Here is a 288,358-nt window from a genome sequence, read left to right as displayed (position 1 = left end):
TATTCCGCATTCGAAAAAACGTCGAAGCACTTTCTTCCGGTTCAGGTGAGTGGTGGAGCCCTATGGCAGGAAACTGGGACTAAGGAACTGTAGAAATAAAATGGAAATAGTCTTTTGTTTAACACAAGATGTCTTCAAGACCTACCAAAAATGACAATATCCCATGTTTAGGCTTTTTTTGTGTTTACATATATCATACTTGTTTAAATAAATATTATACATGTACACCAGCCATAAAGAAAACATTTTTGCAAGTTCAGCTTCAAAGCATCATGTCATCAACCCTTAGTTACCTATGCTAGTTATCGTAGGATACACAGGAAGTCTGCTAACCTGTTTCCGGGTTTGGTCACGTGACGTTCTGGATAAAGCAGATTAAAACCGTGCTCAGTGTTAAAAACAACATAAACAAAACAGCATAGTCTGTTGAATCTGCTAGTGAATCTGAAATGTATGTATACATAAATACAAAAAGCTGAACATCAAGCTCTTCATCAGGACTCTTAAAGCCGTTTCAAGTCATTGTTATATGCGAGTTTGGACATATGGTCAATTCCTTGTTCCCAGGCAGATTTCATGGGAGTCTAATCAAAACTGCACATATAAGCTGTTGAAAAAAAAAAAAATGGCAGATGCTAGCCACTCCCATTGAGTGCCTGTTTAAATGGCAAACCAGGGCGACACAAGAAATAAGCATTACGAGACAAGTTTATTTTTACACGACTTTTACAATTGAACCAGTGCTCTGTGTTAAATATATAACATATACTTTCTTAGGGCATTGAATCGATCGCAACTGGACTGTTGTGCTTGTCTTAGAAGACGTTTCGCCTCTCATCCGAGCAGACTTCATCAGTTTATGTAACAAGGCTTAATTGGGATGCACTAGCCAGTGTTTGTGTGGAAGACTCAACTATTTATGCTCCAACTTAGAGGCATGCCCCACACCACATATAGAATGTTTATTTTGGAATGCAAAAACAAGGGAGAGCCGTTAAGCTGTCTGGCCGAAAGGCCATTGTCAGTCCACCAGAGTCGTTGGGTGGAAACTCCCTCATTGATACTCCATTCAGTTGTAAACTTGTTGTGGAGTTACCTAACGGTCAAGGAGAGCGTGCTGTTTGTTGGAGGCAGAATTATTAAGTTTCTTTGGAATGGACGAAAGGACAGAATTGTAAGTAGGAGATAGGTGATGTCGTAAGCTCCTCCTCCTCTGTTAATTGATGGTTTTTCCACCTTTGTGTATATGGCCTCTCTCACCCCTCTCTCAAACCATCTGTCTTCCCTGTCCAAAACACAAATGTTTGTCCTCAAAAGGGTGCTGTTTCTCTTGGAGGTGCAGGAAGACAGCTGAGTCTTGACCTGAGGGGTTTTCACATCTGTGTTGTGCCATGCGTCTGCTCAGTGGTTGCTTGGTTTCCCCAATGTATATACAGTATCTGCATTCCTCGCTGCACTTGACCGTATACACTAGATTGCTTTTCTGCGTGTGTGGTATCCGGCCGGTCTTTGGGGTGTGGCAGCCTTTGTCTCAGCGTGTTACCAGGTTTGAAGTGTACCGAAATGTTGTGTTGCTTGAAAATCCTTGTGAGTTTCTCAGACAGACCTGCTGCATACATGCTTTGTTGCATGAACTGAAGAAGCATGCTCGGATAAGAGGTGAAACGTCTTCTAAGACAAACAGAACAGTCCAATTACGATCGAGTCAATGCCCTGAGGATGAATGAGAATATTCACAGGCATATAAAACATATATTTTTAAATCATGTTTTTTTTTCCCCCAGTGCTCAATCTGCTCGTGAACATGTTTTATTGATGGTTGTATAATGATCCATGTAAGACTATAAAAAAATAGATGCCTCCCTTTGCTTATCAGGATAATACAAGCGTTCGTTACTGTAATTATCTCAGTTCCTCAAGGCTGTTGTTCGCAGACAGAGATTTGAACTCTTAACAATGTGGCTAACCAAAACAGCAGCACTAAAGCATGTTAAGTCTTTCAGATGAATTAAAGTGTATACTATTACAGCATGTTGTAAACAAGTGCAATATTAACGCTGTACAGTATTACCACATGTTGTAAACAAATGCAATATTAACACTGTTAAGTGAAAACAGCAATTAGCATTCAAGGAGAGACTAATGCGGTCAGTCCACAATATTGTGTACGTTTTGGGGAGCAAAGTGACTGAATTACTTCCACCCTGTCTGCCTCTGTTCTTGCTATTTCACTACATTTCTACATAATATTCCTTATTTACATTTGGTTTTAGTTTAGTTTTAACTTTACTGCATCTGACTGAAGTTGTATGTACTCCCCTAATCAACGCATACTATGGAAGTATATCTGTGCCATCTGAGGTTACATTTGAATATCTAACTGATTTTTACTTTTTTTGCCAACAAATTGGTTAAAAAATAAATAAATAGAAAAAGGAAATGTCCTAAATTGAAATTCAAACTCAGATGCCATCGATATAGCTTGTGGTATTGTTTGTGCCAGGGCATGTATTATTTCCATACCTACCGCAATCTGTAGATGAGCATATTTGCTGTGATTCATTTTTTTTTCCATTTTGGACAAAGGTTGATTGTCATGTCATTATCAGGTGGCGTCAGACTGTCCGTGTTTATGATGTATGTTTACTTGGCGATTGCAACTGCTGGACTGATTTTACTGACTTTCCTCCTCATCATCTTGTTGACACGCAGGTAAGATTTTATAACAGCGGTGGGCAAAGCATGGCCTGTATTTACATTTTCAAGAGTCATGTACTATTTGTTGCAATAATTTGGCAATTCCCCCCCCCCCTAAAAGTGGTTAAAATGTATTAATAATATTATTATTAGTAGAAATAAAATGTATCTAAAAAATATGTTGTTAAACAATTGAAAATAAAAATTACTTAACTAAACATTTTTACATAGTACATTTAACATTTTATTAAATAATTGGTTAATTATAATTATTTAGTTATTATTTTTAAAGTGAATTATTGTTGTTTTATTAAAATAGAGAATTTCACAGATATGTAACAATTTTATGAATTTTATTAGATAATTGGTTCATGTATAATAAACTACTTTTAAAAATATATACATAATTAAAGTGGGAATTGTGCATTTTTTTATTATCAAAAGAAACAATTTTACATATATATTTATACATTTATTTATTTATTTTTAACCTCATCTCGAAATGACAATGACCTGGTTTTAAAAATCAAATATGGCCCTTGAGTACAAGAGCTTGCCCACTACTGGTCTATACCCTGTGACTTAAGTTAAAATGTAATACATAGAATAGAGAAACTCCCATGACAGGAAGCATTTCTAGTCAATGTATCGTATCATGTGCTCATCTGAGTTTAATGAACACCACAGGAAGAAGAGCAGACGAGAAGAGAGTAGAGATAAGCTGCACCCGTCTCACACACAGGTAAGGTCTAAATTATTTTGTTTGCAAGTTTGCATTCTGGCCCTTTATTGGCTAACAAACTGTATTTGCTAACTTACAGTAAGTGGGTGCTCAAAATGGCAAATAATTAAGAATTTATTAAGGTCATTTGCATATACTTCTAAGAATAATGGTAAAGACACTTGGAAAAATGTGTTTTTTTTTTGTTTTTTTTTTAAATCTAGCAATTTGTTTTGTGCAAATGTCTCCCAATGCTGAAACAGCCCTGCTTGAAGTCCTATTTTCAAAAAGTGAATGAGTTGAAAAAATTAAGCCATAATAGTAAAGACAATCAAGAGACAAATGCACTAATTTTGTGGCAGTCCAATGCAAATGTAATCTGAACAACAAGACTTCATAAACAATGCTAACAACTTAAATTTTGTCGCAGCTTTGTCGATAGAACCCACTGAAAGAGCAAATGGTGGTGGCCCACTGAAATACACTTATTGCATAACGGTAAAGACAAAAGTGCATAACGGTAAAGACAAACAGCTTCATAGCAGCCATGTGAGTTGCACAATTTACATGCGTTGCCCTACAAACTCAGTGCTTAGACGATCCTAACTCCTCATTAAACCCATTACAGTCTTTATACATCCGTAATAACGGTAAGAAAATGCTATTATTCTGACACTTTTACAAATTCATACATACCTCAGAAATAACACCATCGATTGTGCTCTGTGCTACTATGTGAATGCAAAATGGCTGTTAGTTTTCTTGGAAAAGGCATATTAAACAATAAGAGAAAAATCCTACAAATTCAAAAAATGTAATCTGCACATTTTTCAAAATTGAAATGCAAAGAAAATAATGCATAGATAATGTAAAAGTATTGGGCATTATGCTCTCTGCACATAATGCTCACAATATCACTTTTTGTGACTACATTCAGTTAATTTGTCCCTTTAAATTTTACTGTGAAACTCACATAAATTGAGAATCACACATTGTGTATATTTAAACCAAAATATTTCACCAAACCATATAAAATCCTCCAATGAAGGTCCGCTAGCTCAATGTTAACTTATAATGTGAAACGCCATAGACGGGCAAACAACTATAAAAAAACAACAGCTACTTTAACACACACGGCGCAGCAACACATAAAGAGCATACAACAATATATTGCAGCACAGCATTGTACTGTGCTAAAGCCGGGCATCTCTAAATTCGGATTTTCCCGTTTACAGTAATCTCTCGTTTATCGCAGGGCTTTATGTTTGAGAAAAACCCACCAATGGACGAAATCTGCAAAGTAGTGACCGATTATTTATTGTATTATTTATTCATTCCTTTATTTTCCATACCGCTTATCATCACTAGGGTCGCCGGCATGCTGGGGCTTTCATGTACAGTATGAAATAAAATTTCAATAAGTGATACTTTACAGTGGTGCGGGTATTCTATTTGTCCACTTGAGGTCTCCATCCACATGCACACGCCAACAAAAAGGCGAATGTGCCCTGCTTGAGTGACATGAACAACAACCAATGCGGACATGGTGTAAATGAGCGATTTCCTGGCTAAACCATTAGGCAATGTGCTTCACAGCGGCGTTTGCAGCACAAAACATCATGTGAAGTAGGACCGGCAGATCCTGCAGCTTCCCAGAGTTCTTTGCGATGCTCTTTTTAAGTATAGCACTGTAGTTGTAGGAAATCAAGTTAAACATTGCTCTTTCCTTGCATTTGTTCCTGGCCATATGTTGGGCTCGGTTGGTATTTGTGAATTTATTTCATGAAATTCTGACTGTGGTTTGTCATGTTCACTGCATCACTAAAGAACTTGGCGAATTACCAAATGTACGAGTTGAAATTTGCTCAGTAAGGTTTCTGTATCTGCAAAGTAAAAGCCTCTTCTTCTATTCTACATCGTTGTGTAATTCCTGTGTCTCCCTAGAGATGGCGGCGGTGGTGGGCGAGGGAGATTTGCGGACAGGTCTACTGAGACGTGACCCACATGGACTGACAGAGCCATCTTTAAAGTGCATTCCCACTTTCCTAATGATCAACAATATTGTCACGAGAATGCACCACGTGTTCATTGACCGTCTTTTTAAGGGTGTGTACCATTGTCCAGGTCACATGCTTTGACTGGATAAAACAAAATAAAAAGACTTGAGACTACTGCTACATGAGAGAACATTCAAGTTTATTACCTCTGTTGTCAAAAAACATATTTACATTGAGTGAAAACTGCAACATAATGAAAGTGCTATTGATGTATTCTGACCACACAAAACAAACATGACATCTATAGATTTTCTTAAATAAAACACACACACACACACAATAAAGTGACACATGGGGTGGGAACTGTGGCACAATTAAGTGCTTGTACATTTCTATCAAGTCCTACAGGCTTTGTGTCTACACAAACTAAATAACATTCAAATAAATTGCCAGCAAAGGACTGAAAATCTTGTCATGATGTCATCATTTCTGGATTTTGCACTAAAGATATGAATGTGCCAGCAGGTACGTTATAGGCCAGACAGCGCTAATTTTCGTGTACACTAAAACAAACCACAAGACGTTTACAAGAGGTCTCAGTGGGTCAGAAGGCACTTCTTACATGAGCACAGAAAATGGAAAGGGGGGGGGGGGGGGTCTAAAATCAATAACATTCCTGTAAACGGGGTCGGACAATTTCATTTTACATTTTCTATTTTGATTTTACTAGGCTGCCTCATCAAGATAAATTTGTATTGTTGTGTTGCATTTCTATCATTATTGGTAGTTTTTTTTTTTCCCATATCCATTGGAAAAAAAAATGTCAACAAAACTAAGATGAAAAAAAAGACTGTAAATCTACATCTTGTTAATTAATGTCATATCCACTGGGGAACACAATTTTTGTTGAGGTAGGTCTGACAGCTGTTTTAACACATTTTTGGGTGTGGAATCCAATCAGTTTTTCTCTACCATGTCAAGTTTTTGAACAAAGTGAGAATAAAGGAAATACAAACCAATGTAGATAAAACACTAAGATGAGATAGTTACAACCTTTGAAGACTAAAAAAAAAAAAACCCAGCATAAAACGAAATAGAACTTACAACGGTATGCCCATGGTTACAAGGTTAAGAGAAAAGCCTGCACAGATCCTCTTAATTCCTACTATGCTAGCTTTCTGTTTGCAGATATTGAGAGTACTGACCTATTGGGAGCTGCACACACCTCTACCCGCACTGTCTCAATTGTGACTGCACGAACAAGTTGTCACGTAGCTGTAGATGAGTCCAATTGTAATCAGCTGGCAAGTCAGCTAATCAGTGGGATTTTGCTTGACGTACTAGAAAAAAAAAACTGACTGCAATTTTGGAATCAGCATGCCAATTTTAGTTTTAATTAGGATACAAGTCTAACTCAACAAAAGTTTTTTTTTGTTCAAATTGTTCCCGAGTGCCAGAGCAAAAAGCTACACTGGAACATTTTATATTATCATTAGTAAGATTTTAAAATTGAAATTATATAAGGGAGGAAAAAAACCTTTCCAGTTGTGTTTTGAATATTTCTAATTAGCGTTTCTCATAAGTGGGGCTAAAATACTTGGGGGAAAAAAACTTTGAGTAGGGCTAGGCAAACTTCATGCTGATTGGAAAAGAAAAACAAAAGTTACAATCGATTCTAAAATATTTTAAGACGTCAAATTTTTATTTTAATAATAAAAAAATTCTTAATTTTGATTAATTCTTAAGTATTTTATTCATATTTGTATTTATTATACATTAATGACACATTTTATGAGTAAATGGTGACAAAAATGCATACATTTTAAGTAACACATTTTAGGTGAAAAAGGCTAAATTAATGCAACAAATATTTCTCTTGAAAATGTAAATCATCAGTGGACCGGGAATATGATGCAACCCAAACTACAATCACAATAATAAATACCTCGCTAATAGTGTCACAATGGAGCATTAGTATAACTTAAATATAGTGTAATGAGTCTGATGTGTCAGCTTTAATAAGGTGTTCCGCTGGACGTTTCACCGTGATGTCGTGTCACGTTGTCACAGATTGGTCCTCATTATAGTAAATCCTAACATGTCATGGAGGCAGAGCGACAAAAAGGGATAAGTGGCTTGAATGATGATTTGAGCCTCTCCTTTGCCAACATGAAAAAGGACATTCATATAAACTCTGGTCTGGTGCCTTTAGTTTAAGACGCTACTTCTGCTGTCACACAACATACAAAACAAACCGGGAAGAGACGCCATATAAATACACACAGTTGTACGTGGTGTCTACAGTGGAGCTCGGCTCCAAGTGTCCTCAGTCAAGTCCACTGTCGTCATTGAAGCGGCCTCAGGCTGCAAGAAGCCGCTCGGCCACTAGAGGGCGACGACGCCTCTTCCTGACACCCCTTCCCTTCTTCCTCTTTCTCTTCCGCTTCCCGTCGGGGCTCGTGGGACAGGAAGTTGGGGAAGGTCTGCGCTCGAGGAATAAATGTCATCGGCATGCTACTCGCTGGGAGACAAAAAAAAAAGAACAAGACAAGAGGGTCTGCTATGAGACGGCACCCCTGTTGGCCTAAGCCTAAGTAGGAGTTTGCTTTCACAGCAAATTGGATGGAAAAACATTTTTCTTGACTCCAGACTTTTCAATAAATTGGGAACACTTGTCGAGGATTCATACAAGTGGACCGAATGGACAGTTATTGCCGAGGTGGGCAAGGTATGGGCCGCGGGCCACATACGGCCCACTCCATTCTTTAGTGGGTTATTGTTTCACTAATTCAATTAATAATAATAAAAAAAAAAGAGCACGAATTGTTAAAATAAACTTTTGGCACACACATTTTACATAAAACAAAATGTAGTAAAATAAACAACATACATCTTTTTAATTTGGTTAAATAATTTACTAATTGTAATAATTTTAAATAAAGGTAATGGAAAATGAGCATGCTGCATTTGATTATTGAAATAAATTTCATCTAAAATACAAACATGTCAGTAAAATAAACTTAACTTTTAATGTTAAGTAATTATTAACTACAATTAAATTCATTGAAAATTTTAAACGAATGTATAATTGTTATATTATTAAAATATATTTTTAGTTTGTTATTTAATATTACATTACATGTAAAATTATTAAATAATGTACTTAATTATTAAAATATAATTTTCTATTTTTTTTAAATAATTACAAAATATAAAATAAATGAGAATTGATCATTTTATTAAATATTTTACATCATATACTAAAATATTAGTCAAATGTTTTTTACCTCTTCTATTTCATTAAGTAGTTTTAGTTTTCTTAGTTGGTAAATTGATAATTAAATTATTCTTCAATATAATATATATATTATAAATCATATATAATTATGAATAAAAATAAGACTATTATTATTATTATCCAAAAATTATTAGAAACAAACATACTGAGTAAATTCACACTTTTTTTTTAACCTCATCTATGAATAACCTGGCCCGTTTTCAAAATCAAACGTTGCCCTTTTGCACAAACAATTGCCCACCCCGCTGTTCAGTGCCCTTTATAAAATATTCAATAGAGCATACTCATCATCGAAAGAACAAACAGGAAGTAGTGATCTATAATATCTATTTCTCCATTAAATTATGTTGCTGTCGAATAAAAAAGCATGTACAAGATTTCCATATATTGACGTTTATATCCAGGATGTTGGAGCCCTGGAAGGGGGGTTTGTGTTTTCATGTTAATAACTTTAATAAAATAAAGTAAGAAGAATAAAATGCATTTACTGTTACAATTAAGATTAATAATGATTGAAATTGTACATTTGTTGCAGTTAAGTTCTACTGTTGAAGCCTATATCATAGTATGCTAGTTTTTGTTTAGACTGCCACCTACTGGCCAGGTATGGCTACTGAACTTAGAGGTGTGCAGTCCTTGTAAGGGTCAAGGGTTAAAAGTAATATGGCTGCCTCAAGCCAGATATGTGTGTGGGTGTGGACTCAGGTCAAACAATCGACAGAGCATGGATGCAGGCCTCTCGGCAAGAGAAGCTTTTTCAAACTATTATTTTGACATTTGTTGCATTATTTTGGACTTTGAAAGATCAGTATTGTTTGTATATCATCAACTCATCAACCCCTCTGCCGTTCATAACCCGGTTCCTGACATCACCTGAACAAACAACTGGTGAGTGAATCCATTGAAGCGCTGCTGAGAGCCTTCTACCTTCTTTTGAAATTGAAACTTCGAAAATTTGGAGAAATGGCACAGACAAAGGGTGTCTCAAAAGTCACTATACTTCCTCCCCCCCCCCCCCCGAGTTTGTTTCAGGTATTGTTTGCACAAACCTAAGGCCATCAGCATTTTGAAAGCTTAGGCTTTGCAGTTTTGAACAATCTGAAGTCAGTACGGTTAAAGCTTTATCACTCTCTTGAGATTTGTTGAGCACTCCACATTGACTTTTACTGGCTTTGCACAAACGCCTGCTCTACGACTTCAGTGTGTTCGTTTCCATGTTGGCGGTAGCACGGCTTCTGCTGTATGGTTGGTCAAGACTAGATCCTGTTTCCAGAAACTTGCCATCGGTAGCGTAAATTGTTGTAAGGATGAGTAATGTAGAGGAAATCAAATTATACTTAAATATTAAGTTCCACAAGTAATCAAATGCTTAATATTTTGGCACATCAAAAAACATCTACAAACAACTGACAAAGTACATCACAAATGGATCAAACATTTGTAGTTACTTTTTGCTTCTATTTTCTGGCAGCTTTATGCATCCCCTTTCAAAAAGAAATAAGGGAAATAAACCCCCCGATATTTCGCTTTTGCTGTGATCCATGTCGCCGGTGGCAGATAAGTCTTATCACGCTGGCCCTTTGAGACCTGCTTCCTCGCTGTGAAATCTCCTGCTATCAGTCCCGCGTGATCAAACTAAGTGCTCCATTACAATGCTGAGCACAAGCAGAGAGAAAGCTGGAAAAAAAAAGTTCCATAACACAAACTGAATAAGTATATTTAAAAAAAACAAGGAGAGTGAACAAAAGACATGAGGATTTGGTTCAACTCAAGTTAAACTAATGAGAATTTTTACTCTTATCACATCTATTCTCAAGTAGTTTTCATTCTAAATGGAAAGCATATGTGATGGAGTGTTTGACTTGACAAACACTGCCCTGCGCAGGTTCATTCAGGCTGAGAAATAAACAAGTGTGTGTGTTACCTTAATTAGTCCTCTGGACCTATTTAAAAGCAATCAGAGGATGACTCAGCAAATTGCCTGTGCTGATTGTATATTCGTCTTGTGGGCAGCGGTGCACCACCGCACAGCTGTTCTTGTCCAAAAGGATAGGGGAACGCTGCTGTCAAGTGGCAACCGTGAACATTTCCGACTACAACACCAATGTGTTCGGAATAGTACAACGATATAATCTCGAACAGTGATTCCTTAACACAGTGCCATATTAGTGTCACGGGAATCTTAGTGCCATTGCCATGGGAGTCTAATTTCACTTAATTGCCTGAGCAATAACTTCAAATAATGCATCTTTGTTTCATCTACAGTATCTACAGACCAGCCATAATTTGTAAAAACATAATTTGGTTTTACAGCTCATAAAACCCACAAAATCAGGAATTCAAAAAATTGGAATACTGTGAAGAAAGTTCAGTATGTTAAGTGATACATTTCACCTTAAAACATGATAAATTTCACGTTTTAACATGATTAGTTTCACATTATAATGTGATGAGTTTCACATTTTAAAGTGACACATTTCGCGTTTGCATTCGGCAATTACTAGCTACTTAACTAAGCTTCTCTTCTATAATACTTAAAAATAAGGCGTAGTGTTTAAAAAGATTTCAGATGTAAAAAGCAAACGTACTTTCAAACGTACCTGGAATGGAAGGAATTGCTTTGTTTTGTTTAGCCGAGTGCCAAAATCCAACTTATCACATTTTAACGTAATAACTTATCACGTTAAAATATGAAAGTGATCACATTATAAAGTGATACTGCAGTTTTTTTTTGGGTGGTGTGGCAGCAATATGCTTCTGTAGTTTGCCGTGAGATTTTTGGCTCAATAAAGGTTTGGTTACACGGATCTAGAAAATTTCGTATGATTCCTGCTGCACGCTGAGCTGAATGAGTGCCGAATAGGCTCTATGGACCCAGCACTTCCAAGTGTAAAAATGAGCCATGACAGCAGGAAAAAGAAATAACAAGAGCATGGTAGTGACAAACTTGATGCTCTCACCTTGGTAACTGTAGAGATCTCCCACGCTGTTCTGCCGCGTGATGTGCTGCCAGTAAGCGCTGCGGGGAAGCGAGATGGACTTGCTGAGCGTCTCTGAAGAGCGCACCTGAAAGGAGACGGACAAGGAAGGCGTCACATGCTTCTAGTCGCTCGCTCACTCGCAGCAGGGGGACTCGTGTTCCAGCAGACAAGGAACATGTGGCATATTGAGAAGTCCTGTAGTGTGGTGGTATGACGTAATGGAGGATGCCAGGTCCAAGTGAACGGCCATATGGTCAAGGCTCATCAAACATGAGGTAGGCTCACGTAAAGAAAGAATACTGACGATGGGGTGGAGGAGGGAAGCCGGAAGAAAAGTAAGGAGGGAGAGGATGACAGGTCTTGGGTAACAAATCAGCAATGTATCCATTCATTCGTTTCGGCGCAGTTCCCAGTTGAACTGCTAAAATGCTGAATGTTCTCTCACTTTCCGATTTCGACTATCGATACTGTGTGTGACTAGTCTCTCTTCCCCTTCCCAGGAAGAGTATGCGGCCATGTTTCCAAAGGTGCATCGGTCGAGGCGGACAGCCGCCCCGCACCGAGGTTTCTCCCTTAGTGCGTTTTTCTTGCCTCCATCGCCTAGTACTTGCTCATGAGGCGTTCATTTGGTCACTTAATGATTGAGGAGTGTGGTTCTAGACCAGCACCATTTGTAAAGTGCCCAGCCCTTCTGTTGTGATTTGGTGCTATATCAATAACATTGAATTTAATATCATGGAAATTGGAATAGTGACTTTTTAATTGCTTGTATACAAATAATTGGGTCCCTGGAGTGGTGTGGTGAGGCGAATTTGTTTTTAGCGACATGTCCATGTGCTGCATACACACAATGTAACGTGTGAACCGCTGCCTTGACGAGTGAAAATGATTTTATTATTCTTTTTCTTCTCCGGACTCTGCTCTCTCTGCCGAAGGGGTCGTCATGGCAATGAAACCCGGACGTGCCGTTGGCCCAGAATTATATGGTTGCGGGATATCCAGTTGTTTACTTGCACGAGCCAGGGTCAGCCCTTTAAAACAGGCCCGTTTCATCATCATCTTTTTTTTTTTTTTTTTTACACTTCTCTGACAAGGGTGAATGTTAAAAAGGTGTGTGTGTGTGTGTCTGTGTGTGTGTGATGTGAATTGCCTTTACATTAAAGTAAAGACCATTTTTATTGGTTTTATATCTTAATATTAAGATTGATACTGTAGATCGCTACAGTATATAGCTAACTAGCTAGATAGATCGCTACATGGATGGATAGAATATTACAAAGTCGTGTGCGAAGGCAGACGCAAAAATCATTTTAGCTTCGGTTGTGTACTTATTAGGAGCTTCTTTGAGCATCACTATGGTATGAAGGTACCTGGCAGCTTTTCTCCATTTCCTCCATCATCCTCTCATGCTGCTGTGCAATGGCCAGAGTGGCCGAGTGGACGCGCTGGTAGATCATCTCTCCCTCTCGTGTCTGGAACGTGAACAAGCCCTCGCCTGTGTCGCACATCCTGCGCCCGGAACAAACGCACACACAGACACAAAGGGGAATTAAACACCCTTTGACGGCGCTCGCTGTTCTGAGCACACGCTTGACTACACGCTTCCAGGGAGACGTGCTGATGTAAGGGCACGCGCACACGCATGCATGAGTACAATGAGTCAAGCCGTCGCCCGAGGGCCTGTGCAGCACATGATGATATCCTGGGAACTTAAAACATGCACTTTAGTTGGGAAGTTTTTCCGACACTTCCTGAAGTACTTATTTTCTATTCCACAATCATAAACACATACACAAAGATATTTTTTTTCAAAAACTCACGTACCTTCCGGACTCAAATGTGAACCAGGTGGAGTCTCGGCCGTATCTGCGGAGTGAGCTGAGAGGCCACATGACGAGTTTCAGGCGCGCGTTGTGGATGTCCCACAGGTAGATGTTCTCATGGGTGATCTGCATGGTGCACTCCCCGTAGATGTCCAGGTTCGGGGTGGGCATTAGGTACACGTTGAAACGCTCTACAAATAAATATCAAGATTAGATTAAATAGTGAAACACAAAGGTTCAAAGTATTGTGAAACTCTGCGTAGTTCCTCTTTCTTCAGAAGCTGTGTGGTGTAATTGTCATGCATATTGAATAAAACGTCTGGATGTTTTTTGTTTTGTTTTAGACGAGTTGAACATAGTAAGTTTAGATAGATTTCACTAGGCTTGTTTTGTTACAATCGATGCTTCGTTGAAAAAGGAAGGTCGTCACTTTGGAGGAAAGTCTGTGTGTCTGCCTCATAGTCTCGTCAGCTCATTGTTGTATTTATTGCATCACGCATGGCGTTAACACTTTTCTAAGACCTTTCAAGAGTTTGGAAAGATGGCTAACTTTTTTTTTTTTGTATGGTCATGGGTTTGGCATGAGCGCAGATTGTGGTGAGGACAGCTGGTGCTGTGTTTGTACCATTTTAATCAATGACAGCATAATAAATTAGCATATTAAATTACTGATTGAAGATAATTTTGGGTTGGTGTCGTGTTGATGTGAGTGTACTATACTGATTTGATTGAAGCAGCGTTTGGGAGCTCGAGCAACATGGTGTTTTTGGGTACATATAAGGTCTCCACCCGACAGCAACGATATAAGGCTACATATTGTATTTGAGTAATTTATGTAAAATTTTGATATATAAAAAATGCATTCAACAAAACAAAATCCCATTAAAATATGCCATTTCCCTCAAAGACACTACTCAGCAGTTGAAGAATTCCAATTTTTCAGGACCTTGGATTCCCATATTTGAACAAGTCAGAACATATTTACTCTCACCAAACACACTCAGATATTTTCTGCTTCGAAGATTTACTATCAGACGTAAATAATTCAAGTCACAAGAGCTGCATGAGATGCCTCTGCAGAATCCGCAACGGTAAACAGAGATCATTCACCGTTTGCGCAATGCACATTTTCATTCGCTCCTGAAAATAAAACGCCTGTGTCTTTGCAAATAAACAAATATCAATCCTACATTAAAGCTAATACCTCTTTGGGGCGAGGCTTTGTTTAGATCTTAAGCGTTAGCATGAGAGACAAACGGATTAAGACAAAAGGATGAGTGATGGATTATTTGTCAGCGTCAGATGTGGAGCAGCCTTTAATCTTAAAAATTCTTTCTTTCTCCACGTTCCCATTTAAAGCACAAACTAAAATACACACCTATTTAAGACCGCCCTTATCGGAGTTAACCCCCCACCCGCCGATTTTCATACGAATATTTACTGTAACTATGACTTTATTATTGTGACTACGAGACTGTTCCGACTTATGTACAAATTTGGGTTACGCTGGTCTCGAAGGAGCGGGAACTTTGTCTTCCACAGAGAGGACTCCCAGTATGCGTCTCAAATAAGAAGTGCGCCCAATTATATGACTGGTACCACGTTTGAAAATCCAACTTTATCCGATTACAATTAATATCGTGTTGCATGAATTCCCTTCCAGTCTTTCCAGAGTCGTGCACGCCCCCCTCCCTCGTCCACCCCATTTAACTGTCAGAGGCAGTGGGTGCTTCTCAATAATCTAAATGGGTTCTCACTAATTACACTCAATGACTCCAAAATAAGCCATGTGTCTGGAGTGGATAGAAAATAGCGATGTCATAGCACTGTGTATTTTTAGGCTACTCTGATCTAATGATGGTCTCCTGCAGCTTGAAACATGACCGCAAGCCCTCGCCTTTTGACTTACCCGCTCACTCATGGCGCTACAAACTTAGCAGCCTGCTGCGACTTTACGGAATGTGTATTCACAGCGATAGCACTATCGTAGGTGGCATTGAACTATGACTTAAATTATAAGAAAATAAAATGATAACATGTCGATGCTGGTATTTACATGCACTTTTAATGATTTGCTTGTTGCCGTTCCCTCTTTTCAAACGACATAAGCGAATGAGCTCCATTCCATTTCCTGTGAGCGGAATATGTTGGGGAGCAGCACATTTATTTCACACAGCTTTAGGAGCGTAATCTCATCCATCTCAGTGACAAGCTTCATTATGAGGGAGGCCAGTGATGCACAGCACTTCGCATTAGGGCCTGGAACAGAGCCCTGACCGCAGCCTGCGACCTGTGCACCCACACAGATACATGCTCATGTTTCCCACAATACATCTCAAGTTGGACCAACATCTACGAATGTAAAAACACGGCAGGTATTGACAAAAAAGGCTCCTCGTTAGCCAGTCCTAATTGAACAGCGGCAGCTTTAGATCTACGCAGACATGAGTGCGGGCTGAGGGAAGAAGACTGACCCGGAACTGCTGTCCGCGTGAGCGGGGACTAATTGGGCACTCACCGTTCTGTTCCCGCTGCACCCCCGCTGCTAACAAATCTGGCTCGCCCAGGCTGATGTCGTTGAGACGGCTGCCCAGGCACTCCACACTCAGCAGTTTGCACCATTCCTCCGCATCCAGCTCTGCATGGGGCCACACAACAGCACAGCGTTATAATAAGCCAAGGTTGCCGTCTAATGCTTTAAGGCTAGGAATCATCAGGAGTTCGCTGGAACGCAATCCGCTTTATGATCTCTTTTGGGGATATTTACCAGAGCAGATAATCAGAACTGGTAATGTCTTTATCTTTAAACATGGTAAAGGAACATGTGGTTCATTACCCAAGGTTATGTTATTATGTTTTCCGGTGTTTATTACAGTAATAAAGTAAACATTGCCACAGCAACAGGCCAATTTGTTCAAATAAATGTCATCATCATAACTGCGTTTGATCATTTAAATTATGTAAGGATCTGTGTGTGCATGCGCACACGTGCTGATGTGTGTCCTTGAGCATGTACACGGGGAAATATGTGTGATTCTCTTTTGAGTTGGTTTGTCCTATTTTGAATTTAAAAAGCTCTGCACTTTTGGTTTATTTGCACCTTTATTGCATAGTATTATAACTGTTTTAATCATTATAGAGTTTACATGTTCTCCGTGTGCATGCATGGGGTTTCACTGAGGTCACCAGTTTCTTCCCACATTAAAAAAAACCATGCATTTTAGGTTAATTGAAGATTAAATCCTTCCTTAGGTGTGAATGTGAGTAGTCTATTTGTGCCCTTCAATTGGCTGGCATCCCAGGTGTACCACGCTTCTCGCCTGAAGTCATCTATAGGAAACGGATGGATGATTGATTGAAAGCATTGAAACAGTTGCATTAGCTCGGTCTATTTGTTCTCTCGGCTTGTGTAGTCTCGATTTCATTTGCAGAGGTAGAAGTGACTTAAGACGCAACTCAGGGCTCTCCTTTCATGATAATTATGGTCATTTGCAAAATATGCATAAAATATATAAAATAAGTCTGTCCTCAAATATAATGAATGCACGCCCATCTGAAAAAGTGCCCTCTTATAACGCTAGCTGACGAGCAGCCTTAAATCCTCATGGCAGCCATCAGCGAATTCACCAAATGCCCGACTGTAACAATGAAAAGTCAACTGAAAACTGAAACACTTGCTTTCCTGCTTAGAATGTGACTTTGCTTACTTCGCTTTCTGTTTACTTCTCTAACTACTGTCACGTGTCTTTTCACTAGAGCATTCTGATACAAATAATGTTCCTACTAATCCATTTGTATAATTATGTACTGTATTACAAAAGAACACATTCACTCCCGGTTACGCAGTGTCCCTGAACGCACCTCGCACACTCGCAGCTGCCGCGTGCCTGCCTAGTGCCTAGTTTCATTCTGAAGAGTGAACTAGGAAATGCAGCAGGTCTACGTTTTTTCGATCAGGCTAGCCAAACAGGTCCCTCTGCTGGTCACTTGTAAAATTACAATTGATTCACTGTATATTCCAGAACACCAAAACATCACAGCAGAGCCTGAGCTGTGACTATTGCGCACACGTATGTCACGATGATGATGCTCAAACAAAATATCGTCAGACCAGGACAGGAGAGGGTGAGTGTGGGATGTCAAACTCCACACATCTGTCCACCCGTTCCAGCATTCATTTTCACTCACTTGTTGCGGTTCTGATACCACCTACCTGGAAGATTTTTGGGTCAACTACTTAGCCCCATTCCATTTATATAGAATAGTAATTCTAAAACAACGAGGAAAAACGGGACTTTGAAAAGCTGTGTAAAAATGGATCCAGCTTTACTGGAATTTATTTTGAGCACCTTGGAGAAGACTTTCAATTGTCTTTTGTGAGCTTCTGGTGGGATCCAGTGATGTATGAAATGAGGCAAAAGCAGGAGTTGTTTATCTTTGCCGAGCTCCTTAACACCAAATCCCTGTGGGATTCTGGGATGCGTAACCATGGTCAGTGAGGTGTACAGAGTCACATATGGAAGTGCAGCAGCAACGCAGCCGCCGTCATGTCCCTGCGTCTCTTCATCAAAGCACACTATGTGTTTGTGTGTATCGGCGGCAGTATCTTCAATTTCATTCATGGCGCACTCTCTTGCATTAAGCCTTTCCAGCGGGACGTATCTGCACAGCTTAGCGGGGTGAGTGGATGGTCTGTTGGTGCCTGAAGCGCTTCATTCACAGACATCAGAGAGCACAACTACATTTACACAGAGGGGGCTGCTACCTAATGCCTCCCCCGATTCACACTCTCTCTTTCGGAGTTACTATGGCCTGTAAGTGCCTCCTGCACTTTTAAGGCCCGAGTGGAAAAGGAGCTAAACAAACAGAGGCAGCGCTCAGCTTTATGCATGAGGAAAATACAGTGGGTGGTGAGCAAAACATGCAAAGAGAGAGAGAGAGAGAGAATATGTGGTAACTGAATGAAGAAAAAGGTTTGCTCTCTCTGTGGCAGCACATTTTGTTCAAACAATGAACATCAGATTTTAGTGTAAAAAACAACTACTGATTGTTTTGTATACCATTTTAATTTGTTCCGTGCCTTGAACTCGTATGTCAATATTATACATTTTCCCATGCCATTTCCAAATAACATTAATCAGTTCCAGCCCCCCAAAAAACATCACCAGTTTTTTTTTTGTTTACCTGTTTTCCACAAAAACGCTACAGCCTTGTATTGTGTATGTATGTATGTGTGTGTGTGTGTGTGTGTGTTTGGACACGTCCAGAGGAGAAATAGTGAGTATATTGGTTGAAGGATGATGAGGACGGAGCTGCCAGGCAAAAGAGCTAGAGGAAGACCAAAGAGAAGGTTGACACAATTCTTAAAGTCCCTGTAAAGTGAAAATACATACAACAAAATTTTACATGCCACAGAGAAAAGTGTTAACTTTGCCAAATCTGAATGATTAAAAAATGTCCATTTAAAATGAGGCTTCAAGATCATGAAAAATCAGGCTGTTGTCTTCGCTCTCAATGCTATGGGACTGTCAGCTGGATGCATACAACCACAACCCACTGAAAAATGCATACTACATCTAGCATCTTTCTCATGACTACACATCCATACATATTTGAGCTGTGAAAATATATGTGCTTAAAGCCTCCAGTGCCAGAAATATAGTCCTGGGTCATTGCGAGGCTTTCCACGCAGCGACGAGAGGCACTAGCCACCTGCTACTCGCGAGGCTTCTGGGGCTCCTCTCGGCATCACCTCCACTCTAAGGAATTTAAATAGCAACACTGACCTGTTCTGTAAATTGTGGCATTGAGGGAATATGAATTTTTATGTTTGCGTAGCTAGCTAACTGCTCGCAGTAGTGGTCAAAATGGGTTTAGTAATAATAAAATAGTAACTCGCAATTCCACCGGATAATCGCTGATTCTTATTCTGGGCGCCGTTTTAGCCACCCCGCAAAAAAGTATGTAAAACAAATGGTGTAAAACAGTGTAACATTACTAGGCTCTATTTTCGTAGACTGCGCAAAGTGCGGCGACTGCAAATAGTGGCGTATCTTGATTTTCATACAACCGCAAAGCTCACTGGTATGTTTGCCAATTTGGTTTACCGGTCTGCGTCAAGATGGGCATACCGGCACAGCGACTGTGTGCCCTTGGAGATGCGCTTGGTGGAGCAAGATTTTGGTCTCAGAAACTCCTGTGAACCTGCTCACACCAGCGCGTCCCACTTTTAGATGCGCTGATGTACGCCGGTCCACGAAATTACCAAATCTAGCCTGCCTCCTCTTAGATTTACGCCAGTCATGAAAATCGAGCCCTATATCACCACAATTCAGTACTACATACTGTAGTTCTCAATCTTTTCACTTTTTCAGCAATTACCTTCAAACATGTATAATGTATTTAGAAACAAATCTCTGAATTCACTTTACAGGGTCTTTAACAATACAGAACATGTATTTACACATGGGCTGGTGGTCATATTACAGTTCTTTCATCTGTAGGTCATATACACTATATACACTTTTTTATAACTCAGAACAAACATACACAAATCACAATTGTCCAAAACATGATAATCGACCACAGAAATTCTTGCGACAAAAAGCGCCCTCACCTGATTCGCAGGCAAATGTCTTGGATGTGTCGTCACAGAAGATGATGGCCACAGCGTGCTTCTTGGTCTCTCTTGGCATCCTGCTAATGTTCTTGATATTATGGAGCTCAGTGATCTGAGGACGACAGAATTGGCAGCGGCACATTAACTCAGTTGAACGCAGTCAACGGCGGCAATGGGGCTTAATTGACCCTCTCGTGCCGCTCTGCTGAAAGTGCAATTGTAGTTTAGGGGCTTTTGCACATAAACAATGTCCCTTGAGAATCCAAGGTCTACACTGACATACACTTTTAAAGGCCCCATATGATGACCTGCATCCTCACTATACCATTTCAAATGATAAAGAAGAGTGAACTCAAATGCATCAAAATCCCTTAAGCCAGAGCTTGATACAGAATGGAAAAAAACACATGAAAAAGATTCCATTTAATTGAATATCACCTGTATTTACAGGCCATTCTGTTCTACATGACTCAGCCTTGACGATAAGGCCTATTACATTACTCTAGTCCATCGTGTGCTAACTGCAGGCTCTTTGCCAAGAAGGCTGGGGATGAATTAGCTGGGCTGCAATGTAAAGCTTAAAGATTAAAAGCTCGCGCCGTAGACAATATATGCAGACTACACATTCCTTTTTCTGATATTAAAAAATGATGAAAAGATGTGCTACGCTTGTAATTGAAGTCAGATTACGAGGGAATAAAAATGTGAAAAGATGTGAGTCAGGTGTTATTATCGCTCTCCAAGATTGTATCAAAATGTTTTATTTACGTGTAGATACAATATGTACGTGTCCTCACTCAGGTAGGCGGACACAAAGTAAGCATCCACAGAGGGAATTTCTGAGCCGTGAATTCCAGCATCTATCCACTCGTGTGTGTGTGTGTGTGTGTGTGTGTGTTTGCAGCAGTATATGAAAGGAAAATATTTGGTTGCATTCCCAGCCTCAGGCAAAAAAAAAAAAAAAAAAAAAAAAAGGAATCATTTGAGATGACTTCCATTGCACATCCCAGCTGACTCCTTTTTTATTTTATTTATTTTTTTGTATTGAAAGGTGTTGACTTTAATCTCACATTAGCACCAAAATGCTTTGCCTGAAACACTTACATTCCATCCCAAAATTGTTTTTCATTTTTATTCCATCAGGAAGACTAGAGATGCACAAAAACAAAGACCCATAACATCCTTTCAGAGGGCTATAAATATTCAGAATTTCTGTTATTGTGTGTACCGACTCAGGCAAAGAGAAGGAGAGAGAGTATGGAGATGGGGAGAAAAAGCGGTAAAGAAAGCCAATCCTCTTTGTGTCGAGTGTGTAAATCAGCCACCAGTGCAGCCTATTTCCTCCCAAATCACAGCAGCGTCAAATGAAGCCCTCAGACGGGATCTTTCTCGATCTTTGTGGCGATGTATTACCAAGTGCACTGGTGCATGTGTGCGCCCATCGGTCACTTCGGCACCGGTTGTATGAGAAACCCCGTGGGGCGGCGGTGGGGTGGACAGGGAGAGGCTTCAATCAGAAAGCGTGGAGGCAAAGGCCGATCGACACGTCATCTGTTGCCTAACATGCTTACTGAGGGCAATCAAAATGTCTTACTGATTGCAGTCAAATTTAAGACCATTTAAGACCTGTTTAAGGCTACTTCAGTCACATTTAGAGCCTCTCAGTCACTGAATACGTATAACCATTAGAAGTGGACAGTAAGGGCTCAAGAATACGTCACAATAGCTTTTATAATTTTTAAGAACTGCTGTGAAAATACCCAAGGCTTTCAGGTGCTTTATCTCCTCTCTTGGTCTGATCAGGATCTTAAAAGAAAGACGTTTACTGTGTCTGGCTTTTTTGAAAAGTGGATTTAAAAATGATGTGTCATCCTAAAGGAACATAAAAGCCATCACTGAGAAAAACAAAGAAAAATACTTTTAAAGGAGCTGCAGACATCTTGGATTATTTTATAATTATATGAGCCATCACCTTGCCATGGTGTAAGGGTTTGTGTTTCCCAATGATCCTAGGATTAAGTTTTTATTTATTGATTATTATTTTTATTTTTTTTGTCCTGTTCGGCTGTTTGGTCAAGCAGAATGGAGGATCTGTATCCCTTTTATGCCGGAACAGTTTTACTGTGTCACAGTGGAGTTTTTAATCTGTCGCTGTGGTTTCTTAATATTCTAATTGATGTTTGAGAATCAGAGTCGATCAGTCGAACGGAACAACGTTTCTAGAGGGGAGAGAGAAATGAAGACAAAGCACTAATTGTAAACAGGATGAGAAAAGTAAATCATTACATATCTACAACAATGAAACATTAGATATGCGTGTTGTATGGGGCTATAGTGTTACCCCATAGGTGCCCATCGGTGTGAATGTGTGTGTGAATGTTTTTTTTTGTTTCTATGTGCCCTGCAATTGGCTGGCGACCAGTTCAGGGTGGACCCCGCCTCTCTCCCGAAGAAAGCTGAGATAGGCTCCATCACGCCCGCGGTCCTAGTGAGGATAAGCGGTACGGAAAATTGATAGATGGATGGGCTCAGTTGTGTGGGTTCACCTTGTGAAAACTCCTGAAGTAGGCGGCCTTCTCGTCAGGATACTTCTCCAAGCGCCGTGGCCCTTTACTGGATGCCTTTTTGAATACAAGCCAACATCTTCGGAAGATCTGCCAACAGAGAAAAGTCGTAGTTAACCAATTGAAATACAGCCAAAAGGCTATATGCCTTATTCATATAGATACAAAGCTTTTGTCTATGCACTGTGGAAAGGACGTTTGGCCCAAGTGTCATAATACAACCAACGGAACCCTTTGAAGTCATGTGGAATTGTAGGCAATGTGCATGTAAAACGTTTGTTTACAGCCAATTTTAACCAATTGCTTTCATTTTTACATGAATCTCTTGTCCTGAAACTGAATGAGTTTTTAATCTGTTTTTTTTTTCTTTTAAGAATGTATTTTCATCAATGTCATATAAAATTCACACGACCACAACATAAATAGTTTTATTTACTAAAGTATTTTGGTTTTGGGGTATTATTTCAAAATCATTTGGTTGTTTATTCATTTTAGTTGCTTATTTAATTAATGAATCGTCATTATTGGATCATATGTGTTTTGATGCATCAAGATCTTTACTTAACCAGAGAGATAGGCAAGGTATCCTTTATTTCATAGCACAGTGGTCTAACTATTGGCATCTCACAGCATGGCAAAGCACCTTGCGCATACGGACGTGCGCGCGCGCACGCACACACACACACACACGTGCACACTGTCACACTAGAGCAGCAGATTACTGCACATCATATTGATCACAGTCTGCTTTATCTACTAGCTGAAGATGAGACAAATACTGAATGCAGGGTTTCTTTGGCTTCAAGGTCAAATATACAGATAAGCACAAGCACAAATATGATTCAATTCATCTTCCATTTGAATCTTGCATCAAATATCAATTTGCCGGTAATAGCCAAATTTGTCAGTGCCCTAAATCTGTTTAAATCTCTTTTCTTTCCTTTGTGTAAAACCAAATCTGTACAAACAAAATCAGGTGCAAGAGTGTGAACAGTGAGAATCAAGAACAAATTACAGCTTTTTGACGTACATGTATCTTAAAACGTTTTTCGAATTAATTTGAAATGATTTTTTATTGTCAAGGGATGGACAATGGAATACATTTTCTACTTTTCTTGCGACTATTTTCAAGTATTTTAAGCATAATTTTATTGATAATTTTAGATGGCAGAAAAATGAAAGCATTTTTCCATATCTTTATTTCAAGATTAGGTTTGTAACCAATGCAAATTGTGAAAGGCAAAACAAAATGGACATCTCAGTACTCAATTTCGTGCTCAACTCAATTGCTTCAAGATAAAGTACGATCAACAGGATGCACCAAATCAACAAAATTCCTAATGATTATTTACTCAACTTTTTCAATCACATAAATTATGTCCGCGTGATCTAACGGTGTAAAGGAAAGAGACTTAACAGAGGTCAATTATTTGATTAACATTTTGTCAATTGTGTAGACTTGATTAATTATTTGCATCTTGAAGCAACTGAGGAAAATTGGCATCCACAACTTGGCTTTAAGCAGCAGAGCGGTTCATTTAATTTCAGTCTCAACTAGTTCACGGTAGTAAGAACGACACGACATCAGCTATTATGGGAGGCTGAGCTACTGTACATCCTATGGCACAATTCCACTGGGTCGTAATTGCTGTGTTCCATACGATCTTGAAATAAAAATATAAAAATAAAAATGAGGTGGATTCTCCTATCCCATTAAAAAACAAAATTTTAAAGATACCAATTGATTGATGAATTGTTCGCCTGGTTTGGATTAGAGAAATGAAGTCCAATGCCCATCCTACGAAGAGACTAAGTTCTACAGCATTCCCTAAATGGTCACTGTGCAAAAAGCTGATAGAGATCCAACAATGCAGTACATAGAGCGATGGAAAATTTAGTCCATGGCAGTTTTCTATGGTTAAGAACATGATCCTTCTATTTCCTGGTGGAGACAGCTGCTATCACTCTGCCAGATGTATGATTGCCTGGGGTCATGCGGTTGTGTTGGGAACCACGGACGCACAATTAATTTGTTTACTCTGCTGCAGTACTTCATAAAAGGCCTGCTGAGTTCAACTTGGCACTTTAATATTAATTGGCTGGAGTGGATCCCTGGGTCCTTATTGGTCTGCCTTGATGGGCCTCCATTCGAGTTAAGTGTTGCCCAGGCCCATTATCAACAGCAAACAACAGAAAAACACTGCATGCAACAATATGTAATGCACTGTGGATCAGTCCCTGCATTGCCTACAAAATGCTTGAAAGACACGAGGAAACAAAAACGCTTTAAAATCTTAATTCCTGCTGAACTTAAACAACGTTCGCGCTTTTACACGAACCCAAGAAGACGATCCATACTGACAATGAACAATAACACATCTGTGCTTTTTAAGCAGTAAATGCAATCTTATATTGCCTCGTGGGAGCTCGAGTCAGAGGACACTGCCTGCCGCACAAAGTAATTCACCCTAGGAGTGCTGAGATTTAGTAATTATACCTGCACAAAAGGAAGCTCAATAAGATAGCTTGTGCATAATAGGAAGTGGGGGGTATGAATGGGGAGGGTTTAATTTCGTCTGTTCTACAGTTGTCAATGCTTTGTCAAGCCAGACCTATTCTCAGGCTGCTGGTGAGTCTTATTCAGACACTCTTACACTGATTGTAATTACAGAGATGTGAATGAGGCTCTGCTGTTTTGATGTGACTCATTTAATGCCAGAACATTGTAGAGCACACGGTGTGTTCATTCACAGGCGCATACACAGAAACGCACAAAACAATAAAAACAAAGTAATGATAAAGAGAACAGCGATGCTCAAAATAAAACGTGCTTGGTCTATAATTTGAGCTTTGCACTGCATCTCCACCGCCACCCCTCTTGTATAACCATGTGCTTGATCAGCCAAAGGAGACATGGTTTAGCTCCCTACGCAGGAAAAACTTGAGAAACAGCAACTTTCTACAAAGTAGTGCCGCTATGAAGAAAGTTGAACATTGTCCATATCATCTTGTAACGATATCTGAGCCTACATCAAGGTTTTATGTAGTTTGTATGAATACAATCGACCAGAAGCCAACTCAACCAGCATTGAAAGCTAAAGAAAGAAAAAGAAAAAACAAAAGAAAAAGCCCACATCATTGCAAAGAGCCACACAACAAATAGATACATACATAAGAAACAGTAACTTACACTATTTGGCCACCGAAACAATCTCGCTCCTTCTAATGTTATGGGAGGCTCGAATAATCAATTACTCCAAAAGTACACAGCCATGAAACGTTGAAGAGTAAGGTATGGGTAAAAAGAACCCAATTACAGAACAGATGGCTTGAATTTATTTATCTTGTTACTTGTTGTTTCACCTTTTTTAATGCCTCTTCCTATTCTCTTTTGTCTCCCCCAGCTGTCTCAACGAGCAAGTGTACATTTTTGATCATTCTTTGTCTGTTTCTAGTCACAAGATAACATAATGTTGTGTTGTTAAAACTCCACTGAGTTTTACCTTCAGAAATGTTGGCTTATGCAGTAACCTTTTACCTCCTCGAAATTTTTTCTTGCCATTTAGTTTGCCAGACACCTATTATGTCTTTCTCACCTCCACATCTAAACCTTGACACTAAGAACATACTAAATGGCACGAAAGCTGCAATACATTGGCAAACTAAACTGGTTAAAATCTGATTCACGGGTTGGTGGAGGCTTGTCATTCAAATTCTCACACAAGCCCCCCCCCCCCCCCCAGTCAACAGAAAATGATTGGTGAAACGTAGCCAATATATTTAAGTCTCTGGCAGGCTACATTAGCAACGTGACCCAATAGATGAGATGATAATTTCAATGAACAGCAAAAATCATGGGGGCATAATCAGCGGGTCAAAACAATCAAAAATAATGAGCAGATTTACATTCTGAGCAATGGGATGTACCAACACAACAGTGGAATACAAATTGGGTCATTAAAATTGAACACTTAATAACACAAACTAAGAATGATTTATGAAAGACATCTTTTTTTCAACCCTCGAGTATAATGAGTTTCCATGATGTATGTATGTGTGCAGCTCACAAATAGGAAGCCAGACTGAAAACACAACAGAATATCTGTTATGGGAAGAAATGGGGGGGGGGGGGAAGAAACAAAATACATTAACTATACATTAGCACATGAGCAGGAAAAACATAGTACTGTATTTGCATATATAGCTGCATTAATTTAAAAATAACTGTACTTTTTAATTCTGGTTCATATAAGGGAGAAATATTATGACTGCTTATGAGTGCTCGTGATTTTTACTAAAAATATGGATGTGTAATAGAAATACATTTTGATTTCAACAAATAAAGTTGACATTATAAAGGATTGGAAACATTAGGATGAAAAGCTTGCATTGTATATACAATCAGGGAGTCATTTTGCAGCTCTAAGGTGCATCTGTGGATGATTTTTCACTATTGGAAAAACAACATCATCAGCACGCTGAGCTTGCCAGTGTGTAAAATGGGACATCAGTGAAAGTAGCCAGCTGCAGAGAACATTTCAAGGGCAATCTTTTCACTTTTAGGGGAGGTCTGTCTGAAGCAAGTAAAACACTTCAGGAGGCACTTGGCAAAGTAGGGCGGGTTCATGAAAACCAGGTCGACCCGACGAACAAAATGAGCGTCTCACAAAAAGGGCATGATTGGAACTGGGAGTGCATACCAGTTCCCAAACATCCATCTCAGGATGAAAATTGCCAGAGATGAGAGCAAGTACATTTTGATGATTGGTTATTATCATGAAAATGTAGGTAGAAATTTTCTGAGCCGCTTCTCCTCACTAGGGTCGCGGGCTGCTGGAGCCTATCCCAGCTATCTTCGGGCGGGAGGCGGTGTACACCCTGAACTGGTCGCCACCCAGTCACAGAGAAACAAACAACCATTCGCACTCACATTCACACCTACGGGCAATTTAAAGTCTTCAATCAACCTACCACGCATGTTTTTGGAATGTGGGAGGAAACCGGAGTGCCCGGAGAAAACCCTCGCAGGCACGGGGAGAACATGCAAACTCTACGCAGGCAGGACTGGGATTTGAACCCCGGTCACCAGAACTGTGAGGCAGATGCGCTAAGCAGTCGGACAACGTGTAGATAACAACACACAACCTTACAACAGAGGTTAGACTGCACTTAGGACTTTATTGATGGTTACCGCATAGTTTCACCTGAGTGAAACAAGGATTGAGCCAGGATACAACTCAGACTTATAAGTCAATTACGTCTTAAAATCGAAAGAGGCAGAAGGCTGTTTAAAGTAGAAACATATTTAATCGCATAATCAATGAGGCTAATATCCTAGGGATAGACATTTTATTAAAATGCCTTGGGAAATGAACAATCAATTACTCCTGTTTTGATGCCAGTGTTGTATTGAGCAGAATAATTGCTTCCATAGTGGTTGTCTGCATGGATATACCGGTAGCTCAACTTCCCAGCTCAATAGTTGTGACTAGATCAACAGGGCCTCTGCTGGTTGCAGCCAAGTCGTGTGCTCCATTTTGCCTCAATTGCTTCACGACATGATTAACTGAGGTGTCACAATTATTGATTAATTGACAACTAATCGATCATGAAATTCATCAACAACTATTTTGATAATTGATTAATTGTTTAGAGCCATTGTTTAACTTAGTTGTCCAGATCCTCTGATTTCTGTAGTCCTTCGTGAAAGCAGACTGATTTTCTTTAGTGTTTAACAAAGTAAGATCTGCTTTTACTTTGGCGGCACGGTGTCCGACTGGTTAGCACATCTGCCTCACAGTTCTGAGGACCCTGGTTCAAATCCGGCCTCACCTATGTGGAGTTTGCATGTTCTCTTCGTGCCTGCGTGGGTTTTCCCCGGGCACTCCGGTTTCCTCCCACATCCCAAAAACATGCATGGTAGGTTAATTGAAAATTCTAAATTGTCCATAGGTGTGAGTGTGAATGGTTGTTTGTTTCTATGTGCCCTGCGATTGGCTGGCGACCGGTTCAGGGTGTACCGCCCCTCTCGGCCAGGGTCAGCTGGGATAGGCTCTAGCATGCCCGCGACCCTAGTGAGGATAAGCGGTACGGAAAATGGATGGCTGGGTGGTTTTCTTTTGGAAAACAATGATCAACATTTTTCCCTATCTTCTGACATGGCCCAAACCAGGAACTGAATCATAATTAATTCATGGAAAAACAATATTCCATTTCTCTATTACGACAATCATCTTTATTTGCAGTCGTAGTACAAATAACTTGCGATTGACATGTACTTAAACCTTGAAGCAGCCTCAGAAGTGTATATCAAACTCGTAGGCTTTCGCGCTAAGTAGCTCTCCGTTTCAAAAAGGTTGTTGAGTACATCATTCCCTTTCGTGTGTTATTGCTTAATTGTCATTTATTTGGTTTTGTTAAAACATGAAACAATATCAAATACACAACATCCATCCATTTCCTGTACCGCTTTTCCTCACTAGGTGTGTATTTGAGTGCGAATGGTTGTTTGTTTATATATATGCCCTGCGATTGGCTGGCGACCAGTTCAGGGTGTACAGAAAATGGATGGATGGATGGATGTTGTCTATTTGATATTGTTTGTATTAACAAAACCAAATAAACGACAAGTAAGCAATATCACATGAAATGGAATGATCTACCCAACATCCTTTTTGAAACTGAGAGCTACTTAATGCCAAGGGCTACTAGTTTGATATACACTTGTGAGGCTGCTTATAAGCAGTTAATAAACAGTAACAGGAAAAAATGATTCTGCAATAAACTCATGCAATAGGAATTTGTATTCGATGGTTTGATTAGTCGATGGAATAATAGGTTTACAAATATTTGATAGTGACAGCCCTAAAATTATTCTCAATGAGTTTGCTTTCCTGAAACAAAAGATAGTGTTTGCATTTGGAACAATGTTGCTTTCAGTACAGTATTGCTGATTTTAATTGCAGCAATAAATCATAGAAAGCTCATTTTGGGCCCCTTATACATTGTTGTATTATCAGAATCTACCACATGGAAGAGGGTGTAGCTTGTCTAATTTCAAAGCCATTTGGAGGCTTTAATCATTTTTTAAAGTGGTCTCAAAAACACAAAGTCTCATTCAGTTCACAGACTTGTGCAATTATTGAGAAACGGTCTTCCCTCTCAATAATTGATGCTCCGTATTCAACCCAAACAGACAAATCACTCATCACTTGGATGAACTGAGGAGCTGTCTAAAGCGATGAGAATGATTTCCAGTGACAGCCATCTTCAAGTGAATGACTAATCACACAGGAGAATAAAAATAGCAGTCTATTGGACTCTCCAATGTACGAGTGAATATTGAAACGCAAACGCATTACCTTGGAGGCACAAAAACGCCGCCTCCTCTTTGGATCTTTCAAAGGAAATCTGACAAATGTGGGAAGGTTTTTTTTTACCCTCCTGGTGATTCCTGTGTCCTGCAAAGTATAATTTAAAGATGATTGCTGCTGCACTCACTGAAAATACCTTGCACAAGAGCACTTAAACCAAAGAATATAACTCTTGGGCTTGATGGGAACCCACTCATTAGCATGTTGACTTCGGCGATATTGTTTCTTGTCATTTGTTGTAATGTTTCAGTAATTTCAATGATTTTCTTCCAATGGTAGTGTAGTGCGTCACCTAGCTGACATTTGATAAATGACAGTTCTTCACTGTCGTTGTGATTGAGTTACGACAAGTACAGACCAGTGGCAACCTCAGTGATATTTGTGGCAGGAGATTTCTGCCACTTTGCCCATTTTGATATATATATATATTTCTTAAATTTTTTATCCCACTGGATAGTGGTTAATGTAGAAGTTACACTGCTGGTGGTGACCCCCAACCTAAAGCTTGAACCCCCGACTGGTGGTAACATTTCAAAAAGTATGAACCTGCTTTTAAATGTTCTGTTCAAATGCAGCATTATACCATTTTCTCTTCTTCTGCCAGTCTTTCTGTTAGCATGGGCTTGGGCAGTTCAATTATGGTATTGTGTTTCTGTTTGGGCTATGGGTACAGTATAATAGGTGAAATGAGAAATGTATTTGAGTTGGTCGATTGTGTGGAACTGAATGGTTGATTTGTAAAATTGAGTGCACTACTTGGATGCAACCAGCAGAGGCACCGTTAAATCAATTTCGACTAGGAAGTTGCAATCTAAAGAAGTACAACATGACATCAGCTATGGGAAGTTGACATTCCTGAAAACCTCCGCTATGGCACGACTCCATATTCATTAAAATGAATATTTCGAAAACAGGAATTGATTAATTGAACGTCCCCTCCATCTACTTCCACATAGTCCATCATGGAAATTATGTCAAATACCAGTATATCCAGTTTCTATCATATGTAGTCACAAAAAACGTCTGCCTTAATTTTGGCTCACCTATGACTTCACACATAACACTCAACCTGCCAGCACATACACCCCCCCCCCCCCACCCCCAGTGTACTGAAATATATTTTACGCTGCATGTCAAATGTTTGGACATCCCATCATTTTGTAATTCGCCCCCGACTACAGCTGTTGGCTAGATGGTGAGCCATCCGTGCCCCACTTCATCATAGATTAGTTTATCTGGGCCATTCCAAATCCTCGTATGCGTAATGCAGTGCTACCACAGCAGCAAGTAATCACTGCCCCCTATTCCTTCCTCAAGACACACATGAACACATACTCCCACTGCTCACTTTCTTTCTAGGCTTGAATCCTCGGTGTCTGTTCTATCATTGCCATTGCCACTTTCTCTCTCTCTCGAGTTTATATGCATGATTACGCATTCTCATCAAACATGCATGGGTCAAACCACTGCCAAAATATCATTTCAAAAGCCTTATTTCATTTTTTAAGGCCTTGGTATGACTATGGGGCACAATTCAAAGGCAAACTGAGGATCCCGACACAATATGGCAATGAAATAGTGAGAGAAAAGGCTCCAGTATTACAAGGACTGCAAGGGCAGACGGTTTTTAAAAAAAATAACCATGAGACAGGTCATCAATTCAGAAAAAAATCTACCTAAAAAGGGGGCATGAAAGAAATATGAGGACCAAGGGGAAATAAAGATTGCTGAAAAGATAATTGGGACTCTTGAATCTCTAAATCCTTGTCTTGAGTTAATGTGACCCAGGGAGCCACAATGACCATATTCTTGGAAAATGTTCAAATGAACCAGAATTATTCATTAAAAGAAAACGGTGCAGAAGTGCAGAGTGCAGCTTTTTAGTGTCGGAATTCCAATTGACCGTATCTCCATATGTGAATTCCTAATAAACGATGCTTTTCAATAGAATTAATTACCGTGGCATTTCTGACAATGTTGGATTAAGCACTTTATCGACTATTTCTTTCAGTACAGTTTAAAAATTAAATAATGTCATCAAATGACAACTCACTGCCACATTGCTTTTGTTGTCATGCCACCCGTGTTTTGGAATCCAACAATCCAATCACGTTCCTGAATTCATTTTCATAATCTCTGCACGTGAACCCCACTCAGCAGCAAACTAATTCAAAGGTTAGCGCACAGTCAACATCTGGAAATACTCATTTTATATTGTCACAATAAATCATGACAAAATGATGTCAGATGAAATTTGTGTAGTTGCACTACGTCTTTATTATTGGTAGTAAACCCGAGCGTGCACACACAGACCCAAAGTGGTGCTCCAGCACTTGTCCTTTTGCCCTGGATGGAAAAAAGTGCCTTTTTTGTGAAAGCTCATTTTTGTCTTCATTTTTGTCAACATTTAAAAAATAAAATAAAATTAAATTAAATTAACCTCTGTATCATCCATTCCACCCAAAATGTTTAAATATCTGACAGGCATTTATAAGAGTCCTTGGTAGAATTGTACATATGATATATGATGTTGATGCTTTGGAATTTTTTTTTGTACCCTTCTTTTGAGGAGTACCTTTGAATAAATAATGAGACCCCTCTGATGCTGTGGAAGCTCTCTGCGGACCATGGCTTGTGTCGCAAATGTCAGCAAATACCTACTAGAACAGCTGAGATTTATTTGTTGTTAATCAGATGCATTTTAGATGACGGCGATTGTGTCATTAACTCTCATTTAACATGAGTTTGAATGTGATTGCACAGCCACATTCCGATTTATAAGAGGACGTGCACTTCGGTAACCATGTTATCTCAGTTGTTTATTTTTACTTCTCAAAAATATTATATTATATTTCCACTAACAGTGGAATAGTTTTAAAATGACTTATCTTGGTCTCGTTTTTGTATATCACAAGAACCTGCCATTTGAACAGGGGTGTGCAGACTTTATTTCCACTGTAGCTTCCCTTCACCTCTTGTTAATAATTGTATTATTGGCTGTTAACAGAAATGAATACATATATCCGTAGGCTACTGTTTTTTTCTTAATTGTATGAATAATTTTGTCGATGGGTGCCCCTTTTTGGCTTTAGCATCTACCCCAAAAAGGTCTGTGCATGTGGCTGAACTAGTAAGAATATAGTCTGTAAAGCCGGATACACACTGTAGATTTTTAGAATTGTTTTAAATTTAACAATTCGCAATGTACATTTTAATCGCCTGCGAAAGAAAGTCAAAGCTAACAATTGTCTTAGGCAGACCACCGTGAGACACAACTTGACTACACACATTGTTTGAGTCGTTACTACTTGAGTTATGGTAAGCTGTCGATGTCTCTTTCAAACTGTTGCTTCCTGACTATCAAAACTAATCAAGAAGATTTGCAGTGTCTATGGATTAAGAGTGGTTTAAGATCGTGCATGTAATAAATACTAACAACGAAGTGCTTTTTTAAACTGTGTGCTTTTATCAGTGCCAAAAAAAGAAAAAGAAATAGACAGAGGTGAATATAGGCACACAACACCCTTCGAAGCATGATTCTAGCCAGCTCTTCACATACTTTGCACAGGCACAAAATGGTACAGTGCTTTCAAATCCAGTTGTATTTCACTGTCATAACTATCTGGGAAGACCAAGATATTCAGTTATTCATTCATCTGACGGTTGTCCAACCAGTCAAGAGCTGACAATCGTTACCTTGCTTCCCCATGTACACTGCACGGCTAACGACGCACCGACAAAGCGTAAAATCGGCCCCGAGTCAAAAATGAGTCCGCCGGCTCAGAATCGGGACAGAAACAGGCCGATTTCCACAGTGTATGCCCAGTTTTGGATTACATACTATATTAGTTTTACAGTGAAACTCCTAAGGCTTATCACAATTCTTTCAATGATGTTGGACAAACTACAAATTGGTTCAATTTAGAGGATTTCCACACAGAAAAAAAAAACTTAATCTATTCCAGGATTAAACTGTCCGCATCATTAAACTGTAGAGGAAATTTGTAGTAACATAGTCACATTACAATTTGTAATAGGAGAGTAAACATAAGTGAACCACTCAAACTGTGAAAACAATAAAAAAAATAAAATAAAAGTCATTAATAACTAATGTCAAAAGTGTAAAGCAAAGTGGAGTCACAGATATATCTTTTGACAATCCTATTGTCGTATAATTGTAAAAAGACGTTAACCACTGTTAATAGCAAAACAAGTGTCGATGCATATTGTGACACTGGAGTTTTACTGCTTTGAATTTGAGTCCACCTAATTCACAGTATTTCTGACGCATAACCTTCTTTTACGTTTTTCTTTTCTTAACACCCATCATCGGGGCATGTCCTTCTTTTGGAGTGTCGGAAAAAGCCAAAGAAAAAATCAAAACTGTGCAAAAATGTTTCAATGAATTCTGAATCCACCTTTTGAGTGTTCAAATTGAGAGGTTCCACTCTACTATGACTACACCTTAAATCAGTAGTACTAAACTAGATTCCATTTTAGTGCTACATTTTGTCATTGTGGTGTGAAGATATGTTTTTATTATTATTAATGGTACTAAAATACATGTGTACCAAAGACCAAAGTTGAATTCTCTGTGCTCCATGATGATGGCAATTTTAGATGTGCTTTTGAACAACATTATATATTGTCTAATAAAACTGCAGATTACTGAAGATTGACACAAGCGGGAAGAAAGGGATACACCGTGGGTGTCACATGCCTATAATTTACCCTACTTCACAAGTTAGTACAACCTATTATATTCATTATTGATTACAACAAAGGTAACGTATATTTTTTGCTTACACTTCCAAGAGGCTACAGTGTGCTTGCATGCATATATCAAACATTATTACAGAGGAGAAATTTCCTTTTAAGTCATCGCCATGACAACTGCCTGCTCTTTAGCCATCCCTCATCCAAACCTCTTTATGTATTACTGATTTACCAGGCAATCCTCTGCACACACAAAAAACACCCAAACATACAGCAATTCCCATTTAATCCATGCACAAGTCCGACAATAACATGCAGACAAAGAAGGATTTGATGTGCTGGCACGAAGAGAGAGATTTAGTACAGTGGTATTTTCTTCAAATGGACTGGGATGAGTTGTCCAACGATGTGAAACATTTAGCCAGGCTGAATGTTCAACTGAACTCAATGCATAAAAGATGAGAATGTACTCAAAATGCGCAAAAGCACAAACTCCTTTTAGGGTTTGGAAGCAGTGAGGGGAAACGGATTATTAATCAGGATGTTTGTACTTGTATTGCGTGAGGCTCCTAAAACATTTATTTGCACCAACAAGTGAGCAAATACAGTGGACGCTCAAACTTCTGCTATCATTAAACATTAAAATATGGTGCAAATAATGTTTTAAGTGTTGTTTTTTTAGCATAGACGTCATGTACTGTAAGTGCAAAAGGAAATTAACTGCTAATAACGGGGAAACATAAAAACAAGAAAAGCGTATGGGGTCCCGAAAGATGGAATTCTTTGTCCACTGTTCTTTAATGATTCCCCAAAGCCAACATTCAAAAATCAAGAACACTTAAAGTGAATCTTAACTTTCCTATCACTCTCAGCTAAATGTGTTTTTAGTCCTACTGTCTCGGCTGTATTACTGCGTTCACAAAACCCAAAGAAAATGCCATTTTCGTCCTCTTTGACTTTTTGGTGGTATTTGTCTAAAATATTAGGTCAAATTTCAAAATCTGAGCATGCACTGGAGACCCGAAAGCCCTCTTGCTTCCCTCCAAGTGGCTGACTAGCCATAGGATGAAGAGGACAACAGGATGAAAGCATCGCTCGCTTGCTGCCATGAAATGACGCAACCCCACCAATTGTGAAACTTAATTATCATTAGCTGACCACTTCATTATCATAAAAATAAAGTCTGTGAAATCACTGTGTGCCGCTCCAGAAAATATTTGAATATATAGCAGGACTATATAAAACCTGGAGTGTTTTCCAGGATGCTTTGTGTAGTTGTTTTTGTTATTTGAATTTAATCAGAGGCCCTAAAAAGCAGTAATCCTCATGCATTGATGCACAGCCCCCCCCCCCCCCCCCCCCCCCCCCCTTGCAGATTAATTCTGAAGAGGTTCTTGCTCACTAATGTTTGGACTGCTCCTCTGATACACATAGCTGGGAAAGCAGCAGGCTCTGCGACAGTCATCCGCTCACAAGCAAGATTAGTCCTCACTGGAACTAACTTGAATCAGTGTGCAAATCAAAGATGACGCCGGCAAGTAAACACGTGTGCGTGTGCGTGTGTGTGTGTGTGCAGAAACTGTGGCAGAGCGCTCTCGTGTCACAGAATGATGTCCAATGGAATTTGTCATATTGTTTTTGTCTCTCTTCCTCAAAAAGAACACACTGCCTTTTGCGGGAGGGGCTGAGATTCAGTGTTACTGTGTGTCCTAGGATGAGGAATGAAATTATCACTTCAGCCAACAGATATTTCTATGAAATGAGAGGGAACCACTGTGAAGATAAGAGGGGAGATGCGTGCAAGTGGGCAATGAACTTGAAACACCCCTTTGTTAAATGTGCTACATCCTAATCTGATGACGAGGCGACCACTACAACTGCCAAGGGGTGAAAGGTTCGCTGTAATAAATAGGCTGCATTTTGCTATGGTTATTATTAATGGGTTCTGGATTTTTGATGCACTGACGTAGTCACTGCAAGGGGAGAAGTTGGTTTGTAGTTCCCATCATTGGTGATGAGCAATGCAAAGCAAATCAATTTGTCCATTTCTTATTAAAGTCCAAATGAGCTCCTTTTTACAAAGCAGTACAGATTGGAGCATTTTGCAAAGCAATCTGTTTCACTTTTCATTTTTAAAAGCCGTGAAGGCTACTCTCTGAGATAGGCATCATAAATGATTAATTTAATGTTAAAAAAATTGCTTGTTTATGTTGTATTTATTGTCGATTAATCCTATCTTGAAGACGTTGTGGCCAAAATAGAGTTCAGTACTGAGCTGCAACCAGAAGAATTGCTGTGGATTCAGTCTCTCAAAAACCGTGTTAACAGTTAAGGAACTTACCAATCAATTTATTCAAATATCAATTTTAACGAATGAAACAAAATAAAATGCAATTAACCTCTTTGCAAGACTATGTTGTATGTGGTGCCACTAGTCCAAACACGATATTCTGATTTAATATTGACGTTCATGGAATAAAATTTAAAACAAGATTGCTTCATCAATTTTCATCCATCTTAGGTGACCACGATGTTGGGCAATATCACTCTCTGCTCTTAACCGAAAATAACAGCGCAACTGATTAAAAATGGTTAAAAACATCATGTCATCAACCCGTAGTCATGCTAGTTATCGCAGCACACACGGGGAGTCCGCTGACCTGTTTAAAGTTTGATCATGTGACATTTGCAAGTGTGAGAACAGTTGTGATGTGTGACAGAAATGGGTGATATTGCCTGGCATGGAACCTGAGATGGATGAAAATTGATGAATTCATCTACTGTACTTCTTATTCCATAAAGGCAATATTAATCAGAATAGCATATGTAGACGAGTGATGGCACATGTATTCATGCCAAAAAAAAAACAACAACAAAAAAACTTGGCTTTAGTACTCCTGAGGAATTCAGTGTTATTGTCTGCTCCATGCTCCTTGCAAGTGTTTTCATTTTGTATCTATGTGTTTAACTGTTTATCCCATTCAATAAACAGCTGAAAGTGCATTGGCAACATTTTTGTCACTTCACCTGAGCGGTCGCATATTGGTAGCTTGGTTGAAAATTAAGTTCTGGCTCACAATACAAAGCAAAAAAGATTACGAAAAACTGTAAATTGGAGCACTCACAAGTAAAAGATACCACTGTATTTTTGTAAAAGATACCACTGTTTGCCATAGAGCAGGGGTGCTCAATGCGTCGATCGTGGTCGGTAGTATTGGTATATCGCATGACATCGCGTGACATAAAAATTACAAAGACATCAGCCTATCATCCATCCCGTTGCTTGATCGATATACATATATAATCGATGATATCTGAATTTTTCTGACACTTAGGTCACGCACATGCGCAAACAACGCTGCTAAAAGGTAACTGCAGATGCGCAAACAACGGCGCCAAGTGTGTCAAAACTGAGTTACCTCCAATTTTGATCTCGGGGTTTTCTTTTAAACTTAAGAAAGGTTATAAAAATGAGTGGGGGAGCTGGACCCAGTAAGAAGACAAAAACTTACCACTTTCATACGGAATGGGACGAGGAGTATTCTTTCACGATGACATTTTCGAAATGCGTATGCCTCATCTGCCAGTCTGCCATCGCATTACCAAAGAACGGAAACGTGGAGCGGAATTTTAGGACTGCGCATGGAAAATACGACACTGACTACGCATCCCTGGCTGATTCACTTCAGTGCAAGTCATCGGAGTAAACTCAGTTAATGACAAAAAAAATTGACATGGTTAATTCTGTTGTGTTGTGCAAGATTGGCTCATGCGGTGATGCAAGGTACATCAACATACATTGGTGCCGAGCTGTGTCGGCGGCCCAGAATTTTAGCTCGCTGGTAGCGCTCTGCGCTCTCAAACATGGTCTCAAATGCCAACTCAATACCTGATAACAAGTAACGAGAGAATGGAGAATACGTGGCCAATTAACCTATTGTGAGTCAATTGTCCAACCATATTTGAGGTCTTTTGAGGTCCACAGTAATGTGATTGTAATTACTTCCTCCTAAATGCCATATTTTGCTGAAACCTCAAATTAAATCTAAAAGTTGATCACATATTAAGTCTTATATTTTTTTCAATTGACTTTGTTCAAATTATTGCAAACTGTTAACTTGTAAATAAGCATAATATGACCTTTTCAAATTGCCCACAAACTTTTTCCAATGACCTTCCGTTTCCAATTGTTTATGACTCTCATGAGCAATTTTTTTTCTCCTTCATGACCTTTCAATGATCCGCTCACAGAGCCACTGCCAACACTATTGTGTGCTCCATTTCCCCTGGCAAGACCTTGCTCAAAATTCCCTCCCCGAACAATCCTCCATGCAAAAATATGAAAAAGCCATTGGCTTGGCTGTTGCAACACTTGAGGTCATTTCTGCTCATTAGAATGATGCGATATGAACAGAACGAGCAGGCAGTTTTGTATGCAACACCCGGTTAGTCAGCTGCAAAGTTTCGAGACAATGTGCCGAGCTGGGCGGCTACCAAATTCCGAGCAGAGAGATAAACTGTCGCCTCCTTACTATTAAAAGAACTCCCATGAGAATGAAAGAAGGATGAAGGGAGGCTGGTGCAAACTAATCTCCCAACAAAAAGAAACAAACAAAGCTTGCACATGGACAGGTGACATTCACTAGTTGCCTCCTTCCCACGCAGACACTAACGCAAGGTCAAGGTTTTTCCAACACATTAATAATACACAGCCGAACAATTAGTACCACATAAAAATAAACAGTGTGGGTAAATTTACAGCAAGAATATTTACCTCCATGTAAAACAGCTTAGGTTTTATATTTACAGTATTTCTATGCAGGACCATGACAATGTTTACCATGTTTAGTGGATTAAAGCCAGGGAGACGGAGGCATACTGAGGCTATATTTGGCTATGCATGAATATGCTTGGCAAGCAGGTTGATGAAAGGTAACAGCGGGAGAGGATCTCAATATACAGTCCAAAGGTGATTTAAAAATAAAAGGAAGGGGTATTTTTGTTCTTTTGATACACTGCATACAAATGTAATACAGTAGTCTGTTTGTAATTTATTAGAATTCTGATTCTGACCGTGACTAATCTGAATTTGAAAACAGTTTGAGCTGTCTTGCAAATGCCTCCCTGAAATGTCTTTTTAGAGCAGAACCTCTAATATCAAATCCCTCTAAGGTTATACAAGGGACAGTCGAAAAGAAATGTTACATCTAATCTAATTTGACCTATGTTTTGTCTTGAATAATTGTTGGTTTATTTATTTAAAAAAAATAACAACAAAAAAAAGTTTTCTTTAGGCCTGTCCTCTTCCTGTCAGCCATTTTGGAAATTAGGTCATTGTTGGATGCCTGTCAGAAGCAGAGAGCTGTGATTGAATTTCTTACTTTGGAAGGGGAACTAGCCCTCAACATTTTCAAAAGATTGCAAAATGTGTATGGGGAAGCTGCATAGGCTAAAGCATAGTCAAAAAGTGGGTGTCCAGGATCCAAGGTGAAAAACAAGAGCCTGTTTTGAGTTCCATTTGTGACACGCAAACGAGCGGCAGACCATCTTCTACGGTTAATCTTGAGACTAGTGCTAGGGTCGAGGCGCTGATCAGAGAAGATCGTAGAGTCACCGTTGATTACATCAGCATCATGTGTCATCATTTAAGACATAAGCCTTAAAATGTCCTATACCACAGGTGTCAAACTCAAGGCCCGGGGGCCAGATCCGGCCCGCCACATGATTTTATGTGGCCCGCGAAGGCAAATCATGTGTGTTCCATGATTCTTGTTAAAATCTGTACCAAGATTTCAAATTGTCATATTTTGTAAATAACATTGAGATATTACAAGCATTTTTGCGTTACCAAATATGAACAATAGTGGAAAAACCCATTACCCTTGATTTCTGATTCCAAAACTAGTTTATAAATTTCGGGTGGAATAATATGATGAGGTGATTCGGCTGTTACAGACGAACAGGGGGAAAAAAACAAAAAAAATGATGAGGTGATTAAAGATTTGTATGGTTTCGCAGTCATAACGGCCCTCTGAGGGAAACCATAACTACAATGTGACCCGTGCCAAAAATGAGTTTGACACCCCTGTCCTATACCATTAATACAAATTTTCTGAGGGTGATGGTTGACCTTCGAAATCTGAGTAAACTGGATGTTGGCTAGCATCCTAGAAAATATTGTGTTCCATTGTATTTACAGTTCTGAGGACCGGGGTTCAAATCCGGGCACCGCCTGTGTGGAGTTTGCATGTTCTCCCCTTGCCTGCGTGGGTTTTCTCCGGGCACTCCGGTTTCCTCCCACATCCCAAAGACATGCATGTAGATTAATTGAAGACTCTAAATTGCCCTTAGGTGTGAATGTGACTGTGAATGGTTGTTTGTTTCTATGTGCCCTGCCATTGGCTGGCGACCAGTTCAGGATGTACCCTGCCTCCCGCCCGAAGATAGCTGGAATAGGCTCAGCACGCCCGCGACCCTAGTGAGGATAAGCGGTTAGGAAAATGGATGTATTTACATTTCTTTAACACCTACAGTATAAGTCATGTCATACATAACCACAGGATAGAAAGTGACCCTAAAACCAGACAACAGTGCAAATACACATCAGACGAACATACAAGAACGCAACGCGTTGACAGACACACAAACGCAAACATGAGCTCAATTGCAGAGTAAAGCACGGGGGGCTGGTGTGTTGCTTAATGAGTGGAGGATGGCCAGCAAAGGAGGATGAAGAGGAAGTGTTAATGGAGCCATGATAGATTCCTCCCTGCCTGATCCTTTATAGGTGTCTCCAGTGTAGGTGCTCAATGTAGCAATACAGTATGAAAGACAAATGTAAAATCACAGCTTTGCATGGGAGTTGAAATTTGTGCATCGGAACTAAAACTCAGTTGTAATCGCTCAGCTTACATTATTCATCATTCAAACTGTGAGTGAGCCCAGAAGAACTATTAAGAGGTTCAGGAAGGAAGTGTAATCAAAAAGAAATGCGCTTTTTTTTTTTTCTTTTTTTTTTTTTTACTGATGACATGCTCATCTAATGTATTAAAAGATTAAATGTTCCTTGGCTGTTTTACAGGAAACCATTTGAAGCACTTTCTCTGTTCATACTTAATCAGCATACGGAGTCCCTCGGGATTCCATTCTTGGTCCACTGTTGTTTAATTTCCTACACTGAATTTTTCTTTCATATTAACATTGTAGGACTTGCAGAGATGATTATAACTATCAGCCTACGGGTGGTGGTAGAAACACCTGCCAAGCGAAACAATGAAACACAACAGGCAGCTCTCATACAGTGTGAAAACAATACTGGCCACAAGCTGTCCTGCTTGGGCATAAAAGTTCTTTCTCAGTCAAGTTTGTAGCCACAATTTAAAGCAAATCTAAGGTCCACATTCTCCTTTTAGATTCTGTTTTGGGCCAGAGGTCCCGAGTGAAAATCTGGCTCAATGCTGAAAAGGGAAACAATATTTTCAACAGCAAGTAACTTTGCTCCTGTATAATGTCATTTGCTTTAGTACTGGATGTCTTTTCACTGGATACACTGCAATCTGTGGCCAAAAAACACTCGGCTGGGGGGGATACGAAAGAAAAAGATTACGAAAGCTTATACATTTTTGATTGTTCATTACTATTGAATATTTCTGACATATTGAAGTTTTAAAAGGTATGGATTTTATTTTCATGCTAGGATTAAATTGCCGTGAGGAGTCCCTATGGAATTTACCCAATAGTATTAACACACACACAGCAGTTTGCACAGCAGCTCATTGAAAAACATTGCAACACAAAACTGTTATGTTTGGTAAGGTGTTGGTGTGATGTGCTTGTGAAGGGATTCAAACCTGTGAGATACAAAAAGCATGAAAGAGGAAACGGCAAGAGCATGCCGTGTCACAGTCTGAAAGCTTTCCAATTATTTGTCGAAACAGTCATATTAAGGCAACCAAACGGCGTTTATCCAAATCAGCCAAGATTTTCGAAACGTAGACCTCACTATAATTGCAAAAGCCTTTTGATCAACACTGGGATTCAATGGGATTCAAATTCTTAAGTGTGGACCGTACAGATATATTCAAGAACGCAACTCTATAATAGAGGCACATCAATCACTAAGAATAACGACTTTTGGACTGTTTCCTATATCCTCTTTGAAATATGATCCATTTGTACCTATAAGGGTGGATAGTTTGTCAAGTGTTTGTTTAATAGAGGAAGATGGTGACCAAACACAAAATGACCACATGCTTGAAGACTCCTTGGGGGTGTTTTGGCTCAGGTGGTAGGGACGTTGACACCCCGCCCAAAGGCTATGGGTTTAATCCTTGTCAAAATTGTATCCTTGAGGAAGAGACTGAACCCCTAAATTGCTGCTGATGCCATGTCATCAGCATGTTAATGGGAAGACCGTTTCAAAGCCCTTGTAAACCCCATTTACCATTACCATCAAAACAGAGCTGCTATTAAACTATACACCCACCTGTTAAGACAAAAATCCAATGCTATGTAAAACCAGGCAATTTTCTTTAGTTCACAGTCTACTTTGCATTTAGAAGATGGAGCGCAGATAAATTGAGGATCGATTGAGGATCAAGAGAAACTTCTCAAATGGACATACAGATTTTAGTGTACCACCTTAGTCGGTCCAAACAGTTGCAAGTCTGCTGACTCTTGTATTTTCTTTGCTCCACAGAACAGTGCAGTTCCTGGAGTGAAAAATTCCCTGACGCGAACAAAACGGGATGGCCTGTCCTGTCTTTGTTAACGGGAAGTGCGCCGTAGTAGCAAGAGCCTATCTTAAACGGCTGTGCCATCTCGGACAATAGGCACATTATTCTCCATTTCTTTGCCCTTTGTTTTCGGTGGGTGCTACTGTGCCAACAAAGGGGAGCATACACACACCATGACAATATGCGCTGTCCATGTCGAGGCCACAGTTCGTTGAGCACAAATACCCACTTGTTAGTCCAAAACAGCTGAGTGCAACAAAAGAGCGAGAAAAGAGCTGATAGATGCTAATATAGAGAGCAATGTGGACCGGGATGGTAAGGGAGCAACAGCGGGGGGTCAGGAAAGAAAGAATAATAACTCAAGAAACATGGATGTTTTTTTCTGTCTACCACACTGTATTCATACTGTAGTCTCTTGTAGATAAGCGCTGATGTTAGTCATAATGAAATATTTAATGTGGTCTTGTTTGCACTTCCATGCTAGTTTAAGTTTTTTTCGTCACTTTTTTTTACAGAAATTCGGTTAAAAGTATGGTATTGTGCCAGTATAGCATAATAAACTATGTGGTTGAGTGTTGCTTTTAATCAAAACTTGTGACAAGATCAAATGTTTTTTTTGTTTTTTGTTTTTGTTTTGCAAGCATGCATAGCCACACTGAACTACACAAACAAATTATCCATATGTTTAGGATAAATGGAGTTTAGCATTTTATTCATTTATTCAAATAACGATTTATGAAATATGACGATTTAATTCCAATTACTGTACAGACAATCCATGTTAACTTCTTTTAAAAATACATGTTCAATAGATACGATTACAATATTCATGCTTGTACTTATAATAGAATATGAATCTAAATACCTGTTTGATTTTTTTTTCAACACAAAAATGTCAACTCTTAAAAGGTCACAAGTCAATTCATTCGAGTAGCAGAGATTGTCTTGTATACAAAACGATTGTTCTGAAAACCATAAGCGAATCATAATTTCACTACAGCTGTGTACAACACTGATTTTTGTTTTACAGATCATTGTTTACATCCGCAATTCCGACTGCTGTGATTGTATTTCGGCATCTCCGACAGCTGTACAGGGTGGACTAACTTTTACATTATGCGAGTGTACACATCGTTAGTTAGGCATACTGTACATGGTCGCTGCACCTGTTTTGAACCTTTTATTCACCATGTGCTATGATGTAATGTATTATGTAACTATGGTATGTACCTGTATCACACAGGACAGTTCGTTGTGTGTGTGTGTGTTTGCATTTGCTTGTATTTTGCTTTGTTTTACGCTGCTGTTGCATTGCAAATAAGAATCTGTTCTCAGGTGCCTTACCTGGATTAAAAAAGGTTAAATAAATTGAATTAAAAAAATAAATACAGTGACTCAGTTCCACATTGTTGGACACATGGGAATGTCCTCAAGCGACAAAAGACATTGTGTCTCCATCGCTTTCCAGTCGCTATTATAAATGTGATAATTTGTCATTAATATGCGTTTCTTGGTTCTATCTGAGCATACAAAAAAGTAAATAACACAACAACCGAATCTAAATGATGTTGTGCCACCATCAGTGACTGTAATCAAGCATTTACAATAACTGGTTATGATCCTTTTGCCTTCATATCTATGAAGGAATTTTGGCCTACACATGCAGAATTGTTTTAGTTCATACTGGAGGGTTTTTGACCCTGAATTGCATTTAAGGTCAAACCAGAGAATCTCAATTAGATTTGAAGTCCAGAATGTGACTTGGCCACTACAAAGCCTTATTTTTTATTTGATTTTATATATATTTTTTGCCATTCCAATGTGGACTTGCTGATATGTTTCAGGTGGTTGTCCTGCTGCATAACCCAAGAATGCTCAAGCTTGAGGGCGCAAACTGATGGCCGAACATTTGCCTGCAGGGGTTTCTGGTAGACTAGGTTGTTAATTGTTCTATTAATCACAGCAAGTCATCCAAGTCCTGAAGTGTGGAGGGACTTAGCCACTGGTGGCTCCCTGAAATAACTTGCAAGACATTAAAAAGGGGAGATATCATGACAAAAAAATATTTATGTAAATTGTTAAAAATGAAAAAAAAAAACATTTTAAGTACGAATGCTATATTGTGCCAACAAGTCATTTGTGTGAATAGCCTTCACTTAAAAATTCTGAAATGGTTGAAACATGGTCATGTAAATCACTCACTCATGTCTCTGTACGCAAGAAGAATTGTCTGCAGCGCCGTTTCGTAGCTCCACTCGGTAGCATAATAAATACACACTGTATGTCTCTCAACTGCATCATGTGATGAACAACTAAAACCAGCTAAACAATATATCAGTGTATTCATCTCAAGTTTGGTCTGTCTATTGTTCTGAGGGACGTGACCAACTTACACATCAGTCACATCACTGAGCCACATTGAGTGTGTATAGTACCATGCGCTTAATAGCAAGCACTGCTTCTGATGCTTTTGTGAATCATCTACAGAACACATAGTTGAAACACCATTGTTGGTAAATGTTACTCTGTTACAAATGTTACAAATTTAAAAAATGGAAATAGAGGTCATTTGAAAAGTAGTAACGAAAAGAAAAATATTCATATATTCAAGGTGAATCATTTCAAGATGCATCAACAATCTTTCAAATCGAATTGAGTCGTAGCTCTCTGAATTTAAATTGAATCAAACCTTGAAGTGGCGAGAGATTTTTCGCCCGCATGTGTGATGTTGACTACTGCAGTCTGCAATGTGCTGTTTGACTTGGCCGAGGGCTGGCAAACAACGCTACACCAGCCTATCATTGTGTTAAAGCAAAAAGCAATTTTGCATTACTCCCAACACTTTTCACATTTATATTGATTATTTGTTTATATTGAGTTACTCAGTGACTCCCACACCTATTGATTACATAATTCTTCCTAATTAAAAAAAAGTGGCACCCTGGCAGTCCAAGGGTGCATCTTTAGTTTCCTGAAAATGTTGGCCGGATACCGAATTGTGATTTTAATTCAGTGTCAAACTGTCAGCTTTTGTTGAGATTTAAAGCAGAATGGACGAAATTGTGGCAAAATATTCAACAGATGACCTTTTCTATGTAGCACAATGAAGCTAAACAAAGCAAACAAGTACCTGGACTGAAAGTCAAACGACTCAAAGGTCATCAGCGCTTCTGCAGCACTGATAGCATCACTTGTTTTGTACTAAAGCTCTGCTGTGTCACTGCCACATTAAATGTTTTTCCTCCACGTGGGGTCCCATTTACTAGTTGTTGTTTTTTTTAATCTTGTGGCCAAGATATGTTACAAAGGAAAAGTGCATGGTGCAAAGCCAGGCGATTAAGATTAATTGAGAATCTATACACTGTCCTCTAGCAGTAGGTTGTTTTCTTGTTTGCTGGATGCATGTGTGTGCCAATTCTTCACTGTTGAGCCATGCCAAATTGCCTCTCTTTATGTGTATGTGCGTGGCTGTGCAGTGTATCAGGGGGAATCGCCCATTGGGGTTATGGAAGGTGCAGTGTGGGGTGATGAATAGGATCCTTTTGTGCTGTCTGTAAAGCAGTGAAGGACAGAGAGGTGAGGAGGGAGATAAAGGTGAAGAAAAGAGGATGACGGATAAAATAGCAGAGAGGAGAGGCTGTGAAAAGTGGGGTGTACGGCGGGTGACACACTTGGGGGGGGGGGGGGGGGGGGGGGGAGGTGAGAGAACAGGAGGCGAGATGAGGAAGAAGCAGCATATGTGAGACTGATGGTGCATTCGAGAACACTGCACCATTGTCCCCGCCGCCCACAAAGAGACAAAGAAGTTCGCTAATGTAGGCAATCGACTCCAGTCAAGTTGGTGAAAATAAATGGCTGGAAAAGGGAGATCATTTGATCACTCTGCAGAATACTGCGCTGACCTCGTGACCTCGACCTTCACACATGATGACGTTTGGAAATGAGCCAATCAATGACGGACGCTGATGAGCTCAGCCAAAACTGTTGGCGTGGCAACTTCACTGCCACTGTGGTGCGCTGTAATTTGTATTGTTCTCAGCAAGAAACTCACTTTTACTTGAGCAAAGTCATGCAACTTTAGTGTTTACCTACTGAAGCTGCACATATAGAATTGTTCTTCAGCAATTACTGCCTTAAAATAACTTTTTTCCACTCTTTCCCTGTAGGTTCAAATTTACAGTGGTGTAGAAATGCACCACATAAGACGTCAATATTTTGGTTTCCTTGTTCATCTACTGTAGCTATATGAGAGGGCCAAACTATTAGAAACATATCACAGCTCGTGATGTAGTGCCATTATAAACCAGATTGTTAAAATTTTCATGAGGAAGGCATAATGCAAAAAACAACTTTAATAACAAAGAATCATCTTGCGGTGAATGTGAGTCTTCACTTAATGTGATGTAACCAGTGTTTCTCCTTCTCTTAACACTCCATGTTGAGGCTCTTTTTCCTTTGGACACAGTGGAAAAAAAGAACAAAATGAACACACACCAACGTTTATAGCAACTTTAGAGGTGTTCAAATTTAGAGGTTCCACTGTACTATGATTAAACAGTTTAATTTTGTTCAACTGAAACTACATTCTGTTGCAGTGCTACCATTAAGTAGCAACAGAACCAATTCTTCTTCTTCTCTTCTCACATTCGTCTTCTCTTAACACACCTTGTTGAGGCTGCTGCTTCTTTTGGCGCATTTAGAAAAGCCAAACATGCACAGGATCTTGTGTGACTTAATGGTGTTTTCTTGTCTTTTTACGGTGTGTTTGTACAACCTCAGAAATGTTTGAATTCAGAGGCACCATGACTACATTTTAGATGTGTGTTACTAAAACTATATTCTATTGCAGAGCTACATTTTGCAGTAGTGGTACCTGTGTTTATTCTTCCCGTAACAAACATTTGTGGGGATGCTGCTTCTTTTGGAAAATGTCACAAAGAGCAACACACACAAAAAAAAAAAACAATGATGAAAAACGGACACATGCAGAGTTAATCCTTTGACGTCAACTGAGATTGCATGAGGTACGCCGAGGTCTTCTGCAACTCTCGAGCCGTACTTTCCAAAAATGTTGGTCCAATTTTGAAATTCTAATGAGTCAGGGGCATTCGACTTTAGAGGTTCCACAGTACTGTTGAATTAACATCTCTGATAGCATCAATCAACTATGTTTTTAGATAGGGTATTAAATCTCAGACAGTGAGATACTCAAGTGGTTTGAACATCTGCTTCACAGCGCTCAGGTTTGGGGTGTGAATCTCTGCTCCGGCAGTCACAGTGTGCCATTTCTTCTGTTACCAGTGGATTAGACAGCATTGCATCGTTAGGGCAAGACCAAGCTATCTTCAAAGCCTGACCTGCTCGACTGTGAAGTGTGAAGGAATAGGCTACCTTGAGCTGGCAGAATTCCCGCTCGTGGCCGGAAAACACACTCGCCCCGTGACACCGATCATCCTGTGCTGAAGTTGCATGGTCTCCCCGTGCTTGCCTGGATATTCTCTGGGTACTCTGGCCTTCTTCCACATTCCAAAAACATAATTTAGGTTAATTGACGACTATAAATTGTCCATAGATGTAAATGTGAATGGTTGTTTTTGTAGATGTGCCCTGTGATTGGCTGGCGAACAGTCAGTCCAGGGTGTAATGTAGTGGAGTAGAAATACTTCATTACTGTACCTGACTTATCATTACTTCGTTATTTACATTTCTGCCTAGTATCACTTTTAAGTCACTACATTTCTTAAAATATATACTTTTACTCCAATACATTTCCCCTTTGTTACTCATTATTCCATTCTTTTTCTGCAGTTAGTTTATTTTTAAAGGTTCTGCATGCATTAAAGTAAATAAAGTCCACAATCATTTGTTTTTGGATATATTAGCACTGTACAATTCTGTCTAGTCAGTATTTTCTTTGCTAATATTGCATGATGGATGCTTTTATATGTGGACTGTTGCTATTTTTAGATAGACCAGTCCTGCGGGTGTTGAGTCTACTTGGAAAATGTAATAAGCTACGTTTTTCTACATTTAATGAAGTTTCACTACACTGAAGCTACCCAACAGTTATGCAGCAAGCTACGCTAAAATGGCAAAAGTACCTGAAGTACATCAAATTTTTCTTTTTCTTTTTTTTAAACTTCAAACTTCATTTTGTACTATTCACACCCATGGGCATATTTCCAAAAATTGCTTTTGTACATTTGTAGGAGTGATTCCTAGAGGATGAAGTCCCTCTTATGCCTATCTAAAGTTACAGAAATATTGGCATTGAAAAACTGCTGTTCCACCCTGTTAGGTTTAATTAATTTATATTAATCCAGTGAAGTAATAATGTCAGTGTTCTTTTAGTTATGAGCTCATTCTGGCATATGGATAACATTATGGCTTGGCTAATATTTGGAAGCTAACTTCGCTCATCAGACAACACGCAGATCTTTAACTACACCACTGAAGTAAATACATTAATAATAAAACAAAAACAAAAAAAAACTTAATCAAAACTATTACCACTAGCTTTTTTAAAGACTTTTACTTTATGAATGTGGGAAAATTCATTAATGATTCATTCATTTCATTTCAGATATTTTAAGACTTTCACTCAAGTAATATCTTACGTTGACTTGAACTTCTAACAAAATGATTTTCTGTTAAGATACTTGTACTTTTACTCAAGTATTGCATTCTGGTACTTAATGCAAGACTGGTTGTACCCTGCCAACCTCTCAGCTGGGATAGGCTTCAGCTCACCCACAACCCTTATAAGAACAAGCGGTATAGAAAATGGATGGATGGTATTGGATATCATTAAATTATGCAGGTATACCTAAATGTTGTGGCCAGAACTGTACTTGTTACACTATTTAGCAGGAAAGAAATGAAATTGACATTGAAACAGATATATAATTTCAGTCTGTCCAAAGTTTTTCTCATTCGTCACATTGAGAATCTGTGAAAAAAAGACAATGTAATTGGCCTTCAAAAATGCACAACATGAAAATCTTTTTTTTTTTTTTTTAAACTCCTCTGAGGCTGTAAATCTCATTTGCATTACAAATTATGGGAGGAAAGCCTTAACTAGCTACTAGTGCCGCAGAGCGTTAATCACTGCTTGTGCACTTTGGTACCAGATCAAGCAAGCTGCAGTGCATAATGCAACAAAACAGGTGTCCAGATGCAAAAGGTGAATAAATAAATCAATATATAAAAGGAAAAGGTTACCCAATCACAAGTCACAATCATCATCATATTATCAAGAGGATTCTGACGTTGGTGGAAAAGTTGCAGAAAGTTGAGAGTTAATTAAAATACCGTTAAGTGTAGCAATCTCAGCAGCAGCAGCAGTGGGACTGATTTAAGAATTAAGTGCATTTTTATGCACATGGCACAGCAATGCTAATTAAATATTTATCATCATTAATTAAGCCATCATGGCAACAGTGATGGAGAAGTCGGCATGCCCGAAACATTTTCCTTTAACTTGGCAAACGCTGAGAACTTTGGTCTTCAAATAGCTGACATAAAATCAATGTTTAAAATAATTTATAAGGCAATATGCTAATGATCGATTACAATGCCAATGTATTTTTATTCTTCTTAATGTCAGCTCGTCGTTTCTTTCTAATAAAACAAATGTTTAAAACATTTTGAATGGCACAGCATTACATTAGAGAGCAATGTGGGGGGATTAGAAGGTCAACTGCCTTGAAATGTGATATTTAAGAGACCTTTAGAAAGAAAACACCCAGGACCTTTCTGGGACACAAACTTAATTCCTTATTTGCTCCAAACCTGTCTGGGAATATTTGCAATTATTTGCAAAAAAAGAACAACTTTTGGCAGACGCTTTTGTCGTCAGTTGTGGTTATTTGTCTAAGATTTAGCAGTGGAGTGATGGAAGAAGAAACATCTCCATTATTGTCGAAATGCCACTTGCTAGTGACCTTGTGAATGCATTTCTTAAAGAGCAAAAGCAAAATGAGAGCAGGAGGAGGATCATGAGGAATTGCTTTGTGGCATTGGTGCTAAATTTCAACCGTTCAACCGAATCTATTTCCTAAACGGCAACAAGATGGACTGAGCGAATAGGCAACCCAGCAATTTACCTGGACGCAGTACGAGGGTGCTGATCGAACTTCCAGATCAAAACACCTTCGTCAACGGTGGGGGTGCTGATACAACTTTGTTTCTCCTATTTTAATGCATTTATCCAATGGGTGCTGAGAGAACTTATTCCCGATCGAAATACAACCCGCCAAAGTGGCTTGTGGAAGTGCCCCTGTTACCTGCCACAGCTGAAATTCACCCGCTGGGTTGGCGGGTGTTAATGTCAAGCTCTGCCTGAGTAAACATGTATTGTATACGTCGCATGACGGCTACGTATCTGTTTGCGGGAAGCCTTTTCAGCTTGACACAGCTATATAAATGCACAAACAGACTGCAATGTCCTACCTCTGTGATTTCTGTCTGAAAGGCACAGGTGAAAAAAAAATGCTTTACTGTGATGATTCTGATACACTGATTGTCCAGAAACCCCGCGTGACAAAAGTGTAAAGTTGCGCCCTGTTGTTTCAAGCAATTATTAACTACTTCTTGTGTAATTATATGCTGTTTGGACGCTGTGTCACAGTGTGAAAGCAACATTTTGCAAGATCTCTGAGTAAAATAGACTTGCATAACACCTCATAAGCATTCATAATGTGCCAGGGGTCCTCTGAGGCCATTTTAACAGAGCTTCATCTCAGTGATGATACACCAGACGGCCAAGAGAGTAGGAAGCAGGGTGGGATGCAAAGCGGGAAAAGACAGCGCCACGCTTCCACGCCGCCAGCGTCCTCGCTTGCTCTCTAGAAATGCATTCAGCTCATCGCCCATGCAAAAAAATCAATCCCCTAAAACTTTATACCCACCGATTTGCATGTTAACAGCCAACGGCGTCTGCTCCTAAGCAGCTCTGCGCTCACTCCATGCAGAGAAGGTTAAAAACAACGACTATCACTGTGGCATCAAACAGGGCATAAGAAGTAGGGATAAAGCTGTGTTGCAATCTAAAGCCTCCATCATCATCATCACCTTAACAGAGGGAAGATGGTCCTCTCTGTTATCGTAATGCGCAAAAGCAGATGGCTCCATGGCAGACAATATGGCCATTATAATTGAGGAACTCTGTGGCCTGTCATTCTTTTTTTTTTTTTTTTTTAAGTAATCAAACCATTTATCTCCATCATATCTATTCAATGTGATACTTTCTTAATACACAGAGTTTCATGGTAACAATGATTATGTACACCCCAGGCTGATAATTAGAACCTCGGACCTCACTAATGAGACCTGTAGCCCGTGGTGCAAAATGGAACATGATCAGACTTTAAATGTTACGCTTATTAGCAAACATAGAAGGTCGTCTGTGCGGTGAAATAAAATCGCTGGTCACAATACAGTAGCTGCCTTTTACAATAACAATAACCCTCAGTTTTTAGTCAGCTTGTGAGACTGGTATTAATTTCACAATTTGCTTATTGTTGTACTCTGCAGAGGTGTAGAATTGCACTACATGACTGATAGATATTTCTAAAACAATACACCATTAACACTCACATTCACACCTATAAGCAATTTAGACTTTCTGTTTTGGGAATAAGGGAGTGAGGGGGAAAAAAAATCATAGGGAGAGCATGCAAATACCACACAAAAAGGCCGTAGCCAAGTTTTGAACCCGAACCTCAGAACAGTGAGACCTGTGATCACCATGCTGCCGCTAAATAGCATATATAAAATATTTAAAACACCAATTACATCTGATTCAAACTTCTGGGCATTGTTTCTGCGCTTGATCAAGCACTCAACTGATTTTAAACGGTATGCGATCGAAGAAGACTGAAGTATTTCCAATGTTTATTTCCACGTTATGTGCCTAACAAACCAAAATGAGAAACTGCTCTCACTGCAAAGTACCATCGCAATACTACACAATCACATAGTTTTAAATAATGAACTTTTTGAAAAAATATTGTTATAAAGACAAAATTGTACCTAATGTTGTGGCTTTTTAATGTACGGCTGGCGTGAGGAACAGCAGAGCAATTAATCAGGCTTCGTTTCTAAAAACATACAAACTCTGGGTAACTGTGGGGTCCAATTGATCTCAAAATGCTCTCTTTTTCTTTTTTTCTGCATCATACTTTTATCATGCAGCACATTCAGCGTGGCCCTAAAAGTGAAACGGCCCCTTGCGGGGGAAAATGTACCCCACCACTGATGTGTAGTGTAGAAGGCATTCTAAAATGTCCTCGTGCCTGGCATATGACAAATCACACGTGCAGCACAACACTTGGATGTAGTAAACTTGCTGAATGAAAACACCAGCAATTTGGAATGTAACAATAATATTAGTAGCAGACAGACGTGGCATCCTACTGTCCATCATCCCAACTAGAGCAACATGAGAGACATTGGTCTCATCTCCTCTAGGAAGTCCTCCAGTGGAGCAATTAAAGCCTAATTTCCCATCCAGATGCCCCTGATGCTAAAGCACATCCTCCTCCTCCTCCTCCTCCTCCTCCTCCTCTTGCTCCTAAAATAGTCAGCAAGTGCAGCAGTACTCACCCCCAGTTTCTTACTCCGTATCCTCACGTATCCCTGTTTCACTATGTCGTTAAAGTTGGAAGCCATTGGTCAAGGGGGAATGGGGGGTGGGTGGAGGGGGTGGAGGGCGCCGAGAGCACACGAGTACAGCCGAGATGAAAATAAATAAACTCTTGTCTTGTGTTTTGGTCGTCTCACTCGAGGTTCTGTCCGCGAGACATGCGGCAGGAGGAGGAGGAGGAGGAGGAGGAGGAGGAGAAGCGAGCGGCGGGCAACCTGCTCCCGTGTCAGCGCTCAGGCTGCCGGGCTTCCGCGGCGCGGTCCATCCGGGGACAGGAGGAGGGAGGCGGGGCATACCATTTGTCAGCTGATTCGTTGGAGCAGGGGCGCCCGCGAAGCCTCTTGGACCGCACCATCTGCGGTAGAGAAGGGGTCAGGCCTGGGTCATAAATCAAGGTGCTGAGGGGACCACTAGTTTCATTATTCAATTATTTGACGCCAGTATTAATGTTTCAACTGTACCATATTACATTATACTGTATATCGTGTTGTTCTATAACACTTATCCTCAATTACGGCGGTTGTTTGAAATATAAACAATCTGCTCATCCACCCATTTTCTATACCTAAACCAGCTGACTTTGGGTGAGCAGTGGGGAACATCCTGGACTGATCGCCAGCCAGTCAGAGCAAATATAACCATCAAAATTCACATTTCCATGCGATGCATACTGTATGCATTGCGCACTTTGCATAATACAATGACGTACAATAAACGAGCTGCATGAAACATATTCTACATGCATAGTGCTTGTGTGTGTGTGTGGGGGGGGTGAAGTATGATTGGGGATCTTATCCAGTGGTGTTGAAATGCACCGCATCAAATTGATATTTCAGTGAGCTCATTACGTCAAAGTTGCACAGTATAAAACAAAAATAACTACCTGGATTAATAACCTGCCAATATGAAATCAAACACTTTGCTCATCATGCTAAGTTTCTGCCCGAAACCGTGTTCGGACGTACATGTAGCTTCTTATTCAATAGCACGTGTTTAAAATTGGTACTGTCTGTCTGGGTGACTTTGATGAATGATTCCTCATGGAGGGGGAGGAGAATCAAGAGCACGCATTATGACAGATATGATGGCGCTACAGTTTTAGACAACTTCTAATGCAACTTTGAAAGTCTTCAGTCAAATCCTTAGCGCCTGCGTTTAAAGGGAATATGCAAATGTACAACAGAGTTTAGAGTCACGGCTAATTAGTAACATGCTTTGTACCTTGTCTCTCTGTTATTGCTTGTATGAGTATGAATATCATTTCCATATTTTTTGCCAGACAGGCCGCTAATAGGGAAATGCAATTTTAGATTGCCTCTATATGCGTGTGTGTGCGTGAGCTCTGTTTTTTTTTTCATTATTAGGTCGCCTTGAACTGATGTTGTTTGATTTGCCCAATAATAAAAGCCGATAGTCCAGTGCCCTATTAAATGATCACATACATTGTGCAAGAACCAAGACTGTGAAAAGCTCGGTCTGCGGCTTGTACAGGCACAACACTGCAGACAACCAATCAAAAATCACTTAAAATAAATGCACAGAAGACAAATTTGATGTCAGCCAAAGCAATAGGTGGAGTGAGAGGCTCAGTTTGTTGAATTATGGTCAGGGAATTTTCTTGGCATTGGACAGCAGATGGCTGAGCTACCGTGTATTGATATGACAGGCTGCCATTACTTATATAGATTAAAAGGAGAAGAAGATAAATGGCTTATAGAATGGAGTACGATAAGCAGCTGTGAGCTTGGATCAAACATCGTCTATTTACACTCTCAAATATTGCGGTAAGAAAGAGGCAAAGATAAAGGTTGCCACAGTTTTCCTTTTCCAAAAGAGTGCGCGCACACTTTCATTTATTCATGAGAAGGGGCCTACTTTTCATTGAGAAAGTTTTTTTTCCTCACATGGATGCCCTTTTGAGGAGCACTATTCTGTCTAGTTTCCCAAGGTGAAAATCGACATCTTTTTCTTCGTATCATTTTCACGAGGGTGCAGCAATCTGCCACCCATCCAACTGCTTGTCTCTGATAGTCTGCAAATCTCTCTGGAAGTGTCCTCAAACTTCAGATTTGTCAAGGCTGTTTTGGCACCATAATCCTCTTTGTGTGATTGAGCCATCTTCCACTTCCACCACCTCATCATCCTCCCTCCAAGAAAACTATGTTGACATTGTCAGTTTGTTGCTTTTCCGCCCCTTGTGGTCGTTACCGTTGCCAAAATGTGACCGACTGGCGATGTTGAAGGTGAAACACAACTCTGCTATAATCAAAGAATGGTTTGACCAAAATATTAAAGAATATTTAGAATAGCCCATACCTAAATCCAATTGAAAAACTGTGAGATTTACAACACTCTTGCAATGACAAGATTGGCATGCTCAAAGTGTCCTACCCATAAAGACTCAATACTGTATGTGGCTAATGCAATCAGGTATTTTAGAATATTTATTTTTAGTAATTTCCCCTCTGTTTCTTTTTCAACTGAAGACCAAAATCTAAAATTTTTGGTACCCTCGAAGGACCCAAAGTTACTAAAATATATGATGTAATAATATCACATTATTATTATTATTATTATTATTGTTATGTCACTCGAGTTATGCGGAAGCAATACCCTGCCTGTTCATCTGGCCAGGTAGTGGAGTTGCACGCGTACATACGCACAGGCCACCATATGGCTCTGACATACATGAATGGCTGCCAACAAGGTCAGATGTGTGAGACTCACTCACAAGAAGAGAGACCTTCATCAAGGTCATGAACAAAACAGGCAAATGTGCGTTAGCTTGGTATTGCTCAAACAACTCTGGGCCAGAACTGGTACTTTAGCAAGCCTGGACCTTTTGATGAAATGCTTATATGATTGTATTATTTATCATTTATAAATGTTTTCACAAATGCCCAGCTCCCTTATACAGCTACAGTCGAGGCAATGTGGCCTCAGGAGGAATTCACATTTGCATTACTTTTTGCTGATTTTCAGTCTGAAGTAGTACTACAAAACCTTGCAAAATAATGGGACCCTTGAATTTTTTTCCTCCATGAAGTGCAACTAACTGGTGTTGTTTATGCCCACCATGAACTGAAACTAATGAAATATATAAAAAGTGAGAATAATCTTGAGATAGCTGTGATAGTCAAGTGAAGTATTATAATTAGCTCTACAGCATTAGTCGGCAAATATTCAAGCACAAGCAGCTAAATAATGAACACAAAAAGATAAGCAGGGGTGAGTGAGTGGGAGGAGGCATGTCGATGCCAGGTCGCCATTTTTTTTTTTACCTCGGCAGAGGCGCGTGAAAGCGATCCTACACACGGGCAGAGTGATGATTATGTTCTGTACTTGTGCTTTTTACAGCAGCAACCATCAGCCTGATATGTTAATAGGCACATTGGGAATTGGCGTTGATTAGATGTCAAAGCCTGGAGTTGTTTAAAAAATAAATAAATAAAGAGCCAGATATGCCCATTTCTCAGAAAAGTGAGTCCTTGGTTATGACTGCTCGAAGGACGTCAGCTGATCACACCATGTGGAACAGCTAAGGTCGACTGAAGTCTCAGAGGATCCACTCGTGGCATGTTTGTGATTTACTTCATACAGAAAATTAAAAAAAAAAAAAAAAAAGGTTGGAGGGCCTCTGTGTCCTTCACCACGATGGGGAATGGTGAGAGGACCCTTATACGTCATGTCGAGGAGGGCGTGAAAGCCTAAAGGCACTGCAGTGAAACCTCCGAAGTCTAATGCCCCAAAGGTGGAGCATTTCGAAGTTCATGGAAGACTTTCTGCAAAAAAAATATGCCTCTAAAGTTAGTTCAAACTATCATCATGTGTGGCGTCACATGAGACATCAGCAACCTTTTGTTACACACATACTCAGAAATATATAAGCATAGGTGTCCAGTCATGAAGTACAAATATTCGGTCTCTTTACTTTACTGGAGTGTTTATTTTTCAGCCTACTTTTTTATTTCTACTCAATTTTTTTTTTAAGGTACCAAGCATGTTATAAACATTTATTTACGTTTCAAGCTAATTTTTTACCTGAAATTATGAGGAAAAAATATGCCAGGGGAGGAAGTTATTATTATTTTTTTCTTACTCCACTGGCATCTTTTAGGACAGCAGTCCTGGAACCTTTCTGACACGTATGTTAGACAGTTAGTGTATTTTGATGACTGTTACGCATTGACAGGATATCGCCAATCTTGGTGTTTAAGCTGTATTTGTTTTATACCTATCCAATTTGAAAGCGGCCCGATCTGCCGATTCACGTTTTTATTTATTTATGGTGCTATGACACATAATCAAATGGTGCCACTTCAGAGCAAATTGTATCACTTGAACCCTGTAGTTTAAATCCAACCAAAATAACTTTTTTTTTTTTTTTTGTAAATTATGACCAACACTTAATTACAGTCAATATAGATTACATACACAAATACATTTACCAAACAGATATTATGGTAAATATACAATTTCTCGAATAGAACGTCAAGACATAGCCACCACAGTTCATGTTCTTACGCTGCATGAGGCGATGGTATCGCTTCGCAAACATCTTCATTAGACATGTCGACAGTTAGGGATGTTAAATTGTAACGGATAATTCACTTTAACTTATTTTGTGTCCTAAATTGGGGTCTGTTCACAGTTCTGAACTCTAGGCTGCTTCCCTTGAGACTTGTTCTGCTGGTTTTGCATTTCTCACAGAAAGAGCAGAGCTCCTCGCATTGGTTCTCCACCTTTTGCCCGAAGTCAGCTGGAATAGGCTCCAGTGCCTTGCATTTTTCATCTGACTTTGGATGGGATGCAGGGTGCATGCTGGGCTGGTTGCCCGCCAATCGCAGGGCACAGAACGACAGACAACAATTTACACTCATATTCAAACCTAGTTAAAATGCATGTTTTTGGAATGTAGGAGGAGGCGGAGAACTCCCTGCAGGACTGCTGGAGCCGACATTCAAACCCCGAACCTCAGAACAGTGAGCTACTTATATTGTTTTAGGTGTATCAGAAGTATAATAATATATCTGCAATGTGAGGTCATTAATGTGTACATTTATAATAATTATAATGCATGATGAATAAAAACGAACCCTATACAAGAGGTGGGTATCACAAAAGGTGTCCAGTTTGATGTTGACCCAAAATAGGAATGTTCAGCCTTGGAGGACGCCTGCTGCCTAATGAGAGTCCTACTGTGCTGGGCCTTTATTCACCATAAAGAAAAAAATGAGGAGGGGCCAAGCATGACTAACATGTGCGCCCTGTAGAGGGCAATATTGTTTGCAGTGATAGATGGTGTCGTTTGACAAGGCTGTTTAACATCTTAATATAGCTCCAGTATGGTAATGTGACCGCTGCAGTGTATTGCACTCGATATGTTGTCATGAGGTGGAATGAGCTGCAATTGACATGATGTCACTTGAAAACAAAGTGGCCTTTTAGCCGGCATGCTTTTTTTTTAAAAAAAATGTGTAATTTATTTAAATGTATTTTTTTTTTTTTTGCACATTTGCTTTACGACACCCATCATTATTATGACACTAGTTGCATCATTGTGTCTAGTGCAGAAGGGGAAAAAATGATACTGGTTTCTAAAGTGCCAGTTTATTGGCTCTCTTGCCAAGACTGGTGCCTCAGAATTTAATATTGATGGCAGCAAGTCAATTTATTGTTATTTATTTATTTTATGCATTAGTCCAGTCTGGGAGAGAGTTTGCTCTCCCATCCTTTTTCCATAATATTTCATAGCTACAAATGGGAAAGAGGATCCATCGAAAGCAGCTTCCAAGGCAACCAAAACTTTTAGGGGGCCGTAAGAGGGCCTCTAAGTGGTCATGAAATCTACTTTTAATTGGTTTCGAACAGCCCTTGAGGTGCCTTGCTGCCGTTTTGGACATCATCCTGAGATTTACCCAAACACACCCTTTTGATGCTGTTGGCTTCTTATTTAATCTGACAGGTTTAATATAAAACAGGTGATACTTTTCTCTCGTCTTCTTGGGGATTGGCAGAAGCGCACCACTCGCGTGCTCACCGTCCAGGTTTGGGACAAAGCAACTCTTTTACCTCCTGGGCTGGCCTCACAACGGTTCATGTGTGAGTGGGGAAAAAAATAGTGGAACTGAAACCACTTCTGTAAATACATAAAAGGTCAGTGATGACGTCAGACTCTACGACCAAGGCTCTGCCATGATTTTTTATGTTATTTATTTATATGTTTTTTTTTTTTTATTGCCGGCACCTGATTTGCTGCCACTCTTTATATTTTGAACTCTGCGATCCAAGCACAAATATAATTTTACATTTGTATCGCAGAAAGGCATTCAACTGCAAATCTCTTGAAAAATGAGCCCCAAAAGGTTTTTCTTTTGCGTACCTCTCGCTTCTGACATCTTTTTTACATTGTGTCTTCTTCTGCTTAGGTTGAAAAAAAAGTATCTTTACTTTATTTACTGTACTTGGTTACTTCTCAATGGTTCCCATCACTCTCTATACGTGCCCTTTGATTGACTGGCGACCAGTCTAGGGTGTAGACTGCCATTTGCCTGAAGTCAGCTGGGATAGGCTCCAGCTCTCCGTGACCCTGAACAGGATCAATGGTATTAAAAATGGATGGAGCTATGGTTGCACGCATTACGACACCACACACAAGAACCACACATGCAATCCTCAAAGGGTGTGTAATTTTACTTTATTCTAGTTTGATTATACAGTGTTTAACTTACCTTTACACGTCTATGACAGTGCCTGTACAGTTAATAAAAGCTTTAATGTTGGCAAAAGAGGGAAGAAATGAATTAACTCCACGTTATTTCCAATGGGAGACATTGTTTGGAAATTAGAAAAACTTGGAAGTCAGCCAGCATCACGGAACGGATTGCGGTGATGTTGGATCTTCCACTGCACTGTTCAAATAGAATGCTTGGATTGATGCATACAATACGTTCTTTTTTTTTTCTTTTTTTTTTTATATATATAGAACTTTTTGGATAAGTATCCCTAACACAACAGCTTAATATCACAATTGGTATCATGAGGAATGTTTATTTGTATACAACTGTATTTCAAAAAGAAACCCTGTATTTAACTCAACCTGAGCAATAAAGACATTTAAAAAAAAAAAATTCTTAGTTAGTATCGCACTTAGTAGCAGCGATGTTTCCTTACTCAGCATCCACTTGTCATTTCTGAGTCAGTCCAAACTGTCCCACATCCTTAAGCTTGTATTATGACCGACTGCAAAGGAGTGGGTGAACTGGGTGGCGTGCTTGTTTATCAACAATATGCAACTTCAAACTGTTCCCTTTTTGTTATGCAGAGCAACTTGAACACTGCTCCAATTCTCTCTCGACATTTATTTTCTTTTCCTCTACAAACAAGAGCTTGTTCTACACAGAGTTCATCTGATTGCTCCCCAGATCGGCCAGACCTCTTTGAAACTCGGCCCGTTTCCTCTGTTATCTTCGGCTTTGTGTGTTAAAGCTGATGCCAGATTCCCGGGCTACAGTATTGTTGTTATTTTATCGTCAACACAATCACAGCTGACCCACATCTGGAAGGATATACAGGAAGGTCCCGGCTCATTTGCACAGCTGACTTAGAGAAACAAACCCTGTCAAAGTGAGGCTGCTTTGTAATATCGATCCAAACCATTTCGAGTGAGCTTACAGTAGAATGTTTACAGTACACCCCTGCATATATACACTATGAATTAGTTATAAAGTGTCATTTAATAGGGGAACGGGGATACAGCCAGAAAGTGCTGCACAGTATCAAACCATCTCACTCGCTGCCAAATGTGAATACTGTACTGTATTGTCTTAGTGTGCAAAAGGTTGATGATTCAGTTGTGACTGTGGCCATGAAGGCATTGAACTTGGAACTGCTGCACAACGTGACCTTTAAACAGTGACATTAAAGCAGCCACAATAATGGATTTAGAATCACCTGCAAATAATAATATTCCCATATCTTATACACTTACTGGCCACAAAGTTGGTTATACTAGGCATACTGTTACTATTACTATGTATCATACTCAAGTCATTATACTTTACGTAGCCTACTTAGTAATATGAGACGGCAAAAAACTATACAGTGGAACCTCTAAAGTCGAATGTTACGATCCTCAATGAATTAAATTTGATGAATCCAAGCAGCAAAAAGCATATTGTTGTTACTGTTTAGACTATTGTACTGAAAATAGACCGTAAACAATTCTATCCTTATTTTTCTGAATCTGAGTATTTCATTGCGTTTATTTTTTTGTTTCTATATCTGTCAACATCATCACTGTTACTTTTAATTTCTTTGACTTTTCGTTGTCTTTGACTATGGCAAATATTTGGTCAAAATCAATCCCGATCTTGATAAATAAACACATCACAACCTGAAAGCAGAACTGATCTTGCTTGGTTCAGAACGACAATACAGTTACACACCTTTCTCACATTGTCAATCCAAAGTGAACAATATTATCCCCATTTGATACACTTTTTGCATTGGATCCTACACAAATCAATGTTATTTTCAAGTCAATTATATTTTGCTTTTCAGATGGAAGAGCGACGAGGTTGTTTATTCAAGTGTGCATAAATTGATGTGCATCATCCACTATAATTTCACAGATTTCAATGGGCCCAAGTTGTTGTAAAATAGCTTAAAATAAATGATCCATCGCAAAAACAGGATAAGACTGCACTGGTCACACTGCCCTAAACTGCAGATATTGCCTACTTTATGATCTATGTAGTACATTGTCCTTTGACAGACATATTTCAAGTACTTCATCTTAAATTTGTGACACAGTCAAGTTGTATTTTAAATGCACGCTGACAATTTCTATCATTTTGGGTGCAGTTATCCCATCACCGGGAATGGATGGCTAACATAAATCAAATGTCTAAGATTTGTCCGAGGTTTGTTTTAAAAGCATGGAAGCCTAAAAGAAGTTAATAATTATATGAGTCACCTTGCCACTCAGGAAAAATGCTCTTTTTCTTCGTTCCCCACCCCCCCCTTTCACCAAAGTACCCACTTCATCTTTGGGTAAACATATTCACAGTGTGGCTATATGTGCATGTCATATTTCTGCATCATGAGGCGCAAAAAAAAAAGTCCAAGTTTATGTTTTGTTCATACGCCAAAGTAAAGGTTTGACAAGAATGAAAACAGTCATTACCACTGGCAACCATAACTTCTCACAGAGGTGTTCCCTGAAGGCATCGCTACTATCTTATTCCCATCCAACCACCATGGCACAGACATAGCACATAAACAAACATGTGAGTATGTGAAAAGAGAGCCATTCAACCCAATTAAAGGCAAATATACAACACTTGCACAAGTGTACAGTGTGCACAAATGCCAAAGCACATACAAAGTCTTTTACCTCAGGTCTCTCACGCAGTCTGCTACCATGCGTCCTGCACAACTTGCCAGACAGCAGCAGTGAGGAGGTTATTAATGGCCGTCCTTATTTTAGGCGACACTCTCAAAACAGTGGTGGCACCGTGCGGATCCACCGCTAGCTGCGGGCTTGTCTTTCATCCCATCTGTCTTTCCCCAGTTCTAATGGGCCCGTGGTTGTGTCACTTGGAATCTAATGAATCCCCGTCCTTGCCCAGGCGCACCGTGATTATTTGAGGCGTGCCGCGTGAGTCAGCGATTCTCGAGTTGCAGCTTGAGTGTTGCATGTGTTTTATGGATTCAATGAGGTGGGAAATGAATAGAAAGGCTGCCGGGGTCACACCGAGAAAGTTGAGAAAGGCAGTGAAGACTTTGGGTTCAAAGAAAGCAGTGCCCCACCAGATGCAGCAGTCGGCGTTGTTGTTCCTCCATTCCAAAGCATACTTGTGATCAGAATAATAGCAGAGTGATTTAAAAAAAAGGACGTAAAGCCTTTTAATGTGTTATTTCCATGCACACAAATGTTTTAGGAGCACTGTGCATTCTATTCCAAATCAAAACATGAAGAAAAATCATGTAAAGAAATAGAGTGGACCCCTACATACTCGCGGTTCGGCACCTGCGGATTCACCTGTTTGCGCATTTTAATTAATTCATTTATTTTAAAAAATACATTTCCCAATTTTTTTGTTTTTGTTTTGTTTTAAAATATCTGACTGTGGAGTGGTTACATTTAGAAATTGTGTATAGTCAAACAAAACACAACAAAATAAATACCAAGTCGGAAACCTTTGGTGTACTGATAGATTCCGATCTGACTTTCAACAGTCATATCAAATCAATTACTAAAACTGCCTTCTACCATCTGATGAACATATCCAGAGTGAAGGCTTGCATGTCCCAAGCAGACCAGAAGAAGCTCATCCACGCTTTTATCTCATGTAGACTTGACTATTGTAATGGTCTTCTGACTGCACTCTCCAAAAAGAGCATTAAACAACTGCAGCTCATTCAGAGTGCTGCAGCTCAGGTTCAGACCAGAACAAAGACGTCAGAACATATTACTCCAATTCTTAAAATCTTTACACTGGCTCCCAGTCAGCTTTATAATAGATTTTAAAGTTCTGCTACTGGTCTATAAGTCACTAAATTGTTTAGGTCATGAATACATGAAAGAAATGCTAATAGGATATAAACCCAGTAGGGCTCTGAGATCGACAGACTCAGGTCAAATAGTGGAGCACAGAGTCCAAACCAAACATTGTGAAGCAGCATTTAGCTATTATGCTGCACACAAATTGAATAAGTTGCCAACAGAAGTGATGTCAGCCCCAAGTGTGCATGTTTTTAAGTCCAGGTTAAAAACTCTTCTTCTTTTTTTTTCTCTGGCTTTTTAGAACATTTCCACTTTTAAATGATATTTCTTGCGCTGTACGCTGTTTCAATTGTACTTTTATTTATTTATTTTTTCTCTTTGTTTTAAATGTTTGTAAGATGTTTTTTCTTCTTTGTTTTTCAATGCTTTTTTATCATGTAAAGGATATTGAGTTACCGTGTGCATGAAATGTGCTATATTTATAAATTTGCTTTGCTTTGCTCAAGCATAAGTTAGAAAAAATTTGGAAAATATGGAAATTCACCTGAATTACCTGATCATTTGGGGTAATATAATGATAAAAAACAAATATGAACATTTTGTTCATGAGCAGACATGAATGCAAAAAAAAAAAAAAAAAGTAGATTTATTTTGAACAATGCTTGAATCATTGTTTTCCACTGAACAATGAAAAACATCGATGAGTAAAAAAAAAATTATAATAATTTTTGATGTCACTGGTGATTTTTATGGTATTGGAATTTGAGTTCTGGCAATAAGAGTTTGGGAAAAATATACTTAAAGTTGCACAAAATTACAGAGTTGGAACCGCCTTCATGTGTGAGTTCATCTTGTGAAAGTTCAGTTCAGCAAGCACAAAAGATTCTGGGTGTGCTTTGGGCATTTTCTTTGCCCCCCCCCCCCAAAGCAATGAATTAGAATATACACCAGTTGAGTTACATTTATTCAAAGCAGTATCAAAGTTCAATATTTTAATTATACTACAGGTATTTTTTTTTTTTTACACTTGTGTGAAAATTACAAAAAAAACTATTTACTTCAAGCATTGCCGATAGATACAAAGGTTTTATTACAGCAACAGTTTGACTCTGGGACAGATTATCATCTCCAATATTTCTTATGGGAAGATTATTTTCCAAATCTGAGCAAACCAGAGTGCCCCATCATTATTTACCCGCATAAAATGTCATTGTATATTGGACAATAAAAAGCTAATGTTTTATTTAGCCCCCCCGTTCTTTTCTCTCTCTGCCTTTTAGTCTCCTTCTCAAGTTCTCTAACCCTAACCTGTACCATCTATTGCCACACTCGTGGGAATATTGACACTGCTCTGATATCTTGTGAATGTATACACAGGCGGCTGATCAATCCACTCCACAGCCTTTTCTTTCCCCAATCAAATATTTGTTCCAAGCACTTCATTTGAGCAAATGAAATGTACGCTTGCCTCAGACATACACAGCATCTTTTTTAATTTTTTTATTTGCGCTTGTGTTGGCAAGGGTGAGTGTAACAATTTGTGGAAAATTCTCATACGCATAAAAAGTAGATGCACGTGTTCAGCAATGTTTAAGCGTGTATGATTTAGCAGTTGTTCCCCAGGGGTAATACAGACTGACAGCTGGAGTCACAAGCAATGGCAGGCCTCTGGACATCATAACGCTGTCAGACATGAATATGGTGCTGCCTATATGTATCGGTCATTTCACTCCATTGCTGCTGAGGAGCGAATGAGGATTGACAATAGCACTGACATACCCTGAGAGGGAAGCTGGGATTTCTAAACTTCAGTTCCCCGAAGTTTGATGAATAAAATGCTGGGAGAAAAGGTGCTGAAGGAAGGGGTCAACCTGGGGGTTTTACATGAGAATCAGTCAGTCGTCATAAAAAACCCACCAAGCTGACCACTCCAGTGACTCCCAGAGGATCTTCCATTTTACTGTATCCACTGGGTTGGAGCTAATGTGGAAGGACATATTGGCAATGAGCTCTGAGAGCACATTTTCACCTTTGAAAGCATGATGACTCATATCACGATCTCAAGGACCAGGGATAACAGTTTGTGAACATAGGCTTCTATTTTTGATCATTTGTCAATGACTAAGAGAGCAATTCCTTGGGTGATCGATTAATGGGCAAAACTTGAGACACAGAGAGCGAAACATGAAACTCGTCTTTTATTTTCAAGTGTGTAGCAGTTTTGATTACTTTATTGTCAATTATAGCAATAAGCCCGGACCTTAGGTAGGACAGGCGATTTCATTTCTTAGTTTTTCTTGAAAGTTGTAGATGCACGTGTTGCATGAATTAAAAATGGTCATATTGCAGCTACTTAGCACTTGAAATAGGCACATGGACCTACAGAGTAAACCAGCCTCATAAATTTGCCAAAACTGTAAATTAATTTGATTGTTTAAAATGTATGAACGTATGCATTGTGTTCATATTTAGAAAATGTATACATCACTATCAAAAATAATTATGAAACAAAATAATGTATTCAGACATAAAGCTAAAAAAAAATAAATAAATATAAATTGAGAGTTGAGAGATTTTATTGCAAAAAGTTTTTTTCCCAATAACCTGAGGTAGGAAAATATACTCCATATGAAAAACAACAAGTAAAATTAAATGAGATGAAAATACATACATTATGTCTATGAGTACTGCACAATATACAATAACTGCTACATAATCAGTGATACAGATATAGTGTAACATCAAAACAGCTTTTGGGGTGGGCGGGGATTAAATATTCAAACAAAATAATGTCAAATGTATAGGTTTTGAGTAAACACACAAAGGTTAATGTACTTCCTGCCAGCAGGAAAAGCGCTGGAAATTTTCAAATATATAACAACAATATAGCAGCATTCTTTATATACCATAGTGATACATCAATCGCGTGGTCATAAAAAAATAGATGAATTCAGATTTGTTCCCCGTACATTTAAAAAACTAAGTCAAAAATATGACACAACCCTTTAGGAGAGCACCAGTAAAAATGTGCCGGACAAGTCAAAGTATATAAATGCCGCTATAATGATATATTTTTTATTTCATTAACTATTTTATATTTGATTTGTTTTTATGTAATACTGTTAAAAAGGCACAAAAAAGAAAGCAAATGTTATATACAAAACAAAATAAGCAAACCATTCATACGTTCATATATTTACAGTTTCTAATAATTTTCCACAAATGCTGACCAAATTCTGCGGCGGGTGTGTGCACACCGCTTCTCCTCATGGATGTGTCAAGTGTTTGTTTACGCTGTCATGGAGACAACTTCGAAGCCCCGCCAGTGTAGCAAAGGCAAGAAACATTTCAGCTGTTGACTTTGACAACAGGCTTCGATCAGCGCCTATTCACAAGCCAGAGTGTGCTCTCTGTTCGGGCACGCCGCTCTTATCGATGCGTGCAAGCGGGAGTCACTCAAATCACGGCGAACACCCGAAACGCCTTCCCGCCAGGAGGATTCTGCAGACTGGATGAAAATGAGACAAAGAGAAGAGTCAGTGGGGCTGAGGCTGAGGGATGTTGGTGACGGGAGTTAAGGGAGACAGATGAATAACGGGGCGATGCAGACGTCAGGGATCTCAACAAGCAGAAGATAAATGTGGTGGCGAAAGGAGGTGGAAGAAAAACTAGAAATACATGGTCGGAGATGACCACACATTCTCGAAGCGGCTGCTTTCGTTCCCTTTAAAAGTGGCGCAATAGTCTCACATAGATAGGCGGAAAGAGGACGCAGCGATCGGTGTGTGAATGGAGCATCGAACGTTATTTGGTACCCTCATTAAATACAGAATGATGTATAAATACAGTATGTCCGCAGACCTTATGTACAGTATCTAGCCCCTCCAACGATCGTTCCTTTCCACCACTACCCCCTTTTGCATATCTCGCAAATTATTTTTGCGAACTGCTTTTTTCTTCCATGTCCCCATTGGGACTCTGACCAATAGTACACCATTGATTAAGTTTTATTTTGTGTTGAGACACTTTGTTCTGTCATCTGTCACTTTTCGAGCTTCTTGTTGCCGGAGTATTGGTTTCATCTGCCTTCTTTATCATCCAACGCCACAACAAGCCTGCCCTTGTGTTTGACCCGCTGTGTTTCATTTGTTGTGAATGTTTCTTTAACATTTCTTCTTAGTGTCTTTGTACGTCACTTTCCCAAGATGAATGTCTTCTCTTATCTTCGAAGTGTAGTGAAGCGGCATGATTCATGTGGTAATATATCTGACTTTTTACATACTTTTTTTGCCACAACAATAGCACATGATACTAGTAAAAGCAGCAGCAGACGTCTGAATTTTGGCATTTTCCCTCCTTTGAAAAACATTAAGTGCTTCTCGGAACATTCACTTCATTATTTAATTTTTTTCCCCTCTACCCTAATTGCCAAGAAATGAATTATTCTAAGCAAGAGGCATGCTTATCACCCTCCCATAGGAACAGCAAGAGATGTTATGAGCTGCCTGTATCTTGAAAAGATTAAATTCACGAAGGAGAGAAGAGAGGAACGAAAGCGCTCACTTTACCTGAAAGCTATTAGTTTCTGCTCCCTATGCAAATGACTCCTTTCACTCCCCAAGCAAACCTTTTTAATTAATTTCAAGGTACTATACTGTCAACTTTGATTGCACTTCCATCTTTATAGGTTAAGATCATCTTATGGCCTATAACACCACCTGACGTGAATTAATGATGGACAAATTTTGCCCACATTAAATAAACCACTTTGTACCTTTCTGAGACGACGCCATTTTGGCTAGAGGCAGTGTAGAGTTTCCGCTTGTCTGCCGGCATCACGTCGATGTAACCGCCCGCGTTGTCCCCGATGACCCCTGCGTGAACCGCCGCGCGGCAAATACTGGATTTCTACAAGAACAATCAACAGGCAGGATTTTGTTCCGTTATACTCTCGTGTGCACACGCCCATGAACAAAATACTTACATCAGAGTATATTCTGGTGCCGATTACTCTTGATATGTTTGGGTTCTCTTCTAAACAGTTCGTTGGGCAGTACAACCTGTCAAGGAACATATAAAATCTGTGTGATGCTTATTATTCACAAGAAAGTGCTGGGATGCCGGGTCATACCTTGGGCAATGCTTTGCAGGCCTTTGGTATGGACACAGTTGTGCGACTGTGGTCTCACAGGTGATCGCTTTGACTGCAACACAGCCCAGCAAATAGTAAAAAAATAAGCAAAACTGATGGATTACAGGACTTACAAATCAAGGATTTGATACGTGACATGCAAGTTAGTAGCCTACCTGTGACCCTGGAGACTGTGAATGAATTAGCACTCTGGTATTTCCTGTGCAGAGAGAAACATCGCATTACATCTTGCACTTTACTCCAATATACCTCCATCAAGCAAAAAGGAGCAACGATGAGTTTTTTTTAAAAGATATGTATAACTACCGTTGTTTGTCTGTTGTTGGGGGCAGTGTCATGCCGAAACTGCACAACCAATTTCACAAAACGTTTTGGTAATGACATTTAGACTCCTACATGTGATCAGATGATACTGTATTTTTCTTTAGACATGGTGAAGCAGTCTGTGGCTCTTTATCCAAGGTTATTCCTTAACACCCTGTTTCAAGTAAGTGTAAACCATTACATGTTTGCAATCCCGATGACCTCGTAAACTGGCTCTAGTCCCAGTTTAGCACCAGCCACATGACTTTACCAAACCTTGTGACGAGTTGGTGCATGGGCCATGGAAAAATCTATCAAATAATGATGATGATCTTGATTGAAACAAAAGTGGAAAAATATTTATATTTTCACTGTTTCGGGAACTATTCCGTTATGTTACTGCCGACGTAAAGAAATATATCCACGTCCATCATTCATGCACGAACCAGAAATTAGCCAATGTAGCTAAAAGTAGCTTTCAACATCAGTCGAAGCTCAAGTCACTTGGTTTTGGGGGTTGCATTTTCCACTTCAAATTAGTGTTGCGGGAAACTGTGAAAACTACGCCAGACTGACCCCATCAGCTGTAAGGATATTCACTAACAAATAAGAGCAAGGGTCTCCCATACAGTATTTACTTGTCATGTGGCTGTTCGCTATGGTCAGGAGACAATTTTTCTTTTTTTGGAAAAGAGACAGCAGCAAGAAAACAGACCGCTGCAGAAAATTGGAGACTATGAGTATAGTATCACAGCAACAGGGTAAACTAACAGGGTAACGTATTTTACTGTGTGAGTCACTATGGCATACTGTATGTCCGTCATCTTGGGACAGACATAGTACCAGGCGAAACAGTGAAAACCACGCTGCGTTGAATGCATCTGTCAAAATGAGACATGCTAAACAACAACAACAGTGGAGGAGAATGAGAGTCTCCTGTATTTCTCAACATTTAACTGTTTTAAGTATAAGGGTACAAGTCAAGGACGAGTCTAGATCTAGTACTTTGGGTGGGCTGACGTATCACCTTGTTTTTAGACAACTTTCACTTGTTTCAAGCTATTTTTTTAACTTGAAATAAGTTGACAAAAAGTCTGAGAGGCGAGTAATTTTTTTTATTTATTTTTTTTTACATGATGCGTCTAATTTTAATTAGTTTTGACGAGAAATAAAATATTCTTGGTAAGATTTTGAGCATTTTCTGCCCCATACGCTTAAAAACACCAGTTATGAACCCTGTCTTTGCATAAGATTCTTCACGGAGACATTTCATTTCGTATCAGATAGACTGAGCAAAAACTCTTTGCTATTCAATTAGCTAGCGACAGCTCCAAGTGCCTAATTAACTTATTAGCCAATAGCTACGCAGTACGCATCATTACAAGCCCCTGCCGAGTCAGTGCCGTATAGAGCAATTCAAGAGGAGGCAGTGAAGCATCGCCGTGAGGTCAACTGTCATTTCATAGATTGTGTCATTAGCATTAACACAGCTGGAAATTTTTGTAGCGGTTTTGACGATAGATATGAAGACTATACTGTACGCCAGCCCGCTATAGCAGCCCTACGTGGCGGCCATGTTGGGAAAGTCGATGTTCCCTTCAAAGACAGTGCATGGGCATTGAAATTAAGTCATAACTCAACCAGTTTTCACAAGGTACTTTTTTGTCAATGCCAAAGTGTGTACTATCATCACATATTAATATAATAAATCAATTTGAAACCTAATTCATAGGGTGGGCTAAGGCAAGTTTTGGGTGAACTTGAGCCCACCCAAAATAGGGCTGGCGTCTCCACTGGTACAAGTTTTATTCAAGTGGTAGCTGAGGGCAACAAGCAAACACGAGCGGAGACGGTGGAACAAGGGTAAATTAACGTGTGGGTTTGTTTTTGTCATGTCTAGCCGTGTAATATCAACGGTTCCAATGGTTTATGTCACCTATATGGTATATACTAATCCTGCTTAGAACCCTGACAAGAAATAGTAACCTGGTATGACCTGATGTTGCCAATGGAAAAGCATGACGAGTGAGTAGATACACAGTTCGGCTTTAGTCGGAAGTGTGCACTCAAAGTGCTATTCAATTTCTTTTTCAACACTGAGCCGAAGTCTCACCCTAGTGACTGGACTCCATTCTTGTTAGACTTAATGAAAAAGTCTTTTCTTCCCTGTCTCATTACATCCATCCATCCTCCATCATTATCTATGACACCAGCGTGTAGACCGGCCCGGCATATGCTGGATTGCTGCAAAAATGAAATGACACACAAACAAGATGTGAATGTTAGCTAGCTGCTTTAAAGACACATTACAAGGAAGCATTAACTCCTGTTGTGTGTACTCACCATTTCATAGTAAACTGTCCCAACTACTTTCCCTGTAGCATCTAAGCATCCTGCGGGGCATTCATATCTGTGGGTTAACACAGAATTGGGGATGTAAAAAAAGAAATAAAAAGTACTTTTTAACTTCGTTGTGCTTTTATCCCAACCTGTGCCAAGGAAATTGTTTTTCATTGCAAGTTTTTGTCTTTGTTAGTAAGATTTGGTGCAGATTCAATTAAATGGAAATGTTTTTTTTCCCCCTCAAGGACCAGTGATAAATGAACTTGAACGAAAACATTCAGCGACATGCAAGATATGGATTATACTGTCATTTTGTCTCAGTCAAAATTAAGATTTGGCCTAGGTGGAGCGCTAGAATTGTGCTTGGTGCCATTATAGTTTTATCCTTACCTATTACAAGTCGTTCCTTTACACTGATCTCGAAGCTTGGTGTCACAGGTCACAAGCTGAGCTGCAAGACAGGAACAAAAATAGTCTTTTGAATGCGCATAAAAGAACAAACAGGCAACATCCAGCTGCCTGGATGCAGATGACTCACTTCTAAAAGCTTTTTTGGGGGGAATGCTTAGTCAGTAAGAGGATTTTTACTGTGGCATTTTGGCACAACGACAGAGTGCTTCCATTCAGCCATCCATCCCTTCATTTTTTTACAGCATGTGTCCTCATTAAAGTCACAGGTGAGCAGGAGTCTACCTAAGGTGACTTTGGGCGACAATCAAGGTACAATGTAAAAAACAACCTATAGAACTTACCCAATAAAGGTAGGGTAACAATTTGCAGCCACTTTAATTGGGTCAATTTAAAACACATCTTTTTGGGTGAATGCCTTAATTCAATAGCAATAAAAAAACTTACAAAACTTGGATATAGCTTACCACACAATTCTGGTTACATTTCAACCACAGTCCCTAAGTTGAGTTGGGGGCTAGTAAACTCTGTGTTCCTCAATATCCATGTTCTCTCTTAATATATTTATTTCACTATTTTGGTAGTATCCAGTTGTTCAATGAAGCTATTGTGCCAAATGACTTATGGAAAGACTCCAATCATTGGCCAATCGGTTGTATGCCTACACTGAAATCCTCCACAATTTCGTGAGCATTCTTTTTCATACAATCCCCAGATATGGTTTTATAAAATGAAATGCACAGATAGCCTGCTAACCTTACCTGACACACTCATGATACAAGCAAGAACAAATCTAAGTAATGATCGTTTAGCTAAGCTTATTTTACCATATAGTGCATTTTTCTTTGTGGATTTGTTTGCTTTTGTGCTGATTCGCTAGCTAACAACTGATCAGAGTGATCAGTTTTCACCGATTTTGTGCTGATGAGCCGACGACACGTCAGCTAATTAGTGCGGCACGAATGCGTCACGTGTCTTACCCCTTTGGACTCGCCAAACGCAAACACACACTCGGGAAGAGTCAAGCTAAAACAGTTACTCTCCTCCCTGCTCGCAATGTCAAGGCAAGTCAGGAAGATAAAGGCTCCAGAGCATCAAGGTTATTTAGGATTAATTACAAGGATAACATTTCCGGTCAAGACCCAATTTGTGCTTGTTAGTTATTGTTGCTCTCTCAGCACTCATCAAGCAGCCATTTATAAATTCTTTGGTTTTAACACAATTTTGTAACGATACTCCACCACCACTATGTGCACTTCCTAAGCCCTTTTTAAAAAAATAAATAAAAAATGAAACAAATGGCAGCTTACACATCTGCTGTGTGCTGACCACTTCGTTCTTTGGCAGGTCCTCTGTTGGGGGTTTGGTGGCGGGAGCAGGATGACTGGGAGTCTCAGGCTTCGAAACCCGGGGCCGGATCCTCTGTGTAGTACGGGGGGCCTCGGGCTCGATAAAGTTGTTTTCTTCTGTTTCCTCTGGAGGAAGGTGGGTCTTGTGGCCTTGGAAAAAAACAAACCAAAAAAAACAAACACCACAAAGCATCACATCAATAGAGCCAACATTTTGGCTGTTTTCTCCTTACTGACTACTGATTTTGCGACACACTTACGCACACCTTTATAGCAGAGGTTGTCCTTGCAGCCACCTCCATAAGTGGGAGGACATGCGGAACAGGGGGCCCCATGTTTGTAAGGTGCGTGGCCCCACCAGTTCCCCCTGTTTAAGTCACACAACAACCATAAAAAGAATTTTAAATTCTGTTTGACACAGACAGGACACAAGTCTTGCACATGCGGCTAATGACATCAGAATCTCGACCTAAAGTAGATAAGACATTCTGCCTATACAAAGTCAATAAAACTCAGTTTGAATGATGACGGTATTAGAGGCATAAACAGTTAATTGAGCTTTTTTTTTAATTTTTTTATTTATTTTATTTTTTTTAAATTTTTTTATTTTTTAAGTTTAACACTGATTATAATCCCCCAAGGGGAAATTCAACTGACACTGTATATATTTTTGTGTTGCATACCACCCCACACAGAACCAAATCACGCACATGCCTGGAGCGGTGTGAAAGGGACTCACAAACAGTGTTGCACCTCTTGAGCTGGGGGGGAGGTGAGCTAGGTGCCTTGCTCAAGGGCACTCCACAGCAGCCAAGAAGCAGATTAACATCTCTCCAACAACTAGTTGCCATGGTTACATTTTGTCCACAGGAGGACTCTGAATCAGAGGGACATGTTTTTGTATTGTTTTTAACTGCAGGGGAGCACTGTGGGGTACTAGCTAACACAGTCGCCTCACAGTTCTGAGATTGTGGTTTCAAATCTCGCGTGTGAAGCTTTCATGTTCTCCGCATGCTTACATGGGTTTATTGTCCACTCTAAATTGCCCATAGTTGTGAATAGTTGTCTATTATTACCCTGCAATTGACTGGCAAAGGGTCCAGTGTTTACCCAACCTCTCACCCAAGGTCAGCTGGGATAGGATCCAGCTCATCAGAGACCCTCATGAGGACAGGGGCTTTAAAAAAAAATGGATGGATGGATGAATGGCCATAAGACTGGTCATTCTAAGGAAGGCAGCTTTTTTGGACACAACATAATGGTTTACTGTTAAAGCCTCTGTGTGTGTATATGTGTCACAATTAATTGTTACCGCCCCCCCAAAAAAAAAAATTTCCAATCGCATTATAAAGTATTCATTTTGTTCTGGTTGCCAAGGTAAAAACAACAATGTATGGACTTACTTTGGTGAATAGTTGCACACCAGGTACACAGCCTTGGCCCAAATCTGTCCCCATACATTCATGTTGTAGCACAGGTTAACTGCACAGCCAACCCGACTGCTGGTGGCCCACACCAGCTGCAAAACACAGAGCATTAAAAAAATGTCTTTAATAACAATAACAACTTCAATATCCCGAAAATATGGTTTGGGTCCAGATGTAGGCGCCCGCACCTGGGTGTAATGCGTGCAAACGGGGCCGGAGCATCGGAATGGGCAGTAGGGGTTACACTCCTGGGGATAAGGAAAAGAGTAGTCTTTCACTTCATCATACCAGGCCTGAACATGGGAGGTGGGGGGGCGATACCTGCAGAGAATGAGAGGAGGTATTTCTTATTCTACCACAACATGACTTTTCATATTCACTGGTGGCTCTGGTTGATGGCTTTCTTTTTTTCTTTTGTCCTTTCTTTCTTTCTTTCAACCATCTGTATATTTAATGCACAGAAATTCAAGGTACTTACATAATATTAATCATATTAACTTTATAGTGCCTTTTTTGTTATTAATATAATTAGTGTGTGTCTGATTAATTTGCTATTAGCCTAGTGGGCATGGCAAGTGAGAAACAACAATGTGGGACAACTTCTTTTGACTGACTCCAAGCCAACCCTGAGATCATCCAGAAGCTCCAAAATTGCATTGCTAAATAGACGACAGTTCACCATAAATTTAGTTTCTGGCATTTCGAAAAATGCTTACACAAGTGGAAAAGATTGGTTCTCCCCTCTCGCCTCTCATTGTACCTGCGCCTCCGCATCACGGTTATGCACAGCGGTGCCGTGAGCATCTGCCTGTCGGATGTGGTATTTAAATAAGCAAAATCAGCTATCGTAATTCGTCTCGGGTTTGATAAATCACATTCCCCATAGTACATGAACCTATTTGCATATATTCCTCCGACAATGCACAAAATCAACTGCGCAGCAATTCGCCCTCTTTGGCAGACGCAATCCTGGGTGTGCGGTTTGTACATCAGCTTTCACATTTGTTTGAATGAGCTATCAAGTTTGCACTTTTTTTGTGTGTGCATGTGCAAACCTTTAGAAGGGCAAAGTACAGTTGTTTTCCATTTATGTACCTACTTGAATAGTTGTTTTTTTTAAATAATAAAAAGAATACTGATCATATCTCTTTATCAGTGCTATTCACTGTTCGAGGATGCATGGATGATGCATTAATTGATCATTAAGAGTTATTATTAGTAGAACAACGTGACATCAGCAATGGAAAACAAAGTTTCATCCACTTAAACTTCCACTATGACAAAACCCATTTGTTTACTATTGTTTTTATATCAATGTGTGCTCAAAACTTTGAGAGAGACCGTATCATCCCTTTAAGAATTATATAAATAATAATGCTTAAGATCATCAAACAAATGTCAATATCAGACAAATATAACCCAAGTGAACTTAAAATGCTGCTTTTAAATCGTGATTTTATTTATTAAGTAAAACTATATATATATTTAGTTACCTGTGGAAAAAGTAATTACCCCGTTTGTTAAATCATGAATTAATTGTGGCTACTCACAAATTTTGGTTAATTTTCACTGATCACACCTAAGCCTGATTACCTTCAGACCTGTTCAATCAAGAAATCACATAAACAGAATCTGTCCTGACAAAATCAAGTCGGACAAAAGATCTGAAAAAGCTGCAACAAAATGACCCGATCCAAAGAAATTCCAGAACTGTCAAGAAATAAAGTAATTGACATCTATCAGTCTGAAAAGGGCTACAAAAGCCATTTCCAAAGCGTTAGGATCCCAGTGAACCATAGAGAGAGCCATTATTATCACTAGGAGAAAACATGGAATGATGGTGAACCTTCCCAGGAGTGGCTGGCCTCTAAAGATTACCCCTAAAGAACAGCAATGACTCATCCAGGTGGCCACAAAAGAACTCAGGACAAGTTCTAAAGAACTGTATTCCCTCCCTTGCCTCAGTTAAGGTCAGTGTTCATGACACAACAATAAGAAACGATACTGGGCAAAAATGGGATCCATGGCAGAGTTTCCAAGGCGAAAACCACTGCTGACCAAAAAGAACAAAAAGGCTTGTCTTACTTTTGCACGAAAAAAAAATAAAAAAAAAAACATCTGAATGATTCCCATGACTTTTGGGAGAATATTATCAGGACTGACGAGATGAAAGGTGAGCTTTTTTTTTTTTTTTTGGGTGTAAATGTAGCGTAGCATTTCAGAAAAAGAACATCATACCAACAGTCAAACATGGTGGTGGTAGTGTGATGGTCTTGGGCTGCTTTGCTCCTTCAGGACCTGGACAAGTTGCTGTGATTGATGGAACCATGAATTCCGCCCTTTAACAGAAAATCCTGAAGGAGAATGTTCAGCCATCGGTTTGTGACCTCAAGCTGAAGTTCTGCAGCAGGATAACGATCTAAAACAAACCAGCAAGTCAACTTCTAAATGGCTTAGAAAAACAAAATGAAGGTTTTGGTGTGGCCTAGTCAAAGTCCAGACTTGAATCCGATTGAAATGCAGTGGCATGACCTTAAAAAGGCCGTTCATGCTCGAAAACCCTTCATTTTGCTGAATTCAAACAATTCTGCAAGCAAGAGTGGGCCAAGGTTTTTTTTAGTTTTTTTCCCCTCTTAATAAATGTAATCACCATTAAAAAAAAAAACAGCATTTTAAGCTCATTAGGGTTATATTTGTCTGATATTTACATTTGTTTGATGATCTTACAGTGGGGAAACTATGCAAAAATGTAAGAATTTGAGAAGGGAGCCTATACTATTATATCTATCCATCTATCGATTGATCTCTCTGAAATTAGATAAACTAGACAATTACATGATTGGTTGTCAATTACGACTACTTGCAACAGGTAAAATTACATTTTAAAGTGATACAGTTGGTTTGCAAGAGGATCAACCAGATTATTATGAGTAGTAGCAGTAGTCCACACTGAAGCTATTGTTTGAGTGACCAATATGTGAGTTATGTCTGTTATGGGTGTGAGCTAATGCTATATATAGGTGTGCTTGTACAATATGTACACAGTGTTGATGGATGATGTAGTAGGTTAATGGCTGCATTCACTTATGTGCAGGTCTTCTGGGATGATTGTTGTGGAAGAAAATGACAGCTAGTCCATGTGTAGTGTGTGTGTGTGTGTTTGTGTTTGTGTGTGTGTGTGCATGATCGTGTGTGCCCTGCCTGTTCTGACAACACAAAACGGTTAATTCGCTGTCATGGGAGATGAGTGGTTCGCTGCCAGCGAGCACACAGGCAACACTCCGGCAGAAACCAAATGTCTTCACCATGACAGTTTTTTGAGGAAAGAGAGTACACATTGCCAGAATCATCCTTTCTATCCAATTCAAACTTGGCTCTCTCCCCCTTTTTTTTTTTTTTTTTTAATATTACAAAGCATCAATTACAGTCATTTGATTCTGACGCAGTTTGATTGATGCTTACTTCTTTTCATCAATGATTCAGTTTTGAACTGCACCTACAGTATATTAAAGTGAGTCGTCAGTGTTGATTGTATATTGATGACATTTTACATTTACCTCCCCCAGTGTGCGCCCAGATTCTGTCCAATTTGTGGCAGCAAGCCCGAAGGACCGTGCTCCCACAGACAGGTCTCGGCCCACTCTTCTGCCGTGCGCTCCAACTCTGTGTCCCATTCCTGAACAAGGGAGGAGGTAGAAAAAACAATAGCAAAAGGGGGAACAATTATGGAAAACTGCACATTCCGATAAAAAGATTGACTACAGTGAACCTCCGCTAAATCATTGCTTATCGTTTGTCCCCTCGCTATCTCATTTTTTTTTTAGTGATTGATTTTTTTTAATGGGTTTTTATTAGGGCCCTTTTCAACTCTTTTTTTATTTATTTTTTTTTTATTTTTTTTTTTACAGAGTATATAAATACACCCGCTACCCTAATGTGGACAAGGGGAACAGCAAATGGATGGATGGATAGGATTATATTGCAGGGATTTGCTCAAATGCCCATAAAAGGGTTTGCCATCCACGATGAAATTAATAATGCTTCACAACGTTATGTTGCACTTAACTCTTTTCTCGTAATATATTCCGTAAAAAATACATTTAAGTAAGACCATATGTTTGTGGTAAAGATTGGACTCTGAAAATTGATAATTCGACTCGGCGGTGACTCGTATTCCAATTTTTGAGGTTTTTCTGAGAATGCTAAAAGTGTCCTCGCTCCACACTGACCTATATTCAAGCATACAAAATGTTACACTAACACCAGATGTACAATATTTTCTCTGAAGGACACCATATGCTGGCTTTTAATGGCACACCTTCACTCTCACCCTCCATCAACCGGTTTCTGGAAGAGTTAATTAGTTTTTTTACATCGGTGTGTGGGGGTTAAATTGGGACCAGGGCAGAGGTGTCGCAAGTTCCCATATTTCACACATCGGGCCGTGGACGTTAAAGCTGGCTTCTTCCTGGAATCTCATCCAAGAATTACTGCAAACTCTCAAACATACACTACTTTTAACACGTCCTTCTCTTCCATCGTGTGTCACCCACTTTGGGTCACACTGCTGTTCTCTGCATTACCCAAGAAACACACACCTATACTGTACCTCCGCACAGGATATCTGGCAGCCCTGCAAAATATCACTGAAGGGAAATAGTCGATGAGGTGATCAGAGATGAGAATTGGAGAATTAAGGTTTGTGTGCCATAGCTGTTGTTCTTCTTCACCAATGTGCAAATGTTAAATTATAGCCATACGGTGCATACTTGAAACTAGTCTCCCGCACAACCAAATGATTACCAATAGTTTCACATATTCCTATCGTTTTTCAAAGCAGAACATTAATTACAAGTGTGTAAGATTAAAGAGACCTTTGCTGAGTGGTGATAACATTTTCTCCTATGATTTAGTTAAATAAAAACAAACATTAATATGAGCCCCCTAGGTTTTAAAGCAGCAGTGTTGAAACCCTGATGTATGACATTTAATGAAGATCATTTGTTTACCAGAAACCTTATCTATGTTCCTAAATAACCTCTGCTGCAAATCAGTGCCACTGTGCAATGTCCTGTTTTCACTTTGTGCTATTGAGGCAACATTGGAAATGCCAGCTCACAGTTCAGTTATAGAATCCAGCTCAACTGGTAAGCAGACAGTCACAGAATCATTGGTGTTGTTTCCATCTCTCCATCACCGCTTAAGTCTTTCACGTCACGCACACACTTGTTTATTTCGCTTAACACTTCATTTGCAGCAACTTTTAGGCCCTCTTCGCTCATATGGCCACATTCCAAAGGGTACGGGTTTTCTTCCTTCGTACATTTTAGTTTCCTGTTCCATAATCAATTGAAAGAGTGCGGAAAGTAGTGGAAATTGCAAAATATGAAGTGGCATTTACTTGAATTGTCATGCTCTAGATAGTGAAAGAAAGCCATAGCTAAGTCTTTTGTTGAGCGAGTTATAGGTTTAATGTTCTCATACCATCAAGTTCAGTTCTTTGGTGTTGATGTTTGCAGCAATATTATGGAAATAGCATTGGACTCCCACATGGGTACCCTTAGTCCACCATATTGATTTGGAGTGTACCGTTTAGAAACTTTGTATTTTTATGAGTTGCTTCCTTTACTTGTTTTTTGATCCGGAGGCAGCCATATTTGGACAAGAATTCTGAGCCAATATGGAGTTCCACCAAGCTAAGCCGCTCTATTAGGCTTGATTTACACTGGATGTTTCAGGCTCAAATGCAATCAATTCAATTCCTATTATGTGCTTATATGAACTCTCTCCTTGCACGTATATATAAATGTTAATTCAGGACCAATTTACCAGCCTTTAATTACTTTCGATAATCTACAATCAAGTGACATTTTGAAGGACAGAGGTGTTTTGGCATCTGAAAATGCAAACATTTGAAAACCTGTCTCAAAGTGAACGGTATATATATATTTTGTTGTTGTTGTTGTTGTAATTTTAATTGTAATTTATGCCATTTATCATTTCAGTGTAAATGCTGGAAACTGTAGTTGGTGAAAATGAACGTCACGACGTTTGTGCATTTTGTACACACGGGCTCTGCCTTCAGTGGAGTGACAATTTTCAAACCAACATACAGAAGAAATGTATTTTAGCTCATTGTCAAAGAATCACAGGGGTTTCCCCCTATCTACGATTTTGGAACACTGTGGAGTGTGAACTCTTGGTTATCCAGGGGAATATTTCCCCCCCACCCCCCACACCCCCACTGTGTTGTATAATGACAGAATTGGAACGAAGCCACGGGGATAAGAGAAAGGGAGATGGCTCAGTAGAGAGGAAACAGGAAAGGGGAGAGGAGGAAATGTGGGGATTTGAATTGATGATATCTTTGAGTCTCTGAGGTGATCGCCACAGAGGGTGAGCCGGGTACTGTTTTAATACCTAAACGGACAATAACACAGCTATGTATGTGTGCATATGTGGGTGAGGGATGTTTTTATTTGCATCTGCATGCATGAGTGCGTCGGTGGAGCAGAGGCACATGAAGTCCTTCCAGTAGTGGCGCTGTGAGCTTTTCTGAGAGGTGACAGCACTCCAACAACACAGACTGAAAAATGAAGTCAGGAAAGAAGCTTGCACCACTTTCAAAACTTTAACATTTGGAAATTATTTTTTCACTTTGTCCTCACCTCACTTGATTAGTCAACCCTTCTCATCTGCCTTTCAATTCTTTGAAACCATCTCTCCTCTCAGTTTTCAAATGGGTGTATATCATCTTTAGACCTGTTACTGTTGACCTACTCTTTGCCAATGCTCTCACTGACCTCACATACTCTTGTTGCTCGCCTCCCCATAATTCACCCCTGGGTGCCCCTGAATGTTATGAAGAAAAAATGAGAAAAGAAAGAAAAAACAGCCAACTGTAACGGGAGACAGTAGAAAGGAGCCATGCACTGCTGACTGCTGGCTCAGCATTTCTCCACAAGTGTGCTTCAACTAGAAGCCTGCCAAGCTCCAATTCATTCACGTACACACACACACGCACGCACACACACACACACACACACACGCACACACACACGCACACACACACAGTCCTCCAATCCAAACTCTCAATTATACAATTGCATAGTCCAGCAATTGCCCCCAGCAGGAACTGTTTATTTGACTTCACCGTGCAATAATACTGCCTTTTGTTCTGTACCTCTTTAAGTGAGACAGAAAAAAAAAAAATCATTACTTTCTGAACGCTGTATTGATTTTTAACGGGCCGTGTTCATGTTGGTGACCATTCACAATGGCAGTCAGGCGGCAGCTACACGTGTAGCGTGTTTGCAAGCGTTCCAGTTGGCCTGAGCGTGGGGCACTTAACTTTGGAAGAGGTGTGTTTGTGTGTGTGCGTGTGTGTGTGTGTGTGCGTGTACTCATGCACAGCCTGCAAGATCACTTTTCACCATGCAATTAGAATCAAGAGCGCGACACCCCGGCTTGTTTTACCAGCTGTCTCACCCCCATCGAACACGCGCACACACAAGCACCAAGCAGCTATAGTCAAACATACTGTATCTCGTAACATGAGTAAAGTTATGCATTTATTGGCAGCATGGTGTTTTGTTTTGTTTTTTTCCTGAAAAAACAACCAGTCACATGTGTAGGGACTAATGTGTGTAAACGTGCCAGCTGCTCTGGTGGCGCTCACTGAGCTGTACGGCCCACAAGTACACTTCCGAAGTTCAGACTGGGGTCACTTATGTCGCTTTTCCCCTGCTAAGTACAAGCTTGGCTAAATTTGGAGGGTTTTTTTGGTTTCCCATTTCAGAGTAGTAAAGAGGAAAACTGCATAACGCTACGCTGGATTGAATGTATCAGTCCTAATCTTTGACACACTAACGAACAACAACAATGGAGGAGAATTAGGTTTTCTTGTTTTATATTTGAGTTTTGATTTCTAACCATGTACAGTGTGCAGGGACTGAGCCCAACAACAACAAAAACTGCACGTAATTGACACCTCCCAAAAAGACTTATAATCGCCCTTCGAAGCCAAGGGATGTTGCTAAATGAAGCTCCTCAACTCACTTCCACATAGCAGATGGGTGAATTATTCAGTGAATAACAGAGGATAGATTTCCACCCAAAATCCATGAATAGTTCATTTGCAAATGCCGAACCGTAAATATAAGATTAATTAATTTGTGACTAAGTTTGTAACTTCATTTACTGATATATGAAATCAATTTTCTTAATTTGAACTGAAATAAAATGCCATTGATCCGTTCCAGCCACCCAAAAACACATGTTTTTAAAATAGCACTGGATTTTAAAATATAATATAAAAATGTGGCAAACATAACAAAGGAGAATGTAATGACACGCACGCACAAAGACACACACACACGCACTGTAGTATTCATGTGTCGTGTGCCTTTGAGAGGCATGACCGAGTGAGTGACATCAGGAGCTCGGACTGCAGCTCGGATTGGCTGTTTATGACGCGGTTGGTTCAGTCTGAGGTCCCCTCCATGCTCCTTGCGAGTGTTTTCATTTTGTATTCGCTCTAAAGCTTTTAGTCTCGTTCAATAAAGGGCTGAAAGTACATCGGTGCCTCTAATTCAAATTTTAGCTCACAACTCGAAGCAAAACATCGAGCATCGGCAAAACTTGTAAGTTGGGACACTATTAAGTCGGTGTACCCCTATATTCACAAATGTTGTGGCAATGACAATGGGTTCTCATCACCCATGTGGAAAGGTTGAGACCCTTGACACCCCGACTGATTTCATAACTTTTAGTACCCTTTTTGTCAATTGAAAAATGTCTATAACAGCTTGAGAAGGTGCCAAGTAGTAGAAAAGGAGTATCATAGTACACACCATAGTCAACCGACTGCATCCACTCACCATGTACTCCATGTTGGATGCTTGGGGGTACACTTGACCTCGGAGCTTGTTGTGCAGGTCCAGTATAAGCTGGGCGTCACTGTCGGTGATGGCCCTCCTCCCCCTCTGCTTGGCCTCCCACCAGTCGCCATCCTCATCCAGGTACTTGTCCAGCATCTGCTGCCACCCCGTGGAGTTGAGATGCATCGCCATGGAAACAGCCCACTGGGTGACCGATAGCAGCAGCAGCAGCAGTAGTAGCAGCGGGGATACGCCCCTTGGTCGGTTTGGTGATGGGAGTTTCATTTTTATTTATTTTTTTATATCAGTGCTGATGTGCACCCCCCAAAAAATGCCACGTAGAATGGATGTGTGGTGTTAGGATGGAGATACAATCCTTTGCACTGGATTGTGTGAGCTGGCAAGAAAAAGTAACACTTTGTATGAGACCATCAAGTCAGCTCTTAAAGGTTCAGGCAGCTTTAAGTCTTACAGTGCAGTAACCTATTCATGTCCCTAAAATGCATGTTTCTCAAATTTAATCAAAGCACCTCGTAGCTTTAATATTTAAGTTGATCCCTACAGTAAGTCCCAAAGCCAAATAACGGCAACTTTACAGGTAACATTGGTTAATGCAATGCACTAGCTTGTCACTCCAAGTGTTGACCTGTATGACAAATTGTAGCGAAATACTTTACAATTAACATTAACACAATCACTGTTTTGTTTTTTTTGTTTTTTTTTTGCATTAAAATTGCAAAGAACTTGTATCATTCATGACATAATTGTAATACAGTTGCCCCCCCCCCCCCCCCCCGGGAATCGCGAATTCACCCATTTGTTTCCAGTTATGAGGTCTACTCATAACTGCATCCTACTGGTTTCAGAAGTATGTGACTTAAGTGTGGCGGCGTTAATGTTTCCCACTAATCCTAACCCACCTTAATGGCTCACCTTAACCCCGCTTTAGCCCCAACCCTAGCCCTAAACCTAACCAGAACAAACGTCTTTGTTTTTATTTCGTCCAAATGTGATACATGTTTGGGATGTCATCGCGTCACATGTGCGTGGCCTGCCCTCCCCGTGATGCAGGAGCCAAACATGTTGCAGCCGGGCGTGTCTTAAGGCCTCGCCACATGCCGTTTTGTTGATACCGAGGAGGCTCAGTGTTTGCACAGGCTGAGGAGGAAGTTAGTTCTTGGACGCTCTTATTTTATTTACAAGTCACCGGAAGTCTAAAAGTGGAGAGAGAGAGGCGGCGACTTGACTAGACGGTGCAAGCAAGCAGACACCGGCGAGAGCTGTTTTTTGACTCAAGATTTTTCCCTTTACTGTACAATACTGCATTTTTGTACAGCAATGTTTAAAGATGTTTATTGGTGTATGAAATGCTATTAAAGTCTTTAAGGATAATAGGTTGTAGTATATTTGTGGACTAAACTATTAATATAGGCAACTATAACTATCACTTATCACTTTTCGGGGACGTCAATTATACGCGGAAATTTGCTAATCACGGCCTGACTCAATATCTACCCTCTGGGAACAGTCAGGGTCCACTGTTATTCACCCCAAGAAATTGGTACATAGACCACTTTCTACGGGACCACCAGGTGTCCACAGACCACATATTGAGAAGCCTTGCTCGAGTTCAGCCATTATGTGTATGTATTAGACTACGCGGTAACTGTTCATACATTCCTGGGTAAAAGAGTAGAAAAAAATGAAGTGCAAACATTTCGGGCTTTCAAACCAAGGGCCACATATTCTATCCAATACTGGATGGCGTGGCTTCACTGGGAGAACACTGGAGCCAGTGATGAAATTCCTTACTGCTATGAAAGTTGGAATTAAATTCAAAGAAATGAGCATGCACACTAAGCATTTAAACGAGCGAGTGCCCTGTGCAAAATGCGTTATGGACGAAAATGTACCTGAAATGGATTGAAGTGCAGCCCACTGAAAGAAATCCTGGGCTGCGTGAAACAAGCGAACTTTTGCAGCAGCCGGTATAAAATCCGCCTTCAGAGGTCTGCGTGAAGTGAAGAGTTCAGGTGCGACTCGAAGTGACACAAAGTTTGCTTGGCTTTTTTCTGCAGTGTGCACCTTTTGAGTCTTAGAGGTTTTTGCAGCAAAGCCTCCTCAATCATCGCTTAGCAACATTTTATCCTCCGCTCAGCACGCTGCTGCCTCTGGCCACGCCCCTTCCACCCGCTGCCAAAGGCTTCAATGCTCGTGAGAACATTCTTTTATTTTTATTTTGGACTTCATTTTTTTCTTTTTTCTTTTTAGCCTTGAACTTTTACTAACTATTATATACTGTATTCTAACTTATTATTCACATTTCATATCTGACTGAAAAATCCAACATGCTTTAATCACATGAGTGACTAAAGCATGTTAGTTTTAGTTTAGTTAGTGTGTAATTGTTTACTCGCCCGACTTGGATGCATTGAGTCCAGTTCCCACTCATTGACTGTGGGAATGTGAGTGTGAATGGTCTCTCGCTCTGTTCCCTGTGATTGACCAGTCAAACGTGTAAGTGTGCTTTTCACCAAAGTATTATTTTAATTTGTCTTATTTAGACTTTCTGAACTTTGTCTGAATGGTTGTAATGTCATAATGGCATTGCCACAATTACAAGAGCATGCATAGAATCTCTGATTTCCTCTCCGCTGCTCAAACACTGCATTCTATCTGTGGATTGCCATGATAGGCTGTAACCTTTATTTAGCATGCTTTATTTACCAATTCACATGAACGTTCTTAGTTTCAATTTCTGGTGTCTCTTCGTGTTAGCGGCTGACTGTGTTGAGAAACGCGTTAATCTAAGCCAGAGTGTTTGCCCCCTCGGTGGGGCAAGGCGCTGAGGGTGGCCCCCTTTTCACCTAAATGTTCACAGGTGACCTCTCTTGGGGGGTCAAAACACAAAGCGACTGTTAATTCCAAAGGCCCAACCTGTCGTCAGCGTTTCTCCCCGCCTCAAACACGCGAGCAAATTCCAGTAACATAATGGAAACGGGCACATTTTGTCTTCTGTCATGTGGCAGATGTGGAAACAATTGCTAACCATGGGGCCTCAGTGTATATGCTGACTTTCCAGCAGAAGAAACAAGACGGGCTTCATGGAAAACTTTTGGGACATCGTACGGCACTTGAGGACACTCGTCTCTGTCTTCAGTAAACGCATGATATCATTTTTCATCAACAATATCTGTCTAAACCTTTAATGCCTGGTTGACTTCAGCTATTTAACCTACTTCTGAAAATATGAGTCAGTAGAAGCGCACTCACAAGGAAGCAGGTTTCTCCCCTTACACCACAGCCGTTAAAATAGCAACACTCTGAATTTGCTCTGCACTCCCCGGAGGAAAGTACGAAGAAGCCAAAAACGCTTATTCATCTGTGGTAGAATTAGCGCCACGGTGCATTCATGTTTGTGCACTGGCCTGCATAACACAAATTCGAACCGAAATCGAGCGGTTCGCTCCGTCCAACAATTCAGAACACAATTAAAACACTGTTTCAACTTGCACAAAAATTTCAGAACCAGAACCACAGTCGTGCATCCCATCAGCCTAGAGCACCTAAAGGGCTTTTTTGTAGTTTTGTTTTTGTACAGAACACTGATAGGAAGTAGCGGTAACTAGAGGCAGTGGGGGTGCATATTCCCATCATACAAGAATGTACATTGTACTCCAAATTGTCCCTCTTGAGTGCTTAACTTTGAATTTTCCCACATATTTTGTGTATGTAAATGTCATAAATTTGAGGTCGACAAGGTTCCCACAACAGATTGTGTTCACCTTTAAAAGGTTCCACTGCGATGCATCCTAGAATAGCTCAAACGAACTCAAATTAAACCTTGTTTATCTCCTGCATTTCGCCATTGTTAAGCCCTTCCATCGCCTCCTCCTGCGTGGAACTCCATGAACCCTGCAGAAAGCATCATCTGTGCCAGACACAACAACTTCAAGCAAACTTTTGATGGCCAGCCTTATCTGCTCCAGCGCTCTGTAAATAATGTTTTGGGTTGGACAGAGGTCAGAGCTTTTCGGAACAGTTTTGGGTGAGCGTGAGAGTAAAGGACATCAAGGTCATCTGGCAGATGAGACTATCAGCAGGGCTGGCTGTCTCAGATTCACACAACATGGTTTAGTTGCCTCTACCCTCTTGCGGTCAAAAGATGTAACTGCAGTCTCCATTTTGGAGACATGGTTAATCACGACAGAACTCGGAAGTATTGAGCGCGTTTAACATTTACAGTTGTCGGCCCGACCGTTCTGAGTGCAGATTATGAAGGGGGAAAAAAACTATTTTCTTAGTCCACCCCGCCCCACACCACAGGATAATTGCTTAGTATAATCTTAATTTAGTTAATTAGTTAATTGGGCACTTACCATGATCGCAAAGTGGGCGAAATGCTCAAATTTGATCTGATCTGATATGTGTATACCTACTAATACTGTCCTTGAATAAACTATAGCATCCATAAAGCATCATTTCTTTTTTTTAAATGAAAGAAGAAGCCAAGGTTCCGGCAAAATGCCACATTTTCGCACACCGTCACATTATAGCTGATCCCATTGAATGGTTCACATGGTCTCTGATAGAAAAGCCTGCAGTAGTAATATTATACCAGTAGAGAGCGCTGTTGGCTCTTACAGTATGTCAAGCTGCTGTGGACTCGAATAATAACAGCAAAGCACTTCTGCGCATAAACCTCAGACTACCGCTATGTGTCAGTGTTCTTCAAAACAGGTACTGTATGTTGTGACGAACACAAAAACAAATAATAATAAAGCCAAAACTGAAAAAAATGATCAATTATTTCAGTCTTTATTATTTTATGTAGTTATTTTATTATTATACACTGTTTTAAATTATTTTGTCTTGAATCTTCACATTGAGGAATCTGCTGAAAATCAATGTTATTCAGCTATTTTATTGTATTTATTGATTTCATTTTAGTAGCACTCCTCTCTTTTTATCATGGTCAATGTTTATGGTATTAGTGCCATTGCTGTGTGCGACAACGATTCATTAGATCAGTCTGCAGATAACGACATCTTCAAATAGTTGGACAACATATTTGATTTAACAAATGTATTGGCCTGATTTTTGATAGTATAATAAGTTAATATGATCAAGTGTAATAGAAGTGTTTTTGTGACCTGATCTTGTAAAAAAATGTCTGTCATGAATGCTGCTCTGTTTTGAATAATGCTGCAATGCATCATGAGAAGTCGGTACCGTTTTTGTTTTAAAGCTTCAATAAACTTGTTGACCCAAAAAAACAAATACAAAAAAGTGGAGGAGGGAAGCCCATCTGATTAAGGCCTCGCTTTCCCAGCTCTGACGATGATGATGTTGGCCCACGTCTAAGTCTGATGTCCCTGCTGGGCCCCGTACTGTAAAGAGGCTGGTAGGGCCTCGTCCAAGACAAAGAGTACGCAGGGTAAACAGGGAATGTTGCCCACCTTTGGTTCAGCTTGCGTTCTTAGACCTCAGTGGTCAGCTCTAGATTCTCCTCATGTAGTCGTCTTCTTGAAGCGCTGTACTACATGTTAAGTGCTGTAGTTTTGATGTTTCAAAAATCCTGTACTGACAATATATACAATAACTGCAATATCACTGAGTGGATCTCTCCCAAAGACCGATAATCGATAACATTAGGTTGAGCTTGATGCCAACTGGCTGCCCTCTATACTGTATACAGTACATTGTGTGCTTTATTGATTTCACATTCCTTCTTGTTTTGCTTTAAAAAACGTGAGCTGCTACTCTTCATCGATAGTGCTTTGTTGGGCTGCACACGAATCGGTGGTGTCTCGACTTGTGAATCGAGCGGGCGTGGAAAAGCGATCATCAAATCAACATTTTCAGACTCAAATCATAATAAATATTGGACCATCATACTACTGCAACTGCCATGCCGTATGTACTTCAAAAAATACAAAACGTTTCACAATTTGTAGCTTGTTATGACAGGTGCCATTTGGACTTACTGCGGATAGTTTCTGCACATGTGCGCAGTTGTAGGGCGTTGTTGCAGTTGACCCTCCACTGAGTTCTCTGCGGCAGGAGGCATTCGATAGCCGAACCCAAATATTTGTCGCCTGATGTGAATTTTTTTTTTAACCTTCCTATTTGCTGTTTTTGTACTCAGGTCAAAGCCCTGCCTAATATGAAAGTATTGCCTTCCGCCATCTTGTTGCTTCTACAGGCAGTTATAAACCTTTTTAGTTGCGCATCAATTACTTTTGGAGTGCAGCAGGGCTTAGTCCCAATCCCCTGCAAATAGTTTGCAGTTCAGTGTGCTGACCTCAAACAAGTTTTGTTGGACCGGTAGGATTATTGCTATGGCATAAGGCCAAGTTTGTCCCAGAATTTACACCGCCTGCTATACAACTATATCGCTATACTGTACTCCACTGTGTTTATAATTATCTCCCCTTTTTGTGTTCTCTGATTGTACAGCATTGCTAAACCAACGAGTTTAATGTTGGCCAAATACTTGTAAACTGCACTGTATAATGACCTTTTAAGCCATAAATGGGGTGAATATAAAGTAGACTATACAAGTTTTAAGGCCTGATTCCATCTCATGCCCTTAAAATAAAATGGAATATCTGTGCTTGGGTATTCCAAATATGCCTTGTTTATGCATTACCAATGTACCAGACTATGTGATGAGTTTACATTGCCAAGATCAAGCCACTAGACAAGAAAAGTGGCCACATCATCTCCAACTTGGTGTTGTAGTTTGTAAATGCCTTCTTGCATGTGTGTGTCAGTCACGTACACTTTCCCGAATGTTAGGGCGGTATGTCCTAACCAAACAAGGTCGACGGACAAAAATAGACACCTAAGACCCTCCAAGTGATTTGTGTGCGAGAAAAACCTTTATTTTTATGCATTGTTTGAAGTCAGTGGCATCCATCTTAAAAGAAGCGTGAGTGCAAATACGTGCCCCAACCGTTAACTGGGCCGCTCCGAGAGATTTATGGGCGCAAAGGCTTTAACGTGTACGTGCCAACATTGGAGGAGGTTCCCAAAACACGTTTCAAGTGGCTTACATCAGCCTCTGGGCAGCACATATGTCAACACAATCATGTGAATGGAGGCACATTACTCCATATTCGAGTGAGGGACATAAATACAGTACATGTGATGGCTTTCTGTGTAACACGTCGAGTAGAAAACATGGGCCTCTTGGTGGATGCGTAACAACTTCACTCTTGTTCTAGCGGAACATATTATCAATTCAAAAGACATCCAATCACAGCCATAGTGTGGCACATATTCAAAATCATTAGGGTTCTTGCTCTGAGATGCCCACGAATGCCTGACAATTTAAAGACATCTTGGAATTTATGACCAGTATCGCGAACATGTACTGACTTGACCTTTTGGCCACAGCCGTCTTATCAGAGATTATGCAAAATCAATTGGATTCTTGCCTTTCCTACACAGCCATGCCGGAAGGATTGAAGGTTGAAGGTTTAAAACAAGGACTGAGGAAAAGTGATAGTAGACATGTGCTCATTTGACAATTGGCGCTCCATTTTCGTGGACTGCGGAACTGCGTTGGGGCACAAAAACTGGCGTATTCTGTTTTTTTGAGCAAGCGCAAGGCCAGCTGTGTGTGTTTGCCAATTTGGCAGACCGGTCTGCGCCAAGATGACGCAGTGAGGGTGTGTCTTTTTGACATCTGCCTGTGGCATGTGAAAATTTGGTGACTAAAAGTCGGTCTAAACTCACGTCTGCTCATAGCACGTCAAACTTTTAGCACAGTTAGTCTAACATGCTTTTGGTGAATTTGATCAAGGAACATACAGGCAGACAGATACGCGAGCTCCGCGGAAATGCGTGGTGGATCAGAGATATTTGATTCAGCAGACATCGAACCCTCTGAATCATTGTAGTCCCATTATTATTATTATCATAATTATTATAGTTTTAAAATCATCCCGCTGGCCGCGGCGCATCAATTTGCGAGGGGGGGTACACGGACTTGAATAATCGAGGTGGGGAGGTCTCCAAATGCTCACTTCACGCCACAGATCTGTGATCTCCTCCCGAGCCAGTTTTACATCATCCGCCTGTCGAGGTCTGCTTTCAGTTCCTTATGAACACACTTTGCATGCTTCAACCTCCCGGACTCGAGCAAAGCACTTTCTTCTTCCGCTACGTTACATCATGTATCCATTGTTGGACAAGTGAGCAGTGTCACCTAATATTGTTTTGGTTTCTCAAAACCTCAAATCGCACTCCAATGGGGGAAATAAATGATGCAATTTTGATTTGCCACATGGAGAAGACTTACATTTTAATTTAAGAATCGGAAGCTTCCGATGCTGGCTGTACAATTAGCAAAACTACTTTGTAAGAAAAAAAAAAAAGGTTGCACCGGTACTCAAAATTAAGCAACCGAAATTGTTGCGCAATGTGCAAACAAACAGGAATTTGAAGGGTTAAAAAATAAAAATGAATGAGTATTTTATATTTGTGGCAAAAACGTAAAACGTATTGGAAATTACAAACCGTACAACTAGCTGAAATGGCCTTAAAGATTTAGCTATATCAACAATTAATGGAACGACAGGGTTAAAGCTCATTATTATGCTAATAGTTGGCCTCTGGATTGTGTTTGTACAACTGTATAGTATGTCCTCTGTCGATCTGCAGCAGGTTTGTACATTGAATCTTTATTACGCGCCGTCAATCATTTGTTTGGCTTTCCAATGCAAAGTGGCCAATTCCTCAAAATCTCTCGCTCGCTTGATTCCAGGGATTGTTAAAGTCTCGTGCTGAAGTGCAGGAAATGCTTTATATCACTCATACGATGCAAAGTTTTGCGTTTTGTATTACATTCCGACCTTGGCAGATGTCTTTCGAGCACCTGGGCTCACACGTGTTCGGTTAATGAATAAAACATTTCACTGAGTTGTTTGTTTGTTTGATAGTCTGCCGACATCAGGGCCAACTCTCAGGCTGACCCAGACGCATGCCTTGCGATCCCATACGGGGGAGAAGAAGACAGAAAAAAAAAAAAGCAGAAACATCTGGAAAAAACATAAAATCTTTCCACATTGAAACAAAGCATCTACTATTTTCCTCCTCATTGTCTTCAGGTGCACTTCAAATGGTGATGCTTTCAAGAAAATGTCCCTTTTTTATGCTTTGTGTGCCTGGAGGTGACAGACATACTGTACTCGCTCTTTACAGCTTCTTACATTCCATTCTGCTCCCCGCCTCGCTCAGCTTTGAGGTCAATGCTTTCCCTGGACAAACTCAGACAAGAGGCTCCCTTGAAACCTGCCCGTGTTTCCTCTCCGCTTTTTTTTCTCCCACGCAGGATGTTGGACTGTTTAATGGTAATTTTGATACAGTGGAACCTTTCAGCTTGAACATGATTCGTTCCAGGACACTTAGAGTATATACTGTACAGGGGAGTAACATTTTAACACTTTTCATTGTCAATCAAGTATAAAAGGAAATTTACCACTGATAATAGACAAAAAAAATACTCTGTCTTCACTTTATAACCTTTTACCTCTAAATAATACGGATCATATAACTACACTAAAACAAAAACACTCTCCCTTAAATGATAGCTGGTTCATACGAAGCGTACAGGGTGTGAAGAGGGAGGAGAGTTGTTTAAATTTTAACAACTATGAGCTAAAGTTTGGGAAGCATGATGAGCTAGTGGTTAGCTTGTTTGCGTCTGAGGTTCAGGGTATTACTTTCCATCTTTTTTGCCATCTTATGGCATTTTGGTGTCAAGGAACTATGTTAAAAGAAGTTGAGGAGTTTCATACAGACAAAGATAGTGCTTTGCTGCCACCTTGTGGCATCTTGATGTTAAGTAACTATGTTGATGTGAGTTGAAGAGTTTCATTCAGACCTGAATAGTGCTTTGTGACAGCTATAGGCAATTTGAAAACTTTTTGTGTGGGGCAATCACTCACAAATTGTCGCTTTACGTAGTCGGACTCAGCACCTATGTTAAAGTGAGTTGAAAAGTTTCATTTAGCCAAAAATAGTACTTTGCCGCCATCTTGTGGTCTCTATAGGCAATTATAAATCTTTTTTGGGTGGGGGCAAATACTTACGAATCGTGGCTTTTCGCGGTAGGACTCAGTCCCTATGTTGAAGTGAGTTGAAGAGTTTCATTTAGACACAAATTGTGCTTTGCTGCCATCTTGTGGTATCTACAGGCAATTATAACCCTTTTTTCGAGTGGGGTAATTACTCGCAAATTGTCGCTTTTCAGGGATCAGTTTCTACCAACCATGAATAGCCTGCATGTTAGGATTGAATTGTCTATACTATACTCAGAAATGCCTAATGAGAATGGAAAATGAATGGATGGATAAGTTAAAGTTGTCTAAATAAATTACTTTTTGTGTTTGATACGGTAACCTACTGGCATTTTGTAGGTATTGCTAGTTTGTCGGTTTGAATAATACTTCATTCATTAGGTGGACAAGTCAGAACTCATAGATGTGTTCTACGTATAATATATTTCTGTCCCCTAGCAGCATTTGTACACATCTGGTGCTTTGCCAATTGCTTTTCAGGTACATGCTCTTCATGTAGTTGCTTTACAAAAGTTATGTATTTATTTGATTGAATTGTACCCAATTTCCAAAGTATGCAATAACTTCAATTTCCTGTTCTATGGTTATCACCACACATTCAGACCAATTTCAGAATATTTTATTAACAACTTCAAAAGCAAGAGGGCAGTTCATTGCATAAATGGCTTGTAATCAGTGCGGAACATTTTCTGTTTTGTTTGAGTCACAGCAATGTTCACTGTTTTTGAGTTGATCAGTTATGCTGCAAATGTGTTCTTTACTTTACATTTAAAAAAAATATATAAAGGCATTTGCCAATATTGTGCTAGTGCTTAATTGCCAATGAACTGCATACTGTTAATTGTTTCGTGATATGTATGTACAATCCTTTCATAAAACAATACAAAAAATGAATACCAATTAAATATTTCCCAATATAAAAATGAATAACTTATACATTAATTGTAGTTTAAGGATAGTCAAGGTAAAATAATTATGTACACATACAAAAAAAAAATAAAACAGATTTTCTTGGCATTTTGGACATTTACAAACAATTAAGGTGCACTTGAGTGTCTTGCTCCAAAACTGCATCACAAAGACATCAAAACAAATGAATATTAAATATACCAATGTACAGTGAAACACATAGGATTATCAAACAGATAAAAAGTCCGATATGTTGTGCTTTAAAAACATCAATTCGAAACGAAAGGGTGAAACAGCCAAATTAGAGCTGCTTTAAATTGCAAATTTGGGGGAAAACACGTGGACTTTTGACCACAGAAGTGCCAGTGTAGCCAACACTTGTTGACTTTTCTTTAGGTTTTGGTAATTGTAATGTAAAACAAGAAAAAAAGAAATTTCTACTGTACATTTAAATTTTCTAAGTGCACTTTTGCCAATTCCTCACAGGACAAAAGTAGATGCCTGAGGATGAAGCGTGTGGTGTTGCTATACTGGCGTCCGTTTGAAGTTATATCCCAACATTCCGATAAAAAGGCAGAGCACACAACATGGAGGTGTGATGCCCGCATAGCACCGTAGTGAGCACCTAGAGCAGCTATCGTGATGTTAGGGCCTTTAATCGCTACATTGTCAATGGTAAATGTACGTCGCACCGCGCATGTGTGTGCGTGTGTGTGTGTGTGATTTTAAGGACCCATTCTGCATATAAAGTTTAAAAAAAAAACAGTCACGGCAAGTACAAAAAAAGTCTTGTATAGTTACATTAATTTACAGTTTATCTACACATTGTTAAAATTGTCTGCTGCCTTCAAATGTGTCTTGGGGTCTTTAAATAAGCCATATATACAAAATAGACTGGTCCACGCAGGCTGTGCAAATCCTTCCGCCTTTAGATAAGAATAGTGTCTCTGTGGTCGTGTGGCTGGGCAGGCCTTGTTTATTTGAACCAGTGCAGGTAGTTTGTATTCAGAGCGGGAAAGCACATGTTGTTGCTGCACGAGCCGCCGTAGCTGGGGGGGCAGGCGGAGCAGGGGACCCCGACTTTGTAGGGAGCCTCTCCGATCCAGTTGCCCCTAGAAGACACAACGGCGGGGAGTGTGAATCCACGCTGAAAATGGGCAGGAACAGCGAATGCTTTTACTTGTGAAACAGGAACATTAACTCTGGTGTGTCCTTGTCTTCTACTTCTACTTACTATTACTGTGCGCATCAGGAATTTGGATTTTTTATTTTATTTTTTTTCCAATGTTTGTTCACACTATGGACATCTGACAAAATTCTACTAATCATTGGTCGACTACGGGAAAAATTAACAACCACTGAGTTTTCTGCTGAAAATCAAATGGTTTTACTGATATGAGTACTGCATTTGAATTATTGGCAGTTGTTATCCATCAAAAGGTCATCATTATTTTAAAGAAAAATAAATACTCTAAATTCCAAAGCAGAATAAAAATATTGCTATCTTTACCGTTATTGATCAAATCATATGAAAATGACCCATATCGCCATTTTTTTAACATTACTTAGCCGAGCGAAAAAGCACGTTCAGCCGTGGTGGTCTAAACTGTCCTCTAAAAAGTAGGTGACGCTTAAAACAATTTTTGCAATATTGTCTTAACAGTAACTGATCTTACATAGAGGGATCTAAAGTGGTGATCTATCTATCTATCTATCTATCTATCTATCTATCTATCTATCTATCTATCTATCTATCTATCTATCTATCTATCTATCTATCTATCTATCTATCTATCTATCTATCTATCTATCTATCTATCTATCTATCTATCATCAAATTGTGGTTACTCCATTTGCATTTACCATTTTGGGCGAATTGAGATCCTCAACACTGGTATGAGTGCACCAAAATACCAAACGTGATTTGTGTTTAGCATGCTTAATCTCAGCACCATAAATCCAGAATATTGCATTTGTAGTGTGTCCAGCCTTACGACAACCAAATAGCAACTGTAGTTAAAGCAGACTTAAGTGATGGATAGAGCTAATATGCAATGACGGGTGCAGAACAAAAAGCCAGGTCATGTCGACTCTCACATGTCAAACGAGTCGGTCATCAATGGGCTGAGTGCCTTACAGATATTTCAAACCAATGGGATTAAATAACCTTGCCCGTAAATCCAAAATGGCAAATCCCCCCCACCCTTTTCTTTTCTTTAGTATTGCAGTACCTATTCACAGGCTCGTATTAAGGTTATCTGAATCTCCCCAGCGACTCGGGTGGCATTTCGCAGGTCGGCCCGACCGGGTGACGGGATTAGAGCAGCCGTCGCGTAGCCGTCGTCGGGTTAACGGGTTCATTGGTATAAGCGGCACAGAGCAACATGAGAGCTACTTACTTTGGCGAGTAGTTGCAGACTAAATATGTCGCCCGTTTCCACACGGAACCCCAAACGTTCATGTTGTGGCACGTGTGAACAGCACAGCCCACTTTGTTGGAGGTCGCCCACACCATCTGCAGAACACACAAAACTATTGTTATTTGATGCATAACCTCTGTGATAATAATAACAATAATAATAATGAAAGATGATAGCGGAGATGGACATGCCCTTGCATCCCCACGTTACATGACTTGATGACAAAAAACGTCCACGAACAAAACAGGAGTCCTACTTAAAATACGTGTTTATTGCAACAGTTAACTCTCACGCACCAAGTCCGCTCTGATACAGATACAGTCGCGGGTTTCTGCTCGACACAGGCAGAACTACTTTTACGGAGTTCAAAGTCTACTCTCATCGAGGAGCTCCGACCCCCACTCCTGCATCGCGCCCACAGTGGACGCACCACGAACGGCGAAGGAGCAAGCAGAAGTTGCGCGCCACCAAAGCCGATCCGTGAGAAAAATGCCGACTCCTAACCGGTCCGCGGTGCAAAGAAGGTTGGGGAACACTGCCTTACACTGTTTAAGTTTTTGAGCAAACGGACAAAATCTGTTGGATGTCTTTTTGTTAGCATTGTGGAAAAGAGCCAAATAACCCCAAAATTGACTGTTCAATTCAAAATGGCAGTCGTTTCCTGTAGAATTTCTTGAGACTTTTTTGTGGGCGTACTTGTGATAGACATGCCTACCAAATTATATGTTGCTCAGTCAAACTGAATTTCCCTTCAAAATCCAGAGGGTGCTGCCAAGCCAATTTTTGGGGGTTATGCATGCAACCCCTCCAAATGTGACATTTCAACAGGATGAACACACAGCAACATTTGCTGGGTTCTGAGTATGCAGAAGCCTTCAAAATGGCTATTTAATTGGCCTAAGAATCATAAATAACGCCGAAGTAACTACGCAATTTCAAGAGGGCATTTGCACCACACGTTGGGGCCCTAATGATAGCTTGTGAATAACAGCGTGCCCACCTGTGTATAATGGGTGCACATGGGGCCGTAGCATCTGAGGGGGCATCGGGGATTGCAGTCGCGGGGGTAAGGAAAGGAGTAATCTTTGACCTCGTCGTACCACGGCTTCACAAGCTGAAGGATGGAACGGTACCTGTGAAGAGAAGACCATCGGAACCTCACACAGAAGTATAAGAAACGCACAATATGCCTCGCAAGCTGCACGGAAATTCAGAGTTCAAACTGCCGCCATGCTTGACACCACAGGAGAACTCAGTTCGGCAAGCATCAAAGGATTAACTAGTGCTTTTTCTTACTTTTTTTTTTTTAAACCCATTTTTTTTTCATTTGAGAATGTTAAAACACTGAGATGTGCGAGGTAACTCACATTTGCATTGTATCATCATTAACTGAGCGTAATTGCTTCCACGTGTTTTAATATTAACATTAACATTTTGATGTGTCTGACTCTTTGCCTGCACTGTTAAAATGAGATTTTATGATGGACTTATGGAGTTTGCTACATTTGAATGTAGCTCTACTTTCAACTCCCGCCACTGCCCCTCCGGATACCCCCAGCTCACTAAACTTGGGTGGGGGGGGGCAAAATTAAATGAATAATAATAATAATCCACGGCACGGTGAGGGACTGGTTAACGCATCTGCCTCACAGTTCTGAGGACCGGGGTTCGAATCCCGACCCCGCCTGAGTGGAGTTTGCATGTTCTCCACGTGCCTGGGTGGGTTTTCTCCGGGTACTCCGGTTTCCTCCCACATGAAAATGGTTGTTTGTTTATATGTGCCCTGCGATTGGCTGGCGACCGGTTCAGGGTGTACCCCGCCTCCCGCCCGAAGATAGCTGGGATAGGCTCCAGCTGCCCGCGACCCTACTGAGGAGAAGCGGTAAAGGGAATGGATGGACGGATGGATGGAATCAAATATCGTTACTCTTAATTTGAAATCGAGATCTGTCCAATTCTTTCTTTTTAACTTTGATTGACATGACTATTCGGTCACCCCTCCTGTCTCTACAGTCTCTGATTGGCTATTCTAGTCACACTATGCCCAGTTAGGTCAGAGCGGGTCGATTTTTTAATTAGTTTTTCAAAAAGATCAGCTTTTTTCAGCTTTCAGGTCATACAGACAGTATCACCATGTGACAAAATGTTTTTATTGTTTTTTTTTTAAACTACAAAGTCTTCCTTTGAGGTCAGTTTATTACATACTGTTATTTTAAACAATGCAATAGCAGCATTCTCCAATGGAAAATGACAATGATTGTGTGAGAAGAGTATACAAAGCGGAAAGTCGTGCTCGCAAATTCATCTTTGAGCAACCACATTTAGTATGAGTTGTTGCTCAATAGACAACGCACTGGAGACCATGAATGATTTTCCACATGGAAAGTCAAGGGATGCTTCTTTGTCAAGCCTGAAAACATAGCTTCTGTTTATTTGAGGGGTCACACGAGCATTCCTTGAACAGTCACCGGGTCGCCATGCAAGGGGGGGAGGAAGGGGGCCTGCAAAGCAATGACCGTGACTGCAAGGGAGCGTCATCCCTGCTGAGAGCGCTGCAGCAGATGTCGCCCGGGGGGGCGGGGGCAGTGCGGAGTTCAAAGTTCACCTACCGTCCTGTCCTGACGGAGAGGTTCTGACCCAGAAACCTGAGGAGGTGAGAAGGGCCGTGCTCCCACATGCAGACGTGGGCCCAGTTCTCAGCTGACTTCGCCAGATTGTCATCCCACACCTAGGCACACATGCAAACCAATACACAAGTCAGGTCAAATAGAGACACAAGAGCCACTCCATCTAAGTTCCATTCAGCACTCGGATGTGAGATAAGGCATCCATCACAACGGTTACATAAGAAAAGTCAGCGGACCGGCAGCCGCCGTGCAACTCTTTGATCCATGAGACCTTTTCTTCTTCCCGGCGCTGACGGAAAATTGGCCAGCTTCCCAATGTGGAGGCTTGTAAGATACCCAAACAGTCAGCATTTGCTGTCACCCAATGATGATTTAACTCCGCAAAAGCTTTGTAATGAATAATGCCACAAGTCAGAAGCAGATTTTTAATAGAGGAAGGAATCACATTTGGTAACTTGAGCCACAATGAGCAGGGCATGCATCACTGTTAAGCTGACGAATCATGTGACGACTCCCAGCCAATCATGATATTAATCAAATATGTATTATCCTATAAAATTAATGTTATTTTAAAACATATGAAAAGAAACTATTATTGAAAAAGGTGTTAAGGTTACAATGTAAAATGTAGGGGGGGGATATCCTTATTTTTAAAACTTAGTATAGATATATAACATCATAATATGACGTCGAACAAATAACACGCAACTTGCTCTACGCTGATTTATTGACATTAACATGAGTTGCTATTATGCACATTACGACCAGCAATGTGACTTTTGCTTGAAATGAATGCGTTAGGCATCCGTATCACTCTTGCCAGTGGGACCCCACAAGGACACATGACCCCTGCTTCCTATTGGAAGTCACTACTTAGGTGGTCCAAACTGCTGAAAAATGACAAGTCACTGATATATATATATATATATATATATATATATATATATATGTATGTGTGTGTGTGTGTGTGTGCATGAGGAGATTTCAATGGACACTCACCATGTATTCCATGTTAGACGCCGGGGGAAACACCTTGCCCCTCACTTTGTTGTGGTAATCAAGAATAGCCACCATGTCGGTCTGACTAATGTAACGCTTCCTTCTGCTTTTAGAAGAAGAGCCGCCGTCCATCCCGGCGCCCGCGCTGCTGCAATTGGCCGGAGGCAGGGCGGAGGAGAGCGCCGCGGTGACGGTGACTGCCCGCGCACTTGTTCCGCAATGCACGCACAGAAAGATTAATGCAAGTAAGTGAGGCTGCATGTTTGCTGGGTTGATGTCCTTCGTGGCGTGGCCGTGTATCTGCAATGAAAGCGAATGCAAGATTTGTTGTCTCAGCACACTTTAGCAGTTAATTAGATTGCAGTTGCGCAATAAATTGTTGTCTTGCCTTTGTTGCGCGGCGCGGCCAAATGAGAGAAGGCTGAAGTCGTCCTTGCTTGCAGTTTCTGCAGCTTTGCAAACTATATGAAGTCTTCGGGAGAAGTCGGTCTCTGCGGGTTTATATAGTCTATCCAGTGGACGATGCAGGAAGTGCACGAGGGGGTAGAAGACCACCCTCTCCCCCACCCCGTGTCACCTGAACCACAGCATCACTCCTTTTGCGCACGTGTCCTACTAATAAGGTTCATGGGTCAATGTGACCCTCTCTACCTTTAATCATCAAATAATATAACACAAGGCGATTTCTACTTTTTATTACTGTCTAATTAAAAAAATAAATACATTTAAAAAACCAGCAGATTAAATATATTCATAATTTTTCATCTAAAAAAAAAAACAAAAACTCCTCGCTTATCAAATGAGTCAGTTTGACCAGCAACATAGCAGGAGGGTTATATATTCATTTCAAGTCCAACTTACCACGAGATGTCTGTTTCTGTAGATCAATCATCACATGACATATTTATATAAAATGTGTATGTAAAAAAACATTTTTTACATTTTAAAACAAAAAAACATATCAACATTATATATCTGTAATAGTGGTCATCTGCCGTGTGAATTCATGAGACTTATTTCTTACTAACCGGAGTAGAATAAACATAAACAACGAAAATGACGCTCATGTTTTTGCCTATTTCTACTTCATTCCAGTTAATTCCCGTGAAAAGTTTTCCGCTTAGAAAATTTGAGGAATTTTGCAAACTTTTTTCAACATTGTGTTTATTAATGTGGTTGTTGTTTAAACTGGTGTGCAACTGCCCTGCATCATACTTGAGAGCTTTGTCTAATAGTTTGTAAATAGCTAATATAAGGAGCCCAAAATATTAGAAGCACCACTGCAACCTGCGACCATGTCCATCCATCCTTCCATCCATCCATCTATTTTCTACACCGCTTATCCTCACCAGAACCGCAGGTATGCTGGAGCCTATCCCAGCTAACTGCGGGTGGGAGGCGGTGTACACCAGCCAATCATAGGGCGCATATCATATTCATACCTGTGGACAATTTCGAGTCTTCAGTTAACCAACCTCCACGCAGGCGAGCCCGGATTTGAACTCAGGTCCTCAGAACTGTGAGGCAGATGTGCTAACCGGTGGCCTCCGACAACCATGTTAATAAGAAAAGTAATGAACTAGAAATTGGAATTTGCTTCTATATTGGATGTAAGTTTTGCACAATCTGTCAATGATCCCAAAATGCACAAAGGAAGAAAGGGCTCAGAGCATCCTTAGATGCCATGAAAATACGCCTTGTGAGCACCACTGGTGTAAACATAAAACGTCCAAGCAATTCCACACATTTTGTTCCTTGACTGAGTTCAAATTTGTTGCAATCCACTATGAATAAATGCGTTGTGCGAGCTTTATTATTTTTTATTTTTTTTTATCCAGTCCTTATATTGGATCCCATTTCGATTGTGCAGCTGTTGTAACTTTCCAAAGATGGATGAAGTAGCTGAATTGGTGACTTTTAAAGTGCAGTGTTTCGAAGAATCCACTTGTTCGTGGTGCGGCTAAAGCTGTGTGGTTTTTCCAGGGCAAGATGCCGAGAGCGAGGGGGGAACAACACTTCTGTGGGTCATCATTTTCATTGTCAGCTGCTGAACGCATTAAAGCAACGTGACGCAGGAAGACATTTCCTGCTCCCCCCCCCCACCCACTCCCGCCCCCCACTCTTCTCTCCCTCCTCTACGTCTACTTTTTCTTTTTGCTCCTCCTCTGCTCTCTTTTCCTCCATAGTTTTGTTTGGAGTGATGAACTTTTCAGGTGGAGGAATATCACTCCATGCAGGTATATGTTTCAGCTCCGGCTTGCCACTGTTGGACTTCCTTAGCATAGTCACTAGGTCGCATTGGATACATATTTATTACACTTGATCTTCTGTTGTGTTCAATGCTCATAACAGACTGCCTCATATCCCCAACTTTTTGTGAGTCGTAAAAATTTCAGGAATCACCCAAAATGCACCATAACCTTTACAGGTTAACTTCATTTGACCTTGACTGCACTTTTGAATGCACATCTACTTTCTCTTCTCTAAGAAAAAGTGGAAAGATTTTTTTTGTTAATTGTTTTTCCCCAAGGACATCCACTTCTATGCCTTTCAGTGACTCGTCCGGTCTAGTGTTGAGCAATTGTTTGGTGTCGTCTCGGTCTCTTGATGTCGAAATGTGGACAGCATGATGAAGAGGACAGTTTCAATCCCAACACCTGTTACGAACTTTGCCGTTCAACTCCTTGTTAGAGATTTCGTAAAAAGTACTGAAACATTGAAACAGTTGGACATGTGCATTCAAACGTTTTGAGAAGGTCAAATTAAGTTGACCTGTCAAGGTTACAGAGTAATTTAGGTTCACACTGAAATTTAACCCAAAAGTCCAATATGCCTAACTTTTTGTGAGCCAACCCAACTGGTTTTGACATCAGATCCTCTATGCAAAGTCCAGTGGCAGATTGGTCAGAACAGATAACTTGTCAGCCGTTTCCAAACAATCTTAAATAATCGTTTCAAGGCAGAGAAGGAATCCGTCTGTCCGTCCATCCAGCCAGCCAGCCAGCCAGCCAGCCATTCTGTCCCCTATTGATTTTGAATGACATCTGTTCAAAGACTCTCAAGCGTAACTGGCTTTGAAGGTCACAAGCTTCAAATCGTGTGTCCCCCTGCAGGATCCCCAAAATATTTGAAACACCTCACAGTGACGCATGCAGTGCAATTCAACAGAACCGCAAACTGCACCGAAAACAATGAGCATACTTTCAAATAACACTTCAACCGATGGCTTTAATTTGCTTAACCTTAATTACTAATTCATAACCGGTTTAGCAACAAAGCATGCTTTTTATAGAATATTGCAACACAGCTCTCTTAGTATTGTGGTCACGTTACATGATTACATCTGCAAAGTATTTGGAGTTATACTCACACATGTTATCAATATTTTCATCCACTGACCATAATGTCACCTCTATTATAACCCACATAATCAGATTATTGTAATGTGTATTTTCGCTACAGGCAGGGGACAAAACAAATGAATGGAAATTCAAGATACACTCTGCTTTTCTCCCTCTCTTGCGTATACACACACACACACACACACACACACTCACACACACACATCTTTTTCACGTGCCGCCTCTTCAAGGTCCCAGATGATGCTCCCTCCCTTTCCAATTGCTGGCCCCACCATCCACACTGAACCCAATGAACTTTGTCACAAGCCTTATTAATAAAAATGATCAGCAGAATAATTAGTGTTTTTCAGGGCCTATGCTGCTCAAAGGTACCCTCGGTTTTAAAAAGCGTATTTTTCATTTGGAACGTTTTATTTAACGACAATTCATCATTCCATGCATCCGCTCCCCCCTTTATGAAGGCCTCTCAAAGTCGAGTTTTGATGCCAATGTGGACAAAATGAGGACGACGCAAGGAAGAAAGAAGATCTTAAAAGGTGATGTGAGTCCTATTAATACCCGCGGGAGGAAAAATGTGACTCAAGCTTGACAATTCAACACGTAACTAAATCTCATCGGTCTGCTCTTCCAGAAGCAATCAAAGCGCACACGTTATTGCTACTTTGCTGGCATCAACAGCAGCACATGGGAAAGCCACAAGGGCTCCACATGTGGATGAAAAATACAGTCCAACTAATGTGACTGTATTAGTTTTTTTCTGTATATATATATTTTTTTAGACACTAGGGTACAGAGAAAAGCTACAACTCAGTAAATGTAAACTCGCTGGCCCCAATAGGTACCGATAATTCTGCCTTTACAAAATATTAATGCTCAGTTTATATTGCCACTGTCAGAGAGTTAAACATGTAACAATATAGTCATTACATTTTCAAAACTGCCATCAGTTTGTGGCACCAAATCTTTCCGGTCCAATAGTACATGAGCGGCAACTTTATAATGGGGGGGGTTCTTCAGTGAACCTAACATGCATGCTATTTGGAACGTGGCAGGAAGCATGCGAAGAACACGACACTGAAATTTGAGGTCGACGTTCTGACCAATTTTTCCCCATTCTGCCCACATGGTTCCAATATTTTGCAAATTTTATCTAGCTGGACCACCAAAGGTTTTTGGACTCTCCTGCAGCTTGGCAACTATAATCCCTTCATTTCCATGCACTCTGTGCCAAAATAAGATGAATACACTATTTCATCATTCATTCATAGTAGTAATTAAATTACTTTCAGCAGGATTTACGCAACGTACGTAATGAGTTGCACAGAAAAAGAAATGGAATACGGTTCATTTTGGAGAGGCAGTGGGGTTGGATGTCTTGAGGCGGTCTTCGATGTCTTGAGTTGATTTTTGTTGGCTATGGGGAAAAAATAATTGGTGACTTGTCATGAGTGGTTTACTTTGGTGGGAAGCCCGCTCCCTTAATATCAAGCCGTCTTACACATAAAGCTGCTGAGTAATGATTCCGTAGAATGTCAAATTACTTCTCGAAAATCCTTTGTTGCCTCTGTTGAGGCTTTGTTGAATAAAAGGTTTCAACTTTGTACCACAAGTTTAGGAGAGGGTCTCTGCTCCACCCTTGTCCAAAGAGAAATAAGCAGAGTTGTTTAATTCAATAAATCGGATCAAAGAGTGCCCTCACTGGGTTTCGGTTTGAGACAAAATGAAATTCCTGGTCTGTTTTGACTGCATACACGGCAGTGATTATACAATATCAGTGATATAGTTTTCCCATCGTGTCTGCGTTGCCCGTTGGTGAATAGTACGGTACTCACCCCACATAACCTGAAACATAAAGCCGTGCATTTGGTCAATAGCGCTGGACTCCACAAAGAAGAAGGGAGGGAATCCATCCCAGACTGCAAGTTTTGTTGTCAAAGCTGTGATCGTTCATTTTTTTGTTTTGGTTGCAACCATTTATAAATGAAAGGCTACTGCTTTAAATGTGTTTGAAATGAAGTAACCAAGAGTTGAACAAAGGTATCACTTGTGTTATTGTACTTGGTTTTCTGGCAGGTAGCTCCTTGATTGGGCCCTAATAGGCTCAAGGAAGATAAGCGGACATAAAATAATCCCACATAACAATTTGCATATTCTCCACCGTTGAATGGTCCATTTCCCCAGATGTCACCGCTGCACTCTGGACACATTTTTTGCGAGTCGGAGCCTTCCTCCGTGATTCCTGGGCCGTGCAAAAGCTCTTACTAAGCGCCAAATAAGCAAGGCTCAAATCTTCTTACGCCCACTTACGACGACGACTCAAGCTTTTCTTTCACCCTGTGATAATGTCCACACTTTTATGGCGTAATGGTGAAAACTCTCCAGTAGTCCCAACTGTGGAGAGTGATTGCTTGTCCAGATTTTTAATGTTGAGTGTTTTGCAAGACGGATTTGTGGGATTTCACCAAAGTACAAGAAAGAAAATCGATGTAGACCCAGCATTCCCTAGTTTTTCACTCAAACCATAATGCAAGCTATGAAGCGTCTTTGAGTATCTAAAAAAGCACTTTATAAATCATAATAATAATTATTATTTTTAATTTGAATCGCAAATGGTTGTTTCAGCCTCTAGCAGATAAACAAATGGCAACAACCAGTCAACTATGCAACGAAGCATTCCTGTTGCATTTATCTCGTTCAAGGCAGGAGATGGAGCCTTTTCCAGCTGACTTCATGTGATTCCACACTGGACTCGTCAACAATCAATTACCGGGTGATTTGTCAATCGCACTTTGCAGGTGTGGCTTAGCATAAGGTCAAGTCCAGTGTGTGAACCATTACACTACCGAGGCGTATAAGTATTCATTTGGTTTCTTGTGCTCCACTAGTTAAATTTGGCAAATATTTTGCTTGCTTGACTGAACATTCTCATCTCTTTGGATAGTCTATACCGGAAAGAAAATGTTCATAATGCTTTGGGAAAGAGCATATACCGTATATGGATATAGAAGCTTTTCGAAAACTCCATTATGGCTGTTTTGGTTTTGGCAGCCTGCTCCTGGGTGCCAGGTGATAGTTTTTGGTACCTGCCGTCATGAAGGTACGCCATAAAACAGCTCAGCTCTAACTTTAGGTTCTCTCTGCTTTTTCTTTTTCCATGTTTGTCTGTCTCACTCGCAACTGACATCTGAACCCTGAGAAATGTCTGTGTTTGACCACAAGCCCGCCTCTGTACGAACTTACAAGGCCCGGGCATCAAAGATGGCTGTAAATGTCTTATAGATGGGTGAGAATACGTGGGGGCAAAGGAATGTAACATGTCAAAAATAGATACACAAGCTGAGCAACATATTTCTGAGGATCCCCCGTATGCCCTCCCCATCCACACACACACACACACACACACACACACACACACACACCTCACCACTCATTGTAATCCCTTTTTCCCACACTGTAAGGAACTGTTTACACCTTTTTTGAATTAAAATGGTTGTTATGGCTGCATGTTTACACAACAACATTTAAATTGGTCACAAGTACAGGGCTCCTCAGTTTACCACAGCCCTCCCTTCCTACGATTATGACACACAGTAAACTGTACTGTAATTTGTATGTAAATTGAATTGCAATGTGTGTACACTGCAATTTTACACAAGTCAATGCCTGCATTCAGCAGCATAAAAAAATGCACCACTATTGTACTAGGGACTTATGACCAAGGCGTCTGCAATTCTTAAGTTCTTGCTTTTCCATTCTTTTATTTTAACTTGTTGTGTTTTCATCATTCTGAAAGTCTTTTTTTTGTTGTTTTTTGTTTTTTTCCCCCCGGAAGTTTGCTTTCATTATGGGTTGTTGAAATCTTTCATCAATCATTGTACTGTTTTTATTTTTTGGGAAGGTCATGGTCCTTGCATACGACCCGCTAGAAGGTCTAGAAAGGTTCATTGCCATAATATTTGTAAAACAATCGAATGAAAAACAGCACGTAACTGATTGTGCCTTGGAATGCTGCCTGACGACGCTCCACAAATGAGTTAATTCCATGCTGTTCATATCCTCGAAACCTCGTATGTCGGTACCGTCGGAAACCGGGAAGCGCCTAAATGGTACTGAAAATGCATCAGCATGCTTGGATATAAAATATATAAAATGAATGCGATTGGCTGGCGACCAGTTCAGGGCGGACCCCGCCTCTCGCCCGAAGACAGCTGGGATAGGCTCAAGCACGCCCGCGACCCTTGTGCGGATCAAGCGGTACAGAAAATGGATGGATGGATGAAAATAAATGGGTTTCTTGCTTGGTTTTACAGAGAGAACTATGGACACTGCATCCAGCAAATATTTTTTAAAAAAAGAAAATCCTACTACAGTTTGTGTTCATTTATTTTATTTTATTTTTTCAATTTAGGGTTCATGCCAGTGAAAGAACAATCATCGCTTTATCTCTTCATGCAGGCTCTGTTTGCTATGACATCATCAGTGGGCCTATTTTTCTTGGACTCAGCTTATCAGGAACCTTCAAGCCTTATTGGGCTCTATGTTGTCTGCAAGTGATGGATTTAAAGTTACGATGAAGCAGAAGTCCCCGTGGATTGCTGGACGTTACAGTTTGGCCCCATGTCTTCGACATTTCTGCCAGTGGATTTTATGTTTCCCAGCTTCTCCAAAGTGCGTCAAATATGACAGGCCAAAGACTCATATTTTGTTGAATACTGCTAAATTTGTAGGCCAAAATTGACCTTGCTGTTTGGGGTCAAGCCTGGATTCTCCTGTCATAGATGCAATGTTGATTTGTCTTTGAGCCACACTGAAATATCAACAGCTTTCCACGGCTTTCCACAGATGGCCCCGCTAACAACCGATGACTTCCCCTAAATGATCAATAATCAATCATCTTGAAATCCCGACAGTGGAAGATCAATAGTCAAACACAAGCCGCTTTGTCATGCTGATTCACTTTGAAGTGGTTTTAATTTAGAAATACATTTTGAAGAGAATTAATCCATTCCTGGCTCAATCTCTCACCATCATAAAACAGTGAACCACTTTCAAATTAACATAAAATAAAATAAAATTAGTCACCCTTCTAGACGCATGACAGACAAGAAATGGAATGGGAACAGTTAGGTGTTAGCACATCGAACATTAATTACAGTGTATAATAAGCGTAGTTTACGTTTTTTACTGATTGGTTAAATTCATTTTTGTATGTAATTGATCAATTGTATAGCAAATATTGTACTGAGCAGCCAGGCCCTGTACATTGTTTATGGTTAGGATCACGCTTCTCCTCCTGTACCATTCTAGAGTGACAGCTCATAAAGATTTTACACTGCGCCCCCTTTTTTAGTGGGTCTGGAACCCGCCGCAGCAGGTGGCATCACTTGTAAGAATTTACTAGCAAGGTTCTTCTGGTTCAATGCAAACATGCCAAGTTTTATGGAGCAAATAAGGAAGAGGCCATGTTCCGTCCCAAGGTAAGGTGGAGTCCACTATCACGCAAGGAAGGAAATACAGTACAAGTTATAGTTTTCCAATGAAATTATTGCAAGATGATTTTTAGCAATTGATTTACCTTTGTTAAGAAAAGTCATTCCACCTACAGTATGTTGAAAGGGGGCATCCATTTTCTGAGCCGCTTATCCTCACAAGGGTCGCGGGAGTGCTGGAGCCAATCCCAGCCATCATCGGGCAGGTACACCCTGAACTGGTTGCCAGCCAATCGCAGGGCACATACAAACAAACAACCATTCGCACTCACATTCACACCTACGGGCAATTTAGAGTCTTCAAATAACCTACCATGCATGTTTTTGGGATGTGGGAGGAAACCGGAGTGCCCGGAGAAAACCCACGCAAGCACGGGGAGAACATGCAAACTCCACACAGGCGGGGCCGGGGATTGAACCCCGGACCTCAGAACTGTGAGGCAGGCGCTCTAACCAGTCGCCCACCGTGCCGCCTAAAGGGGACATATTTTGCTAAACCTACTTACTCTAGTATTTGGGTTGTAATATTGTTTCTGCCTCAGTAAACGTGAAATATGAATTAAAATCGTCCAAGCATTCCGGAGTTTTTCTCCTGAGAGGCCTGAAATCAGGTCATTTGAATTTCTCGAACTTATCTACGTCACCAGTGAAGATCGCCGCCTTCTTTTCCGCTCAGCGCTGTCAACATAACAAACACGTGTGCTCTCACAGGTGGGTCTTCTAACACTGAGGTAACCAATAAGAAGAAAGGGGGCGTATTAGCCAAGTGTGGACAAAGCGGATACAAAACTGGGTCAAACAGAAGTAGATGTCAGAGGGGCCTTTTTCTGGACACTCGTTTGACAAAACCAAGATGTTTTTTAAATGAAATTGACACTTTTATACTAAGTCCATGTTAGAGTGTCACTCTATGGAGGTCTAAATCGGGAAAATATGGGACCTTTAATGAAAACCAATGAGGGCCAGTCAAAAAGTGAGCCCAATTCAATTTAACCTACTAATAATTGACTTTTTTCCACTGAAATTTTCATAGTTTGTAGTTGTATTTATTTATTTATTTATTTAATGTTTAAGCCTGTCCTCATCTTGTCAGTCATCTTGGAAATGACATCATCGTTGGATGCCCGTCAGAAGCAGAGCGATGTAATTGAATTTCTTGCCTTGGAAGGGGAGCAGCACTTAACATTTTCAAAAGGTTGCAAAATGTGTATGGGAAAGTCGCAATCAGCTACAGCACAATCAGAAAGTAAGTGTCCAGGATTGAAGGCGAAGAACAAGACCCTGCATTGAGTGACCTCCCTGACTAGCAAAAGAGCAACAGACCATCTTCAGCAGTTAAACTTGGAAAGAGAAAGAGCTACTAGGCTTTGCAAAGGTTTGTGCCAGGTCGGTTCCCAGACAACTCACAGATGTGCACAAGGGGGCCCGTTTTGAAGCTTGTTTGGAGCTCCTTGAGTGTCACAAAGGTGATGAATCTTTTTTCAAGCGTATACAGAGTGGGGAGGAGACATGGCCTCATCACTTTGAGCCTGAAGCGTCACCCTACCTCTCAAGAACAAAGAGATACAGTCACTTCTCTGCTTCTGATGACATAATTTCCAAATACAAGAGGGCGAGGTTAAACATAACTTTAAAAAAAATAAAAAATAAAAAATTATAAAATAAAAAATTCTAACAAGTATTTTAACTAGAAACAGTGAAAATTCCTGAAAAAAAGATTCTTCTTTGTATCAGGTTAAATTCAATTGGGCATATTACATTTTGACTGCTCCTTATACACATTGATATTCTTAAAACCAGTCAAAGGTTTTGGCACATTTTAATGAGAGAAAATATGCACTTATTCTTAGCCAAGGATTAGTGTATTTGCAGCGCTCTAATAATGTTGTATTGCCTCAAAATAACCAGCAGTAGCCATATTTATTCTAAAATCATGGAACATTGCACTCATATGTAGCACCGATGGGATTTCAAGAGTCGTGAGAGATCGTAGGGTTATTCCTCTTTTTTTTTTCTGAAATCAATCCATTGAATTTCTCTGTTTTGTCGTGTTCTTCGTCTCTCTCAAATGTAAAGGGCTGTGAGCAGAACAGCACGTCATCAGCAACCAGTTGAACCGGGTTTATAAAGTCCAATAATGAGCGCCATTCAAAACATTACATCACTCCAGGAATGTTTTGTAATCCTATCCTACAAAATCTCTCCCCATAGTAAACCGTCTACTTGCTTCAATAAATCGTTGACCCTTTGGCCTAAATATAAGTGTGCATCTGAGTGATTGCACATCACTTATTGTTTTGTTTATTTCTTACTTTGTGTTGGCCAAGAAGGGTTCCGCTCGTGAACAACCTGCAGGTTTAAATGACTGGAAACACCTGGTTAATCTCAAATGATCACATGCAACACATTTATTCCATTGACCTATTTGTTCAATCGGTAACAGATTTTTTTAATACAATAAAACGGATCCTCCAGAGTCAATCTTATCCGGTGTTTAATGTAGCTTGGTTCTTCACACACTTATACGAAACATGAGCTACCTCTTGATCATAAACATGCGATTGCTTATGATTGGAATAGAGCATAAAAAATAACCTTGGGCAATGAACCACATGCTGCTTCACAAAGTGTAAATACAAAGACGCTATTATCTGATGACATGTAGCAGCCTGCTCTAGTAAAAATTCCATTACAGTGGCGTTTATAGGGCGTCATTAATGTCCATTTCCTCAATACGTCATTGCCCTGTGCTTCTTTTGATTCCATTTGTCACTGCTGGGTTGTAATTAGACATGCTTCTGTCTTGCTGATGTCTCCATTTTGTTTTAGTGCCTACACACATTTCCCAGAGAATGGAGACACATGTCTGGGACCCTCGCCCACAAACAAATGAACTTAGATTAATGGACAGACAGCTGATTGTGAAATAATAAAAAAAAAAAAGCAAAAATGTGGTAAAACAGTGGATTGAAATAGACTTTGCCATATCCTGCATCTGCACAAGACAGCTGTTTTAGCTCCTTTAAGTCAAATTGTAGCTACCCGATCAGCTGCAAATGCTGTAAAACAAAAACCAAATAAATCTACAAAAAGTAGTTATGATCTCTTTTACCAAAACCTTTGCTGCTTGTTGTGACAGAACTCAGTTGTTATCAACCAGGAAATTTGTCTGAGTCTTACTGGACTCAGGGCCAAAACAAATGCTACCAGCTGCTGCCTCCTGCTCGGGCTCACGGGGCGGTGAGCACACACGTATCGCATCATTCTTAAGCCGATGCGCATTTCCCGTCCTTGTTTCCCACCGCGTATGGACAAAGTGCTACAGACACATGGCGTCACATGGTTGCAGTTAGCACCAGGCCTTTTCTTGTCTTACAGTCTGTTTTTGTTAGCTCTAAGCAGATGAGCAAGGGAGATGTTGGACGAGGGCTACAAGAAGAATGATTTGATTTGATTTGTGTAGCTTTTCATGAGTAATGGAAATACTATGGCAGCTCAAAGTCGAACACTTGTACAGTTCAAACTGTTGTTAAGACGAAAACTGGGATGACAACCGTCACACCAGAAAGTGAACTTGGTTACAGGGTCTGACTGCTCAGTACATTGTCTGTTGGGATTCTTCAAAAGGGTGAGTCTTTAGTTGACTTTGTTTTGATTTGATTTTAAAGTGGTTAACTTGTGTTGACAGTTAGGATTGTTCAAATTTTAATTAAAACTAGAGACAAGGCAAATGCAAGCATGTCCAATGACAGCTGGATGAATATTTCTCTCTGTTTTATGATATCTGAAGTACGCTCAGTATATTTCTTAACCATCCACCCATTTTCTATCACGCTTGTCCACAGTAGGCTCGCATGTGAGCTGGAGCCGATCCCATCTGATTTTGGGCTAGAGACGGGGTACACCAGCCAATCACAGGGTAAATGTTTAATTTGTCGCACCTCGTCCTGTCTGTCTGCTCTTATTACGAGATGGACCACAGTTCAGCATCCTTCCTCTCTTTCACCTCTGACCCACAGAGTTAGGAGAGTGATTCCAGATGGAGGCAGTCTGTGCTTAAGCAGCATCATCACCACTAGTGCTGTGATTCAATCCTGTTCCAGTGTTGGCCAACTGTAGAGGTTATGTTCTGTTGAAGTCTGTTTTTTTAATGTTGCCAAGTGTGGTCTATGGAGATTCGTTACCAATCAAAGATGTTAAAAACAAAAGCAGGTGTTTTATGTAAGATATATTTTGTATCTTTTCTCCATTCGTGGAAACTCTATCGCAATCAATATGCAATGCAGAGTGTATTTAACGCTGGGTGGATTCGATGACTTTCGATGGCCAATAATGTCTGTGAATATGATATAAACTAGACCATCAATAAGAAAAGCAGGTGCTCGAATGCAGTTGTCAGGCAAAGCAGGAAGTCTAGTACTTGGTATATGGGAGAATGATGCGGTTAACTGCAACGCATTAGTCACCATTAGAAAAAAAACATTTTTGACACTGTCATATGTTTTATGGGACAAATTATTGGGAGTGAGTGTCAAATGCTATGAGGACTTATGTTGCATAAATTATTCAAATATGTTTTATTAAGACTGTCAGCAGTATGGTTTACGAGTGGTTAGCATGACTGCTTCACAGTTCTGCAGTTTAGGGTTCAAATCTCAGAACCGGCTTGGGCGGGTTTGTGACAGGTGCTCCGGCTTCCTGTCACATCCTAAAGGTTAATTGAATTGTGAATGTTTTTTTTTTTATTTATTTATTTTGGGTCTACTGTACATAAAGTACCTAAAGTCCAGGATGTACCCTGCCCAAAGTCATCAGGAATAGGCTCTAGCTCACCCGAGTCCTTCAAGAGTACGAGTGACGCAGAGTGGAGGAATGGACCGTACTGTGGGGAATTTATTTGAGTATGAGTGATTTTGTCTTGAAGCAGTTGAGGCAAAATGGAATGCAATATTTGGCTGCAGCCAGCAGAGGCGCTATCGACTCAGTTCCAACTAGTTTGTCGTCTGAAGAACAACCTCACGTCCGCTATGCTATTTGTGACATTGTGTTTGATGTATACATGAAACAATATTATCTATGTATAAAAGCACATATTCCTTGTTACTTTCTGTCGTCTAAAATGAATACGAAAATTACATATTTTTGAATTGTCATATACAGTATTATATTAACCTTTAACCATTCTCAAACAAGGAAAACTTTGCCTGCCTGTTTCTATGTCTCTGAAACACTCACACAGAAATATGTGCTTGAACAGATCAGAACAGATTATTTTAAAAAAAATTTGTTCCATAGCAGCAGTTGTGTATATAAATATATAAACACTTTACCACTTATTTCCAAGGACCAAGTTAATGGTTTAAGCCTTTTCCAAATGGTTTCCTTGCTACACGTACACACATTAACGTCAACCTCTCAAACACGCTGCAACGTTTGGATGGACACCAAAGTGTAGAGACATAACTCCACTGGACATAAATATCTCAAATTCGCATTCAACCGCATCCAAGTGCCATCTAAGTGGGAATCCAAAAGCTAGCACGATCTGTTTTACTGTGGATTCACTTCTATTCCAGTTGGTCACAATTAGAGTTGAAAAAGCGTTACATGACTGCTTTTCCAGACTTTAGCTCACCTGTCAGCTTTTGCTTAAAGCGCATACCAATAATTTGAGGGTTATTGTTTCCCCCTTCCTTCTTAAAGTCAGCAAAAGCCCTGTCGTTGAATGTTTTTAAAATACTACCCTGACCAATTATACTGTGGTGTGAGGTTTGTGGAGTGATTTTTTTCCCTCCCCGAGCTGCTTTAAAATGCACTTATGCTAATGATTGACATGTGAGACCCCCCCCACAATGGTTGTACGGAGAGTGCCTGAAATGATGGCCAATTGCGAAACAGTCACAGTTTGGAGGAAGGCTGTTCGTAGATTTCAAAAAGTGGAAACAGGAAATACTGCAGCTGTTTCTCAACAGGCAACAGTTTCTAATCCTTTTTTTTTTTCATATTCAGTAACCTTATGTGAAGTCTGTGAACTTATGCTTCATAAATAAAAAATATAACCATGTTATCACTTAACAGCACTTGAAACCAATCCAGCCTGAGGTTGTTGGTCCATTTCTTCCCAGCATGTGCGGTGTCAGCGTGGTGATCCGTGTCAGCAAGAACAGGCTAAGGAAACACATTCCTGCAAGCCAACCATATGTAGAGGAAGAGCAGTGGGTGGCAGTGACGTAAAAAACCGCTCAAAGAACAGACTAGTAAGACCCTCGAAACAACAATCCCTTCTTTTCTGCCTTTGCTCTCCTTACAGCCTCGCACAATATCAGCCATTAGTCAGTCAAAGGAGCGATGATTTAAAAGCTATTCACTTGATTTTGTTTGTTCAGCACAAGATGTATTAGCGCTCATGTCTTTACGTCAGCTTCGGGGAAACGGCACAAATTATACGTCATCGATGTGGAAGCGTGTCTAACTCAGATGTTCTTTTTCAGTTTCCCAAGTATCCTGCATCACATTCCTGGAGAGGCTACACGTAATCTCGACCATCATTTAGCTGTGGGACACACACTGAGGGCTGTTTAATTCAGAACAGATACAACCATAGCTGATCCTTTTTGTGGATGATTTCCCAAATTTGGGTGTCTGGTATTGCAAAAAAAGCTTTTTATTCTTAACCCTCAGGCGCAATCTAGACAATGTACAAGTGCTAATGACTGAAGTTCAACATACACTGGAACCTCCAATGTCGAACTTCCCTAAAGTAGTACAATTCCTAATTTTCATGCAGGCAACGTGGCTTCAGTTCCCACTCAATGACAACGTGAGTGCAAATGGTTGTCTGTTTGTGTAGGTACCCTGCTGTGATTGACTGGTGAGCAGTCCAGAGTGTTGTCTACCTTTGGCCCCAAATCTGTTGGGATAGGCTCCAGCTCACCTGTGACCCTACTGAGGAAACTGAATGTTGCGTAAAAGTCAAGTGTCAAAAGTTACAAAAAAATAAAAAATAAAAGTACCTCGGAGTGGACTGGTCATCAACTTCCAGTGTATCTTCATCTTCTTCCATTTCTTTTGGAATAAGTATTGGACAAATAAGTCTCAAAAAGCAAATCACATGAGCAGAGTTATTCCTTTGATGCTCACTGACATTGGGTTGAACTTTGAATTACAGCTGGTAGATAAACAAAAACATGTATGATGTATAATATTTCAAGTGCCAACCTACCGATCAAGTGATGGCTGTAGTTCTGTAGTTCTTGCTCTTATTTGGAGGAAATCCTTGACTTCATGGAAATTTCTGCTATTTCAGTGGAAACATTTCTTCTCAGAAGCAGAATTTGGACCTCACTTGACACAAACCTTAATGTTATGGTAACTGAATGGATTATTGGAGGCACTGGGCCTCATAAGGAATACTCTTTCGGTGATATGATTACTTATGGTGACACATTTGAGGCATCGTATGAGATCTTTCATTTGCAGGCCCAAGCTTGACAGAAAGTTAAACTGTGGTTGTATTTATACAGTAATGCTCCATTTTGCTTGTGTGCAATGGAAATAAAATTATCCAGCATAATACATCACCCACACCAAAATCCAAATAACGGTCACCCACAAGTGAGGCCAAATAAAGCCAAACATAAATTTAATTGCTTGACACATAATCCTTCCTCTTACCTCATTTGACCTGTTGGTTCTTGAGTTTTTCTTTGCTCAATAAGAGGAGACAAAAAATAATATACTTTTCCAGCAATTTGGGACTTCTATTCTGCTTATGTGAAACTTCATTGAGTTAATGATGGGATTTAGTTGGCTTTGGCTGGACGAGACCTGGCCCACTGGTTTGGCTGTGTTGGTGAGCTGCAACGTGGAAGTGGTGGCGTAAACGAGGGGGCACGAGGGCATTTGTGGTCATAGCAGACGTTGGGCTCATTCAACATAGGAAAGCATCTGATCCTGTACAATAAGCCACATTTAATTAAATATCACAAGGCTTTATTCATTCTAGAAGTACCTATAAAATGCTAAGTAACAAGGCAACAGTACTATTCTACAAACACCTTCCTGTTCCTTCTCCATTACGGCAGCCTGGAACAAATGAATTCACTTCATTCTTAACTGTGTGAATTTCTTTTTTTTCTTGTGTCCTTGGTTCCACTGTAATTGCATTTTATTGCTTGTGTACCCATAAACTGCAAAGTTCTCGATCAGTGCTTCCCAAAGTTTTCACGGCACACAACCAAACAAAAATGTCAAGGTACAAATACTGAAATAATGATGATCTCACCTCAATTCACTCACAAATGTACTTAGTTTGAAATCTGAGCCTGTTGAATTGAACTCAAAGCTTTTATGGGAACAGATGGATGAACAGGTCAATTGGACCTTCTGCCATGTTGTGGAAGAGCATTTAATTGTTTTGCCTGCCGCTATACGTTGCTGGCACAGAACAAAACTTGATTTGTGGAAACATTTTAGGAAAACTGGGTGAAAATGGATCATTTCCTGTGGCACAGCTGTTCTCTCACAGTGCACTGATGTGCGGCGGCACAGTGGTTGGGAGTCACTGATACAGATTCCTAATAAATGGTATAGCTTTGATTCTGATTGGTGAATGTTCCCATGTTTCTGCCTTTTCTCCTTCTTTTCCTTAAGGTCGGAGACTACGAGAGGAATGATGGATAGGTCGAATATTTGTTTTTCATTCATGTTTGAACTTAATCCTGTTTCTTTTAAGGACTAGGCAAGATGACACAAAGACACACTTTTCACACATAGCTTCATTCACATTATTACCCACAAAGATCTCACGGGATTCTCTATAAAGCGTCAACCTGCACGGAGAAAATATTTAGGTTTGCTACCGTGCATCACTTTCAGAGAAGTCTGACTCAACGGGAGTCGAAACAGAGCAAGTACAGTTTACAGGTTCAGGAGTTGTTCCATATCAGTGCAAGTGTTTGTTAGTACAGTCCTGCCATCCAGAAATGGAGCCCTCACACCAAACCTCCAAAAACATAAAGCTCCCGATGTGGCTTTCTCACCTTCAATGCCATGGTAATGCAACACAAGAAAACATGGTGATCTCATTTGACTGACTACTACAAGCCCGAAAAAAGACTTTCTGAAGGGGTATTACTTGCTTTTCAGTCTTCATCGAGTTCAATGAGCAGTTCCTGACAATTGTTACGACTTACATATATTAACTCTACTAAAACCTCTCAGGCACATATCAAACTCAAGGCACTTATATATATATATATATATATATATATACCCTACCTCTGGTCCGAAGTCATCCTCCAGCTCACCTACTCATGAAGACAAGTAGTATATTAACTTCACACTGCACTGTTAAATGTTAAGTTAAGCCAGAAGTATAGACTCACCATCATCCATGATGGAGCATGAGGAAAACTGGATCCTAGTGCCAGCTTTGTCACATAGCGATAAATGAATGATGACAAATGAAATAAAGCGTGCTACTCTTAACAGAGCAGCTCACCCCACCACTTAGCTCCTCAGCTGTGTTGCATTTCAGCTAAAGTGGTGTAGCAGCTGTCAAATACCGTATATATATGGATGCCAGTCTGCGCAGCTCAAGTCTGGTCTCAGAGTGCAGTTGGGTCGTTCCTGCTCAATGCATCTATAAACTGAGCTCATTTCCTTCCAATGTGTGCCTTTCTCACAAATCAATCTCATGAATGTAGCCAGTAATGCTGTGTCGCAACTCGCAAGTGTTTGTGAGTGGACGAAAAATCATTATTGTCCTATGAAGAGACTTGGGGGGGATTCTTGATGGCTTTCAATGGGGAAAATCGCTCTAAATAGCCATGGAGGCTGCTTCCTCAATAAAAACCCTCTGCCTTTAAGTACTCTTCTAGGGACTAGAAAACACTGGTGAGATATAAATCCGAATGGGACACTAAATGGGACAAGAGTGGTAATATATGGCTACCGTGTAAGTTTACTCATGTGCTCACTGCATTTCTTCCCCCAAACAATCATCAAATGCCCCCTGGTGTCATACAATTGTAAATTCAAACAACATTTTCTGGAAAAATACACATCACAAGTCGGAGTACAATCTGCTGTTGAGTCATGCAATCTCAAAACATCAGTTCAGCAAACGTTTGTGTCTTTTTGGTGACATTTATTCCAAAATTAGCAGTTTCAACAAGGAGTGTTAAGAGAAGAATACACGGCAGATTGTCAGATTAGTTCTGTTTCCATTAGTTCACATCAAAACCTGTATAACTCACATAAAATAAATTGATTCTTTATGTAATATTAATTGTAGATTGATTATCTTTTTTTTTTGAATTATTTTAATAAATTGGTTTTGATTCTTAGGATGTTTAAAATTGTGTTTGTGTTGGGGCCTTGAAGGTTGTCTTGTGTTTTTGTAAACGGAAAAAAAAGTGTAAGTGTAAAAAATAAGATGAGCTTAATCCTTCGTTTGTTTCTGAAAATTTTCTCGATGAATGTAGATGTGACTGAAACTCCTAAATAAGTTCTGTTCTAATATTAGTCTCTGGTTATCTTTTCATGTATATGTATATTTTATCATATATCTAGGACATCTTTCAAACTGAATAAACCAAGACAATAGTTATTTTAACTCCCAGTTAAGAAAAAGCTATTGGGGAAGCATTACTTGAGGTCATTAATACAAGTTTTTTTTTACTTCAGAATACAACACTGCACTCATGCGTCACTGCATCTCTCAGCCCAGCCTTTTCCATGTAAATTGCTGGGAATATCTAAGCGGCTCTGAACCAAAGCCACCAAACGTAATCAATGACAATGTTAAACACAGTAAAACATGCACAGGCTCCCCTTGCTTGAGGGCCGTGTGGATGACTGCCTGCTTCATTTTGAGGAACCAGTGTTTCTCATCATGCTGACTATTGTACTTGGCAAGGAGGCTTTGCAATCTTGCCAATGTAAAAATCTGCTTCCCAGTGCCTGCTTGGAATACCATATATAGTTTCACCTGTTAGCCTGCTCACATAATCCAGTCACAGTCTCTGTTTTTGAGCTGCATTGTACCCTGTGAATCAAATAATGGCTTTAGAGGGGACATATGGAAAAGTGGGATGACAACCATTGAACAGGGAACAGGTATTTATTGCGATATGAGAGCTTATGGCTGCTCAGTTCAATATCAGCAACTTGCATACACACATTAACTATTATACTACATATTACATAGATTACATATGCATATACATAGGGCCACAGTTAAATGATCATGTCACAACATGACCATTAGATGGAGAAAATTCATTAGCACAATAAAAAAAATCGGACCTTGTGTGTGAGCCTTGGATGCGCTGTGATTTGTAACGCAACAGGTTCACTCGGAGCGCTGTTTATGTAGGGCCAGGTTAAATATTTGAGGAGCACATGTGGGGATGAATGGTGGCACAGGGTTTCATCACAAAGCTGTGAGGGGCGAGCCAGCAGGGGGTCATTTTAACAGTAGTGTCAACACGGTGAGCTCCCACCTCTGTCGACTCAGCAAACAGGACGTGGCAGACGTTCTGAAAGGGCCCGGTGGGTTTTTCTCAGAAGACCTTTTGACGGTGCCAAACGGGCTTTGGATGAGGCCTCATCTCATCGATTCTGGGGAGGGTGTTCTAAGTTGCCCTGTGGGGAGGGAGGTCTGAGAGTAGCAATGCTCACAAGGACAAAATCGAAACAGTTGCTACTGCTAGCTTCATTGAGGACAATTTTCAGTCCTGTAGCCACAGTGAGATTGTCTAATGAAGCTGTAGACACGAACTAGGCGCATTTTCTCTTCTTTGCCAAGCCTTTTTGCCCCCCGAGCTGTAGTTTCCACGCTACCACTCGGGCCCACTCAGCTCTTAGCCGCAAGGTTGGGTCCACCGTGCACTATCAAGTGGGTTTGGCTGTCAGCTACTGCTGTGTGGGTTTGTGTTTGCCCAGCCTGCCTGTCTGTGGACATCTAACAAAGCTCACACCATTCCTCTAACCATTCGCCTCGTTGTCCACAAACAAACACTTTCTATTTAGCAAGAAATGTTTTTTTCTCTTCTGCTGTTCTTCGACACGTGACAGGGTTTTATTGCGTCTTGATTTACTTTTGAGCCGCTCAACTTGAACCAGAAAGTGCACTTCCCTCAGAAACTGCATGTGAATGCTGAGCGAGCCCAAAGATGTAACTTCATGAGGACTCTAATTCTGATTTACTACCTCACATCGTATCATAATAAGATACATTACCTACTACGCAATCTCCCACATTTTCGACAAAGATATTTTCATCGGAAAATAAAGTGGGCTACATATATATACCAAACTAAACGGGCCTAATTTCAGCATTCTTTCTCTCATTTGATCAAAATCATCCCCTAAATTGTAGGAGGCCTCGATAAGATTATCGTACCAATTATTTTTTTTGGTGTTAGGTGTGTTAAAAGTAATTTTCTCCCCAATTTGCTAGGAATACGGTTGAGCCGAAAATCATGATCATTAAGCCTGTCCAATATTTCCGATCGCAAATCCTGATGTGTCTGGCCAACACTAAGTTTGGCCGAGCCACAGGCTCGTGATTGTGACGGGAAGTGGAATTATACCCGATCAAGAAGCAACATGAAGCTTGCTTGGTTAAGTACAAGAGCAGTAAGAACACAATTGCCAGTTTTTTCCTCGTCATGTGAAGGAGAAATCACGTTATGAAAATCAATAAAAATTTTACAAATCAGGTATAGTGTTTATCGTGCTAAATATACACAACTGGATTGGTTTAAATTATACTGTATCTTTCTGGCTATTCTCATTAAGCTCAACAAAGAGCATTTACATCTCACTCATCACCATTTCTTCTGGTGTTCCCCAAAACCTGTCCTCTGCACCCTTTTGTTCATCATCAATCTCCTCCTCCTTGGCCTTAACTTCCATAAGTGCAGTAAATGTAACTGAGTTAGTGTTATGATATTCCAGCAATGCCATGAGATCATTGCCATAACATTTAAATTGTGATCTGGAGCAGTTTCCCAAACCTTTTTTATGATAATACTTCCTCTCCTTTCCATCCATCCATTTTCCAAAAACCAGCCACTTCATCCAGCTCTTCAGAGGCCAGGTCAACCGAGAGGCATAGTCTCTCCAGCATGTCCTGGGTCGTCCCCGGGGCCTCCACCAGTGGAACGTTCCTGGGACACCTCTCCAGGGAGCAGTACAGGAGGGATCTTAACAAGATGCTCGAGCAACCTCATCTGGCTCCTATCGATGCTGAGGAGCAGCGGCTCTACTCCAAGCCGCTGCCGCATGACCGAGCTTCTCCCCCTATCTCTAAATCTTTTCGGCCGCTTGTATCCACGATCTTGTTCTTTTGGTCATGACCCACAGCTCGTGACCATAGGTGAGGGAAGGAACATAGATCAACCAGTAAAGCGAGAGCTTTTTTTTTTTTTTTTTACCTGTCCTGTTCAGCTGCATGGCCATGCAGAATGATGATCTGTATGCCTTTTGTGCTGGAACAGTTATGCTGTGCAACAGGGGAGTTTGAAATAGTCCCTCTGCTTATTTTTTTTATTTTTTTTTATTATTGTGATGTTTACTGAAAATGCAGCCGGACAGAAAAGGGTTTTAGGAAAGCTTTACCTTTTGGCTCAGCTCCTTCTTCACCATTACAGACCAATACAGAGTCCGCATTCTTCCAGATGCTGCACCTGTCGATCTCCCGCTCCATTCTTTCCTCACTCGTGAACAAGACTCCAAGATACTTGAACTTCACCACTTGGGTCAGGATCTCATTCCCGACCTCGAGAGGGCACGGCACCCTTTTCAGACTGAGTACCATGGTCTCAGATTCAAAGTGAGTGAGAGTTGAAGATTGTGCCTTGATAAAGCCAACAGAACCACATCATCTGCAAAAAGCAGAAACCTAATACTGAGGTCGCCAGACCTCCTCAAACATCTTGGCTGCGCCTAGAAATTCCGTCCATAAAGATGATGATGCTATTATAAATTGTGAAAACATTTTTGCCTGCTCCATTCCATAATAGTTTAGAGCAGCCTGGCTTTTGTCAACATGGTCTCCAAGTTCTATGTTGAGGTCACGTTTTGCCCTTGACCTTTTACTTTTCCATCCATCGCTCCCCCCTACTCCACCTTGTGTTTGGTCTGCTGGGAGTTTCCATGTGAGCTATGTCAACCAAACACAAACATAGACACAGATGCACTCGCTGTTTCCTACGCAACACTTCTGACACACGTACACACACACACACACACACACATAATTATTGAACACACTATATTGGACTACTATACTGTACATTCAGGGTAAAAGGGAGTTTAAGTTAGACAGAAAACTTAAGAGTCAACATAAATCATGAATAATTTTGCCCATTTGAGGCCATGCTCACACATATATAAATTTATGGGAAAACGTGTTTTAACCTTGTGTTGGGCAGCCATTGGGAAGACTCTGGCCTGGATGAACATTTTTCAAAGCGCACGTTTGCATGTGGAACGTGGGTAATAACATGATTTGGTTTTAAAAGATGTCACAATTGTGTAACAATATCTACTGTATAAGGAAAAAAGAATTGTTAACATGGGAACAAACGGTACCTCTTTCCTCCATACATTTCAATTGCAATACCACATATAGAAGCCCTGATGGTAAAGATGTACAGTGGAACCTCCAAGTTGAACGCCTCACAAGTGTTAGCAGTGGTAAAACATCGAGCCAAACCAAATGTTCTGCAAAAATCTGCTTCAAAAATCAAACAAACCCTGGAGTTCAACCCATCATGATATGTGAGGTCATGCAAAACTTAAGCTCAGTGTGGATTAAAGGATTAATGCTACAAGTGTTTAGTTTTTCTTTTGAGTCAGTGATTACAAAAATGGAAAAGTATGATGATGATTACTGAGCACAGAACCAGAAATGGAACTTACTGTGACACATGAAAGGGTCTGGCTAACCAGAACAATATTTTGCCAAGCAGATGTTAACATAAATAGCATGTAGCTGAAAGCATTGTTAGAATTGCTCTTACCCAAAAGAGCTTGCTAACAGACAGCACATTTTTACTGCTTAGAACTTTTTTTTTTTTTATAATTTTACAACCTGTCCAGTATCAATTTCCCAAACTGTACAAAGCATCCTCACATTTCAAGACATGTTCTTATCCTGCCTTCCAATGTACGTACATACAACTAGGCTTCTTTAATTTCAGCTGTACTTATAAAACACCACAAGGCATGTTCCCTCTTTGTACACACATTGGTTGACTTTTCTTTATACTTGAATGACAGTTAAGAATGTTAAAATGTTACGTAAATGTTGCCTCAAAAACTAAGTTGGGCTTTATGATGGCAAATATTTGGGCCTAGAAGTACAAACCCCAGCTCCAATGAAGATTGGACGTTGTGTAAAAGGTAATGTTTTGTAAATCCTTTTCAACCTATATTCAATTGAATACACTACAAAGAAAAGACATTTAAAGTCCAAACTGTTAAACTTTTTTTTTTGCAAATATTCACTCATTTTGAATTTGATGCCTGCAACACATTACAAAAAAGCTGAGACAGGGGCATGTTCACCACTGTGTTACATCACATTTCCTTTTCAACAACACTCAATAAGCTTTTGGGAACTCAGGACACTAACTGTTGAAGCTTTGTTGGTGTAATTCTTTCCTATTCTTGCTTGATGTAAAGTACAACTTCAGTTGCTCAACAGTCCAGTGTCTCCGTTGTTGTATTTTGCGCTTCATAATTTTAAATGGGAGACAGATCCGGACTGCTTGGCAGGCCAGTCTAGTACTCACACTCTTTTACTACGATGTCACATTGTTGTAACATGTACAGAATGCGGCTTGGAGTTGTCTTGCTGAAATAAGCAGGGCGGTTCCTGAAAAAGATCTTGCTTGGATGGCAGCATATGTTGCTCTAAAACCTGTATGTATCTTCCAGCATTATATGTGCCTTCACAAATGTGCAAGTTCCCCATGCCATTGACACTAAACCACCCCGATACCATTACAGATGATGGCTTTGGAACTTTGAGCTGATAAGTCCGGATGGTCCCTTTTCTCTTTGGCCCAGAGGATACGAAATCCATGATTCCCAAAAACAATTTGAAATGTAGACTCGTCGTGATCACAGCACACTTCCATCGCCGATGAGTTCAATTCCAGAGAAGCCAGTGGAGTTTCTGGGTGTTATTGATAAGTCTTTCGCTTTGCATGGTAAAGTTTGAACTTGCATTTGGGGATGGAGCAACAAACTGTGTAAACTGACGATGGTTTTCTGAAGTATTGAGCCCAAGTGTCAACATCCTTTCCACGATGATGCCGTTTTTTAATGTAGTGCCGCCTGAGGGATCAAAGGTCATAGGAGGTCAAAGGCATTCAATGATGGGTACCGGGCTTGCCGCTTGCGCACAGAGATTTCTCCAGATTCTCTGAATCTTTTGATGATGTTATGGACCGTAGATGATGAAATTCCTAAATTCCTTGCAATTTTACGTTGAGAAACGTTGTTCTTAAACTGTTGGACTATTTGCTCACGCAGTTGTAAGCAAAGTGGTAAAACGCACCGCATACTTGCTTGCGAACAACTGTGCCTTCCAGGGATGCTCCTTTTATAGCCAATCATGACACTCACCTGTTTCCAATTGACCTATTCACCTGGGAAATGTTCCAAAAAAGTGTTGCGCATTCCTCAACTTTGCTAATCTTTTGCTTCCCCTGTCCCAGCTTTTTTGGAATGTGTTGCAGGCATCAAATTCAAAATGAGACAATATTTGCAAAACATCAGTTTGAACATGAAATGCATTGTCATTTCAATTGAATATAAGTCAAAGTGTAATGCAGTGTCATGTATTGGATTAATAACTGTTTTGACTGGGCTTGAGGATGTTTAGAATATGTATGTGTAAATGTAAACCTAATCTATATCTAGATTTAGGACAGGAGAAGGCCCAAATGCATCCGAGTTCATTCACTGACATTAGACCTCAAAATTGGTGTCATTCAAGTTTGAAAAACTCGATAATGCAGGTTCTTTTACACTGAATTTATCCAGCGTGACTTTTTGGACCTCAAAGAGAACAGACAAAGTCCTTTTCAAAATTGTTCTGACCAAGAACAGAATTGATTTTGATGGATTGATTGCTTGGTTAAGAGCTGCGTCTCTTGCAAGAAACTAAAAGCAAGCAAGTTTTAAGGGAAACTGGTACAGGTTCCAATTCCAGTATCTGTACCCACACCTGCTACAGCCTGCCTTCCACATTCAAATAAGCCTCTATTTACTGTTTATTTACGCAACATTTGTATTTATTCAAGCTGTTTTCTCATTCCCAGAGACTTACCCCAGAGCAAGTTTTCCAAGCCTTCATAAATTTGTGTGAGCATGCATTTTGCTTCAAGCTGTTTTGTACAGTACTCCATTATTTATGGCATTCAGAGCTATAACCTTCCCAAATTATCTCAAGTTCTTATTTCATCAGTGTCCTTCAACATCTACGATGTACAGTATTTTATTTTTTTTGCGTGCGTGTATGCACATCATTCGGTACACTTGCACGGTCAATAAAGCTGTCACAAATTCTTCTTTTACCAAGATATACATGCTCTGTTTTGATTGACATACTAAGAGAGAGATTAATTAAAAAGTATTATTGTGTTTGTGGTTTGCAGTATTTGCCAAATGAAGTTACCATAAATTAGGATATATGCAGCTTTGATATAGCAGCTTTGTTGTATTTGAGTAAACAATGTCTACAATGCCAGGAAATACTTTACACCAAATGAGAATAAATGAATTTGCATTGCTCCTCTATTCCAAATGGCACCAGTGCAACCATTGGCCTTTTTCACTATTGTGACTTCTGCCGGAATGAGCCAGTGGCCGTGCGCTCAATGACAGCTACAATACGCAGCCCACCAGATGCCGAGCCCACAGGCCAGACAGACTGTAGGCGTCCAACATGTGTCTGCTCTGCTTTACGTGCAGCTCGGCTCACGTGAGTAGTCGTCCGGATGTGTTTCGTGCCAATGACGGCCTGCAGATTTGGACTTGCATCCCAAGTCTGGGACTGTTTTGTCATTTTCACAGTCAGATGTTTGAAAATCACTGATATACACTATATAGAGCTTCTTACAATATGACCAACTGGACGTTTTTTCTGTCGTTCTCAGTTACACTGGATGGGCGGGAGACGCCGGAGAGTGTTTCAGAAGAAAGTTTATTTTAGACAGGTGCTTTTGAAGTTAAGTCTGGAGAAGACAAGTGATTTGGCTTTTTTCGAAGTTGTGCTGAAATTTCAGAGCGCAATGATGTAGACATGAGACGAGGAGGGTGCATACAAATGCACTTTTATGGCATATTGAAAATGTTCCGCTTGAAGTTGACCCAGCAATACATTTCCTTGGCTATTAATGCAAGAAGCAACCAAACTGTATACATTTGGTACATGTTTGTCCTATGACTAACCACAATTTAGCTTGTGATACTTTTTTTTTTCCGCTGAATTAAGCATTGGTCTACTCTGAATGCTTTGCAAATGATTGATTGTTTTTAGTTACAGTAATGTGCAAGAACCACCAGTAGCTTTGTTGTTTTTCCAATCCTATGCCCTTCTAGCAAGAATGTCACTCATAACAGCACAGGGCACGACATCGATTCATGGAAAATGACAAACAGATATGTGGTACCATGCTTTTAGTGGGCGGACAGTTCATTTGATGGATTGATTTTTCCAGCCCTTTATCCAGGTTCTCACCAAAATTTAATGGGATCTTCCTTGGCCTATATGTCATCCATCCATCCATTTTCTGTACTGCTTATCCTCACTAGGGTCGTGGGCGTGCTGGAGCCTCAAATTCAAATTTGCACTCAAATTCACACCTACGGTCAATTTAGAGTCTGCAATCAACCTAGCCTGTATGTTTTGGAGGAAACGGGGTACCCGGAGAAAACCCACGCACCCCTGTTCAATTTTGTGGAAATCGATTATTTTTTTTTTTTTACATGACTTAAAACTGCCCCAACTTACGAGTATTTCCAAGGTCGATTTTCCGAAATTTGAGGTACAGTATGAGCAGGTTTCAGATATCTGACCACTCGAGTGTAGTTCAAAAAAATTAATAAAAAAAAACTGAGCAAACGCAAACACTCTCACGTGGGCAAGGAGAGCTATGTTCTGCAAGGATGGCTGCTAATAACAAAACAAAATGTCTATGTTTATGCTTAAATATGACACGTTTCTATTATATTAGCCTCAATTCCAAGTAAATTCCTATAAATTCTCACTTAATTCCAACAAATTCCTATAATTCCCACAGAAGGTTTTCCAATTGGGAATATTACAAGGGAATCTTAAAATCCCTTGTAAATTGACTGGAAATTTACAGGAAATGTTCCACCCCTTTGCAATCCTGTGATGATGGAACTGAGTAGTTTGTGTAGTTTGTAAATTTTGCAGATGAATATAATATACAATTAATTTGCGTGCAATTGGAAATAATGTAATTCTTTTAAATATGATTGAATAAATGAATACTATTTGACTTTGATTTTAAATATGCGGGATTTGCGTAACCCCATAAATTCAGCTCCAGCTTCCCCAACTGGACAGAGTCAACCTCCTCCTCATGTAAAGAAAGGCCAGGTATGTGGCTCCGCCTAAAAGGCCGATCAAAAAAGTGGCGCCGGCAAGGACCGGCGCATTCTTCCGAGCCACGCGAAAGGCGACCGGGAGCACGGCCGAGATCAGAATGTTGTTGACGTGGCCCAGGACTCTCCTGAAGGCCGGCCGCTCCAGCACACGCTCGTAGTAGGCCTCCAGGTTGGCGCGGCTGCCGTTGCCCCAGTAGCGGCGGGACAAGCCGAGGAACTTGAGGCGGTGCAGGGTGACTGCCAGGGAGACGTCGGCCATGCTGAAGAACTGGCCGCACAGCCACGACTGTTGACTGTTTTCTTCTGAGAGAGAAGATTCCGCTTTACAGCAACTCACATGAACGAACGCGTTGTCTCAAACTTTTTGCTACCTGGTGTTTCTTCAACCCTCCTCTGCAGCTCCGTCTCAACCTGATCCATCACGTTCTCCAGTTCATCCAGAAGCTTCTTTAGGTACTTCATGTTGTCGTGGTCAAACAACTTGGACTGCAGAAAGCATTTCAATCACATAGTTAAGATTAGCATGCATCTGACAATTCGAGAATCATAACTTTTATGACTCACCTTTAAGCGCCTCTGTTTTGCTATATAAGCATCTTTGAGCTCCGGGTTCTCCTCTGCCAGTTTCTTCAGCTCTGACTCTGTGTTTAGGATCTGTGCTGTGGCATGGGGGAAAAAAAAATACCTTAGTTAGTAGCGACTCTGCTTTAGGGGCAAAGGGCAATGCACCACCAGATTGAGCAGATCTGCCAATTGTAGGGCACATATACAAAAATAACCATTCACACTCACGTTCACACCTATTGCCAATCTAGGGTCTTCAATTAATCTAACATACAGCACAGAGTACCCGGAGAAAACCCAGACAAGCACAGGGGAAGCATGGAAACAAATTTGATTCAGGCCATTGCGGCTTACTTCGTATGCTTGTGGCGGCATAAGCCGGTATGTGCGAGTCTACAGTGATCTCAGGGTGGAGGATGCAGCCGTGCGTGTAGGCGTCCATCTGTAGCGAGTCCAGCAGCTCTCTGTAGTGCTGCACTCTGTGGTAGTATGTGCTTCCCTCTTCTGGAATCAGCCTGGGAGTGCCGCCTGCAGGTGAAGAATAAGAGAGTGAAACAGAAAAGACGATGGAAAGCCACATGAGCATTTATTTATTATTCTCGATATACAGGTTAAGGTCCATGTATGAGTATGCTTTTTAAAACGAGGTTAATTGCATACTAGGAGGCCAAAATAGCACAACTAACGCAATAGACATTACTAGTAAGACTAAGTCGCTGAATTGTCTTACTATAGGACAAAGAGTGTACTGGTACGCAGACCTCAAGATGGATATCGAGGAAAACAAATGCTCAAACAGATTTCCATAAAATAATGCCGTTTTGGTTTTGGGAGAATACACGAAACCAAGGCTGCAGTATGTGAGATGATTCCGTGTTTACCAGATTTTCTCTCCACTTAAGCCATCATCACAAATCCATCATGGGTCGATACATGCCAAAAGAAAATAAGTGCAAAAATAACATAAATGCAACTTAAACTTAAAAGGGGACATAATATGAAAAATGTTTCCTATTTTATTTATTTATTGTTTGTATCCAAATGGTTGGGTTTCTGGACTGCCTTCTGACCCATCAAGTGTAAAACAATCAAGTAACTCGGTTCTATTTTGTGCAACCGCCATTCCTTTTTCAGTCCGAGCACGGAGCGGTGAAAAACGACATCAAAGCCAAAAGGTCGCCGGATGCACAGAGTAGCACTAGCTAACAGCGGTAAGAAAATTCTTCTTTGGTGTTTTCTCAGAAACAAAAACAAAAATGCATAATATGTCCCCTGTAACAAACACGAAATCAACATGATGATTTGATGAAATGAAATGATGAGAAAAAGGAAAAAGTGCAACCCTGCTGTCACTTATTTGAATCTGCTGCCGTCTTCATTGCGGTCTTACCGTCAGTGAAGTTGTGCTCCAGGTAGTCCGTGATCTGCGTGGGGTCACAGATGACGCCGTCATCGTGCACCAGGACGGGCACCTCGCCAGTGGGATTGAGACGCATGAACCAGGGCTCGTTGTGCTCGCTGAGTGGTAAGCTCACATCATACTCTTCGCAACGCAAACCTTTCTCGGCGATGGCCAGGCGCACCTGGGAAAGGGAGGTTTTCATATATTCATTTTAGGTACATTTTCATCTTCAAGATAATTAAATCTGATCAGAGATCAGTGTCAAAAATTCCCATTTTTGCAAAGATAAAGATAGCTCAATTTTGATTGACGTTTTCAGGTATTAATTTAACAATTTGTTTGTTATAGTGGTTGTGGTAGAACTGCACTGCATCATACTGAGAGCTGTTTCTGATATTTCAACAATCATACCGTAGCACCAAAATATTAAAAACACCTCTTAGTATAATGCAGTGCAGTTCTACAATGGTTCAATAATACACGGGTCCTCGGTTTTCAACGGAGTTCCTTGTGTCACTCACCTACGCAAACGTGGTTGTAAAGTCATAATTGCAGTTATTATTGGTATGAAGACTCATCTAAACCATAAATATAAAACTAAATGTAAAATAGTAAGTACGGCAGAAAGCGTGGCCTTTTTGTTCCGCAGTGATGACATATTCTTATGTCATGAATACAATTACGCGTTTTGATAACTTGGCACAACAACAAAAAATGCCTCTTCGCACAAAAAGGTTTCCCTCTTTTATGAACTTATATAGTGTTCGCAGTGAGAAGAGGAAAAATATTTTAGATTAAAAAAAAGTTATGTCGCATCTGTTGTTTAAGAGCTAGCTGTCATTGGCTTGAGGTTTATGCCATCAAAACGTGTTCCCATAGCTTTGCTAACGTCGTCAACTCGGTACCACAAATTGCTTAATTTGCTAATGATAATGCTTATTGCATGTGTATTTTTTTGGGGGGGATAATTTTTGAATGCCAGAAGCTGGTGGTTTTTTTTGGGCTGGTACAACACATTTACCACAAATTATTCTTGTAGCTGACAGCATCAAACAGTCTCCAAAGCCATTAATGGGGAATATCTTGCTTCTTTGTATCTGTTTACATTGTCATTAATGCTCCCTTGGTCACGTTCCATCGTGTCACCGTCCCAGTGTTTTGTGCCTTATATGTCCCCAAGAGCTCAAAAATCTTAACCGCAGTTGACTTCACCTGTCTCCAGGCACGTGCACACATAGCCAATAGGTGGTGCTCAAGCACCTTCTCCTTTCCCCTGAACCAAAAAGTGCCCATTTTTTTCTCCATTCATCAATATTTAAAAGAAGAATTACCCTCTCTGTAATCAATTTTACCCAAATGTAACGAGCATTCATTTGAGTTTTTGGGAGAATTGTACATATGCTCCCGCCTTGCACTTGAACGGGGTGAATTTTCATATCCACTGTAGCCTCCCTTCACTTCCTTTGTTAATAGTTGTATTATTGACTGTGTTTATTGTGTTGACAGAAATAAATACGAGTTAAAGACATGCTACTGTTTATTTCTTAATTGTACGAATAATATTTGCGATGGGTGCCTTTTTGGGAGCTAGAGCACCTGCCTCAAAAATGCCAGTGCACGTGCCTGCCTCCCTCTACCAATTACGACTTTAAAAAAAAAGTAACAACAGTACTTTGACAAAAGAAGGAGTAGAATGTTCAAAAATCTGTTCTACGATGTAGGGAGAGAGAAAAAAGACGTGAGAATGCTCAAGTACAGAGACCTGAAAAATCTACAGGACCAAGCTGTTGTACATCGTTACTTCCCAACACTGAAAACTGGTGCAGATATATTGTAAATGAGAGCGGAAACAGAAGAAGAAAAACGCAACAACGCTGATGTAGTCACATCCGAGCATTTTCAGTGGCACGAGTTCACGTGTGCGAGATGACGCGTTCCGTCTCCGTAAATACCACACGGGCGTCTCCGATCGGGAGCTGTCCGTGGACGTCTGGTGCTGAAAAGGGGACGCTTACCTTCTGTGAATTGAACGACTGCGTCCAGTGATACAGTGTCAACTTTGATGCATTTGGTTCGGCGACGGCGTCACACTGCTCGCCCGAGTTCTTCTCCGCAAGAGCCGCGTTCTCCTCTTGCATTTGCGAGCTGTTTTCAGCCTCCATCTTTTCTGTTTGAGGGGCGCAGGGGACAATTGCGACGATGCTGAAATTGACTCAATACGCCCCCGGCTGGCATGGAGTGTTACTACACACTAATATCAAGTGTCAAATCTTATGGCTTTAAATATTGCGTTTTGCATGATTTCTAGAGATATATTTTAGCCTTTTTTATTTTATTGGAAAGATTAAATCAACAATATTAAAACAAGCTGTAACATTATACTGACTTTCAGTTATTACATAACTAAATTTAATACTGCATACTCGAGGTAAAGTTGAACAAATAGTGGTGGTTTCTACTAGAGATGATATTTCATATATATAATATGATATAGCAGCACGGTGGGAATAGTGGTTAGCGCGTCTGCCTCATTAAAAGTAACATGTAGTTTCGCTTGTTTGCAGAAACAGTAGTTGAAGGCGGTAGTGTGGGGAGGGGTTACGGTGGAACGTTACTAGTATGGCAAAGTCAATCTACTAGTGCGCTAAATTGTCCTATGCACGTCAGGACAAAAAGCGTACTACTCGTACATGGACGGCTGGATAGCAAGGCTCCACGATGCAATTAATACATGTGACAGCAGATGTCGCTGTATCCACCTGTTAGGAGCCCACAACCTGGTGACGTCATATTGAAAGCGTCCATATCTATAATGACACTTAGTGTATAAAAGACGAATAGTAAGAATGATCACCAAAAAAAAAAAAAAAAAAAAAATCACACATTTATTCTTGTATATAAATAAAATCATCAGCCATCGTACAGACAAATTCAATTTTGCAAGCGGTCACCGCAAATAGAAGTTTTTATTCAAGGCAATCAATTGGAGAAGCAAAGATAAAGCTGTGCGCTCTTGGGTTGGATATGAAATATTATTGTGTAACATTGAAGTCGATCTTCGTGGAGGAGGGAGTGGGGGGGGGGGGGGGGCGGGATCTTTGCGGTGACGTGGCGTGTGATTGGCCGGGTGGCTCTCTCCAGCGGGGGCATCTCTCACCCCCTCCCTCCCCCGGTGGCCAGTGGGCGAGAGGGGGGAGACCAGCCACACTCAGCGGACAAGCCGGTGCGCGGATCCGGTAAATGACGCCCACCTTTCATACCTTTACACTTCCGATGCCTATTTAAAAAAAATAATAATAATAATAATAATAATAATAAAAAATCTTCTCAGCGCACGGAGGTGGGAGGCTCACCCCAGTCGTCATCGTCATCACCACTGTTTTCTCCCCCTCCAGTCATCGTCTCCCATCGGTCCTGGACGCCCCTGCCTCGGTCGTGCCGATTCCCCCCCAGCTTTGCATCTGAATGACGGGCGGAAGGTTCGACTTCGACGACGGCGGCACTTACTGCGGGGGTTGGGAGGATGGCAAAGCCCACGGCCACGGCATCTGCACCGGACCCAAGGGCCAGGGCGAGTACGCGGGCTCTTGGTCGCACGGCTTCGAGATAGTCGGCGTGTACACCTGGCCCAGCGGGAACACCTACAAGGGCTACTGGTCGCAGGGCAAGCGGCACGGGCTCGGCGTGGAGAATAAAGGCAAGTGGATCTACCGCGGGGAGTGGAGCCACGGTTTCAAGGGGCGATACGGCGTCCGGCAGAGCCACAACACGCCTGCGAGATACGACGGCACCTGGAGCAACGGGCTCCAGGACGGATATGGCGTTGAAACCTACGGCGATGGAGGTGAGGCAACGTGTTTGCGTAAACGAGCGCGCGCAGTGAATCGGGGGTTGGGGGCGATTGCGCATTGCACTTGAACGCACCATTTGACATGGGAGGAGAGGAATCGATCAAACATCGATCGATTCGTTTTCGATAGGGCTTGGCTCCTCTTCATTAGGGTCACAGGTGAGCTGGAGCTTATCCCCGCTGACTTTTGACTGGTCGCCAGTCAATCACCGGGCACATATTGACAAACAACCATCCATTCAACGCCTATGGACAATTTAAGTCTTCAATTAACCTGTTTTTTGGATTGTGGGAGGGAAAACAGGGAAAACATGCCAACTCTGCACGGGGAGATCGGAGCTGAGATTCGAACCCAAAGCCTCAGAATTGTGAGGTAGAAGGACTAACTGCTGGGTATTATGAACCTTTGGGTTCAATGTTTTGGGGATTCCGCTGAGGTTGCGATTTTGCTTTGAGATGAGCACTGGTGGCGTAGTGGTACATGCGTTGCTGTTCAAGCAGATGGCCCAGTGCCTAGCTACTGGCGGTCACAAGCCCAGCTCCAAAAAAATGGTTTTGTTGCGTCAGGAAGGGTATCCGGTGTAAAAGCTGTACCGAGCAAATGGCAAAAGCCGCAAGGTGCGACAGCAATATAATGAAATGCTCTCGCGGGCCATATTTGGCCCATGGGCCGTAGGTTCCTTTGCTTTGTGCAGACTTTTGCGACGTCACCTTTTAATCAACAAACTGATCGAGTCAAAACAATTCTATGAGGGAAAAGTTTATGGAAGGCCCTATTTCTGCAAGGTTTACAAATGCATATTTGGACACGTTTGGTGTGGAACAAGTTGATTCAATAACCCCAAATGGGGTCTGACTATCGCAAGCAGTGTGAGCATTTATTCCATATCCTCCATCTGCTGCTTCAGTTTCAATTACCAGTCTGCTCTTTGTCCTTATTAGTAAGACAATGCAGGATGAATATTATACTCCTGCAGGCCTCCTCTCTGAACCAGGAAGTAGCCTGTTAACTCACAAACAGATGGATAAACAAACACCACTCGGGCCCTCCATGACAGTTTATTGTTATTTACATTCTCCTCCCGTTATGAATCGTTTCAGTACGGTCAGTACGGTCTGTTTGGAGTCTCGCTTCAACATGTGCAAGGAATCCAAACTAAGCTTTCCAGGAACACAACACTGTATACAAGTTGCTGTTGCAGTCATTTCTGGTTATAAAACAACTGGCACGTGTATTTGTGAGCAACTGCAATCTAAAGCCATATGCGGTGGAATGATGCCACCCATATGACGGCGATAGTGCCATGGCCGGGCGGAGCTTGGGGAAGTCAGCTGATCTGAGAGGATATAGAAAACATCTGGCCGTCTAACCCTGCAGCATCCTGATCACTTGATCTGCAGGGTCACCCAATTGAACTGCAGCACAGCGCCAGCCTTTTAATCTCACACTGTTTATCCATCTAAAGACCAGTCTGTACCAACAGATCGTTTTCCTCTCTGAAAGTGAACATTGTGGATTATTGCATTGTCTTTGTCAGCAACCGCTAGATCAGCAAGATTGTTTTTATTATTAAGGATCAGGTTGGTAATATGATGCCGCAGAGGAGCCACTAGTAGCCCATTGGGCTCAGCAACACCAAACGTGCTTAATGAAGCATTCCTCTCATTGTGTGACTCATAGCCTTTCCCTGTGGTCGGAGACAACCCGGTGGTGGTGAACGTGCCTACTGTCAGTGGGGGAGTTACCGGCTGCCTGAAAATAGGCTCAGAGCTCAGTGATTCACGTCCCGAGTGATCCTCAGTATCTTCATCAAACGACTTTGTTTGAGGTGGATGCTCAAGGAAACATGCCAGTTGGTCTTCCCATATGTGACAACTCTATCCGAAATAACTGTGTACAATCGCTGGCCACAACATTCGGTACATTTGCATAGTTTAATGAAGTCCAAAATGTAAAATACAATAAAAATAAAATACTCTTGTATAGAATACAGTTGATTTTTTTTATAGGTGTACCTATTGATGTGGCTGTGTTCATGTATGATATGAATAATATCAATCACTGTTGATGTTTTCAAAGTGACTAATGTATTTCCTCAAACAGTGTCCAGAACCAATGTGCCCCAATTACATTATCCAATCTGCATGCACCAATCTGCAGTTAGTAAATAAACACCACTGCCACTATTGGTGGAAATCCAAAATAATGAGAACTATCATCATGTTGTATGTAATGTTGCAAAATTTGTGCACCCTTACACAATGTCTGTACCACTTCCTCAGGCACCTATCAAGGCCAGTGGATGGGTGGTATGCGCCATGGTTACGGCGTTCGCCAGAGCGTTCCTTATGGGATGGCGACTGTTATCCGCTCGCCGCTTCGTACATCCATGGCTTCCCTGCGCTCTGAGCAGAGCAACGGCACCGCGCTTCACGACCTCTCCTCCCCCGCAGACACGCCCATGGGCAACCGTGGCGGCTTCGTGCTAAACTTCCACTCGGACAGCGAGGTGGTGACGGGCAAGAAGAAGGGCCTCTTCCGTCGGGGTTCCCTCTTCGGGAGCCTGCGGCAGTTGCGTAAGTCTGACTCCCGGACCTCCATCTCCAGCAAGCGCAGCTCGGCACGCAGCGACGCCACCATGAGCCGCATCAGCTCCAGCGACGCCAACTCCACCATATCCATCGGCGACGGCGAGCTGCAAGACGAGGATCTTCTCTTGGAGGACCACGTGGACGCCACCACCACCGAGGCCTACATGGGCGAATGGAAGAACGACAAGCGCAACGGATTTGGCGTTTCAGAGCGATCCAACGGGATGAAGTACGAGGGAGAGTGGCTGAACAACAAGCGCCATGGTTACGGCTGCACAGTTTTCCCAGATGGCACCAAAGAAGAAGGAAAGTACAAAAATAACGTGCTGGTGCGTGGTATAAGGAAGCAGCTGATTCCTCTAAAGAACCCCAAAACCAAAGAGAAGGTAGATCGGGCAGTGGAGGGGGCGCAGAGGGCAGCAGCTATCGCCAGGAGCAAAGTGGAAATAGCCGCTTCCAGGTAGAGTGTTCTTCATTACTTTTTTTTTTTTTTTTTTTTTTTTTTTTTTATTAGCCAACAACCTAAGAGTCTTGAAAGCTGTTATGTCGGTCTGGTCAAAGTCTGTCAACACTTTTGACCTTCATCCATCAACGGCTTTTGTGTCGCCACACCGATCATCTCTGCAAAAAGTTCTGTTTCTATTCTCTCCCCATATCTTTCATTCCCAGTGTGTGCTGTGTGTGACCTGTCTGGTCGTATCCACAACTGTGCCAGTGGCGTCTCGTGTGCCCGATAACAAGAGCTGCACCCCCTGCCAAGTGTTGCTCTGATGTGGCATATGTGCTTTAACAGGTGGACGAGACGTGACCTTTTCATTTAAAAAAGCCTCACCCCCACTGGGTCACAGTTTAATGTACACACACAGCATCACTTTGACATCAACTGCTGTCACCATATTGATTTGTTAGGTTGGGGACTTAATGTGTACAAGATGTGGAAAAGTGAGAGGTATTGTTTCAGTTCTTTGATTGGTTTGTTTGTATCCATAATTGATTTCCTTTGTGGAACAATGGCACATATGCCGAGGAAGAACAGATTCAATTTTGTTATGTATCAAATATTTTGTTTCCTCCTTTTGTCACAGTGGAACTGTCCCGCCCAGCCCCAGAATTCAAAAGAATTGTATTATCCTATCCTAACAAATGGACAGGCAAACAAATGGAAATTTGGAGCGCCAAGATTGTTTTTTTTTTTAATGCAAATGACAAATGAAATGAGAGTTGGCATCCAAAGGATCAACTCCAAAAGTGTGTTTTGTCTTTTTTGTTGATGCCACCACAGACCATAGAACTGGAAATGGAAGCTATTGCAACAGAGGCTGCTCAGTACAAATACAGCAATATAATACAGTGGGTACAGAAAGTATTCAGACCCCCTTAAAGTTTTCACTCTTTTTTTTTTTTATATTGCAGCCATTTGCTAAAATCATATAAGTTAGTTTTTTTTCACATTAATGTACACACAGGACCCCACATTGACAGAAAAAACAATCTAATTGTTGAAATGTTTGCAGATTTATTAAAAAAGAAAAACTGAAATTTCACACAACCATTAGTATTCAGACCCTTTGCTCAGCATTTAGTTGAAGCACCCTTTTGAGCTAATACAGCCATGAGTCTTTTTGGGAATGATGCAACAAGTTTTTCACACCTGGATTTAGGCATCCTCTGCCATTCCTTCTTGCAGATCCTCTCCAGTTCTGTTAGGTTGGATTGTGAACGTTGGTGGGCAGCCATTTTCAGGTTTCTCCAGAGATGCTCAATTGGGTTTAAGTCAGGGCTCTGGCTGGGGCATTCAAAAACAATCACAGAGTTGTTCTGAAGCCACTCCTTCGGTATTTTAGCTGTGTGCTTTGGGTCATTGTCTTGTTGGAAGGTGAACCTTCAGCCCAGTCTGAGGTTCTGAGCACTCTGGAGAAGGTTTTCGTCCAGGATATCCCTGAACTTGGCCGCATTCATCTTTCTTTTGATTGCAACCAGTCGTCGTGTCCCTGCAGCTGAAAAACTCCCCAACAGCATGATGCTGCCACCGCCGTGCTTCACTGTTGGGACTGTATTGGAGAGGTGATGAGCAGTGCAGCGCTTAGAATTAAGGCCAACAATTTCTATCATGGTCTCATCAGACCAGAGAATCTTATTTCTCACCATCTTGGAGTCCTTCAGGGTTTTTTTTTGTTTTTGTTTTTTTTAGCAAACTCCATGCGGGCTTTCATGTGTCTTGCACTGAGGAGAGGCTTCCGTCGGGCCACTCTGCCATAAAGCCCCGACCGGTGGAGGGCTGCAGTGATGGTTGACTTTCTAGAACTTTCTCCCATTTCCCGACTGCATTTCTGGAGCTCAGCCACAGTGATCTTTGGGTTCTTCTTTACTTCTCTCATCAAGGCTCTTCTCCCCCGATTGCTCAGTTTGGCTGGACGGCCAGCTCAAGGAAGGGTTCTGATCGTCCCAAACGTGTTCCATTTAAGGATTATGCAGGCCACTGTGCTCTTCGGAACCATAAGTGCAGCAGAATTGTTTTTGTAACGTTGCCAGATCTGTGCCTTGCCACAATTCTGTCTCTGAGCTCTTCCTTTGACCTCATGATTCTCATTTGCTCTGACATGCACTGTGAGCTGTAAGGTATTATATAGACAGGTGTGTGGCTTACCTAATCAAGTCCAATCAGTATAATCAAACACAGCTGGACTCCAATGAAGGTGTAGAACCATCTCAAGGATGATCCGAAGAAATGGACAGCACCCAAGTGAAATATATGAGTGTCACAGCAAAGGGTCTGAATACTTCTGCTTGTGTGATATTTCAGTTTTTCTTTTTGAATAAATCAGCAAAAATTTCAACAATTACGTTTTTTACGTGCACATTAATGAGGGAAAAAAATAACTTAAATGACTTTAACAAATGGCTGCAATATAACAAAGAGTGAAAAATTTAAGGGGGTCTGAAAACTTTCCGTACCCACTGTACATTAAATTTCACTTGAAGTGGCCTTAAAGGAGTTTTCATAATTTCTGTTATAGAACAAATAACTATTTGTTTACAGTTGTGTTATACTTATATTCTTATACTTATCATGTTTGAAATTTAAACAAAAAAAAAAAACCTTACACACACTTTTAAAGCTCCACAGTGCTTTAGGCTCGGCCATTCTTTGGGAATATAATTCCATTTAGGCGAGTTCAGGGAGACATTATTCTGCAGATTTCAGGGATATAAAATGAGGCTTACATAATGTGGAGTTCACATGCTTAATACCAAACCTTCCGCATACTGTTTCCCAAACAGTGAGGACTTTTGGTATGTTGTGTTGAGTACAACCATCAGAATAGACAAAAACAAATGCTGTGCATTAGAATAACAATGTAAATCAGAAGCGGACACATGACCTGATGCATGGCGCCAACATGGCAGCAGTAGCAAGCCTTGGATCTGATACTAAGTGTTAATGGCAGCTAGCAAGTAGTGTGAGTGAGTGATCAAATTACTGTGCATGTTGCAAAGCTCAATTCAAGCTTTTGTTGTTGTTGTTTTTTTTTTTTTTTTTCCGCTCATTTGAGGGAGCTTGCGATAAAAAAAAATAAAAAAATAGAAAGGCAGCCAGTGACAGACTGCGATGCCGTAAGCAGGTTATGTAAGACTCATTATACGCTGCATGGCAGAGGATGCACCCATATTGATCCGTTTTTGGTCATGTGACCATGTGACCGTGGAGCTGGACCAGCACATCCACAGGGATTTTGGGTGGGGGGTATGGGAATGCAGCTCGACCTCTTATTGATTGCCCTCTTAGAAAATATCTCGGATGTAACATTTGCTCAGCACGTCTGCCTCTCAGCAGGCGGTTCTGGGTTTGAATCTTGGTTCTGGACTTTCTGTGTGGGGTTTGCATGTTCTCCCTGTGCTTGCGTGGTTTTTTCCCCCCACATTCCAAAAGCATGCAGGTTAGGGTCATTGAAGACTCTAAATTGACCATAGGGGTGAATGTGAGTGTAAAGTTTTGTTCAGGGTGCACTTCTCCTCTCACTTTGTCAGGATAAGCTGCAACTCACTCCCTTGTGACGCTGAATGCAATAAGCAGTAAAAAAAAAAAAAAAAAAAAAACGATGGGTGGATGGAAAGGAGGGTGTGCACAGGGGACCACTCCCACCCCTCCCTTGGGGGCAAAGTGAATGGCAGCTTGTGATAAGAGCGTTTAGTTTTATCGACTCCTGTGAACTTTTTCTACATGGGCATTTGAGGGGCATTTTCATATTTTCTCAGATAAATTAAAAAGTATATGCATTGCTCACTATCTGTTGATTATCGTCGAGCTTGCTGTTGTGCACAATTTCACTGACTGGTCAGGGTATGAGCGGTCCACCACTCCACATCGCCATGAAACAGGATGTGCGTCCATTTCATTGCACTGTTTGCTCTGCAGCCTCTGGTAAAAGGTTAACTAGCAGCTCGATTCTCCAGAGCATGAGCGATAGTTATATAAAGTTTATTTTGACCACCAAGTGGTCGACCAAATGTTAGATTGTTGAAAAGCATTTCGTAGCAATATGTTTTTACTGCTAAGGAGGTTGTTGTGACTTTTTCGGTAGATTTCGATAAAATGATATCATCCATCCATCCAGCCATCCGTTTTCCATACGGCTTATCCTCACTAGGGTCACAGGCGTGCTGGAGCCTATCCCCGCTATCTTCGGGCGAGAGGCGGGGTACACCCTGAACTGGTCGCCAGCCAATAGCAGGCCACATATAAACAAACAACCATTTTCACTCACTTTCACACCTACGGGCAATTTAGAGTCTTCAATTAACCTATGATTTGGGATGTGGAAGGACACCGGAGTAACCGGAGAAAAAACATACAGGCATGGGGAGAACATGCAAACTCCACACAGGCGAGGCCGGATTCGAACCCGGGTCCTCAGAACTGAGAGAGAGATGTGCTAATTATATTATTTTACACGCACATATTATATTTTGTACTTTACACACAACTAACGGAAGGTAACATGAGACTACAACAATGAATTTATTCAAAGAACTTAAAATGTAATTGTTACAACTACATATATAACACATATAATAGTAATTTAAAAGAGAGAATTGAATCACATATTAAAGATGGCAATTTGTGTCTCCGTTGCATACTGTACATTGCTCGGGTTCAACTTACTAATTTAGAACCTGCATTTTTTTTTGCAATTAAAGAACAGGAGTAATCATTAAAAAATGCTAAATGAAATATATACTGTAGATATAAAATGTAAAACGTTACATATTAAGTTCAACACTAGGAAATAAACCTGCTATAAAAACAGGGGAATCACAGTGGGTAAAGAGGAGACTCTGGAAATGTGAACTTAATAATTTACATACAACTATAAAAAGCAAAACATTAAATAAACAATGAATGTGTTTATACAACAGGTAAATTAGTTAAAATTATATTATAGTTTTGTTTTCCATCTTTCCAGTGGACTGGAATGTGTGAACTATTGGAGACAAACGTGCTGGTCAAATAACCGTGTCAGTCTGTTTTCAATCTTACATAGACACACACGCACACACACACACACACACAACCTTGCAGCGTGTGTCAGCACAGTGTGTACTGACTAAATAAGGCAAGGCATCAGTTGACTTATCAGCACAAGCCAGGAATATATACAGCACTGATAATAGCAGGCCGCCCGCTCTCTCACTGTCGTCTCTCCCAAATGTGATGTGTGCGTTAAGTATGTGTGCATGTTTCAACAAACATTTTGGAGATTGAATATAAAACAATGTGGCTCTTCTTTGTCGTCACCTCTATATTTAACCACGCAAACTTCCTTTCCAAATAAGAGCGCAGCATCAATTAAGTATACCAGTGCCAACTCTTGTGCATTTTTATGGGGTAGCTTCACACACATCGTACAAGCTCAGGTCTAACATATTAATCTAGAACCTTGTGTTCTTTATGAAGTGACAAAATGTACAGTGGCTGGGATACACAACGTATTCTGGTTTGCCAGTGGTCTGAATCAGGACCATCTAGTATATTTACCACAGTGATAATATGTACCACACTCCTTCTCATGTTAATGGTAATGTGATGCTGTGCTGGACTGCAGCATTTATTTCTGGTGGTATTAAACACACATATAATGTGCAGATGTAAGTAGTCGTTCCAGAACCTGAAACCTATTTACATTTTATTTTTCCTCCCACATCCCAAAAACTAAATTGCCCTTAAATGTGAATGTGAGTGCGTATGGTTGTTTGTTTATATGTGCTGGGACCGACTCCGACACGCCCTCGACACTCGTGAGGATAAGCGGTATGGGAAATGAATGGATGAACAAATGCTAATGTAAATAGTTTGTAGGAAATAGGAAAAGACCAGAGATACTGACCGCCATATTTTTTGCCTTTTCTCTCTCCATTAAGTATCTGTCAGGCATCTCTGAATGGTGAGTTGTTTTACTTTGTTTTAGTATACAGTAGTTAACTGTTATAAAAAAAAATAAAAAATCACCTGTACACCTAGTAAAGTTTTATGACCGTCACAGTTTGAAATTGTTTTATTTATTTTTTTTTCAAATTAGAATACAATTGTTCCCCTGGATATTCGTAATTTGCTACTCACAGATTCAACTACCGGTATTTTTAATTTATTTTTATTTTTTTTTAATTTTTTACTCTCTTCCGTTATTAACTGAAAACTCAGTAATTTGCTCTTTTTCTGCTCAGGCCAAAGCCTTTGCAATATAAAAGTGTTGATTTGGCGCCATCTTGTGGCATCTTGGTTGCAAAGCACCATGTCGAGTAAGGGGAGGAGCTTCATTGAGTCAGGCCGTAGCCCTGTCTAATAGAAAATAGTGCTTTTCTGCCATCTTGTGGCATCCACAGGTAATTGTAAACCTTTTTTTTTTTGGTGGGGGGGGGGGGGGGGGGGGTGTAAATTACACAAAGATTTTTGCTATTTGCGGCAGGGCTCAGTCCAGTTCCTAACACTGTAACCTGGACGTAAGATCAGATAGTAGTAGGGTCAAGGTTTGGTATCTGACTATTTTCTATACCTTTCATTCTGCTCAGTCTCAGGGCAGGGAATGAAGCCTATCCCTGCGGACTTAAACCTCTTTCATATTAGCCATCTAAGACAGCATTTTCATGTATTTTTCCTCAGCTGGCTGTGCTGTGTGTAAAGGACCAATGTGAAATGGGGGCCTAAAGTCGACCTGGGAATTTGCTGGCTTCAGTTGTAGTATCAGAAGGATAATAGAGGTGGAAGTAGGGCTGCAACTATTTAATAATCGATGAATCAGATTTTTTTTTTAAATGAAAAATTCTATCCCTTTATTCAAAAACAGGAGATGATGTCAAATTGACAGTGCAGAAAATGCACAAACATGAATTGATTAAGTTTCAGTTACTGGTTTGGACCATAAAATCTGTCAAAAAATCAGCAAATATGTTGATCATTGTTTTTCAGATTGAAAGCAGATGTTTGCAAATGTCTTATTTTGGTTCAACACAAAGATAATCAGTCTGCTCACATGGGTGAGTACAGAAATCGGAATCAGATTTATATTAATATTTAATGTTGAGAGGCTGATACCAGAGCATTTGGACAATTTTAAGTTAAACAAGGTCTCGAAACAGTTACTCAATTATTAAAATAGTTTTCGATCAATCTGATTATCTATTAACACTTGAGAGTCAGGGTTCTATTTTTATGACTAGTGCAAATCCAGCACTTAAATATGCGAGGAGGTGGGATAGGCCCGGTTTTGATCATTTTGTGGACCAGTGTACCCCCAGCGCAATTAAAAGTGGGACGTCTGCGCTGGTTTGGGCGTCGTCACAGCCGGCTTAAATCCTGTCCAACTGAGGCTGCTTCTTTCATTCCCTTTAAAAGCGCCGCAATAGCCTTGCACGGAAACGTCTATATATGCGATAGAGGACGCAACGATCCATGCGTAAGTGGAGCTTTGAACGTTAGCGAGTACCCTTATTAAATACATAATGATCTGGTGAAAAGCGCCGGCGACTTAAATATGTCCGTGGACCTCAAGTACAGTGTACATCTCCTCCAACGACAGTTCGATACCCCGTCTAAAAGTGGCTTTAGGACAGGTGGGCAAAGTATGGTCAGCGGGCCATATGCAGCCCACTGCATTCTTTAATCCACCCCACTGAACATTTACATAATCAAAGTTGGTTTTGCTTTCTTACCCCTAAAACTGGTTAGTTAAAATGTATTTATCAAAAATGTTGTATTTATGTATTTCATTAAATAATTGGCTAATTTATTCATTGCACATAATACAATCCCAGCTATTATTTTATATTAAAATATATTCCTACATGCACAGTACATATAACTGGTTTTAAATATATTTAATGAAATAATTGCTTAAATAATTAAAATTGAATAATCTAAAAAGAATAAGAATTCATGACAGTATTTTAATATTAAAATAAACTATTTCCCCCCCCCCCTTTTTTTAACCGCCACCACTCGAAAACCCATTTGTTCAACTTTTCTTTGTGAATGGGGTCCTTGCCACCATTGCTAACCAGCGACAATCTGCGAGATGTGTTGCAACAGAATCTTCGACACCAGATTTACTGACGTTCAGTCACAGTATTATAAAAGCTTCATTTCATGAAGACTCTGAGGCTAGGCCGAAAGTGGCAGTGATGGGATAAGGTTTCACCATCATGCCATTACACTGAGTGGAGTGGCTGTGGCTGGTGAATGTTCATAAAATAGTTCTCAGGGAATACGGGTATGACTCAACCAGCTGAGCGGGGGATAGTGAGAGGGGGAGTCATGTGGACTCCGAGAGCGTTATAAACTGTTGTATAATATTCCCTTGAAATTGCCCACTTGGCTCTTTCTTCTAAATTTTTTACCACCTTTGATTCACTGCTTCCCTCATCTCTTCTCTGCCAAGCATAAGGCAGGAAGTTATGTTTATCAGCTTGGCTCAAAATCTGTGTCAATTTTGGGGGAGGGGGGGCGCCAACCAGAGTGCTAGGGCGGCAATGACCCCACCGCCCCAGGACTGCGACTGTCTAAAGAGAAATGCATTAAAAGTTTCATGCAAATGTTATGTCAATTTTGAGGTGTGGAAGGTTTAACGAAACAGGCGATTGGCATGTCGTTAATGTAGAAACTAAGCATTAATTTGTTTCGATGTTAACAATGCAGTACGAGGACACCTCTACTCAAATGTTAGTATCATCATTCCCTAATGATCTTTTTCTTACTGTTTTTGCATTTCAAAGAAAAAACTCCTTTCGGTAAATGCTGCCTCAAGCATCCATGAAGTAATTGTTTTTGTTTGTTTGTTTTGTCTTTTTTTTTTGCACCTGCTCACATGTTTCTGTTTCTGTGTTACCTCTGGATTTGAACGCGGCCTGTTGATTCCGTTCAGCCGCTCTGATTGGCTGGCTCGGACGCTATCGCTCCAGATGTTGCTGGATTGGATTATGGAGTCATCACTTCTCTTGCTGCTTCACAGTATTGCTTTTCCACATCCCTCCGTGAAACATGCGGCCCCTCTTGTAATCACGCACACGCAGATTGTGCTCAGCAAATATTGTGTGTCCGTGTGGGTGCCCATGTGCATGCACTGACCATGATTAAAATGTTCCTTAAACTGAAGTGGTTGCCTGGCAATGTGACCTTTATTCTTCCAAGCAAGGTATCTTAACAAGGTGCACACAGTGGAGTGCCACTTTCTCAAATATAGAGAATCAATGCTTGTGTGTGTGTTTGTGTCTTGCAAAGGCAATGTACAACAGTAGCCTTACAGTAGTCTGTTGCGTGGGTTTTGTTCATTTGCAAATTCATTAATACACACCAGATGCCTGGTTGTCCTGCTTCCTCAAGTGCTGGTGCTGCTGGTTGCCATGGATATTCCATCACTGTTGTCATCATTGTTGTTCGCCAATCGCCGTTTGTAGATTTGGTTTGTGAGTAGCAGAGTTACTTTGTATAAAATGCTGCTCCTCTCCAAGCAGACACACTTTGAAAATGAACAAAATATTCGTTTTAATAACTCAAAAACAAAACACTGTGAGAGACATCGAAGTGTTTGCATGTTTGTGACTTCATTTGACAGCAGCTTTAAGTAGTTGAACTAAAAGCCATTGTTTTGGTCAAAACATCTCTTGGGGAATAATAATTTAAAATAATAAGGTTAGGGGAAAATAACGATATACAGTATTTGAAGAGAATGCTATGCCTCTAAACTGATATCATTTCATTAACACACTTCTCATTCTTAGCATTTAAGGAATTGTTTTGGGGTTTTTTTAACCCAGTGATCATCAATTTGCGCTGACCAGCCATAACAACATGACAGCTTGGGCACATAGACAAACATACATTCACAAAAAAATAACAATATGGTCATTATTGAGGTTGTAGTTTGCAGTGGTAGAGAACTGTACCACATTATCAGAGCCATGTCTAACATTTCAGTTACCTCAACTAGTTACTGTACACAAGAGAGTAAAAATTATTCGGAAGAGCTCTCGGTATAATGCAGTACACTTTTACACCACGGCAAACCTTAACTACAATAATGAACGTAGTGTAATGTTAAATTAATATCACTGACAATGTCTATCAAAACTGAAAATTATTATCTTTGTCAGGGGAGAATATTTCATACAACTCTTGTATTGGATTTCATTCCATTTATTTTTTTTAACCTCTTTACGCTCCAGTCACCCATTAGCTGCATCAGCTGTGCTCATTTTTCACCAGCCGTGTTGACACAAAGAGCCATGTGAATCTGTGCTGCTGCCCCTCCCTTCCCTCCCCACGCGAAAAGCATAGGGATCATCCCAGCCGGGAGATACGGTGTCACCGTCACAACAACACCCACCGAGATCAGGTGCATGTTTGCGAGCCTCAAACATGTGCCAGAGCACCACGCAAATACATGCTCAATAGGCTTGATTGAGAGCATCGTCATGTGCAGACATCTTTAATGAGTGGACAGATCACCATCAGCAATCAGCTGTCAAATCTGGTAGTTGTGTAATTTTTTTTGGTATTGGGTACAAATGCTTAGGCTAAGTAGTAAACGTGTGAATTTGTTACCGGTATCGAGTCGTATTTTGTACAAAGAAAAAAAGTTGAGTGTAAAAAAAAAACAACTTACTTTTTTGACAATTGAACGGCGTCAGAGGAGTACCACAGCGGTGACGTTCACACCCAATCAAACTTGGATAACTCCCCTATCAAATGACCACTGATTCAGTCCATTACGATGCTTTTAAACTTAATAAATGTGTAATGATTTTGACGTATTCTTTTTGAATCACCCTTGTATTTCTCTCAAAATGCATTATATGCTTTCTTCATGTGCTCTACTTATTGGTCGAGCAAGTAGTCAAGGTTAATAAAGTTTCAAAAAGATATACTCAACTGTCAGATTCGTCAAGAATAAATTACATTGTCGCACATGTTAAGGAATGAGCTCAAATGTATTTTATTCCAACGTTATGAGCAACAGTGTAAAGTATTTTTGTCCCTATAGTGCATATAATGTGTATATATATAGTGCGGTACTGTATGTCAACAGTTTCTCAGCTCTTTTCACAGTTCTTCACTACACCAGAGCTTCTCATGTGGTGTCTGTCCCTGAAATTTGACCTCACTCTCTACAGTAGTCTTTTATTTATTCTTATTATATGTTTTGTTATTTGAGGCGATGAAAGAGTAATGAAAGTTAATGAAAGATTTTCAAGTGCTGATTTTTACCGCGGTCCTGGTCAAGACTCATCAGCTTATTATACACTGGACCGGTCAGCATTCCACTTATCATCCTGTACAGAGGAAAAAAATTAGATGAGAAGGGGATGGGGTGCATGGGGTCAGCACATGTGTGAGAGGGAGCATCTTCACATAGACCACAGCCCAGTTGATGAGTGATGGACTGAAGTTTAATGACATGCACACTCATTGGGGCCACTTAAATATTGATGGGGGAATGCTCTGAGCAAGGACTGAAATGTAAGCGTAGAGTAAATTTAGAAATGCTCAGTGTGCGTGTGTGGGAGTGTGCTTACGTGCCTCGTGCGTGTGTGCCTAACACTGAAATGCTGCACCTTAAATTTGCTTGGAACCAACACCAGTGTGCAACCAGAGGGTGCGGGGTGCCTGCAGGACTCAAAAGGAGATGTACTGTAACAGGTGGTGCTGTATGTGTGGAAGGACACTGTCGTTTGAATTCAAATTGGGTAAAAAAATTAAAAAAACAAAAAAACAAAAAAAAGGTACAGGTCAATTTTTTTTTTGTCTTGAATGTGCTTGATGTTATGTCCATGGCACGTGAAATGGAATTTTCCATGTTTAGTCAACAAAGGGTACACGCGTTCCGGTTTTTAACTTCCTAGCCTAATTTTTAAATCTTGTATTTGTGCCTGACAACAGTGCAAGAGTCAGGTTGCTTCCGAAGTGGCTATCGTTCCGTTTTATGTCACAATCAGAGTCCGTGGATTGGCCAACCTCGCTTTTGTCCACACGCATAAAGATTTGTGATCGGAAATATTGAACGATTTTCAGATTTACAATTGTTAGGTCTTACCGTTTTCTGGGCAGGTCAGTAGGACAAATCACTCGAACACAATCTCCACACACCTCAGGATAATCGGTCAGGATCATCTTCCCGAGACGTCTGACAATCAGGCCTTTTCTGTCTTGGATCACCAAATTGTCATTATGTGTGTACCATGCTTAAATTGCTGTCAAATGGGCAATTTGGATCACATCAAGATGAAATTAGAATGGTGCAATTGCTATCATTATTATTACTATTGTTGCTGGTGGTATTATATTTTGTCATCATACAGTATACAATTATTTTGTATTATTATTCTAGTGTGTTCTCAATTCTCACCAAAATAAATGGAATGGAAGGAAAAGCAGTACAGAAAATGGATGGATGGATAAATGAAATGAAAATATAATTAAAGTCGATCAAACCTGTTGTTGTATGTAGAAATAGCAGGTAGCACACATTAAGTCTTTGGAAAAAATGAAATCAGTGGTAATGTAGTTATGTATCTGTGTTGCTATGCACCCAAATGGATGAACTTGTTGACATTCAAAAACGTCCATAGTCTGATACTGAGCATTGCCAAGAGTACAACTAACCAACGTCACCATCTCTACACTCCAAGCACTCGTGTTTTCTCACCTTCCTATTCACTCTTCTCCACTGTGACTCCCATCATTCTCTGCCTGTCACCTCCCACCCGCAGACATCCTGTCTACGAACAGTCTACGTCGCTTCCGGGACTTGCTAAAGTGCTCTACCTAAAAGGAACTGTTACAATCCTCTATGGATATAGCATGCTGTAGCATAGCACATTTATGCCTGCTCTTATTCAGGCGCACATTTCACACATTGCAGAAATAGACGTATGCATGTCCTTGTGCTTGCCTTTGTGGCAGATGCATGTCTATAGTCTACTTGTGATGCAGACGCTATGTCTTCATGTCTAGTTTGGACCGTAACATGGACACCTAATGAGATGTAACTTTTTTTTTTTTCACTTTATTTAGTCTATTTTGCATTTCCTGCAGAGCGGTGATTCAATTGTAAAATGTTAATGCATTAATTTAATGCCTCTCTCTCTCCAGAGGCACAGCAGCCCTTCATGGGTTGTCACTAGCGTTTGCCAGTTTTTTCATTGGCCTACGAGGCAGTTGTAACTGAACCCCACAAACTCTGCCTGGCAACAAATGGCCCAGCAAATGTGTGACATAACCTTACTTTCTGTTAATATTTGGTGCCGCACCTGCTAAGTGATTAAAAGTTTATTTCAGTTTCATAAGGAACAAAGAATTCGCTAACACTAAATGTCAGCAAGTCCTGTGAGACTTTCGATGCACAACTCAGTGAGCGTCTCAAGCAGAGGGAGAGAGACTGAACAACATCTTTAGGAAGTTTTATTTTCAAAACCAAAAAAAAAACCAAAGCAAAATTATTGTGTAGACTGGACATAAGGAACACATACATTGTCATTGTCTCATGTTACCCCAAGATTGGATGGGATCATTTAAGAGAAACAAGTGCAGGGTTCCCTCTAATTACGACAACCTCAATCAGTGAAATAGTGAGTTGTATTTTAACAACAAACAAAAAAAAGAGAAAAATGTAGTTGTTTCTATGCTGGTCTGCCAAAATATTGCTTTATGTGAAGCAAAAAAGGTTGGGGACCGCTGATCTAAAGGATTAACTCCACAAGTATGTTTTGCTTTTTGTTTTGTTTTTTTTGCTTGAGTCTTTGTTGATTCTACCATGGAGGAAGGCTCTGGTTTGTCTGGACAATATGAGCAATATAATTAATTGCATATCATTTCCAAAAATGAAATTAATTTTAGCAAGTAGATCCTAACATAAATAGCATGTAGCTGAAATCATTAATGCTAATGCAATTTTTGTTTCGTGTCTTCAAATGTCTTTAAATTGGGAATAGTTTTAATTTGTTAGTTGTTGTTTAACATTTCCTATACTGTTGATTAAGGTTTTAATTAATTCACTGCATGTTATTCCCTGGTGGAATGGTTTGAAAGTGAATCCACTTGGTTGTCAAGTCTTTGAACGGATTGGCTTTGACTCGTGATGTTACACTGTTTGTTGTCTAAGTGGTTGTTTCGCCACCAGTCTTTCATTTTAAAAATGCCAGTCGTTTCCCAGCATATAGCATTGCTTCACAGCAACAAATAAAGCACTGCATGTTGAAAGGGCTGGCTACTCAGACAGTGTTAAATTCTCTGTGAATGTATTTTTACATTTTCATCTGCAGCTGGTCAGTGGCCAGCTTCTCGAGAGACCATGCAGGCTGTCCATAAATACAGCCCCAGTGTGTCCTCTGGGTCAAGCACCGACTTATTTCTGGGGAGGAAACCGAACCGTTGGCATATGGCTCCTCATGCATTTTAATAAAGTGCTGCTCACAAACAGGACATCCCTCAGTCCGATAAGTCAGAAATAGTCTTCCGTCCATTAAGGTCACGCTGACCAAAAGATGGATAGAGTGTGGGAGCTGTGATGCCATCGTTTGAAGGAAATTAAATGGCATATGTCATATCTGTGTTGCTGTTTATCGTTAGGTAGTTAATTAATTATTCGTCCATCCATTTTCCTCCACTTATCTGTTCAGGGTCACGGTTGAGCTGGAGCTTAACCCAGTTTACAACCTGGACTGGTCACCACTCAATCGCAGGGTACCTACAGTGGAGATAAACCACCATTCAAATCCACATTCACAGCTTTGGACAATTAATAGTCTTCAGTGAGTCCAACATGTATGTTTTTGGAATGTGGGAGAAAACCGTAGTACCTGGAGTAAACCCACACATAAGCATGGAAAGAACATGCAAACTCTACACCAAGCTTTACACGATCAGGATTTATGGGGCCGATCAGCGAGTTTAAAAAAAAACGATAACCGATCACAAGATGGAGCGATGTGTCTATTTAAATGACTTGTTCATTTACTGTATATTCTTGTGTACTGTATACTGAGTATCTGAAAGTATTCATTCTCTAGTCCAGTGATTCCCAACCAGTGTGCCGTGGCACATTAGTCTGCCATGAGCAATCTTCAGGTGTGCTGTGGGAAATTATAAAATTTTACTTAACTGCTCAAAAAATTATTCATTTACAAGAAATAATGTATCTTTGTTCCTCTATTTATGCCACTGAGGCAAAGTGACAGATAGAACAAATACATGCTCTTCTATTAGATGGCAAGGAAGTATATACAGTAATTACTGTGTATCTACTTTTTGTGACATTTTTGTTGGTTGCTGTGCCTTGAGATTTTCCAATTGTAAAATATGTGCCTCTGCTCCATAAAGGTTGGAAATCACTGCAATAGTCAGGTCATGTATTCTAATCAGTCAGGTCAAACAAATAATGGGAGCTAATTTACTGTAGTTGAATTACTTTATTGTAATTAAATTACTTCACACACAGCGAAACTTTAGAGCATGATTCGACATCATCATCATGATGTTTACGTACAACCCTTAGTGCTAGCACTAGCTTGGTAGGCTACATACATTTTTTTGCCTACTGCGAGCCGTATCCTATTAAAAGTACGTAAACATGCGTCAAGCAAGCATTAAATGAACGTAATCTCCCGAGCACCGGTGACCACCACCACCCGTTTTTCCCCATTTTGTTCTTATAATACACGCGCCGCGATGTCGTCCCGATCAATGACGTCATTGATCGAATCGCCGAATTATGACATTAAAGCCGATCAGCCGATCAGCATAAAATGCTAATTATCGGCCGATACCGATCAGGCCAATCAGATCAGTGTAAAGTCTACTCTACACAGAAAGTTCAGAGCCAGAATGTTTGAATCTGAGGCCGACATCCTTTCCCCACTATGCAATTATTGTTATTAGTAGTAGTAGTAGTAGTAGTAGTATTACTATTTTTTGTGATTGTTTTTATTGGACAAGAGACGAAGCATGCTGAGAGGAAGATGGATGGGGAAGGTTAAAGCGGGCCAGCAGGCGCAGCTGTCCGTGCTTCCACTGATACATGTCTCCAGTGCATGATGACTTTCAAATCCACAGGCTTTCATTGACGCACTGCCTGATTAGGCCCCCTTTTGGAGGAATTCCAGTGACACACGTCCTGTGTTTTTGTACAGTTTTGTTAAGATGGTCACGTTACAATACATTTCGCTGCTAATACTAGGCTTGCACTGATCCCCAAAGATAATACTCTTTCTCTATTTTGGCAGTTTTGAGCATGGCCCTAGTACAGGAGACACAAGCCAGTTTTATGTGATGGTTTTAGCCTGAGGATTTGCTACCCCTCTTTACTGTTGGCATTAAGATAGATGTCTATTTTTTCCCTTCCATCAGTGCCCACAGCAGAACATTTAGGAATTTGTCACTTGCACAGTACACACTGCTGCACACTGGATTACGGTTGGAGCATCCACTCCATTTGGGAAACATTTGGCTTTGGATTTGAGATCCAAGCACAAGGGCTTGTGTTAGTATCCCAAAAAAGATATACCTCAAAGATGAGGTAGAATTAAATGGAGGAGCAACATTTTCTGCTGATTTACTGTTCCCTCAAAATAATAGAGCCATTATTGTCTAAACCTCTGGCAACAAAAGTGAGTACACCCCTAAATGAAAATGTCCAAATTGGGCCCAATTAGGGCATTTTCCATCCTTAGTGTCACAAGGTCTCAGTGCGAGCCACTTTTATAGAGGTTAAGCTTAAGAACAATAAAGATGTTTTTGTTTGTTTAGAAATAGTCTCTGAAAACACATGTACAATATATTATATTTTCAAACGCCATTTCAAATGAGTTTGACATACCACCAAAAGCATATTGCTAGCCATGACAACCGCTAGCCGAGAGGCTGAGTTGCACTGTTACGATATTTGTTCACAGAGTAAACTAGTGACTAGAACACAAGTGAATACAATTTACTGTCCTTTACCTAATCCAGTATGTTTCATGTGGTAACTAAGCCTCTGTACTGTACCGAAAAAAATCTGAATACGAATATATACATAATGTTTTTACGAGCTGTCCGCGACCCAGCCAAAATGAGTCTGCGATCCTCTTTTGGGACCCAACCCACCAGTTGAGAGTTAAACGTGTATTTGCTTGATAGTTGACTACAATGTTGTGTTTCCTTGTAGGACAGCCCATGCCAGGACTAAGAGCGAGGCGGCAGACCAGGCCGCCATCTCTGCAGTGCAAGATGCCGAAATCGCCAGAGCAGTTGCTAGGGAGCTTGCGCCAAACTTCTACCAACCAGGTAACCTTTAAAAGCCATGCGTCACATGGTCTTATTAGCTATTATTATTAGCTACCCAAGGAATAGTAGCAGCTTCTATATTCCTGGCGATTGTTGACAAACACGAATGCAAGTCCCAAGAGAAAAGAGACCGAAATGAAGACGAAAGTAGGCATGGGAAGGCCATATTCATAATTACGCTGTATGGACTGTATTTATGTATTTGACATACCAATTCCAGCTTCGAGTCGAAGACAAGCTAGCCACCACAACGATTGTTCATACTATGCATTACAATAGGACACCTCCAATGTGCTGCGAGGACCAACTTCAAAATAAAAGCCTAACAAAGCATTGATGTCCATGTATTAATTGTTAGGCTCTTATTTTGAGGTTGGCTCTCGGTGTGCATTGGTGCCGTGTTACGTTTGTAATGCATAGGCTGAACAATGGTTGTGGCGGCTGGCTTGACTTCGACTGGAGGCCGTCTTATTTCGTGACTCAAAACACAACATGCAGCACTGTCGAAGGAGGATCTCTCTCTGTAGGCTTATTTGGTCATGTTGGTTCTAAACGATGCAGCCTAATCCTTTCAGGATCTACGCTAGAAGCATTCGCATATCCAATATCAATGCAAAGTATGTTGTGTCGCCCACATGTGACATCACTATCTGGTTATCCGGTCACGTGTCCGATAAATATGGCAGCGCCCAGTACATTTCATTGCAACAAAAATATGAACTTTTCACTGCTGCAAAGAAAAAAATTACCACAATAATCATAATTATGCATTACACTTACACTAGCGCTTCTCTAGACATTCAAAGATGCTTTACAATAGTAAACATTATTCATTCACTCCACAGTCATACCCGATGGTGGTAAGCTACTTGTGTAACCACAGCTGCCCTGCGGTAGTCTGCCGGAAGCGTGGCTGCCATTCTGCGCCTACAGCCCCTCCGACCACCACCAAATATCCAACCACATTCATTCATAGGCAATGCAGTTAAGTGTCTTGCCCAGGGACACAATGACGACATGCACTTGAGCGGGGATACGAACCGGCGACTCTCCGGTTGCAGGGTTACTGTATTCTTATCTTCTGCGCCATTTGTGGTTTCACTACATTTGTACTTAATAGTCATTTCTATTTTGTTTTTAAACAGCAGTTTCACTTGATATAAATTGTTCCAATGTGTTTAATATTATTCCAAAATTGCACACCTCATCTGCAGTTGAGGAAACGAATACCCCCAGCCACTTTTTGCAGAAATATGGTATGTATGTGTTCAAACTGCTTAAAGATAAGTACCTGTAGTGGCTATCCAAGGAAAGGAAAGACTCTATACATTGATTTCCGTTTTTAGTAACAAAATTTTCAAATAAACATTCTTTATGGGTTTACATTGCATTTGCGGTTTGGCTGTTTGTAATGAATGCATTCAGGGAACCCAAAAGTGTCAGCTTCTGTGTTCCAGCACTGAAATAGCAGATGAGAAGATTGAGGAGGGTTACAAATGTGCCACAATGTAGGGCTGTGTTTGTGCCAAAAACAAAGCTGTATTCTGTATGGAAGCCTTGTCTGTGCTCTCGAAGACTTGTTCTTAACAGCTAGGGGACTAGTTTCTTACGTCTGGAGCCATAAAATCTGCCAAAAACGAGTGTGATCTCTTTTTTTAATCTAAAGTATTGCAGTCCTTTCAGATTATACGCACAATGTTTCTGACAGAGATTTTAAGTCAAAGACAGTCACTACAATGCCTTGTATCTTGGCAAACTGTTCCATTTGCTTGGAGATATGAGCAGACTATAAGAGTATATATACAGTCCAAACCAAAGGAGAAGCAGCTTTAAGCTGCTATGCTGCAGGCAATAAATAAATAAATAAATTGTCAATCAAATTGAAGTCACTCCCTCATGTCAATATCTTTAAGTCCAGGTTAAAAACGCTTCTTTTTTTTCTCATGCTCTTTAGAACATTTCCACCTTTTATATGATATTTTCTGCGCTATATGTTGTTTTTATTTTTATTCATTCTTTGTTTTTAAATGTTTTAAGTGGCTTTTCAGTTTTCTCTTTTTTTAAAAAATGCTTTTGATTATTTAAAGCACAGTGAGTTACCGTGTGTATGAAATGCACTATATAAATAAATTTGCTTTCCTTTCCGTTGCTATAATAACAAATATTTTTTAGTTACTGATTGTTGTGGGGTTAAAGGTGGAAAACAAGGCCCGGGAAAAGGTAAGTGTCAAACAAGGGTCTATTAACATATACACTCACTGGCCACATCATCATATACACCTGCACAGTCTGTTGAAAACCAATAGAAGTACTGTGCTAAAAAAAAAAAAAAAAAAAAAAGTCTGTTTCGGAATTGAACCTATGTAGGTATTGATTTGATAATATATTTAATATTGTGGTTTTACACTGACCAGCCACAACATGATGACCACTTGCACAATACAGTATAATCATATCCAGTAAAAGAGCTGAATCTGCCATGAGCCTGAAATAAATGAAAAAAGGTCCAAATTATATTATTTATATTAATAGCTTTTTGATAATGAGGCACGCTCAGTTACCGGTTTACTGACTGCTTTTCATTTCATAATTGTTTATATTCTAGGCCAACAAGTTTTTCTCATACAATGTGAGTGCGAATGGTTGTTTGTTTCTATGCGCCCTGCGATTGGCTGGCGACCAGTTCAGGGTGTACCCCAGCTCTCGCCCGGCGATAGCTGGGATAGGCTCCAGCACGCCCGCGACCCTAGTGAGGATAAGCGGAATGGAAGATGAATGAATGAATTACTTACTTAATTATGACCTTACTACTGGGTTAACCTAGTTTAGTGATTATACTACAGTGCGCTCCCATCTGCATACAGATTCGTAAATGCTGCCGTAAAATGAGGACCCCTGTATTGTATGTTTTGATACAGCTCTTTATCTGATCACATTGTACTGTTCATGTTTACCAGAAGTGACCAGTGATTGGCTATTGAGTTACAGTATGTATGCCCTGCTGTATGCACCCATTCATTTCACAGCGCCTTTGAAGTTGTGTTGTCTGATGTGTACCAGCGAGGCGCATCTCCCTCACTCCCACTGTGCAGTATATTTAGGCCTATGAGCCGCATGACCTTGGGCCTTTGCCAGAAGGCGCCACAAAATAGTGAGTGACCAACACATTGACAATGGTACTCATTCGAGCGTGTCCCCTCAACTAAGCCGCAGAGATGCTCCACTCTGGCACTAACACTGTGGAGTCATTTGTTGTGTTGTGGAAACCGGTGGTCATGCCACGGCTGCAAAAAATGATCTACACGTAGCCACAAGTCTATGCAGAGGGCGTCCTTGTCTTTTACGTGAGATCATGAATGAGAGAGGGCCGCACGGTGGTTAACTGGTTAGCACCTCTGCCTCACAGTTCTGAGGACCGGGGTTCAAATCCCGGCCTCGCCTGTGTGGAATTTGCATGTTCTCCCCGTGCCTGTGTGGGTTTCCTCCCACATTTCAAAAACATGCAGGGTTGGTTCATTGAAGACTAAATTGCCCGTAGGTGTGAAGGTGAGTGCGGATGGTTGTTTGTTTTTACGTGCCCTGCGATTGGCTGACAAACCAGTTCAGGGTGTACTCCGCCTCCTGCCCGAAGATAGCTGGGATAGGCTCCAGCACGCCCGTGACCCTAATGAGGATAAGCGGTACAGAAAATGGATGGATGGAAGAATGAGAGAGTGTCATCATTGTGTGCAGGGCAAGGCAACATCCAAGAGTCCAAGAAACAAGAATGGCCTTCTGATTTGCCATTGAGTCACTTTGTCCTTTGCCTGCATGTTTTGAGTGCAAACACACGCCCCTATTCTTTTTATGTTTATATGACAACCACCTCAAAGAGAACATGTACTCTGGCCAAGCAAATAAGAGCCAGCATATATTCACTGTTCTTCTTATGTGGTGGAGTCATTGTCAGCGTTAATGTGATCTCGGGACAAGCTTTTTTTTTATAACCACTTTATCATTAAGAAGAACCGCCCCTGCCTAATAGTGTAAATATTAAGCACCTTGTCTGCTTCAATACATTCTTTAAACTAAAAGGACTCAACCGGGACTCAATTATCCTCATTTGTATCAACACCAAATAATATACCACCTGCATTTTTCTGTATTGGGTCGTTAAAATTCCTCCATCCATCCATTTTCCTTACCGCTTATCCTCACTAGGGTCGCGGGCTGCTGGAGCCTGTCCCAGCTAACTTCGGGCGGGAGGCGGGCTACACCCTGAACCGGTCGCCAGCCAATCGCAGGGCACATAGAAACAGACAACCATTCGCACTCACATTCACACCTATGGGCGATTTAGAGTTTCCAATTAACCTACCACGCATGTTTTGGGGATGTGGGAGGAAACCGGAGTGCCCGGAGAAAACCCGGCCAGCCACGGGGGGAACATGCAAACTCCACACAGGCGGGGCCGGGATTTGAACCCCAGTCCCCAGAACTATGAGGCAGATTCGCTAACCAGTCGTGCACCGTGCCGGCCTCGTTAAAATTCATTATGCTTCGTCTTCATTATATAATTTTTTTGTTTTTTTTAATAAAACAACAACTACTAAATATTTTCATTTGGGATGGGCATTAGACTACATTTCCTTGATTATTTTTTTTTGATTTTTTTTTTTTCCAATAGGGATAGAGAAATGTGTCCCTGAATGTTCTGAACTCCTCTTTCCATGCCATTGTCGGACTGAGCATAGTGCATGAATGTCAGGGAAGTTGTGCCATTGCGGTTGTGTAGCGTAACTTTCCGTAGAATCGTTTGTTTTATGTAGTTAATGGCTACCTTGCAGTGGAAATGTTCTCGCTTGCCCCAATCCTTTTTAAATCTAAATCCTCTTGGGTAGCAACCAGGCCTCTAAAACCCTTGTTGTTTGTAATTGACATTTCAGACTCATAGCAGATTATCACCCACATTGGGAGTGTACACTTCAAAAGGGAAAACAGGGTCACAGGGAACAGAACCCTGACCTTTATGATTGGTTCACACACAGCACCCTGGAGGGGAGCGATGAGGGTCGGGGTGGGCGTGGGCCCTCGTGGTGACGTTAATTGGGCTATATTTGTTGCCAACGTGTGCTCGCTGCCGTCTGATGGAGACATAGCTGGCATCCTTGTGCGCTCAAGAGGAGCACACTATCCCCCCTCGCCGTGGCTGACGCAGCGCAGCTGTCCCTTCGTTCAGCTGGTCACCAGAGGCGGGGGGATCACGCTCCACCTTGTTTGACCCTGTCAAGGTCCACTCAAGACCCATCAGGTGGAAGCATAAAAGCTGGAAGCAGATATGAGCAGGTGCTGCCAAAAGCAGCACCTGCTCATATCGTTTTAAGGCAGAAGCCCGAACTACTGTACATACACCACCGTGGCACCCATCCTGTAACTTGTGTTTCTCAATCGACGTTTTCACCATGGCGTCACACTTGGTTCCGGGTAGCAGAAGCTTTAGCGCTCTCCAATGGTACCACTCAAAAACAACCCCTTACATGTCATTTGACCAAGGCAGAGCGATTGAGAAAACCAGCTAAATAGCTTGAATGATGACAGTACATGTAGATCATCACTAGCGATTACCCTCAGCTCCAGTAGCATGTCTCTACAAACTGCATTCTATGAACAATGAACAATTAAAGTGTATAGTGGCCCTTTTTGTACATATTTCAAATGCATTTCCTAGCTTGGTGGACCCATCTCTACTTAAACATTACTGTGGACCTATTAGTGATAATTACACTAGAGATAAAGCTCAAGTGAACCATGTATTATATTGCAGCATGTTTCCAGTCAGACAAATGTGATTTCAGCAAAGTAGATAGCTTAAGATCAGGGAATTCGTCATCCGGTTGATTTGCATGTGCAAATATACTTGTACATGAACCATAAACAGCAATTGTGACAAAAGAGAATGATATCTCAACAAACTTTCAACAAATTTTCCAATCCAAATAGTTTACGACAATGCGAAATGAACTAACATTCAAATCACCTCCCTGTGCACTTAATATTCAATGGACTTTAAACCAATAAGTGAGGGATTAAACAATTATTTGACAATGTATATACAGTAATATTGTTCAGGCAAAGCAGCATTGTCCATGTCCTATAGTCTCTTTAACACTGACTAATTTAAGCAAAGAAGCATGCAAACAACAACATTAATGCAGCACAGTACAAGGTGACAGATTAAGTGTGATTTTTCACACGTGCAGTTGGAAATTTACATTCAGATTCTGAGTTTATACGAGGACACCCATGAAAATTCTAAACAAGTAATCTATGTTTGTGTGAAGGCATCAACTTTTACTGTAGGTTACATATCATGTCATGTTTTTCAATGTCAAAATACTATATCAATGTAAGAGACTGCCTAAAAAGTAAAATATGTCAACAACTCTAAATGATTACTATTTTATTTAAACATAATGGTCAGCCACAGTTTGCAACTCACTGGTAGATTCTCGCATGAGGCAGGAGGAGTTAGATAAGAGGCCCCTGCTCTCTCAGTGTGAGTTCTTGGATACTCGATAACATTTTTTTTTTTTTTAAATAGAACTGGCATCTGTTCAAGGTTTGGTTATCTCCCAAGCCATCAGTGTACTGTTCAGATTTTATTTTTATTTTAATTTTTTTTTTTTTTGCTGTCGGTACTGGTGTTAAAACATCTTCTGTTTGAGCTTACCAATCAGTGGAAAGGAAATAATAGCAGTTCTGAAACTACAAATGCATGGATATAGACAACCACAATGAATCTGAACAGATATATTCCAATTTTCACTGGCACTTCAACTATACAAATGGATAAAACCACAGTTGGGATGTATTTGCTCTACATTGTGGGGAAAGAAAACTAGGAAATTGCAGTCACAATTACTCACCAGTGCACCAATACAATGACCGTAGTTGTTGTAAAAGTGGGAGCCCTGCGCTTCCAAAAAACTCCAAAGGCATCATGTTTGAAGCAGAATCAAAATGTTATATTGTGATATTCGTCGCCAATAAATCTCATGACTATTATGAGGCTCACGGCACCTCTTTGATCAGCTCAATAAAATACATTTTGTTCAGTCTCTCCATATACATTTGATAGCTTTCTGGAAGTCGCTAATAACATCCGACGACATATGTTGTAACTGAATCCAAACTTCAATTGCAATATGATGTTTTACGGGACACTGGACTTACTACAGCCTCTGGAGTGCGTAAGAGTAAAAGTACTTAAGTCAACTGGAAAATGTGCTCAAGGCCACCCACATTTTACGGTTGCTCCTCCCAGAGTGCGTATGTGGCATGAAGGTGCATAAATGACAGACTTAAGTGGACAGGGAAATCTGCACAGCCAGAAAACCATGCAACTGCGTGCCTTTTCCCTCTTATGTACATGGGAGAATATTGCCCATAGTGTGTGACGTACTCGGGAGGACAAACACATTACTCCTCACACATAAAGATACCTAACTACACTAACAATCGCGAGTCTTCTCCTCTAAAGCAGATGTCTGGCATAGTACAACAACTGACCTATGAGGGGCAGTATGGTACCAAAGGGCAAAGGAGAACGAGTATCGACTCGTATTCTGGTAACTTCCATTTGTGTCCGAGCACAAGCTTCACGTTGCTTCCTAATTGGCTATTGTGCTGTTTTATGTCACAATCACAGAGTCCATGGCTCGATCTAACTCGATGTTGACACACAAATAAAGGATTTGCAATGTTAAATGTGAAAATCTTAAAATTTAACAGATTCAACATTTGCGATTGTGAGCCCTGACCTTTCTAAGCAATTTGGGGAGGAAATATTCTTAACACACACCCCACACCTCAGGATAATATTTTAGAGGTATCCAGTAGTTGGGCTTTTGCTGACTTTGATCAGGGGTGAGGAGGAAATGCTCCAATTCTTTTCCAATTCCAGCTTTTGCTAAGTGTGTATTACACTTTTGTTTATACGAATCAAGAAAAACACACACACATCCAGAGCAGTTCAAGTGAGCCTGTCGTTCGATGTGCGTCTCTCGTCTGTGACGCACAAAAATTAGCAGGAACACATAAAGCATATTCTTTCTGCATCCATAGACACATGGTTTAAGACCCGACCAACGTATGTACGTATGTCTGTGTGTGTTTGTGTGATTTGTTGATATTGTTTATTTATCTAAGATATTTTATTTATTGTTCTACATTACAATGCCAATGTTCAAATGTTCTTCAGAATTGAAAGTTAAGTGTTGTTTAATTATTATGCGCTGTAATATAATTATATCGGTGGCATAAAAAAAAAAAAAGACAGCAACGATACTTTGCATATCGTTTATCGTGATAGTTTGAGGAAAATATATCATCCTAAAAAAAATTTGCGACCATGGCAGGCTGAAACATAATATATTGAGAGAGAGCAAGGGCAATGGAAAACACAAAAATGCAAAACGATCTGCAACATAGCTTGACCGTGACGCAACAACCGTCATATAGCGGAGGATTACTGTATCTCTACTCCGTCATGATATGTTGCAGGGACTCATTGTTCCAGGGCTGGGACACATTGTTTCCAGACATGTGCAACCTGGAACTCACATAGTCTCAAATGTAAAATGAGTAATGATGATACAATTTTTCAATCTTTGGACAGAGGCATCTTCACCCTACAGATAAATGCCTTACTTAGAAAAGTGCCTAGTACTCTCTACACAGAAGTAAATAAACACACCTCGCCTTTATTTGTGGAATAATTACTTACAATATGAATAAATGTGATTTACATAAGCATGTAAAGTATGTACCAGTATGCATTTATTGTTGTGTACGTATATATTGTTTTGTTGTACTGAATCACTTCTTTCACTTGCACAGGGCCTGACTACGTAAAACAGCAGTTTAAAGAGCCCGTGGAGATTAAGGAGGTCCCCGTTGAAAAGAAAGACGACTCGCCAAGCGATTCTCCCCATTTTTACCGCAAAGGTACCACCCCTCCTCATTCCCCATTGAATAGTCCTGTGGGCTCTCCTCCCCACTCACCTCACTCCAGCAAGAAGAAAGGCCATCTCGCCAACAACAACAGCCGTAAAAGCAGCAAGGAGGAGCAACCTTCCCGTAAAACAAGCAAGGAGGAAAGGTCCGCCCACAAAACCAGCAAAGATGAACGTTCGAGCAGGAAGCCAAGCAAAGAGGAGAGGATGTCCGTCCCCGATGGCCCCAAAGCGATTCATATGCACATCGAGGCTCCCCCTAAACCTGCTAAACTTCAACAGCCGAGCCCTCCAACCGTTGCCCCCGCACAACCTCCTGCAGTCCCGGTCAATGGCCAGCTCCACACAGAGTACCACAGTTACTACGTCAAGGCGACAGTAAAGGGTCTTCCACCCCCTGACCCAGAGGAGGACCCAGAGGAAGAGCCTAGTTCCCTGACCCTGGCACACCTGCCGCCACAGCCTCGGTCTACCCCGACCCCGAAGCCGGCCTCTATACGGGACAGCAAGAGTGACCCGAAACTCAGGAAGCAAGATTCCCTAAAGCCAAAGAGCCTCGCAGACACAAAGAAATCCAGTATGGAGATTGGAGAAACCGCAGAGGAAACGGTGAGTATTAATGTCTGCAAACAAATTTGTAAAGAAGCACACTGTATTCTTGCAATATGTAGATTTTGTACTTAACATCAGTGGAGACGGTGCACTTGGGGATCTTTTTTCCTTCTTTTCAATATACAAAAGTCGTAATTCAACTGCAAAAGTGTGTATGCATAAACTTGTCTTTCTTTCATATGCCTGCCTTCCTGTTTCCTAATTTACCATTTAAACAACCTAATGGCCATGCCTGGCATATACACAATTTTGCATTGGTCTATGGGGCAGTTATGCTTGAGCTCTATTGTTACTCTGCCTAGTAACAAGCAACCATGCAAACATGGGGCATGACCAGGAAAACTGTATAACAAAAGAAATTTGAAAGTATTGTACTATAGTTTTTCCTGGTATGGAGCCTTCTATCCTCAAGTGATTAGTGCACCACCATTGTTGTCATATAATAACATCACTGCTTGAAATTGATGTGACATTAGGGTTTCTTTGGCTAAATGCTGAGAGACATCATCATTCTTTCCAATAATTTTTTATAGTGGTTTACTCTTGTGGCATCGCTCAACAAATTTAAACGAAAAAGAAAATGTCTGTATTTAAACAACCAAAAACATCCGTTTGAACTGCTGCAGGGAAAAGTGACAGTGCTCTAGTGATGTTTGCACAATACCACAAATTCCAATCAGCTCTGATGTCTTCACTATACTGCTCACGGCACCAAGGAGGGCATATTTGCATGCTAATTTGCAGTTGCCGTGTGTTCACAAATTTTAATTAATTCCATGTTGTTTTGCAGGGTCCTAACTCCATCCTTGTCGCTATGGTAATGCTGTTGAATATCGGCCTTGCAATTATATTTGTCCATTTTCTGACATGATAGTGCTCATTCTCAGGTAAGTTTGTTTTGACACAACATAGCTACAGTGACAGTCCAGTGTACCAAAAGTTTAACCAAAACTGTAAAGTATGCCTCAAAAGTCAGATAAAAAACTTTGTCACATGTGATGTCAGCACATCTTGTGAGATTTGAACTTGATGAGCATCTGAAGGATTTTTTTTTTTTTTCCAAAAGGGGATTTTTCTTTTTCTTTGTTTTACTGTGATGCCACCACACAAGCGAACCAGTGATGAAGCAACCACAAAGCACAAGATGTGTTCTTATGCTGCCTGGCAACATACCGACTATACAGCACTTCATAATCGCAGCAGTATCTATAATATGCCGCAGTATTGCTCTGAAAAAAACCATTTTGTTCCCTCTACATTGTTTTCAAATTACTTTAGCTTTATTTAGTTCTTTTATGCAACTTATTGAAATGTTAAGTTTGCACTAAGGGTTGACTGTAGCAAAGATTTTTTTCTAGTCAACTATAACGTGATGAAAGTCGAGTCTAAGTCGATTAACCAGTTATGTCATGGATATTTTCTCAGAATATAACAGGTTTCATGTTTTTTTTTTTGTTCAGGTTTCCACCCCCTTTAATAAAAAGAGAGAGAAAATTTCAATAACATTATTGAAAACTTGGAGAGAGTAACCCTTAATAGATTTTAATAGAACATTTTAAATGTTTGACAATTTAACATCGATGCATAACAAAATTAATTTAATTAAAAAAAATATTTAATATGTCACAACAAAACTCCATCCCGCTAGACATGAATAAAAGGTGCTGCTTTCAAACTAAATGAACCTTTGTCTCTGAAAATGTAAAGCCAATCCTACATATAATATACTGTATAGCGCTCCAGGTCCAGGACATGTAGGTCGCCTAGTTTAAATAAAAAAACTTTGGCAAGGAAAATAAGCCTGTCTGCAACATTGAGCCCTGTTACCCGATGTTACAATATCACACTTAAACTGAAAACTCTCTCTGATGGGGCACTTAGAGATAAAGAGGGGTCTGTAGCCTATATTATTCAGCCGTAGTGTTTGGTGAACTTCCTGATACTCTTATTGTGAAGTCGCACCACCAGAAAGTAACTTGACGGGTATAAACCACGGTGAAGTGTTGAAATTACAACAATTTTGAAGTGAACCAGTGTTACTGACCATTTGGGTTTGACTTTGGAGTTTGCACTGTATGCATTTTATCAAATCCACGTGTCGAATGCAGATTGTGAATAAAACATGCTTGTGTTTCCAGTGAAAACACGGCAAGTTATGCAGTTGCCTTGAAAAAAGAAAATGGCGCCGACGAGTCATGGTGGCAGCCGGAGGTGTTTGGTTGACAGCATGACACCACAGAGAATCAGGAGGAAGGTGTCACTACCACCGACCTATCACAGGCCCCACGTGGACCACCCCTGCCAATTAGCAGTCCTTTGGGCTTCTGGAAAATCTGAGGTGAAACGTTGTGTCTAATGAGTTATAATAAACCAATCAAATGTAGTGGAAGTCATTTCAACCCGCTGGCGCTGAGGCGAGCACCAGACCCTGCAGCCAGAGGAGGCAGCGGGCTGACGGACTTTGCTGCCGGGAGAAAGCGGAGCTGCACTTTTAGATGACGGGCGCAAACAGCTGCCCTACTATTTTGCCACCGCGAGGAGGTGACGATGGCGAGGCGGGAGTGAGGTGTTTAACAGTCGCAGTGGGAACATGCGGAGCTTTATTCAGGGGTGGGGGGTTCCCGCCGCTTTATACAACAGGAAGCTGGCCCTGGCTTGTTGCTAAGCAGTCAGTGCTGGCACAGTCACTTGCCAGTCTTACTGTTTTAAAAGCTCTAAATGTTTCTCCAGCTCCATCCAAGATTGCTCAAAACAACTCCCCGTTGCATGGTACTGTTTTGGGATTTTCTTTTTATTGTATTTTGTTTGTTCTTTGTTGTTCTTGGGATGGTGGTTACCTTTATTTTTCAAATCCCACACCATTTGATTTGTAATTTATTTTAAATGCAAGTGCAATATGTTTTATTTTTTCAAAAGAGCTTGGAGTATATTTTGCCAAAAAATAAATTATATCATTATTCCGAAAGTAGAATTTACCGCATTGGTGGGGAACCAACGTCTTGCGAGTCGTTATACCATCCAGGAGAATTTGATTCGGTCCAGCACTCGATTCTAAAAACAAATAAAACCTTCAAGTACCTGTTTTTATATAACATTTTATCCACAAATGCTCATAAAATATAGTAATAAACATTAGTTTTGTCGTTGCGTCATATTCCTTCATAAATTTAGTATGGCCTTCGGGAGGATTGAAATGGACCCATACAGGAAAAAGGTTTCCTTCTGCTGAAGTCGATTGACAGCTGGCAAAGGATTTTTTTATTATGATTTTTTTACGCTGGCTGTTGAGAGTAGCGTTAACAATGGTCTTATTGTTATTTATTGAAATCCAAATAAAATGTTTGACTACATATTGCAACACATGACACCACTGGGCTTTAATTCCCTCTGTGTTTTCTCCACTGTGCACTATTGTTTTAGTCTAGGATGGAAAGGCTGCTGTAACAGTGACTTAAGCGCTTTTGGGGAGGTTGGAAACTTGAATTTATTCAGGTTGACATGGGGGAGGGGGGGCGGGGGGGAGATGGCGGCCGGGGGGGGGAAGAGGAATGATGCCTTTAAAAGTCTTTAACAGTACCACTGTTTACCTTATTCAAAGATGAGGACATTGACAGGTGCCATCCTTGTCTTAATTAATATTGTGCAGGTTACTTGTGACTGTAGTCATTTGCTGAGTCATGCTTTTTAATGAGTTAACTCACCTCATAGGAACTGTGTGTCATTTCTATTGCAGCTAAGGCATGACTTTCTTTGACTTTCGAAAAAAGAAATATTTATATAGTTTATTGTCATGACTAAAGATTAAATGTTTCTATGTGTCTGTAAACACTGGTAATCATTAGGGATGGGCAGTTGATTAAATTCCCTTCATCGACTTTTGGCGAAATTAACGGTGAATAAATTAATTATTTTTTGATTTTCTAAATATATTTTCTATTAGTTGTAGATAGAAGAAAATGAATGAAAATTTGAGTCTTTATGTAAAGGAGGCGTATTATGCAATTTTTCACAATTTTAAAGAGTTCCCAGGTGTCTTAATGAAAGGTCTGACATTCTTCCATGACAATAAACAAAGGGAAAGTATTACATCACGCTTAACATCCACCTTTCAAACTCTGGTTTAAATCTCTGCTTTGGGGGGGGGGGGGGGGGCTGATCTGTCTCATGCAAATGTGAGTGCATCTTTTGTTACCCTGACAACTGTGGCGGAGCCTTATTCTCCCATTTGTGGATTAGTCTTTTTTTTTTTTTACACGCCTGGCTTGCACATCTACAAGGTATGCTCATTCTCCCCTAATGACGTCTGACACACCCACCATGCGTAAGCAGCTCATTATGTGCACAATGACCCAGGAGGCGTGACTCATTGAAGTCTGAGGCTCGCTGTAATTCCTGGAGCGTGGAGTTTTCCTGAGATATGTGAATGCCATAGAAATCCATTTGGAAAACATGGCGCATTTTGAATGTGAAATTAACTTCCGTAGCGCATACAGAAGTTAAGGCCTCTTTATACTCCCGCGCTCGCGTAGCCGACAATGCCTGCATTGCCTCACGTGACCAACGAATTGGCCCGCGCGGCCCCGCTGCGTCACTTGACGCACACATGGCAAAAATTGTTGCTGCGCGTAGAATGCCGCGGAAATCATCTCTCGTGATTGGTCCGTTTTAGTCACATGCTGTGATGACGTACTCAGCGTGCCTCTTGGTTCTACATACCATCTACACCGCCACCTTCTTAATCGATTTTGCAGCGTAATTAAATGTATCATCTGGTCATCTAGGTCCATTTGTTCTAGCAGACACTGTTCCATGGTCGCCATTGTTGTTGCTTTGTTCCTTTTTACGGAAAGGAAAGTAAAAACTGCTACCGGAAATGGCCAAAAATGCAGAGAAAACTCCATCCTGTGTTGTCCTAGCAAATACCAGCTGTAGCGACACCCCTGACTTGGAGGTGAACTGCAGTACATTTTCAAAACAGCACACGTGGGTTGCGCTCAAGTATAAAGGCAAACTGCGAGCGGGATAGCTGCAGTGACGTCAGCGCGGTCGCCGCCCGCGTGAGTATAAAGAAGCCTTTAATCGTCGCCAGTGAGATGTCGCACTGCTGATCTGCCCATCGCTCCACCACACTTTGGAGGAGAGCATGTTTTTTGATTCTGTATGAAATATATCCAGTAAAAGTAATGTAATCAGAATACTGTGCTTAGGACTGAACACGTTTGGAGGTCCATCATAGGCCGACATAGATCAAATAAAAACTAATTATTAAAACTCTAACTCACCGTTACGATTGTGAGTGGTGCTTCCAGACAAACTCCAAGCCGAAAGCAGGATGTTTCAAGCTGAAATGCCCCTCACAGGTATTAAAAAAAGCCAAAGAAAATAAATAAAGCCTGCTGGCACAGATATTTTTTGCGCTAATTAATACATTTAAATAATATGTCAACATTCAACTGTCTGCGTAATCTGGTCGGGACACATTACGGCCGTTGGGCAGTCGGTGAGTGTATATCTATACCAGCAACACGAGTTAGCCACGCGCGCCGTCATCGGGCAGTTAAGCTAAACAAAATGTGCATTATGATGTTTCACCTTCACGGGGCGCAAGGCTTAACAACAGCTGCGGAAGAGGAAAAGTGCTTAAGTCTACAAGCGAATGCACATAGTTTGCATCCCTGTCCAAATTTGCCAGAGAACACCCACATACAGGGTTGCTCCACCCAGAGTGTGCACCTTGCTTGTGGGTGCGTGCTAAATGACAGGTTTTGTCTTGACCGGAGAATGCGCGCAGCCAGAAAGCTGCGCAGCTACACGCCTTTTCTGACTTAAGCACACGGGAGAATATAGCACTTAGTGACTTTTACGACCCCCTCGTGACTTTTTGTGGTGTTATTAGAGACTTCTGGAGACTCTGCAACTCCCTCCAGAGCAAGAGATGTTCAGCCCTCTGCTTCCAGACTCCAAATGAATGGCGCTTGCACAAAGCCACCACTGGCTAATTTAACCATAACCACCCACTACTTAAGCTCATCTGTGCTAACTAACACTGGAACTCTGCTTACCTTTTGGCTTTGACATGATAGTGCTTCTGTGAATTCTGGCTGCCGGGTTTTATGCGTCACTTGATAGTGGCGAATCTACGGCGGCTGTTATATAAACTATCTGACTTGGTCCAAATTCATAATGGCTTGCTCACATTTAAAAAATTACACGGATGAAAGGTAAATTTTATGTCACACTTGATGGGTGGGCAGGAACCCCAGAGACCCACCTATTTGTATACAAACAATTAAAACAAATTCAAGTTTCAATTTTACGTAATCTAACCCCTTAAAAAACATAAGAGCACAACCATGTCCTACTTTAGACTGCTACTGAATTAAAAGTGACTTAACAATCAGTTCAGCACATGAATATTTAATGAACAAATAATCAATTATTATGCCCATCTCTAGTCATCATAAAAAAGGGCTTTAATATTGATTCGTGTTCAATGCTTCAAACCCATAACAAAATCGGAATCTAACAATTATATGTGTAATTTATCACATTTGAAAGAACACTTTACAGATACATAAAATGCAAACTGAGAGCACAACTCCACAAAAGAAGCATTCTAATGTGATGTGTTAAAATTTAAATATATCAAATCATTAAAAACAGCGTTAGTCAGTTCAAATAACATCATATTTGATTATTTATTCACTTTTTCTTTTGTACACCCTATTTTGTCTTCAGAACCATGCAGACATGAGTTTTGAGGGTTGAAATGCACAGTCTGTTTTTGGAACCTTTGTTTTTTTATCTGCAACATTGCATCTTGGAGACATTTATATATAAACAATTCTATACTATTTCTAAGTATTTTTACAGAGCATAATACAGAATCTGTTATGAGTATGGGTATTTTTCTAACAATTTGCACACCTGTATTTTGACAGTGGCTATAACTTGTTTGTATTGGTAATGTAAATGTTTGACAGTGACATGAAAAGAAGAAAGACACTTCTAATTGGTTGTACTGTATGTACTATTTGGGGACGTGAAAGGCAGATAGATGTTTCCTCTGAGTATTTTTGGAAAATGCTGAGGACTTTTGAGATCTCAAGGCTCATAATTTGTGCAAATTCTTTTGAGATGAATTTATGTATACAAATAAAGATGTTATGCCTTGTTAAATGGTTTTTTTTTTGCCTGATATCTATAATATTTTGTAATTATGGCAAAACTCAAATTACATTTAATATATGAAGAAGCATTACCCTCACACTGGGAAAAAGATAGATAGATAGATAGATAGATAGATAGATAGATAGATAGATAGATAGATAGATAGATAGATAGATAGAGATAAAAAATGAATACAATTCTTTAAATATTAATGAAATGTAAACCCTTAATAATCATCATAATCTTTGAAGATTAAATTCAAAATTTAATGAGGAGTGAGTTTTTTTCTCTCTTTTACAATTTCAGGAAATGAAATGAATTATTGTAGTCCATACATACATTTTTATTTGAAAACTAATAATTATTTTCATAATAATTCAATAGGCAGCACGGTGCACAAACTGGTTAGCACATCTGCCTCACAGTTCTGAGGACCCGGCTTCAAATCCGTCCACGCCTGTGTGGAGTTGGCATGTTCTCCCCGTGCCTGCGTGGGTTTTCTCCGGTTACTCTGGTTTCCTCCCACATCCCAAAAACATGCGTAGTAGATTTATTGAAGACTCTAAATTGCCCGTAGGTGTGAATGCGAGTGTGAATGGTTGTTTTGTGTGCCCTGCGATTGGCTGGCGACCAGTTCAGGATGTACCCCGCCTCTCGCCCAGAGTCATCTGGGATAGGCTCCAGCACCCCCGCGACCCTAGTGAGGAATAGCGGTGCGGAAAATGGGTGGATGGCTATAATTTAAAACAACAACAACAAAATATATATTATTGGAATATAGTGATAATACATTTTGTAGTTACTGTCATATACGTTACACTAAATTTAAATGAAAAATTTGTTGGTTGGCCAGAAGAAGTCACAAGGTTCTTTCTACTGTCTTACAGTAAGATGTGAGGCATCCATTTTGACTGTAGTTGCCAAATACGGTTTCTTGCCCTATAAATGTCTACTAAAACAAGCACTGAAATGGATTCCAACTATTTAAAATGTTTAAAATTCCATTCCAGTGTTCACTTGTGGATCTGTCCTGTGTTGATAATGTGCGTGTACCCTCCAAGCAATGAAAGACCTCCCGGTGACCTTCTCATAATGAGGTCTCAAGGGAAGAAGCTGCAGCTTGAAATCAAAGTGTCTTTGTCCGGCTGTCGCATTAGTGGTGCGAGAACAGGCAGGTGCCTCCGTTTTGCACTGTTTTCCACTGCTTATTAGCCTGAGATCACTGTTATGTTGCATCTGCCTCCTTCATCTGCCTGTGATTCACTCGTATTCACACTGTATTTTTTTCCCCCTGAATTACTTCTTGAAATTACCTATTGTCAAAGTATTGGCATAAAAAGTCATTGCATCATAGATTGTGTATGACGAGATCAAACAGACTGCATGTGCGAGCTCTCTCCAGAGTGTAAAACACAAATGTGACGCCCAACTTGTCAGTAATGCTATTAAATATCTCTGTTACTATTCTCATATGGTGCAGGGTGCCCGCCAAGATTTAAGTGCACTCAGTGCACAAATATAAACTGAAACCCTGTAGGTCTTTGGTGTCATCAAAGAGGCCGTTTAACACATTCCAATGACAGCTAATGTCATGGAGGGCAATGATCTTATTTGTATTAGGCAAACGCAGCATTTGTTACCATTATTATCAATTATATTGTTTTTTTTATATAGTTAAAAGTTTTAAATTATGTACAGGTAGTTTCTATTGCAGCAAACATTTTAGACAGACAACAATATCAAATATCAATCTTTAATGATCTGTACACAAATATAATATTTATTATTGGAAGCTGGTTCATCTGCCTCACAGACGTCGAGAGGTTCTGGGTTTGAATCTCAGCTCAGGCCCTCGTGTGGAGATTGCATTTTCTTCCAGTTCTTCGTGTACTCAGGCTTCGTCCCACATTCCAAATCAAAACATGGTTTATTGAAGACTCAAAATTGTCCATACATGTAAAAGTGAATGTCTAAACACTGCATGCGTAAAGTATTAACAGCGCTTCACTTTTCCCAGATTTTGTTATGTTATATAGCCTTATTAAAAAAAATGAATGAATTCATTTTTCCTTGAAATTCTACACAACACCCAAAAATGACAACAAAAAAGGCAAAGGGGTTCAAAGCCTTTTGTGAATACTTTTTTTAAATACCTTTGGCAACAGTTACAGCCTCAAGTTTTTTTTTGGAACAAACCACACCAATCTGTGGACAGTTTTGCCAATTCTTCATTCCATCAGGTTGGAGGGGGAGCGTCTGTGCACACACATTTTCATATCATTCCAGAGAGGCCAAACAAGAACATTCACAGAGTTGTCCTGAAGCCCCTCCTTTGATATCTTGGCTGTGTGCTAAGGGTCCTGCTGAAAGATGAACCGTGGCCCCCGTCTGAAGTCAAGGATGCTCTGGAGCAGTTTTCCATAAAGGATATATCTGTACATTGCTGCATTAATTTATTGCATTCATATTGCCATGTGCCCTTTACTAAGGAGTGACTTCCATCTGGCTGCTCTGCCATACAGGCCTGATTTGTGGATTGCTGCAGTTGGTTTGCGTTATGTGTCATTTATGCCATTTGAAGCCTGATGCCATGTGATGCCATGTGAAATAAACTGTCATGAGCATGTACAAGTTGAGAAGTTGGAAGTAAGACACTGCGCATTTTAGATAGATAGAAAGAATGCATCAGCAGCCAGGTTTCATGGTGAACATTGAACGAGCAGGCCGATCTGAATGGCTGCAGGCTAAGAAAGTGAAGGGGCAAGTAGCCTCCAATTCATTGTGACAGGCCTTTGCCTCTTTTAACTCAAGAAATGCCCACAGACATTCCTCCCCCATCCTCTCTGATATCACCATGAACATTCTGACCTGGTTTACAATGCACAGAGACCTGTAAACCAATTCATTGTGGTGTTGATATTTGAGCGTAGAATGTAGTATGTGCTGGCATTTGATTCATTCGCTTGTGCTGTAATAAATAGATCACTCAATAAATATAAATACAGCATATTTAATATATACTTGGGTAAAAGATGCTTCACAGTGACATCCCTGTATACACTCATTGGACATTTAATTAGGTACACTTGACCGTAGGGACATTTTATCATCTAGTGGTGAGCCGTCAGCGGCAGCAAGGCCTTCACTGCTGGCCTAAAAACATCAGAAGCACTGACCTGTATTTACAACCTAAATAATAACCTTTGTTCAATAAAATGGTATTCATTTATTCCCAACAGTCTATTCCATATTTTGTAGCGTTTCCCTTGGCTGCACTACTCCCAGTACGTGTATGCGTATGTTAGATTTATTTTGTCCAGTCATATTGAAGCCGCTATTCAATGTGATGGCCCCAGGTCCTGCAGAATTCGTAGTGCTGGCCGATGTAACTTAAACTGCATTAGCAACGGGACTGTTTCTTTAGCCAATCAGGTTTGAAATTGCTGAATTGTTATTGTGGGCCAGCTTTAATTGTTCCGTCCTCTGATTGGGTGGTCAGAGCGAGCCAAGTTGGACTAGCAAAACACATCTGTAGCGATCTGCATATATTAACTCATTTAATTATCAGCATCTCTATAATATAAGGTAGTTTATTTACATTTTCGTTACACTTTTTGTCATGTTATTAGATAAGTATTGATGCTGAACTGCTCCATATTATGTACGGTTGAATTTTTGCATAATATTGATGGGTTGTATGATTGTTATGTGATAGTGTAGTACTGACACGTTAAAAAAAAAAATACAAAAAAACGTGTTAAACATTGTATACTTAGATGTAAATAAAATGTTTAACCAAATCACTTTAGTTAGATCTAACAAAAGGTCACCGAGCTTAATGATAACACATAATGCAAAAATTCATAGATGACCTACCAGAAATTAGCCTAGATGTTATGGTAAACAACTGCTACTTTAACACACATGGAGCAGCAACACATACAAACAGAGCCTTTGACAGCACTCATAGAAATGTATACTGTACATTCTCTTTTTGTGAGGGAACAACTATTACTGGAGTTTGTTTACTCAGGAACCTTCTATATATTTTTATCTGTATTTTGTCTGAAGTTACGCAACTTTAAATTTGGACTTGCCTGTACTGTAAAAATCCTTTAAAAAAAATTATTGCTTAAAAATCTGCGATTTCTGGGCGCAAAGGATGAACCGTTATATAGTGAGGGAGCACTGCATATAATACATCCATCCATCCATTTTCTGAGCCGCTTATCCTCACAAGGGTCGCGGGGGCGCTGGAGCCTATCCCAGCGATCTTCGGGCAGGAGGCGGAGTACACCCTGAACTGGTTGGCAGCCAATCGCAGGGCACACATAAACAATCATTTGCACACACATTCACACCTACGGGCAATTTAGAGTCTTCAATTAACCTACCATGCATGTTTTTGGGATGTGGGAGGAAACCGGAGTGCCCGCAGAAAACCCACGCAGGCACGGGGAGAACATACAAACTCCACACAGGCGGGCCTGGGATTTGAACCCCAGTCCTCAGAACTGTGAGGCAGATGTGCTAACCAATCGTTCACCGTGCCGACTTGGTAAAAACTTACCTCACCTCACACATGATACATATAATGTTTTAAAATGTTGATATTCTAATTATGGAGTACTACAGAGAATGCCTGCTCATGATGTCAAAGGGAGGGAGAAGACATCTTGGCATGACAAAAGAAGTTGCATATTCTTCATGAAAGTGTGTGTGTGCTTGTGTGTGTTAAGGAAGCCTCTCTAAAATAGAGCATGGAGCAGCTGCAGTGGGGTGGGGTCATATCATGAAAGCGGCCGCCGCCAACCGCCTGCTCTGATCAGAAGCACTAATGGTGTAATGGGGGGGGGGGACTGGAAGGTCACTGATTACTTTCAGTGTGTATGTGTGTGTGTTTGTGTGTCAACAGAACTTTCTGGAACACCCTGTGTAAGCCAGGCCTTACTATAAAACAAATACCAGGTCAGCGGCGTCACTTCTGCAGCATCTTTGTCTTTCACTGCTTTATTTTTGCTGCACATAGACGCACCATGCCCACTCTGTGGACTCTCTTAAGTGTTATAGCTCCAGGTTGCCTCACATTTCACCAGTCATCGCTTTTTGTACATGCAACGACACCAATCAATGTCACATTCTAAACCTGATATATGAGCTGACGAGCACCAAACACCAAAAATGTGTAGCTTTGCACTGCTAAGCATAAGTGTGCTCTCACGTCAAAGCTTAAAGTTTGGCATCAATGGCAGTAGTGTGTCATTTTTGCAAGGCAAGTAGAGGAAAAGAAACGCATGACGGTGTAACGCGCATGCTTCTTAACTCACACATTCTATCTTAAATGTAGATTTATGGGCTGGCAAAATGTCACTGTCACATTCAATGAGCACCTGCTCTCCCCCATCACAGTCGGAGGAGACCGTAAGGGGTGGGCGATTCGGCAACACACACGACCCCTACTGGACGAGAAGTCCACATCTAATTACCATCAGAGGTCTGATACGATGCTATTTTATTTTTGCACTAAAATACTCTTTCATGCACTTGATCCATCCATTTTCTATACCTCATTAGGGTGTCAGGTGAACCTATCCAGGCTGACTTCGGGTATGAGACAGGGTACACCCTTGACTGGTCCCCAGTCAATCCCTGCATGGGCACAAAAATCCATTCACACTTGTATTCATACTTATGGGCAATTAAGAGTCTTCAGTTAACATGCATCATTTTTGGAATGTGGGGTAAAGACAGAATATCTGGAGAAAACACATGCAAGCACGGGGAGAACATGCACACTCCACATGGAAAGGCTGGAGATACGTAAGATTCGAACCCTGAACCTCAGAGCTGTGAGGTAGATGTGCTAGCCACTATTACCGTGCTGCTGCTTTCATAGCAGAAAATACTTTCGTGCAAAAGAACAAAAAAAACATTGTATGATCTGGAAGGAACATACAATTGCACCCCCCCTAGCTCTGATACTTTGGATTATGAATATTGATCTTATCCTCACCAGGGTCACGGGTATGCTGGAGCCTATCCCAGCTGACTGCGGGCGAGAGGCGGTGTACACCCTGAATGCACCACAGTTGAGGCGCTTGGACAAATCCTGCAGGAAGCATGCCTGCCCTTTAAGTTTGTTTGTTTTCTTCCTGTGTGTCAGCATAGTTGTTTGACGGCTGTTAGCTTTGTGAGGCTGATGGAAGCAACAGCTCCTTGGCTAAATATACTCTTTTTCTCCTTGAACCATTTATGCGTATGCAACATTAAGCTGCAACGATTTAACACTGCCTGTTACCCAAAATCAGCTGGAATACGCTCCAGCACACACGCAATAGTGAGGATACAAGTGGTATAGAAGATAGATTAATACATCCATCCATCCATTTTCACTACCACCTATCTAAATAGAGAAATATTAAATTTAAGTATGTCACTTTTATTATTTATGTTATATGTTTATCATAGACTGTAAATTATACAGCACACTGTATATCACATAAATTGTACAACTTTATACATATCATCAGATCTGGAGACTGGTCCCGGTGCCTCTTGCATGATGCTTTCTAGTAAATATGTATTTTCTTATGATTATCTTGGTGTGGCTGTATATTTGTACTTCTTGATTTCATATTGTGTGTCTTGTTGGTCTATGCCTGGACCTCGAGTCTGTAACAATAAAGCATCACACATAATATATCATGTGAATACAATCAATGTTTGGAATTTTTATATTTCCCTTTTGTCACTTGTATTTTTTAATGACTATCTATCTATCTATCTATCTGTCTATCTCTATCTATCTATCTATCTAAATAAATGTAAATGCTCTACTGACGATTACCAACAGAGCCGTTCAAAGATTACGCATATCATTGACGTCACTACTTGAAGAAGATGTTCTCGTGTCCTTACCACTTTCCGTTAGCAATTTCAGGTACGTAATTGCTACAAATCTACCGTAAGAGGAGTTGTTGTTGTTTTTTGTTTTTGTTTTGCCTGTTGAACTTTACGAGTACAAGTGGAATTCTTGTTATTTCTTATTGGGAAACACTAACTCACAAAATATTTCTAGTATAGTTTACCAAAACATGCGCTGCAAAAAAAAGAAAAAGAAAATCATAAAAGTTAGAAAATAATAATAATTTTGAAAAATTGGGGTGGGAACATATTTCACTGCCAGCGAAGCACCACGGAATATTTCAACTCACGTACACTTGGGGACTACTTCCAGTTATCAACATCCCGGCTGTTAAAGTTAGCCAAAGCACTACAGTCTTTGCCATTGCATAGTCTACCGAAAAGTGGTAAGACTTATTTATATGTTTTACTTAATTTATGTTTAGTGTGTATTAAGGTTGTTATATTTTTGAACTTTGAATGCTTTATTCTAAACGTGTCGTATTAAGTAGAATAAATGCTAGTAAATCAGGGCGCTAGCATACTAGTAGTTTAGCATGAGCCAGCTAACACGGACTGCTGCAAACTCGGTTGGAGCTCTTAGTCCATACAGGTGTAGTTTTCAATCCCAAGGATTGTTCGAACGAAAAACACACTTTACACGTCGTTTTGTTAGCTCTCTAAACGGTTGTGTCCGTTTTAAGCGATGTTTGTCAAACAATAATTTAAAGGGCCCGTAATGGAATCAGTGTCTCAGCACACATCACCACTCCCATTTACACAGCTATATTTCATTACTCGCAGAAAATATGCATATATGTACGTTTTTTTGCTGTTGTCTTTTGATATTATTCTTTTTATTAGGAATAGACCCCTGCATCAGAATGGGTGAGTTATCAGGTTTTCTTTACTGTATTTGAAAATAGTCTGAGCTGTTCAGAACACAGTCTCCATTCATAACTATGCACCTAAATATTTGGTTTACACTTGTCAGAAACTTTGTGTCGGTGTCTATACTCATAGATGGTGAAGAAAGGACCTATGGGGGCTGTGAAGGACCAGAAGCCATGTATGTGAAGTTGATTTCTTCAGATGGCCATGAGTTCATTGTGAAAAGAGAACACGCACTGACATCGGGTACTATCAAGGCTATGCTGAGTGGTCCAGGTGAGGAGTCAGAAGTTGTATACCATATTATTAAATAGGTACTGTGATTGGCAACCAGTCCAGGGCGTATCCTACCTCTTTCCCAAATTCACTCACCCACGATACTAAGAGGAAAAGTGGTATAGATGATGGATATTGTCGAATTGTGCTCTGCTCAACTGCCTCAATGGGTGTGCCATCCACATGAACCATGCTGCACCACCTTAAAAAAAACAAATGGTACCACTAGCTGGTTTTAATTACTCTTACTGTGAACTTTGACACTGCCAATTGTTGAGGAGACATGATCAAAACACACTGCAGAGGCAACATAGCATCTGTAAAGCTGAAGTTTAATGCTATTGCTGTATTATGCAGCTAAAGTTACTAAATATTCCAGGTGTCACCTGAATATAATCTGAAGGAAAAACAAGAACCATCTTAATATCGGCTAACGATCAGAAAGTGTTTTGGTAGATTCATTCACTGTGTGAGATAAACGGAGTGGTGTCCATTAAAGTGCTGACATTGAAAGTGACAGTGATATCAGGGATTCAGTGCGAGAGTACAAGGCGAGTAGAGAGCGGGAGAAGTACAACAGCGGTAATAAAACTTAGTTATTTTTCATAATTATTATGTTTATTTAAAAAAGTTGTTGTTTTTTTCCAAATGAAGATAGCTAGGATAGGCTGCAGCAGCCCGTCCAAGTGAGGATTTCTCATTCGAATGAGAAAGTTTCTCGTTACAATGTGAAAACATCTACCTGTCTGTCTACCTGTGAGTGGTAGCTTATTTACACGCACACAAACACTAGCAAATATGCCTCAGCTATTCTATAGCCTATATTGCTATATTCGTGTGATGAAAGTTTACATTTATACTTACCTTATCTTCTTTTAGTTGGTCTATGACACTATCGGGTATATTCCTTGTTTTGAGGAACGCGAGCAAGTCCTCTTCTGTTGCCATTCTCTCAGCTTACATGCACTGGAAGCAAGTTGTAAATAAGTTTCTGTACGGCTAACCGAATGCAGGAAGCTACCGCTAGCAGGTAAATAAGCTAGCACTCACAGGTAGACGTTTCTCATTCAAATGAGAAACTTTTTTTTTTTCTTTTCCGTGTTTATTTAGGGGTTCTGTATGTTTCAATTTTTCTTCTGCCTTAAAAATAACCTTCATTTAAGAAATGCATTTTGTGTTTATGTGTTGTCTGACTAATATTTAAATTTGATGATGGGAAATATATGTGACAAACGTGCAAAAAAATAAGAACTCAGGAAGGGGCAAACATTTTTTCACACCACTGGACATCCCCTCCAATGGAACAGTGCAGCCAATTCCTTTATTAATGCTGTAGACAAACCATTTGCGGTTGACATCAAAATGTGAATATGAGATGAGTTTTTTCCCCCGCTGGTATCTACAGCTGATGTTTATCTTTTAACAACCTAGAGGTCATCATTAACATCTTTGGCTCCCCTCCATGTAGGTCAGTTTGCCTGAGAATGAAACCAACGAAGTCAACTTCAGGGAGATTCCCTCTCATGTCCTCTCCAAGGTCTGCATGTACTTCACCTACAAGGTCCGCTACACCAACAGCTCCACGGAAATCCCTGAATTCCCCATCGCCCCCGAGATTGCACTGGAACTGCTCATGGCGGCTAACTTCCTAGATTGCTAAAGTTACTGAGTCAATGCAGTAGACTATAACACTTTTACATGGTTATGACTATTTAACTTGTTTTGCCATAAAATCATGTGAAACGTTTGTTTTTTTTTTGCATCAGTATATCAGTCATTGTTTTGCGTATTAAAGAATTTAATTTTAATATAATGTATGAATATGGCAGGCTACGTTTATTCTGAGAATGTGACAAATCTGTCTCTTCTACCCACCATCTTCCCTCCACCCCCATTTAGTAAAGATCTCTGGACAGTGTCAAATATTTGTCTCCTCGTACTTGGCTGATATTCAAATGTGACACACGTGAGCTACAACTAAATTCTGGCGTTTGAAGCATAACCTCGAATGCGTGAAATTAAATTGTATAGCAGCTGATGATCAGGGTTTACCCTTATATGCTAATGTGAACCATTGATGCAGAGATTTAGCCAGAGACTGAACTGAAAATTAACCTCGTCGTACAGGTAGGTCTAAGTTATGGCGAGATAATTTGTCAAACCCCATATAGGAATAATGAATGTAGTGTGTTATATTTGCACCTAAAATAAAAGCAGACATTTCTGTACGATCAAGCAATGGGATTTTGTTTAAATGCAGTTGAAGGATTCAAAAAGACACCGTTGAGTCGTTTGTCCCAAGTGTATATTTTATGAATTTTAAATTCTACGGCGTTAACTATAGCAAAGTATTATGGAACAACATCCATTTTGTAATAACACAAATGCAAAAGAAAAAAATGCCAGAAAATAATCAACAGTGATAGGAACTAACAAAGTACAAATACTTGTTTCTGTATTTAGGTAGATTTTCCTACATTAAATGACAACAAATTGACAACGGTTGATATATTGATTGAGACTTTGGGGTCTTAGGGGAATAAAAACGGACAACTGGGACATGGCGGAACATGAACTGGGGAGCAACAGAAAAGGATTCGGAGCAGCAAGACATTCTGTATCCATGGCCTTATTTAAGTGAATGACATTGTCGATTACAGTTTTTCACAATTGATGAAACGTAAACCCCATTCTCTGAACCAAATTCTTAATGGTCTAAACAAATTTTTTACTTGGAAGTCAATTTGCAAAACTCAATGCGGTAGTTTGATTGTGATAGAAAAGTCTGCGGTTTGGGAAATGTAGTTGGAATTTTTGGATTTGTGTTTAAGGTTTTGAAAAAATCTGAGGTTTCAAGACATTTGTTTTAGCAATTGTGGAGAAACTATAAAATAATGATTTGTGGCAAATGTGTCTTGTGCCAGCCTAAAAGTTATCAAAACAGGTATAAAAATCAACAGTAAAATTCCCTTTTACTTTTGTACTTACAAGTGCATTTCAGTCAACGTTTTTACATTTACCTAGGTTTTTTTCCCCATCTTAGACACCAGACATTTTGTTTTAAAATTCTAAAAAACAAAAAAGTGCATGGAGTTCCCAGGCTCAGCAGCATGTCTTATGTTAAATGAAAACTTAAATAAGTAGCTCCCTAAAGTTTTCTAAAGTAAATAGTTTTCCAAAATGTCAATATAACTAAAATGTTAATCTTTCACTTTTCTTTGTTTTAATTTTAAACTAAACAAAATGCAGGAAATTCGCAGGGTCAGCAGCATAAATTTAAGTCAAAATTCTTGTCTTGGGCTCGTTGAGTTCTGGTCTCGAGCATCTCTTAGATTGTGTCGTCTTGAGCATAACACTATCAAGGAATTTGTGTTTTTGAAATACTAGTTCTGAATAATTTGATAGTTTTGCCTATTAGATTTTTGGTACAGGATAACTATGTTGTCAAGAGGTTTTGAATATAAGCAGAGAAAAGTGTACTACTTTGTGAAGCCATTTTTCGCAGCTACATATTTTAGTTTTGCAATGTAGTTTTAGTCAGTTTCTTTATTAGTACGTTAATATCCCTTGTGGAAGAATCAAGTATCCCTTGTGGAAGAATCAAGTATTTTTTGGGGGTACAGTACAGTGATAGTTTTCCTCACTGTCAAAACAACTAGTGATGTCACGTGACCCCGTGACGTCATCATCCCAACGCTGTGCGTGGGGGCGGGAGGGGGTGAGGGGGGTTCCATCATGGCGTCGATGCAGGTAAGAGCACAAATGACAGCGGCCCCGAGTTGGTCATGTACCTGCTTTAGACCACACTGTTTGGGCTTTTTTGCGTCACCACGTCATGAGCATTTCACGGCTTTTATTTGGAGTGGCCACGATGTCAGCGTAAACGCGGTAACATAATTCGACTTAAACTGTAGAAGGTCCGGCGGCGCTTGGCTTTTGCTAGCATTACTACCAACCTTAGCACATCATCAACAACAGCACCAGCGAAGAAACCAGTTAGCCAGGGCGAAAATATCCATGCCCTACCATGGAGTTTTACGACTAACACTCTGATTCCACAACTAATATGATGGAGCAAGTTACAATTATTGGTTTGTTCAAATAAACGAGGGCCGAACCTGTGCTGTTCGGCTGAGTTAGCTTGTGAGGCGGTGCGCAGGTTGACCTGTTCTAGTTTCCTCTTGAGCTGAACAGGTGCATCGCTTCCACAGGAACAACTACACAAGAGTGGTTCGGTTATTCTAACCGAATAAAGACCAGGATACACCGAATGGCAATGCTTGTATGTGTATAACCATCGATTTACACTAATGTTTGTATTTATTGGAAAGCCAACCCTTGTAAACATTCGATATCTAAAATTAATTGAAACTGGGGTGATAGAAACCCAGCCATTACACATTTAAGTATTCTTGCTCATAAATGCGAGTTACCAAAATATTTTATATTTAATCTCACATTCATAGTAAGACTGGAAAGCAAGACTTTGCATTGAGCGGGATTTACATTTGGCTTGGTTGTGTTTAAAATGTTCAATGAATGTAGCCTAGATTTCCTACAGCTTTGTTTTGTAAATTATGACATTTTTTAACAGAAACGGCTACAAAAGGAATTATTAGCCCTGCAACATGATCCACCCCCAGGAATGACGCTAAATGAAAAAAGTGTACAGAACACCATAACACAGTGAGTATCTTATTTTTTTTTACTTAATAATTTCCATCACCCTTAAGTATGTCCTTTCTCTGAATCCAAATTATGGAAATATAAGTGGGTGTATGAATTCAATTGTAATCTCAGCAGGGAGGAACTGGGGCATGAGCAGTACAAATTTTGAGTAGTGTTAAATGTAGTCTGTTGTTTTTAATTTCTTCAAGGATTACTACAGCGTAATGTCATTGCTTAAGCTTTGAAGAGTGCATTTAGTATACAAGGAAAGGCTTCAAGTTTATGCCCTGACGATGGTCAGACGGAAATTGTGTTATGTGCTTTGCCTGACTTACAAGTATTCCAACCAGTTTAGCTGGCTTTTGCATTGAACGCCTCCTAGAGTTGAGATGGTTTGGATAGGTGTGGCTTTAAATTTCAACCTTAATAATGAGGAGCTAGCTGTGGGTTGACGTTGAATGGGTTTTAATTTTCAAGTCCTTACGGAGTCACAAAAGTTTTTTTTTTTTTCCAGTAGCAAGGTCAAAATAATTTGTTTCTAAAAGCAAACATGGAAGAATACATACTTCGTGGGTTTGTGTGTGTGACAGAGATTAGGTGCCCATTTGTTTTTGTCTGTTTACAGTGTATAGAACACACTGATTACTATTAACAGTATGATAGAACAGTAATGCTAGGAATCAACCAGTACAAACAGGGAAACTCCTGCTGCAAATATATGCTCAGCTGGTTTTTTTATGGTTCACTGGCCTGGCACACAATTTCAAGGTTAATGGGATCCCAACATCCTTGATGTAATGTACAATAGAGGCTCTAACTCATAGATAGTTCATTCAGAAACGCTGACCGCCAATTGTGTTGAGATTTTGAAAAAGAAACAAAAAACCACTCCCATGGAAAACAATAATAATGCAGGTCTTCAGTTTGCTGTATATACTTGTGTACCTAATTGGTCAAAAAATTATATTTATAATAAATAATGTATCTTTCTTCCTCTATTTATGCCAGTGAGGCATAGTGACAGACAGAACAAATGAATCGTCTTCTATTATATGGCAAGAAGTAAATACAGTAATTAATGTATCCGCTTTTTGTGACATTTTTGTTTGTTGGTGTGCCGAGAGATTTTTCAATTGTAAAATATGTTCCTTGGCTCCATCAGGTTGGAAATCACTGCTCTAGTCAGATCGTGTATTCTAATCAGTCAGGTGAAACCAACATTACAACATGACAGAAATAATGGGTGCTAACTTACTGTAATTCAATTACTTTATTTTTAATTAAACGACTTCACCCACACCAAAACCTTAGAGCACGATTCGACAGAACGGCAGCATGTTTACGTCCAACTGTTTGTTCTAGCAGTAGCTTGCTAGGCTACATAAAGTTTTGTTGCCTGCTTGCGAGCCGTAGCATATTAAAAGTACGGGAACATAACTCAAGCAAGCCTTAAACGAACGTCCTCTCCTGTCCCGACCACCAACACATGTTTTTTTCCCCATTTTGTTTTTATAATACAGTTGGCTGGAGCCACTCTTGTTGTCGTCGCCACGGTAACGAGTGTATGCATTTGAGTTGACAAGATGAAGCCCACTGATCTTAAAAAACGGGATGCGGTGGAATACAAAATTTTATTGCAATAGTCTGACATAGTGCAATCGTGAAAGAGAAAATTTGTCTTGTAGTCTGATCCCGGGCATTACGTGTTGTCTGTCTCAGATGTGTTGTCTGTTCCACACCGCCGACATGTTTTTTTTTTTTTTTTAAATAACTTTATTGGCCGTCAGATATTTACAGGTCTACGTGAAAAGACACGCAACAAGGCTAAAAAATAAACTAGCTTTTGGATTCAAATATACTGTGCACGATGGCGACGCGCAGTAAATGTCTTTTGCGGAGCCGATCAATGACGTCATTGATTGGATCGGCGAATTATGACATCAAAGCCGATCAGCATAAAATGCTAATTATCGGCCGATACCGATAAGGCCGATAAAATCGGTTTAAAGTCTTCTTATAACATGCTTGTACCTTCAATAAAGGTCTTATAATGGTGACAATTTGTGCTCTGGAACAAATTATTGATTTCATTTGGGAAATATTTGGAGGTTACCAGCGGATTGTGGTTGAGCTACGTGGTACCGTACTTCCTGGAGCGCTTTTCAAACACTGAAGTGTGAACATTAATAGGCCTTCTCTGAGTGAACCACTGACCTCATATCTCATACAGACTGAATAGCTGTGCACACCAGGAACAAGCAGAAAGATCCCCAAGGCTATAAACCCAAACAACCACAAATTCTTGCTCTCCTATCAGCTTCACTATCCTGGAAGAAATTAGGCCAGCGATAATGATGCTACCATCAATTAACCCTTTTTCATATCCTTACGGCTTCATACTATGAGCAGGCAATTCCTATTCATGTTATGTCCTGGACATATTTAAAGGAATTCAATCATCTCATGATAAACGTAGAGTACTTTTTACTGGGTATACCGCACAGTAATTCGCAGCTATTGGCGGTTCACTATTTGTGAACTTTTATTTTTTTGTATCCTCCGTCATCTGCTGAAAAACTCACCAATTAATGTGTTTTGTGCTCATTTTATAATACTCTTAGATACTAAAAGATTGCACCAAAGCCCTGGCTAAGTAGGAACTGGTATCAAGGAAATATGCTGAAGTGATACATCTTAACTGAGAGACAAGCTTTGTATATCGGGGAGATAAAGAGTGTATTTCGCATGTACTGTACCTGGACACTTCAGGTGCAAATCATCTTGAAGCTTTTTATTTTTAAGGATAATGTAAACATTGAATGATATTAGACTGTTTTCGATTCATAGTTTGTGGTATATTTATGGTTCAAACTATTAATATAGGCAATTGGCAAAGTAATATAGGCAAAGTTCAAACTATTACTATAGGCAATTGTAAACATTTTAGGGGGGGTCAAATGCTTGTGTTTTTTTCCTATTAATTGTAAGACTCAGCCCCTGTACCCCCCAAATAGCGGGGAATTACTGTATTCACTCTAATAGTGATTTATGCTTCAATGGCCGCCTTACCTTTAATAAATGCTTGCTAACCTATAGTTGAGTAAATAAACACTGTTTGCCACTTTTTGAGGAAATTGGGCATTGTGCTCACTGTCTTCGTGTAAAACCACTCTTCCTCAGGTGGATCGTGGACATGGAGGGGGCCCCCGGCACACTGTACGAAGGAGAGAAATTTCAGCTGCTCTTCAAATTTAGTAGTCGATATCCTTTCGATTCACCTCAGGTAAGCACTGTGTGACCATGTCATAAAAACAAGCATTAGTGCCCTGAGAATTTTGGAGGAGGTAGTGAGCACCACACCTGGTTTGAAGGCCAATTCACCACAGTTCTTCTCACTTAAATACTCCAGTTGTAGTCTTCCAAACTGGATATTTTTATATCTTCCTAAACTTTGACTTGATATGTGTAGCACTGAAGTTATTTCAAATGAAGTAACTGGCTTGTTCCTCTGTGTCACTGTTGCAGGTAATGTTCACAGGGGACAATGTACCTGTCCACCCTCACGTGTATAGCAACGGTCACATCTGTCTGTCCATCCTGACGGAAGACTGGTCGCCAGCCCTCTCAGTGCAATCCGTTTGTCTTAGCATTATTAGCATGCTGTCCAGCTGCAAAGAAAAGGTAAGGAACCTTTTGGGAAGGAGAGTAATAAATAAGTGCATTTAGGGAGAGACTTCATAGAATTTTCCTAGTTATCCCAATAAAAGAGAAATTCCAACAATTGTCAAAGAATCTTAACTGTAAACACTCTGTTTAAGAAAAAAACAGCAACTACTAATTATTCATTCATTCTCCGCACGGCTTATCCTCACTAGGGTCGCGGGCATCCTGGAGCCTATCCCAGCTAACTCTGGGTGAGATGCGGGGTATACCCTGGACTGGTTGCCAGCCAATCCCAGGGCATATATAAACAAACAACCATTCGCACTCACATTCATACCTACAGGCAATTTAGAGTCTTCAATTAACCTACCATGCATGTTTTTGGGATGTGGGAGGAAACGAGTACCCGGAGAAAAACCATGCAGGCATGGGGAGAACATGCAAACTCCATACAGGTGAGGCCGGAATTTGAACCCGGGTCCTCAGAACTGTGAGGCAGATGTGCTAAACGGTCGTCCACCATGCCGCCTACAGCTAATTAAACGAACAGAAAAGGCAGAACAGAAAGGTAGAAGTAACTGAGGCTCAGAAGGAAATCTCATTACATTCAAGCAAACAAAGTAAATAAAATAACGAAACTCAAATAATTCCAGTACCAAAGTTGTTGGGATTGCAGAAATATTTTTGAGCTACTATTACCAGCCTTGGGAACCTTACTGTGTGTGTTAAGCCTCTTACACACAGATCCTGCAGAATTGCCATTATCACAAAATCTGACATACATTTTACACAGAACCCAGCAAGCAGGACATTGTTGTGACACAGCATCCAACATATGGATAGTTAGACCTGTGGCACTGGTACTGTAGTGTTTTCCAATCTTTATTGAGCCAAGGCACCCTTTTTATATAATAAAAATACCTTGGCACACGCCCAAACAACAAAGTTATCACAAAATGTATATGTACTGAAATCATGGTGATCTCCTCTCGCGTTACAAATGGACTTACTCAGTGTGAAATCTGGGCCTGTTTAGTTGAACATAAAGTTGATATACTTGCAGGAAGCCATGACTTATTCTGTTGTAGGACTTCTTCTATTTGGGCCAAATTAATGGCTCCTGTTGCTGCCAAACAGCAAAATCCATCACACATAACTTCATGGGGTTCTTGATTAACGATGGTCTTGACATATGACATTTCAAGGTTAAGAACAACACAGCAAACATAGTAAGAATACGTCCTCACTCGCACAAGGCACGCTCAGCTACTGCTGTACTGACTGTTTTTTATTACATTGTTTTATATTTATGGCCTAGAAGTGTTTTACATACAAAAATTTACTTTAATTCGCACATTTCAAAGTTATGAACGGTGTTTAGTCAACTGTATTGCAGAATTAAGAATATGTCATCATGGAGCTATGCGAGTGTGGTTTAGCAATGGACTGTGGCACGTGACTTGCGTACAAATTCAGGTTATGTCGCCGCAATATGAACGGAACTCTGTCGTAAATAGAGGACCCCCTGTACCTTACAATATTGAAATTTCACATCGACTAATACAGTGCCATGAAAAAGTATGGGCCTCTTCTGAAATTCTTATATTTTTACATACTTTCCCCACCTTATTAAGATCATCAAAACAATTGTAAATATCAGACAAATATAACCCAAGTCAATTTAAAATGCTGTTTTTAAATTATTTCATTTATTAAGGAAAAGAACTTTAACGTTACCTGGCCCTGTGTGAAAAAGTAATGGGCCCCTAAACCTAATAACTGGTTGGGCCATCCTCAGCAGCAACACCAATCAAGTGTTTTCTATAACTGGCAATGAGTCTTTCACATCTCTGTGGGGATATTTTGGCCTACTCTTCCTTGCAGAATTGTTTGAATTCAGCAAAAATTGAGGGTTTTCGAGCATAAACGGCCTTTTTAAAGTCATGCCACTGCATTTTAATTGGATTAAAGTCTGGACTTTGATAAGGCCATTCCAAAACCTTTTTTTTCTTCTTTTTTTTTTTTTTTTGAGGCCATTCAGAAGTTGACTTGCTGGTGTTTAGGTAACTTGGAATTTTTTTGTCCTTAGCTCATTCACTGCCAGCCTTCCCAGTTAACATGGATATTTGACTTCTAAAGCCATCAATGGCAGTAAATGTGTTTTAATAAATGAAATCACCATTTAAAAACAGCATTATAAGTTCGCTTGGGTTATATTTGACAGATATGATGATCTTAAACAAAGTGGGGAAACTGCAAAAATCTAAGAATTTGAGAAGCGGGCCAATACTTTTTCGTGGCACTGTAGGTCAATCAATTTATTATGGCCATCCTTAGTAGTACTTGATTGAATTGATGACTTGTATTCCCTGTGCATTGTGAACCCAAGTTGTACTATACAGTCATGTCTTTTCTCTCACAGAGACGACCTCCTGACAACTCCTTTTACGTAAGAACGTGTAACAAAAATCCAAAGAAGACAAAATGGTGGTATCATGGTGAGTACCTTTCCAAGGCTGATGAATTGAAACAAACCACTGATATCTTTGATAATCATGATTTTGTCATTGCTTTCACAGATGATACTTGCTAATGTATAAAGTTTGTAATCACAGAAGAAGTCCTACTGACCTATATGAAGCACTTTTTAATCATTCAGTCTCTGAACTCTGACCTTTGACTGGAACAATGGACAGACACCAATGCGCTGGAGGCTCTTGACTGCATTCCTCCCACCCGCTGGGCAGTTTGATGCATGTTTTAGTCGGTAATAACAAAAAATTTAAACCCGTGGAACCATTTAGATGCACTCGAGATGGATCTTTTTTTTTGTTTTTTGGTTTTTTTGCGATAGTAATGCAGTATGCAAGGTGTATTTTTGTGTATTTCCTGTTTTTAAAAATGATTATTGTTACATTTTTGCGTGTGTGTGGACTTTAAGGTCCTTGTGTTGTGCAATAATAACCAACCAATGGAGGCATGCTTGGGCCTACAAAGGAGTTATCTGAATGGATTTCCAGAAGGGACCTGCTCACCATAAATCCAAGAAAATGCTTCGTTTTTTTGTTTGTTTTTTTTTAATTACATTATATGCACTGTGAGAGTATGTAGTTAAGAGGCACTGTTACATCATCATTCCCACCACTGTAAGCAAGCCCCCACTCATTGGTTTTAGTGTATCAAGAGTCAACAAAATGGTAATCGTTTCTCTTGAGACTGGTTCTGCTGGTACACATGGCAAACAAACAAACAAAACAAGTGTGACATTAGGTCAAACTCTAAGCTGATATATGTATCATGTTTCGCTCTGCGTGTCCACCCTAAGAGATAGCAGGGGCCTCTCATTTAAAGAATGTTTGTTGCATTTTTCGTGCTTCTAAAATGTCTAGTTCATTTTGTACTGTTTTGGGGGTGGGGCTGTTTGGATGGCCGACTATATTTTTGATTGTGATATATATTTTCATTTGTTGTATTTAATTTAAAAATGTCCACAATGTTAGAGAATGAGAAGTCTACACAGGAGTAATGACAACATGGGTTTGTGATTATGCCTGGTCAGCATTATGGCTCAGGTACTTTTTTCCAATAAAGATACCTTTCAGATGTTTTAACTATTTTCACCAAAAGAGACTGTTATATTGTAAAATTATAACATGTCTGCAGCTATTGTATATAGGGCTTTAATTTTGGGGGTGAAGGATGTTATGAGTAGGGGATGGATTTACTTCATAGCCAAGTGATAATAGGAGTTGGCCTATAACATTTTGCTAATTAGTTTGTAGTCAGCATCGAAGAATACTAAAAATCTCAAAAGTAGTTTTCCAATGGCGTTGCATGCATTTTTAGATTTTTATTTTCTTTTTTTCTCTTAACGGCATCAAACATTGTGACAGCCATGAATTTTTCCACAATTCTTACAGTGGCTATGGGATGGATATTACAAAGTTGACGACCTGTGGGGCTTGGTCATTTAAAGTGTAATAACTATTCAAGAACCCAATAAGAGATACTTGAATTTACCATCTTGGTTTGCTTTGTGTTCCATTTGCTCCCCCCAGGTTTTGCCTGTTTGTCTTGAATGATGTGAATGAGATGATACTATTTAAATCGTACAGATCTCGGCACAATGTTAAGTATATAGATCACTTTAAAGACATCTGTTTGTTGTCTCTCCGCCCCCCAAATGTTTTCGTCCGCTGTCAGAAACACGATGGCGCTGAAATGATTGTGTTAACTTACCAGCCATAAGATGTTTTTGGGGTGTGTGGGGGGGCTAAGCCGAAGCCTTCACAGAAGAGATAAAACAGAATTGCAGGTGAATAGGTTTCATAGGTCATTAGTTTTCCCTTTGCAATCTAGTTCGCAGTTGTTTTTTTTTTTTTTTTTTTTTTTTTGAGAGTGAACGAATGTGGGTTTCATATTTCTTTTTGGAGAGATGTTCTGGGACGTTCACGCTCTGTGTAATAGGTGCCTGTTCATTTTCATAACCGATAATAAAAGCAAATATTCACTTTTGTTTAACTAGTGTGCACGATCTGTGAGATGTGTTAGTATGTTTTCATTATGGAAAAATCCCCAATTTAGTATCAGCATTCACAATGAGCTGAGTTTGACCATAGGGTGCAACTCGCGTGATAGTTGTCATGGAAACGTTTACACGCTCTCCGTCAAGCATTCTTGAATGCTCGCAACATCTACATGTTTCAATCAAATACAGTATAATAGATACATTGGCTATAATAACTGTACATAAGTGCAAGGCAGGAAAAAGTCCATCTTCAATATAGTTTTTTTTTTTTTTTAGTTTTAAGTGGTAGTATTTCGACAGCATATTTGAGCTTTCTCAAACTTTCACTTAAAGGATCTATTTTTACATACACTAAATTCGAACAAAGTTTTTTTTCTAGATCTGTAAGTCGGAAAGACGCTAGTGAATGCGAAAACTAGGACTGAACCATTCGTTCACCGCGGGGGTGTCAAAATTAATTCCGGATTTGCTTCAATCACTTTCGACGTTGTAGAGGCAACATTAAACGTTTAATATCATCACAAGACGCTTTGTCCGTATACACCTAAATGTGAATAATATTACTTTACCAGTGGTTTGGCGTACTTTCATTTTTATAAGCCACACTTAAAATGGTATGTTTCAACTGCCCCCAGTTCTCTTTAGTGTTTGCCAATGTTGGAGGTGTAACTGGGGTCTGGGCCTGGAAAAAAAAGGTAAAACAATGCCCATGATTATTCGTCACTTTGTGCTAAGGTTGTTTCTGGTTGATTTTGTTGTCATGTCGTTGTCACTCCGCTTACGTTGCCGATGTGCACTGAAGGAGCCGAGACTTTCGGTGGTAGATGGAAGGCTTTAGTGATGCTAACGGGTGGTGCTCGCTCGGCCGACCTGCCATACGAGCAGGAAACCATCTCCGGCTAAGCTACCGTGACATTATGTTGCCTCCACATTACCAGGTTCAGATTTCATAGTCGTCCTGGAGTCCTTGCACATCACGTGCGTTTGTTTTGGGGAGCTGCCACGCAGAGGAAAAGGCTGATTTTTCTGCTTGGCAACGTTAGCTTTGCTAAAGTGGACACAGTCATGTATGCTGTAAGGGGTCGTAGACAGCCTGCAACCTTACACCCATCCCCGTATTTGAGGCAAGAAACGATGTGCTTTCGGGTGGTTGTTTGGCATTCTTATTGTGCATAATATAACGCAGGGATGGAGAAATGTGTCACCGTGAGAATGCAATGAATGACTGTCAAGCAGAAACTCGAGATGACATGTTATTCGGTGCTAGTTGTTTTTTTTTTTTTTCAGTCATTAAACTTCTATTGCTTCCTTCTACAAGGAACTTCGGTTACTAATTAATGCGCAATATATGTATGATAATGCAGTGTTTCTGGCAGAACATAAACATTTGATTATTGCTTGACCCTCATCATTTACACAATTCACAAAGTGTGTATACTGTACTTATATCTGGACGCTGTTGTTAAAGACAGTGTTATAAATAAATCCCAAAAATTATAATGTCCTTGGTCATTGAGTTTTCTCCACACCCCCTGGGGTTCCCTTTTCGTGTTTGACCTCTTGTTCTGACCAACAGTTTATTTACCCTGGCAGAATTTGCAAGCATTGGCAAACATGAACATGCAAACTCCACACAGGCGAGGCCGGGGATTGAATCCGGGTCCTCAGAACTGTGAGGCTGACGCTCTAACCAGTCGTCCACCGTGCCGCCAGTAATGTACAGTACAAAAATATTGTTTTGTAGTTTTTTTCGTGGCCTAAAACGCCCAGTACAGTAAAAAGTTATTGTAAATAAAAATAAAAACAAGCTTGTAAATGTTTGAAAGTTTTACATTTTATGCAAACTTACCACACAGGTGTGCTTGGTCATGGTGACATCGTTGACGTACAGTACTCATCATAGGCGAGTCGCTTTCATGATCTGTGAGGAATTCATGTGCTTCCTAGTTCCAGATCCATTGTCAAAGGTTAATGGCTTGACAAAAAAAAACTGTTACTGTACTAAAAATAGCATGTTCCAGACTCCAGAGACTTGTGTTTGTATTCCTCAGAGTTAATGCTGCTGCCATGCCGTCTCTCTCTCTCTTCTCTGCAAGTCTATGTACAATAGGCAATATGTAAATCCATCATGACAGGGCCGCCGCATCAATGCCCCTCATTCAACATGGCCGCCACGTAGGCGCAGGAGTCACGTCTTTTGGAATAGAATCTATTTATTATTATTTTTTTTTTTAGATATCTGTGACCTGGAAATCCAGTCCCATTCTCTGCCTGCATTGCGCCACAGTGCCAACAGTGGCCAATTCTGGAACTAACAGACTTTGTCAACGGCAGTTTAAGTGACAAATGAAAGCTACTTTTGGACACATTGTTCGGTCCCAATGGTCCATTTTATCTGATATCCGTTATATCTGGGTCCGTTTTATCGAGGTTCCACTGCACTTTGATAATTAAAATTGCACATCCTTGTGTTTGTGTGTGTGTGTGTGTGTTGTGAAGACCGAGGTCGGGCGATCCATGGACTCCGACTCAGTCAATTCCATTATCCATCACTCTGTAAAGCACAAAAAGTCAAACGTTTGTCGAGTTACTCCTTTAGATGCTGTTTTAGTTGAAGTATTGCGAGATTTGCTGACATCTATTCTCGTATCTTAAGTCATACGTGATGATTGTATTATTAAATTGGTCTAAGCTCCAGACTACAACCTTTGGAGGTTCCACTGTTTTATGTTATTTAAATAAACAGCATTTTAATAAACAGGTCTAAGCATTTGTAATGAGAAAAAGAAGGCAATGTCATTTTTAACTTCGGCATTTGTTGAATGTCAGTTTCTGCTCCATGAGAGCCGACTTTAAAATTTGAGTGCAAGGCCATTGTGGCATTCAGTATTCCCCCTTTTTCCGGGAGAGCTTAGCAGCAGTAACATGAGCAAAGCTCCTTCAAATAAAGCTTCATTGTCTGTGCAAAATGGCTACCGGGGCAGCAGAATGTGTGGTACGCTGAACGTCTCTCATTTTAAAGTCTGTGCTAGTTTTGTTCACATACATGGGTGAAGTGATTTGAATACTTTTAACCTTTAGAGAGATTTATTGTACAGTGAAACATCTAAGGTCGAACAATTTGTTTGGATTGAAATGAAAAATTCCCATAGGAAATAATGAAAATAAATAATCTCCTCCAGGGGTCAAACTGTCACCATTAAGCCTTTATTAAACCCTGTATCGGGTTTTGAGGCTCCATGTGACATACTGTGCTGTATTATTTTTTTATTGAACCACAAAAAAGATTCCGTGCTTGTCACGGAAGAAGAAGAAAGAAGAGGAGACGTGCAGAATAAGGAAAGTGTGGATATTTTAAGAGACTGTTGGCCGTGGCCACTCGCCCCATTCACTGACTTTCAGCGACGGAGATGCCGCACAAGCCCCACGACGACCTGGTGGGATATATTCCAGCCACCGGAGGAATTATGTGGATATAGTTTCCTGGCTGAAACATGTAAGGCTATGTAGGCACGAGAATGATGTCTGGTGTCTGATTGACATTCAGCAAATACACCCACAGCGTATTAGTACGGAGAGAACGGCTTGATTTTCGCACACAAGTACGAAAAGAAATTAGCCACTGATACAACATGGCATTTATGGCCGTTACATCTGCGACGTTGCGACACAGTTTACCCGCGGCCAAGCCAATGGCTGATGGTTGGCCACTCATAAAACTAGTTGCCAAACCATTCTCTGCTACTACGCGATAGTTCAGTCGGTTTCGGCCGTGTCAATTGGTGTGCACTGTGCAGTTAGCTTAAAATGCAAAATCGGCAATTTCTTTGATAACACGGGACAACTGGTTTGATTGTGAGTTTGGTACTTGATGTCACAGTCCATAGAAAATATTAGTCTTCTCACAACACACTTTGTTGAAGCTGCTCTTATTGGAGTAAATGAAGCAACAGGTCAAAGGAAAAGCAAAACATAAGTAAATCCTTTGATGCTTGCTGAATTGTGCGTCGTCTTCGTTCGGTGTATTTCACTTTAATGGTTCCATTGTAAATGTGGTGGTGAGTTTGGATGTGTGTATGTACTGGTCTCTGACTTCCAAAGGCCATCATTACACCATTTCTCCTTACCACAAATCTCTATGAAGTGACGCGATAACATGTGTGATGGCATATTTGATATTTGTTTTGTTTCAAGAATAGAGCATGGCTCAAGTAAAAGTACAGACCTCAGCACCCCAGACTGGTCCTGGCCTCTCCTCCGGAGGTCCTTTGGCAGCCATGGCCTGCCCAGGATCCCTGGGTCTGCAGCCCTCTGTCAATGGCACAGCCTTGTCCCCCACACCTGCCTGCCCTGCTCCTGCAGCTGGATATGGGGATGCTCCTGTGTCTGCCACACTACCAGGTAAATGCACAACCCTTTCAATACACCTTGGCCCTTTATGTTTTACTTTGTCAAGCATTACACATTGCATTAACCATTTATGTCCACAAGTACAGTGTAACCTCGGTTCATGGACTGAATTCATTCTGAGACTCAATCAAATAAGTTCTTTTTTTCCCTCATTAATGTACACACAGCACCCTGTATTGACAGAAAAAACTGAATTGTTGAAATTTTTGCAGCTTTATTAAAAAAGAAAAACTGAAATATGACACAGCCATAAGTATTCAGACCCTTTGCTGTGACATATATTTAATTCGGGTGCTGTCATTTCTTCTGACCATCTTTGAGATGGTTCTACACCTTCATTGGAGTCCAGCTGTGTTTGATTATACCGAATGGACTTGATTAGGAAAGGCACACACCTGTCTATATAAGACCTTACAGGTCACAGTGCATGTCAGAGCAAATGAGAATCATGAGGTCAAAGGAACTGCCTGAAGAGCTCAGAGACAGAATTGTGGCAAGGCACAGATCTGGCCATGGTTACAAAAAAAATCGGGAAATGGGAGAAAGTCCTAGAAAGTCAACCATCACTGCAGCCCTGCACCAGACGGGGCTTTAATGCAGAATGGTCCGATGTCACAAGGTCATGAGACACATGAAAGCCCACATGGAGTTTGCTAAAAAAAAAAACACCTGAAGAACTCCAAGATGGTGAGAAATAAGATTATCTGTGCATATGGTGCGTGAAACAAGACAATATTTCTTAGAAAATGTTCATAAACGGTGGCATGGTGAACGACTGGTTAGCATATCTGCCTCACACTTCTGAGGATCCAGGTTCAAATCCGGCCTCGCCTGTGTGGAGTTTGCATGTTCTCCCCGTGCCTGTGTGGGTTTTCTACGGCTACTCCGGTTTCCTCCCACATCCCAAAAACATGGACGGTAGGTTAATGGAAGACTCTAAATTGCCCGTAGGTCTGACTGTGAGTGTGGATGGTTGTTTAGTTATATGTGCCCTGCGATTGGCTGGCGACCAGTTCAGGGTATACCCCGCCTCTCGCCCGAAGATAGCTGGCTCCAACCTGCCCGCGACCCTAGTGAGGATAAGCGGTACGGAAAATGAATGAATGTTCGTAAACCAAATTGTTTGTGAACCCGGCCATTTGTGAACGCAGTTTCCATTGTATATGTATCTTTTTGAGAGGGTAACACTGCACAAGGATTTTTTTACAGGGCCATTTTAATAAAAATATTATTTTACCCCCAGCAAGTCTCGGGGGACTGAACTCCTCACCCTCTGGTCACGCTTTTTGGCCACCACTCCCAAATGAAAGGGATCTCCCTGCGATCCAGTATTCAGTGTTTTCTTTCGCTATGTATTGCGGTCAGGTTCGCCCGCGGAGAACATGGCAAACCCTAAAGAGAAAACTCCAATGTGTTTGGTGAATGAGTTAGCCCGTTTCAATCGGCTCCAGCCACAGTACAACCTCCTCAATGAGAGAGGCCCTGCACACGCTAAGGTGAGGACTCAGCGTTTGAAACAGACCTTCAATATATTATTATTACAGTATTATTAATATCCAAAGATCTAACAACAATGGCAATTGAATGGCTTTATGACATATTTTTATACAAAGGAATGGCATTTTTGTCTATTTCACTGTGTCATAACATGGCGTTGCCTCCGGGTGTCGCTGTTGCAGATCTTCACAGTGCAGTTGACTCTCGGGCAGCAGGTCTGGGAGGCAGAGGGCTCCAGCATTAAAAAGGCCCAGCATTCCACAGCCTCCAAAGCTCTGCAAGAGAGTGTCCTTCCCAGACCAATGCCCCGGTCACCTAAAGTGGACATCAACAGCAATCCAGGTACTGTAAGCAAGGAGAAAACATGTCGGCTTGTGTGTTTTTGAAGGATCACGTGAAAAATTCACTCACTGTTTGGAAAGCATCATTTTAGTTGCATAGATGTATGAAAACTGCAATGCAACTTTGGCCATATATTTCTTTGAATATAGATACCGTATGTATAAATAGATATAGATAATATTTATGCTAAAGAAGTTGTGAAATTGCCAGGAAAAAAAGTCAGAAACTTATATGAATAAAGATGTACCGGTAATATTAAAAGAAAAAGTTTTGTTTTTTCAATTTAAAATGTTTTTAATTGTAATTTTAATTTCAAAATTTCTATTCAAAGATCTGTGACCAGTAGCTGCTAAATGTATTTATTTATTATTTGTTAAAGGGGAAACGTTATGGAAAATTGACTTTCAAAATTTCATACCAATAGTTGAGTCTCTGGAGTGCCACCGCTCAAATGTAAAGTGAAACGACCAAGTAAATTTCTTGTTATGTGCCTACTTCTGAAAATGTGTCTGTGAGCGAGCCATTCTGCACTTACGCCCAACTGTTATTACATAGTTTCGTTGGATGCACGGTGTTAGCTTCTCATGGGCAGCACTTCTTTGATTGCTTTGTGTGTTTGCCGTTTTGTCCGGTGTCACATACGCAGTCCCAACAGTAAAGTTTAATTGGCGGCTTGGGGCTGTCTCTACGTGGGAAAGTACAATTCGTGGTGTCTTGTAGTGGCTCGCGTGTGCTTCACAGTAAACAGTTGCTTGTTTCCATTCATGGTCAAAGGGCAGCAAACCCGTAGTCCAAAATCCGTGCTCACCATAGTCTGTACATGAATGGCTCATCGCTCCCTGTCAAACAAGCTGCTTTCAGCAGGATGATAAAAATGGTTTATAGAATTTGCTATAATTTTTGATACCTGTGGTATTTTGACAAAAATATGTCACAAATATGATAAGACATCTGGGAACTGTGTAAATGAAGACACATGAAATTGCTCATGCTGATGATGATTTTGATGCAAACATGTAGAATTTATTTGACTGTTTTGGAAATTTATCATTTTTCTATATAACTAAACTTTTTTTCTGGAAAAAATATTTCTTCTCTCTAAATATTACCACTTTATTGTAATAGTATGTAGAAATATTACAACTGGCAATTTTGACATTTTCCTTCTTCTTCGTCTTCTTTTCATTAGGATTAATCATTCACTGTTCATCATGTAAACTTGTTCCTCATGTAATTCCTCACACAGGCAGTATAACACCAACAGTGGAGCTCAATGGTTTGGCTATGAAGAGAGGTGAGCCGGCCATCTACAGGCCTTTGGATCCTAAGCCCATGCCCAACTACAGAGCTTGCTACAACTTCAGAGGCATGTATAATCAAAGGTGAGCTACAGTTTACGTTATTTTTGGGGGGGTTCATATATAAACCTTAGACAGCACGAGGACAATTGCGAACTGGAGCCTATCCTAGCTTACTTGGGTGAGAGGCGTGGTACAACCTGGACTGGTTCCTAGCCAATCAAAAGGCACATATAGACAAGCAACCTACTGACAATTTAGTCTTCAATTAAACTGCTTGTTTTTGGAATGTGGGAGGAAGCCAGTGTACTTGAAGGAAAGCTGCATAAGCACGGTGACAACCTACTAAGTCCACACGAGAAAAGACCCTTCACGAAATATGAACTTAAAAATATTGGATTCAGAAAAGTTCAGCAGTATAATTATATGCTGTTATCATTTTTGGTACTGTGGTAAAGTAAAATTAATATGACTTAGTTGTGTAATAGGACCATCCAAAGACCATGTTTGACATTCACTGATGTGTTGCCCTCCAGATGGCAGTGTTTCCTTATTTTTAAAAGCCGTATTGAATCGCTTCTGTTAATAGCCTGAACCCCCATTTTGCAGCTTGCCAGCCAGAAATGTAATTTAGGTTTACACACATGCAGAGGAATCTTAAGTAGGGGTTGTGTGTTCTACTTGTACAATCCTTGACTGGATCAAAGATGCATATTGGTCACGTCATTTGTTGTTTACGCAAAAGTTGGAAAACAAAAATCCCGTGGTTTGTACTTTGGACTTTATTTTTAAAATGTCTAAACAGCTTCATGGATAAATTGATTCACTGGCAATCTTGGTTAAATGAGTCTACTCAGCAGGCACTCTGGCATCTGGCTCACATCTATTTGATCCATACAGTAACAAACAGGGTGTAAGACAAATGTCTGTGAAGTTGAGGCGAGAATCTGTTTTACAATGTTTTGTCTGTCAATGTCACAGTAATGAGTTTCAATGCGGCAGGTGGCACGGCTCCTGGCTTGTTTGCTTCTCATGCCACTTTTCCAGTGGGCCTGAGTGGTGCTGAGGAGACGCATGGAGGCTAAAAAAGAAGAGCATCCATTACCACAAGGTCATTTATGTTTTCACGAAGTCTCTTTCTTTCAGTGGGATTAATGAAATCGAGACCTTGTGAATATGATTGCTCTTCCTCTGATGACGGACTATGTGGCAGAGTGACAAGCCATAGCCACAATCTGTCATCGTAATGACACCGCGGTGAAACGAAGGTTTCCATATGCCCATGTCCTTACCTATTATGATGAATAAGAGTGATCTGGAATCATGTTGATGGACAATCTTCCCATTAAAAGGGCAATCTGGCTCTGATCCATCAGCGCTCTAATCACCACCAGGACCCGTATTGATTCATTCAGAAAGTGCTTTGATGAGAAAATATGGCGATAATATGTAATGAGCATTTATCAGCGTCTTAATGAATCTTATTTATGGCGAAGGGCCTGTGAATAATTTCTAACCATCCAAGTCCACTTTAAAATCAGCAATTGATCTTTCGTGGTGTCGTAACCATCCCATTGTTCATTCTCAAATACTGCATTGGATAACATCCTCCTTGGTGTGATGCTTATATTATTCAAGTGAGTCAACCAGTGTGGAAATCCAGTCTAAATCAGTCATGGACGCTATCTAAAAAAAATGGTTACATCAACATTTTCTTATGAACAATCTATGAAACTCATGTTATTTTTGGAACACCCAATTCCTATGAGTCAGTCAAGGCCAAAAGTAATCATTTCCCAAACGACCGTTAACGTTTTACCCTCAAATGCAATAAGGGCCCCCAACGAGTTTGGGCCCCTGGCATTGTACTGAGCTCCTTCTTGATTCGCTTCATGTTTTTCTGGCTTTTGCATCTATTGACGCACCACTCCCCCCTTTGCCTCCAGTAGGATTTCTGTCAGAATTTGGAGTTGGGACAGGATTTTGATCCCTTAGGAGCAAGGCTGAGCAGCCTTTGACCACCCACCTTCTCCCACACCTAATTTGGTTATGTCAGTAACATTTTGTCAGCTGGATAAATAAACGTCTGGGGGTTCTCTGCCCTGTGACAATTCCTCTTGGGAACATGTTGACGTACTGAACGTGCCGTTACTGTTTTGTCAGAAATGACAGCGAAGTCAGTTTTCTCAACTGGGCTTCTAACATTTTAATTAACTCAAATCTTGACTGCAAAACAGAAATACAGTAGAACCTCACATCATGCACAACCTGTTCCAGGACATAGGTTGACATCCAATTCGTTTACATTTCAAAGCAAATTTCTCATAGGAAATGATAAAACATTTGTAAATTAAATTGTCAGTAAAGTAAATTGTTCAAGAATCAAAACTTTCACCATTTTCAAAACTATACCACTGTGTAAAATAAGTTAACCACTATTAAGCTGTTACTTTATAAACATCTGGTGTATGAAATACTTTTCTCACTTTCCCTTGTTGAGGCTGGTCCTTGTGCTGACATCTCATATGGCGACATGCATGACTGCAGTTGAACACTCTTACCAGGCTTAGTTTTCCCCAAAAAATATGGTCAAATTCCAAATTATAACTTCAGGAGGCATTTGAATAGCTTCCACATTTAGTTGTATAAAATCAAGATTCCCAAGAGCTTAAGTACAGTTTTGCTTGTTTTCCACAATGAACAGTTGAAAATGTTATTTTATTTATTTATTTATTTTTAAAGCTGAGTTTATACATTGATTAAAGACACAAAGAAGCCAATACAGGACATAGGTCAAAGGACAGCCTTGATCGTTAAGTAGCAATATCAGTATGGCATTCTGACTTTTGATTATGGCACACTTTTACAGTTGTTCTCGTCAATTCAAGGACATGACTGTAAATGTGTGGGTGCGTATGTGTGTGATAGAGTCTTATGTAAGGAATACAAACAGCATTGCAGTGAAAAGATACTTGTTCTTGAAAAATGAATCTTCCTGACATGCCTGCAGGGCTCAGACAACCACCTGCTCATTGACATCTACACTGTCTACCTGTCTGCTAAGCTAAATCTGCCCATGAGCACTTTCCTGTATTCAACATTTTCCATCATCTCCTCCATGCAAGGTATCCAATATCCTCGGGGCTCCTCCTCTAACACATCTCCTTCCCATCACTCACTTTCTTCCTCTTAACTTTTTTTTTTTACTATAGCCCTTTAGCCCTGTTTAGCTTTAAGCATCCATGGGTCCCTTGAAAGACACTATATAAATTGAAGTTGTTATTATTATTTATTATTATTATTACAGTCTCATATAGCCGAATCTCGTGTTGTTTTGTCCACCCAGGCGTTCCACAGATTTAGTGTCTCTTATCCATTGTCGTCATAGCTGATCCAAAAACAAAAGGGAGTTGCCAAAGACTGTAGGAGCGGCATCGTGTTTTATTTCCCTTTTTTTTTTTTTTTTTTTTTTGGTATACATCACAACATGTATTCGTTGATTAGTAAATCAGATTCATGCCAACGCATATGACGTAAATAACCACAGGAGACGGACCTGACAAAAGGATGATGTGTTCAAATTGTACAAATGAATGGTAAATCGTAAAACTATATTTTAGAGATGAGGCGTAGAGGGATCCGAATAGGCGTCCAAAATAAACAATTATTTGGAAAAATTTGTGCTCGCTATCACTCTGTCTCCTCTTTCATGTCCGTTGAGTTGAAATGGCTAGAGTTTCATGTTCATGTTTGTGTAAGTCGTCATGTCCACAGCTCCACCTTTGAGTCAGTGTTTTCAGTGTGAAACTCATCTGATGGCGACAACTCACAGAGAGAAAGCAAGCTTACATCAGCTGAAGTTCCTTTCGTAATCGCTCATCTCCGTATGTTTGACAGCGTGAGGCAAACACTGAGGCCGACCCCCACACTGGAACTCTTAAGATGTTTCCCAGGACATTAACCCGCTCTATTGTGGTTTTGGTGGCTGCACACTTGAGCTGTAAGCTTCTTCCTTGCAAGTAAAGCAAATGTTGAGCTTTGAACTTGGAATTATTCATTCATTCATTCACTTTCCGTACCGATTATCCTCACGAGGGTCGTGGGTATGCTGGAGCCTATCCCAGCTAACTGTGGGCGAGAGGCAGGGTACACCCTGAACTGGTTGCCAGCCAATTGCAGGGCACATATAAACAAACAACCATTCACACTCACATTCACACTTACGGGCAGAGTCAGAGTCTTCAATGAACCTACTATGCATGTTTTTGGGATGTGGGAGAAAACCGGCGTGCCCGGTGAAAACCCACGCAGGCACGGGAAGAACATGCGAACTTGACACAGGCGAGGCCGGATTTGAACCCGGGTCCTCAGAACTGTTAGGAAGATGTGGTAACCAGTTGTCCACCGTGCTGCCAACTTGGAATTAGTTTTTATTTAGTAATTTGAGGGCAACATCATAGGGTGATAGATAAATTGAACTGGGACTGTCACGTCAAGCACAAACCAGTGAGTTCAGTTTAGTATGCTATGTAGATTGTTTGCCTTCCCATTGTCAAACGATGTCATTTTTAATCCAGAGGGCAAGTTTGACAGCCAGAATCAGCAGGATTCAAACCTATTACCTTCTGATCCCAAAGCCAAGTCCTAGGTATTACACGACAATGGTTGGGCATAGCTTAACACTGGTTTTCGTGCCCTGTGATTGGTCAACAGAGAATAGTCCCTTGGAATTATGCAGAATGGAATAGGACAAACGCACCATTGCAAACATACAGTGGCTTGGTTGTACAGACTGAAGCCCCCATAAGGAATACCATTGATTGGTATTATCCTAACATTACTCATCTTTTATTGAATTGAATACACTAATACAATGGAATCAAACTCTAACTTAATACTAAACTGGTATTTTTGGCGTCTTCTGTCAGCAAACATCCATCCGTTTTCTCTACCGCTTGACCGCATTAGGGTTGTGGGTGTGCTGGAGCCTATCGTCATGGTATTTGGGCTAGACGACCCTGGATCGGTAGCCAGTCAAATAGAGTGCACAGTATACCTAAGCAACCATTCACACTCACATTTACATCTATACGTTCTTGAAATGTGGGAGGAAGCCAGAGTTCCTGTAGAACACCTGCGCAAGCACAAAGAGCAAACGCAAACTCTACACAAAGATGTCCATTCTTATCAGATGCCTATTCATTCTGAAAAGGCAAAAAGTTTTCAGTTTCAAGGGCATCATTAAGGCACGAAAACCAAATTCGAAGAGTAAATCTTAAAATGGCACCACAAAAAATATGGTATTTGTATGTTGTTGTTTTTTTTTAAACAAAGCAACTCATTTTCTCTGTAGTGACAGTGACCATAAAACAGCAGGTCACAATGTAATACTTTTAATGAGGACAGCACGATCCTCAGCCAGCCATTCCTCTCATCCAGCCAAATTGGCACAAGAAGGGCACAAATGTTCAGCTTTTTTTTTGTGCTATGTGGCATGAATATACACATGGTGTAATTGTTTTTCATTCACATTGGAAAAATCATTCTGCTCATAGATATTTTCCTTTTATGCGATACCTGTTTTTCGTGAGCTCATCAAATATTGTTTTCAAGCAGTTCATATTACTTCCATGGTGAATTATTTAGTATATAAATTTTTTTCTATCTAGAAACCAAATCTCTTTCGTCTTCGCCAGTTCCCTCGGAGTAATACTATTGTAAATTTTTTATATTTGGAAGTGATACACGATGTGTCACCATTACTCAGCCATTACGACAGCCCTGGGGTAATTTCATTGGGGGCTCTGATTTCTCCTGAGCAAAGCATGGAAGGATGGCCCCGAGACTGATTACAGTACTTGCACAAGGGCGCTTTAATCTCATGTTTAAAATTAAAACCACAAAATGCCAGTGGAAACAATGGATGCTCTCAGTTCTGACACTCAGATTGAAATAAGCAACAAAGCATCTGTCAAGTGCGATGTTTTGGATCTAAAACACTGTTTTTCGGTAAAGATGGTTACATTAGTAGTACAATATGACAGAGCTGTCTGTAAGAGTGGAAGTGTATAACAAGTATGTGAGCGAGTAATTTAACTTTCCGTCAATAATGACTTAAATTGTAATCTACAAGTTGCTACATACGGTACATGCTAGTTTGATGTTGAACATTTCAATATGTCCGGTGCCTGTGATCCTCCCCTTGGGACTGGTCGGAGCGCTTCGGTCGGGCTCGGGACCTCCCTGGGTCCCGGGTGGTCGGTGGCATCCCCCTGGTTGGGTCCCCTGCTGGACGGGCTCGCTGACTCGGTTGTTCTGCTGTGGTTTTCACCCCGAGTCCCCTTGTCCACTCTGACATTTCAATATAATAGCCTGCTCTCACGTGAATCCAGGTTGTTGTGTAGGGAAAAAAATAATTGTAATTCTAGAAAAATACTTCACTTCTAATTGATGAAAGTCATGAAAATAATGTGTCCTAACACTGTAATTATGGCAAATTCATTTTCATTAGATGGAATTGTCATTATATGGAACCTTACTTTCAATTCAGGTTTTGTTCAGATTACAAAACAGTTTTCCCCAAGCAGAAATAATTGGAATTAACACACACTATTCCAGGGTCAAATTCTTGCCATATCTTCTTTTTACACTTGCCACGCCCTTCATCACTGAGTATTTAAAGAGTGTTTTAACGTTTTAAAACAGTCAAATTGACCTACTTAAAGCAATGCCTGTGCAGTTAATCATTAATGTAGTGTGAGAAAACTACATTGAAACAACAACATAATCAGTAGTAGTTAGTTAGTTATTAGGTAGCCAAATGCCCTACCTCCACATCTCTTCAGCATCACAATCTTTTACATCACAATCTGGTCTCAATCACCCTCGTAGTTACAAGTTTGATGTCTGAAGTTTTTGTGACTTCAACAGTATAGTATAGTACCCCTCCACCCCTGTGAAAACACAGCATTGTTAATTATATCCATTTCATTTTATTAATATTTGACTATTTATTGAATGAGCGCATGAATACAACACAAATACAATGAAAAAATACATTTAATTTGGAAAACTGGCCAAATTAATTGACATTCAGTATTATATATATATATATATTAATATTTATATATATTTTTTTTTAAATACATGTAAATATATATATTTTTTAAATATATATATTTACATTCAGTATTATATATAAATATATTAATATTTGTGGCTCTTGATAATGTCAATGCTTGGCAGGCCAGATTAAATAATGGGGCACTCCCTGTGCTTTGAAAACGCTTGAATTGGACTGGTCCCAGTCTGAGCTAAAGCATGACTGCTGTAATTTAATAAAACAAAAAATATGAGTTCAGATAAATGATTTCATATCAATCACTTGCAATCCTGTGGAATTATTACAGTTCCACCCCAACAACTGACTCATTTTTCACACCGGCAGGCACACCGTTGCTTTTATGGAATATGCGCAGCGTCGACAATAACCTCCCATTAGCAAAAAAATAAATAAAAGGTGCTGTGCGATGCACATACTTTGCACCGATGTCAACGAAAGTTGTGTGAGGTTAGGAATATTGGCCGGAGAATGAAGATACAATATAACTGAGTTTGATGACAAACAATAGACTACTGTCTGATCAGAAATTAGTCATGTAAAATTTGTGTCTCAGTATTGATGGGATCACAGACAAACAACAAGCACGATTCCAGTCAAAAGTAAGGATTTAGCATACAAAACCTGCTCGCAAGCAGGTTATATTCATGCAATCTGTTACCGCGTTGACTGCGTCGGAATTCCTCTTACTCCGACTTTTTGAAACGGATAATTCAGACTTTCCTTGATCTCAGGGTTAACTTCATCCGAGTTTTTGTACAGTATAACCTGCTTGCTGGACCACCCTCCAGAACAGTTTTGTGCGTTTGCCAGATCCTGGTTAGTAGATCAGCTTCCACATCTGTTTGCATGAGCAATCACGTTTGCGCCCATTTTCGCACACGCAAACCTTTAGTAAATCAGCCCCTTCGTGCCCGTAGCCAACAAGAAGGCAGTCATGGTCCCAAAGGAAAGCAGTGGACGTCCCACTGTTGATGTCGTTGAATTATTTATTTTTGTCGTCTTTCATTTTAATTACCACTACAGTCACATGGTAGAAACAGATGTGTATGATGAGCATGACTGACTTAGAACCAATGTCATGAGAAACTGCTCTGTCTACAATATCCACTTTGTTCTACTTTAGGAGATGTTGTCCTTAGAATTTATAAATCCAGAGGCCAGCATTTTATTTTTTTTTCTTGACAACATGCTTTTTTATGTCACATCGTTATGTATTTTGTGCATTAGCAGTTGCGTGAGGCAAAAAGGAAGAAAAGCAATTAATGATGGACACAGGGAATGAAGTATGAGGGAAAGAGGGAGGGAAAACAGTAAATGTCTGGCAGGAGATTGGAAGAAAGTGCAGCTGGAGGAAGAACAAGCCTGGCCAAGTTTTTTTCTTCTTTTTTTTTCTTCTCAAAGCCTCTGTCACTCTTTTGCTCTCAAAGGAGCACCGTCCCATTTACGTCGCTCTGGCTATGTCGCCTTGTGTTCATGTTTGTGCGCGACTCTAGTAAAATCCTCCAACTGTTGGCAACCAGTTTTAACGTTGGTGCGAAGAAAACCAACGCATGTCATGTTGTTTTTCCTCTCATTGGCTCGCCCACTATACGTTGCTGAATACATGTTTTCATCCAAAAGCCAACAACAGACGGGTGTGTAAGCTTTAATTAGATAAAAGCATATTTTTACCCCGAGCATAGCTCACACATTTTCCTTCAAAATGCTTGGCAGATGTTGTTCAGCATTCCTCCAGCATATTTTCACTTCCCAAGCATCCCAAAATATTAATTGTGAACCAAATTTGTGATTCTCTAACACTTTACAATGTACCCTCAATTTGTGGCCTCCGCTGGAATGGATGTTGTGCCATAAATTATGACAGAGTGCAAATAAAAAAACAAAAGTAAAAATCTGCCTCCAACAGGTGGTGCCAATAGGTATACACGAGGTATGGAAAGTATTCAGACCCCCTTAAAATTTTCACTTTGTTATATTGCAGCCATTTGCTAAAATCCATTTTCAACACCGCTTATCCTGGTTAGGGTTGTGGGGCGCTGGAGCCTATCCCAGCTGACTACACCCTGAACTGGTCGCCAGTCAGTCGCAGGGCACATATAGACACGGACAACCATTTGCACTCACATTCACACCGTCACTGAGTGGGAACTGATCCCACGCTGCCCGCACCAAAGTCAGGCGAGTGCTCCACTGGCCCATCAGTGACCTTTTGCGAAAATAATTTGTTAATTTTTCCCCCCTCATTAATGTAGACACAGCACACCATACTGACAGAAAAAAACAGAATTGTTGAATTTTATGCAGATTTATTAAAAAAGAAACATTTAAATACCACATAGCCATAAGTATTAATATATTGAGATGTGACGTAGGGCAAAGGTAGAAGTGGCAAAGGCCAAACAAGAGGCATATGATGTCTGCCAGGTTGGACACTAAAGAAGGAGAAAAGGATCTATATAGGTTGGCCAGACAGAGGGATAGAGATGGGAAGGATGTGCAGCAGGTTAGGGTGATAAAGGATAGAGATGGAAATGACTGACGCCAGAAGTGTGCTGGATAGATGGAAAGAATACTTTGAGGAGTTGATGAATTAGGAAAATGAGAGAGAAGGAAGAGTAGAAGAGGCAAGAGTGGTGGACCAGGAAGTGGCAATGACTAGTAAGGCGGAAGTTAGAAAGGCATTAAAATGGAATGGAAACTGGAAAGCCAGTTGGTCCTGATGACATTCCTGTGGCGGTATGGAAGCATCTAGGAGAGGTGGCGTTGAAGTTATTGACCAGCTTGTTCAACAGAATTCTAGCAGGTGAGAAGATGCCTGAGGAATGGAGGAAAAGTGTGCTGGTGCCCATTTTTAAGAACAAGGGTGATGTGCAGCGCTGTGGGAACAATAGAGGAATAAAGTTGATGAACCACACAATGAAGTTACGGGAAAGAGTAGTGGAGGCTAGACTCAGGACAGAAGTGAGTATTTGCAAGCAACAGTATGGTTTCATGCCTAGAAAAGAGTACCACAGAAGCATTATGGAGCTGCCAGGCAAGAGAGCTAGAGGAAGAGCAAAGAGAAGGGTGATAGATGTAGTGAGGGAAGACATGAGGGCAGTTGGTGTTAGAGAGGATAATGCAGGAGATGGAAAAGGATGACACGCTGTGGCGACCCCGAGAAGAAGAAGAACTGCACTGTTACATGAAAAAAAATCTGAACTTGCTCAAAGACAAGATGTTCGAATACACAGCAAACTAAAGATTTACTTAATTGTTTCATTTCACTTCTGATGGGTGGGCAGACACTCCAGAGACCCAACTATTTGTATAAAAGCAATAAAAAGTCAATTTTCAAATATTTGTCCTCTTCGGGTGATAAAAAATATGACAAACAAAATTCACATCGATATGTTCTTATACCCCATGCAATAAGTGCAGTCGTGGACTTTGAATAGTAACTTTGCTGTAGTATTCACTCATGTCTTTTTTGGCCATGCTGTTCAATGTGGAATTCTTGGGAACAATTTCTAATAATGTTGGGGTGGGGGGGGGGGGGGGGGGGGGGGGGGGGGGGGGGGGGATGAGGCAGTGACTCGTCCCATTGTTTTACTTCAAATACGCCACCAGCCACAATTTAAGGATGTTTGTTATTTCCCTTGTTATTTTTGTTTTGTTTATTATTGTCTTTTCTTTCGCCTGTTCGTCCGTATAATGGCATCATCTACTGATTGTCCAAAAACATTATTTTACTATCACTGAATGAGACTTTAGGAGGAGAAAGAGGCTTTTTTTTTTCAGTGCGTTAATGAATACTACAACAAGAGGAGTTTCTGCAGCTATTGATACTGACAGAATACTGGTAGGATCAATCTGCCATATCAATGGGTTTGGGAGAAAGTGTGGTGGGGGTGGTTTTGCATCTACATTGGGAAGGTTAAAAAAATTTGTTTCGCTTGCCACAACAAAAACAGCTTCCAGACTAAATGTCACCTTGTCCTTTGCAGGAGTAATTGAATGACCATATCTCTCATTTCCCATTGTGACTGTTGGAGGGATCAAAGACAGCAGAATGATTTTGTGTGTGTGTGTTTGTGTTTGTTTGTTTGTGTGTGTGTGTGTGTGTGTGTGTGTGTGTGCGTGCAAAACATTGATATTATGAGTCATACACATCATCATAAAAATCGTTTTTTTTTTATTTGTAATGTTATCTTTTTCTCTGGCGCCATGGTGTACGACTGGTTAGAGCGTTTGCCTCAGTTCTGAGGACTGGGGTTCAATCCCCGGCCCCTTGCATGTTCTCCACGTGCCTGCGTGGGTTTTCTCCGGGCACTCCGGTTTCGTTCCACATCCCAAAAACATGCATGGTAGGTTAATTGAAGTCTCTAAATTGCCCTTAGGTGTGAATGTGAGTGCGAATGGGTGTTTGTTTATGTGTGCCCTGTGATTGGCTGGCAACCAGATCAGGGTGTACCCCGCCTCCTGCCCAATGATAGCTGGGATAGGCTCCAGCACTCCCGCGACCCCTGTGAGGATAAGCGGCTCAGAAAATGGATGGATGGATCTTTTTCTCTCCCTTTCAGTAGTTTCCACACTCTCCCTACAGGTGTCCTGGCCAGACTCCTGGTTTGTAGTAATAATAATAATAATAAAAATAATAATAATTGATAACACATGCAGAGCCAGCCAGCAGGCTCTGATATGATTGCTTGCCTTTCTTGCGCACATGATTTTGCTGTGTGTACGTGGGCTCTCCTGTGTTCTTGGCTTGCTCGCTTGCGTTTAAGCCACTACTTTCCCACGTTGGAGATTAGGGTCTCCCACTGGCCTCCCCTTCCATATACCACCCCCCCACCCCTTCTTCTCGCTTTCTGTTTTCCTCTTTCCTTCCACCCCTTCAGTCTCCTTTTTCGTTCTCCGTGTTATCCCTCAATCTCTTCGTCTCTGCACCTGTACTCCATGTTCCAGCCCCAGCTGCTCCCATCTCTGCTCGGCGCTGTTGGCCAGAGCCCATGTTGCACTTGGCATATCCTCTGAGACCTGGGGCTGATCTTGACGTGCAAGGGCCAGGCAAGCCCCCGCCCAAGGAAGGCTCCAGTGGCCTGGAGGAGCTGAGAGCAGATGGATGAGAAGGACGGCTGTGGGCTGAGGAAAGACCTCCTGCCATTCTGAGAGTAAAATGCTTTTTCTGAGGCCTGCTGTGCAGAAGATTAGGGGAATGAATACATGGAGACAGTAAAAACTGAAAAACTCTGACATGTCTTTTTCAGAGTAACTTGTTATTATATAGCAGTATTATGGTAGAGTGGTAAAACAACAACAACAAAAAGACTGCTCAAATGTGGTTACATTGTTTCTGACAGGCAGGCAGGAAGCCTCATTTATTTCCTAAATATTTAATCCAGTCAATGAATTTATTACCCACTTATTTAGCAGCATAAACAATGCATACACACACAAAATCTCAAATCTTTCGAACTCCACTTATTGCTGTAATTATTTCATGTTATATTCATTTTCTAAGCTTTCCGCACACCCACTCAAGTATTAGATCTCAAGATGCTGCAGTGACAAATCAGGTGTTCTTAAGCTGCTGCTGTTAATGTGTAGAAATGCAGGAAAATTGAATTGTGTATATGGTGTGAAATGATACCATTAACTCCTGGAATGCTCGTTTTGATTGACTCGAAATTCCTCCGATGTGTCTGTATTTCTTCAAATAAATGTGGCCATGTATGTGTGACACTTTTGGGGCCTGTATGTTCTCAAGTGTATGTCCTGGCGGAGAAGAAACAAGAAGACAGGCAAAACGGATATTAAAAACTTTGGATTACTCCCACCTCTTGTTAGCTTTCCCACTATTTCTCTTTCCTTGCCCTCCATTCTTCAGACATTCTCCCCCCTGACGCAGGAGGGGGTATCACCACATGGACTTGCAGACCGCTCTATCAATTTGGTGACAGCTCAGTGCCACTCTGTCAGGACCCAATGAAAGAGAACAAAATCTATGTTGAGGGCCAAAAGAAAGAGCAGAGGATATATGTGTGCCTGTGCTTTGTTCGGGAACCAAAACTGAGAAATAAAAGCAAGACATTAGTTAACGTGATTGGCCAACAGGGTATTGTGTAGTAATTGACCCTAATGTTGTGCATGACCTTTTATTTTTACCGGTATATTAAACGCTTTAGATTGTCTCAGTGTTGAAGCTTCTTTTATGCTTGTCATGTATTTTTGAGTTGGACAAAGATGTTCTCTGTAAGGATATAAGCAACTGCTAATTATGCTTCTTGGCTCATGATTAAAGTCTGCCTCTTGTTTGGCTCTTTCCAGGTACCATTATCCTATTCCCAAGATCTTCTATGTACAACTCTCTGTGGGGAGCCACGAGTTCATTGGGGAGGGGCGTACTCGCCAAGCTGCCAGACACAACGCTGCCATGAAGGCCCTACAAGCTCTCCGCAATGAACCCATCCCAGATAGACCACCACAGGTGACCTCACACAAACAATTGCAAATGGCTTTTAAACCAGTACAGGATACCAGTAGTCTTTAACCAAGCATGTTGACCACATACAAGAGGTTTGTACATTTGTGCCTTTGTATGACACCAAAATATAGTGGTATACACACCAACCAACTACAACACTATGACCACTTGCACAATGTAATAAGATCCAATACATGGCCTGTACCCAAAATGTAGTTTTTGCAAAGGTAAAAATGCGTTCTTTTTTTTTTTTTTTTTTTTTTTTTTTTTTATTTTTTTATACTTGTCATCACTGTGAAATGGTATTCAGTGCAGTGGAGCTTTGCTATTTGTGGGGGATAGAGATCAAGCCAACCTGCGAATAGCAAAAATCTGCAAATAATTGATGCTCCCTTATAATTTACATGGGAAAGTACGCACAAATACGTGGGGGATCGGGTCAGACAAAAAATTAGGCGGGGTTTTCTTTGAATAAAGGGGCATAGGTTCACCTCTCCAAAAAACACAGGGGTCCACTGCATACCCAGAAAAGCAGACTACAAAAAAATGGGAAGTGGAGGAGATCAAGGCACCACCTAAAAGGACATTTGATATAGCGTGCAAGAATAACATCTTCCAGTTGCATCATTTTACTTCCTAGTGGGGTCGAACGCTGGCAGTGACGTTATGGCCACAGAGCCACAAAAAAATGCAAAGCATACCTGACAGTGTCATCAACCACCTAAAGGATCACCTGGTATGCAGTGTTATATGTGTTCTCCAAACTCTTTAACAAGTAAATAGTAAGAAACTTGTGGAAGCAGAAATGGCGTACAGGGACAGGAAACTTGCCAACCGAGCATTTACGTTATCAAGAGTTCTGTAAATTTGTTGCATTAATTTAACTGCTTTTTTTCCTCATGAAATTCATCCATCCATGTTCTATACCGCTTATCCTCAATAAGGTCGTGAGTGAGGTGGCGCCTATCCCAGCTGACTCAGGACGAGAGGCGAGGATCAACTTGGACAGGTTGCCAGCCCATCGCAGGGCACATAAAGACGAACAACCGTTCACACCTCAGGACAATTTAGAATCTGTAATTAACCTAGGAAGCATGTTTTTGGAATGTGGGAGGAAGCCGGAGCAAACTCACTCAGAGAGAGGAGAAAATGCAAACCCCACAAAGGAAGGCTGACAACCTCAGTACTGTGAGGCAGATGTGCTGACCACTAGTTTAAAATTGTATTATTTTTATTTAATAATTGGTTAATTGATAACTGTAAATAATTAAAAATGATAAAAAAGCATATATTTTACATATACAGTACATTTAACATTTTGTTAACCAAAACGCAAAACTTCCTATCTGCAGGATTTTATGATTGGCGGATTTCACTTTGGCTGATGAGAAAAGGGAAGGATGCTCCTATTCAGCCTGTCTGCAAGATAATCCCACATTTTTCAGAGAGGAGGTTTTGTGTTTCGGCCATGGATTTTTTAAATTTGTTTTATTAAATAATTAGTGAATTCATCCAACTCCATCCATTTTCTGTACCACTTATCCTCCCAGGCACGGCGGGGAGAACATGCAAACTCCACACAGACGAGGCCGGGATTTGAACCCCGGTCCTCAGCGAGGCAGAGGTGCTAACCAGTTGAACACTGTGCCGCTGCTAAAACTGCTAAACTGCTACTTTTAAATGTTTTACCTCATCTACGATTGACCTTGCCCATCTTTCCATTTTAATAGTCCAATCTGGCCCTTGAGCACTAAAGTTTGCCCACTCGGTATAGGTCAGCTGAGAGTGGATTCTTCTTTCATTTTTGCACCATCATTTTCCATCATATTTGAGGTTAAATTCAGAGTTGTCCAATTGCCTAACCCTGAACTTCCTTTGGATCCCTAGTTGCCAAATAGCACGACTTCATAAATTGTGCCACATCTTGGCCCAAACTTCTTGAACATAACGTAAATCTCACCATGAATGAGTATATTATTGAAACGTAATCTTAAAGCAGTTGTGGGTAAAAGTGGATAACTTGCAATCAACAGTGCAATTGTCTTGCTGGATGGTCATTAACTCAGTTTATAAAAGGTATTCAACTGCACAATCCTATTGCCCTCCAATGATTACAACCTCTTGCCTCGTGTGGACTGTTGCCACCTTTTGACCGCACACACCCCAGGTGACCCGACCACTTGAACACTCTAAAGGCTCTTTCACACTGCACATGGCAAGGCGTTTGACATTTTCGACTTTCCCATTTTGATGTGAAGTGAAGTATTGCGTCAATACAGAGGGTGTCTGATGCTCAGCGTCGTGTGATCGGATAGAAAAATGTTCTATTCGGGAGCGTTGACACGGTGACTTGCAAAAGCTCCTCCAATGGGAGCGGGACTGGCGTTGTGATTTCTAAGTGCTATTTCTGCGGACTGTAAATGGCAAGGGGAAAATGGAGGAAGGCATAATAATTGTGGTGTCCCACTATCCCGAACGTTTCAGCAATAAAAAAAATTATATAAAGAGACATCCCTGCAAGAGGTTTTCAAATCTCCCTGCTCAGCCTGAAATACCCCTCAAAGCGCTCTTCCTTGAACTAAAAAGCTTACAAACTCATTTAAACTCGGAGTTGCTTCTATGAAATTCGTATGGGAAATTCCCATTCCCTTTTTTTTTTTTTTTTTTTTTGCTGCTGCATCACCTCGTCCTCCTTAAAATAAGCAAAGTTAGGGCTTTTATTTCCAACAGTGACAAATACATATTGCTGAGTTGCGGTCCACTCCTCCCAACTTCCTTCTAGGCTGTTGCGTCACCGCTTCCAAATATGGGATGGATTCACCCCTGTTGCCGTTGTGTGTATATATGTATGTGAATATACAGTGTGTGTGTGTGTGTATGTATGTGTATATCCTGCTCTACTGGACAGTAGTCTACTACATGGGTAGTGCTCTGCTTGTTTGTTTTTTTTTATCTTAATTCATAAGATTAATACGTTTTTCAGCTTTCATCAGATTGGATCCAAATCCACCACAACTCTAATTACGTTCATGTAAGGTGGACAAACTACGGCCCGCGGGCCCCATCCGGCCATTTGGTCATTTCAATCCGGCCCGTCAAAGATTGGTACAGAATCGCCCAAATCATATCAAAATCATGACTACATTCATTTGACCTTGTCCTGTAATGCTGAGTGGTTCCACCAGGTTGTCCTGTAATACCCAGTGGTTCCACCAGGTAATGCAGTAGGTACAGTGATACATTGACTTGACTTTGGCTGTTCTGTTTTTACTCTGCTACTGCTCTGAACCCTTCTTCAACCATGACTGGGCCAAAGAAATAATAAAAAGTGTTTAATATAGAATCGACGACTAAATACTTTTCCACTGAAGTCCGGTCAAAGGCTGTATGTCAAATTTGTTAAGAAACCATTGCGGTTTTAGAGGAATATAACATCAGCCGTCACTTTTCTACCGAGCATGCTGATTTTGCTAACAGCCAAACAACGCAGGAACTGATGGCTACGGCTCAGCGGTTAACATTAAGCTTTCAGGCTCAGCAAAACACCTTATCTGACAAACTGCCATCCAAAAATCCGGAAGATGGCACAGAGGATGCTGGTGGTGTTTGGCTCTACATATGTGTGTGAAGAGACTTTTAGTGTGGTGAATACAAACAAAACATCCTACAGATCCCAGCTGAGTGATGAACACCTCAGATGCATTCTCAGATTTGCCACAACAAAACTAACACCAGACTTTGATGCACTGGCAAAAAAAGTTGATCAACAAAACAGCTCTGTTCCCATTAAAAGTGAATCAAACTATTAACACTACAATGCCTTTTTTTTGTTTTTTTAATTTTTGATATGTATGCATCTGGTTCTGGCTTGGCCCGCCGGTCAAATTTTAAAAGTCAGTGTGGCCCCTGAGCCAAAAGGTTTGCCCAGCCCTGCTCTAATGTATATTTAATCTGGTTTTAGTTTCAACCTGTCAAAATTTATTTTTATCTGCTTTTTGTCTGTCAGTGTAGCTGTATTTTTCTATACTTTCTCTTGAGGCGTATTTGTCAGCTGTTATTGTCTCATACGGCAAATCAAATTACCCCAGATGCTCACAACCTGCTAATTGCCAGTAATTTCCTTTTGTTACGATTTGCTTCTGTCACATGTCTGACCCGCTTTTTTGTTGCATCCACAAATGAGCCCTTTTCTTTTCCACACTCACTGAGTCTTGTTGTGCAATTTGTTGCACATTGTGGTTGTTTTGTAAATGTCTGTAGTTCTGACTCCAAATAATACATTATGAAATGTCCTCATTAGAGTCTCAAACCAATATACTGTACCAGATTAAAGTGTTAAGACAACAACAACAAAAAATCTCCTGCAAGTGTTCTTAAATGTGTGTAATCCCTTTTTTAAATGATGTGTTTCAATAATTAGCTTATAAGGTGAAAAAGCTCATGTTGCAATTTGCGTCTTTCATTTGTTGGACACCAGTAAGTCACCTGTAGTCAAGTGACCGTTGCGTTATCATGGTAGGTGAAAAAGTGTACATGATCCTGACATCGTGATGATACTGTAATGACTTTTTCAATGTTTGTGTTGATTGTATAAGATCAATACAGTACTACTCTGATCTGAAAATATGCATCTACAGTGGGTACGGAAAGTTTTCAGACCCACTTACATTTTTCACTCTCTGTTATATTGCAGCCATATGTTAAAATCATTTAAGTTAATTTTTTTCCTCATTAATGTACACACAGCACCCCATATTGACAGGGAAAAAAATCGTAATTGTTGAAATTTTTGCTGGTTTATTAAAGAAAAACTGAAATATCACACAGCCATAGGTATTCAGACCCTTTGCTGTGACACTCATATATTTAACTTGGGTGCTGTCCATTTCTTCTGATCATCCTTGAGATGGTTCTACACCTTCATTGGAGTCCAGCTATGTTTGATTAGACTGATTGGACTTGATTAGAAAAGCCATACCCCTGTCTATATAAGACCTTACAGCTTACAGTGCATGTCAGAGCAAATGAGAGTCATGAGGTCGAAGGAACTGCCTGAAGAGCTCAGAGACAGAATTGTGGCAAGGCACAGATCTGGCCAAGGTTACAAAAAAAAATTCTGCTGCACTTAAGGTTCCTAAGAGCACAGTGTCCTCCATAATCCTTAAATGGAAAACGTTTGGGACGACCAGAACCCTTCCTAGAGCTGGCCGTCCGGCCAAACTGAGCAGTCGGGGGAGAAGGGCCTTGGTGAGAGAGGTAAAGAAGAACCCAAAGAGGCTGTGGCTGAGCTCCAGAGATGCAGTCGGGAGATGGGAGAAAGTTCTAGAAAGTCAACCATCACTGCAGCCCTCCACCAGTCGGGGCTTTATAGCAGAGTGGCCTGACGGAAGCCTCTCCTCAGTACAAGACACATGAAAGCCGACATGGAGTTTGCTAAAAAACACCTGAAGAATCCAAGATGGTGAGAAATAATATTCTCTGGTCTGGTGAGACCAAGATAGAAATTGTTGGCCTTAATTCTAAGTGAAATGTGTGGAGAAAACCAGGCACTGCTCATCACTTGTCCATTACAGTCCCAACAGTGAAGCATGGTGGTGGCAGCATCATGCTGTGGGTGTGTTTTTCAGCTGCAGGGACAGGACGACTGATTGCAATGGAAGAAAAGATTACTGCGGCCAAGTACAGGGATATCCTGGACAAAAGCCTTTTCCAGAGTGCTCAAAACCTCAGACTGGGCCGAAGGTTCACCTTCAAAAAAGACAATGACCCTAAGCACACAGCTAAAATAGCTTCAGAACAACTCCGTGACTGTTCTTGAATAACCCAGCCAGAGCCCTGACTTAAACCCAATTGAGCAGCTCTGGAGAGACCTGAAAATGGCTGTCCACCAACGTTCACCATCCAACCTGACAGAACTGGAGAGGATCTGCAAGGAGGAATGGCAGATGATCCCCAAATTCCCAAAAAAACCCATGGCTATATTAGCTCAAAAGGGTGTTTCGACTAAATACTGACCAAAGGGTCTGAATACTTATGGCTGTGTGATATTTCAGTTTTTCTTTTTTAATAAATCTGCAAAAATTTCAACAATTACGTTTTTTTTCTCTCAATGTGGGGTGCTGTGTGTACATTAATGTGGAAAAAAATAAACTTAAATGATTATAGCAAATGGCTGCAATATATGCGTGAAAATTTTAAGGGGGTCTGAATACTTTCCGTACCCACTGTGTGGGTGGGTATGGGTGTGTGTGTATATATATATATATATATATATATATATATATATATAATATAAATATGTTGCTATCCCCTATAAAATGTGAAAGAAAACCCCCAACTCTTCAATCTGCAGTATTATCATTATGAAATCACTACATCCCAAATGTGAGACATTCCATGAACTGCATACTGAAACATTTGTGAGACTTTTAATCTGTCAGCCCTTTTCATGGAATCTTTCACTTGCTGCACTTTTCCCAGGACTTGCTGATTTTGAAATAGCACTAATGGCAAATCTATTTGTCTCTGTCACAGCAAGGTTGCTGATCTGCTTGATCAGTCCAGTTTTCTCCTGCATACACATGCATTGACACAGGCATCCATCATTATGCCTATTGCAGCACTCTCAGCAGAAGAGATTTAAGCATGAATAGTATTAAAATGCTTTAAGAATGGATTTAACGAAAATGAATACTTACAGTATATCACACTAAAACAATCTGTACTCGCTGTACTTTTTTCCACAATAAAATCAAAGCACAGTTCATAAATATAACATGTTGATGTCTCATGATCTGCCAAGTATGACTGTAGCCTGTGAAATATGAGACGCGTTATATTACGGTACCTAGGCATTTTGTTTAGATTTAGTTAGGCTGGTAAATATTATCTCTCTGAAAACAATTGAGCTACAGAAATACAGAATTTATTCATAGCAAACATACTGTAGGTTTTCCGGGTGCAAAAATAAATGTCATGCATTTGTTGTTTTTCCAGTGACCCTCAAGTGAACGCTTCTGTCGTCATTAGATTCCCATGGATCAACCTGATCCACATAGTTGACAACCCCGTGTTCTTGTTATCTAACTTCTTTTTTTCGGAGAAGATTGTTCATGATATTCACAGAGATTAATTTGTGTGTTGGGAATAGAGAGTTGATATAGTGGTTTTCCAGTATGGTGAGCCATTCTTAGTCATCAGATGAGAGTTATAAGCAGGGAATTTACAAGCCTCACTTTCTAACAGGTTGGCTGACATTCACCTCCTAAATTTGTAATTTCATGACCGTTGGATACAGTTCTTGAACAATCATGGGCAATTATTTTGAAAAGTCCCAACATTTATTGGTGAATTAATCATATTTCCCCCCAAATCTGAGGTATGCTTATCAGTGAAAAGAAAACAAATGACTGTATTGTTCCAGCAAAACTATTTCAACCTCATCCTCAAGCTCTATATTCGATGTACTCTGTCCATGCACGCTACATAGAATACTACTTTCCTTTTAATGTGTAGTTTCCTAAACAAACACACTCTCTGACATGTCTAATGCCCTTTATTTTGCTAGGACCCAGAAGTAAAGGTGGCGAATGATGAAGGCACTGATGCGAGCAAATCAGAGATCAGCCTGGTGTATGAAATTGCCCTAAAGAGGAACTTGACTGTCAACTTTGAGGTGAGGAGACAATATACAGTAGATTAGTTTTTGACTTGCTGGGTTACCAATGTGATGGATGCCAGTACTGTGAGGATCGATATACTTCGTCGATACCACCTTTGTCGATATGATTTATTTTCAGAAACCCATATACAAAAATGACTTGTTTGATTGTGAACAGTTATTGTGCTGTAGTCTGATAGAAATAATACTTGAATAGTCGCTAGAAATTAAAAATAGAGAGACAAGACTGAGAGATTGTCTTGTTTTATAGTATTCTAATTGAAATTACATTTGCAATTTGTTAAATTCTTTGGCAAATGCTCATGTTGTTAAGAGTGTTTTCTGTGAAATATCTACTTTGACATGACATCTACAAAGACATTGCTGTTGACTCATCTGATAAGTTGCATCCAGTAATAGATTATTTTTTAATTTTATTTTTTATGTACATGCGGATCAGCAGAAACATTGCAAAACACATCCCGCCACCATATTGACAACTTCTCCAAACATTGGAGTTTGTGCAAGTTATCAGAAGCTATTGCTGATAGCCCTATTGCTAATGCTAATCTGTGCAAACAATGCAGCTCTGCTTACCTTACGGCTTTTACATAACACTGCTTCTCTGAAGTGCGGATTCAAGCTGTTGCTGTGAAATGCCTGCCTTTCTGCCAAGTCATAGGCATAGAAACTTTAAATTTCTTCGGCTATGCCTAGGGTGTAGTTCACCTTACACCTAAAGTCAGCTAGCATCTGTTCCATGATATGACCACGAACTGGATAACGGGTACGTATAACTGATGGACGGGTAGTACGCCCTAATGAAGATGTAGGATACTGACCATGCTCAAGGTTTTGTGTCCTGTAGATTTTAAAAAGTTGCGCCCACCCCTGTTTTTTTAGGTTTCTGACTTTGACTGACCATGAGTTTTCTAAAAATCAATGATGTCCTTAAACGACCCACTTCATCTGTTCTCTTTGGCTTTCACGATATCTCAGCTGACGTATCCAATATTATCTCCCTCATCGCCCTTTCTCCTTCTCAACACTTAAAGGTGCCAAAAACAAGGGAGGCTCAGTTTATTTTGTGTGCCCCCTCCCATCCGCCATTGAATCCTTCCTTTCCACTTCTCAGACCGTTACTCCCAAAAAACACAGGCGAATGATATTTGTGAAAGCAAGTGGGTGAATGGGGGTGACAGGAAACGGAGACAAGGTTCAAAAGAAGAGACAGGCAAAATTCTGTTGGCGTTGTGTGCTAATGAGTTTACACAATTTTGGAAAGTTATCCGGAAAGCTGTCCAGTCCTCCCTTCTACTCCTTTTTTTTTTTTTTTTTTTTGTTGGAAACATATTTGCTCATCAGACCATGACATGGCTGTTCTTCCTGGAACTGCTAATAATACATGAGGGTGGCTAAATCTGTGTTGGTGTGATTCATTATCTGTCATTGTGTGAAATTATGCTACTTTCTAATTTCTCAGAGGCCTTGACTAGCAGTTCTCAGAGTAGACCCCACCCACATTCCTGTCTCTCCTTTGCTGGCTCTTCTATACAACATTTGCCTGATGAGCATAAAATCTCCAATGTTTCTCCATGTGCATTTCCTCCAACTTTTGTATTGAGTAAAGCTTCCCATCCAGCTTCAGATTTGTATGGTTGCTCACCAACTAAATCATCTTACTTCTCACAAGATATTGATACGTGCCATCCAGTGAAAGTTGGGTTTATCTTGGTTTGTTCTGACTTTAAATGTGCCAGCGAATGTTGATGCATGTCGGCGTCTGCCTTTGTGCATCACTCACACAACATTCATCTTTCTGTCTTGTAAAACGAATGGCCAGGCTACTTTGAAGCAAACATTCACGCTTTTGCTGGCACAATATTTTGCATTAAGTATTCACTTACATCAGTTTGAAATGCTAGTTACAGTAACTGCATAGAATACAATAGAAAAGAACTTTATTGTCATTGTCACAGGACTAATGTAAATCAGTTATGTGATTGTTAGGATCATCTCACAGTGAAACTAGCTAGTCTAACATCAGTCTCTGACAGACATGGTAAACCCCCTAATTGTTTCTTTTGTAATGTACTTCTGCCCAATTTTCACTGCACAGTACTTTCTCGGCTTAACACAGCTGTGTTCACAATTGATGCTTTTTCACTGGCAATATAACTACTACCAAGTACTATTTCATCCTTACCATGGCCATGCACCAAGAAATGAAAACAGGAAAGACCCTTCTTGTTCAACTCAGTTGACTATTTCTAATGGATGCATTCATCGTGGAGCCTTTTTTCCTGTTTCCCGCAGTAGTATTTTGAATTGGATGCATAAAGGAGGCACAATTCCTCTTTCATATATTCCCCACAAAACTGTCATGGTCATCTCTCAGGTGGGTACCTCTCACAGGAGTGCCCATGTTTTCACATCTCATTCCTCCCCTCTCTGGGGCATGAAATTACCCATGAGTCACCGCTAGTGAGCGCCTGCTTTCCAATCCCTCCACGACGATGAGGGTCGCCGCCACCCTCCGAGCCAGTTGGCTCATTTAATCCTCCTGTCAGGCAATATCAAGCAGATGTCGGCATCAAAGAGGACCCAATCTATAAATCACAGCTTGTTTGGTGGATTGGAGGCTCCTTTTCCAAGGAGGGACACAAGAGTAGAGTTTCTGAGCCAAGAAACTCCCATGTTACAAGAAGCTACTTCCTCCCCCCCAAGGACTTATCCATCCACCAGTCATCACACAAAAGAGCCTTTCTTCACTCCACTGGACTCCTACCTTTGTCCTAGTGTACTATCAATGGCGTAGTTCTCTTCTCGTGTACCTGAGGATCTTGGGCTGGTGATGTTTATGAAGGAACTCGTATTGGACCATATATTGGCATTTATCCTCTTTTTTCTAAATCAGAGCACTGATAGAATTTTTTCCTCATTACAAATGTAAACTCTGTTGTAATTGTTTATTTCCTTGGGTAGCTTCCCATCTTGTTCAGTGACAAGAGCTGAAAGGCTGCATATGTTTTAAGGCAGCCTGTGATGGAAAAAGAGACGGCATGAGCTTGACGTACTCAAGTAAGAAGTGAGAGGAAAAACAGTGATGGACCAAGAGCATGATGCCCTAAACATACTAGTATTCCTTATTCAAATCATCAGCTGCCGACATTCTCTCGCGCGCAGTTTGCCTTTATACTCGAGCGCAACCCACGCGCGCAGTTTTGAAAATGTCCTGCAGTTCTCCTCCAAGTCGGGGTTGTCGCTATGGCTGGTATTGGCTAGGACACCACAGGGTGGAGTTTCCTCTGCATTTTGTGGCCATTTCCAGTAGCCGTTTTTACTTTCCTTTCCGGAGCAAGCAACAAAGCAATAACAATGGCGACCGTGGAACAGTGTCTGCTAGAACAAATGGACCGAGATGACCAGATGATACGTTTAATTATGCTGCAAAATCGATCAAGAAGACGGCGGCGTAGGTGGTCTGCGGAACCAAGGGGAACGCTGAGTACGTCATTACAGCATGTGACTAAAACGGACCAATCATGAAAGATTATCTCCACGGCATTCTACGCCCAGCAACAATTTTTGCCGTGTGCGGGTCAAGTGACGCATAGGGGCCGCGCGGCCCAATGCGTCGGTCACGTGATGCAATGAGAGCGCTGTCGGCCGCGCAAGCCCGGATAAAGAGGTCTTAAGTGAAACATAAAGACTAATACGGAGTGCGTGTAATGTGCTAGAAACAGCCATGTTACATGTATTTCTTAGCTTACCTCTGTGAGCGAACAAACTGCCAGCTTTGACATTTGTGCTCCAAGGCCTCCGTGCAACATGCTTCTTTACATAGTGTTGTCCATATGTTTGAAGATACTCTACAAACCTTTCCTTTTTTTACTTTTAGGCATTTTAGTGTTGACTATTCCTAACATTTTCAAGTCCAACTGTTGTGATTGCCTCAATTAATTATGCTCTTTTACTTTGTTTACTGAAACAAACAGCATGCGGTTATTATTGAAAGGGCAATAATGGGGACATTATCCCTCAGTTCCTGTAATGGTGTAGAATTAGCCTGTGCTGTGTTGTGTCAAGTATCTTAGGAATGCTCATGGTTCCACTTATCGGTTTTAATCAGTTCATTGAGTTGAAATTAGCCGTTTGCGGTTTGTTTGATTGCAACAATTTTCACTGTGAGGACCACAAATTATGCTCTGATTAAGGAGTTGTTGATACACCAGATAATGAACACTGCTTTAAAGAAAAACAGCAGAGGTATGTCGATTAGGTGAACGTGTGTACTGTTGTACTCATAAGTGTGTGAAACCTAATTCTCGCCTTTTGTGTGTTTTCCTAAATAATGTTTCGGAGAGCCACACCTGCTACTCTTTCTCTCTCTCTTTCACACTCACTTTCACAGACACACACACAGACACACACACTGTACTCACACAAACCTTGCTTTCGTACTTCACAGGAAGTAGATGTGATTGCAGAAGCATGACCTAACGCCAGCCGGTGTTTGTTTTAGGTCTCCCAGGTGACCAGAGGCTAGAGGAAGGAAACTGAGCCCTCATCACTAGAGACTGTCATCTAGGAGCATGTTACTCTTAATGTGTTCTTGTACGTCAGTGCCTGTGTGTGTCTTGTATATGAATAACATGAGTATATGGGCGGGTAGAACTTTGACCATTGAGAGCAGATGTTTTAGACCACCTGGTGTAGCTGCTTGCAGAGTGTGCTGCACACGCTTCCCAACACACACCATGAACAAAAAGACAAACACACATTCACATGGATCTGCAGAAGCACTCTCTGAACACATGCAGACACACAAGCCTTGGTCCTGTTTTATGTATCTGTCCGGGAAAATCTGGAATCAAATCAACATTTTCATTTGCGGAACTCCCTTTGCACTTGTGTATACTTGGTAGGTGTTTAAGGAGAGTGGACCCCCGCACATGAAAAGCTTCCTGACCCGCGTCACCGTAGGGGAATTCTCAGCTGAGGGCGAGGGCAACAGCAAAAAGCTGTCCAAGAAGCGTGCCGCCGTGTCCATTCTGCAGGACCTGAAGAAGCTGCCCTTCATCCCGGTTGTGGAGAAACCCAAATCACACTACAAGAAACGCACTAAGACCATCCTCAAGGTACTCCAGCCAGAGTGGGCTGGTATAATTCTAATACACAGTATTTCTTCACATAGAAGCAGTAGGGGGTTTTATTTACTCACCTGCAGATAGCAACAGCCCTTCCTTCGAGGTGAGGATACTCTATAAGGCTGTGTAAAAATATATATTTTTATAATAATAATTGATATTTTCTGATTATGTTTGTGTTGTCCAGTTTGTCCACAAATAGTAATGCTTAATTAGAATTGTGTATACTCTATATAGTGCTTAGCAAATCAATATGACTGCCTGTCATAAAAACAGGAAGACTATCCAGCATCATGGAGTGCTTACTGGGGACCATTTCAATTTCAGTGAGCACTCAACATTTTGCCAATTCAAACAAGAATGTGGAATGTAAACTGATTTTAAAATTGAAAGTGAAATTTGACTCGATGTTCTGTCAAAACAAGGTTCTTGTCGAACCGCGCTGTCCAGCGCTTCTGCGTATGCAAAAGCTGAGCTAGCGTCAGTTCCGCCCGATGGCGGCTCAGCACCACAAGCCAAACTCAACAGGAATGCTATTACTAATCGAGTAAGGATAATATTCTAATATTCCTAACTCAACCTTAATTAGGTAGCAAATTCACAATTGACCTGTCGCAATAGGACAAAGCCACTTGACTCGACAGAACACCGGCACACTGGTCTTCTCTGAGGAGTCAGAAATTAATTAAGAATTACATTCAAACACTAAAAGATGTTTTGTTTAAAATGTTTCTTTTGTATAAGAGAAAATTAAAAAAAATCATATATACAGTAAAGTTGTCCTGAAGCGATCAGAAATCAGGGCCAATCACGTAATTTTCAGATGATCGGAATCTGGTGAAAAAGATTATATTTATTTATTTATTTTTCTTCATTTTAAAAGGTCATAAAGCAACATATTAATCAAGACAAACAAAGAAAAGATCAGTGAAAATTACCATAAATTTACCATTAAGGTCATGTAATTTTAACTACAAATAAATCAATTTATATACCGCTACTGGGATATAAAATTTGGTCCATATCGCACAGCACTACTTGGGCCATTGTTAAAGTCATGTTGGAATTTAGGTCATCATACATATATAATTTAAGTCAATTTAATACTTAATATTAATAATATTAGTATTGTTTTGAGTCTTTCTGGTGGTGTTTGTTTGTTTGTTTGTTTGTCTTAGATGCCTGACAAAATCCAAATGTTCCTGACAAAATATTCAGAATGTTCCTGTGAGGTGATTAGGGGTTATAATCTGAGTATGCCCTTCAATTGACTGAACATTAGTCCAGTGTGCCTCTTGCCCAAAGTTATCATTTTCTTAGATGCTGTTGTGTGTTGTCTCACACTGAAAAAAAATCCACTTCATTAAATCTTTCTTTTCCACTGCTCTTTAACTTTATTTCTCCACCTCCAGCGAGGTATACTCTGTTCTTGTCAGCAAACAATCAGATCGTTCATTTCCTATCCATAATATATTTCGGGTCAATATTAAAGTGTTTAGCAGTGTTTCATTTGGAATACACCATTCTGCACTTTAATCTTTAAATACTGCTGTAAACTTCAGCTTTACAGTTGCCATGCCTGCTGTGCCAGCAGTGTGTTGCAACACATGGTGGTATCAGATGTTGTTGTAAAGGTAATTGCAGGCATATAGTGGCTCCACCTGTTGTTTTTTTTTCCCGAGGCGGAATCGAGGTGGGGTCTATTGGGGGTGCAGCATTTATTTATTAAAGATGATGCCAGATCCAGGGATTAATTGAGCACAGCTTCTATGAAAGTGGAATTCACTATTTGACGAAATACGGTAACCCATGCAGAATCTATAAATCACTATTAAACAGCAAATAGATATGATTTAATTCACAGTTTGACTTTGTTGAATACTAGTTGGTGACTAAATTAACAACTCACTAAACAAATACATTTTTTCATAAATTTAGTAGATGGAAAAGGTACTTGTCCCAGTACCAAGCCACTCCTTTGCACCACTCGCGTGCTATTGTCATTTGAAGCAATCATTTCCCACTCTGTCGCTTTGTCCTCTAGACGGGACCAGACTATGGCCAGGGCATGAACCCTATCAGCCGCCTGGCTCAGATCCAGCAGGCCAAGAAGGAGAAAGAGGCCGAGTATTTGCTGCTCTCAGAGAGGGGGATGCCCCGACGCAGGGAATTTATCATGCAGGTACATAATTGGTTTTGCGTCCTATTAAAAACTGTTACAAGCGGAGATAACGATTCGTATATTAAACTAATGGATAAAACCTGTGTCTTGTCCTCATTGTTGTCCTCATCAAGTGTTAAACCGCACATGCTGTATCTTAGCTCGGCTTTACTGTGCACGTACAGTGAGTACGGAAAGTATTCAGACCCCCTTAAATTTTTCACTCTTTATTATATTGCAGCCATTTGCTAAAATCATTGAAGTAAATTTTTTTTCCTCATTAATGTACACACAGCACACCATATTGACAGAAAAAAATGGAATTGTTGAAATTTTTGCAGATTTATTAAAAAAAGAAAAACTGAAATTTCACACACCCATAAGTATTGAGACCCTTTGCTCAGCATTTAGTTGAAGCACCCTTTTGAGCTAATACAGCCATGAGTCTTTTTGGGAATGATGCAACAATTTTTTCACACCTGGATTTGGGGATCATCTGCCATTCCTCCTTGCAGATCCTCTCCAGTTCTGTCATGTTGGATGGTGAACGTTGGTGGGCAGCCATTTTCAGGTTTCTCCAGAGATGCTCAATTGGGTTTAAGTCAGGGCTCTGGCTGAGCCATTCAAGAACAGTCACGGAGTTGTTCTGAAGCCACTCCTTCGTTATTTTAGCTGTGTGCTTGGGGTCATTGTCTTGTTGGAAGGTGAACCTTCGGCCCAGTCTGAGGTCCTGAGCACTCTGGAGAAGGTTTTCGTCCAGGATATCCCTGTACTTGGCCGCATTCATCTTTTCTTCGATTGCAACCAGTCTGCCTGTCCCTGCAGCTGAAAAACACACCCACAGCATGATGCTGCCACCACCATGCTTCACTGTTGGGACTGTATTGGAGAGGTGATGAGCAGTGCCTGGTTTTCTCCACACATACCGCTTAGAATTAAGGCCAAAAAGTTCTATCTTGGTCTCATCAGACCAGAGAATCTTATTTCTCATCATCTTGGAGTCTTTCCGGTGTTTTTTTAGCAAACTCCATGCAGGCTTTCATGTGTCTTGCACTGAGGAGAGGCTTCCGGCGGGCCACTCTGCCATAAAGCCCCGAATGGTGCAGAGCTGCAGTGATGGTTGACTTTCTAGAACGTTCTCCCATTTCCCGACTGCGTTGGAACTCAGCCACAGTGATCTTTGGGTTCTTCTTTACCTCTCTCACCAAGGCTCTTCTCCCCCAGTTGCTCAGTTTGGCCACATCTTCCATTTAAGGATTATGGAGGCCACTGTGCTCTTAGGAACCTTAAGTGCTTTTTTTTGTAACCTTGGCCAAATCTGTGCCTTGTCACAATGCTGTCTCTGAGCTCTTCAGGCAGTTCCTTTGACCTCATGATCCTCATTTGCTCTGACATCCACTGTGAGCTGTCAGGTCTTATATAGACAGGTGTGTGGCTTTCCTAATCAAGTCCAATCAGTATAATCAAACACAGCTGAACTCCAATGAAGGTGTAGAACCATCTCAAGGATGATCCGAAGAAATGGACAGCACCCGAGTTAAATATATGAGTGTCACAGCAAAGGGTCTGAATACTTATGGCTGTGTGATATTCCCGTTTTTCTGCAAAAATTTCAAAAAAAAAAAATTTCTGTCCATATGGGGTGCTGTGTTTACATTAAGGAGGAAAAAAATTGAATGTAAATGATTTTAGCAAATGACTGCAATATAACAAAGAGTGAAAAAATTAAGGGGGTCTGAATACCTTCCGTACCCACTGTATTTATCTTAATAATTTCCAATTCATTTGGTCATAGTTTTCTTGTCAGCCTTTCTATTAATTAGCCATGGTGTTTTTCTGTGTCTCTGTCACGTATTCCTTTTTTATAATCCTCTTCTTTGGAACAGTTTGTCTTACCATCAGGCAGTAATTCAGCCTCAAACCTATTCTCCATGCCACTCTGATACGCACATCAGGCTCTGTGAATGTATCTGCCTTTCTTTTGTGTTGTCCGCTCACTCTTCTTAAACTCATTGTTCTCTGCCATAAGCACATGGAATGGAATGAGTCTCTGTTTACTTCTTCTCTTTTGTCTGTTCCTACCACTAGTTACAGAAAAATGTTTCACCTTGTCTCAAGTGCCTTTAATGGACTGTTGTGTTTATTATTTTAAGAATTATTGTGTTTATTCCACAAGTCATTTACTGGGCTTCTCTTCATTATGGTTTGCTCGTGGCCCATATGATGCATTCAAACTAGTACTTAATGAGCATGTCAGAGCACTTTGAGTAAGTGCACCGTGGCTGTTCACAGACTCGGGCTGCCTTAATGTTATTTGTACAGCGTAATTGTCTGTTTGCATAACATAACGACGTCTGATATTCTCTTGGAAATATCTGCTTACATTACAAGTCGACAGATTTAATGTTTCAGGATCACTGAAAAACAAACACTTCACTTTTCCTTTTTTTGCGAAATGTAAATTATGTGGCTGGCTACGTCCGGAGAAAGAAACTTGAGCGTTCCTGGCTACAAGTGAATGAAAGTGTAACAAGCAGAGGGAATGTCACAACAACAGTGCATTTTTATCCGCATTCTGCTAAAGTGATGCCTTGCAGCCACTGTTATTTATTATGAGTTGTGAATATTTAAGACGAATGTGTTCTTCATGCAGGTGAAGGTGAACACCGAGGTTGCCACAGGAACAGGGCCAAACAAAAAGGTGGCTAAACGGAATGCTGCTGAGGCAATGCTGCTGAAGCTGGGATACAAAGCCTCCACAATCCCTCAAAATCCAACAGAGGTACTTCTCTTTTTTTCCCACTGATATAATTTAGCATTTTTTTTTCTATTATTAAGGTATTTTCATATGTTATATGTTGTTAGAAGTGAGTTTACAAAATGTTTTCAGGCCTATTCAATGAAATCTCCAACAGACAAATTGCATTCCGTGACGCTGGTTGACTTCCAACAATTTTAAAACACAGTGCATCTTTCCCATGGGGAAAACAATGGAAGGTGAATTAACTCCTTATAGCCTCAAACTATCACCATCTTAGAATCTTCATTAACTACAGAGAGTCCTCGGTTTACGACAGTCCCAATTTAAGACGTTTCAACTTTACGAACGGCAAGCGGCATTGGAATAAGTCGTCATCCAGCACAAGACTGCATGCTCCGTTATGGCTGTGATTAATGTTTTTCATTAGAATGTTGAATCATCATGGCATAGATGTGTGTTTTCATACAAATATGTACTTCAATTATGACCTTACTACTGCATTAGCATAGGTTAGTGATAGATGACAGCGCCTTCCGACTTGCGTACAAATTCAGGTTCACTCTTATAGGAATGGAAGGCACTCTTGTAAATTGAGGGCCCCCGGTATACAGGCAATCTTATAAGTTAACTGTAAAGCACAATAAAATTATAAAATAAAGTAAGGCTACTCAGTAGTAGAAGACACCCAACAGATAGTCTTAGTAGTTTTTAATTATTAGATGTGATTCACCTTTGATTAATTGTATTGTTCACGTTGTACTTAGCAGCTAGAATCTTTTCTATTTCACAGTGAATTCCATTCTAGTTTCTGTGGTTATCATGCTACTGGTAATACATTTATGTGGACCCTTTCAAGGGTCTTATAGATGTCGCACTTTTACTCTTTGCCATCACTTGTACCTTTCTGTTGTGGCATCACACAAAAAACACAAAAAGCTTGAGACATTTGTGGAGTGGTGTCCCAACTTGATGTCGCACATGAAAGTTTGATTTGACTCATGATGCATCTTTGTTCAACACATTTTTGGATTGAAATCAAAATTCTATCACATTTAGGGACTTTGACTGTGACGGTTCCACTGAATTTGCAAGCGAACGCAGCCAAAATCAGTTGTTTTCCTGTTTTCTCTCCAGAGATCACCATTTCCTACCTTTTTTCTCATCTCAACTGTCACACAGATCCAGGACACACGTGTTTGTGACTGTGTGTTTGTGTAGGCAGACATGCATACCACCACAGCAGCACACTGAATAGGAGCTAAACATTGACAACCCCCCTGATTAAATAGCTGGCTTAGACAGGCGCTAGGCTCCGTAAGCGTTCTCGCATGTGAGTGCTCGTCTCTTTGTGGTCCAAACAGTAGGAAGGAACTTGTCTGACATGCGTGGAAAAAGCTGTCTGTTCAAGAATACATCTCTCTTACTTACCCCCTCCTCCTCCTCTGCCTCCTTCTGCATCACCAAAGATGGACAACAAAGGCTGGAATGGACAAAAGGCGTCTTTTACCGAAGCAACAAGTAACAGTGAGTATCGGCATGTCTCTCTGTCTCTCTTTCCATTTCCTTCTCGTCCCCTTTCCCCACGTCTCCATCGCTGCCTCTATCCCCAGGTGGTTTTAGCTGCCGAGATGGCCCGGCGTTTAATCTCTGTGACTGGTCAATGGGCATCTGACTGTCAGTTTAATCGGCCCTGCGTCCTCGTGGGGAGCCTGTGAATTCAGGCCCATTCACTCAAGCTTACAGGGCCCGCACACTGAGGCCCTCTGGGGAGTCCCCCCGCTGCCGTCCTGTGCACAAAACATTACATTTCACTCAGGATTAACGCACAAGCGCACATTCACATAGTCCTATACACTACAGACGCATACCACGAGATGATGCAAGCCATATATGAAAATGTAATCAACAAGTTACTAAAGATGGGGTATCTTTGCTGTTTGACAACTTTAAAACAATTGTAGACAAAACAAGATAGACACCAAAGTCTACAAATTTGAAGTCACCCACAATACTAGTAAAACTATGCTGTATCTTTACATAATTGTGTATCTTCATTATCAGATCATCTTCTTGCATGCATTGACCTCCATGTGTCAACAATAGCAAATAATATTCCAGCAAGTTTGTCTTGTGAATAAATGGCAAATGTCAAAACACTGAATTATAACAATACATTAGCTTTAGTTATCACTTTATTTAGAAAATAAATACTACTTTGTTTATACCAGGGTTTTTATGTATTGATTTTCATAGGATTGTGGTGCAATGCAAACACGTTATTCAAGACGCAAGTAACTCATTCACTGCCATTGACGACTGTTGAATTCAAATATCCATGTTAACATGGAGGACTGGCAGTGAATGAGTTTTAAATGTCATCAGCTGGAGAAATAAAAAATAGTCCATGTGATGTGGCACAGAACACAAACAGATCAGTATTTTAAATTTGAATGCACTGTCATCACTCAGATCCAATTGAGGCCTTTGGCAGTGCTGCCATGCCCTGACACGAATATGCAACCACAGTCTGGAAGCGGAAATCTTTGAACTTTATGATTAACTACACATAACCACCTCATCACTGGATATTGTTGTTTGCTCTGTGTACACAATATGTAGATTAGAACAGAGCTGTATTCATGAATTTCGTGGTTTTGATTTCACCCAGTTTGTCAAGAGATAAGTCATTTAATTCACAGTCATGGCGAGATGTTTGTTCTTTTGCGTAAACTATAGCTTGTGGTTGTGGTTTGTATTGTAGCTTTTGCACTAGCCATTGCCTGTCCCATAACTCCAGAGCAGAGCCTCCTGGGAAATTCCCCTCATTTGGTGATATTTGCAGCCATTCCCATTCATAGTTTGCGTCTTACTCAATATCAGGCTTAACTCTCTGCAAATTAGACTTTTATGGTCTCCCAAACCACACACACATCACTCATGATACATTTCAAATATTTGTTGCATAAACAACATCTACAACCCACTAAAATGTGTATTTGTCATTGTTGCCTGTGATTGTGATTGCCAATGCAAAATGGAAGCAGCAAGCTGTTTTAATGGCTCTCTTTAAACATTGTAGTCTTTAAGCTTTTGAAACATGGTTTTGACACTTGGACTTGAATTGGAAGGTTGACAAATAATTTCCTTTAAATAAAGCATGGTATAGCAATTTTGTTGGTTTTGTTTATTTTTACCTTCGCTTGCTGACTGATACCAGTCTGTGGGTGCTTTGGTACAGGCCCGCACGGAGAGACTGAATAAAAATAATTATATTGATCTGAAAGTACTTTGAAAAAAATGCATCTACAATGTGACAATCTAGCAGAAATGAGGAAGAAATCAAACATCTTTGGGGAGATTCTTTGCAAAGGGGAAACGATGAGACAGAAGAAGTAAAGCATATAGCTTCCTAGAATGAAAGCTACATCTATCTAAGAATCAAGGTAGCAGCCCTACCTCAAATACGGGTTTATCGCTAAAGGTGATTCTCACACACCAACCCCACTCTGTATAATATGTGGCGAGAGGCTTTCTAATAAGACAATGAAGCATCTGGTATTAAATGACAATCCTGGATTAGAATCAAAGCAGAATATAAAGACATTAAACTGATTTCCTTGCTTCCATATTTCAACATCCTGTCTTTGTAAAATAGGATTTCTGCGATGACAGTGACCAAAACAAAATTTCCAGAGTAGACCGGACACTTTGGGTGTCATTGTCTCCCATTACCCCAAGATTGGAATGGCTCATTGAAGGGAAACAAGTTCAGGGCTCCCACTAATTACAACAACTACCGCATTTTCACGACTATAACGCGCACTTAAAAGTCTTAAATTTTCTCCAAAATGGACAGGATGCCTTATAATGCGGCGCGCCTTATGTGTGCACCGTGTTCCAAAATCTGTAAATGTTGTTGTGTGACTTTAATGAGCGGCCCGCTTGACTGACTGGGAGCATTTCCTGCCGATACGCTGCTTATATAGAGGAAGGCGGACGTGACTGAGGACAGCATGCGGATGTGGGGGAAGGGTGCGCGTGACAGAGGACGCTAAAGACACACCCCCAGCAGGTATATAGCGCTGGTATGTGCATTGTGCAAAACAACATCTTTTTGGCTAAGGACCCCCGAAAATGCCACCTACGAAGAGACACGCTTACGAAGCACAGTTTAACCTGCAAGCTGTTAGTTATGCGGAGGAACATGGGAATCGAGCAGCCGCGAGAGAATTCAAGATCAACGAATCCATGGTTCGCAAGTGGAGGAAGCAGGAAAACGAGCTTCGCCAAGTCAAGCAGACGAAGCTGAGTTTCCGCGGAAACAAGGCGAGGTGGAAGACCAACTCGAGCAATGGATTAATGAGCAAAGAACAGCCCGGAGAAGCGTCTCCACAGTCACCATTCGACCGAGGGCAATAACACTTGCAGAAGAAATGAAAATCGAACATTTTCAAGGAGGTCCGTCTTGGTGCTTTCGTTTTATGAAACGGCACCATCTATCCATCCGGGCAAGGACTACCATGGCACAGCAACTTCCGGCAGATTACAAGGAAAAGGTGGCCATCTTCCGCTCCTACTGCAGTAAAAAGATTGCCGACAAACACATCCAGGCCAAACACATCACCAACATGGACCAGGTGCCGCTCACTTTCGCTCACTTTCGCCATCCCGGTGAACCACACTGTAGAGAAGAAGGGAACCACCACGGTAGCGATACGCACAACGGGGCACGAGAAGTCGGCTTTTACTGTTGTGCTTGGTTGCCGTGGTAATGGACAGAAACTGCCACCTATGGTGATTTTAAGAGGAAGACGCTGCTTAAAGAAAAGTTTCCAGCTGAAGTCATCGTTAAGGCCAATCAAAAGGGCTGAATGGACGAGGAGAAAATGAGAGAGTGGCTGAGTGAGGTGTACGTAAAGAGACCACGCGTCACAGTCCCTGTTGATCTGTGACTCCATGCGCGCCCATCTCACAGCCGCTGTGAAAAACCAAGTGCAACTAAGACTGGGAGGCAACGCCGGGCGAGTTACCCCACCATATGTGAATGGATTGTGGATGCTTGGGCTAAGGTATCTGCTTTGAATGTTGTCCGAGCTTTCGCGAAAGCCGGCATCATTGCTGAACAGCCCCCCGGCTACGAGACTAACTCTGACAATGACGAGAGGGAACCCAGCGTCTTTGATGGAGAACTTGCCCAGCTGTTTATTTCGGATACAGAAGATGAGGACTTTGATGGATTTGTGGATGAGGATTGATACAAAAATAACGTGAGTACATTGTTAAATACTTCAATAAAGTACAACCGAACTCAGTTTTGCTACCGCTGCCTTTTTAAAAACATTGTTTTGGTGTGCATGCATGCTAGCGTATGTTTTAAGATAGCGTATGTTTTAGCATGCCTGCGCCCAATAATACGGTGCGCCTTATGTATGTGTTAAATTACAGAAATAGACCCCGTAACTGAGACTGCGCCTTTTAATATGGTGCGCCTTATGGTCTTGAAAATACGGTACATTCAGCAACACGGTGAATTTTGGTTTTAATACAACGGGGAAACCAAGCCACCACTAAGACGCATGTCACAACACAGACGAGCGAACTCTTCAGGTGAAGACTCAGCTGTCTACCTGCACTTATTTGAGGACAAAAATGTGCATATTTTGAACAGAAAAGACAGATTGTGTGAAATAGGAGTGAGAGAGACCTTCTACGTGAAGGTGGAAAAACCATCTCTAAACAGAGGAGATGGCTTACAACACCACTGATCTCCCACATGCACTGCCGTCCTTTCAACCATTCCAAAGAAATTCATTAATTTGTGTCCAACAAATAAACAAAACCAAGGCCTCCTTTGGCACTGAGGCAGCTTCAAAACTTTTTTTACAACTGAATGGATTTTTAACAAGGGAGTTTCCACCGAACGACTCGTGTTGACAGACAGTGCCTATCTACAAGGCATCTTAACGACTGATGTTTGGCATTCCAAAGAATGACGCCATTCGAGGTTTGGGACTTGCCTCCAACTTGGACCATAAATAGTTGAGTTTTCACAACAAAAACCCAGGCCAGTTCTGTCCTAAGCCGTGTTGCATGAACTGATGAAACCTGCTCGGATGTGAGGCGAAACACCTTCTAAGAACAGTCCAGTTGCGATCGTTTCATTGCCCTGAGGATGAAATGATATGGATGAATGAGAATATTAACAGGCATGTATTAAATTTTTGTTTTATTTTTGTTTGTTTCTATGCTGGTCAGTCAAAATATTGCTTGATGTGAAACAGGTCCGTGATGGAACAAAGGTTGGGGGCCGCTGTTCTATTTGACATCATTTATTTACCTTCCAGAACTTCAGAAGTCATTGTTGCTGACATGGTTTGAGTTGAAGTGCCATATGTCCTTTCTCAAATAGTGGCTCCTACTCTAATTGGTGTTTCTCCGTTAATTGCCGTGTCCAGCCTTTCATCCATTTTCTGCTACTTGTTTAAGGTCTCACGTGCCTTGGAGCCTATTCCAGCTGCCCTGTAAATCCCCATTTGCTTTTCATATTGCCAGCTACAGATGAAAAATCAAATTTAATTATGGTATTAAACAGATAATACTCTGTGTTATAACTTTTTTTGAACAGCTCTTTTATTTTCGTCCCATTCTGTAGCGTCCCTGGAGGTCTTAAAAAAAACACGTACTTAAATTAAAATGAATAATACAACCCTAAACCTAACCCTAACTAACCTAACCCTACCATAAACAACATAGACATTAGTATGGTCTTACAGCTATGCCACCAATGCAAATTTGAATAGACCTTACCACTCTAACTGCGCATCATCAAGATCAAGATTAAAAGAAATTTTTTATGTGATGCAGTTCCCTAAATACCATTTCCCTTTATAAACATGAACCTAACAACTTGCTTTTGACCAATCGACGGATAGTCGCATCTCTATAGCCACACACGCACAAGCATACGCTAAAATGCACGCCTTTCTTCAAATAAATGCCTGTCCCTAAGTAAATAAGAGCCCCTGCAACTATTTTAGAAAATTTTAGTAAATCCAAAAGTAGGCTGTAACGTTTGTGTTACCAAACATAACATGCACCTCATTGTGTTTGCGTGCATGCGTGCTTCGGTCCTTTGGCCTGTGTGAGCTGTAGGATGCTGCGCTAAACTGACACAGTGGCTTAGAGACTGGAAGGGAACATTAAAAGAAAATGTAGTAAGAGGAGTGATTTTTCTCTTTTCTATTCCCATGGGTCCTTCAGCCAGGCTTTTCACTAGAGTTGCCACATTTCATTTCCTGCTGTGCATATGTGTGTGCGTCTGTGTGTCCGTGCATTGTGTGCATGTGTGAACTATGCGAAGGTCTCGCTCAGCCGTGGTGATTTATAGCGGCGGGCTATGGCCCTATCTGTTTTCGATCAGTCTCATGCTTGGTTCTGGCTTCCCTCCAGCGCTCCCCTGGCCCGCCGGACGTTGAACATGGGCGGGACCTCTCCAAAACTGCCTGGAAACTTCCACCGCTCTCCTTTCATTCCTGTCTTACTTCTGAGCTTTATTGCTTCTTCTGCCCATTCTCTGCTTTCTCTCATTTGCCCCCACTTCACGCACACAATTTCAAAGTGCTTAGTCTTCTAACAGCAGCTTCAAACCATCGCTCCCCATTGCAAATATCCTAACACCCACACACGCTCTGGCAGACCAGCACTCACATGGCTTACATTCTCTGCCCCCTCTGAGCCCCCACATAATACTCTTGGTCCACAGCTGATGTCATGTTGGCCAACATCTTTCAGTTTTTATGCAGAATTCTCAGGCAAGTTTGTGTAAATCCAGATTTAAAAGTTGCCCTTCTGACTGGAAAGAAGGGTAAAGCCGTAGAGGTTGTGTCATTGCTGACGTGGTGGAGATTGTTATAGTATGAGTAATAGCGCCTGGGTTTCATCGCAGCCTTCAGTGCCCACTTCATTTGTTAACATTGTTCAGTGGTCTCTAGATTCCCAGAAATCTCCAACTTAAGTGCAAGTGCGCAAATCTCTCTGTTGTCTGCGTATGTGTGATGGCTATAGTAACTCAAACAGGAAGTATGCTGTCAGTCATGCGGTCGCTCCAACACTTTCTTCCCAGCTGTTGGTCCGTACACACACAAACAAGCACAAAGACACACACACACATGCACACACACACACGCACACAGCTGGTCTTCCTGTCTCTGGTGACCTTGGCTGAATTTAGGAGGCTCCGCATGGTTTTCACATCCACTCCTCCACACCCAGCTCCTCTCCCATCTGAAAACTGGCTCCCTTTTATCATCTTTACCCCAATTCACATCTGCCCCTATTAGTCTTCCACGCCTCATATTGTTTCAGTCTCGCTTTTAATCTGAGCCACAAAGTGACGAAAGTAACCCAGCCCATTGACGTTTTCCTCAGTCCACCTGTCGCAGCCATTTCAGGATAATGATGTCAGAGCGCTACAGACGCCAAGATAAACACATGAGATTTATCTAAGTGATCTGGATCAGAAGAGTCAAAATCCTGTCTTGTTCGTCTGGATGGAACAATGTTCTGTTAAAGAGAAGCAGGTCAGACAAAACAGATGACTTGTCCTGTTAAATGCAAATCACACGGGCCATTTGTTTGGGCCACCAAAAGGTACTCGTAGGAGGTGAGGCGGTTAGCATTTGGTACAGGCATTGTGACTTGAGTATCCCTTGTGGATTGACGTGGTTTACTAATCAGAGTGCAAGTTATAACACATTTGCAAATAATTGGTCGAGATTTACTCCTCGCATGTTTAGTGTAAATTTGTCACAAGGGCTAAATGCCCAAATCAGCCAGACAAAACGCTCTGCTTCTGAAGTGCTCCTGGAAGGTTCCGATCCCAGTGAAGGTTCATGAACAAAATCATGTCCCAGATCTTCCCCTATTGGGTTCAAAGTGATACATGATTCCAGCCAGTTTACTGGGCTGTTTCTCATCACTTATGCAACACTAGCTGTTGTGTTGATGTTGGTTGATGTGTCTGTGTTTGCGTTTCCGAGTGAGAAAGAAGCTGTGCGCTTCTATCCCAGCGGATGCATTGGTCAAGCTCTCTACTGCCAAACCACACAAAGTGATGGAATGACACTTTGGAAGCCAAGCTACACAGACACACAATGACACATGCATTTGTGCGTTTGAAGTTGTATGGCTGTCATTTCAGTGGTTAGTGTATGAAATTTCACTTCCTGATCAAAGTGAGGGTGGGCCTTTACTTTTCTATCCTATTTTGTGAATGCCTAAAGAGTCAAAAGTAAAAAATAAAATAGACCCTAACCTTATATATAAACTATAAATATAATATAATAGCATTGGTATTCATTAATTAAATTTAATTTCTAAACCGTAAACACTTAACTGTCTTTTTGCTGGCATTGAGCTACTATTTCTCCCAACCCAAATGTATTTTGCTGAGCTATTGTACAGCGCAGCAATTATACTAGAAACGCGTTGCCCTCGTCATCATCCCTATCCTGCTGATACCCATTCTCATATTATCTTGGGATTCCTATGATTTGTTGTGATCTATTATGCAGCATTACCATCCTCCGTTCATTTCTTTCTTCTGAATGTCATTTAAGTGACAGCATTACTCAACATCCACATGCAATTTCTAAAGGGAATTCAATTTCTTTCAACTCTTGACATTTTGCCATAATACTGTACTTCAATAATATTGTGTCTCTGTCCAGCCAACTTATCATCTCTCGTAAACCTCTCAGCCCAGAAAGGTCTACTCCACCTCAGCCCTGATGTCTACCAGGAGATGGAAGCCAGCAGGAAACAGGGAGGTTGTTCCCCAGGCTCCAACGGCAGCAGTGGCGGCGGCTACATGGCCTCTAAGGAGATGGGTCCCTGCGCCACACCGCTACCCCCAGGACACACTCCATACTTCAGCAGTCCATCCCCCACTCCCAGCCCGACAGCCACCATGGCTAGGGAGCTGCTGCTAAACGGCCAGTCACCCATGGCTGATGTCACGCTGCCAGGGAAAGGGAAGAGTGCTCCCTTGGCCTGTGGCGTTTCTGTGCAACCCGCACAGCAGCTGGAGTACCTGGCTCGCATCCAGGGCTTCCAGGTAAGCTTCAAATAGGCTGTTTCTCCGATTTCTGAACCACATTTCTCGAACAATCGCAGTGGAAACGCTAAGGCAGGGTACCAAACTGAACTGTACAGCTTGCTGGCTTATAAAGGAAGACACCTAAGAGTGTCTATTTTGGCTGTTATTTTGAATGGCACACACGGTTCCAGTTTCATATGAATTTCAACACTACTGTCATCCATTGGGATGTAAAAAAAATACCAAGCACAGATTCGAGCAGAGTGACCATGCACGACGAACCCAAACAAATCACGCTCACTCCTGCCCTGATGGTCCACCTGCTGTTTAGTCTTGGCCAACTTGTGTACTTAATAAAAAAGAAAACTTATACGCATACACACTCATCATTAAAAACCTGCTATTCAAAACACAGGCAGAATGTACACAATAGCATGTACTCACTAGCGTGTGCATTGTGGTGAAAGGAACATACAGTACTGTGGGATACGGAAGTTTCTCTAGGACTGCAGTGTCAAATCACTCAGTGTCACATTGTCTGATTTCTGTTTCTTTATTGGTAAACTATAGATTTAGAGTGAGAAATAAACCTCGAAGGGGCTTCATTACTAGACAGAGCATACACACACATACACACTCCAAACACATACATACATTGACTCAGATGCAGATTATTTTTATCCTTCATCCATCCATTTTCAGAGCCGCTTCTCCTCACTAGGGTCACGGGCATGCTGGAGCCTATCCCAGCTATCATCGGGCAGGAGGCGGGGTACACCCTGAACTAGTTGCCAGCCAATCGCAGGGCACATACAAACAAACAACCATTCGCACTCACATTCACACCTACGGGCAATTTAGAGTATTCGATTAACCTACCATGCATGTTTTTGGGATGTGGGAGGAAACCGGAGTGCCCGGAGAAAACCCACGCAGGCACGGGGAGAACATGCAAACTCCACACAGGCGGTGCCGGGGATTGATCCCCACTCCTCAGAACTGTGAGGCAGACGCTCTAAGCAGTCATCCACCGTGCCGCCTGCTTTTTATCAGTTTGTAAAAAAATAAAAAAATGTAAAAAAAAAAAGTGCAAAAACATTTTCTCTTAACCTGCTGAGGGTTCGTTTGATCGGCCATTGTTATTGCTCTGAGCCTTCCTGTGTGTGTGTAACCTGAGAGAGCTGTGCTGCCTGGCAAAGCCCAAACACACTAGCACGTATGCACGAACACAGATACACGCAGCAGGTTCTGTTTAGTGGAATTGAAGAGTTGGGATAAGCCTGTGCGTGCGTGTGTGAAGTTTGAGCCCGTCTTGTTTTACAGAATGTGCAGGCATTATTGACAAAGGACTTCAATCTTTTTTTTCTTTTTTCTTTTTTTTTTATGGTGAATCCCTCCATGCAAAAATGTGAGGTAATAAAGACATTAGAATATTAGCATATTTCTGAGCCAGGCTCTAATTGAGACATACAGGCAATGTGTTTCATTGTGAGGATGTTTCATATCATGGGCTGAATCTGAATGAAACTCTGGATTAAGGCTGTTTTACTGTATTAATGTGTTTCTGTGGTCTAAACAGATCACAGAGCCAAAATGTAGCCCCAAAAAAATGCACTACTATTGCTTTTCCACAGTACAGACGTCACTTTATGTCACACTGACATCGTCACTGATGTCAAGCAACAAACACTCATTTTTTTGTGTAATGTGGTGATAACATCCTGATCTGATTGTAATGTAATTATGTTATCCAAGTGAGCAGATTACAGTACCCACTCAACAATAAAATGAAAGCAACTTAAAAGCGAGTGCAGCAAACTAGCTAGTGTGTATTTCACTCGCCCAACTCCAAAGACAAAAGTTACTACTACTTTTGATTTAAGTCTCCGATAGAAGCTCAGAAATGGATGAGCAACAGTGTTTTGTTGTACTCACGCCAGCTTGCAGCAAGGATGCTGGCACTTGATCCAGTGTGCTTGTGTGTGTGTGTGTGTGTGTGTGTATTTCCTATTAATTTAGCTGGCGTGTTGTTGGCACTACGGGTATGTGTGCTGGAAGTAGGATAGAAACAAAGAAGCAAGAAGTAATGGACGCCACATGGACAGAAGAAGGTACTAAGAGCCACATTCTTACGATTTCGCATTGCTCCCTTTTTTTTTTTTTGCTTATCTCTAGCACGATGGCAGTTATACCCATATTGCTGCTAGTTATGTCGTTTAAATATGTTGAAGTCTTTGACCGCGCCATTGCAGCCACCAGCTGCTCATTTACGCTGCCATAATACGACTTAATTGCGCCATCATCCACTGCAACCACTTCACTTTATGAACCTGGCACCTCGTTCTGAAATAAATGCCACATTTTGATATAGGCAATCTATTATTAATGGAAATGTAGTGAATAGTTATTCCTGGCATTAAATTGCAATGAAGCCATGATATCACATCTGGACTTACACAGACTTAATACCCGACTCTCCTCCTGTCTTATTCTTTTCACCGGATACTTAAATTACTTATACTGGCACATTCTGATTAGGACCAAACAAGAACTATATCTAAACCTACCATTCACAAACATAGTTAGAATAAAAATTGGAATGATTTTACTGTCATTATAAAAGTACAACAAAATTGAAGAAGTAAAGCTCAATTTTTGATGCAGACAGATCAGTTTAGCTAAATCTTTGGGGTGGTGGCGGTCTAGAACTGCACTGATTTATAATGTTTTAATATTTTTCTCAATGTCATTATGATTCATTACATTTACATTACAGATGCTACCTCTCTAACCACCTCAGTTGAAAATAAGCATTATGCTCTTTTTACATTGTTGTGGACGTTGTTTCAGCAGGGTACTTCAACTGTTCACTTTGCTGTGGTGTTTGCAGAAACATCATTTGCATAATTGCATGCTTGCTGCTTCATTTTAGTGTGTTTAAAAAAATGCAACCTACAGCACTTTGCATGCCTGATTACCTCTGGTACAATGACGTACAGTATGTTTATTTTAATGATGCTGACCTGTGGCACAGCTCCAGGAGTCGGTGTAGTAGGGGAAAAAAAGGTTATTCTTATTAGCTTTAACAATATGAATTGTTTCTCACAAGTCGTGGCCCTTCCACCAGAATAGCACAGCGATGTTGTACAATAAACAATACAAAAGTACCGTAATTTCTCATGTATAATGCGCACCCTCAAAGTTGACCTAAAAATTCTGGAAAACCCTTCAACCTATGTATAATGCATTTTTACAATGCATGATTTTTCTTCTACCCATATGATGAAAACATTAAGCATTATCTGTATTTTGTTAGTTTTGTCAAATAATTATTCTGAAGTTAAGCACTTTATTTGAACCCATAATACTTTCTTTTTATTTTCTTACTTATTTTCAAATTCACAGCCCTACTTTTATTTAGTAAATGAGAAAACACACGGCGGCACGGTGGACGACTGGTTAGAGCGTCAGCCTCACAGTTCTGAGGTGCGGGGTTCAATCCCCGTCCCCGCCTGTGTGGAGTTTGCATGTTCTCCCCGTGCCTGCGTGGGTTTTCTCCGGGCACTCCGGTTTCCTCCCACATCCCAAAAACATGCATTAATTGGAGACTCTAAATTGCCCGTAGGCATGACTGTGAGTGCGAATGGTTGTTTGTTTCTATGTGCCCTGCGATTGGCTGGCAACCAGTTCAGGGTGTACCCCGATTCCTGCCCGATGACAGCTGGGATAGGCTCCAGCACGCCCGCGACCCTAATGAGGAGAAGCGGCTCAGAAAATGGATGGAGAAAACACACAGTTGTGGTCTTATGTTTGATAGTTCACAAATTCTGCCTGGGTATATAAACTTATGAGCACAACTGTACATATATGCAGTCATATGTACCCCTGTCGTATTGGAATGAAAGTGAAGGCTACACCCTTTTCATTACCACTGGGTGGCATACTAGAATGAAAGTGTACAACTTTTTCAGAACTTCTAGGGGGCGGTGGCACATTGGAATGAAAGTGTACAACTTTTTGCCTTTAGATGGCAGCATACATTTATAAAATGTGAAAGTCTTTTTCATTTTTCTCCTGTAGCCATGTATAATGCACAATATTGGCTTTTGACAATTTCTTTGGGGGGGAATGCGCATTATACATGAGAAATTACAGTAACTGGCGGACGCAAAGAGTATTTCCGTTTTCCAGCATTAATTATTAATTACAATTCTCTTGGTGTTGAGTGTTGTATGGAAAATAGGTTAGACAATACGTTTTGTTTGGGGTCAACATTTACAGTGTATCCAACTACAGAGTTCTGATTTTAGGCCCGCCTGAAGCAAAAGTGTAGCTTTCAAATTAGCAGTTTTTAGTTTAGGTTTTTTTTTTGGGTGAAATCAAGTCTGGTGCAGTTGCCATGTGGTTTGTTTGGTCAAGTGTGAACACCATCATCCAAACCCTAGAGCACACCAAGAAACACTCTCCAGTGAACTATGGTGCGGTTCAAAGTAGTCTGACCTCTCTCGCAGTGGCAAATCAACCTATCAAGTTCAAAACAACATAAAGTGACTTGACTACTTTCTGTTGTTTTAGTGTATTTGAGGTTTGCATGGATTGAGACAGCACTTGTCCGAGATCCCCACTCGAAGCCAAAGCATCTCAAATTAAGGTCAAACATACTGTAGGCTCCTAGTGGAACCAGTTATTAACTTTTTAGATGGATATGTTGGATATAATCTACAGTGGATTACATCCTCCCTGTTATCCGCTATAGATCACATTGTTCAGTGAAACTCCCAGTTAGTGTCTGAATGGATCACATTATCTTTCCACCTGCACTATCCATCAGCAATAACACAGCCCAGATAGCGATCAGTTCTGGTATCTAGCCATTAGAGGCCATCTTATGAAATAGGCTAGAAGGGTGGGTGGACCGTCCTTTTTGCAGTGCAAAAACAGAAAACTCAAACTGGACTCGTCAGAAAAGCACATACGAACAAAAACACATCCTTGTCGGGTGGCTAGTGCCATAGCCATTCAATGTGCTTCCAGGATTTCTCACACTCTTGCCTTGTTTGTTCTCGTCTCCCTCTGCTTCCTTCTTTGGCCGTGTTGAGAAACCACTTCAAATGGTGCCGACTACCTCTTCTGCCTGCCTGGGACTCAAATCTTTTCCCCCTCTTTTAGTCATCTTTTTCCTGATCTCCAAAGCTGTCTCTGATTTATTTCTCTGTATCAACATCAAACGACTGATCGTGTCCAAAGACTCAAGAACAGCACCCTTCTTGTCATCACCTCACTCCTCGTCTCACTGTTTACTTTGGAAATTGTTTTACAAAATACATTTTGGGAAGAAGGCTTATCCTACCCCATTAGTAGGTGATGGCTTCCAGCTGCGCAGCGTAGCATATTTCTGTGAATTGCAATCTTCGAAAACAACTTTTGTCTGTGATATAAATCAGACAGTTAATGCAGTGTTGGCTGAGTGTGCAGTCGTGCTGCCTACATGGTGGCCTTGTGTGGGTGTTTGTGCATCTGTGTGTGCGAATGTGTGAAAAAACTGAGTGATGTTTTTATACCACAATCAAGCCCATTTGCAAACATTTAAATTAAAAAAAACAAAAAACGTCAGGACAGCATTTTGCGTATTTTCATACGCAGCATAATTTTTTTCTTCCCTTTGTTCTTTTTTATTTTGATCGTATTCATCGTATTTTGTCCAAATCTCAACACTAAGCACATGCCAGGTCTTCACATGGGAAGTTGACATCTGTTATCAAACCTTGTACTTTGTTTAGAATTCAGTTGATTTTATCTTTTGTTTTTTGTTTTTTTTAGTATCTGCACACTCTGGCCAGATGCTCTCTTCTGGCTGGCGTTCTTCCACCAGAATAATTTTTTTCAGCAAACATTACCCCAAGCGCTTTCATGATAATTGAATAATAACTGTTGTCTGTGCCCAATCTATCTGGACACATAGCAAGACCAGGCATAAAAGAAGGCAAAGTTATGATTAATGGCTTTAATCTTGTGTTTTCTTTTCCTACTTACAAAACCCATTGTTGCAAGTGATTACTGCTGTGTCATGCACGACTATGTGTTCCAAACTCACTATAAAATTCTTCTTCTGTAACTATCATGATGTTACCAGGCAACCAGTGGAAACTCCAGCAGATAAAAGATCTCAAATGTAAATAAGGGAGATTCACAGGCATGCTGAAAGACTCCTAGAAATGCCCTGGCCAGAGTAATGGAATTGCTTTTTAGTGCCCTTCACTAAGCACAAGCATGAAATCACTAAGGCAGTATTGTTTTCATAAACGTTCCTTGTTGTTTTTTTCGTTAGAATGAGTTTTTAAAAAATACAAAATAAAAATAAATGTTTTTTTTTTTTTTTTTTTCATAAAACCCATTAAGCAGCAGTTTATTTTTTCCATTAAACATTGCAAAGGGTTGACGAACCCATTAAGTGTTGGTTTGAATCCAGAAATAAAATGTCTTTTTTCTCTCTTTGAGTTGTTTGTCCTGCCACAGAATGGTATAGTCCCATATGTTTATTTGTAAAGTCTGACAATAGGAAGTAGCCTGCTTACTAAGCCTGGATTTTGACTGCAGGTTGAAGTGCCCAATTCATCATAATTCCTATATCCAATTTACATGTACATTTCAAGTTAGATATCTCTAAACTTGACAGACAACAGCAGACGCCCAAAGTAAAATGTAAATAACGTAAGAGTTTACACCAGGCAGCAACCACATGAACTACAGTCAATAAATTATACAAATATTAAATGTTACATACCCGTTAGTTGGCCTGGGCTGACTGAAAATCAGAATTGTGTGTCTTGAACCATGAGTAAATCCAACCTAATGCATGTTTTTTACTGCAAAGTGGAGTCTTAACTGCCCAATTCCGATTTTCTTTTTTTAACTGCCTGTTTACATATATTTTCAAATGACCCATATCTGATATCAGCGTGTTTTACTAGACACCTGCATGCAGACACGCCCCAAAATGCCAGTAATGGAGAGCAACTACACTGAAGTAAACAATTCAGTAATTACTCCATTGGCTACTATTGTTTTCCTTATTTATTGATCGATCCACCTCTGATGTACCATATTTCGACCATATTTAATTGTAATTTTTTTCATTGGCATTACAATTACATATGAGGTGACCCACCCATTTCTTCTTCCTTCAGCTCAAACAAACATATGTGGCTAGCTGCCATCAGCCAGACGTCAGCGCAGCTCATTGGCAGGCTGGTCTGCGTCCATCTTGGAGCACTGCCACCTCCGCCATCATTCGGCACCGCGCTGCGTGTTTAAACTCTTAATGGAATCACAAGTAGGCGCACCATGGTTTGATTTGGCGCAGTCAACGACCACCTAACTGCCCTTTAGTGTTGCCAGTCAGTGGAATATCTTTCCTGTGAACAGAATCTGTCATTAAATGCAAACAAGTACACTGACACATTTTTACATTCACCAACTGCTGCTGTTAATCTTCCTTCAATCCATTTTCTGTAGCCCTTATCCTCACCAGGGTCAGCTAACGTTGGGTGGGAGATGCGGTACACCCTGGACTGGTGGTTTGTGCATCGCAGGACACATACAGACCAAAAAAAACTAACATTCACTCCTGTGGAGTGCAGTTTTCAGTGAGCCTAACATGGATGTTTTTCAACTGTGGGAGATAGCAAGAGTACCCAGAGAAAACCCACGCAAACACGGGGAGAACATACTCTCCACATGCACACTCCACACAGGAAGGCTGGCACATTAACCTCTGAAATCTGAGGCTTACGGGATAACCACTTGTTCACAGTGTAGCCGCTGTTGATCTTCTTTCAGTTTAATAGTATTGTACACGCGCCAACCAGTTCATATGCATAATAACTGTATCTGTAAGACTGTTGTACATAAGTTTGGTTTTCAAAAATGTAACCATAGTAGTAGTACTTGTAGTACTTACTAGTAGTTACTTTGGATTGTTTTGGTTTCAGCATTTTTAACTATGGCATTGCTTTACAATATACACAGTCATTCCAGTTATCTACCCTCATCACTTCTATAGTGACTGCACATTGTCTAATTTGAGACACTTTTTTGAAAGTTGTATTTTTTTTTCCTCAAGTACCAGCTGTGTTTACCCTCAAACTGCTACCATTAGGCGTAGTGAAAGGTATATTAACAGTGTGCTTAAAACACTCTTGACCCCTGAGGTCTCCTCTGAAGTGGCTCGGCAAGGACCTCTAATTGCTTTTAACCAACAATGACAGCATTCCTCCAACGAGGGGGCTCGTGTATTATTGTATAGCCAAAGATAATTTCTTTTTATCTCGACTCTCCACAGCCTGCCCCTGCTGCATTCTATGAATTGTAGACATTGTAGACAAGCCTTACATGCATAATGAATGGGCTCGGGTCTCGATCTGCATATCAGTGCAGTTAATACAGTATACATTTTTTGCATGCTGCATAGGCACTGCCAATGCATTTCATTTCCTGCATGCTCTTCAGAGGAAGAGCATTTGAGGTGGAGCCAGCTTTTGAGGCCAGATGTCAGAGGTCGTTCCACATTAGTGCTGCCGATCAATCGCAGGCCTTGCGTAACTCTCCTCCTTTTGTCTATAAAGGAAGTGGATTAGAGGCTTGGACCTGGGATGATTAGTTAGGCCTGTTTAGAATGCATGCACTCACAGATGCCTCCAAACATGCACTCCAACACAGAATAGCCCAGTTTGTTGTTGATGCTCGTTTGTTCCGTTTCTGCCAAATCATCACAAATAAGACGATTCCATGGTCCCTCATTCTGACGAATCCGATGTGGGCCTTGAAGTAATCAGACACTTCATCTAATTCCATCAACAAGCCAGGTGATGATTGGTGACCTGCCAAATTTTGCTGTTTTCTAATCCAGAATTTGGCTGGTGGCTGTAACCATGTGATGTTTATTTATACAGTCAAACATCACATAGTGTGTCAGTTGGCACTGCGTACCCACAACAGCAATGTTCCCAGATTAAAATCGCTTAATGAGCCAAAGACCGCTGACAAAAAGCAGAAGAAATGGAGACCTTCATTGACTGCTGTCAGACTTGTGAAGGGTGTGCAGAGAGAAGTAAAAACAAATGCTTTATGGTAAGATTCATAAATTTGCTAAAATGAGTCCATTTTCTTTTGCGTTTTCTAAGCAATAAGGTGCATTTCTATGCTATCTGAAATGTTTTCAAACTGCTTTAAACATGCAATACCAGATAGAATGTATGTATGTATGTATGTATGTATATGTTCCTTATCTCTTGATCCCTCTCCCTGAGCAGCCTGGACATTTTATCACAGCTTAACCTGTCAGAGGAGTCTTTTTTTATGCAGCCCGTTTTACAGTATTCTTGACTTGTGCACTCAACAGATTGCATTCCACGATTTAGCATTCTTGGGCCATCTCCTCAGCTGTACATGTCTGCTCACTCATCCATGCAGGTGTAGCTGCTATGGCTTGTCTCGTGTTCTGCACATTACATTGGTTCCCATCCCACATCTCAAGTATTTCTTCATGTTCTGATGAGCCCATGTGTCTTCTTGTGTAAAAGACTATATGTCATTCAGGGTGCACAGTTTTCCACGTATGATCAATCAGCTCGATCGCTAACAAATTCCTCTGGCAGCCTTCAGCCACAGATCATATACAATACAGCCGCTTGTATGGGAGAAAAAAGTGACGGACATTTCATGACTGAAGGCGCAGATAAATTTTAATTCCTCAGCCAATACAAATATAAAGAAATATGCTCATACTGCATATATATAGTTTTTCCACCACAGATGTCTGATATTAATGTTGGAATATCATAATAGTAGATGTAGATGTGAAGCTGGTTCATCTCTTCACTGCGCACCATCATAAAACTAAGAGATTTTACCACACTGATATATCGAATTAGATGGGGTTTTTTTTAGACTTGGTAGCTGTTTTCACATTTTTTAAATACCTTTCTTTATTTACACCACTTCAATCCCTGTTATCAATTCAATGCATTTGCAGCATGCCAGAGTAACGAGTAGCGCTCCAACACTAGAAAATATGGCCATCATTATGACTAGTACTATGCTTGGTGTCTTTTGGAGTCTTCTGATTCCTTTTATTAAGATGCCCGCAGCTTTACTGTGCATGTAAGCCAGAAAGACACACACACACCCCCACACACACCCACGTACACATGCGGACACACAAGTGAAAGCCATTAAGAAGTAGGGCAGACAAGCAGGCAGTGTTTCCAAAGCACTTGGATCTCAGGAGTAGACTTTCCCAGAGGAGCATCCTGTCATAACAATCCTGATTGCACAACATTCAGGAATGCCTGCAGAGTTGACCTTTCAATACTGACGGGTCACTAGTGATGTCATAACCTCGCAGTCAACCACCAATATCCAAACCCTCACATGCTTCGCCACCTATGTGTGATGCCGGCAAGCTAGGCATGCCAGAGTGCATTGCGAGCACATTTTGCCGCCAAACATTGCCACTGCTTCATTCCTTTGTCTTTGAACTGTTCCAGGTGCAGTACAGTGATGCACAGAGCGGCAAGGACTTTGTGACCTATCTGACCCTCTCTCCTGTGCAAATGGCTTTCCACGGCACCGGGAGCACCCTCCAAGCTAGCCATGACCAGGTATGTTTACTTATATGCAAGCAAAAAATAATAATAATAATAATAAATAGATAATCAAATCATGATAAAACACTAAATACTTTTAGGTCAATACGTATCATGATTTTAACTGCAACATTGTGAAGTCATTTGCTTTCTTTGTCCCGAAGTCCGATTTGGGGCTATTCACTTAAAAGCGTTCAATGGTTCGTCAATAATTTGATAAAACATGTTTCCCCAAATGTCACAATGTACTCACAGCCTTGCAAAATTTATAATTCAATGGGTAGTCCTTTAGCATTAAATTAATACAGATACAATGTTGCAAATCATGTTCGGCCTATATTTAATTGAATACACTACAAAGACAAGATATTTAATGTTCGAACTGATGAACTTCATTGTTTTTAGCAAATAATCATAAACTTGGAATTTTATGGCTGCAACGCTTTCCAAAAAAGCTGGGACAGGTGGCAAAAAAGACTGAGAAAGTTGAGGAATGCTCATCAAACACCTGTTTGGAACATCCCACATGTGAACAGGCTAATTGGGAACAGGTGGGTGCCATGATTGGGTATAAAAGGAGCTTCCCTGAATTGCTCAGTCATTCACAAACAAAGATGGGGCGAGGTTCACCTCTTTGTGAACAAGTGCGTGAGAAAATAGTCAAACAGTTTAAGGGCAATGTTCCTCAACGTACAATTGCAAGGAATTTAGGGATTTCAGCATCTACGGTCCATAATATCATCAAAAGGTTCAGAGAATCTGGAGAAATCACTTCATGTAAGCGGCAAGGCCAAAAACCAACATTGAATGCCCGTGACCGTCGATCCCTCAGGCGGCACTGCATCAAAAACTGACATCAATGTGTAAAGGATATCACCACATGGGCTCAGGAACACTTCAGAAAACCAATGTCAGTAAATACATCCATAAGTGCAACTTGAAACTCTACTATGCAAAGCAAAAGCCAGAAACACCGCCGGCTTCTCTGGGCCCGAGCTCATCTAAGATGGACTGATACAAAGTGGAAAAGTGTTCTGTGGTCCGACGAGTCCACATTTCAAATTGTTTTTGGAAATTGTGGATGTCGTCTCCTCCGGGCCAAAGAGGAAAAGAACCATCCGGACTGTTATGGACGCAAAGTTCAAAAGCCAGCATCTGTGACGGTATGGGGCTGTGTTAGTGGCAATGGCATGGGTAACTTACACGTCTGTGAAGGCACCATTAATGCTGAAAGGTACATACAGGTTTTGGAGAAACATATGCTGCCATGGAAGCGACGTCTTTTTCATGGACGTCCCTGCTTATTTCAGCAAGACAATGCCAAACCACATTCTGCACGTGTTACAACAGCGTGGCTTCGTAGTAAAAGAGTGAAATACGAGAACGGAGACCCTGGACTGTTGAAGGATTACATCAAGCAAGAATGGGAAAGAATTCCACCTACAAAGCTTCAACAATTAGTGTCCTCAGTTCCCAAACGTTTATGTTGTTAAAAGAAAAGGTGATGTAACACAGTGATAAAGATGACCCTGTCCCAGCTTTTTTGGAATGTGCTACAGCCATAAAATTCTAAGTTAATGATTATTTGCTAAAAACAATAAAGTTGATCAGTTTGAACATTATAAATCTTGTCTTTGTAGTGTATTCAATTAAATATAGGCTGAACATGATTTGCAAATCATTGTATTCTGTTTTTATTTATGTTATACACAACGTCCCAACTTCATTGGAATTGGGGTTGTATACCACTGCCACTTGTTAAATAAATACCTCTCTGAGGTCAATCAAAAATAAACATTTTATGTTTGCAACAGCACAATTTTTTTATATCGCTCCTGTATTGGATCTCATTCAATTCGATGCTAGTGGTCATAATTTTATGACCGTTCAGTGCATGATGAAAGTTGATAGAATTACATGACAAAAGGTAAATCTGCATTGGTATTGAATTAATTAATCATATTAGTCACCTTTTGTAATAATGTTCTACATTAGTACAGTACTTTGTCATACATATCTAATTTACAAATCTATTTTGCATTGGGATTTAGTTGTACTGTATTCCGTTTTGTACCACTGTGGCCGTGCCTCAAGTTTTTCTTGATCTTTAATCTATGGGGGGAATGGAAAGAGCGTCTTGCGGTGTGCCTCAACGTTTTCCCTCCTTTTTTGGTTTTCTCACTGCAACACTCTCTCGCCCACTCCTTGTATTCAAAAATGAGACGCTTTGTGTTGTGTTGCCCAAGCAGAAAACCCCTTGCTTAGATTCTATCATCTAAACATAGGACGCCCCTTTGTTCGGCAGTCTTCAAAGCTTTAATAAAGGGCAAGCCCTGTTCTGAATGGGACAGCTGACAGGGGGCTAGTGCCGCCGCCACCGCCACTAACAGAGAGCCAAGCCAATATAGGCCAGGCAGGTCTGCGTCCTCAGAACCTGTTGTTGCCAGGAGCACTGGGGCATGACCGACTGTTAGGGAAGGCCTTTTCTTTTCCTCTTCTCAGTACAGTGAGGAGTGCGGTCACAAAGGGAGCACCCAACAATGAGGGGTCAGCATCAGCAGCCCCCCAAAACTTTGACACTTGAACAAAATAGGCCTAAAGGCGTCATTGATTTGGTCAGTTTACCAAAATGGTCATGTATGCTGCTGCCAGGATCAGTTGGTCGGCTGATGACATGGATCTGTTGAGCTTGCTGTAAATCCACTGTTGGATTTAAATTGTTTTTCCCCACGAAAAGCACACAGAAAACGACTGTTATTAGACTGGCTTCCTATAATGAACAGATCCCGGCAAACCGCAAATCTCAGCTTGTCATAATGGGTTGATTAAAACATGTTTCCAAAAATATCACACAGTCATCACAGCCTCGCCACATAAGTTATAGTTCAATTGTTAATTTAGAAACCTAATTTTGACCTGCATGCAAATGAAAAGGAATGTTTGATGCACGTGCGGCGTCCTGTACAGATTTTAAAAAGGCTTTATAAAATTATTTTCTTGTCTTGATTATTGTGTTGGACACCCATAGGTTTGTGTGGTGATAAAGACCCCATGGTTCAGATAGAATCACATATATTAGTTAAATAATTGAAAAAAATATTGTTTGGTGTGGAAATTGGAACCCTGAATCTAGCTGGTGCCGTGTGAATGCACATTGATCTGTCTGGTCTGCCAATTGTTGGTTTACCCGTTTGCTGTGCCACATGTTGGCCTTGGCATGCCCACACAAACATTCACTTTGCACTTTTGCCTGCACAATCACAGATTTGTAAATCTGATTGATCATGGTTTTGTGAGATAAACCTAGTAATATGTGTTTGAAGTAATACTGGCATCTGTTGTATACTATATATGAATAACAACAGTTATATTAACATTCACTCCACCCCACGAGAAAATGTACAGACAAACGCTATGCTTATTAGTTAATAAATCAACAAATCCCTTTCAGTCTTTCTTCTTTCTCCTACTATGCTTCCAACTTTATGGTAACAGTTAGTAGAAGCCTGCTTGAATGAGTTTGGTGTGGGAGAACTTGAGTGCTCTTAACCCAACCAGGCCCTCACAAATGCTTTTCTGGATGAATGAGCGACTAGCTCCATGTTTTATTCAGTTTTCAGTCCCTGGCCAGGTCTTTATATCCTATATGTAAAAGATGCACACTTGGATATTGAGCACAGTTATTAATGCAACCTGTCGTGATGTCTGTCAAGATTTTGAATTATTTGAGGAGGGGAAAAAAAACTCTACATTGTTGTGGAAACTGTGACCACAGCTATTGAGTAATAACAAATATGTCATTTCAACAATGTTCTGTTATTAATCTACAACAAAGAAGCATATGCAGCCAAAGACAAGACTGGGGTTGAATGCCATGATTCCTAGCTTTTTGCAGACATTCCTGAAGGGATAGTATTTGTTTGGGTGTATTAGAGAGAGTTGCATAGCTGAGTCTTCCTGACCTTGTATGCCAGCCGCTCAGTACCATCTGCCAAACACATGTGAGCCTGTAAGGAATCTCGACACTGGCGTAGGCTTGCATAAAGCCAAAGTCTGTCGACAAGTTTGACATTTTTAATTCCAGTGGTACCTTGACTTACGAGTGGCCCAACTTAGTTTTCGAGGTGCAAGCTGTCACTTGTTCGTTTTTTTATCTTGCTTTGAGTTGCAAGCCAAAATGTTTGTTGCGAGTGATTTTCAGTTATACACCACAAATTAGCAGAAGTTGTAGCTGCCCGAGTGTTGTTAGCGATAGTGGTGGCGGTGTCCATTATTCTGTCCAGCACGAGTACTTATGTGCAGAAGATTCCCTTTGGACCCCGAAGCGTTTGATAAGTCAAGTCGTTGAGCTGATGTGCCACGTTACAGTGAAAACTAACTGGTAAATTTCATTTCAATTCATTTCAATAGGGGATATTTTCCTGTATATTTTCAGATGGCCTCTGGTTTGAAAGTACAGGTTGATCATACAACCCCCATTTATACTCAATCACCAAACTTCTGTCTCCTCAGACATTTTTTTTTATCGGTTTTGGTAAGATCAACACTGGTAGAGCACATGGTGAGCAGTCATATTTTGATGTCATTATAACTTTTTTTTGTTTTTTTTTGTTTTTTTTTGCAAGGCTGATTTCTCTGTTTGTTCTCCAGAGCTGAAGTAAGTCTCTGGCAGTCAGTCTGTGGCGGCAGTGGGACACCAGGGGGGCTGAGGCCCACTGGGCTGTATGTGAGGTGTCGCTGATGCAACATGAGCGGGCTGCAATCGAAAATGACAGGGGTGACTGTTGTCTCCCACCAGACTCTCTCTCTCTCTCTCTATGTATTTGTGTGTATGGGCTTCTCATTGCGTGCAGTAATGTCCTCAGCTGAGTCACCGCCATCCCCGGGGTCCTGTCTCCCGAATTGTCAGCTGTGGCTGATCAAATTTTCTGCAGCACGAGCAAATTTAGCTGATTTCATTTGACATGTTGAACGTAGTGTATCTGGATAAATTGCTGTCATGCGTTAATGTAATCGGGTCCGCTTTTGGGAAGTATTTGCTTGGTTTGCCAAATGTCCCTTTAAATGATCATAGTCTCACAACGTCCGTCAGTTAGACAGGCAATATTTGACCCTTCATTTGGCACATTTTGATCGCAAGAACGACTCCAGAACTATGAACGTTTGCAGGACCATTGCTTGTTTGGACTGTGGGTATACTGTATTGACTAAAATTAGCTCTGGAGGAATTTATAACAGTAAAGGAGAACCCTGGTAGTGGGGGAGTGCTTTTGAGAGGCCCAGGAGCCTAGTTCCTGGAGCTTTGAACTAAAAACTAACTCCTGGAACTTATAGTGGTTTTACAACAACATTGCCACCAATATTACCATGATAACTCGGGTAGGCGCTACCGATCAATGCAAACTAGAAGTAGCAGACATTCCAACAGCTTCTTCCCTCTTGCAATCAACTTCTTAAACAGCTAACCTACAATTTAATTGCAACATGCTTCCAATTTTTTTTGTCTTGAGTTTGTTGTCACATTTCTGTGAGTCCAATTATTTATTACTCGTGCACTCACTGTAGTAGTCTCGCCACGCTGCACTATTTGCATATCTGTCGTTGACCAATACTGGCCACTCATGCCAGAGTAACATCTACACCACTTAAAACACTGACAGGGGAGTATCTGCAACATTTGCACAATCAACATTGTCCCAGATTATCGCACTACTAGTCACTTTAAACTGCGTACATTCCTTGAAGTCTCGGCGCCCTTTGCACAATGATCATTGCACCGGACTATTGCTATATTATTCATTCAAACTGCTCTAAGTGCTGTGTCTTGATCTGTGCTGAAAACACAAAAGAGACACGGACACATACTGTACATGAAACAACACCCTTGCTGAAAAGGGCTTAAAGTTTGGAAAATCTTGTCGGGCATCTGCAACTGTATGACATCACTGTCACAGACGGCCGAATTTCTCAGAATTCAGAAAATCTTCCGAACGACTGGTCACTCGTTTCCCCTGTACAGTGACATTATGACAACGCCCAATGAGACTTTGAAGTGGTATTTCTGGAGTCTGTTGTGGAGGTCTGCCATGTTTGTGGAGAGTGTTGTCGTAATGGATGTGCACCGTGTTTTTGGTGGCTTTTTTGGCATGACTTGTCATTTGTTGGAGATCATCACTGCAAGCACTTGCACAGAGCTTGTGACCCTCATGTTGTTGGTAAAAAGTCCAACTAGAACATAATATGTCTTGCTGAACTCGTGTTCTCTTGAAAACATGTTGTTTTGTTACTGAAGCCTTAAGTGACAGAATTGACAAGAAGGCTGCACTAAAATGCCAAGGTCCCTTGATGACTCTATTACTTATTTGGCTTGTTAAGACGGATCAAGTGATGATGCAAAGTATGATAGAGATGTTTTGTAGCAGCCGGATTATCGACGAGACCCACGTCTGTGTGTGATGACTGCTGCAATGATTTTCTCAGATCCCCTGTGGAGCACGGGGGAACAGCAGGTGAGCTTGTGTTTGATGTCCTCCTTCCCGACTGGAGCGCAGACGTTACCCCAGGCTGGGCTCCTCTCAGGGGGTCTCGCTGAAGTGTTACCCAACCAGGCAGGCAGCTGTCGGACAGCCTCTCCTCGCTGCTTATCTGTCTTCTCTGTCTACACTTTATATGCCCAAACACTGCACCTGGATGGATCCTAAATCACTTTATGTGATGTAAGAGTGGTCCCCATCTGCATTGACTGTTCCTAGAAATTAGGAGCATGCTTTTTTTTCAAATTGAGGATCGGGACGCAAAAAGGGTTTTTCTGGAGTAACCAATTTTCGGAGTAAAATGTTGTGAACTAAATTTATTGATTATCAAGCTGGTCCAAATGTTCTTTGGTTCATGTTTTTGGTTGTAAATGAACGTATTCTGTAGGCAATGTAAAGCAATGCATCATATTATCATATATCTTGGTATGTTGGGCCCCAGGGAGGAAGCAAATTTTCTAATTTGGGTCTAGAGCTAAAACAAATGTGTGGGGAAACTCTGCATTACAGTGATTGGTGAATAGATATTTTGCATAAATATGTGTGGCTTTAATATGTAAAATGCATTGTATAGAAATGCAGTGTAAATGCAATTAAAGATAGGACCCAGACTATGAGCAACAGTCACCACTCTCTCTGTGAGCAAACAAGTAACATAAGTCTCTCTTCTGAATAGCGATGAGGCATGCACACTACACAAAAACAACGTAGGTCACCGACGGTTTGCCCGCTGGCCCGTGGAGGACATTCTCCTGCATGAACACGCACACACGGGCCTTGCCATTTATTTATGATAACCCTCATTCACACACATCATTTATATATAGTTTGTTACACATATACAATGCACTCTACATAATTACTCATAATTATTATCTCAACCAAGTAGATATCCACTTGGCTTCCGATAGCCCTCACATCCTGTGCGCTAATCTACCTGAGCTGATCTACAGTGTTGTTAAGTAGCAAAGCAAAATAGCATTCACGTGGCGTGTTATGATGCCTTTGCTGAATCTTTTTTCCACTGTTGACTGCGGCATTGACACTGAGGTGACACGAACATTGCAGGAATAATTTGTTAAATTGGTATTGTATCCCATGTGCCTGGGTGTATAATATTGAGGTCAGCTGCTTTAAGGAGGACCATGTGCCTTTCTGCTTCTACCTCATCAAAAACAATCGTAGCCATTGTGATGGCTGCAGACAAATGCACTGCTTATGTTGATTTCACTCTGTGAGGCTAATGTCCTCGAACCTGTTCATAACTATCAGAGTTGCCAAACTTATACGTAAGAATTATGAATGTTTTGGACAAAGCCTGTTTTATTTTCAAATTTCCTGCTGTGACGCATGGTCGAGTTGAAATCAAATGAAGGCGCTCATAGATTGTAGGAGGTTGCCGTTCCCATCCTTCATCGTAATTAGCTCGCATCTCACAAGCCCTGCATGAGAGCTACACCTCCCTTGTACTCCCTCAAAGAAGCTAGTTACTTCTCCTCCCTCGCAATCGCCACCTCACCCAGGACCTCCACTGTCAGACCCTCTGAAGAGGGAACGAAGTCAAGCATGCACTGCACCATCCATCACTCACATGTGTCTGCACACATGCCCTCTTCAGGAAACACCCTTCAGACCAGAAGATTAGGGAGTGGATAGGAGCAGTGAAAGAATGATGGAGGAGGAAGGAGATGGGTTACCGATCCAGAAAGGGGAGCGAAAAGGGAGAGGGGGGAACTTAAAAAAAAGTGAAGCGAAATTGATTTAGTGGAGATAGGGGAGATTGATTGAGACAGCCGATGATAAAACGGGAGATGCAAGTGAGTCTTTTTTTCCCCAGTGGGAGAAGAGAATAAACATGAACTTGCCCATTAGGAGACTTGTTGATAGCTCCCAGTGGCCCTTTGGAAGCATTAGCATGTCTATTAAGCATTGACATCGTGGGCAAGTGAATTAACACACGTTACACACTTGAGTTAAATTGAGCTGGATAGACTGTTAAACTTTAAATGAAAGATGAGCATTGGGATTTTAAAATATAATCCTACATGCAGCGTGGCTGACTTTGTCCCAGTTATCATGTTTTCCTTAACGTTAACACTAGTCATCTTTAGTGTTGATTAAATGTACTGTAGTTAGAGTATGCAACCCCAAAAAATATATAGAATATTAAGAAATTAACGTGCTCACCTTAAGTTTTGAAAATATGGCAAAAAGGATTCATGTAAGAAGTCCACACAGCATGTCAAACACATTTGTAGAGTTTGTTACATCCATACTTAGTGTAATTTATTTTCTTCATTTAATCGTAGTCATTTATTTAGCGAATCTAATTTGAGTTTGCACTTTGATACTCGTGTTGCTGGAAAATTGGCAAGTCATGAAGATTATAAATATTTAGGAATTTGTATGCATTTCTTCCAAATTGTCTTAAGGGCGCAGAACGTAATCGACTCACTGATTGTCAAGCATTCTGTTGATTGTGCGCCATTGTGGCTCTTTGAATCAATTGAAGCAAAATGGAGTGTGCTATCAGTCATGGCACTGTTGATACAGTATAGTCTCAACTAACTGGAACAACAAACATAACTTCAGCCATGTGAACTTGAGCTATATCCATGAAGACTTGTTTTGGTAACTCCCCTGATAAATAATAGAAGAATGCGCTGGGTTCCATTGTGGTGATCCATAACCATGCATCAACTATTGATCATTAAAACTCCGTGTACACAAGTGATGAAAACTGTGTTTCTATTCGGATATTGCCAATGGTGTGACTTGTTTGCTTGTATTTGTGAAATAGTTTCTTTGGAGGACAGCAAGTGGATTGGCAAATGTGAGTATACAAATGAATTGTTCGCCCTCCCTTTTGGCTTTGTACTGGTCACACCTCTGTGATGGCATAAAGGTAACAAAGTGTTACATTCATTATCACCTCTGTGCCAAGAGGAGCGAGATGTTTGGGCAGCAGCCGTGGAACCGTGTTTTACTCAGTGTGTGATTTCCCACACACACTAATTTAGCATAGATAAAGCTTTCAAACCCATCACACCTCCCTTTAATCATCACCTTGATGGGAGGCAGCCAGGCATTTAACTGCCAACCTACCTACCGCTCTTTGTAGCATATTTGCCTCATTAGCCTAATGTCATTTGACACTGAGTGATAGTGGGACTCGCTGAAAAGGTCCCCAAGATATGGGGTCTTTCTAATCTTTGCCTCTGCTTTGCAATCTGCCAGTGACGACGTGTGATGTATGTCACCTGTGGAGAAAACACCTTTTCTACCAACTACACATTAAGCTTTTTACTCTGCAAATGTTAACATTTTTGCTTTGATTCAGCATAAATTAAATTAACCAGAAAGCACATTTGTAACAATTAAAATAATAATTAAAAATAATAGCAATTAATAAAAAAAAAAAATTGTATGTGCCCTGCGATTGGCTGGCGACCAGTTCAGGGTGTACCCCGCCTCCTGCCCGATGATAGCTGGGATAGGCTCCAGCACGCCCGCGACCCTAGTGAGGAGAAGCAGCTCAGAAAATGGATGGATGGATGGATGGATGAAGATACCTGATGTTCCTGATGGGCATGCCTTGGGCTCTTAGGGGCAGTGGGATGCACGCATGAAAATACATTAAGATAAAAACAGTAGAAGAAGAAAGTGACAAGCTTTATCAATACAACTCATTGTTAACATATTAGGAAGATTATGAGTATTGTTATATTACCTTCTGTATCTGTTAGTGTATAAATGTTCATTATTTGAAGATAAATCCCTTCTTTGATGTTTAATGCTAATTTTTGCTAGCCGGTCATTGGGGTTTTCCATTGAGTGCTAGCATTAAGCTGGTGTTGTTTATAAAACAAATTATATCTTGTATTTAAATATACAATGTGTGTAACTTTTTTGTGTTAAGTGTTTAGTTTTACCATAAACACCTACTGGGGTGTCAATAAACAACTTAAAGCACGCTCAGGGAGGGCAGAATAACATATGTCACACGCTCAGTACTCTAAGCAACACAGGTGCATTCAGGGTGCTTTCAAAACGTAGAAACTTATATACACACACAGCACCGTTCGGCACATTCATCGTTTTTCTTCAATTTTAATGTTTTTATGATCGTGAGAAGCCAAATTCAAAATCACGATTAAATTCTAGTTAATTGCCCAGCCGTAATAGATATATAGATACAGATACATAGATATATAGATATATTAAGAATATATGCCTGTAAGAGTGTAATCTAATGTAATAGGAATCACACTGCAGGATAAAGGGATAAAAAATGCATTATGTAAGCGGCTTTGGTGTCACTTGTGATAATTTTCTCCCTCCGATTTACAACGTGAGGTTTATTGTACCAGACTGAGGTGCTGTAGTTACATTATTGGTGTGAAAAGTGTGCAGTTAATGTTAACAACTTTGTTTTACAGTTCTTTATTTTGCTGGAAAACCAGTAGCTCCCTCGACTCTTATTCCTTTTAGTTATTGACAAATGGGATGCATTAAACTATGATTTTAACATGCTCTCCCGTACGTCTTAAATGTAGATTTGTATCACCATGATGTGTTGTGCGACAAAATGACATAATTGAAAGACAACAGCTGTGCTGTGATTGCGGCAAACGTGTAACGTGATGCCTATGAAAGGAGCAAGAGAATATCTGCACCTCATGGAACATAGTAAAAGAGGTGTGTCTAATGTAGGGCCTCAATTAAAAAGTGATTTTGCAGCCAAACAAACTGGAACAGAATCTGTTTGGAGAGCAGTGTACTGAGGGCTGTACCACTCATAAACCGAGTTTAGGTGTGAAAGCGCCTAAGTCCCATCTAAAACATGACTAAAACAGAGGACCAGAAATCAGTACGGACATCACATAAATGCCGTGTCATGGACTCGGTCGTGTCAAAAGTGCTGCATTTAAACACGTTCCATATCGCTCATGGTTCAGAACTTCAAAGAATGTATCGCATTTCTCCATAAGTCAAACATTGATAATAATTGCTGCTCTATAAGTTTCGATGATAGACATGAATGTGAAGAGGCATTTCAAATCTGGTAGAACAACAATCACAAAATGAACACAGTTGGTGGTTGCCATACTTCTAACCAAGGACATTGTTTTCCCTGCGGTCTGCCTGCCCATCAGCAAAATTAGACAACTAGTCAATACGTGACTACTAGGCTGTCTTTTTATGGACAAATGTGCATTGTAGTGAGGTCACTGGCCTTGGAGTGTCCTTTTTTTTAGGTTTAGTTTAGAATTTGAAGGCTATCACTCAAATTTTACAGCCTTGTAAGTTGCCTCCCACTCAGAAAGGTGTAAATCTTATTCTTTCCACTCAATATAAGTTAAAGCATGCTATCTGCAGCCATGAATCAGGCCCGAAGTGACTCTCACTGTTCAGCAGCGGGTAGCAGCGCTTATAGTGGTGGGAGTCCAGTCATTAAAGTCCTGCGTTGGAATCAGTGCTTTGTGGCAGCATACTGAGTTATGGAGATGAGCGTAACGACTGGGGAATGTTTTTCTGTCTGTCTGAGACACCCCTCTACCTTCACCTCCAACCCCTCCCCTCGCTGCTCACCCGCTGCCGCCGTCTTCCTCTCATCTGGATGTTAACGCATTCTCAGGCCTCATACAGCAGACATTTTGAAACACTCAAAAACAACAGCCACATCGGGGGTTAACACTAGTTACGACTGAGGTGTCACACACTCCTGCGGTTTGTGTCAACATAGTGTGCGTGTGTGTCTGCCCGCCTGCCTCATAACAGTATCTTCATGGTCTTGCGAATCTCTCAAAATATCAGAATGGAAGACTTTAGAAGACACTGTCTGTGATTAAATATTAGCTGAGGAGATATGTTGAGGAGATCAAAGTGTAACTAAAAAAAAAATAGGGGTTACCTAAAGGTTGAGTCTGGACATGTGCAGTTACATCACAACCAATGGGATAATAGCATGTATGATTATAACGCTTCTCCAGTCTTCATTCACATATCACATGTAAGCAGAGGAAGGAAAGGTAGTAGTGTAATGACATGTTGCACGCAATGGGATAGCTGATCATTTTGCATAATTATATTAATTGAAAGACACGAACATACTGTATGTGCAGGTGAAGTTTTTCCAACAAGAAGTCAAGCCTGATGCAAATTAGTATTTGCAGGCATCTTCACTGCTAGTGAATGTCATTCTAAACCCTAAAAAGCAAATCATTCAACTTCAACTTGAGTTTTACATTAAACTTAATGTTACCACATCTTATTAAAATTTGAGATCATTTGAGCACAAATTGGCTGTCATCAAACGACGAAATTGTCAATTTTTGGGGGGAGCACCCTGTATTTGGGGGTGCCTCAATGCCCTGTGTAAAGTATTCCTGTCTTCCTCCAGAAATGTTTTGTTTTCATTTTCCCTCACGTCAGGCCTCATTAGGTGCTCTCAGCATCATTCACATGATTGTATGGTGGTACATGTAAAAAGTATGTAAAAGCCAAACCACTGGTGAAGAATGCATCCATATGTATGTAATGTCATCTGGCTTTTGTTTTCAGTGTACACTCAATGAGAACCCACAAAACGTCATTAACTTAACACTACCTTACCCTTTATACCGCAATCTTCGGGAAATGATGTACACTTCTTAATAAGCAGAGACGTGCTACTTAATCTGCAGTTAGATCCATGTTGGGTCGCACGCACACAATCACTATTGTAAGGTGATGGTGTAATGTGATATGTTATGTGATTTATCATAAAAGCCTTCAAGGGTGAGCTCTCCTGTGGCATAGTTACTAAATAAACATTTGTTGTACAGGGCCTCCTTTTCCTGTAGGACATTTTCTCTTTCCTCAAATTAAATCTATTTCATTCTCTCTTTCACCATCTCAGCCCCCCCGAAGCCCCCCCCCCCCCACACACAAACACACAGAAACCCATGAACACACAAAAAAAAAAACATTTCTCCCCTGTGCCCACAGAGTAAACGTGGAACCGTGTGAGCCTTCAGGAGGACTTTGAAATGAGACATGGCTGGGACATCAGAGGATTCTGCCATTCTCAATGAAGCCGGCTTGATTTATAAGAGAGACAGGACTGGGGGGGTTGTTTCTAGAAGCACACAAGGCTGTGAGGTCTTCCATTAGTACCCTGACCTCTGTTTCATGCGACCAACCACCGTATGAGAGGAGAAGAATGGAGGGATGGATGATGAACATAGGGGGGAACCTTTCCCTTTTTTTTGACCGTAGAAAGTCTGCTCTTTGCATTTTCAAGTCAGGCAGTAGAAATGAGAAACCCAAGCTCGATCATTTGTCAGCAGTCTGGGGTGTCCTGATCCCTCTCTCAGGCCTGCCTGCCCCTTCTCCCGTTCTCGTTTACGGTCCTCCTTACAGTTTTACCATCTGTAATCCAATTAGTTGGCTCTTAATCACGTGTTAAAGTGCAGCACCTTCCTGGTGTTTACTGTCTGTTTGCAATGCTGTAAAAAGGTGTGAGGTGTCTCATAAAGATTTGCCCACAAAGGATTAAATACCCCCTCCCACTAGCAGCATCAGTAACTAAGAATGTGGTTATAGACTCGCTAGAGTGCTTCTGCAGAGCTTCTGTTGCGTCGATGTATTTTTTTTTTAATTTTGAGTGGAGGACAGATTGAGTATTCTACTTGCTATGTCATGTTTAACTAATCTCATTGTGTTTAATACCTTCAAGGCCTCTCCTGTTGCTGTTAATGTAGCTGAGCTATTTATTAGAAAATCCCTTGGTAGAAAGTAGTAGAGTTGTACACCACTGCAAACAACAAACACAGTAATCAACATATTGTTAAATGAATATCTCTTTGACAGTTTTACATCTTTTGCCTTGGATGTCATTACGTATTTCTGTGGCAGACGCAGCTGTAGAGTTCTTGCGTTTTATTCTGAAGATAAGACCTAACCCTGCCCGTGTCAGTGAGCTTGCTCATCACATCAGCCTCTCCGTGTTTTCAGAGAATCCATTATATTGCTTTGCTCCTGCTGAGATTTCTCCCTCTTGTTTATTACCCTTTCCTGAAACCCCTGCTTCCTTTAAATGAGCATGGCAACAGAACTACCCTAACATTCAAAGGGGGACATATGATTTTAGTATGCATTACATTCCAATTTTGCTCATCCCAGTCCGTCTTTGTCTAGTTAGCACAGCCCCTGCACGTATTTGTCAGAAAGCATAATCAGAGGAGTTATACCTGGCAACGCCTTCCTCTTGATTTAAGCATAATGGAATTTATTGTTTTCAGTAAACATGGTTGATATATAATCTGTGTCTGCAGCGCACAGTGCCAGTTGCTATAGGAACACGCAAGGGTTTTCATAACATTTCAGGCGCTCCTTTAAGCGCAGTGGGTCTCAACCGACCCCTGTCACACAGTAAGCAGGCCTTCGAAACATTTCACATTGTTCCAAATACAAGATGCAGCATACATTGAGCCCACAGAATAATGAGAAACAGCCTCAGGTCTGGTGGCAATTCGTATGGAAATGATAAAACACGACAATAGGTTTTACTGGCGTGTCCCTTGTGTGTACGAGGCGATTAAACGTCAACACAGAAAGGAGGGAGCTACAGGAAGAGATGTGAGGAACAGAGTGTTAAACCGCTGACTGGCTGTGTCCCCTCTCTTGTTACCGGATGTCCTTGTCTAGCAGACATCCACTCTCGCTGTTGTCCCCGACGAGAAATACAGCGTTTCTGATGGGGACTTTGGGGATTATTGCATGCAGATGGCAGTAAAATATCTTGCTCCTCTCACCTTACCCTTTATCTCAACCTTCCAGAGACAGAATTCCCAAGTTGCTCTTTTTCCACACCTGTAAGACTCCCACTGAAATCTTGTCACCCATTTGTGTCAGTCTGAAGAGTGCCTTAGGACAAATGTTGTATTGTAGGCTTAAATCCCTTGAAGAGTTCCAAGACCTCCACTCAACAAATATAATCACCAAATTTGACACTCTGACCCAGTAGCTACTGTATCCCAAGACTTGGTTCAGCCTATTCTAAGTTGGATTTTGACCCAGTTGCAAATTACAATAATCAGATTCTATTTTAGGGGAAGGACTGATACAATTTGACACCATGACAGATATTCATTATATTGATACAGCTGGCGACTGTCTTTCTTGATGTTTCATACAAAGTATGTGTGTTGGAGGGGGGGGGGGGTCATGGATGGTACAACAACTTAATAACAGTGGGAACCTTTTTTTTTTCTTTCACACACAAAGATGCCAATTTTTGCTGATGCGCAAAATCAACCAAAAATACTGCAATAAGCTTGTTGGCCAAAGAAACACTACACACATAAGACCACCTGCTTTTCCTCCTGGGTCTTTTAAATACCTTTCATCATCTTAAATTTTTGTTTATAATTTGACCTATACTGTAAGTAGTACAACATTGCCCGACGCAGTAGCGGTGGTGTTGTAAATATACAGTACATTTGCTGGAGAAGTGTTATATGAGTAAATGTTCCTGCACTCCAGTGTTCCGCCATTATTATTTTTGCCTGTGACATACTCGCATGTACCTAGACTGAAAACTTTTTACAGATGACAGGTTTTAGCGTTCTAGTGGAGCTAAAATGTACTGTAGGTGTGAGCTTCAAAAACTTACACTTGGAAACCTGTTTGCAAGTGTTAGCATCGTCAGCCCCCAAAACCTTGTTGTCATGTAAACAAACGGCCAAAACAGCACTATTTCCAAATGTGTAACACTGGCCAAAGAGGGAGAGTCGAGGCAAAGACGAACTTGACAATAGAGAAGCAGGACGCCCTTGGGGACCGATCAGTATCGCTCTGCTGATAAAAGAATGTTTCTGAAGGCCAGCCGTTCTTCCCACAGCTTTGTTTGTCCCCAAGGGCGATTTGAGTCTTAATAGTGCAGGATTATATACAGACGCCTCTCCCTGTGGCATAGATAACGCATCCATCTCTGCAGGTGGATGTGATGTGATGTAACACTAATTTGGAGTCACCGAGGAAACCTAATAAAAAGAGAGTGCAAGTCATAAAGCTGAATCCAGAATCTCCCACGATAGTTGAAATATTTTTGTGCACACTTCCCATCCTCTCAAAACACCTTACATCAGTATTTCCCAACCTTTATTGAGCCAAGCACACACAGCACACCACCAAAGAACAGTGACGTTTCGAGACCAATTTCACTGCACATACACAACATTTCAGCGACACTGTAGGCCACCGTAAATAGCATGTATTATAATAGGCTACTGTTACAGGGTGGCTTGGTTTTGTGTTGTGGTAAGGTTGGCTAATGTTGGCATGACGCATGCGATCAACTCAAGCTGGCATTAACACCTGGTCTGACATCAGATGTCTACATACAATCATAATTCACGAAGTTGGCTAACAACAATTGTTGACCAGATGTATTTCCTTTAGAGGTCGTAGTAATTGTTTCTTAGTCCTTCTTCCCGGGTGGATGGTAACTTTGTGCTGGGGTTGACAACAAAACGCACTCAAGGATCTCACTCGACTATTGAACTGTGACACACATTAGGTCCGCCTTTTGTGTTGATGCAATATCACAAATGAAATACTTACAGTACGTACTGTAGCATCAGAGGAAGTGGACACAGATTTCCCGGCATGCATAGCGGCATGTTGTACATGTGGTGATTAATTTAGACGTTTTTGTTGTACTCGTTCTCTGTGAGTTTGACTCACCGATTTGTTTTCATTTTTGTTGTTGTTGTACTGTACTGTACTGTAAGTCTAGGTTGTGCTCTGTTTAATGACTCCTTGCTCGTTTTCATAGTGCAACAAGTGTGTAGTTGGTGTGCATAAGCTGCTGATGCTTCTGTCTTACTACAGTACTGCATATTAACTGTATGGGGGTGGAGGGGCTACAGTGGGGTGTCCAGGCACAGTGTTAGGGGGGCACTGGCCCCCTAGAACAGCCACTGCCAAACAATAATGTAACAAATATTATGAATACTGAAATAATGATCATCTCCTCACAAATTGACTTACTCAGTATAAAGTCCGGGCCTCTTTAATTGTACACCAGGTGAATACACAGGTTTATTGTACCGTCTGTTATTTAATGGAAGAATATTTGCTGGTACTTGTTCATATGTCACTAGAAGGGATAGATGAGATACTTTTGTAGTTAATCAATAATAATTTTCTGACATATTAAGTGAAATTGGATAATTTCCTGTGGCACCCCAGATGAAGTCTCATGGCGCACTCGTGTACCAAGTCATCCGGGTTGGGAGTGATCATGCTTCTGTTTGTGAGACAATTTGGCTCAGAAATTGTTGGTGACAATGTCCCTTGGGGACAAACAAAGCTGTGGGAAGAACGGCTGGAACTTGACTGCTCTCAAGGCAGTTTCCACAGCCCGCCACAAATTCATTCTTCCGGCTCATCTCATGTTTTATATAGACACTGATTGATCAGCTAGCACGGGATTAGTTTGCAATATTGAAAGTGGATTGCCTGACTCGCTGTGGGTGTCAGATCCCTTTTGCCTAAGTAGTGCTTTCTTTACAAAAAGAATTGTGTCCCTTGTTGTATTAAACATGTCATTGGTAGGTCTCTCCAACGAATTCCAGTTATCCTCAACTAAAAAAGCCTCATAGTTGGTTGGTTTGTGAAGGACTTTCTTCCCGCAAGAATTTTGCAGAAAGAAATGGAGTGAACTGGAATCAGAAAATAGACACATATTTGTCGTTACTTTAAAAAGCTTTTTTTTTAAATTAATATATTAAAGGAAAATAATATGGCCTAACTCCAACTGCATTTAAATTATAGATTAAACAGCAATTTGTTTGTATTTCCTTTAATATTCTGATGAGAACAAATTGAAGTACGTATATTTGCACTGTGTGTAATGTTACTGTTGATCTGTTTACATTAAGGTATTGTGTATGCTTTGTTCTATGTGTATTAAACAATTACATTTGAGCAGTAGTTTTTGTTTCGCATATTTGTGAATGGTTAATGGTATCACATTTTTGACAGCGGAAAATACTTTTTATTTCATCTAATCAACCTAGTGTTTTTATTAGAATTTTTCAACCACCAAGAGGCATACCATTGCTACGCTCTTATCATGAAGGCTGTCTCGGGATGTATCTGCGTATCATCTCGGATGCTATGCTGACAAGGCTTGAGTGTGGTATGTGCTTCTGCCCTCGGCCTTCGCCCATATGTTCTGAATTACGCCCTAGGAGGTGCCATGCTCAGCAGCTCAATGATGGGAGGGGATAAAGCAGGCCTCTCCGGCCCAAATGACGCATGACACGGCATTTCGCCCCAGGCTCTTATTTATGGCTTCCCATGTCAGCGAAGGCTCGCTCCCCTGGGGAGCCTCAAGGACCCACTGGCTAAGCTCGGCCGGCCGGCGAGCAGGCCAGAAGCTTTCACGGAATTACACACGCCATCCCCTTTGGGATTTCTCCTCACCATAATGTGGCAGCGTCCACACATAACTGCGATGTATGCGGGAATCAAATACATTTCCTCATTGAGAAGTTTGTTCAGCTGTTCAAAAGCCGAGGGTAATCCGCGGAGGCAAAAAAAGTGAGGCGGCACATGTGAAGGGCTTCAGAGGAATTAACGTCATGTCAGGCTGTGGCACACACTGCCTCTTTTATCAATCCCTCTGATGTGACAGAGGATGTGAAATCTGGAGAGAGAGTGAGGAAGCAATTTTGTGAGAAGTTCTGAATACATTTTCTCTGTAGTTACTCAAGAGTCCATGTACATATCACACCATATTAACAAATAGATGCGTACTCTGGCACCACTTATGCACACACAGGTGTTCTCCGTGAGCTGTCATGGACGTTTTCTGTGATCCCGGTCCAGGGTCTAAATGTGGGCTGAGGCAAACCAAAGGAATTTGGAGGAAATTAAAGCCAAGGGATGAGAAGAAACTCAAGACATTTATGACAAAAGGAAAGCTCACTAAAGCCATGATAAAGAAATAATGAGCATGATCGTGTGATGACTCGGATCCCTCCTCCCAGGTATCAATTTCTTTGCGGTTGTGGGAGGGAAGAGCACTGTCATGGTTTTATGTGGCCTTTTAGAAACTGTACAATATATCCCGCTTTAGAATTATCTGACAAAAAGCCACTCATTTTCCAACTTTCCAGCTCCTGCCTTCTGCCTGTAAAGCACCCTGTTTGAAATCCACTCTGGTCATTGTTTAGTCTAGCGGACGTCCCTTAGATCATCCTCATCAGAAGACTTCCTAGATGCTTTTCATGTTGAAGGGTCCTCCCACAAGGCTCTGTAATCACAACTGTCTGTAACAGTCTCAGAAGATTAGAAGAGTATGAAGATTGATTTTTAAATTGAGTGACAAAAGACAACAATTTGTCTTATGTAAATGAATCAACTTCACTGTCTAGCATTAATAATGAGAAAATGCTCACTCATCAGTACATAGGACCTCACTGCTGAGGCCCCCTTCCTTTGTTTGACTGATATATACATGCTCATATTTAACTATATAGTTAAATAGTTATACTACTTGAATGCACCTGAGAGGTTTTCCCTCCATTGATTATGGGGAATGTGAGGTTATTCGAACTAACGACTGTTAGAAAACTAGTTGTTTTGCTCACATTCAGCCTTCAACTGCTGCAACCAACGCGAGTGATGTCATACCCACTGTGATTGCAAGATTACAATTTCAGCATCCCGGCGCCCTCAAACTGGTTGATCTACTAACGATTTCACACAACTTGTAGACTGTGCAACAAAAGGGAATGAAACTCTCAACCTCCTGTATGTGAATGTGGAGATTCGGACAACAAATTGATACACCTTGAGACAAGCAACAAGCTGCTCGTTGGAACAGCAGGTGGCCAACTTGAGGACTTAATTACTGACAAAAGTATGTAGTATTGTATTTATTTTTGTTTAGTTTTATGTATTATTGTTATTAGTCTTATTATCTTTTTATAATCGTGTTTTACGTATTTTCAATTTCTATGAATATATAGCGGTTTGTTATTTAAAACTGGATTGTGATTCACAAGATGAGAGCCTGCCAGTGGCAATCTTGGCCTGGATCAAAAGCCTGTCAGGTTTGATGAGAGCAAATTCTTGTGGAGCTGAAGCTTTTTAGTAAAGATAGAAATTATCTAAGACTAGGTCAATGGCTTTAACCTCAAGCTGGTGTCTGCAACTAGATAAAAGCGAAGGCAGCACATCCGCTAAGACAAGGGAACTCCAGACAAGAATAATATCCCCCTTGCCCTGAACATTCAAAATAGGACAGAAGGAGATAAATTTGCACCAATCAGTGCAGTTCAGTTTGAGACGTTTTTTTTTTTCATTTTACTCCATTTCTCGATCCCATTTTTTTTCCAGGACCTACTGAATTGTAAAACAATTCATGTAATAGTGTGGTGCTGAACATGACTGTTTATTGGTAAGTCAGCAGTGAATAATCTCTTTACGTTTTGACAGAGGAAAATTGAGAATGCAATTTGAATAAAATTACAAGTGACATCTGGGGGGGAAATTAATAGAAAAGAGAATGCGATTGAGACATGACTCAATAGCTATTTGTTTTGTTTATAAATAATGTAAGGTCATCACACGACTGTACTGTATCCTGTTTCTCTTTATTTAATTCAAATGGCTATTTAAGCCTATCACTATCCGACCTTCAATGTTTGTGGTGTGGAAACACACAAGATCACGGCTAGATCACGTTTCCATTCCCAATGTACCATGGCCAACCGCATGGATGTACTTCTTTTTGGAAATGTTGCTTCTGAGGGCCAGAGTGGCTTGGGATGGATATGAAAGAATTCAACATTCTCTTTATTCTCAAAAGTATTTATCTCTTGTGTCCCTATCCTGTCTTCCTTGTGTTCCTCTTCCCATCTCCTCAGCCAGCCTAACGGGGCCTGTCCTGTATGCTTCACTAGAACCCAGCAGTCCTGCAGTGAGAACTGACACAGGAGTCCGATTTGTCTGGGTCAATGTGATCTAACAATCCATTAGATCCATCAGGCCGATGCATCGGACTCCTGGGAGACTGGGCTTTTGTTTGGCTAAGCCGTTGATGGAATCAAAGCCTCTGTTGGGGAAACCATTAACAGAGCAGCAGGCCCAGAAAAATGAGCCGCTCTTGTCACTCCGCATCAGGAACTCGGCTACGGTTGCAGATCGTCCTCAGACGGTGGCGGCCCATTTGACTGCTGCTTGTCTAAGCCTTTGAACTGAGAGCAGCTAAATAGATGGATGAATGAGCCAGTGTGTGAGGTGGGCACGGGGTGAGTGCCGGTTTGTTATCTGAAGTTGGGGTGTGGAAGGAGACTAGGTGAAGAGGGACTAATGAGGCTGACTTCAGTACTTTAATGGTCTTGTGCTGGTGGGCAAGTTGACATAACGACATCCAACTGAGTCAGCTAGTATTCTTGTTTCAAGGTTTTTCACAAATATCATAGATCATAGAAAAGTATAACTGACAATGGGGCATTTTATCAATCGAAGGATGTCAACTACAAGGTTCAGAAACGAGACTGAAAGAGAAAAAAAATGTTTGGTGTTTGTTTCACAAAAATGTAAATATACCTTTATTGCAAACATGGCCAACTGCCATCCATTTCGTATAGCAATTATCCCGGCTGGTGTCACAGGTGAGCTAAAGCCTAAATAAGATAAAAACAATTAGGCCTCCAAATTACTGGGAGGAAGCTGGAGTACGAAGAAAATCCATGCAAGCATGGGGAAACATCACACAGCACGAAGGTGAAATTCTAAACTGGAATCGCTGCTGCATGCTCTACATTGCCGCCGCCATCTTGAAGTTGTGTAAAGAAAAAAAACAAAAAAACAAAGAACTTCAGTCAATGTAAGCATAAACTTCAGGACCAAAATTCCTATTTGTTTCGCTGATTAGCAGAGTAAAATGCTAGAAGCTACTTATTTGATCGTCAAGCATGCATGCAATTTCTTAGTAAAGGTCTTTTTAATCATGTTTGTTGTTTTCATTTGTGTCTCATCATTTATAAATGGTTAGTATTGGTTGATGTTTTGACAATACATGAGTTTATAGGTACCAGATTTCTCACTTTGGTCTTCAGTTGAAAAATCCCAGTCCAAGCCGTACTTTTTAATCCACTTAATACCATGCCAGGGATATGGAACATCTGCACTGTGCATATCACAGCCTCAGACTAAACATACTGTGTTTGTGTTGATGCATTAGTTCAATGGCTGCTTCTGACGATGGCCAACGTATCTCATTAGAACAATAATGCGATCATTGGCTTCCATTCCCACAGATAGGCCCAGTATTTGTCGTGGCCTTTATGGAGCTTCTGGGCCATAGACTGACTGCTTTGGCCCTTATGCCTGCCTGTCGTATATCAGCAGCTCTGCCACCGTCAAGCCTCTGATTTATGGTTGTTTATCTCCACACACCCCCACCCACCCCCAAAACAGATGGGCTTCAGCTATTTACCCAAGGAGAAAAAGGCCCCAAGCCGGATTTAATAAATACAACAAATAACAAGGTTGTTTTGATTGTAATTTATGACTCACTTGATAGTTAATTGGTATATCTTCTGGTGTAATGCTGATTGAATATCACAAGCAGCCACAGCCATCTAGTACATCTGGACCCTCCTGTTCATTATTATTGATAGGATACCCAAGAATCTAAAAATTGTGTAGCTATCCTTTTGATTAGAAAAACTAGGGAATTACATTGGTTTGATTTTCATAAAAATGAATATATCCCAATAGTACAATTTCTCAAACCTGTCTTGCTATGTTGTTACAGATCTTGCAAGCATCGCAGATTTTGTTTCGTCACTTTGATGGATAAAAGCCAGATTTTGACCTTTGCTTCCTTCAGTCATTAATTATGTTTCCTGCTTTCGATTTCTCCTAATCTGAAGTTATACCCATTTTTTGTAGTTTTTTTTTTTTTTACAAATGGTGTTATCCTCCCTACTTGAAGCACATTCCGTGGAGCCACATTGGTGCACCATGTTCTGTATGTGGGATTTGGATATCTCATAGTATATTTATCTTTCTATATAGATGTACAGAAGTTTGTGTTATGTTGCAGTGCATGTGGAGAAAACATTTTTTCAGGACCCTACATTAAGATGATAACTACTGTGGGTGGCCGGTATGGTTGACTAGGGTTCACTTGTTCACTCATCTGTTGAGCAACGCCGCCAATGTCTTATCTCTATTCTGATCTAAGAGCAACGAGTATAAATGATCCAAGCTGTGTCATTATTACTACCACTTTTTTTTTTTTTTTTTGTAGACGGAAATAGTCGTCAATGTCATCAACAGAAAACATGAAAGGTGTGTAGGTTATGCAAGTACAAGGAGGACAGATGTTAAATGTGCTCCACAGTGCTCAGATCCCGTGGTGTCGGCTCAACTGGGAGATAAACTCTCTCACTGCAGCGCCTCAGCCCACACTCGGAGTTGGGAACGGGGAAAATGCAAGCTCATCTGGACCTGTTCATTGGAATAGAGAAAGGATGTGTGTCATGACAAAAGCTGGACAACATCAGATGGGCCCATTTATCTTGGCACACTGAACGAGCCTGTTTCTAGAAGTGGCCCTCAAGTGGTTTCAATTTGTGGTTCAACTCAGTGGCTGGTCCATAAAGAGTGCTGTCAATCCACGAGTAGAGGAATTCATTTGAATACGACACAAGTTTTAATCCACATCTTATTTACACTTAACTAAAACGCCTATGAACTTTTTTTTTTTTGCTTGCACTAAACTTTGGTTTGCCTTGAAAAGTTAGTTTGCGAAGACACTTTGTCAATAAACACTATAGATGAAACTCTTTTTAATATGCTTCTTTGGCGTATAGGTTAAGGACTTAAAACTAAATACTGGAGGTGATAGTGGTGCAGTAGCATTACAAGCCCAAATGCTGACGCAAAGCTCTTTGTTGCACTATTACTGCTTTGACTGTGATGTACTCGTTCAAGCCCAAACAGAATACCTAACACACTCATACCTTTGCATTCAAAACCATTCCCAAACTCTAGCATTTTAAGACCCATTATGAAATGTTTGCCTTTTAAGGCTCCAAAACTACAGTGTAATGAAAATAAATTGACAAAACATGTATTTTTATCCATTTTCAGTAGTATAAGTGGTCTGTTATTGAGTTGGTTCCCACAAAAGTATTGTGTTGTAAATCACGATAGCATCACTCCAGCAGCACTTGGCACAGGTGTTAGAGGTTAAGTCGGTAGTGTCATGGCAGTTTCTGACAAGAGCCTGATACAAGAAATCAATTATATCGGCTGCATAGTGAGACTTCATGGAAACGCAGATAAGATTGCTGGCTGCACGCAACAAGACATGAATCAAGTAATGAACCATTTAGGTTCATAGTTGATATAGTTTAAGTTGGGGATGTCATTTGACACAATAAGCAAAACAAATTTAAAATTCAATTCAAAAGTATTTCTTTTTTGACAAATAGACATGAACAGAAATCAATAAAACATATTTTTCATGAGCTGCAGGCGACTGCATACGCAAACGGCTTAGTGCCCTTTTTAATAAAGTGCATTTAGGGATACGATTTCAACCTGCATTTTGAGCTGACAATATTCAAAAGACTCACACAAAGCAACATTTAGGATGCGGCAGCGGTAAAATCAAACAGAGGCGGATTCACGCAAGCGCAGTTGACTTGCATTCCAGGTCAGCGTCTCCCTCTCTGACCTAACAGTCGAAAGGTCGCTAGATTTGTCGCTTGTCACGTTTTTGTGTGTACCCCCGCTATGTCAGGGGTCATCTTTCATGCCCCTGCTATATTGCAGATTTTTTTAAGCAATAGTTTATTTTCATGGCTTTTACAGTAAACAGGCAATTCCACATTTAGAGTTGCGTGACTTCGGTGTAGCGCTATGTTGTGCCGGAACATGCTGAGAAGCACTGAGCGCTACTGGATGTAGTAGCTTAATTATTACATGTAGCTGTAGTAATTAAGAGCAAGAAGGAGAGGTAGAGACGAGCCCCTATTAAGCTCCAGTGATAAAAAAAAAAAAAAAAGCCACTCTATACTTGTGCATAATAAAGTGCTGTATGGTTAGGTTTAACATGTGTTTAAATATACAATGTTTAATTCTCTTGAATGTGTTGCTGGGCTGTGTGTGTTAAAGTAGCACGATTTATAATTACCATAGCAGCAACGCTAATTCCCGTTAGGGTCATCAAGGGTCTTTCGCTTTAACATACAGTATGTTGGCATTAAACTAGTGGACTTCTGTAGTTATATGGTTTAATTGAACATTTTGTTGTTTAAATGGAGAGTGTTTAATTTTATTTTGTTTTATGTGTCAGTTTTACAGTAAAGGTAAATGTGAGTGACAAACAGCTTGAAGCAAGCACGCTTTGGCTCTTATTTGGAGAATGGCAAGAACGAGCCTTGCTGATAGTTTTTTGACAGCGAGAGTGTGCACAGGCATGTAGGAATACTTTTAAAAAAGTGACTTTTTATACGTGTGTTTTTTTATGAACTTTAAATGTGCTTACAACTACTGGGAGGGGTTAATTTATAAAGAATAAAATTAAATTCTCTCTGTATCGTGTTTTTTCACCTATCGCAGGTGGATTAAGACTTTTACTTTGTTAAATGTGTCCAGAGCGGCAACCAAATCTTACAATTGACAGTTTTTGTTTTGCTGCTGCCGTTTATCTGGATGTGACATTCAGGCATACAGATGTCACTCAGTCATATTGACTTGGCAGCAAGGACATAAAGTGGAAATGTTAAGCCAATAACGCTAGACAAACAGTGAGAACAGAGGAGCCAAAGACAACAGAGAGTGAAGGGAAAGTATCCTGCTGGCATTGTCTTTCCCAGAGTTAAGTGTTATTTGAAAAGCAGCTGAAGGGTGACACTCACTCCCCTCCCACTCAATCGGGCTTTTCCTCCCTGCGTATTCATTCACTCGACCATCTGTTCTTCCCTCTCTTCTCAGGCTGCTCTAAGTGCCTTGAAACAGCTGTCGGAGAAGGGACTGGACCCCGTGGACGGCCCTGTCAAGGTACGCCACATCACGCCCCACTCGCCCAGTGTCTGAGCTGCCACCAATCAGAGCTGCTCTAGTGATGTGTCCGTTCCCTTCACACCCACATTCCGTCATCATTCTGTCATAAGAAAAAGACGGTCGGTGTGACCGGGTCATTTTCATATAATTTGATCACTAATGGTAAAGACACTTGTTAAAAAATATATATATATATATATCTAATTGAGCAATTTTTTTTTATGCCACCTTCGACCCTAGTGAGAATAGGCGTTTCGGAATATGGATTGATGGATGGTTTTGTATTGGTAAATGTCTCCCACGCTGAAACAGCCACACTTGAAGTCCGATTTCCAACAAGTTCTTATTTAAAATTTGGGGCATTCATAGGAAAGGAGATCCTTATTGACAGAGCAAATACTTCTTTTTATAACGGTGAAGACAAAAGACAAAAAGCTTCGTAAAAAACGTGTGGGTTGCACAATTTGCATGCGTTACCCTTCAAATTCTGCTAATACAAGTGCATAAATTATCCTAACTGTGGTCACGTTCACAAATTCATTCATATCTCAGAAATAGGTATATTTAGCAATAGGACAAAAATCCTATATAGCCCAAAATTTAATTAGCATCTTCAGAAAACATGTTGCAAGTCATGATTCATTTCTGGCAACTACCAGTAAAGACATCTTGGCATTAAAAGTTTGAAAAATATTACTTTATAGTATTTTTTTTCTTTGAAACAATTGGCTTTTTTAACAACTTACAATAATAAGTGCCAATAAATCAAATGCTCATATCAGTAAAATTACTTGATTTTCAAACGCAAATTCAGTGGGCCATGTTATTGATACAATTCCATAAAAATGACCCATACACTTGGAGAAATGCTACAGTACGTCTGTGCTTTGCTCAAGGGCACCTCCAAGTCCACAGGAACAGGGGCTTTCTTCCGTCATTCTCAAATCACTCCATGATGAGCACGCAAGGAAAGGAGAGAGGAAGAGGAAATCCCTCTCCATCATTTCTGGAATATTTTCCTAGTAGGTGTGCCCTGGGAAAAAAAAAAAAGAGAAGCTTGGACAGGGCTGTTCTCTTGCAGCTCCTATCTAGGAACAGAAGACAGAAACAAAGAGAAAGCGAGGAAAGACAACTTCATTTACGTCACCATCGCGGTAGAAAAGAAATATGGCGGCATTTACTCATCAGTCACTCGTTTCTCAAAGTCATTTACTGACCCGGTTCACATTCACTGGGCTCGCAAAACTGCAACTATCAGAAACAAGATGGAGTGGAACCTCTGAGGTCAAAAGCAATCATCAGCAATAAAAATGTTCCCACACGCCAAGTTGAAATTATAAACAGCAACACCCAAAGTTTTTCACACTTGCAAGACCCCACGAAATTGACTTAAAATGTCAAAGACAATAGTGATATATTTATGAGTGGTGGGAATAATAATAATAATAACAATAATACATTTGTCTAATAATTTGGAGATAAATACAAATGTTTTTACAGAATAGACAGTGTTTTTCGATTCAAATGGTCAATGAATAGACATGAAAATAAACAACAAAATTTGATCAAAGACATTCCATCAGGTGCAATTCTAGGAATATATATATACACAGTACAGGAATATGATTTATGCATTTTGAGCTGACAATATTTACTCTCCTAAGTCCAAGTAGGCTATATTAAAGCGAGACAGCCGCGCATGCAGTCTGTAGTCCCGTCCTGTTTTTTTTTTTTTTTTTTTTTAAGGTCCAATTCCATCAAAATCCAAATTATTCTATTGTTTTATGCATAACATTTGTCAAAAAGTGTCTGTGACATGGTTTAAGTGTGAAAATTAGGCAGTTGGTTAATGGAATGCAAAAGGCAATAAACGGCATAAGTCTTGCAAAATGACCGGATCAGATTTTTGTGTATTTGTTCTGTAGAGAGTTACTAAATATTCAAGTACCTGCCCACTTAGTGGTTGCTACACGCCCACTCCTCTCCGCAAAAAATAGCTGAGCGACAACACGGCTGCGTCATGTGCAAAGCTTTGTATCACCGACCAACCTCAGAGAAGTTGAGGAAGAAATGGCATCACTTTATTTTTTGGGAACATTTTTAGCCATTTCAGAAAGAGAATTATGTTGTGTTCAGGCCCATTTCGTGGAGGATTTTGAGCGAGCGACCAACCGGGCAGCTGCAACCAAGCCATTCAAATACAGTATATAAAGTGTACGTGTTATGCTTTAGCCCAGTACTTAACTATATTTAGCATTTAAAATGTGTAAAACTGTGGGTGAAATAGCGAAGCTTGCGGTTGCACAAGCGATGAACGTCGTGCGCTGGCTACCCTCAGGACCACCCTCTCAAAATATCCTCCTCTCTTTAATTTTCACACACCTCCCCTCTATGCGGTTGTTATTCGCCAACTGTCATTTCAGCTCAAGTTCCCCATTAGTGGACGAACGATTCAGCGCTTGGTAAATTCTGCTTCACAATGATCCTAAGACCCCACATCGAAGGACCCACAAGCAACATCGCAACAAACACTTGGCCGCCGAGCTATCACCAACGGCCAATCAGAGCTAAGCTGTTTTCCATATTTAAATTGAAGACCTCAAAGATCCAATCAGAGCAAAGCATATTTAAATGTCAAATATTAATGAGAAGTCCGGCCATCTCAACTGCCAGGCGAAAAAGGCCAACTAGAATAAATTGGAAAAAGGGCATCCTGGGCATTTTCAACCCTAATTATCTTGCAAACCTAATAAAAAGACATCGAAGATTGTAAAAAGTAAAAGTAAAAAAAATGATGGCATGGGACCGAAAAAGAGTCACAAGAGTTGATCAAACTAAAAACACATTACACTAGATACATTAAAATAAACAATAAAAATAATAACTACTTACTGTTGGACATTTGGTCACTTTTGGACATTTAATCCCGAGCGCCATCCCGCCTCTGTTACAGTTCTGACACTAACTTCCTCAGGAGGAACGTTCTTGGTCACCTTCCTCCCCTCATTCCGTGTCAGTGCCGTTTATAGATAACAGCGATGCGGGGGAAAAAAATCTGGAACTTTATAGAGGCGTATTTCCCAAATTTTGGTCGACTTGAATGACTTCAAGGGTGACTTTAGAGGTTCCACTGTACACCTTTTCCCTTTCATGCATCTTTCCCTGCACCCACGTGACATCCATGCTGTTATTTCCATTAGAAGCTGAAGGACTTTGGAGGGTACACAAGGACAGGTCAAACAAATTGTTGAGCCTGCCAGACAGTAACACGATTTTCTTTGTGTTTGCAGAGCACCGAAGCCTGCGGGAGGAACGACGGACATTAAACAGACTAACTCAGGCACCACCAGTCAGGTCTGCACGGATTCAAAGGCTGTCGTCCCGGAGCTGACATCCCCCTTTCTCTCCTGGGCACGTAGCCCCTCACCAACCCCTGCCTGAGTCCAAAATGTAACACACACCTATCCTACCCTACCTTTTCCTTTACCATGGCCACTGTAAATGGTGGCCACTGTATCCTGCATAACCTGTCAACATGCAATAGAGTGGATGTGCACCAAGAAGCGAGCGACTAAAAGCCCCATTACCTGAGTCTATGTGAAGACAACACTATCTCCACACATTAGTGATAAGTTGAGTCTTGGTTTAAAAAAAAAAAAAAAAAAAAAGTTAAGAAAAAAATTAAGTGATATGCATGGTCCTGTGTAAATTGAAGGGAAGTCCAACACTGACAATTCCCATAAGAGTTATGTTTGTTGGTATGGTTAAAACAAATATGTACATCATGCCATTGAAATACAAAAGAAACATTTTAGAAGAGCTAAACTTGTAGCCTATTTGTTTTGGGGGTATTATGTTTCTGTTTCTTTTATTCTGTTATTTTCTTAATCTAACAATGCTTGAGTACTGTATTTAAAATTAACCAATGCCAGTGCTGTGAAAGTTCTAGTCGTTGTCTTCATATATAGTCACCTAGCTTACCTTGTATGCTGACTTTAAAAAAAAAAAAAAAAAGTTCGTCTATCTATACACTATGGACGTGTATGACTTGCAAGAGTATCATATTCCAAGAATTAACACAGTAAACGTTTTTTCATGTAAACAAAAGGGCAAAAGTGGTGTTAGCAGTAGAAGGGAGACCACTGAGGCGTGAAGGTTGGACCGTCCGCCTGTCCTGTTTTAACATCACGGCAGTGTCCCATGCCTGACAGTGACAGACAGGCTAGTATGTGTGCCAGTATAATTGTCAAGTGGATAGAAGTACCTGCAGTGATTCTGTGCCAGTGGACCCTCCCCGCTACAGTTTTGTCGATCACATCTACACCCATTGTGTGTGTCGTATTGACCCGTCGCAACATCAACTGGGTGCTTTTATTGCCTGCGTCGGTATTGACAACGGCGTGACTGGAGTGTGTTAAAGGCTGGTTTGTTACTGTATGTTGTTGAAATGCAGTAAAAACACCTCAGTTCATGTGGAAAAAGATCTGGCTCTGTCATCTTTTTTTGCCTGCTGCAGTTTTGTCACAGGAAATACAGTGAACCAAGATAGGAACCGAGCCCTGCAACGAATAGCGAAAATCTACGAGTAATTGACGTCCCCCAAAGGAGGATATCATTGTCTAGAGATGACCAGATGCTGGGGCAAAGCAATACTTCTATCTAAATGAAGCTCCTCTACTCACTTCAACATAGTTCCTTGGCACCAAGATGGCAGCAAAGCAATGTTTTTATTGCTTTGGCCCCAAAAAAACACAATAGATTACTTTTTCAGCAAATAATGGAGGATAGGTTTAAAAAAAAAAAAAAAAGTCTACAAATGTATGTAAATCTGCACGGAAGTAAAAATACTGGTCGTTTTATGAGGTCATGACATTTCAAGGTTACAAACGGCACAGCAATGTAAAAATATGTCGTCACGCGGTAAAAGAAGGCACGCTCAGTTTCAGATGCACTTAATGTTTTTCATTTGATTGCTTCATATTCATGACCTAGAAGTGTTTCTCATACAAATATTGGCTGCAATTATGACTTTACTTGTGTACAAATTTGGATTATGTCAATGCCGCATGAATGAAACTCCATTGTAAACCACTCATTAACATTCTTAACTATACAAATAAGTTAACCACTGTTGACAGTGAAAGGTTAAAAATAATTTAAAAAAAACAAAAAAACAACAACTTTAAGATGTAATGCAAGAAATTTCTCATTATTAGCAGTGTAAAAAGAAACTGCTGAAGTGACCTCAGTTTTTATTCATGAGCATTCCAGGACAAAGCCTTTGATTCACTCAATTATGGGAAGTTACATATGTTTGGTTATTTAAAAGATGTTTTTAAATTCCTCAGACAAGAGCAAGGAGGAGGGTTACTTATCAGTTTATTTGTAAGTTTCCCTAGCTTATTTCATGTGTAGGGGAAAAAAACAGCAGTTTTATTATGGGTCCAAATCTTATCCATACACTTTCTACCAGTGACCCTATTCAGGGTCAAGGGTAAACTGGAGTCGATTTTAGCTGGCTGGCCACCCTGGACTGGTCGCTAGTCAATTTGCAGGGCACATACTGTATATGTCGACAGACAAGCATTGACACTCACATTACACGTTAGAGCAGGGGTGTGTAAAGTAAGGCCTGGCGGCCTGCTTATTTGTTTCATCTGGCCCACTGAGAATTTACATTATCAAGAGTCCTGTAATATTTCTTACATTAATGTTAATGCTATGTCCTGAAATTGGTTGAGTGAAATGTATTTTTAGCTCATTAAATAATGGGTTAATGGGTCAATTGTCCATCCATTTTCCACACCGCTTATCCTCACTAGCGTGCTGGAGCCTATCCCAGCTGACTCTGGGTACACCCTGGACTGCCAGCCAATCGCAGGGCGCACATAGACAAACAACCGTTCGCACTCACATTCACACCTACAGGCAATTTTGAGTCTGCAAGTAACCTACCACGCTTTAAAAGTTGTCATCTTTTTACAGATTGCTTTCGTTTTGGTTCTGAATATGGAGATGGGCTCAGTTCAGGGGCGGCTCTATTCTAATGGGATACAGGGCTGGGGGCCAGCCCAAAGTCCTAGAAACATCTAGAACTATTTGCGTTGTCACCTTTAACATAAAGTTGCGATATAGTATTTTATTTCAATAATTACTATATATCAACATTATATAATTTGGGAGATGTATTGCTTTTAGCACGTTTGGAAAAATGAAGCCCAAGAATTTCAACGTGGCCCTTGCATCCCTCCGTTTTTCTGTATGCTGATAACCACTCGTCCACAGGGCTGCTGATACAAAAATGTTTGTTTGTGTTCTTTATTTTTTTATTCTAACAATCACTGATGATGTAGCACATGTGCAGCGTCATTCCCATCACCTGCGTTTGCGAGCGTGCCACCTGTGCCGACTGCCTCTCCTCGTCGGCCAGATGAATAAGCGAAGCGGGCGGCGGCGCTCTTAATTCAGCCGCACTGACAAATGGACTCAGCTGGCAGCTACATCTGCTCGCCATTGAATAGCGCCAAGGCTGTTCACACACATTAGTGACACATCTCTATTCCAGAAGCTTGTTCATGCACTGGCAGAGCTGCTAGAGGCCATGTTAAGGCCCCAGATGAATTGCTCGGCTCGGAGCAGCCAATATGGGAAGTGAACCTTGATGCCCAGAATAGAAGAAAATCAATGTGGCAGCGGAGCGAGTCCGTGCCGTGAGATAGCAGATGCTGGGATCATCGATTTTCCCGACTGAATTATGTGCCATTGACCCTCTTGAAGTCCTCTTAATGAGTGCTGGTCTTAACAGCAGGATGAAGGAATGAGGGGAATCCTATAGATGCCCACAGAAGTCATGATTCCAACCCAAATCCTTCGAGGGTTTACTCTGTATCTAACACACAAACACGTCATTTGGGGGATATATTTAGGGTTGCAGTGAGCTGGAGCTAATCCCATCTGACGTTAGGCAAAAGTCATATAACACCCTGGACTGGTTGCAAGTCACTAAAAGGGCATGTATCGAGACAGACAACCAGTCACATTCTCACAGTCACTGAGTGGGAACTAAACCCGTGCTGCCTGTGCGGAAGTTAAGTGAACCATTACACCATCAGTGACTGGACTGAATAAACCATTTATTGCATTTAAAAGCAGAATGGTACCTATATATGTACAATTTACAGTGATAAAAAGGTATTTGGAATTTCTTCAATATCTGCATAAATTGGTCATCAAATGTAGTCTGATCATCAAAATCACAAAAATAAACAAACTTCTTTTGCTTTTGGCTTTTCCCTTTAGGGGTCGCCACAGCGCGTCATCCTTTTCCATGTAAGCGTATCTCCTGCATCTTCCTCTCGAACACCAACTGCCCTCATCTCTTCCCTCACAACATCCATCAACGTTCTCTCTGGTCTTCCTCTCGCTCTCTTGCCTGGCAGCTCCATCCTCATCACCCTTCTACCAATATACTCACTCTCTCTCCTCTGGACGTGTACAAACCATCGAAGTCTGCTTTCTCTAACTTTGTCTCCAAAACATCGAACCTTGCCTGTTCCTCTGATGAGCTCATTTCCAATTTTATCCAACCTGGTCACTCCTGGAGAGAACCTCTACATCTTCATTTCCGCCACCTCCAACTCTGCTTCCTGTTGTCTCTTCAGTGCCACTGTCTCTAATCTGTAAATCATGGCTGGCCTCATCACTGTCTTATAGACTTTATCCTTCATCCTATCAGAAACTCTTTCATCACCTGACACCTTCCTCCACCCGTTCCCACCTGCTTGGACCCGTTTCTTCACTTCCGTACCACATTCACCTTTGATCTGGACTGTTGACCCCAAGTATGTAAGGTCCTCCACCCTCGCTATCTCTTCTCCCAGTAGCGTCCCCCCCCCCCTCTCATTCATGCACATACTGTATATTCTGTTTTACATTGGCTAATCCTCATTCCACTGCTTTCCAGCTCATGCCTCCACGTTTCAAACTGTTACTCCACCTGCTCCCTGCTTCCACTGCAGATCACGTCATCCGCAAACATCATAGTCCACGGGGATTCCAGTCTAACCTCATCTGTCAGCCGATCCATCACCACTGCAAACAGGAAGGG

The 288,358-nt window shown here is 40.7% G+C and overlaps 9 protein-coding genes and 1 long non-coding RNA gene across 20 annotated transcripts in view; 6 read left to right on the top strand and 4 right to left on the bottom strand.

The window, feature by feature from the left end:
• Positions 1-5,595, top strand: part of rttn (rotatin) — a 55,567-nt gene extending 49,972 nt beyond the window's left edge. For both annotated transcript variants that reach the window (XM_061758063.1, XM_061758062.1), the window contains exons 52-54: positions 2,610-2,712; positions 3,385-3,439; positions 5,363-5,595. In XM_061758063.1, the coding sequence (XP_061614047.1) occupies positions 2,610-2,712; positions 3,385-3,439; positions 5,363-5,410 (206 nt within the window). In that variant the 3' untranslated portion in view covers positions 5,411-5,595. The remainder of the gene's footprint in view (positions 1-2,609; positions 2,713-3,384; positions 3,440-5,362) is intronic.
• On the bottom strand, positions 5,593-54,433 carry dok6 (docking protein 6). The gene is made up of 8 exons (XM_061758066.1): positions 54,130-54,433; positions 22,683-22,790; positions 20,134-20,248; positions 16,036-16,155; positions 13,519-13,708; positions 13,065-13,203; positions 11,674-11,779; positions 5,593-7,936 (listed from the first exon to the last, which is right to left on the bottom strand). Exons 1-8 carry the CDS (start codon positions 54,193-54,195, stop codon positions 7,761-7,763), a joined length of 1,020 nt encoding a protein of 339 aa, XP_061614050.1. The 5' UTR covers positions 54,196-54,433; the 3' UTR covers positions 5,593-7,760.
• Positions 54,434-67,237: 12,804 nt separating this feature from the next.
• Positions 67,238-86,688, bottom strand: crispld1a (cysteine-rich secretory protein LCCL domain containing 1a). Its single transcript, XM_061758860.1, has 15 exons — positions 86,454-86,688; positions 84,541-84,937; positions 79,219-79,337; positions 75,850-75,982; positions 75,638-75,753; positions 74,501-74,601; positions 74,196-74,384; positions 72,868-72,928; positions 72,478-72,544; positions 72,248-72,378; positions 69,987-70,030; positions 69,811-69,883; positions 69,664-69,739; positions 69,454-69,587; positions 67,238-68,187 (listed from the first exon to the last, which is right to left on the bottom strand). Exons 2-15 carry the CDS (start codon positions 84,823-84,825, stop codon positions 68,136-68,138), a joined length of 1,581 nt encoding a protein of 526 aa, XP_061614844.1. The 5' UTR covers positions 84,826-84,937; positions 86,454-86,688; the 3' UTR covers positions 67,238-68,135.
• An 8,543-nt stretch (positions 86,689-95,231) lies between these two features.
• Positions 95,232-102,119, bottom strand: pi15a (peptidase inhibitor 15a). Its single transcript, XM_061758774.1, has 6 exons — positions 101,972-102,119; positions 101,584-101,883; positions 100,567-100,685; positions 98,958-99,090; positions 97,937-98,052; positions 95,232-96,649 (listed from the first exon to the last, which is right to left on the bottom strand). Exons 2-6 carry the CDS (start codon positions 101,842-101,844, stop codon positions 96,514-96,516), a joined length of 765 nt encoding a protein of 254 aa, XP_061614758.1. The 5' UTR covers positions 101,845-101,883; positions 101,972-102,119; the 3' UTR covers positions 95,232-96,513.
• Positions 102,120-112,862: 10,743 nt separating this feature from the next.
• LOC133470516 (uncharacterized) lies at positions 112,863-117,469 on the top strand. The gene is made up of 4 exons (XR_009786005.1): positions 112,863-114,062; positions 114,280-114,353; positions 114,454-116,691; positions 116,926-117,469. It is a non-coding gene; the product is annotated as an uncharacterized LOC133470516 (long non-coding RNA).
• Positions 117,470-128,644: 11,175 nt separating this feature from the next.
• Positions 128,645-134,245, bottom strand: gdap1 (ganglioside induced differentiation associated protein 1). Its single transcript, XM_061758076.1, has 6 exons — positions 134,078-134,245; positions 132,051-132,243; positions 131,015-131,188; positions 130,661-130,755; positions 130,468-130,582; positions 128,645-130,399 (listed from the first exon to the last, which is right to left on the bottom strand). Exons 1-6 carry the CDS (start codon positions 134,222-134,224, stop codon positions 130,029-130,031), a joined length of 1,095 nt encoding a protein of 364 aa, XP_061614060.1. The 5' UTR covers positions 134,225-134,245; the 3' UTR covers positions 128,645-130,028.
• On the top strand, positions 132,165-180,134 carry LOC133470116 (junctophilin-1-like). Of its 7 annotated transcripts, none has more exons than XR_009785865.1 (8): positions 135,215-135,298; positions 135,394-135,906; positions 138,196-138,964; positions 156,198-156,316; positions 165,194-165,918; positions 166,712-166,808; positions 168,060-168,259; positions 179,108-180,134. XR_009785865.1 is itself a non-coding variant. In XM_061758073.1 (7 exons), the coding sequence occupies exons 2-6, from the start codon at positions 135,528-135,530 to the stop codon at positions 166,790-166,792; spliced, it is 2,073 nt and encodes a 690-aa protein (XP_061614057.1). In that variant the 5' UTR covers positions 132,165-132,185; positions 135,458-135,527; the 3' UTR covers positions 166,793-166,808; positions 168,060-173,100. The 7 variants fall into 7 exon arrangements, 5 of the variants coding, with proteins under 5 accessions (XP_061614057.1, XP_061614056.1, XP_061614058.1 ...); XR_009785864.1 differs by lacking the exon at positions 179,108-180,134 and adding an exon at positions 178,007-178,059; XM_061758073.1 differs by lacking the exons at positions 135,215-135,298; positions 179,108-180,134 and adding an exon at positions 132,165-132,185 and having other exon boundaries at positions 135,458-135,906; positions 168,060-173,100.
• A 161-nt stretch (positions 180,135-180,295) lies between these two features.
• LOC133470118 (elongin-C) lies at positions 180,296-183,396 on the top strand. The gene is made up of 4 exons (XM_061758077.1): positions 180,296-180,401; positions 180,859-180,882; positions 181,018-181,175; positions 182,645-183,396. The coding sequence occupies exons 2-4, from the start codon at positions 180,879-180,881 to the stop codon at positions 182,819-182,821; spliced, it is 339 nt and encodes a 112-aa protein (XP_061614061.1). The 5' UTR covers positions 180,296-180,401; positions 180,859-180,878; the 3' UTR covers positions 182,822-183,396.
• A 1,470-nt stretch (positions 183,397-184,866) lies between these two features.
• On the top strand, positions 184,867-193,512 carry ube2wb (ubiquitin conjugating enzyme E2 Wb). Of its 3 annotated transcripts, none has more exons than XM_061759126.1 (6): positions 184,867-184,911; positions 185,756-185,847; positions 189,010-189,112; positions 189,355-189,510; positions 191,915-191,990; positions 192,072-193,512. In XM_061759126.1, the coding sequence occupies exons 1-6, from the start codon at positions 184,897-184,899 to the stop codon at positions 192,083-192,085; spliced, it is 456 nt and encodes a 151-aa protein (XP_061615110.1). In that variant the 5' UTR covers positions 184,867-184,896; the 3' UTR covers positions 192,086-193,512. The 3 variants fall into 3 exon arrangements, with proteins under 3 accessions (XP_061615110.1, XP_061615109.1, XP_061615111.1); XM_061759125.1 differs by lacking the exon at positions 184,867-184,911 and adding an exon at positions 184,918-185,049; XM_061759127.1 differs by lacking the exon at positions 184,867-184,911 and adding an exon at positions 185,065-185,443.
• A 1,047-nt stretch (positions 193,513-194,559) lies between these two features.
• stau2 (staufen double-stranded RNA binding protein 2) lies at positions 194,560-284,734 on the top strand. 2 transcript variants are annotated; one of them, XM_061759122.1, is made up of 15 exons: positions 194,560-194,715; positions 198,215-198,421; positions 199,796-199,926; positions 200,110-200,269; positions 201,516-201,651; positions 215,000-215,159; positions 222,724-222,831; positions 227,745-227,957; positions 230,011-230,148; positions 232,781-232,909; positions 234,355-234,412; positions 242,647-243,002; positions 253,532-253,645; positions 280,183-280,248; positions 283,542-284,734. In XM_061759122.1, the coding sequence occupies exons 2-15, from the start codon at positions 198,223-198,225 to the stop codon at positions 283,575-283,577; spliced, it is 2,004 nt and encodes a 667-aa protein (XP_061615106.1). In that variant the 5' UTR covers positions 194,560-194,715; positions 198,215-198,222; the 3' UTR covers positions 283,578-284,734. The 2 variants fall into 2 exon arrangements, with proteins under 2 accessions (XP_061615106.1, XP_061615107.1); XM_061759123.1 differs by lacking the exon at positions 230,011-230,148.
• The last annotated feature ends 3,624 nt before the right edge of the window (positions 284,735-288,358 follow it).

Source organism: Phyllopteryx taeniolatus, chromosome 20, assembly GCF_024500385.1.
Source record: "Phyllopteryx taeniolatus isolate TA_2022b chromosome 20, UOR_Ptae_1.2, whole genome shotgun sequence".
NCBI lineage: Eukaryota > Metazoa > Chordata > Actinopteri > Syngnathiformes > Syngnathidae > Phyllopteryx > Phyllopteryx taeniolatus.
This window is presented reverse-complemented; position numbering and strand designations above follow the sequence as displayed.

Excerpts from the sequence above, each read along its gene's own strand:
- dok6 (XM_061758066.1), bottom strand. The coding sequence starts at position 54,195 with ATGGCTTCCAACTTTAACGACATAGTGAAACAGGGATACGTGAGGATA. Across the intron at positions 16,156-20,133 it reads GACATTTGCCTGCGAATCAG|AGCTGGATGCGGAGGAATGG; the intron begins GTGAGGGCGCTT and ends GGCCCCATGCAG. Across the intron at positions 13,709-16,035 it reads GGTGCAGCGGGAACAGAACG|AGCGTTTCAACGTGTACCTA; the intron begins GTGAGTGCCCAA and ends ATTTATTTGTAG.
- crispld1a (XM_061758860.1), bottom strand. The coding sequence starts at position 84,825 with ATGAAACTCCCATCACCAAACCGACCAAGGGGCGTATCCCCGCTGCTA. Across the intron at positions 75,754-75,849 it reads TTTGCACGCATTACACCCAG|CTGGTGTGGGCCACCAGCAG; the intron begins GTGCGGGCGCCT and ends TGTGTTTTGCAG. Across the intron at positions 68,188-69,453 it reads AATGGCGTCGTCTCAGAAAG|TCTGCAGAATCCTCCTGGCG; the intron begins GTACAAAGTGGT and ends ATTTTCATCCAG.
- pi15a (XM_061758774.1), bottom strand. The coding sequence starts at position 101,844 with ATGCAGCCTCACTTACTTGCATTAATCTTTCTGTGCGTGCATTGCGGA. Across the intron at positions 100,686-101,583 it reads CGTCTAACATGGAATACATG|GTGTGGGATGACAATCTGGC; the intron begins GTGAGTGTCCAT and ends ATGTGTGCCTAG. Across the intron at positions 96,650-97,936 it reads GTCTGCAACTACTCGCCAAA|GGGCAACTGGATCGGAGAGG; the intron begins GTAAGTAGCTCT and ends TGTGTCTTCTAG.
- gdap1 (XM_061758076.1), bottom strand. The coding sequence starts at position 134,224 with ATGGAGGCTGAAAACAGCTCGCAAATGCAAGAGGAGAACGCGGCTCTT. Across the intron at positions 131,189-132,050 it reads GGAGCACAACTTCACTGACG|GCGGCACTCCCAGGCTGATT; the intron begins GTAAGACCGCAA and ends CTTCACCTGCAG. Across the intron at positions 130,400-130,467 it reads GAGGGTTGAAGAAACACCAG|AAGAAAACAGTCAACAGTCG; the intron begins GTAGCAAAAAGT and ends CTTCTCTCTCAG.
- LOC133470116 (XM_061758073.1), top strand. The coding sequence starts at position 135,528 with ATGACGGGCGGAAGGTTCGACTTCGACGACGGCGGCACTTACTGCGGG. Across the intron at positions 138,965-156,197 it reads GTGGAAATAGCCGCTTCCAG|GACAGCCCATGCCAGGACTA; the intron begins GTAGAGTGTTCT and ends GTTTCCTTGTAG. Across the intron at positions 156,317-165,193 it reads GCCAAACTTCTACCAACCAG|GGCCTGACTACGTAAAACAG; the intron begins GTAACCTTTAAA and ends TCACTTGCACAG.
- LOC133470118 (XM_061758077.1), top strand. Across the intron at positions 181,176-182,644 it reads GTCCAGGTGAGGAGTCAGAA|AATGAAACCAACGAAGTCAA; the intron begins GTTGTATACCAT and ends AGTTTGCCTGAG.
- ube2wb (XM_061759125.1), top strand. The coding sequence starts at position 184,924 with ATGACAGCGGCCCCGAGTTGGTCATGTACCTGCTTTAGACCACACTGT. Across the intron at positions 185,050-185,755 it reads ACGATGTCAGCGTAAACGCG|AAACGGCTACAAAAGGAATT; the intron begins GTAACATAATTC and ends ATTTTTTAACAG. Across the intron at positions 189,113-189,354 it reads ATCCTTTCGATTCACCTCAG|GTAATGTTCACAGGGGACAA; the intron begins GTAAGCACTGTG and ends TCACTGTTGCAG.
- stau2 (XM_061759122.1), top strand. The coding sequence starts at position 198,223 with ATGGCTCAAGTAAAAGTACAGACCTCAGCACCCCAGACTGGTCCTGGC. Across the intron at positions 201,652-214,999 it reads AGAGGCATGTATAATCAAAG|GTACCATTATCCTATTCCCA; the intron begins GTGAGCTACAGT and ends GGCTCTTTCCAG. Across the intron at positions 280,249-283,541 it reads CCGTGGACGGCCCTGTCAAG|AGCACCGAAGCCTGCGGGAG; the intron begins GTACGCCACATC and ends TTGTGTTTGCAG.